At 39.5% G+C, this 288358-nt stretch overlaps 7 protein-coding genes and 1 pseudogene across 33 annotated transcripts; 2 read left to right on the top strand and 6 right to left on the bottom strand.

Moving 5' to 3' along the window:
- Positions 1–16860: 16860 nt before the first annotated feature.
- On the bottom strand, positions 16861–63063 carry AOX1 (aldehyde oxidase 1). Of its 9 annotated transcripts, none has more exons than XM_030018252.2 (35): positions 62916–63062; positions 61751–61808; positions 58523–58619; positions 57217–57325; positions 56537–56663; positions 55553–55614; positions 54857–54937; positions 53933–54013; positions 52661–52805; positions 52398–52490; positions 50455–50606; positions 50122–50215; positions 46802–46911; positions 45768–45952; positions 44452–44614; positions 43494–43586; positions 41616–41785; positions 40136–40262; positions 39446–39568; positions 38209–38305; positions 37155–37279; positions 35539–35672; positions 34166–34253; positions 32460–32546; positions 30116–30307; positions 29585–29812; positions 28414–28509; positions 27580–27708; positions 27008–27082; positions 25255–25307; positions 23067–23181; positions 22440–22505; positions 21666–21854; positions 20035–20213; positions 16861–19005 (listed from the first exon to the last, which is right to left on the bottom strand). In XM_030018252.2, the coding sequence occupies exons 1-35, from the start codon at positions 62973–62975 to the stop codon at positions 19002–19004; spliced, it is 3987 nt and encodes a 1328-aa protein (XP_029874112.1). In that variant the 5' UTR covers positions 62976–63062; the 3' UTR covers positions 16861–19001. The 9 variants fall into 9 exon arrangements, 8 of the variants coding, with proteins under 8 accessions (XP_029874112.1, XP_029874111.1, XP_029874113.1 ...); XM_030018251.2 differs by having other exon boundaries at positions 20046–20213; positions 62916–63061; XM_030018253.1 differs by lacking the exon at positions 62916–63062 and adding an exon at positions 62560–62909 and having other exon boundaries at positions 20046–20213.
- A 2219-nt stretch (positions 63064–65282) lies between these two features.
- SGO2 (shugoshin 2) lies at positions 65283–83282 on the bottom strand. Of its 5 annotated transcripts, none has more exons than XR_005932680.1 (9): positions 77694–77835; positions 76900–77075; positions 76395–76472; positions 75565–75647; positions 74943–75178; positions 72393–74414; positions 68949–69096; positions 66953–67243; positions 65283–65821 (listed from the first exon to the last, which is right to left on the bottom strand). XR_005932680.1 is itself a non-coding variant. In XM_041124344.1 (8 exons), the coding sequence occupies exons 2-8, from the start codon at positions 80255–80257 to the stop codon at positions 67138–67140; spliced, it is 2730 nt and encodes a 909-aa protein (XP_040980278.1). In that variant the 5' UTR covers positions 80258–80334; positions 83182–83282; the 3' UTR covers positions 66821–67137. The 5 variants fall into 5 exon arrangements, 3 of the variants coding, with proteins under 3 accessions (XP_040980278.1, XP_029874119.2, XP_040980277.1); XR_005932681.1 differs by lacking the exon at positions 65283–65821 and adding an exon at positions 72256–72281 and having other exon boundaries at positions 66821–67243; XM_041124344.1 differs by lacking the exons at positions 65283–65821; positions 76900–77075; positions 77694–77835 and adding exons at positions 80201–80334; positions 83182–83282 and having other exon boundaries at positions 66821–67243.
- Positions 83156–93427, top strand: KCTD18 (potassium channel tetramerization domain containing 18). Of its 6 annotated transcripts, none has more exons than XM_041124364.1 (8): positions 83747–83859; positions 84728–84925; positions 86168–86379; positions 87286–87479; positions 88617–88711; positions 89192–89294; positions 89866–90161; positions 90192–93427. In XM_041124364.1, the coding sequence occupies exons 2-8, from the start codon at positions 84769–84771 to the stop codon at positions 90398–90400; spliced, it is 1266 nt and encodes a 421-aa protein (XP_040980298.1). In that variant the 5' UTR covers positions 83747–83859; positions 84728–84768; the 3' UTR covers positions 90401–93427. The 6 variants fall into 6 exon arrangements, with proteins under 6 accessions (XP_029874146.1, XP_040980298.1, XP_029874145.1 ...); XM_041124363.1 differs by adding an exon at positions 84228–84272 and having other exon boundaries at positions 83790–83859; positions 89866–93427; XM_030018286.2 differs by lacking the exon at positions 83747–83859 and adding an exon at positions 83156–83358 and having other exon boundaries at positions 84738–84925; positions 89866–93427.
- Positions 93428–95660: 2233 nt separating this feature from the next.
- On the bottom strand, positions 95661–184357 carry SPATS2L (spermatogenesis associated serine rich 2 like). Of its 7 annotated transcripts, XM_041124356.1 has the most exons (14): positions 184238–184357; positions 162150–162222; positions 153917–154058; positions 142824–142885; positions 129598–129706; positions 126004–126053; positions 124775–125015; positions 121425–121625; positions 120858–120993; positions 107941–107999; positions 103318–103427; positions 102669–102771; positions 99370–99590; positions 95661–98195 (listed from the first exon to the last, which is right to left on the bottom strand). In XM_041124356.1, the coding sequence occupies exons 4-14, from the start codon at positions 142860–142862 to the stop codon at positions 97797–97799; spliced, it is 1668 nt and encodes a 555-aa protein (XP_040980290.1). In that variant the 5' UTR covers positions 142863–142885; positions 153917–154058; positions 162150–162222; positions 184238–184357; the 3' UTR covers positions 95661–97796. The 7 variants fall into 7 exon arrangements, with proteins under 7 accessions (XP_040980290.1, XP_029874131.1, XP_029874130.1 ...); XM_030018271.2 differs by lacking the exon at positions 153917–154058 and having other exon boundaries at positions 184238–184356; XM_030018270.2 differs by lacking the exons at positions 153917–154058; positions 184238–184357 and adding an exon at positions 183664–183735.
- Positions 184358–214357: 30000 nt separating this feature from the next.
- LOC115343427 lies at positions 214358–214512 on the bottom strand (annotated as a pseudogene).
- A 43724-nt stretch (positions 214513–258236) lies between these two features.
- On the bottom strand, positions 258237–265306 carry MAIP1 (matrix AAA peptidase interacting protein 1). The gene is made up of 5 exons (XM_030017121.2): positions 264862–265306; positions 263395–263466; positions 261488–261614; positions 260321–260471; positions 258237–258508 (listed from the first exon to the last, which is right to left on the bottom strand). The coding sequence occupies exons 1-5, from the start codon at positions 265183–265185 to the stop codon at positions 258430–258432; spliced, it is 753 nt and encodes a 250-aa protein (XP_029872981.1). The 5' UTR covers positions 265186–265306; the 3' UTR covers positions 258237–258429.
- A 104-nt stretch (positions 265307–265410) lies between these two features.
- Positions 265411–275634, top strand: TYW5 (tRNA-yW synthesizing protein 5). Of its 4 annotated transcripts, none has more exons than XM_030017119.2 (9): positions 265483–265582; positions 266006–266260; positions 266549–266703; positions 269739–269808; positions 270682–270726; positions 271250–271387; positions 272875–272962; positions 273495–273611; positions 275256–275634. In XM_030017119.2, the coding sequence occupies exons 3-9, from the start codon at positions 266573–266575 to the stop codon at positions 275510–275512; spliced, it is 846 nt and encodes a 281-aa protein (XP_029872979.1). In that variant the 5' UTR covers positions 265483–265582; positions 266006–266260; positions 266549–266572; the 3' UTR covers positions 275513–275634. The 4 variants fall into 4 exon arrangements, with proteins under 4 accessions (XP_029872978.1, XP_029872979.1, XP_040980305.1 ...); XM_041124371.1 differs by lacking the exon at positions 265483–265582 and adding an exon at positions 265631–265918; XM_030017118.2 differs by lacking the exon at positions 266006–266260 and having other exon boundaries at positions 265411–265582.
- A 6075-nt stretch (positions 275635–281709) lies between these two features.
- C6H2orf69 (chromosome 6 C2orf69 homolog) lies at positions 281710–287491 on the bottom strand. The gene is made up of 2 exons (XM_030017116.2): positions 287107–287491; positions 281710–285726 (listed from the first exon to the last, which is right to left on the bottom strand). The coding sequence occupies exons 1-2, from the start codon at positions 287416–287418 to the stop codon at positions 284887–284889; spliced, it is 1152 nt and encodes a 383-aa protein (XP_029872976.1). The 5' UTR covers positions 287419–287491; the 3' UTR covers positions 281710–284886.
- Between the last annotated feature and the right edge of the window lie 867 nt (positions 287492–288358).

The raw sequence follows: 288358 nt of genomic DNA, 5'->3' as shown, positions 1-288358 counted from the left end.
ATAGTTAAGCTAAAGTATGATTGGCTGCAGGGTGTACAGTACCTTACCAGAGAACCCCACTTTTCTTCTTTACTCAGCCTCTTCCAGTTCTCTGCTCAGCCAGTGAGCAGGGATAGCAGGAGTTTCTCTGGTTGCAGTTCTCTGGATATTTGCCCCTGCTAACTAGCAAAGGACTCCCAATTATTTCATACAACTTTTGTGATGGTATTAACTATTTACCCTTAGGAGGCATGATCCCAGCCTCACCCAGCTTTTCTCCATATATTTGTAAGTCACACAGATATGTCTGTAATGTTGGCTTATTTACTGTCACCGCTGAATACATACTGCCATGCTCCTGATCTGTTCTCCAGCTAGAGTTCTCAGGTGCTGCAAGAGAGCTCGGTAGATTTTTGTTTTCTCCTCTGCAAGTTTTGGGACTGCCTCCATCAGGATATCTCTGAGCTGGGCCAAGCAGCAGGCAGCTCCTATCACTAGCCCTGAAATCAAATGAGTTTAAACAGTGAAATCATAGTGCCACAATATAAATGCAATATATAGCTGATAAGGCCTCTAAAGATTTGCTTTTGTACACAGCTCTTGTCAGCAGGATGACAAAGAGAAGTGATAGTAAGATGCATTTTATATTCCATGCAATAAGAAATGCAAATACTGTTTGCTTATTCAGTGATGGTTCCCAGTATAAATGCATACCTCAAAAATATACATTGCATATTTGCATACACCAATGCACATCCCTTTTCGGTGCTGTGTATCCCCAAAGACATGGACAACAGTTGACTCATTAGGATGAAGGATGACCAAATTGTTGGAATCTTCCAAGACTGAGCCACAAACACTCAATCACACTTCCAGTAGTATCAGAGAAGCCACTACCATGGAGTTCAGTGAATGCTGGAGTAATTCTGCAGAGAAGTCTTCAAGTGTTGTGTATTGTTTTTCCTGAACAAAGGGGCCATGTTCTAAAGTAGGCTTTTATTGATGGATCTACTTAAATACAAAGTTGCACTGATATTAGCATAATAATTTGAAAGTATTTATAATTCAGTAGCTGCTGTAAATCATGGAGCTAGAAGAACATAAGGAGAGAAAGAGGCAACTGTAACAAAATGTTAATTTCCCTAATTTTTAATAGCCTGATTTCCCATGGGGAACATGCTGCATTTCATTCTTTTGCTACAGGTGTAGTGCCTCCACTCATGGACGTGATGGGCCTACCAGATTGGATTCTTGTATGATGGGCGTTAGCACAGCCCTTGTGATGTCAGTGCGTCTGTGATAATTTCTATTAGCTGAGAATCCAGCCAAGCCACTCCAAAGAAAATCTTGTGACATTTTGGATTGGAAATTTATGTCTGAATATTTTTGTGTTGAAAATCTAGCCCTAACCTAATCGATGTTTTGTAGACTTTGTTAGATCAATGGTTGTGATAGAAAGGCTTATAATCTGTGAAAACAAAAAAAAAAGGCTGACTTAGGGCCTTCCCCTCTGTTTGCTGTCTGCAGAAATTTGAGATTTGAACAAATATATTTTTGCAGAACAGTTTCATAAATTGTCTGTCACCATGCATCATCTCCAGACCATAGGTGAGCTGACATATTGGTTAAAAGGCTTAGTGAACTGATTGCTACAGAGAGAAAAACTCAAAACATTCCACATCAATGACAGTCAATGGTTCTTTCTACTTCTGGTGTCAAAATACAAAACCCAAGTGAATTCAGTCACCGCTCTTTGTACCATCAGTAGAGGTAACTTGGAGACTTACCATCATTTGTGCTACTCACAACATGCATTTCTGGAATCCTAACAGGATGGAGAATGATTGGATGATAGGCACCATGGTGATTTTTTTTGAGTCCTGAAAGGCAAAGTATGGTAGTATGATTAAAGATCTGTTTGAAGAATTAACCATATTCCTTGACATGGAAACCAAAATGTTCAAAACCACTGTAACTAAGTAGTTTCAAAGTCTTATGGTTTTTTGTTGTGCAGTATCTTGAATATCACATTTTACTGCTTTTACCAGGCCCACTTCATCTGCTTCTTTCTGAGGTCCAAAGGCTGATCTGAAGTCCGAAGTCCAATATTCTCTTTCCTGACTCTTGCTCCTTGCTCCTCTGGATTGGTTTCCGGTCCTTTCCTCTATCACATTCAGATTTCACCTCTCACCTCAGAGCTATACACAATTCCACACCTGCTTCATCGTGTTTCTAGCCACTTACTCCACCTTTCTATATGAGCTACGTAATTTTTGCGCTTCCCTTGTTCTCTTCTTGTGTGCAATGTCTTTAAAAAAAAAACTACTCCCAAACTAGTTTATACATGTCATAATGAGATTAGCTCATGACCTCTTTCTATTGCAAACCTCAGGCTTTCTATGGTAGTCCTCTTTGCTGTGTGTAGCTGCTTCAGAGCCTGATCCAATGACAACAGAGAGCTTTCCCTTCATGTGAATGGACTTGAAGTTTTTAGACTTAAGATTTTGACACTTCACCAAGCACTGCATCATGAGGGTATACTACTAAACAAATGCCGTGCCCTTTGCTAGGCAATGTACAAATAACTAGAAGACCCAAAGGGTTCTCTTTTGATCTGGGCCTTTATTGTCCCAACAGTGAAGGAAATATTCTTACCAAATTCCTCCTGACTGATTAGTCCTTCATAAAAAGGGATACTGACAATTTATAAAAAAAACCAAACTCCATCCATAATATGCAGAATCTAGCCAGTGCCTGGATATCATGGCATATGGGTTTACCATGCCCTTTTCATGGGCATTATTTATTTTGTGATGCTCAAGCTAATGTCAATGTGAAATGTTTGGCTCTCATCAGCATGAGTGAGTCCTCCTTTATTCACACAAATTGTGTGTCTGAGGTTACTGGGAGGTTAGGCAGCACAAATCCTTGGGCTCAGGTGATGGTGGTGCTAGTCCTAATCTACTTATTGGTATGCTGCAAAAAATCATAGGAAATTACATTGGCCTAAATATTGAAGTGCAATCATTGTGGTGAGAGAATGCATTTAGGATCCCCAGAAGATAAAATGCAAGATTATGTGCCTACTGCATAATGTAATCCCTGTGTCAAAAGATCTTTTGTCCTTCCATACCCACACTGGTGTTCCCCACAACCAGGGGTGCCTTTGGATACTTGGCTTTCAGGTCCACATGTTCCTTCAGGCTAGGGGGAGAAATCCATGTTGTTCTCTTGCCATGGAAAATCAGAGTTGTTCTTTGCTGCTCTTGAGCCATTCTCTGTGGTGGAAATGACAAAGATTTGGTAGTTTTGACTAATGTCAATATAAACGACCATATTGCTAAGTAGGACACTGTGTCATGATAGACAGTGAGACATTAATGGTGCTTTTCATCTGAGGTTCCTGTCATGCTGTACAATGCTGAGCTTTTATCGTAACTATATTATTGCTCAAGAAACAGAGACAAGAACAAACTAAATGACTTGGTAAGAGACACACTAAATGAGTGGTAGGAGAAGATTAGTCTTCTGTTTTCCTTCCTCCTGCTCTGACAATTCTGAAAGACTCCCTTTGTATATGATGTAAACAATAAAGCAAGTGACTGGACTTTGTAGGAAATCAGGATGCCAAAACCTCACTGCGTATGTGACAGAAGACAAGAAGTGTATTCTCTTAGTCAGGGAGGATCACTGCATCCCCATTTGCTAAGTGCCCTGTATACTGTACTAGACACAGACTACTTTCTACAATATGTAAAATGTTTTTTAAAATTAAAGTACCTACTTTCCCATTTCTCTGCAAAGACTAATCTTTTCAGAAATATTGTCTCCTTGGGATGGTTGATAGGTATTTACATTTTTGTTTAATCAAAGTGTTTTTCAGGCACCTCCTGTCTTACAAGACTAATATATCCTTTTTTTCCCCTGAGAATACCATATATGTTTTTTTCATATTTGCCAAGTGCCATGTGGAATCATGGTTTCAAAATATGCAAAAGCAATCACTGTGAAATGCCTGTCTTTGCAGACAATGCAATGAACAAACAGACCAGTGGACAAGCCAGAGAACTGCTGCAGCTATGGACTGGCCTTCTAGGTAAAAGACATGCCTGAAACACAAAAAAGAAGCTGTGTGTCTGTGGAACCAGTCATAATCTTAGTGGTGTGGGCACACTTCCTGCCATAGAAGAATCTGTCACTAAGTATTACTGCCTAGGTATCTTCACAGCTGCATTTCACATGCTTTTTCCAGTACTCCAGACATTTAAAACATATTCACCAAGCAGGTTTAATTTCTAGACACAGAGCTTAATGCTCAACCTATTTAAAACTACTGATAGCTTGACACAGACTCTAATGGGATTTGAACAAGCTCAGCATAATCAATCAAGGTCATGTTAAAGACTTTGTGTAGCCTGGAGAAGCAGTTCACTCCTCCTGGCAGCTCAGTCTGAACATGTAGAACAGACGACGGCACCTCCTTTCTGGCTGAACAGCTTTTTGAGCCAGCAGCAGTTTAGGCAAGATCCTTCATCCAAGTATAAAAGTTGCAAAATATCCCTTTAATACTTGCATTCTTAAAGCATGAGTCTCTCAAAAGCACGTCAAGTAGCAGAAAGGCAAATCTGCCTTCCACTTCATGATTTCATAAAGGAGCTTATGCCTTACTACGCATGTTCTGCACTAAGAGGCAATCATTAACAAGGAAGTTGTACTTTATGACAAATGTTTACAAAGCCAACTGCCTTGCAGCAAATAGCATTCTGTAATGCAGTAACAAATCAAAGAACCATGCCATGCTTTCCCAGAACTCAAATGAACTTTTGTGTCTCTAAGGTGGTTGTGTAATAGCGGCAAGAAGCACCCATGAATATTTGCAAAAGGAGTGCAAACAAGGAATTTCACAAGAAGCTGGTGAAACTTGAGTGAGGATTAAAAAAACAAGCTGGACCTGCCTGCTTGGATTCTACTCAGTCAGGTCTGGGTAAATCCTGCACTACCATTTTCACAGCTCTCTTCTCTTGCCTCTCTCTACAGATCATGGGCCCTTTCCTCCTCCTCCTTTCAGTTTCCACCTGTTCTTCTGTGACTCTCCAATAACTACTGCAATAAACCCTCTACTTCTTTTCTCTTCAAGTCCTTTGCCTTTCCTGTGGACCTGCAGCATTTCCCACATGTGAGTCCAGTCTCAGGTTGCCAGGGTCTATGTACCAGCTAGAAGGAAACAGTGGGTCCTGTGGTCACTTGAATCCAACAGAGAATCACAAGGCAGAAAAGATAGAGAAGCTCATTTGGGAACTTTCAAAGAAAATACTATATTCCACACAAAAGGCCAACGGATCCAAAATGAAGTGGTTCTGAGCAAGGAGTTCTTTTGGGAAAAGTCTGGAAATACAGTTTTGGTTCTGGAGAGGTAAACAATTTCTTTTTTGAAAATATGAACTATTTGTAATAATGACAACATATAGATTATCCACATTGAAATGCCTTACAATGTTTGACTAAAATTGATCTTTTCCATCTATCTGAGGGCAGATCTTTCAGCTTAACAAAACCATCATGTTTTCAACATCTGCAGTAACTCAGTCATGCTTGCATGACAACAAAAGTCAATAAGACCTACCGTTAGTTCAGGAGGAAATATAAATTCCTGTGTTGGATCCCCGGGTGGGAATTCTTCTGTATTGCAAAGACCTGAATGAATCTGCAAAGAAATGGGGGGGGGGGGGGGGGGGGGGGGCACGACAATGCATATTTTCAGAGTAAGTTGCAAGTCTTTGTCAACAGACTATATTCTTTCCTGAGGTGACATTGAGTTTTGATACTTTATAGATTGGGTGGCATTCAAAAATTCAAGATGCCAAAACTGATTTTTAATGTTTAGTTCTGTTATACCTATTCACAAACTACTATCATACTCATCAATCTCAAGCCTTTGCTTGAAATACATCAAGCCTCAAGAAAGATCTTGCCATATTTCCTGAAACTGGTCATAGCAAAAGTGTAGCAGCCACATTGGGTGAAATATCTACTGCAGGAAAATGCAGTGCTGGATGGTATAGTTATGTTCTTTTCATAAACTGTGCCTGTTAAGGAGCTTTCTGACAGAGAGATTTTTGACATGATGACAATGTAGCAGTCCATGTGATCAGAAAGACTTCTTGTCTGCTTAAGGAGAGCCTCTCCACCCTTGCATAAGCACTGCAAGAACTAAATGCTGACAGCACACCATAAAAATTAGCTTTTTCTACTTGTTTACAGATGTCTTTTTTCTCCTGAGGCCTCTTGTGAGGCTATGCATCTTCTGAGCTTTCAGGAGTTTACATGAAAGGCGACTCTGGATATGCCATGTTACCAGCGCTGGTTAGTTTTTTCTGCCTCACTGATTTATTTTCAGAATCAAAAATCTTATCACACCAGATAGCAACAGGTCTCAAGTATATTGAATAGGAAAAGAGACTGACATATCCTAGTCTGAAGTCTCTTATTGCTTCCCCAAGCAGTCATTATCTCTGGGCACTCTGAACAGATTGTGGCTGTGGTAATTATAAGATCTGGCTCTGGATGATCTAGTCTACTGACTGACTCCATTGATGAAATGGCAAAAAATTCTGTGTCCCCCTTGATCTTCACAATAATTAGGCACCAGGTATTTAACTTGGATGAAAGCAACTATGAGGAATGCAAATCAGTGAAAGCCAAATAAGAGAGCACCCAAAGTAAGTGCTGTTTTGTAACTGGCAACTGCTGCCCTGTCAGATTCATGCTTCAAAGAACCTTTGCAGCAGCTGGCCAACAATTTTCAGTTCTTAAAGGGGCAGAGACAATACACACATGCACAAACGTACACGCACATCCAGTTACGCTCCTTGAGGCTCTAAGGTTTTTCACTGCCAAAACAAGTTTTCCTCCAATCACCAAAGACCTTTTACTTTAGAGACTCCTTAAAGTTTTTCAGTGAGAGCAAATTTATCCAAGGAGTTCAATTCCTCATCATGAAGCAAGATGGAGTCATATTAGGGCAATATGCTCTCTTCTTGCAGGTGGATGGAGACAACAAGATCTGAGATGCACACAGGGAATGGAAGACCTTTCTGAGGGGCTTATGTGTACTGGAGTTCCCATGTGTACCCTTATACATAATAGTTGTGGAACCTTTGCCAGAAGAAACACAAATGAGGTGACTTGTGATTTTAGGATGTGCATATGTAGAGTAAGAATAAAACATGTATTTTGAAGCAATACCAATATATCAATTACTATAGAATGCAGAAGAATGAAACACTTCTTCCCTGAAGATCTTGGAGCCACTAACACACAGGAATGCTTATGAAAGGCTTTACAAGTACGAACTAACATTGCACAGGAGTAGCTCTGATTCCTCTTCAGAAATTTAGCATTGGTGTCTCGAGCACACAGAAACAAGCCATGCTGATGGCTGCAGAACTTCCATTAAGGGAGTTCAACTTTACATCAAGACGAGCTTTTTTAAGAAAGGTGTCTCTGATCAACAGTTTTCTTCCTCACAAAACAAAGCAGACTTAAATGTTTAATATTGAGATCCACACTCTCACTGGAAAATGTCACTAAAAAGGTCAAACCTGTCTGCATTCTGACTACACAGCAATGCAGATAGGCTTGTGCTACCTTTCTGCAGCACCGAGAGCACAAAGCATGGAGTTCAGTCTGGACTAAATGCCCAAGGACAAAAAAGTAGCTGCTGCTATAGTTCAAAATGGCCCTTTTCTACAAATTTTATAATGCAAACAGAAGATAATGAAAAAACCTAATGTAACTTACCTGACCTCCTGTAGAAGATGAACACACACGTTCTTCCTCATCCAAGCAACATTGTCCAGTTGCTCTGAGTTGGCAACATGTTGGCTCCTAAAGAAATCATACCCTACTCTATAAAAGCAATGAGGCAGCTTTGTGATTTATTTGTAAATTAATGTTTTGATTCTTCCTGTTCCAAAGCAGATTTGTACAGTCACTTGAAGTTGCTCCAGGAGACCTCTTAAACCATAGGGCCCCTGGGAGTGAGTTCCCTTTGGGTATCCATAGGTAAAGTATCCATAAAGTATCCATAAAGTAAATGGAAAAAACTCAAAATTATTTCAGTGGTGCCTGGATCAAGTCATTGGAACTGATGCAGAGGATTCTTAAGTGCACTGCAAGTGTACATGTAAACCTAAAGTCAGTGCCCAGCACATTTAAAAACTAAAAAAGCCAGACTTTCCAAAGGCTCAACCAAAAAGAATTTCCAAATGAAGCTAGATTCCAGGTAGGTACTTCAAGGAGGCTCAGTCTTTTCAGATACTACCAACTGTCCCAAAATAAGAAACACATTTGAAAATACTGACCTACCCTAGCAAAAGATGTGTAGCTGTCTGTAATTGGCCTGTATCCTGTGCAACGGCACAAACTACCTGAAATAAACCATATGATAATCAATTATAAGAAACCAGAACAATGTTTGGGAGCACCGGCATAATTGGGAATGGTCTGGCATCAAACCTGTAGATTTGAAATGGTGGAATTTATGTCCCTACTCTCAAATGGGCAAAATCACATCTATAAAAATAAGAAATATTATTTTTATAGTGATTATGATGTATGATTAGAATGTATTATTTTGAAGTCCATTTCTAATAATAATATGAATTATTTTTATGAATGTATGTAAAAAATCAAATTATGAAAAACATCCAAAAGCAAATACTATGATTACTACTACAACTACAGTCTTTGGGTTTTATAATCCAATCAAAAATCTACTGCCATCTGTCACTATCATGGTTTTCATATACAATTAATAGCAATAGTAAAACCTCAACTGGAATTTCTGGCACTTCCCTCATAAAGTCAAAATATTCTGGTGGGAGGGGTCAATTATTTTGGGAGCTATAGGAGTGTTAGCAAACTTGGAACTAGAGAGTGAGTTGAAGTTGCTTCACCTGTTGTAGTAAATCTTGCTTGAAGAGCAGTCAGTATTTCAGTAGGCTAAAATGTCATGTAATCTATTTCCCCTGTAACTATTGAAATCTGTATTAGGGACTTCATATTATTGGTAGCTGAGTACTTACACTGCAGACAAAATAGAACCTGCTTTTCCACTGTATTAATTGTAACACTGTACTCATATTGCACTATATTGAGGCTGCTGGTGTAGGAGGGCTATAAAAACAGGCTGTTCTAAATGCAGGGATTTTCAGAAATATTTAGCCAGCGCTAAATGCCACTGTGTATCCTATTTGAAGTCTCTAGTGTGAACCACCTTTTTATAATTTTGAGATGTCCTTAAACCACCATGGCTATGACAAAATACCACTTTGGAATATCACCTACCGCTCTTTGAGTCAAATCATACTATGACCTTGGCAATCAAACATTTATCCCTTTATTATACTTTTTACAATTTACTGTCTGAAACCTACCATCCAGAGCAGCAGTTATCTGCTCCATGGAAGGTTCCGCATGGTTTCTCAGTAAAGCTTATATGGACATCACCATTCCAGGGGTGCAGAAGCCACACTGGGAACCACTGCATTTGGCCAGCCTTTCCTAGAACAAAACAGAACAGGCCCTGAATCCAGGATATGGGTTCACTGGCTTTCTGAATAGCCATCTTCAGGTATGTCATCTACTGGCTGTAGGCCAGTAGCAGCATTTTGACTATCCCACTGTGACCATTCATGAGGAAAATGCTCAGCGCAATCACCTAGTTAAAAGATAATACTCACTCCAGTTTAGACCCTCATGATCCTAATTCCTTGATATGAGAACAGAATAAGGCCCAAGACTTTCAGTTTAGACATCAATCATGTGTTAAATATTTCTAACTATGAAGGACATAACATAGAACATCTCCTTAACCAGAGCTTCAGCACAGACCAGTCCCAGAGTCAAGACCCTTGGAAAATAATACTGAGAAAAAAGAGGATGTTTAGAAAATGTTCTTAAATCTATGTGGTCAGACTGTGCTTTTCAGGGACAAGCCAGAGTGGAGGAAGTAAAGAGCTGACCTAATCCAAGGGAAATCTCTGGGACTCAGGGAAAATGTGTCTAATTTAATACCTATCAGTCTGGTTGCCACCTGGAGTCACTCTTCCCTTACTACAACATCTCAATGAGATGGCCAGATGCCATACTGGTGACTAAATGAAACGTTCCTCCCCATCTCCTGAAAGCTGGCATCCTAGATGGCATACAGTTGGATAGCCCTGTGTTGTGGAGATTGTGATGTGCTCCCTGCATGCTAGTACATTAGGAGGAACTCCTTCCATGCTCCATACAGGGCCAATCACAACCCAGCAATTGCTGTATTACTTCCTAAAAACACCTGTTCATCTAAAAAGATTAGATAAAATTCAGAGTTTCTAGAATCCCTTCAGAGACTCCACATTGCATAGACTCACAGCACCTTCTCACAGATCCCAACTTCATTACAGACATAGGACAGGAAAATCTCATTATCTTGCAGCCCTACACAGTCCAGCTTACTCTCACCTGAATTGGATGAATCCTGGGTTTTATGCTTCCAACCCCTTCCACAGTAGTAACAGCAGCACCATGCAGTGAGCATATGGGGAAAAGGCAGGAGTTGGCAGGACGATGTCTTTGAGGTGTGAAGGAGAACTGTGGTGTTAAATAGCTTTGTCATATGGGTCCATGGAGGAGGAAACAAAGGATATATACTCCAGCTAATCTAAAAATGCTCACATTGAGCAGAAAGACATGGTGAGAAGGATATGCAAGCATACAAAATCCTGCACTTGGACCGTGAGAGTATGCATCCTGCTCCTACAGCTGGGACTTAGGCATTAAGTGATAAGCTTTTCTAATTGAAGAAGTGGAAGGTTACATTAAAAAAAAAAAAGAAAAAAAAGTACTACATATTTTGTTGAAACCCAAAGTCTAGAGCCAGATGTGATGAAGTCAGGCACAGCATCTGTAATGGAACAAAGTTTCAAGAACCAGGGAGAGAATGAAAGTAGAACTCCTAAATTTGCTGTGGGCAAACCAGTACGATTACAATGTAATGTGTCTATTGCTGCAGTCCATGGAGATTTTATCAATTATTACATGAAACATCTAATGAAGACTTATTAACAGTCACATATCCTCTAGCAAGCACAAAGGAGTCAGGAGACGCAGATGAGAAAAGGGCTGCTGAAATCTCAAATAATAAAGAGCACAATTTAAAAACATAATTTCCCACAGAAAGCTGGGGGGGGAGAAGTTGGGGGGAGGGTGGTGTTTTGGTTTGGTTTGGTTTTTTCCAAAGATTGAAGAGAGAGGATCTAAATCTCTGTTACTGTGTGACAGTGAGGCCAACCCTGTAATCAACTTTGTAGAGGAAAGTTATAGGTAAGGCTTTTAAATATGTACCAGAACTTCCCAAAATCCATCTAAATGGAAAGAAACCAAGTATTTCCCAGCAAATGTCAGTTTTCTCAAAATACTAGATTACTATTTCCAAATATCAGTGTGAGGATACTGTATCTGCTTGGCAACTGGATCATATGCGGATATCATCACAGTGCAGGCACCACAGCCTCCTACTCCACAGCCATATTTTGTACCTGAGAGATGGACTGCAAAGGAGACCATTAAAGAAAAAAAATTTCAACATTCAGAAGTTATTTTTTCTTTATATTATTCTGAGTCTCCCTTGTTTTATGTCCATGTGCAGAATTGGAGGGATCTTCTGACCAGATAGCTCCAGAGACAGGAAAATGTGTACAAGATAAATGAAAATAGAGGACATAAATACATGAGAAGGGTAAGGACAGGTTGAGAAATGAGTGTGAGGCAGACTTCCAAGACAGAGTTTTTCAGTCTCTACAGTCAATACCTGGTAAATGGCCAAAAGAGTGAAATCAGGACCCTACAAGTGGAATGGGTTGAACAAATACAGCAACAGGTCTTCTTATTAGCCTTACTCATAATACTTTCCTAATCCTTACACATGATTATCTGTATCTTGCATTTGCAAAACAGTACCAGCAGAGCTCAGTATGTTTCCAGTGCTGCTTCCTGAACATCCAAGGAGTACAGTAATTTAAAATGGAGCACAATACCCAAGTGCACACAGCTAAATTCTATATGGAAGGACTCCCTCCATTATGTGCCTCAGTGGAAAGGCTCCACCCTCAAATCACAATCTTCTCCTTCTGGTGTTGCAGTGCCCTGCAGTCCAGTGGAATCTATAATTTCCTTTCATTTTAGCTCCTTTGCAGCATGATACATAATCCTATTACTCTTCCCACTGGGTGTGTGCATTTGCATCCATTTTGCTTAGGTGCTAGATGATGTCTTCCATCTGATTTCACCATGTTTCTAGATTTCTTTATACCCAGTGCAATTTTATCCACTAGTGCATTCCCACTGGTAATCAATATATGACTAATCATATTACACTGCTTGACTGTTAAAGAGATGATAATTATTTCACTGAATGTTTGGACAATGCACAATCCAAGCTAATAAAAATGTGCAGCTAATAAATTACTTTCCACTACTGCCTGTCTCCAGTTAATCCTTAAATTAATGTTGTTTTTCTGCCAGCATAGAAGGCTTTCAACAGCAATGCTAAACTCACTTGCTTAACTGTATAACCTGCATGGCAGCTTCTTAGCTGGGATAACTGCCACTGAAGTCAACAGAGCCCTGACAGCAGTTAGCAACCTGAAGAGTCTCAAATGACAGAAAATAAAGATAATAAGATAATAAAATCAGCTTATGCAAAGCTCTTTGAAGGACTGGGGCCTAAATAAATTATTTACTATGGAAGTAGTCTGGGGTAATTTCTTTAGTTACTATTTTCATCACAAATGTACTGAAAGGTTTTTTGTGCTTTGGGAAGCTGTAAAGATTTGGGCAGCATTTAGAAGAGTTACACTCAAACTTTACAATGTTACATCCCTGTAACTAACACACACAATGCCCATACAGCACTGGATTGCTCTGCCGAGAACAAATACAAGGTGAGTTGTGTTATTTCTACTTATTGTTCTGTTTACATTGGATCCCAAAGAAAAGTGAAACAAATCATCTTAGTCCCCAGTTGCAGTAATTTACAGAATTATAGAACTCAAAGGTAAAGTTCAAAAAAAGGATATGCTTCTTCCTTAGATAATACAACAGCAATTCTTCAGCATCTAGCTGCCTCTCTATTACCTACATTATGAAATAAAAAAAGAGATTATGAGTTAGAGAGGGATTTAATACAATCATCTCACAAGGATTAACTGTTATTTTGAAATGCAGTGATTGTGGATTAATGTGGTGTGTTTGTTTGGCAACAGGATCCTGTCACTTGATCACAATCTGCAGACAAATAAATGAATGGCTCAGGCAGTATTGGTCAAATATATCCTTTTAAAGTAATAGAAATAACAGTCTACTGAGAGAACTGAAAGGGAAGAGAGACTAAGTAAGCACTGGATGGACAAGAGTAGAAAGAAAAGTCTTTGGACTAGATCCTTTGTTGATTCTTATCAGCATGAATCAGAAATCCCTTTACTTGTGTGTGTGAAAATTCTGTGTATTTTTACCTCCTTGAAGTTTCTATTAATGCTTTCATTTGCAAAGACCCATCAGCATAAAAGCAGAGGAAAATCTTAGTACAAGAAGAGCAGGGAGGATACTAACTATATTTTAAATGTAATGAAGTTTAATGTGTATGAGTGGGGCTTATGCAGGCCTTGTTTTAGCCTTGTCTCAAGAATGTTGATGTATCCTTGGCAGGCTTCAGCTTGTTGGAGACAAGATAACACAAACAACTTGGAAAACATTTTTTAAGACCCATCACTGCAGAATGAAAAGACACTGAACCTCAGGCTTCTCTCAACAGTTCTGCTATACCAGCAGCGTGCTCCAATTTACCAGGTGTAAGACAACATGAACTAGTTCAGGAATTTATTTGGAACTGCGGAGTGAAATAAGGTTTCAAGGTATGCCTTTAAGCATAGGTGGCATGTAATGACAGATATAATGATAGAAAAAAATTGAATTACTTTTCCTTAATTCACCTGGTAAAAAAAGAAAGCCAGTACTCTCTCTCTAGAGTATAAAAATGTTGACCAAACAACTGAAAAATATCTCTAGAAAAATACATAGCAAGGTTGGTTTGTTTGTTTTTTAACAAAGAAATAAAATTCCTTCATTTCAGCTTATAATATATTTTGGCTGATGTGTTTGTTAATAGGATTTTTCATTCACTTGACAAGCGAAGTAAGAAAAGGTGACAAAACATCTTAGAAAATGAAATGTGAGCTTTTGGCATCAAAAACAGAAGAAAATTAACTTATTTTCTTTTGGTAAATTACTGAAACTATATTAGTAAGCAGCATATTCTTTTACTAGTGATGTATTTACTCCAACTACACCAACTTTAGGACTATATTAGTATAAGGTTTTAGTAAACAGATAACTAATTATAATTCTAAAAATTCTGTGATATAAGGGGTGACACAATGTCACTCACACTTTGTAAAAACTGTGGTAGAAAGCAGGATGCTATATGTAATATCAAAGACGAGAGATGATTATCCATGAATAAGCTGTTGCTCCAGAATAACAGCTTTCCTGAATATGAACAGTAAACATTAAAGCACTTTTGTTCAAAAAAAAGTATTAAAAAACTTACCTTCCTGCCATTCACAAAAAAGACAAGCTCATCTGTTGGGGACAAGCCATGCTATTGCATTAAAGTCTGAAAAACAAAGCTTTACACATCAAGAGAAATTAATTAAATGCTATATGCTCCTGAAGATCAACTGAGTTTGCTTTGTTCTGCAGAATTTATTTTCAGACTGAGCATCAAATTAAGTAGATGGGGAGGAGCCAGCATAATGTATGCTGTTTCTCAGCAATTAATACATGTTCAGATGCTAATGCACCAAACTTTCTACTCCTACTCCCCACCCCAACTCTTCTCTGGTGAGCTGAAATAACCTGGAAAGAATTTGAGCCCTCTAATTCTAACCTTGTAACCTAAGAGATAAGGCACTTAACTGTGAAGGGGAACTTCTGCATTTGAGCTACAAGTGCCAGGCCTGGTTTTTTTTATATTATCCAGTAACTGATGAATTTAGAATACGTAGGAATTCCTGAAGCTAGAACTGAGGACATGCAACATTACCCACTTCTGTGGGGTGTCAAATGCTAAGCTGTGGAGCCATGCTTCTCATTTTAGCTTGTCACTGACCTGAACTGTCTATATTTTTTTTCCTGCAGAGTGACCAAGTTTTAACAAAGTCAAGATTACTACTACACACACATTTAAAATTTCCTTCTGGTTATCTCTATGCCATGCCAGCTCTATACCCTGACTGCTGCGGGTGCTATTGTAAGATGACCATACTCTAGTTATATTATGTTCTTAGAGAGAAAAATCCCAAACCCTAATTTGGGATTCTAGATTCTTATCCGTTTCTCTGGATGCGTGTCCAGGAAACAAGGTAATTAATCTTTAAATGCTTTATTACAGCTGGCCTTTATTGTTTTTTAGAAGGGGACTTATGTATATGTCTTTCAAAAGTCTCCATTTGTGTATGTTCATGTCTTTTGTTTCATTTACCATTTTTACATTTTACAGCAAAGGTCTCTGTATTTCGAGTCAGAGTAGGCTTGCAGGACAAAGTAGTCAGTTCCAGTTCTTTTACCACTCCCCATTAGAAGGAAAGAAAATGATTCTCAGCAGAGATATGCTGCTGCTTTTGTGTTTTAGCCCCTAATGTATGCCTGAGAGCTACCACGATGCAAGCACTGAAGTGATCTCAGTCACTAGGTCCTGCAGGCAAAAGCCCTAATGGATCCTGCCAACTGCAGCACTGCTGTAGTATTCCACATGTTGTAGGTACAACGATGCAGGTTGAAAGACCTAAGAAGAGAAAGAACCAGACCCAATACTAGATTTCGGCCATCCAGTATCTAATTTTCAGAGTATTAGGTCTCCAAACCAGAACCTAGTATTTATGTTAGGTGATTAAGCTTACACACACACAGAATGGGAGTACCAAGGGTGGATAGTTATAGAAACACTTCCTTCATGAAGAAAATAAGTAGAAAGAGTTCTTCTCAACCATCTCCAATTTGGGTATTTCTGAACAGTGCACATTAACGTGTCAATAGCCATCCAATGTGTCAGTGCCTTTGGAGCCCTAACCTTTCTGCTTATCTAGACCCCTGAGTCTGCACATTTTAAAAAATATTAAAAATGTAACAAACCCCCCCTCTTTAACACCTGTATAGTCTAAGAAATTTTCTTTCATAATATCCCATGTAGCCATAGTATCATCTGTCAGGTTGTTTAATTGCTGATATTTCTAGCTTCCATGCAGTTTTTCAAACACCTAAAATCCAGGAGACGGCTTAATGTTTCAGCCCCCCAAAACCCCAACAAACCATGTTTGCTACATGTATAGATTTTACTGAGACAACCAGACAGCAGCACCGCTTGTGAAGAGGCAGGGAGGAATCTTTGTTAATAATAACTGAGAAATACTGACAAGCAGATGTGTGATCTGCACAACAGAAAACAAAGTGCGGGTCTAGAACATGATGAATCCCTGGAGTACAAACACCTCTGCACCACGGGTGGGGAGACATCATTGTCTGCAAGGGTTGGGCTATGATTTTTACTAGATTTGGCTTGTCTGGAACTAACCAGCACCTGTGCTGATGCATAGGTCCATAGGAGAACAACAGACAATGCACCTTCCCCACAATTCGGTAGATCTATATGCTCCCTGCTTCAGCATATCCCAGGATTTACCCACGTTTTGGGGCTGTTATCAATACCTGGGGCTGTGAGCTGTCATTAACAAGCCCATGCAGTGAAACTAAGAAGATATTTCAAATCAGAAAAACTAATTATGGCAGCAGCATTCACATTTTATTTGATTTATTGACTTTGTTACAATATATAAAGGCCAATTTCATACAAAGAAGAGTGAAGAAAAAGAAGCAAAAACCAATGGGCCTTCAGCTGCCTAAACCACACTTCTAGCACCACTTCAGATGATTTGCTATAACCTGCTTGGCCTCCAGTTGCTATGTCATATCTTCCAGTCCTGTGGTCTCCTATGCCTCTGCTGCCTTATGACATCTAAAATGGTCTAGACACCTATGTTTAATCAGTTGAATTTCACCTACTCATAGTGGTTACAGAGAGACAAACAAATTGAAACAATAAAGACTTCATATCTTAATAGCCAATGCAAAAACAGTTTAACCTACTAACCTGATTCCTCTTACAGATACAGTGTCAACTCCTAAAAGTGATGGAAGGCAAGGAGAGAAAACAGTATGTGGAAAACTGAGGAGCAGTGAAATAATACGAGCCTACAGGCTGACATGTCAAACAAATCAAAGCCATTTATTTTCATTACAAATGGCAGTCTTCATGGCTGTGGAGCTATCTGACCTGTAAGTAACTGGAAGAGCAATCACCATGCTCAGCAAGGAATAACTGATGCAGAGGTTCACTGAAACCACACATTGAACGTACAAACTACTCCTTTTCCCAGTTCTACTTTCTTATCAAAGAACCTGCTGCAATTTTTCAGGTGTTACTTTGGGTAACTTCTGTAGACTCAATAAAAAAGTGAAGTGTTTCCTCTGTGTTAGGATGTATCCCAGATCAAAGCCCCAAATTCAAATACCGTGGAGATTTGTGTATTTGTGTGTTTGTGCATTCAGAACTGAAATCTCAGTTTTGCACTTCAAGAGGGAGAAAGGCTGAAGTTCTCAGTCAGTTCAATATTGTGGATTCTGATGCTGAAATCTGAGTATTTTGGCCGGAGCTTTCATAATATATTAACTTTGATATATTCTGTGTAATTTCTTGCTCTCATCTTAGGTTGCAAATATATACATACTTCAAACTTAATAACACCAGAATTTCTGTTACCATTTAATACACTGCTGCTTTATAGTTTCCTGTTTTCTCCAGGTGCTGCTACCTGGGTGTGGTCTAATCCCACTGCACCCTAGGCAGCATCAGATGACTGGTCTTTGCAGATCATCTTTTGATCTCATTATGTTTTTTCTACCTTCTTTAGCACAGGAGCGGTCAAGAGTGGGAGAAAGCTCTTAACTGTACTTTTATGGCTTAATATAGTCCTGAGCACAGGATTAAGCACTGCTTAAGAATCCTTCCCAGAGACAGGTTCATCCAGTCTCCTATTCAAAGCACACTGAACTCCATGTGAATTTTCCCATTAAGTTCAGAGGCTTTTGGCTTGCTCCATGAGAAAAAGAAAGCTTCCGGTGGAAATTGCAACTAAGTGACTCTTCCAACATTTGGGATAAATTCATCTCCTATATATGTAGGTCAGCCATAGCAATTTGCCTGGCATAGCAAAAGAAAATCATAACTCTTGTTTCTTGCATGTTTTTAGCACAAAGATGTCTGTGCCTAAAGAATCTAAAGCAGCTTTACTACAAATTAGAGCATCACTTCTGATCAAAAAGGGACTGAATCCAACAAACAAGGTTCTGATTCTTCAACAGACAAAGATCTCTGCACTCATACTCTACTGCAAGACTCAAATCTAAATTAGAAAATTAGCTGAAGCCATTAAAAAGCCATTTATCATACGAAGTTGTTAAGGGCAATAAGTGGCAGTGTTATCTAACATACTTCATCCTAACTTTCTTCTCCTGCAGCATTTGAGCTGAGCTGAGCTCTTCAGCAGCTTGTTGAAGATACATGCTTCAAATGCAGGAGATGTATTTCTAGCAATTAAATACAGTAATTTAAGTGAAGTACTGTAATGAATATACTGGATGGAGAATGAAGATAAGGATAGAAGTTGTAATGTGCATATTTTTGGTAGCCGATTCTATTCTGAAAATGAGAAAATGAGAAAATACATTTATCTGTGTGTTGATTAGTGTGTTTTGGGGCAGAAAATCAGTTTTCCATTCCATTCCATTCAGGTCTTGTGCACTCTGGTTTGTCATTCATACAGATATGGCTCGAGGAGTGGAAGAAGCAGATTCATTGTTTTTCATCTAAGAGAACAAGCAAGAAATGAAAAGAGTGACTTGTTAATATTATTTGACTGGCAAACTCCCAATATTGCCCTTACGAGGTGCCTCCAAGTCATTTCACAGTGTTCTACAGGAGATACCTACAGAAGATGGCTGGAAGAAAGGTCAGTGATAACTGGGGTCAGGGACACACAGGGATGGAGAAGCATGGTCTCTGCACTGGTGGACCTCACCTCCCGCAAGCTCCTGTGATGAGAGTAAGCCCATGAACCTATTGATTTGGGGGCCAGTGATGCCCCACCATGACCACAGAAATACTACAGGAGTAATCTGTGAGTGAGAGCTCAAGAGTTTCTATGGCAGAACTTCAGGCACAGTATGGATTTATATGCTGACAAGGACCTTGCTTCACAGATGTCATAGGCTAAATAAAAACTTACACAGAAAAAGAATTGTAATAGCAGTGGGAATATGACTAGTGAACAGTTGCAGAAAACATAGAATATAAAGGATCAGCATTATAAGAAGTGTATTGCCTCATTTGTTTTTCTTCTGTATCCTTTTGTTAGCTCTTAGTTAATTATTTTTCTCCCAAAGAGTACTGGGCATAGCAAGGAGTACCAGAATGAGGTGACAGTGCCAGAGTGCAAGTCACTGGGGGAAAGCACCTGGAAGGAGACTGAAAATGCTTGGAGGCTGATCCATTGCATGTCAATAAGATGAGCTATTTAATCCTCTATATGATTTGACATACAGAAGAAAGGAGGACACTTCAGGGAAAGAGGGGATTGTGAAATTATATAAATTTCAAAGGAAAAAAAAGATTATAAAAAACCAGGGAAATTCCAATACAATGCTTGAACGGCATTTGTTGGAGTAACTTGTGTGAGTGACACCTGTTACCAGACATTTCAATTACAAGGAGCTGTATGATATTGCTGTATACAAAGCATGACCAATAGGAGACATCATTAGGCAGCCCACCATTCAAGGGTGCCAAAAGCAGTATGCAATTCTACCCAGAGATACTTAAACAGACCCTTCCCCCACCTTCTTATTACCATCTCAGTAAAGTCATCTGCGCAGCTTGCCCGTATTTGTTCAGCAGTCAGAGGGCTGTTCAGTGCAAAGGTCTTTTTCAGTCCTCTTTCATTCCTCACACTAGTTACTGCATCTCTCAAAGCAAAGAACACAGAGCTTCCCAAGAAAAGTCCTGCTTCGCCTATCCCCTGAAAAAGAAAAAAAAAAGAAGTCAAATAGATGTAGGTTTTGAGCAAATGAGAGGAGTACATGCCATTTCAATATCAACTAAAAAGCTTAAAAGTCAGTGACTCTAAAAAGTGTTTTCTCCTTCAGTAAGGAAACTTATTCTAGATTTAGTGGAAGCAAGCTTAGATCACACCAAGTCTTCTGATGGTAGCTGCTTTCAGGGAGCTAAAAAGGTTGATTTCAAATATTGGCTATCGATTTTAGAATCTTTTTGGCTCACTGCTAAACTGAAATTTAGAATAACTAGCAGATAAAATTAAACCAATCCAAACCTAGGTACAGATACAACTAAGAAACAAAGCTTGAACTCATGATAATTCCATGCGGACCAAACACCACTGACCTCAGTGGGCTTGACATCCTCTCACTGGTTCTGACATAAGATTCACATTTTTCCTTATCTCAAAGATAGGTCAAATCCACCCTTATTCCATAGTTCTCTCACTGCTGTGGTATTGAACATTTTAATCTGGACTGGATTGGGATATTGCAATTGAATTTTACTTGTCCCTTTGCTAAAATCTGAGAACGTCTTCCCCAAACATGGTGCATAAAGATCGAATCACACCTTCTTACAGTGAATTTTAAGGTTAATTATAGGAGATAAGTTCACAGAAAAGGATAAAAGCTTTGTTTGAAGAGGGATATTAGCATCAGCTCTGTAGATCAGCTCCAAATCAACTATGTAACTACTTCACCTAGATGACATTTTTTTCAAACAAATACTATTCTAATTATGTATTTCTGAGACAGCTTTAAATAATTTTAAAGGACCTATTTGTTCTTTAGTAACTTTTGCTGTAAAATATGCTTTTTTCCTCCTGTCATGCTGTTTTATTTTACCATATTCTAAAAGCATACCTAATACTTGAAACAGCTGGAAATTTGCAGAATTACCTTCATCTTGATTTACCATTACTACTTATATGCAACTGGCCAGAATATTTGGTTGTGTAAATTGAAGTAATGATTATACCAACTGAATACTTGAGCCACTCTCTCATATAAATACACACATACAGTCCTATTTCTTATTGCATAACACACATAAGTAAGCTGCACATTCTTATTGTCATGATTTCTCCATCAATTTCTTTGGTATTTTTATTCTAACCCTTCAGTATATCACCACATTTTAAAGGTATGGTTTTAAATTCAGCTTGCAGCTTCTGTGTGTGGTCTGTTAACAAAACCCTAAAATTACTACTTGCCAACCATGAAAGATATGCAGCAATATCCCACATTACATCTTTTCATATTAGTTTCCCTGATGTCATAAATAAAACAATTTCATGGACACTTGTTTGAAATGTTAAAGAAGAGGAACTGAAAACTTGTATATATTTTATATCGGAGCAATTTCTCTGTTCGTCCTGGGATCTAAGAATTAGGCTGTGTGATGGTTTGCTTACCTTGGATGCGTAGATGGCATAAGGATTTTGGGAAGATGACAGCAGGGAAACACTAAACTGTTCTGGAATATCACAAACAGCAGGGATCTTATACTGATCTGGACCCCGAGTATAGAGGACTCCTTCTGGAGAGTACTTTAATTCCTCCATTGTGTACAGTCCAATGCCTTGAACAAAGGCACCTTCAATCTTTAAATAAGAAAAAAGATAGCATTTATGTTCCCATGTTTGGTAAAATGGGTAAAACTTTGGCAAGAACAGATTTGTACCACTAGCTGTTAGAAGACCATTTTCTTTCCTGTTTGCCTAATGGAATTCTTCAACATTTGGGGGCTACCGTGATGGGAAAAGCTTTCACACTCCTCTCTCATACCAGGCAGAGACAAATGCTTTCATGATGAAGTGATGAGATCTGTGGACCAGCCTGCAATGAAGAAAGGTGTTTCCCTGCTATCAAGTGGGGAAGGCAGGTGAAACAACAGGAGAATTTGGAGACTGTAGATCATGAACAGGATTTAAGTCAGCAGATAGATAGTGGGCGTATATACATACAGGAAGTACTACACCATAGGTAAAATTCAAGCTTCATTGACATCTACAAAGCTCTGACACTGACTCAAATGGGGCAAGTCTACAAGTAAAGGACCTTCTAATATGATCTATGACTTATTATCTAGTAAGAAATTAACATTTTCTGAATTAATTAGGTAATCTTCACTTTAGATAAGGCTATCAGTCTAACAGAAAAAAGACAGCAGGAAATTCTTGGAATACCTGTCCTATATCCACAGCTGGATTTATGCTGTATCCAATGTCCATAACAATGTCTGTTCTGAGGTTCTGTCAATAAAATGCAAATGCATATTACTGAGAGAGATGCATGGAGTGGAGGCATTAAAACATAATGTAGGTTAGAGTTGGTATTCATTGTTACAACATATGCTAAGACAGAGGCCCCTCCATGTACACGATCTCAAAGTAATTTCCAATAGCCCATTACAAGCAAAATAGGCTTGTCTCAACTTTAACAGAAGGCAGCTCTGCCAGATTTTTCCCATTGCACAAGGAAATCCCCACATAAATAAGTACAGCTAGAGGGCATATGATCAGCAGTCTATGACATTTAGCTGTCTAGATGATCAAAAGCCTGCTGTAATTTGTTTGCTGGCAAACAGGGAAAGAACAAGCAAAGAACATGTTAGATGTCTGCCGTAATCCAAAAGGTGAACCCATATGACATTAACAGAGACGTGCCAAAAGCTGGTTAACACTGCACAGCTTTCATTCTGTTCCACCTGTAATTTGCATTTACACTGTTGATATATTTCCTATCATGTGAAGACAGGTGACTTATTAAGGCAAAACCCGAGTGATTGTTGGAGCACCTCACTCAGTTATTACCTTGTGATCTCCTGTTAGACAGTTAATTTCCACCTCTGAACAAGCAGCTCCATAGAGAAAATATGTGAATGGCTGTCCTTCCCCTTTCTCCCAATCCATGTTTTCATTGTAACCTCTGACAGAAGAAACAAAGCCCACAAGAAGAAAACCAATGCATGTGTGCATCATAACAAAGCAGATGAGCACATGAAAGTTTGAAAGTACTTCAAGTGAAATCTTAAATAACATGTCAGAACCCCAACAATTAAATTCCATGAAATCCTACAGAGTACTAGTAGTTTAGGTTTGATGGAGCTGGTATTTATATAAAACTTAGCCGACAAGCAAGGTATTTCCGTTTAGGAGACAGCATAATCTCAGAAATATACTAATAAAGACATGGTAATCGAGTTTGAATACAAACTTAAGGTAATGGTTGCTGAGGTAATAGCACATAAGGGAATTCAGAAAAAGGGATGAAAACTGGTCAGGACCTATGAAAGAATAATTTATAAGAGAGAAACAAAAGAGTTAAAATTACAGAAACTGCCTACAGAATGAGTAAGAGGGTTAAAATAGGAATATTGAAATAAAGGTGTAACTACTTAGAAGGGAGGGGGGACTAACTGAGGAGACTATAGTAGTCAGGACTGATGGGGTAAATTTAATGGACACAAAAGGACAGTGAAATGCGGTATTTCCCAACTATGCGACCAAGGCATATTTTCTGACCATGTATGACTGAAATGTCTTTGTTGAGCATATTTAAAATTATACCCCATAAAACAGTTATAGTGTAATTCAGACCATTGAACAGTGCATTGAAAAAGGGATACACAAAATCCACATATTCAACTTCTCACATGCCATCTACCTCAGCTGGCTTGGAGATTCTTGGATGTGGAGGATATGACTGGATAAGAACTAGATCAATACAGGATTTGATGCTCAGGGATCTGCAGATGTTTTTGGACACCATCAAATGTTAATAGCAATGTATGACTATTGCTCATTGCTTTGGAGATACCAACGTTCCTAAAGGGCTGCATAAGCAGAAAACATACTTGAACAGACTTAACAGCAGGAAGGGACATTTTGTTTGGGCTTTTCTCTGTGTTTTAAATAATTATGGGTTTGCAAAGTGCCTCTTCAACTTACTCCAGGCTGCCTGAATACCTGAAAAGTTGCTATTGATAAATAGGTAAATACAGGTGAAGGAAGAGAAGATAAAAGGCCCAGCAGGCTAAGAGAGAAGCTTTGCTTTGAATCCCACCTGAGTTACAGTACAGGAATTTTTCCTTTCTGGTTCTTTAAAAACACTGTGAAAGGATTCGGAGAAAAAGGACCATGAGATTGCATTGAGAGAGACTAGTGGGAATTGTGTTTAAGATTACTGTGTCCTACAATAGGATGCTGTTGTGAATAAATCCACATCTAAGAGTATATATGGTGGGAATTTTCTGAGGCTCCAGAAGCAAAGAGGTCAAAACAATGACTCCAAAACTAGGTTCAGTGAGCAACCCCACTTCTCATGTAAGTCTCCCGCTAGCTTTCAATTAGTGCTGAATCATGACATCTGTTTCCTAAATTAGTTTTAAAAATAAATAGATTACCATGAGATCTCTCTTAAACTCACCCAGACATTTTAAATTCTCCTTCCTCTAAAGAAAACTGACCTTAAGGTTCAGATCTAGAATTAAATGGGCCTAATTTTCTACAAGTGCACCTGGTTGCTAAATACAGGTGTGTGCTGGATAAATATTCTAATGCTGCCACTTGTTCTTCCTGTCATGCAACTCGGCGTGATCATGTTTGTGGGTAAAAGTGTAAATAATCTGTAGTACAACAATATTTATAGCTTGTAGCAATGCAGCCTCCAGTAAATAAACTCTTTCCCATTTTGCATACCTACCGTTACAGGCAGCAGTCACTTTCTAGATGCTTTCTGGTTTGCTAGTGGCCAAATCATGGAGCAAAGATGGGATAAAATATTCTTTTGATACTTTCTAGAGAGTCCACATAGGGCTAGGCATAAATTAGCGCTTAAACTTTATACTCCAACCCCCCCATATATGCAAGAATTACATAAAACATAAGCTGAGCCATTAGAAGGAACTATTGGATGGGATCTTCTATTCACGGCATTGGTTATCTTCAGAAATCAGTCCTGGTCTAACCTATGCATTTTTAAGGAGCAAAGATGTATTACCTAAAGTAGCCAGTAGCTGAAAGACTCACACTTTGTTCAAAAGCTTCTTTAATCTGTAAAATATATCAGTGTTTGTGGTAAACCAAGGAAGGAGTCAGGAAGGAACACAGCATATATATATTTATTTAATTTACATATATTTACTTACTTATATATATTCACTTGTTTACATATATTTACTTAAAACCCAAACTGTAACAAATTGTAAAGAAAGGAAGACCGGCTGAGTTAAGCATGTTTAGCTGCACATGGTGCCTAATACTGTAGTACTAAACCCAGTTTGGATGAGCAATCTGAATTCTTTTGGCAATACAATAAGGAATAGACCTGTCAACAGTGGTGTTCTTGCAGAATCTTTATTACTGGTAATGCCGTAGTCAGAAAGGGTCCTGCTCAATTTTTTCTGCTCAAGTTCAATAGAAATGGGTCCCTCTTTGTCAACCAGATCTGTTCAATTAACAAGTCACTGACATAAATGATCTGCATGACCTACTTGCACAAAAATGACAGTTGACAAGAGAAATGCTCTTTGCAGTGTTCTTCTGCCAGGGGTAAAAATGATAGTATGAGGTCCCAAATCTATTCCCTTTCAGTGATTCTCATGTTAGATTTACTCAGTTTACAAGTCAAGAAGGTTTTTGGGGGGTTGGGGTTTTTTTTTAATTATTATTTTTAATTAATTGTACTTTACTGACTTTGCAAGATGTAAAATTACTTCTCTGCATATATTAACATTCTGTCTTAGGTCAGCCATTTCTGCTAACATTTTGGGTGTGTCTGAATTATCCAAATTAATTTGGCACCTATTACAGGAGATTATCTTTGCATACATAGCTGTCAGTTATCAAGCTACCACGCATATTCCAACATTATTTGCTATTGCTAGGAATTACTACTGCCAAGAAAGTGTTTACATTTTCAGTTATTATAGTGTTTAATCACTTGAGAAGAAACACCCTAGTGTACTGGATCTGTAAATGCCTCAAGGCAGGGATTGTCCTTTTCATTAGGCCGTAGATAGCATCTATACAATAACATCTCAATCTCAATCTCAATACATAGAACTAGATTCTCAGCCATATCTTCATAAAAATAGTTGAAATTATAACAGAAAGCTTTTAGTTAAGAAAATTCAGTTTCTCGCCCTAAAACTCTATTCCATTTTCAAGTGAGCACCAGACAGGGGCCATTTCTATAAAGAGCTTTAGCACTATTTCTGTACTACTCTACTGCAAATGTAACTAATATTATAATGAGTTACACATTAGAGCAATGGGAGCAAGGACTCCTGCTACCTTTTGTGCAGTTCTGTGATATACTGCATATGGGAGAGAGATGGAAGAAGTTGAGAAGGCTTCTTTTTATTGATTTGGTAAAAATAAAGAACAGCCATGTAGGAAAACTGACAATGTACATATATACCCTGACAATCTTTTGGCAGCAGCTTGTCTGAAGGTAAGCTGGGGTGGGTCATGTTATTGCACAAGCTGATATTTTTTGTATATTAAAAACTTCTGTGCCTCCAAATTTCAATTCACGGATAGCTTTTCCTCCTTTCCAACTAGATATGATCTGGGGATTGTTTCCCACATATCTAAACCAAGCACCTACACTCCATCTTTCTGTGAAATAACGTGTTGCTACAGTTTTTAACTTTAGGATTATTAGGCTGAGCAGATTAGATAGACTACAATACACATATCACAGTTTCTGCAAGCACAGAAACACATTTAGTAGGATTCACATATCTTACCCAATCATTCCAGGTCCCTTTTGGATTCTTGTTGATGATAGGCTGCAAGCGTTTCAGAAGAGTTTGGCAAGCATCCTGGTGAGAAGTCAGGAGAATATAACACAAAATTCACACAGATTAGTTGTGTACTATTCAAGATATGTTCTAGTTAGTACTTAATTAGTATATGCTTTACTGTCATCTTGGTTTGAAAAAGTATGATAGGAGGTGTCATTTTAACTGCACAGACAAAAACCTTATAAAGGGTTAAGTTACAAGGGCTGGAATCTGCATGAATCAGTAGATTTACAAGAGGAACAGGGTACAAGATTTGTACAGGACTAGTTAGTTTTTTAGCTGAAACAAGGATTTTGTCAAACATAAGTCTTTTGGGGAAAGCTCAGATCATATTCTGAAAATTCATAAGCACCATTACTGAGAAACTGTCAAGTCATGTTTCTTCTTGGCAATCTCCAGTGGTATTATTGGTAATCTCAAACTTGATTTCTATGGGATCCCTAGTGCTTAAAGTTTGGTAGGCATTAAATACCACGAGGGATAGGGTGTTTTGTAAACTAAATACTACTCTCTACCTTCACAGCCATGCCGTTGACATCTGTCCCTGCAGATCCTGCTGAGGCACATGCATTGGGAACAGTTGTTGTGCTCGTTTCACAGAAGTGAATACATGACATGGGGATGTTCAATTCTCGACTAGCAACCTGTTTCAGGAAGAACAACACATTCTTCTCTGTTTTAGAAACATCCTAAACACTCCAACAGTTCCCCAGTACTTGCTAGAAGTCAGCAATACCAGGAAGGATAAAGTTTTAGCAAGTCCTCTTCCAACCTGCAGCCGAAATCATTCTACCCAGTTTGTCAGTACAAGAAACAGAAAAGAAGGGCAATGTTTTAGCTGTACTCAAACTCTGGAGTGAGACTATGGAGTCCAACATTCGGTTCCAATTTTGTTGTTTATATCCGGTATGACTTAGCGCAAATTATGCAGGCCCAGATCCCAAGCTTTCATTGACTTGATAGACATCTTTACAGATCTGACTCTCAATTAGGCATTAAACAAATATGACCATAATAATATTGTCTGGACTGTATACTAATCTGAATACTGACTGTCTTTTTTTACCATGGGTTCTATGGGATCAGCCCCAAAAAATCTTATTTCTAATAAGCCTCTTCACATACCATTGGAAGAATTAAAAAAAAATTTGTTTTTCCTTCCTGCTGACTCTATGACTCTTAATGAAGGTATCTTTGCTTTCCAGCTCTATCAATGCAAAGAAGCAGTGGCTATGCTGATAAAGAAACTGTCCTACCGGTACACTAACTAACCAAGAAGAAAACCTTCACACTGTTTATCTCCATGACAGATAAAGCACAAAGTAATATTTGTTTGGATCATTTGTTACCTGGATCATTTTTGTATGAATACCCTGCCCCATTTCAATTCCACCATGTGTCAGAAGCACAGACCCATCAGTATAAATATGAACCAGAGCAGCAGCCTAAAAAAGAAAAACAAAATCAAGATTAGACTAGTGAAAAATGTGTTGTATATGGTAATGAATTGATGAATCAATAGACAGACACAGTTTTGAAGTGTATTTCAATTTATCTGTTCAATGCTTTTGAATAGAAGGCAAAATTTGGAATGCTAGTCCCTGCTCTTCCTCTGTAATGAACTTCAAAAGAAAAAAATACAAATCCTTGGAGGTCTGCTTTTTCTGTTGCTAGATCCTAAAATAAATCTATACCTGGTAACAGTACCTCAGTGGTTCCAAAAGAAGCTGGAGGACTTCCCTTGCTAGTGGCCGTACATGCAAATTGCTGTCAATTCCATTTTCTCTTTCACTGGTGTTTGAGAGCCTTTGGACACAGGTTTTTCAACAGCATAGGTTAGGCAGGCTGTCAGCATTAGACACAGCAGTAAGGTTCTGAATGAGATTTTCCACCTGTACTCAGATGGAAGTAACACTGTAGACTACAAAGACCCTGTGACTTTAGTCTTGAACAGAGACAGTTTGATATGCTACAAGCCAGTCAATTAATTTTCAATTGATAAAATGCTGTCTATTCCAGAAGCACTGGACACCTACATTAAAAAAAACAAACACAAAGACCAAAAATACTACTGTCCTTTTGTTCCTTAAACTTCGTCTTTGATGAGATCAAACAGTAAAGTCTTTAAGAACAGCATCTCATAGTACCCCCGTGGTCAGAAAGAGTAAGCTCGGAGCTGTTTCTAGAATGGATAACTTATCCAATGAACACTTTGCCATCAGTCCTCAAAAACTTTTCCTAAAAGTGTTCAACTCATCTATACCAATACCACATCACAAGAGATAGGACTGGCCTTTAAGTAGGCAGGGTCCAAGCTGCCTGGGTCCTGAAAACCAAACCACTTTGATCTCAGCTTCAAGAGAGCTAGAAGCTAGCGTAGCCTTCAGGGAACAACCATTAGGAGGATGACAGTTTTCCAGAAGTTGAAAGATAACACATTTGTTTTGTATCCTAAGGTAGAGTAACTGTAATCTTCTATGGATAAAAATCTTAGCTCACTTATTCTTTAAAGAAACCAACCTGAGAAAGATAACGTGTGCCTAGTCCAAACGGAAACTTCATTGGTACAATGGCAATCCCCTTTTTCTTCCAGTAATTTTGTTGGTTAAATTCATTGACAGCTTTTTTCCTACTGTAGTATGCAGATTTCTCCATACATTCATTCCAACACCGTATTAAGTTTTGTGGATCAAGCTTTTGTTTGAAGTGTGTCTGCTCGTTCTCCTTATACATGTTTATTTCCCTAATCTGAAATAATAAAATCAACAGCTATCACACAATCCTGTTAAAGGCAGACTGACCATTTCAGGGGACTAGTAGACAACAAGAAGATTACTGTATGTTTTTTGAACAATTACCAGTTTGGTTCAGTTTGTAAGAGCATGTTATTCATTTAACAACCAGAAACTGATTTAAAAAAATATGAATTTTAGGACAAATTACATTTGACTTAGAACAGATTTGTTCAAACAGTTGAGCTAATCTAAAGGGCTTTAACTTTTCAACTGCATAGACTTCATTTCAGGAGAGAAGATGCCTTCATTTCATCACCTTTTCTGGTGATAAGCCTGTTTTATCTGCAACTCCTGTTATCCACGTTTCTGTCACCAGTGCTGACTGGGGAAAGCCAAACCCTCGGAACGCTGTGTTTGATGGCAAGTTTGTTTTGCAGGCATAAGCCCAGCATCTCAAGTTCGGAATCTTGTATGCATTGTCCATTTTTAATAAGGATACTTCTGCTACCTGAGGTGGGGACAAACAGTTCTAGTTAAATGTCAGAACAGTGCTTCTTTCAAATTCATACTTAAATCTTCCTCATCTCATATAAAGACCTTAACTTCAGACAATTAGCTTAAAATTGGGTTTCTGTCAATCACTGGTAGTAAGAATACTCTTATGCACACATACAGACTTTATTGATACATTTCTCATGCAGCATATTAGTTTTCAGTTCTTTTTTGCTATTCACAGAACACAGCTGATATTACTAGCAGTTGAGTGCTGGTCAGTTGTTAAGGATGTAACAGATACTTCATTTTATGATTGATTTTGCTCCTGCTTTGATATCAAAAGCCACACAGAACTAAAAATAGGCAGATTAGATTTAAAGCAATAGGAGGTATGAAAGGAACTGATGAAAGCATTCTGAATTAACACATCCTATGGAAATTCACAGTTAAGGTTTAGTTCCACCAGAAAGCATACTGCAGTCTACAGTGTCTTCTGGTTCTTATGTTTTTCTTTTAGAGATTTCACATGACAAACAAAAAACATAAGAAAAGGAAAATCCCATTAGATACCTCAAATTAGGCTCTATGATTCAGTATCAAAATAAATTAGTAAGTTTAAAAATGTTTTGATGCCTCATGAAGAGGCCAGTGGCTCTCTTCAATGTTAAGTAGATTTCTCAGAATGGCAAATTTAAGCCTGCATCCCTACTGTTCCCACTGAGCTTTAAACAATAAATTTCAAAACATTTCTGCATAGAAACAACTGAAGATAGTTTTGCTGTAATAATTATGCATATGAATAATGTCATATAATGCTACCTTTTCACTTAGGAAACATAAGTTGAAATGTTATTTGCCAAATGGAAAAAAAAAAAGAGTAATATTTGGGTTTTTTTTTTATTATGACCACAACTTTTATGGACTTCAGAGAAAGTATGTGTGTGAAGCTGAACAGTCTTAAGGGGGTTATTGAGAAATCAGAGTGAATACAATGTATTGTTATAATACAACTCTTAGCTATGCCAAAGTTTCTTCCCAGAAATGCCTGTTCTAATCTTGATGCAATCACAGAGAGTTAAAACATATTATTAACTGTTGACTGAACAATAACTAAGTTAAGCATATATTACTGGTATTCAATTCCCATGTTGGAAGACCAGCCTTTATTAAGATGAGCATCAAGCATCTTGGCTTTCTCTAGGGCTAGGCTCCCATAGAATTGGTCCTCTCTAAAGAAAGAATAAATCCCAAAATACTGTCTTGGGAACACACAGATAAGTCACACTGGCCCAGAAAAAAAACTGGACTGTAAGTCTGGTAAAGCTTATAATTTTATTTCCAATAAACCTATTTCTCCTTTTAAAAGTGTTGAATTATTAATGTTATACTAATGGAATCAAATGGAATCACACAGCTAGACCACTTCTTATTGATCTAATTAATTAGGGAGTAATGTTAAAGAGTTAGGCTGTTATCACATGTGCTATTCCAGATGCAGCCGAGATGCAGTTGGGTGGAAAGGTTACTTGGTTATCACTGCCTCCAATTCTAGGTCCAGCAGCTTCACTGTATCATTGTATAACTTCATCTTAAGATGGTTCTGACATGTAATCTGCATTAACATACATGCTTTTAATAATGGATTTTTTTCTAACCCAGCTTATTTTTCAGAACCAGATTAGGCAGCAATAGCACAGGCAGTTAGACTGACAGATTTCAGAGTGCAGAAAATACCCACCCATAGGTGGGGCAATGACAAGCAGATGAGAGATAGTAACTAACCTCAACAAACATTTCAGTTACAGCTAGAATAGCCTATGCAAACACAAATAGCTAGTGACTGATATTAAAGCAAGCAACATTTTATACTTTGCAGACCTATAAGTGAGGAACTGAGGTATACAGCACAATAAATGCAGACACAGTACAGAAATGCATAGAGATAGTAACAGGACAACTATCACTATGAATTTTCTGAAGGCTAAGAAAGGTGTTCCCAGCCTTGTAGACCTAAGCCTTTAGGCGGGCACAAATGCAGGTATTATGTATTTTAAAACATCAAAAGGCTACATGATTAATACATATGCAAGGGAATTTGGCCTTCATCATTTTCCAGCTAATGATTCCTCCATGTTATAAGATTTGTCAGCTTATAAAATCCTTACCAGGACAGAGTCATCAGGGGTGCATCCTCCATTAATGTAATATTTGGCATCCACAGCTCTGATCCTACCATCATTCATGAAGCCAACCTAGAAGGATCAACAATAACCTATTTATATTTTGGCATCCGTTCATTTCTTCAGTGCTTGTATATTTCAAAAATGAATGTAACCCACACAATTAGGGTCATACTGCACTATTAATTTCTGGGCAGCATTCACTGAAACTATAGAAGGGCAAGAGAGAAAGAACGTTCCTAAGATATTGGTTTTCCCACCTGGCATCTGTGATCTGTATAAGTACAGCATATAACAAGCAACATCAGCCCATGGGAAAGGAAGAAGCAGGGAAGCCCAGTGGCTTCCTGTGTATTTGTCCTGGTTTCAGCTGGGATAGGGTTAATTGTCTTCCTAGTAGCTGGTAAGGTGCTATGTTTTGAGTTCAGTATGTGAAGAATGTTGATAACACTGATGTTTTCAGTTGTTGCTAAGTAGTGTTTAGATAAAGTCAAGGATTTTTCAGCTTCTCATGCCCAGCCAGCGAGAAAGCTGGAGGGGCACAAGAAGTTGGCACAGGACACAGCCAGGGCAGCTGACCCAAACTGGCCACCAGGGTATTCCATACCATGGGACGTCACATCTAGTATAGGAACTGGGGGTTGTGGGGGTGGGGGATCGCCGCTCGGGGACTAACTGGGTGTCAATCGGCGGGTGGTGAGCAATTGCACTGTGCATCATTTGTACATTCCAATCCTTTTATTATTACGGTTGTCAATTTATTAGTGTTATTATCATTATTAGTTTCTTCTTTTCTGTTCTATTAAACTGTTCTTATCTCAACGCACGAGTTTTACTTCTTTTCCCGATTTTCTCCTCCATCCCACTGGGTGAGGGGGGAGTAAGTGAGCGGCTGCGTGGTGCTTAGTTGCTGGCTGGAGTTAAACCATGACAGTATTGCCTGAGGTGGCTGGTAAGCTTGTCATGTAGGAATGTTCACTGTAGACAAAGTCAAACTCTGCTCTGACTGTAAGAACAGTGTCTGGCAGATGGAGTATGACATTTGTTTTTCTTAATGAAGAAATGTTATCTTTATCTCACATCTCTCTTTTCACCTGTTGCCACTAATAGTTCCTGAATTCTCAACATGAGCTACAGCTCATTTTCAACTTAAGGGAAGCATCTTACAAAATCTCTCTTACTTTACCTATGTAGTAGAGATGGAAAAGAAGGCAGAAATTGTCCTAATGAATAGTTATGACTGATGACAGTGCATGAGCAGGGAAGAGATTAATTTCTTCCACAGGGTGAGATTTCCTGTATGACACTGTTTCTGCAAAAACTAGCTGCTCCTTTGTGTGAACGTAACCATATGGACATTTTAAAATAAACTTCTGCAGAAGTCTGAGCTAGTTTGGCTTCCCATTCCCAGACAGAAAGACAGAAAGAGCTATAAAAGGAAAAGGACACAAAGGGACTAGAAAAAACCCCAAAAAACGCCCCAGCAGAGATAGAGGCAGAAGCAGAGGCAGAAGCAGAGAAAGGGCTGTACGGTAATGCTATCTCTTGGTTTCCTGGCTAGTAGTTTTGTTTTAAAATTGAATTGATTATACTAATTTTCATTAATAGAGCAAATATTAACCAGTAACACTGAAATACCTATTCACAGAATATGGGCAGGTACTTTTTCACTGAATTCTTGTGGCACTCACTTTATATTTACCAATAAAAGGATGTCGGCCACCAGTGATTAACATATCATCCCCTCGGCTCAGAATAAGACGGACTGCTCTGCTGGTTCTAAATCAACAAAAGAAAAGTCAAATTTCAGTCAAAATAAGAGATATTATTAAGAAGATGGCTATTCATCATGTATTCAGATCTAGCCATGCATATAAATATGCATTTAGATTAAACTTAACTTTAATAGGCTTAAATATATGCTTACAGCTATGTCTGGAGTTGGGGGGTTTTTTTTGCATTTACAATGATGTCAGAATTTTCATTTCATCTCTTGAAAGCCAATGAGATAACTCAGTGCAAACTTCTGAAGAAATAGCTATCAGCAGTTAGCATTCAACTTTAAGCAAGACATAGTCGCCTCTGAGCTATTCAGAACTGTACTGAAATAGGGTGCCTTGGAATAAAACCAAAACATGGATAATAATGAGAATATGAAAATTAGTCTACAAGTGCATATACCATTTTAAATAGTTCTGAAAAAAAACCCAGAAATAAGATGTAAAATAAATTCATAACAATAAAAATAGATTATTTAAACTATTAAAAAATATTATTTTTAGCATGGTCTGGTTAATCCAAAACACAGATAACATGGCCAAAAATAATCAAGAGCAGTTTGTACAACAGTGACAGTAGTAACGAGAGAAATGCATTGAGCTAACCACTCAGATTACAAGATGATTTTGGCTAAGGCAGTATGTAGCCTGATATGCATTCTGCAGGATATCAGTTACGCTTATAAAAGAGGTTACTACCCCCTGACAGCTAATTGCCAATATTATCCTGCCAAATTTGGACGGTGGGGGATGAAGCTTTATGTGTTAAGGTTCCTAAATTAATTCAAATTGTATTAGCAAAACCATAATATCTAATAGATTTAAGCTAATTTTGTCTGAAAGATGTTGGGGACTGAACTAGAACTACTTGTTCTTAAAAGCAGTTCCACTCATGAACTCTTCCTTCTGCATCATGCTGTGCCAGTAAAGTTCACATCCGGATGGTTAATGTCACGTTTTGAATGTACATACAAAGCCTCTGTAGTTAGGGAGTGGTCCTTTTGAAATGCTCAGAAATAGACATATTTCAAGAATATTTCTAGCTTATACTAATACCAATTTCTTCAAGTACCATTAATTTAGTTGAGGCTAGTGCTGCTTAACATAAGCAGTCTAACAAAACAAAACAAAGAAATGCACTGAATAGTCTTACAAAATGTGAACAGTCAGGATTTTATGAGTTTTTGCCTAGCAACTTTGGGAAAGGAGAAAGCACTTTAGCCAAAATGCAAAACTTGTTCACCCCATTTTCTCTTCATATCCCAATACACATGTACCGCACTTACTTGTTTGCTGCCACTGCAGCAACTGATGCCAGTAAGCCAGCTTTCAGGAGTTTCCCACCAAAAGCTCCACCAACTCGTTTAACATGGCACATGATCCTGTTGGCTGGAACACCTAAACTTGCAGCTACCATCTCCTGTAAAACCAGTTTTAATCTTTTATGCCAACACAAACTAAGCCAAAAAGTTAGGTTCTGAAATAAAAACCTTTTCTAGAAAAGGGCTCCATAGATGTTTCTAGTTTGTTTTGTGTTTTTTTAAATCAGATGAAAATAATTTTTCCTTTACCCTAGGTTAAAAAGCAAGAAAAAGACAACAACAAACACTCAGCAGTGTTCACATTTAAAATCTCTACCATGGAGCCTGTGAAATGGCCGTGGACAGGAGTGAAGAATAATACCCTTCGATTTCATTACCTAAACAGTAAGAAGCTTCAGGTATAAGAAAAAGGGATTAGAATAGAGTTATTATTTTTATTACTAAGATCGTTAAGTTTGATTTTAATTTTTAATTCAAATAAAACTATTTGTTTCTTAATAGTCTAAGGTCTTGCTAGTATCAGGAATATTCTTGCTTCAAATGATTTTCTCAAACACAAAGATCTTCACGCTTCTTGGCTACTGGCAATACAATAATAATGGAAATGATAAAAGGAGCTGAACTGGGCTTTGAACACAAAATGCCACTGTTGAGTCTGAAATACTATCAGTTTCATGCACCATAGCTATTGCTATGTAGACCATACGCTATGTCAGCATTTGCTTTACCATTTACCATCACAAAAATGCTCAGAGGGCTGGAACACCTCTCCTATGAAGAAAGGCTGAGAGAGTGGGAGTTGTTGAGCCTGGAGAAGAGAAGGCTTCAGGGAGACCTTATTGTGGCCTTTCAATATATAAAGGGGGCTTATAAGAAACAGAAAGACTTTTTACCAAGGCCTCTACTGACAGGACAAGGGACAACAGTTTTAAACTGGAAGAGGGGAGGTTTAGATTGGACATACGGAAGACATTTTTTACAATGAGGGTGGTGAGACACTGGAACAGGTTGCCCAGAGAAGTTGTGGATGCCCCATCACTGGAAGCGTTCAAGGTCAGGTTGGACAGGGCTTTGAGAAACTTGATCTAGTGAAAGATAACCTTGTCCATGGTAGGGGGTTGGATTAGATGATCTTTAAAGGTTTCTTCAAAGCCAAACCATTCTACGATTATGATTTTGGTATGGAGCAGCAGTCTCACCTACAGCCATTAGAACTGATCCAACCCTCAGCAGACTCTGACTCTGCAGGGTGCTGATTGCTCCTCACCTCAATGGAAAGCTAACAGAGATGGAGGAGCCTCAGTGCTCCACAGGGAGTTTTTCATGCCTACAATAGTGACGCATGAGGTACTTTGTTCAAAGGGAAATAAGAGCCTTTTACTTCCTCCTTACCCTCACGGTGTAGTGGTCAGTGTTTATCAGGATACAGCAGTACTACAAAGCAGCTGTTGTTGGATAAACCAGATGTGCAATTTCATGTTCCTACTGCTTCTAAACTGTTAAAATGGATTTGGAAACCAAACTTCAAAGGCTCTATTGTCACAGGTTCAACCACTTTCTCTGAGAATGCTCTGTATTACCTGAATAATTGCTGGATGCTGTGTTGACACATAAACATCCATTTCTTTATCCTCTCCTATTGGAACAGCAAGCACACTCTGAGTCTCCATGTAAAAGTGTTCCTGTCCCCCAATGCGAATCTCCCCTGATCCAAAGAGAAAAACACGAGTGTTACTGAGGGAAAAGGACAGAAGAAATTAACCAGGAAAGAACTAACTGCACATCATCATGTAAATTATGGTAATCAGTGTCAAATCTTATGATGCTTCTTGTATGAATGAGCATCATCTAAAATAAAAACACAGATGAAACTCCTTGCAGGATTAAATTGGTCTTGTTCCAGTGGCATCAACAGAACTTGATTAACAGTAAAACAATATTGCCTACAAGTGGTGACAATATTAAATAAAACATGATAAATTAAACAAAGCATGGACATACTGGACCAGGTCAAGAAGGAAGCCACCAAGATGGTCAGGGTGCTGGACCACAGGATGTATCAGAAGAGGCTGAGAGAACTGGATTTATTCAACCATAAGAAGAAAGGGGTTAAGGGAAGATCTTACTCCTGTCCACAACTACCTAATGGGACGGTGTAGAGAAGAGCAAGCCAGACTGTTCTCAGAGATGCACAATGGAAGGATAAAAGGCAATGAACACAAGAAATTCCAACTCAATATAAGAAAAAAAATTTCACCATGAAAGTGGTCAAACATTGCAAGAGGTGCCTATGGAGGTTGTGGAACCTCCATCTTTGGAGTTATTCAAAACCTGACTGGACATGGCCCTTAGTAACCTGCTTTAACTGCACCTGCTTTAACCTAGATGGCTAGATGACCCCCTTCCAGCCTAATTATTCTGTGATTCTGTTTCAAGGACAGAGGATGCAGAAAGCTTGAGTGTAGTAGCAGGACCACAAAACCAGTAGGTTTAATCACACTTTTTTCCAGGTGACCAAAAGCTTTCTCAGGCCTAATGGCTATATGGAAAAAAGGTAGAACTGGGACTTGAAGAACAGACAGACAAATCCAAATGCTGACAACAACTTCCCACCAAATGTATTCTGCAGTTTACCTTCAATTATATTATCAACAGTTTCAAACGCCTGATCAACATTTCCGTGTTCTAATTTTCTTTTTGGCTCAAAGAACGAGTTGTGCTTTATAGCTTCCTGCAGTGGAGAAAAAGAGAAATAGTTTTTTAAAGTATTTTAAAGGTTCTCAGCTTGTTGTGGCATTTTACTCTCAGGAGAAACACCATTCTTTTCAGAGATTTGAACCACCAGCTATCAAAGCCAATGAACAACTGTATTTCATCACTTCACTGTCATTATTGATGAGTTTGTGTATTCAGCTGAGCAATTCTTTCCTGATGTATCTTGTGTTACTGATGATAGCAGTTTCTGAAGGAAATGCATTCAGTTTATTCAACCTGCTCTTCCTTCTCATACATTTAGCAAGTGACCAAGATAGCACAAAATAAGAATGCAACCCCATCATCCAAAGAGTGATGCCGTTAAGAGGGGAAGAAATCACAAGGACTAAGTAAAAGTAGAATCTATTTTTTAAGTACAATTTGCTTTATTTCTAATAAGACTACATTGGAGTTTCAACTGTAAGGAAATAGTAGTAAAATTTGCCAATCTACTTCTATTTTTATACCAGAAAGACTGTTCTGTCACACCCCACATGCATTACAGAAACAAGCTGTAAAGTGACTACCAGAACTAATGCTGGTTGCCTGCAAATGTGTCCTTAGTTCCTTACTTCCACTCATCTCATTAACCCAGCATAAGTCCATTTCCCCTATGACTCCCACATCACATTTTAGAAATGTTCTATATCCTTAACATCTTTCCCCTCACATTACTCCAACACTTCCTATGTCTCCAGCCTAACTTTGTTGGGTTGCTAGCCTGACAACAGATACAAAATGCTACAGATAATCAGGAGCTGATTGACCAACTGGTAGCTACCAAAAGAATTATAAACAACCAGCATGCTCATTGCCTTTTCCTCTGTGGGAACATTAAAAGAGTTCTTCTCTTCTACTCTTATGTTTATTATTATGAAATTTGTGGGACCTTAATACCTTTGAGACTGTTGCCTATCTATCACAAGTGGTCAAAATTACCCAAAAGGTTGAAAAGTTATTTATAGGGAGACTGACAGACTGATTAATTGGATGTTCATATTCACCTTGTTTCCTTAGAAAATCACGTTTAAAAAACAGGTGAAGAGTATGAACAGCTTCTTCCATTAATTATATAGATAAAACAATAAAAAAGCAAGAGAAAAGAAATTATTAGTACCTCAATTGTTAAGATCACTGGTTCCAGCACTTCATACTCTATCTTCACTTTTGCAGCTGCTTGTTTGGCATGAATATCTGAATCTGCAACCACAGCACAGACAATCTGACCCACACAAATCACCTGTAAAATACACATCACTTAATAGAACAGTGGATTCAAATTATTCCCATATGTGCTGCTGATATTCTTCTTTTGTGTAACCACTATTCATGTTTCCTTTTTAGAATTTTGGTTTGACTTAGGATCTTTGCATTTTTTAGATCATCCATGAAGCTAACAAATTATTAGAAATACCAGTATAAATAATAAATAGTAATAAATAATAATAACTAACTAAATAAATAAATAATAATACCAGTATAACTGGGGAATCAAGGAGAATACAGTGATTTGGGAGCCTAACTTTCAATGAAATATACTCTTGCAACAACTCAGAGGTTTAATCTGTATTCTTCTGATTTATATATTTTTCTCTAGGCAGAATATAATGCACATCAGCTATTTTGAAGTTAAAAAGGGAGTGGGAAAAAATTTTAAGGCATTTACCTTATTACATGCCTAAAGTGATTCCCTGATGTACACACAATACAGAAACTCAAGAGTGAGCAAGTAAAATTTCATTATAAAAATCTGAAGAAAAACAGTAAAAAATGAAGAAAATCAGTTTTAAAAAGATTGTAGTTATACCTTGTTTCTTGCAAATATGATCTCTGGACCATCAGAGTAGTAAAACTCATTTGTAGCCGGTACATCATGAGCTGTTATGATATCAAACACACCTGGTCCTTTTAAAGCCTCTGAGGTATCTATAGATCTGATTGGGATATGGGAAGAGAGAAGTGTAATTCATTACTTTTACAAAGTGTTGCACAGAGGAAGGGAACACAATACAGAGGTAAGTTTCTTTTACTGCCAGGATGTGCTCATATGTTCAGACATGTCCTTTTCTTTCACCTCTGGCATGGAAAGAAGTGCAGGTCAAAGGCAATTTAAAATTCTACTAACCTGCTCCGTTTCTAGGAAATACTCTAGATGCAACAAGGAAATCATTGGCCCATTAGACTGCCTGAACTGCATTGATTTAATGAAAATCACTGCACAATTATGATGCTACAATCACAACTTTCTAAGACCTCACAGCCTACACAGATACCAAACTGATACAAATATTTGAAGCATCTACAAATGGAGAGTTCATGTAGAGAATTATAATAGAAATGGCAAGATCAGTATAAATGGAGAATGAATGGGAATGTATGGGTGTAGAAGCATCAGAAAGAACAGCAGAAGATCTATAAGAATGGCATGTTTTGATAGCACCTAGTTTAGCAGGTCATCAAGATCCCAGCACATCTACAGGCATCTTCTCTGGACACCCCGATCAGAAGACAAAGGAAAGTGAATAAATCCTACTGACTCACAGAAATGGGGGTGATGTCAGCTCCTTGATGGTACCAAAAAGAGCACATCCAAACCCAGCATACTATCACCAACCTAAGAACAAGCCGGGAAATATGACAAGGACTCTATAGCTAGCAGCCCCAGTCCTCTCTGTCATCACAATTAATCCTGACCAGACCACCTGGATACATGTCTTGGTGCCTGAATGCTGGGCAGACAACTTGGATATGTGCATTTTGGTGCCCGAATGTTGAACAAACTGCTAGAATAGGTGTATCTTGGCAGTGTAAAAACATAAGTGAAAACAGTTTTCTTTCAAAATAAAATCCTCTTCCCATCTTCCTCTCCTATAAGACCTCATACGAGCTTTGCTACTTTGTTGCTGCAATGTTGCAACACTATTTCCTACATTTTGAACAATCTTCTGTTTTCATAATAGAGTTGAGATCTCAAAGCTGTGTTGGTAAAGCTGAGTTTCGGTGCCTGCTTGCACTCCACAGCTCAGCACTTTGGGGAGGTATCTAGGCTAGCTCTAGGCTGGCTCATGGACCAGAAACAGTTCAACTCTATTAGTACAGTAATATGGAGTGAAACACTTAAATCCAAACAGGTCCTTCTACTAGAGTGACAATATTGCTTCCAGCACCTGAGCCAGTGTGGGTGTCAGGCATGCTGTTTTATATACACATAACTCATTAGTCTGCTCTAAAAATCTCAGACAGCAATTCATGATAACACTTTCTTCAGATACACTTTGAACACTTACACAATCTTAGCATGAGCTCTGGAACTAGTGACGACAGCCAGGAAGAGCTCACCATCCACAGAAGGAAGATCATCAATGTAAACTGCTTCACCAGTGGCATGCTTAATTCCAGATTGGTGCATAATGGGCCGTCCTACAGGATCCTGGGGAGACTGACTCGGCTTTATGTCCTGTACAGTCAAAATTACACACACCCCACCCCCAAACAGTTAAAAAAAGAATAGTCACATTATTCTTACAGAAATCAGAAAATCAGATGAAGAAACAACTGTTCAAAAGAAACAACTGTGCATATTATCATCTTCTGGTTCAATATTGAAAACAGATGTGGATGCAGGACCTGACTGCTGCTCCTGGGAATTTCTTCAATTTGTTCTCCTAAGGAGCCTTCTGAGAGGCTTGCACAGGTTTGTCTACTTGGATTTTCTCCTTAATCCTTTACATCAAAGTGATACAAACAGCACTTCTTTTTCAGAAGGACCGTTTCCTCTCTTACTGATTGGTGTCATGAAGCTTTGATAATTTTCCAAATTATTGTCACAAGATTCTACTCTGTATTTTACCAGTGTATGGTGTTGTATTTTGAGCTATTTGCAGTGATTCCTATGATTTGTCTTCCTTGCTGAAAGATTGCAACTGATCAATGTAAATCAGTGAGAAATTGTTTAAATATTTCCATCCTAATTTTACTTCCTTGCACCTTTGTATGAATTTAGTGCCTTATTAACCTTTTCACTTGGATCCCTAAAGTTCCTCAAATGGCTGTCTCAGCCAAACCATCTCAACTTTTCCACTAACAGAATGACCAGGTAATTATCTTTCAGGATATGCATTCTTTTTTTCCCGCCTTAATTTTAAAAGCTTAGTAACATTCACATGAAGAAGTACAGACAAAAGATAGGTACTTGCAAAAGTTAGATAGAAATTTAAAGTGAAAAAACAGATTTTCTGAGTTTCTAAGTAATTTCTGTTGCTCAGTGTCAACCGATCTGAATAACAAATTTTTACCATTTCTGTTGTTCCATCATTTACTTGCAGCTGAGGAATAAATTACTGAAAGTCATAAAGAACTAGTTTCTTTGATCCTGGCCCCTTTTATAAGTCTGTAGTGTCTTTTTTTTGATGATAACTCTGAAGGAAGCTGAAGATAATGACTTGAACAAATTTGAGGTATTTAAAGCTAAAATGTTATTCTGAAGAAAACCTGAAAGTGAAAAAAGATCTTTACCTATATTTCATTTGAATTTTCTTTAGGTTTTCAAAAACTTGGGATTTTAACTTGTGTATTGAGGGTATCAAAATATCAAAAATCATTGCAGGAGTTCCCACCATGATAGAGTCACAGGGGTGAGCTCAGAAAAACCAAAACGTGTTCTTTGCTGCCCTCTACTACTGACTTCTCCTTGAATACTCCTGTTAATTTGATCAGATAGCCATCACAAACTCCATCTTGATTCCTAAATCTACAGTAAGACCTAAGAGCCCTCTGAGATCTTAAGAAAAGCGTATCTTGAGACAAGAATACTATAGTGATAGCTATAGACTTAGGCTTTTCAATCTTTTTTATTTTCTTCTAATTTTTTTCCAATTGGGTTGCACACTGCAATATACCAAGTCTAATCAGTCCGACAATGGAGTTTGTTCAGCATATTTATCTTTTGAGAACTGTTTAGAAGAAGTGAGTATACCCATATAAGTCTATTTTTACAGACAAGGTTTTCTTAATTGAGATACAGTTAAAATCAACCACTAAGAGCCTGTTGCCTTTGATCCTTTGGAAAATTTGTACCTGAGCTTCACAACAAGGGTCATGCTTGAACTGTGACCTTTTACCAAGTCTTGCAAAGCACAGAACAATCTTAGAATAAAATCACTTGCCTGGTATATCTGGATACTCTGGGGAATTTTGGTTTTGAAATCTTGTAGGACACTCCTATATTCCATAGGTATGCCAGGATAGCGACAAGGATCCTGAAAAGGAAGTGAATTACTACTAAAACTCACATTTTGAACATTCCAATTAAAAAAGTTAACAACCAAAATCACCAAATACAAACTCTTTATACAGGAAATTCCTTCAAGACTCTCACAAGCTAGAAAGGCTCTAAAAGAACAATTTTAAAACAATGTAGCATTTTGAGATTTCCCTAAGTAATATTTTAAAATGTATTGGATTCAACAAATATGCTTGTTTAAAGTAAGCAACATAAAGCAGGGATAGTCAGAAAAGTTTTGTTCTGGGGTCCAAAACTGGCACAGAATCACTCTTGGCAGTAGTAAATTACCTAGTAATTGTAATGCAGAGGAAAGAGCTCAAAGTAACACAGAAGAAAAAAGCAAAGGGATATTTTTCCTCATAAGAACAGATTTAAGACAAAAATAAGTAACTTACACCTAGAATGTATTGGGAAGTGAAATTTTAGAGTCCTCCTCTCCCAGTCAACACTCGTACAAGAAGGAGGGTTGGTTTAACACCTACAGTTGCTTTCCAAAGCCCTTATTTTTATTCTGTCTATTTATGCTTTGAACTACAGACAGATAGTGTAGGACCTCATGTATGTTTTCTTTGGGCCTGGGAGGTCAATACTGATATATTGTTGCATTAACATTACTCAATTTTTTTTAAAGCTTAATGTCCAAGGTAAAGGTATCTGAGCACCTATAAGTTAATTGGGCATCTCTCCATCAATCTCTTTGGGAGCTAAGCACTTACATTCTTCTGTAGATCTGAACCCCAAAGACAATATTTAGCATGTTGTACAAATTGGAAGCATCAACAGATAGAAAAAAACCTTTCATTTGCTTGCACAAAAGCAGACATGGAGAACCAATTTACCATTGTCCTTAATGACTGCAATACTTCCAGGAAAAATCTGTAGAAGAAACTGACTACCAAAGTTTTCTTATAGTCTACTTTTTCACCACTGGCTGAGCCTGGAAGAGCAATTTCCTTAAGAATTAGTCGGCAAGCTTCATCCAACATTTGGTCATTCCAGTGTCTGTCAAGAAGAATAATAGATACAATCAGACCAGGACTCAAAAAAACGCAAACAAATTGCAGTAATACATTTGTACCATGGACCACAGGCATAATCCTGCTCACAATGAAGCCAAAATATTGATTCTAATAATGGCCTGCAATTTTGAAAATGGTGTAGAAGTCACAGAGTCAGGTCCCTTAAGTCAATGGAATTGAGTCTTATGCCAGCCTTTTAAAAACAAAACAAAACAAAACAAAAACCTATTACAGCTTTAAAGCTGATTTAACAGTCTTACAGATTATCACTATTCTGCAGATACTGTCCTATATTTAAAGAAAAGTGGGTAGTAATATTGATGCAAACTGTAGATGCTTTCAAGGGATCTGATAAGTGCTGGATAGTAGTCACATTTTCCAAAAAGGCTGACTCCTTGAATTATCTCAACACAGTTAATTCTCCATAGTTACACAACCCTAGATATCAAAATATAAAGCTGTTAGAATAAATTTAATGATGTAAAGCAGCAAAAAATAATGAGTACTTCAACTACTGAAACAGTTGTATGTTAAATGGTAAAACAGTCCAGTGGCACTCAGTTTAGATTAATGGTTTTATACTGCTTGAATTATTTGTAATTTTTTTCCTCCAAAACTTGGAAAGATGCTGCAAAGTGGGAGGGAATGTCCAGGATTAACGTCAGAGATTATTAGGATCTTGTAGATGAAGAGATATTGAAAAGGTTAAGGTTTGAGTTGTGCTCCTAAGTTTATTGAGCACATCTGAAATTCTCGAACTTTCTATCTATTCGAGCGAAACTGAAGGACTCAAGAACACTGATACTAGGGGATTATCAAACCTACAGGATACAGCATCATTTGCCGATGCTTGGGCTTAGGTACACAACTGACTATGTATACCTCATCCACCTACCTCACAGCTCATATCTCATATCTCTCTGCATACTTCACACTAGAGTTGCACCCATGTGCAGATTCCAAAATGTAACAATCCTGAAAAGTCATAATTAAGGCTTCACCAGTTTATTCACTTGAACATACGTGGCATCAGCCAGGCAAGTGAAATCTTTCTGTACTTTCATGCTCCAAGGAAGTACACCCAAGTTCTCAAAGTCCCTTTATTCAGAGATATAGAGAAGGCAAAGAAATTGTACCTTCCGATGAGTGTCCAACAGGTTTGTTTTGCACAGATTGTGGTGGCAACAGCACCTCCATAGAAAATGCTTAAATCCTTTATTAAGTCTGTACCTTCTTCAAAAAGGACTCTCATCCCAGCATTGGTTATTGGGAGAGCATTTTCTCGTCTTGGTGCTTGTCGAAATGCAGAGACGTACTCCCCCTGAGCAAGATCAGAGAGAAGTGGGCAACCTGCAGGCATTTAAGTATCTGAAAGCAGAACTTGTTACTGCACTACATGAAGAAAGAATAAAAAATGAAGAGCACAAATTCAACCTCCTGAGCATTCAAGACCATACACTTCCTTCTCTTGACCTTTCAGTAGTTTTACCATCTTTGATTTTCTAGCAGCCCATACCCAATCCTCCATCATCTACACAGTTCAGATGACCTAGCTTTTTTCATGGTAGATAGCTGGAAGACAGGGATCTTGTGAAGTGGAGTTGCATTTATAAGAAGACCAAAAGCTTAGAGGCTTCAAAGTATTGCCAAATTTCAGTACTCGGATAACATAATTCTCTTATAAGATCCCATATCCACTCTTGCAAACACGATACCAGTTAAAGACTATTATTCAGTTCAGCAACATTTATGGAAGCACCACACACGTGTCCAATCTTATCTCATTTTAAGAAAAATCCTCAAGAGATGACAATGCTTTACTTGCTTGATGTCAACCATATCACAGGTGAGCAGCCTGCTTTGGTGGGGACTATGGCAGCTTGTCCCAAGACCCCTTTCTCTAGGGAGTCTAGACAATTGCTATTGCCCTCATCATTATAGGGTAAACTTTTGTCTGAATATCACTCTTTATATATCACCAGCTACCTCCTGAGTTGTGTTTTCTGGCTGAAACTGGGAGATAGTATGGCACTGACAGGATCAAATGTAAGGAATTCAGAAAGTGAGCAGTAATAGTGTTACTTTCAACATAGGGATTATGCCCCCCCCTGCTCTTTATTTAATAGTCTTTAACTCTGAATAAAGCAAATGAAACAAACTAGTAGCTTACCTTCCTAGAATGGGGAATATAGACAGAGACTAAGATCTCTTCTGGTGTAATGGTATTGTTACCAACTCCATCTGCAAAAATATCACTCAAAGGAATCTGTCGCCTTCCTCCTAAAAAAATTCCAAATCCAGAAACTTCTGTATAATTGTGCAATTAACATACATCAATCATATTCTAATTGGCAAAAAAATACCTGCAGGCTTCCTGAGTAAATAATAACTGCAGAGTTTACATAACAAATTGTCAGTAGTATGCTCTACAAATACAAGTGACTGCTCCATCTTCCATTGTATCGTAACACCAGAGTCCTAAGAAAGTGCCCGGAGATCATCCCTATTCCATAATCCTCCCTTCTGATAACTGCCACGATGATCCCATCCTCACTCCCGTCAATCTGTTCCAAATCTCTCCAGCTGCTGTCATCACTACCTTTCCTTCTAAAACATAAAAAAATGAGGAAAAAAACTGAATGGGAAAGAACTGCTGCAAAAGTAAAAAAAATACTTTTGGGGTTGGGGTTTTGTTTGGTTGGTTGGTTTGGGGTTTGTTTTAGATTCTGAACCCTTCTAGGAGTCCAGAAGGGAATAAATGCCATTGCTTTTTCCTTTCTCTTTCTGGTAGATTATTCTAAAAGTGACTATGTTTGTCATTCTATGATATATACTATTAAAGATGGAATTTTCAAAAGCGAAAGAGGACAAAATTCTGCAAGGAACCTAAGTCTGTAAGAGCCCTTTGAATACTTACATCTATGCTACATCAGGTTTGCCAGTATCACTACACAGCTAAGCTAGCAAGCCTTCTGGAAATGCAATCTTTTTAACACATATAATTGATTCTATTAATTAAACAAGCTCCATTGGCTCAAGGAGTTTTGTTGGTAGGCCTGCTGCTGTACCAGTAACACAACTGTCAAGTAGCATTGTCGTTCTGCAAGAACACAGAGGCATGAACATTGTACAGATGGAAATCCACAGTGATTCACCACATGTGGTGTGGAATTTAACCATGTGTTTGACAGATGAAGTCAAAGTGTATTTTTAACTAGTATTCTGTGTCCTTTGTACTTTTCACATGCTACCTTAGGTGTCCAATGCATTTTTAAATAAGTGATTTCTTATTACTAGACACTATTTACCTTGCAGTAGCCCTGACCTATCCCAAGACTTTCTATAACCAGATAATCTTCTGTGCCATTTTTAAAAGGTTCATATATTAAAATACTCCCCTCACATTCAATGAACATGATACTTGAAGACTGACTGCTTAACAGCAAGATTATTTTCTTCATCTTTTTCATGTCAGGTGTGATGATGACATTGTAACCTGTTCATCCTATAATCAGGGCTGGGGGGGAGGAGTGAGCAAGCAGCTTTGTGGTGCTTTGTTGCCGGCTGGGCTTAAACCATGACAATCATTTAGCATTAAAATCGCATTCCTCAAATATAACTAGTGTGACAGCAAAAGTTTAGTAAAGGAATTTTGTTTTGCTGAAGTGTGAATCTGGAAAATAACACTGTTAAGAACAGCAGCACTGGTCTTTCTGGATTTTTGCATTTGTAATTCCATCCAGAATACACTTGGTTTACTTACATAAAGATTATTGTCCAATCCCACCTGTGAGCCTGCCAGGATCCAGGAATGTGCATTTTCTCTTACACTGTGATCTCAGATAAATACTAATAGTGCTTCTGCAACCTCCTTTTCTTGAACAATCCACTTTTCCTATGTTTGACTGACTACCGTTTGGTAAAGAAATATGTTAAAACCTCTCAAAATGCCTAAAAGCCTCGCCCAGCAGTAATGTTCTGGCAGGTTAACAGAAAGAGATAGCCATCAGTGATCCTATTCATCACTCAAATAAGTAGGCACATGTCCTGGTTTTGGCTGGGCTATTTTCTTCCTAGTAGCCGGTATAATGTTGTGTTTTGGATTTAGGATGAGAATAATATTGATAGCAACCGAAAACATCAGTGTGCTAAGTAGTGTTTATACTAAGTCAAAGATTTTTCAGCTTCTCATGCCCAGCCAGCAAGAAGGCTGGAGGGGCACAAGAAGCTGGGAGAAGACACAACCAGGGCAGCTGACCCAAACTGGCCAAAGGGATATTGCATACCATATGACATCATGTCCAGTATATAAACTGGGGGAAGTTGGCTGGGAGGGGCAGATCGCTGCTCGGGGACTGGCTGAACATTAATCAGCGGGTGGTGAGCAATTGCGTTGTGCATCACTTGTCTTTCTTGGGTTATATTTCACCCTCTTTTTGTTATCTTCTTTTTCATTACTAGTAGTAGTAGTAGTAGTAGTATATTTTATTTTTTATTTCAATTATTAAACTGTTCTTATCTCAACCCAGGAGTTTTACCTGGTTTTGATTCTCTTTCCCATCCCACTGGAGGGGTAGGTGGGGAAGAGGAGTGAGTGAGTGGCTGCATGGTGCTTAGTTGCTGGCTGGGGTTAAACCACAACAGCACATCACTAGAATTGTTGATAAGAAGATGCAAATGCTTGTACTTTCACTTGTGAGAACAACATTCTGACATCTATTTTTCCTCTCCATGCCAAACTTTGCAGGAAGAAGCCATGGAAATCACACAGCGTAAGTTTTTGTGTATCTGTTCCAAGAAATCCTGGCTCAGAAACAACCCCTTAAAGAACATGTATTTCAGGGTGTTGAGTGGAGCATTACACAGTCTGAAATAGCAACATGAACTCTGTCTGGATCAAGGGCAAAAAGGACATAAGCCTTCTAGAAGGGAGAGCATGCAATTCCAGGCCACCAGATACCTCATGTTTACCAATAATTTCATCACCCTTCCAATAGTAAGGTAGTGCACAAGAAAAGGAGCAGGTAGAGTGCAGTATATACACAGTGATGGAAGGAAACTGAGGAAATGGGCATGGAAAAAGGTGCTGAACTAGTGGCTCCTGTGTCGGAAGTAAGTACCTGTGAAGAACGAGAAGCCAGAGTTCTCAGGGCCAAAGGGTGATTTTAAAAACAGGGAAAAGCATCAGTTACAGAAAAAAACTACCAGGGAGGTGGGGAGGTAGTATACAGCTACTCAAATTGTGAGTGCTTATAGTAACTCACGGCCCACAGAAGTACATGTGATCTGGTTGGTCTGAATGCTTACTCTTGACATGGTAATCTTTGACATGTTCTTCATTTGCAAATTGCTTCTCTTGCCAATGTGATCTTGTATGACAGTGGGGAAAAGGGTTCCTTAACAAATGCTCACCTGTTGCTATTTCCCCTCTCCCCATACAATAAGATCCTGTACCTCTGGCACTACTACAGACAGGCTATCTCCTCTTACCTCTTGAAACCAGATTGAGCATACAGTTGCTGGCTGCCAGAATAGGATTCAAGTCTGAGGTTGATTTTCTACTTATGATGTTTCCACCTAATGACTTGAAAAACAGAAATTTATGTCACCTTTCTCCATCACCTTCACATTTTTATGTTAGGTGGCAATATAACATACAGACTCTTTATAAATTTATACATATTGAAAGCTCAAAAAAGATGTATTGATAGAAAATTCACTGCTAAAAGCAGAATTAAAAATGTAAGTTTTACATGTGGTCAGGAGCAATTTCACATTTCTTACAATTTGTTACAATTGTTATTGCAAGTAAGCACAACATACAGCAACATTTCTTATCTGTTCTCCACCCAGAGTTCTTAATTGCTGCGAGACCGCACAGAAAACCTTTGTCTTCTCTTCAGGGTACTCTGAGATTGCATTTGTCAAGATGTCTTTCACTAGAGAGAGGCTGCAGGCAGCTCCCAGAGTTAATCCTGTAACCAAAAGATTATGAAAGTGTAATGTGTGCATTGCTTTATTGCTTGGGTTTTAAACTATGTTCAGACTGTAGAGCTAGGACTGATCATGTGGAATACAGGCAGATATAAGAAGAGGAGCCTTTGCATATTAAAGGGACTGTGACCTCTGATTTTAGGAGACTGAGGCTAAAATTTCATCAAGTGATGAAATTGAGCTAATAGCTCACCACTTCTACTAAAAGGGAAATCCATTCTCTGCTTCCAGCTGCCCATTCCAACTTCTTCCCTTGCAGCAACTTTGACTGAGTAAATGTTTAGGTGATGTTTCACCCAAAGGTGAGTCAGCTTCAAAATGCTTTCAACAGGCTCTTCCTATTTTTAAACATGATTTTCATCATAATTTGATCTTTCTTCTCATATGTGTACATTCTAGTTATTCTCCTCAGGTATGGATAGGTAGAAATTGAAAAAACCCCAAACAGTCCTAACACTGAATATAGTATTCTTTTTCTCACTAGAAAGACAACCTATAACCATCTGCATTTATTTTAGTAGTTATAAATTTTTTTTTAAGATCATACTTTAAAAAAATTTCAATATTATAAAATGGTAAACAGTACCTTTCTATTCAAAATTATTAATAGACTTTATTTAAGTAAGCTATGAATGTTTTGAATGAACTGGAATTCAATAAAAAATACAGATCAAAAGATACATAATTTTTAAATGGCTTTTCATTAACCAAGTAAAGCAATATTTAATTTTGTGTGGTTGAAACAAAAATTTAATCAAAACATGTTTTGCATTTAAATCTGATTAAAGAGAGGAAATACTATTTCTGGCTGGCAAACTAAACTGTCTATCTCTTGTTTTAGAACTAGTAAGTCTCACCTTCTCATAACTAGGTTTTATTTACAGATTAAAGAAAGCAGTAAACATTCTCCCTGCTTCTTTTCAATTCCCAACTACTTGTCAGCTAAGAACAAACTAGTCATTGACTAGAACTGGATGACTGATCTGAAATGAAAAGGTATTCTAAATGGAATAACAGAACTGCCAAATACAGTTTACCACTTCAAAAAAGTGACTTCAGGCATATAGCAAGTAATTTTCATCAGATATAGGGTTTGACTTTTCTTAAAACTTTGGCAGTAAACTTGCACAACATAATTTATCTTTAATTAATTTAGGCTATCATAGTAAGTTTAAATCTATTTCTAGTTGTTATTTCTAATTTCAATAGAATTTATTTAAAAACTAAAACCTAGTCTAAATTTGTCTAAAAAAATCTCTGTGCTTATCATAAATATATAAATTGAGGTGTAAAATTTTTAATCTACAATAATTAATGCTCTTATGATTGAGAACAAGATTAGTTAATGCATATTAGCTATACCAGTTTAATCACAGCCTTTTTTCTAATGTAGAACTAGCATGCAATGTTGCTAACTCTCTCTGTGGTTCTGTATGGGTCTCTCTCTGCTATACACCATAGCATGGTACAGAGATCACAAACCAAATATTGCATGACTTAGCACCAGAATCAGTATTAACAGAATAATTCCTTTGCACTATTATGACTCATGGGGCCCAAGGTAATATTGCTGGTCAGTACTGCACTGTGCCATGAAGACAAAACTGTACCATACGCTGGGACGGTAGCCACAGCCACCTTGACCTGGAAAAGAACCAAGCATGCTTAGGAATGAGTTGCATAGCACTTCACACCTTCAGCACCATGGAATGCAGCAGCATCCCTTACTGCAGAGGAATCTCCTATGTCTGAACAAAGTAAAGTCTACTGACCGTCATCCATGTGTTTCACCACATTCAGATCTGGGATCCTTGCAGGAGCAATAACAATTGGATGGAACACGCCTCTAAATTTCATCTCAGGTCCTACCAGATAGGAATAGACTTAGACAAAAGACACTTTCCATAATGACAACTCCAACATAGTAGAGAGTAAGCTTAAGGACGAAAATGCAAAAGGAATGATAAATGTAGCCCCACTCCTCCCATGCACACTGGAACTATGGCAACAAGAGCCATTCTGATTGTATACATACCCACGCTGGTGTTCCCAACCACAAGAGGTGCTTTGGGGTGGGCAGCTTTCAGATCCAGTAATTCATCTAAGCTTACAGGAGAAATCCATGTCATTCGCTCCCCATGAAAAAACAGAGTTCTTTTTGGTTGATTTTCAGCCATTCTCTGATGGGGAAATAAGGCAGATTTAAATATTTAGACATATAGACAGGTGCAAGGTCTAATAGACACTAGACTGAAAGTCAAAAGAAGTTCTTAAACAATGGTAGTTCTACTTAATCCTTCAAAATTGGACAGAAATGGGACTGTTATGCTGGCTCTTTGCACAGTGGTGAATTTCTAAACTGCATCGGTGAAATGTCTTCAATTAATTCCAATGGGCTAATAACAGATTGATTGATAAGAAATAGCACCCAAGCAAAATATGTAGGAATAGATCCTGCAATTGCTGAAATTATTGGAAAAGTGATAAAAAATACTTTAGTGAGGTGTTTGCACACTTAGCTTGCTTGGAGGTCACCAATGACACCAGCAGCAACATCCCTTTCTAGATTAAGTATGCATGTGGATGTCTCTGGCTGTACTAGCACTGTTCATTGATCACTTGGAAATAGCTTGTGAACTAGTGGTGATATAAATACACAGTCAAGAACCCCTGTCCCACAGCTATCAATGTTTCTCCATAACCAGCCAGCTAGTTACAGAGAATTTGGCTTTGAATCTGTCGATGGACAATAATATAAAGCAAACAGCTTTCAGTTTTTATAGGGCAAGTACTGCTGTCAATAATTAAGGATGCCTGACACTTTCCATTCCAGTGCCCTTATTTCAGCTGCTTATATCTTTGTCATACTTTAATCACTTGGGCTAAACAATCCCTGGTCTGGGTCGCTATCTGAGTCTGACACTTGAAAAGACCAACAAAACTATTAAGCCACAAAACGGGGAAAATGCATTGGTTTGCCAATGTTAAAAAGTGTTTGCCATTCAGGTTGCTGAGAAGCATTTGTGTCTTCACGTACTGCACTGAAAACCCAGTTTAGATTACTTTGTCTTCTCACTTAATACTTAACTCTGCAACTTCATTTTCCCAATATGATTATTTTTTGTATGTGAATATTCAATAAGCTCAGTGGAAAAATAAAAAGGAATATGATTTTGGATTTATATTAAAATGTTATGACATTTCTTCTGATGAATTACTGCTAAGCAGACTTCAGAATGAGTTCTGAACTATGGACAACTAAGGAAAAGACAGAGCTAAAGAATAGTCTGTAAGCAGGAAAAATTACCATTAGTTCTGGAGGAAATATAAGCTCCTGGGTGGGATCTAAGGGCTGGAATTCATCTGTTGAAAATAGTCTGGTGGAAACCTTAAAAAGAAAGAAAATAAGCAAAGACCAAGAATTTTCTCTCACCATTAATTCAATTAAAAAAAAAAAAAAAAAAGCAAAACCATAAACAAACCATGAGGGTCCCACCAAGGTCAGTAGAAACTTAGTAATTTCATTATCATTCGGATTTGGTGCTAAATTATCATGCATCATTTGAAGCTGCTGAGGTGAAGGAAGTGTTCATAACAATTTCTTAAAGTTCACTGCTAACACAAATGACAGTGTAGAGGCAAGCAACTGAAAGCCTAAGTACAGGCTTCCTGTAGTCCTACTGTAAGAAAGTAGCTGGTCAAATATTCATATGGATAAGAGGTTTCATTTAAAATTACAATCATAACTCTGATTTTTAAGAGTGTATCAGTTCTTCAGACTCAAGTCAGCAGTTAGATTCCTAAGAGATCAGTGGTTACATTCAGATCATCAGTAATCATTGATTTAAGACAGTTTCACATATACCCTGATTTCTTGCACAATGTGATGATCACTGTATGAGTCAAGCTGAGACTATTCCTGAACTTGACGAACTGCTCAGATCTCTAGCTCTGGAGATCCAAACTACCTTATACCAACTACCTGCCACCTCATCACCTCCTCATACAAATATACACAAAGAATCCTTAATTTTTAGAAATATCTCCAAATTTCTTGCGAGGAATAATAAAATATCTTATTTTACAAATAATATTATGTAAGGTGAATAAGGTGGAGGATAAAAATGGCAGAGTATACTGCATTTACTTTAATTACAAGAAGAAAGCCATGCAATATTCTTTCTATAAGTTTTATAACTAAATAGGACAGGTAAAATACTTAAAACCCTACCTTCTCTTCCTTGTCAAACAAATCATCTTCCTGATCCAGGGAACACTTTCCATTTGCTTTCCTTTGACAACATACAGATTCCTAAAGTAGGAATATTCCATTAGTGAAATATTACCCAGAATGGCAATGAGTTAAAGCCTGCTTAAGCCAGTAAGAGTGTCTCTTTATATTTCAATGAAGTTGTAGATGAAGTTTAATAATAAGCTAAATTGGAAGGATTATGTATTAAAGAAGTGATATTCAAAAATAACTTAAAATCATCAGATGTTGAAGTCCTTAATACAAAATAATTCATACTATTTGAAATTCAGTTGACCTTGTGAAAGCACACATAGATGGTCTGTATTAGTTCTTTTACTCACTGTTCACTCTCCCATTTCTTTCACTGTAGGTTTCTGACATATTGCATTACATGATAAATTACTAAGAATATTGATCCAAATTCTGCTTTGATTTATGCTGGTACTGACCCACAGTAAAACACACGGAGTTACTTCAGATTACTCTTCATAATCCAGGCTAGACACCAAGTTCATTTGCATTAACCAGTTTTTGTAATGGGTTAGGCCACTATACACCTTACTAGGACCTACATCTTTTAACAGAGGGAAGAGATGATCTTAATGAAAATCTTTATGGTTTGTATACATATATACACTAATGGGCACAACTAGTATTCTTATCATCACTACTTACCTTACAGAAGGTTTTACAGGCATCTAGGATTGGCCTATATCCAGTACAGCGGCACAAGTTCCCTGAAAAGAGGAAATGAGTAAGAAAAAGCTTTGTTCTAAAGCATGTAGCTTTAAAGTGTCATGTCTTTATATGAGGTTTGTGTTTTTGAAGCTTAAGAAGTGTTTGCTCTCCAAAAAACAAAAAAGATCAGTGTCACAAGACTTAGGACCCTGCAGCTCCTGAGGAAAAAGACTATTATTTCAAGGGGAGTATGAAATACTCCCATACTTAGTATGAAATACTTGAGAGCTGCACTAGAGGGAATGCTGACTACAGCTTAGTATGCAGGCGATTGTACAATAGAGATTGTACAATATTCTTCACCCATTCAAAATGTTTTTCTCCTTCCTCCTGACTTATTTCTAATAGTGAAGGAGGTTAACATCACACCTTCATCTAAATTCACCTCATAGTAACAGGAAATGCCTTTGGCTCCACAGTGACTCTAGAGCACAACAGACAACAGAAGGCTATTTTACATGCAATAAATGCTCACACTTTCCCTTAGTGAAGATGGTTTGCATCTCTCTGCTGTATTTAACTGTTTTATTCCTACCACAAAGGGGGTCTTCCATGAGGCTTCTGAGATTCTCAACTCCAGATGTAATGGGATCTCAGAGACATTCAGATGCAGCTACTTCTCCAATAGGACATCATTTTTGCACACCTGATTTAAAGCACTCCAAAAGACATATATGGGGATGTTTTCAACACCTGTCCCTGAAAAAATCCACAGCTGCATGCTTCATTTTCCAGGAGAAAAGAATGACAGAGAATACAAGGTCTGTATGCAGTAGCAACTCTGCTGGGAAGCACAATTTGTATAGAGTACATACATACACGCATACATGTGTACTCACACAGGCATGCACTCACATACACAAATACCTGAAGAAAATGGTTCAAGGACATACCTACAAATACAAAAGTGGCAATATTTACCAGCCAGAGCTGCAATCATCTGCTCTGATGTTGGTTCTGGGTGGTTTCTTAGCAAAGTGTATATGGACATCACCATTCCAGGGGTGCAGAAACCACACTGGGAGCCATGGCACTTGGCAAGCCTTTCCTGAAAAGAAACACCACAAATAGCACTCCTTCCAGTGTACATCACCATTCTAATGAACTCTCTCTTAAACAGGAGACACCATACCAAATGTTGTCTTCATAGTAAATCAGACTTTTTAAGCAAAACAATTTAAGCAACCTCAAATAAGAATAATTATTTTGGGTGTGATGCCCTGCCACATCTTACTAAGGAAGCTAATTAACCTGCAGTGGACTTCTGTCTTTTTTGCCTTTATACTAGAACATCAGCTAAAGGGGTATTGTTCAAGATGCGCCATTAGCCCAAATAGAGCACAAGCCTGATCCACTCCAACAATTCTTATGTATCAACTATTTGATCAGGCTGTTAGTATTAAAGCAAGATCCATCATGAGCCATATCTCAACAGCCTTGATCAACCAACCATCAGAAACTTGTGTTGTCTTCTGTTATCATTTAGCAGGGAGAATAATCATCATATGGAATTCCCATGTCCTAAAAGCACTGCCACTCAAGCCAGTCTATACAAAGGAAGAAATGAGTAATCCTCTGACACAGTGATACTGTGCTCTCACCTGAACTGGATGAACCCTGGTTTTTGTACTTCCAACACCTTCTACTGTGGTCACTGCTGCACCATACAAAGAGCAAATGGGAAGCAAACATGCATTTGCTGAATAATGTCTTTGGAACATAAAGAAGAAAAAGAACATGAATATTATTTTATTATAATAAAGATGCATGAATATTATTTAGCTGTCAATCAAGACATAGCTTATATTTACAAAAGAGTCACTATCAACATTTGGAATGAGAAGAGAATAAGCTTTAAGGAAGGGATCACTTATTAGCTGTGTCTCTTGTCCCCAGTAAAAAAAACATATCTATGAAGACAGTTCTGTAGAATTCATATCTTCCTTAATACTTTAGTCTTTTCCAATTGACCTCTTATCTCTCGTGCCCACAAGGAACCTGTCAAGTGTATTTTGGAGGAGGAAGATGGGGAAGGGAGGGTTGGTGTAGTCATTTGAAGGAAGTAAAGGATTACTGCTGCAAATTTATAATCAAATTTCTGACCCAAAAAAAATTCTGATGTAAAATAAATATCATTCTAAATAGGAACAACATACCAAAATGAAAATTCTTCAAAGCTTTTCATCATTAGCAATAAAATATTTTGTTTTACTATTGTTGAAATGTTTCTTTTCAAGTGTCATTCTGACTGTTTCAATTTCAACTCTTATAATAACTTTAAGCATTTTCATTTGCATTTCATTCCAATGTAATGCAATTGTCAAAAGGAACAACTGGGACATTTTGACCTTTTCCCCACCTAAAAAAATATTCAGTTGACAATGACATGTTACCATTTAACAATTTGACAAGGGTTTTCTCAATTTAAAAGTAATTTATTCCAGTTTTTAGCTTGCTGAAACTCAGGTTTTGAGTTTCAATGTCCTCCTTTTTGTGGGTGGGGTGTAGGGAGGGAGTTCAGTATTAAAGGGATGGTAAGACTCAAACTTCTGCCTGTGCTATCTTCCCATCAGTCATATGACAGAGCTGCAGGTAGGCACCATATTCCAGTGGTCAATACAAAGGGTATTAAATGTATGCCTCCTAAAGAGAAAACTCCTCGAAGGAGCTGTCAGCATATATGAGCAAATTAAGCATTTGAGCATGGTATTTCAGGAAATTTACTACATAGCTGAATTAACACTATTTTTTTACAGTGTTCTCTTTTGGATTAAAGTGATCCTTCCTTTGGATTCTTTCACTATTAAGTACAGATTTTACAACTTTGTTTTTACAGTTTCATATCTGGAAATGGTATCTACAGTCAGAAAATTCTATGTGGTTTTCAAAATTTTCTGTTAAGAATACCGTATCTTTTTCGAAGCTGGCTCATAAGTTGATATCATCACTGTGCAGGCACCACAACCACCTCCTCCACAGCCATACTTAGTTCCTGTAAGACGGACTGAAAATGCTGTTATTAGGGAAAAAAAAATTATCAGGTTTCATTTGGGTCTTTATTCTGCTCAAATGCTTGAGGCCACCTTTTTTCCTGAACTGCTAAGGAACACAGAATCAGTTTGGTATGATAGCATATGTATCAGACTCCTTTCTATGTTGGATTAAAATTTTCAGTGAAAATAAGATTGAACCTAAGGAATGACATGACCAAAATCCTGTTCCCAAGAAAACAGAAAGCTTGATTCTGACCTTCTTTTGGAAGAGGAGTAAGTTGGGACAGAAAGAGGAAGTGAAAAATAGTTTTCCAAGTGAAAATATGAAAGGAAGAAACGTGTAATGGGCAAAATAGCTACATATCTGAAGTTCCAGTGGAACACTAAAATTAATATCTCAGTTTTTCCCAGAAGGCCCATTTATAGTCCAGATATTAACCTTGCACCTCATCTGAAAGATCACACTTATGAGAGAAGTTGCTCATTTCTATGAATCTGGAACAGTGACCAATCTGAAGCTGTGAATCGACAAACAGCTAATTTAATGTTCTACAGCCATCAAAAGGAAGATGTCTTACTCCCCATTTCTTCCCCCTCTTCCCAATGTTACCTGCTCCAAAACCCAAGACCTCTTGCATCAAGTCTTTTTCTTACCAATCCCTTCCATGACCTAATGATGAGCTGACTAACTAGCGACTGACTCCCTAATCCAACTGAAAGTCTCTGTTTTTCCTGGATTAGTTTTCTGCTGGCCTAATGAGTGTAATTAATACACAGAGGGGTCTGAGGAACTCCACAGCTGGCACAGGGTGCAGGAAGAGAACTGTCTACCAGGAGCCGGGAATGATGGAAGGTATACAGGCCACCGCCTTTTCGCACCACATCATCAAAAGAGAAAAATGTTTGTCAATGTGAGGGTTAGCATTCTTCGCTTGCAGTAAAGCTTTGAGATGCATGTATTGCTTTAAGGTCTTATCTAATTAAGCTCTACCACTTTTTCCACTCTAAAGTGCTTTACTGAAAGCCCTTTCACAGACATCCTAACCTGTCAGATAAAGCAAATACATTTTAAGATACAGTTTCTTCCCTTCATGCACTTCTATTTACTTGTTAATTTACAATGGGGCTTCCAGTTATAAACAGTGGTCTAATGTGCCAATTCTATGGCATTTACCCTCAAAAAAAGGATGACAGGATGCTCAGAGAGGTATTATACTGCACCTTGCAATTATAACACACATTACTGGAAAATGCTACGGTTCCTCATGCTCACTCAGGCAACCATTTCATATTATAAAGAGTTTAGCAACATCAGCTTAAGATATTTCTGTCCTGTATTTTTGTTCCCTGACATTATTTTTTGTTTCTTTACCAAAGTTATCTGTCCCCCAGCTATGTTAACTCAACTGTACGTGGAGGCTTGCTGTGAAAAGGATCAGTTCCTGTAACTGGCTAACAAAGTGGTCTCAGACACAGCTGGGCAGGTACATCTCGGGGAATAGCACACCACCATACAGACCTAAGCAACAGAGGGCAGGAATACTACAGGTTGACATTTAAACTGTACAGTGAAACCAACTAGCTCCTGAAAAAAAGTTAATCTCATCTTCATTTTTATAAGCAGGGTACAATGATACAGAAAGAGTAAATAATTTTTCAAGGTGTCAGAACAAGTCAGTACAGAATTAGATTATCTCACTCACCAATGCACTTTAACAATGAAGTACAACTCTTGTGGTAGGGCTGGTACTGAGCTACTTGGTGGGTCTTGGTCTCTTCTCCCAAGTAGCAAGTGATAGGACAAGAGGAAATGGCCTCAAGTCATGCAAGGGGAGGTTTGGATTGGTTATTAGGAAAAATTTCTTCACTGAAAGTGTTATCAAGCACTGGAACAGGCTGCCCAGGGAAGTGGTTGAGTCACCATCCCTGGACATGTTTAAAAGACACGTAGATGTGGCACTTGGGGACACGGTTTCGTGGTGGACTTGGCAGTGTCAGGTTAATGGTTGGACTCAATCTTAAGGGTCTCTTCCAACCTAAATGATTCTATGATTCTACTTTTTATAGCCCGATAGAGTCTGAAGTTGTTCAAATTACTGAAGAATAATTTCATGACCACCATAACTACAGCAACCTATTCTGCTCCAGACTCCTCATGACTGACCAGTAACAAACATGTTTCGACTTAAGGTTTTTCTCTGACACAAATGTACTCTCCCGTGTGAATTCTATAGTATGCAGTACATCACTTGCCCTCTGGGGGTATGTTTTGTGAGACAGTGTAGGAAGCTGCAAAAAGGGCGATTCTGCTCTTCCCCACATTTGCTTCCTGCTCCCAGCTGTGAGTCCCTACACACGTGTTCAGAATATTATGCAACAGCTTCATAAACACTGGGAATAAGCTTGTGGCACAGCAGATTTTGGAAACCTTCTAAGAACAGTTGAGAGCAGACACACGGTCAAGTGTCTGAAATGGTGAAGAGAGCAAAAGATCAGAGCAAGCACTGCACAATTTGTAGCAACCCAGAAAGCCACTGAGCTGTGGACTGAAACCAAGACAGGAGGAAAGAACCTTGCCTGCAAAGACAAAACTGGCAGGGTGAGAGTTCTAGCTCTCGCAACTTCTGTCTTGTCTAACTAACTTAATTTTTTTGTTTTAAAAACATACTTGTTCATATTTACGTACTATTAAACCTGGGTTTTGAGTTTAGAAATCTGTTTGGAGTTCTTATCATAAGAAAACATAGATTACCTCAAAATTCCAGCAGACTCAGGGTCTCATCACAAGATCTCCCCTTTCCTGGGAGAGAGACTTTTACAAAACTTGGAGACTCCTATTCTGTCAAGCTTTATGTATACTGGCCAAAAGGTTCTTAAGTTTCTTTATGGGGGGAGAGGGGAAGAACACAGATACATACATACACACACATCATGCCTGATGGCATAGGAAACTAGGCTAAAAATACAGCAGCTCACAGAAGAGTATTTGGCTTAAGAAAGACACATCATTTATTATGGTTATCTTAAGGGAGTCACAACTTCCTTAACCAGGTAAATCACCTTTTAATTATCATTTATGAGAATTTTGCTTGAATAAGGCTTTCAAATGAGTGACCTAAGGGAACAAACAAGAAAAGGATACGTCTCTTTCGCAGATAAGACAACAGCATTTGTTCAGGATCAGCATTTTTCTCTAGTATCTGCAGTAAGAAATGAAAAACAAGGTTTAACTGAAAAACCAAGTCTTTTCAAAATTCAGGGCACAGACTACATTGCCACAAAGCCAGAAGAGAATCCTTCTCTGGTTCCCTCTCATAGAACTACACTAATTGCCAAAGACCACAGAGCAGTTTGGGCTCTTTCTGGAAATTTCCTCTCGGACAGATATGTTTCCAGGAAAGAAGTCCCAGGGCACCTTGCAACTGCTAAAAATAACTGCTGCTCAGTGAAAGGGTATTTATCGTCAGCCACGCTAGAAATAAAAACACAGCAGAACTTTGCTACAATAGAGGCAGCATAGCATAAAGAATTAATGATTTGCAGATTTTAGAGTCTCCCTGGCACTGTAACCTACTGGAATGAACACTAGAGGAAGCCTGTAAGGCTATCAGCAGGAACCAGTTTTCTTCTAGCTTTATTTGTATAAACTTTCCCTTGCTGTAATGGACTAACAACAGAGAGCAACAGAAATGCCTACATTCTTGATGAATTACAGTATTTCTTATTCTGCTGCTTAGAATCAGCCAGTTCCTTCCAGTTGCATTGAATCAACCAGTTTAATTTTGTTCTTGCAATATTATCTTTATGTTGGCCAATAGTCCATATTTTGGCACCTGAGTCTTGCTGAATTTCTGTTGTGCCTCTGAAGATCTGATGCCATCTGATACCTCTTCTCTGATACCATCAAAGATGAGAAGCCAGGCACATAGAAATGAAAAACGAGTTGCTCACCAGCCAGATTTGATACCCAGCTGAAAGTCCGCTTCACTTTGATGTGGTTTTTTTTCTCCCCAAACACAGCAGAGCTAACTAAACTAGGATGTTGTAATCATGTTTGTCTTCTGCTGCTGCTTCTCCCCTTCCAACAGCACTTGCTGTACGCAGAAAAGTGTTAGCTAACTAAAGTAACACTTGGAGGCTGATTGGCTTCTTACGCAGCACGGAGGAGATGGGAAGGAACGCATCTGAAGGCTTGTATGAGGATTCGGTTACACTCCCATGAGGAAGAAAGGAAACCAAACACCCTTCGGGGTTACTTCTGGAACAGCAGCCCCCCTTTCTCCACACTCTTCCCGGGCAACACTTACCTTCCTCCCATTCACATAGAAAATCAGCTCCTCAGTCCCCGCCGCCCCTTGCAGAGACATTGTATCCCAGCCCCGTAACCAGCAGCTGCAGGAAATCCCCGGCAGCCGCCGCAGCTGGAGAGCCCTTAGTGGGCGGGTGCGGGGCGGCGCCGCAGCGGGGCGGACACGGCGGCGGCGGGCGGGGAGCGCGGGGGAGCCCGCGGGGGCAGCCGCGCCCGGCGGTGCCGAGCACCGCGCCCCGCCGCCGGGAGCTGCGCGGCGGAGCCCCGACAGCGACAGGTCAGTTGTTCTTAACATTCAGAGCTAACGGCGATTTATTTACGGGATCCTTTTAAGGTACGTTCAAACGCTAAGACGTGCCTCACACTTTCTCAAAGGACGTACACGTTCCTCCAGAGCACAGTGGCAACATTAGCAACGCGAACTGTTGTTGCGTTCTGACAATAAAAGCTCCAAAGGTAATTTTAAACTGTGCTAAAATCCAGCAAGGTAGTGATCGTGAGCCCAACGGGAACTTTGCATGAATGTGCACTCGCAAAATGATCGGCAGTAACTTCCAGGTATATAACCATTTGTAAGGGCTACTTGTGCAAGCAAGGGTTTACAGAATCATAAATATTTTCCTCTTCCTGTTTAATCTAAATATATAGGATCAATTTTCCTACAAATTTTAAAACAATCAAAATCTCTATGAGTGGTAAACTAAAATACTAAATGTAAAAAAAAAAATACAGATTGAATAAACATGAGAAAAAGCAACTTTGAAGCTATAAAAAGAAGTTCAAATTACCTTATCCTTAGCAAAATAATCTTAATCCCTGTGACAGCTACAGATTAATTTTTATCTCAAATATCATCAGCTGTTTTTACAACTTTTTCCTGGCAAGAGCTTCTAATATATCAACTGATCTGGTAAAAGCAGCACATTTAGTGAAGATTCAACAGGCAATGTAACATTATTTATGCAGTACCTAAAGTAAGTAACCATTTTGCAGAACAATTAAAAGAACTGCATCCTAGAAAACAACAAAGTCAATTTTCCCTGTATATAGAACATCAATTTGAGCAACAAAACCAGTAGGGATGGAGAAAGCAAGGAAAGAAAGGCAGTAGCAACAATAATATGATTTCAGAGTTACTTAAAATAACTTCTGCACATCTTCAGGTCATTTTCTTTATCCTTTGTTACTTTGAAAGATATCTACACGAAAAGGAATGGCAGAAGCTAAGGCATAAAGCCCTAGACCTTATACTTTTATTGAAAATTGCATGATTTTATTTGGAACACCATAGCAGTCTAGCTGGTAATACCTGAGGCTGTGTGGAACAACAGGACCTTCACTGAAAAAATAATTAAGATCATCTCCAAAAATATTATTTTTTTCTGAGAAAATGAAGCATGGGCTTCTGTTTCTAGCTTTCAGGCAATAGAGAGAAACAACCACTCAAAAAACCACTGTGTTTTGCTGCTGCAGTGCCAGCACAGGGAACACAAGTTGTAACAGATACTTCTGTTGCACTTCTAATGACACAGCTGGTGATGTTGATAAACAGTGAAAGCTAGCAAGAACATTTCAATTAAAAAAAATCCCAATTAATTACAAACTTGGTAAAAAATAGAAGAAAAAAGGTATAAAAATATTATATGTGTAATTCCTTTTAAAATAATATTGAATCAGGATAGAATCTATCTTCCCAACCATTTCTGCACCTCTTCGTAATGGTCGTGCTAATGTAGTGCCGTACACAGCATGTTTCAGAAAGAAAAAGGCTGTTTGCTGAAGCTTCTCAGATAATCATTTTAACAGCTCTGTTTTGCAATACAGATCACATTGCCTGGGTGATGAGGTCAGTTTCATATTGGAAGAATTTTCATACAGATGGAATATGTTTTTTCCTGTGAGGTTCTATATGAAAACATCTCGTCCTTATTGCTGTACATTTACAACCTTTGCATGGTCTCTGGAACTGGTGACCACAGACAGACAAGCTCTCTGTTTAGGGGATAAAGGTCCCCTATGTAAACTACCTCGCTAGTGGCATATTTAACTCCAAATTCATACGTGGAATGTCCTACAGGATGCTGGGAAAGCTGCCTTGGGGCTACAAACTGTCATAAAAAAACAACAGAAAGCAGTTGTGGTATTACTTAAATATTTGTAAATAATGCTTTTTTGCCTCTTACTGTTTATGGTTGTAATTCAAGACTTACATGTAGAACGGACACACCTGAAAGCTATATCCAGGAGTACATTTCAATGTGTATGACTCATTTTTCTGTCAAAATATGCAGCTGAAATTCTGGCAACTTACAGGAGAACAACGTAGGTTCCCCTTGTTGAATTTCATGAGATTGCTCTTGGCCCATTTCTCCAGACTGTCCAGGTCCCTCTGAATAGCAGCATAACCATCCAGTGTTTCAGCCACTCCTCCCAGTTCTGTATCAACTCCAAATTTGTGTAGGCTGCACTCTGTCTCATCATATAAGTTGTTAATGAAGATGTTAAACAGTACTGCCCCCAGTATAAAACCCTAGGGAGCTCTAGGGTTTTGCCTCCAACTGGACAGTATGCTGCTGATCGCAACCCTGCGGGACTGGCAGTTCAGCCAGTTTTCAATCCACCTCACTGTGCATTTAACTAACACATACCTCGTCAGCTTGTCTGTGGGATGTTATCAGAGATAATGTCAAAAGCCTTACTAAAGTTGAGACAAACAACATCTACTGCTCTCCCCTCACCCACCAAGCTAGTTGTCTCATTGTAGAAGGCTATCAGGTTAATAGAGCATGATTTCCCCTTTGTAAATCAATGCTGACTACTCCCAATCACCTTCTTGTCTTTAACAGGTGTAGAAACAGTTTCCAGGACTATCTTCTCCATCAACTTCCCAGGTTACAATGGAAGCTACAATGAAGTACAAAGCATACAGTTTGGTTTGGTATTTTTAAGAATATGTTATAAATTTAAGAGTATCAGTACTGTATCAGACCAAAGGTCTGGCTAACCAAAAAACTGGTCTCTGAAAGTTTCAACAGTGAATGCCCTTGGAAAAAGGATACAGATTGGTCAAATGCATAGTAAGGCTTCTTCAGAATACTCTTCCAGACTTCAGCAATTTGCAATTCAGGGACATCCTTTGCCAGAAATAGTGTTTCTGGTAATTCCTCACAGATTTTTCTTCCATTAATTTGTCTGATCAATTTTTAAGCCCTTGTAAACTAATAACATCCACTCCTGTAGTAAGGAATTCCTCAGTGTAACTGCATACTGTGTGAAGAACCACCTTCTATAACCTAAAGAAGTTGACTTATTTGTATCTCATTAAAAATGAGCTACAGCTATCTTGGTTGCAAAATGAACCTGAACTTATCCGATGTAATCTATAAAAGTTGTGTGGGCTGTGAACTATAGCGTGCAGCTGGCAGCATCTACGATTCAGATAATACCAGAAAACTGTCTGTCAGCTGACAGTAGATTATGGAATGCAGAAGTGATTCATGAGAATCCAGAGGGGAAGAAGAACAAAACCTGATAGCTGAATGGTATGATGCGGTTGTATTAGTTGTCACACTAGCACTCTCTCAATTGGAAACTCAAGGTGTTGATTTGTCTGGATCCTATTTACTACTGAACTTCTATTGCAATGCTATTTTCTTTCTGGCTGCCTCTGGCGCATACTCTGGACACTAGACTTCTCTCTATTATTCCTCAAAATGAGACTTCCTCATTCAAATTTCAGTATGATTCTGTCAAATCCAAAAGTCAGCTATCAAAAAAAAAAAAACAAAAAACTGTCTCCATCTGTTTCAGTGGATTTATTAAAATTTGGGATGCTTGTGTCTGTTCCAACCAGCACTGAGAAATGGTTCTACTCATGGTAAATATGAACAACTCACACTAAAATTCCCAAAGGTGATTTATTTTTAATTCTCATTAAAATGTACACTTTTCTTACAAATTAAGAAGTGCTGCAAACCCTTTAAACAGATTATAAATTACTGACCAGAAATGCAAAACACAAGAGTGGAGCCTAACCTGTATTTGCCGTCCTCAGTAAAGTATCCTGTGTCCTTTGTATAGGGGCTCCTTTCCAGGAAATTCCACTTTGGAAGACCTTTACTAATCAAAGAACAATAAGCACTCTGTACTGCTAAACATTTTTTTTTTTTTTTTAATTGTACCCATTTTAGAAGTATTGTTCATCAAGGCAGTTCTCTTCTTCAAATAAATTTTGATTTACTTTTAAAACTTCTTTTGTTTTTTACTTTATAGACTGGGGAATCCAGAAATTGTGTATCTGTAAACTGATCCCCACGCCTTAATTTGCTGTAAACAAAAGAAACAAAAGACATCATGTATGAATATCACAAAGCACCTATGTAACTATAATAATGATGTAATTATAGTAACAATCCCAAATGGTAAATACTCTTAATGAAAGCTTGATACACTAAAGAAATTAAATTTATGGAAAATAAATATGTCTGAAATAGCAAGGCATAGATAACTACTATTTTCCAAAATAATGCTAAAAATAGTAGTCTTTTAATGTGGGGTTTTTTTTTAGTTTACCATATTAATATGTGAGTAATCATAACTTATTCCTATAAGACAAAACTCAAAAATTACTTAAACCAAAAGCTTAACAGCATCCATTCAGGACAGTACACTTGAAAATAAAATATAAATAGGAAACAGTAATCTAAAATCTTGAGTGACATCCACATTTTTTTCTGTTACTAGTTACTGTCTCTCTCCAGAAATACAGAACCTTATCATTGTGGGGTAAAAGAGGAGAATGTGTCAATATCATAACATTACAGCATTTTAGCATCCAATTAAATTAGTAAAAGAAAAACGTAACTCTAATTCCTTTGCAGTTCTTCTACAAGCTATCTGGCATAAATATTTCTGAAAAGCCAATGGTAAAGTGAAAAGACACTTCCCTCCACTCCTTTTAGCTCCTATTTCTCCTCAGTCTCATTGCTTCAATTAATTGTTTGCTTACTTACAGAGGTAAACAAAAATATTTTGAAGGTGTATGAGAACATTGTGCTAATTTTTTCAGTTTGTGGATTTATTTTCTTCTCCCATTGTTTTGCCAGAAAAGGAAGACATACTACTTTTACACCTTTGTCATAAAATAAGTTGCTATAATCCTTTCACTCTCAACACTATTACGGGGAAATCTTGATACTGTCTGTATCTCATGAATATGCATTCTACTAATACACACACAACACAACATAATTTTTCCTTAAATTAATATTATATTTTAAAAAACCCCAACAAACCAACCAAAAAACCCCAACAAACTTTGCAGCAAGAGACTCTCAGAATATTTTCAGAATTAATCATCTTAAAGGTTCATTGGGATTTAGATCTATTCAGGTAAGTGCAAATATATTAGTTTTATTAATGGAAGTTTGGCTTTAAAATCCTCTTTTAAATTTTAATAGTTATTACACAATTTATGTCTTGTCTTTTAACAATCTCGGAAATCCTGTGCCGCTAAATTTGCTAAGAATACTGAGAGGTAAATAACTAATTATCAAATTAATATATCTTAACCTTAAATGATTTCTTATATTAGATACAGCTAGTTAAAGAAAAATGACTAAATTATATAATATTAGTGCATAAATTATGTTGCCACTTGACAATATTACAAGGACATTACAATGGTATAAGTTTACATTTAAGTATAACGTTTACAATTATCCACCTCTAAAGGGGTTTAATATCATGAAAAACATTAAGAATTCACCATTATTCACTACTAGTATAAAATGTCATGTTATATGCTATATTTAAATTTTGAGACTTGAATACTGTTGGTGTCCTTTGGCACTTGGAAATCCTGCCACACTAACACGAAACGTTTTATATCAACACTGAAGTATCTTTGCAAAAGAGATTCATGAAAGAAAGAGTGCAACTTCTTATTTGGGGGTTTTAATAGCAAATCTTTACTGGGGATAGTTATGTACTCCAAAAAACCAAACAAAAGCCCTAATTTACATATACCTACCTGTTTAGATTGGGTTCTTTGTAGCAAATAGTGGTTCTTCCTCGTCTAGATGGTGCTGCTGAGTTTTCTTCTAAGGTTTTGGAGGATTTAGGTAAGGAAGTGTGGGATCGTATACTAGTATTTGTCAGATCTTGCAAAGCCATACTCCCTGTGAATACAGTCGTTTAAATGCCCCATTTTAAATATTTTCTGAATCTTTCAATTCATAATTATTTTTAATTAGTATTTCTTAATTCAGGTACTTTGGTTACTGCTCCTACTCTAAAGATGCTCAAAAAAAAAGGGAATAGATGAGCAAAGAAAATGACACTACAGCAGCTTTCAGCCTACACAAATTTGGAGCTGTCTGAGGTCTGCCATGGTTCTTGGGACATTTTAAGAAAGCCCTATAAGCACTGTAATTTGCAGCTAGCTGCTTAAGATTCCCAGGAGTTATTGCATTTAAAAAAGTAAAACTGCACACGGCTCATGACCTTGAATGCAGGGGCAGGGCATGCTGTATAATCCGAAGATTCAACCTGTACAAGAACAAGAGTTGTCTAGTACTGCATTTTCCAACTTTACCCTTGCTCTTTGGGCATACGTGCATATAATGAGCATAGCAAGGTGATTAAGTGAGCCTCCTTATCTTCAAAACTGTGTACTACCAAACTATTTACAATGCCTCGTAGTTTGAACCACTGAACATGTCCAAGAGGAATACTCCATAAAAAAGTAACCAGCCTTGGTAGATGTACTATTTGTGTCAGCTTTCTGTAATCCTTTAAGACCAATTCAGAACACCAGACTAAACAATCAGTATTTAATTTGGAGACAAATATTTTGATAACCTGGGAGAAATATTGAAATTATTACTTAGCCCACATTTCAAAAAATTCTAAACCATTTATAGATCATAGTCTCTCTGAAAAGCACTAAGATTTAATGCAGACAGCAATCCAAGATGAAAGAAATAGCCTTCATCTGTATTCCTTAAAAGTTCTTCCAAGAGTGTACATTCCTCACTGATATACGTCAAGTTTAGATTTACTGCATCCAGATGAGAAAGTTTGGAATGTAGTTTTCCAAAGGAACTGAATTCAAAACTCTCCTATCTTCATTTCTTGAGTTTGAACGCTTTACCTTAAATCCTCTGTGGCAGCAAATGGATGCTATTGATCTCATAGAGGAAATTCATACACATATGGGATAAATTATGAGTTTTTTGTTGTGCTTCTCTTGAGACTAATAAATTATATCACTGTATATTTTCTTACCTGTCCAAAAAGTGAAGGTTTTCTTTCTTTATTATACCATCTGAATGCCTTGTACAGTCTAGCATATACACTCTTAACTGATGGTCAAGCTGATGGTACTGTCCTCAAGTTACAGCAGGGGAGGTTTAGATTGGATATTAGGAAAAATTTCTTTACTGAAAGGGTTGTCAGGTATTGGAACAGTCTGCCCAGGGAAGTGGTTTAGTCACCATCCCTGGAGGTATTCAAAAAGCACGTAGACAAGGCACTTCAGGACATGGTTTAGTGGACATTGTTGATGGTTGGACTTGACAATCTTAAAGGTCTTTTCCAACCTAAATGATTCTATGATTCTGTGATTCTATGAATTACTATTGCCCCGTAGTAGAACTCTGTGCTGAGATCAAGTGAAATACCTCAGTGGGTAAGACTGATCATTTCATCAATAGTCCTCTGAAATGTGTTAAGCAGAGACAAAGTCAAAGCTTCTTCATTGGATTTCTGCTAACTCTACTTCTAAGTATGAGAGACATTATGGTGACTTTGGGCTGCTTGCAGCAAGTTCCTCCTGATTTATGAAGGCAAAAGAAAAACATTGTCTTTTCAAGGAGTTCATTAAGGAAGAGCAATGCTCATTTGGTTTAAATGAGAGGGCTTTCCAATCATGAAAAACCTCCAAAGTTTGGCTGCCTCGCAAATCAATCTTGATTTGTTCTAAAGTGCAAGTAAACTGTTATTCTGAGCTTTCCTAAAGCTTAAGGTTAGAGATCAGGTCAGCTTCTTTTTAAGAAGTAAGAGTTTTGAGACATCTATGAGTTTGCATTATCTAGGAAAGCTGGATGCTTTGAGTGTGAATATTTATGTTCACATAGATGCAACTACATAGAGACTTTCACTACAGGAAACTTTCAAGTTATATTTCTAAGTACAGCTCAAGGTAGTGATCAGAAGAGCTGGCAGCATCAGAAAGGATGGCATTTCCTTGCTTTCTTTTAATTCAAGATACCGATTTGGATGTTAGGATGAAAAATGAACTGGTTTTTGAACTATGCTTAAATGGGTGAAGATCAAATAATTAGCTTGCTTTTAATGTCAGTAGGCTTTGATACTGCTGATCACAAGGGTTTACTAATTTATCATTAAAGCTAATAAAATTATTAGATCCTTTTTCTACTTTCCAAAGAAGGAATCAAAAATGAGAAGATGCAACTGCAAATTACCAGGACTAATACAACAGTCTAATTCTGCCAGTATTCCTATTCTGTGGTGCTGTAAAATAGGAGATTTTTTTTTTGCCATTGTGTCCTAGCATTCCAATGAAGACAAGGCAGTATGTGCTTGATAGTTTGGGATTCAAACTATTAATTTGAGCTAGGAAACTGTCTAGGTGTTGGGACATTCTCAGAGACAATGAAGTAAACTTGGTGAGAATAAATACGTTTACAAAATAGACCACTCATGCTACAAAACTTCAAAGCTACATTTTAAAGCGTATTTAAACTCTATCATAGACGTGATAGTCACATATTCCTTTAGCTCCTTTACAGTAATTTCATTGTATGACAGAAAAATCCAGAACTATCTTCCAGACTACACTGAAGTTTGATTATTGTCTTAACTTAATGTATCTTACTTAAAAAAGAGGTTGTCACATGAAAGTTTGCTCATGGGTAGACTAGAGGAAACTGCTCAAAGTACTTTTTTTTAGACCTCAGAATTGCTGTTGAATTGCAGTGTTTCTAAACACATACAAACAAAATCTTTAAGTCCAGCTATGTTCTCCATTTATGAAGGGAACAGTGTAGTTCACACTCTTATTTCCCTTGTATAAAAGCCCAAGCTATTGTATCTTTTCTATTCCCAACTTTCTGAATTCCATCACGTTCTCTGAAAAATGAATACATGCTCCAACTATAATTGCTCCTCAAGAATGTAGACTACTTACAGCTGCCCACTAAATGTCATCTTGGAATATATTAAAAAGTAACAAAGATATTAGTTACCACACTTAAAGATATTGTGACTGAAATACCATATAGAATATGAATAATTTTAGTGATTTTCAGTCTTACCTTTTTCCACTCCTGTTTTATCCACTCTTAGCAAGCAATAAGAGTAGGATAGTGTTAAGAGAAGATACCTTACCACTATTTCAAGCACTACCTAAATCAAAATGCCTTTTTTTTTTTTTTCTCACCCATACACTTACCATGGCAAGGTGTCAGAGTCTTTTTGTAAGTCTCTTTAGAAGTATGATCTGGTTTTTCTTCTGCTTTTCCAGTATCCAGTGCTTTATTATGAGCATTTTCCCCACAGATTTCAGAGTTTTTCAGTATAGAGAAGTTCATGGAAGCATTGTGGTTATCAAGAGCTGGGAGCTCCACATTGGAAAGACCTTCCTGGAAAAAGCTGTCTACATTTAATGGCATATTCTTAGAACATTCGACAGGTAAGAATGTTAAAAATTCTGATTTTTGAACCATAGGGTTTAACTTGCTCATAAAGGAATCTATCTCATGAGGGACTTTCTGGTCATCCAAAATATTCTGCCCCCCCTGATCAATGTGCCTGAAATAACTTTTTTCTGGTCTGGTCTCAGTACTATCAGAACCAAACCTCTGTTTCTGCTTTACCTGATTATCAGGGGAATTACTAATGTGAGGGTTTTTATGTGCCACTGATGAGGAATCTGCTTTCTTTAATGTATTAGCATCATCCTCAACTTGTCCTTTAGCTTGTGGTGTATTCATAGCTACACCATTCTGAGTAACTAAAGCTACTTGCATTTGCTGAGTTTCAGTTATTTTATTTCCACAAATAGCCTCTGCATGCAATGCATCCTTATTTTTTAATTCTTCATTTTTACTAAGTGAGAACTGTATAAGATTTTCTTTTGGTATTATATATGCTTTCTGGCTAGCCTTTGCCAAGGTACATTTTAATGTGCCTGGTGAGAAATTGCTACTTTTTTGGTGTACTTTCTGAGTAATTTTATGAATGCTGTCACTTTCAGTTTCTCCACTTTGTCTGTAACTACTTTTTTTGTTGTATTTTCTCGTTATAATATTCCTCTGGTCTTGTTTGCTCTTGCTGTCATGTTGGTGTATCTCTGTTTGAGACTTTTTTGAAAGATATTCTCCATACTGCCCATTTTCCTCTCTACAGTATTTTGCTATGTTCATTTTAGAAGGGTTTTGAAAGGTTTTCCTGTTTGTTTTTGGTCTGCTGTGTTTCTCATTTGTATGCAGAAAGTCCCACTGTAAAGGCAATGCATTAGAAGTGTTATCTTGGAATGGTAAATTTTCAGCATAATAAACTTCTGGTGGGGTCTTGTTAATAGAGGAGTTTAAGTCTGCTTTTTGTATTTTGCCTTCCATGTCTTCAGACTTTTCTGAGAAAGTTTCTGTATTTGTCTCCTGTTTTCCTGGACTCATTAAGTTAACCTGGTATGTCCTCCTAGTATCTTTAGCTTTACTTGGACAATATTGTGCTTGATAATATTTGCTGGTATTTAGCAAACTCTGTTTCCCTACAGAATTTCCTGTAGGTAGCTGTTCCATCTGACTTCGGAATAGTTGAGGTTGTGAGTCAGTAGTTTTTGAAACTTCAGTATTGTCAGCCCTAGTGTGCCCTTCTTCCGCATACAAATTTGAACTGACTTCAGTCTTGCTTTTAATTTTATCTTTATCCTTCTTAGAATATCTTACTTTTCTGAAATTTGCTAAAATTTTATCAGAATTGGCATTACTATTTTTATTTTGGTGTAATTTATCTTTGTCTTTCGCTGTAACTGTGAGTAGTTCACCTGCATCACTGGCAGTCAACTCCATATCAGCATCATAAAGAGTTTCTTCAGGTGTAATCTTGTCAGTAAAAAGCAGCTTCTTAAAATCTGTCTTACTTTCCTTGCTAAATTTAAGAGGTGAAGGAATAATGTGAGGCAAGTCACTTGAACTTTCCTGCAAATTCATGTCATTGGTGTTGCTGCCGCTTTTGATACCATGATGAGGCAGATTTGAGGTACATGTTTTATCAAAATCCTTTATAGTAGGTTGAGTTTTTGACTTACGAAGTGCTAGACATTTCTTTCTTTCAGTCACATTTCCACAGAATGGCAACAAATTATCATTATATTGTTTTGTAAGCTCCTCAGACTGTCTTAAAGATTGTGTATTTTTGACATGAGTCAGGAAGGCACTACTGCAAGTTAGTTCTGGGCATAATTGATTTTCTGCAAAGAGAAAAATTTCAGCAGCTTGGGGAAAAAAGAATATGGTATAGTTATCAGGATAAGACAGATTACTGAAGGTTGGACCAGGAGCATGGAAAATTACAAACTGCATTTTTTTTTTTTTTTTTTTTTTTTTTTTTTACTGAATACACACATTCTGTGGCTGGTCCTTAAAAATTTAGTTAACTAGAACTAATTTCATATTTTACCAAATTTGGACTTTTGAAATTGGGTATAAAAATGTATTTTTCTATAACTACTTCAGTTATTATTTGGTTATCTTATCAAAGTTTTATTCTGTTCACATTAATTTTGTTACATTTCAGCTGTGTTTTTTCAATGAACATTATTCTACAAGTGATTGTCAGGACATCGATACTTATGGGTGAGCATTCTATTTTTTATTAGTTTATTACAATTTTGGAATCTTACTATACTTTCTGTATCGCACATCAAGTAATGAATTATTAAATACTAATTCTCAGATAGCTCTGAAAAATAAATCACCCACACAGGAATACATCATACCTTTTAAAAATATATTTTTCTCAACGGTTGTTTCCATTGGGTCTATTTCCATTGACTTTTGACTATTTGTACCAGAAGGCAATGATAATGCACACTTGGCTTGATCTGCATGCATTTCCTTTGACAGAATAGCAGTACACTTGAAAGAATTTGGTATTTCACACACAGAAGGGCTATCTTGCTGGTTTCCATTAGCTGTTGCAATTAAAGGAAGCTTCACCAGCAGTTCTACAGATCTGAAAAGAGGAAGTTTTACTGTGCAGATTTTTATTACCATAACAATCCATTGTTTAAAACATTGCCTTAATAATGTATAAAAACAGAAAACATGAACTCAAGTATGAAATCTGGTTCTATCTTAGGGGCAAATGTATTTTTTATGATAGAGAATCCTGCTTTTTGCTGGTGAGTTCCCATGAAGAAAGCAGCAAGTTATTCAAACACAAGTTTCATCTACCACTCTCTCTCTCTCTCTAAATTCCAAGTTGCAAATAGGTAATTTCTGAATTAGACAGGAAATTGTTTCTCATTACCTCAGAAATGTCTAGGACAATATACAAAGATTAGTTGTAAAAAAAAATCCAGACACTTATCAATGTCCGCATTTAATATAACCACTTACCGAGCAGACTGACATGTAGTCTTGAACTGGTCATCAGTAGGGCTACTTGGACCAGGTGACAGAGGAAGAGAACTCTGAAAATTCTTTCAAAATAAGAACAGTAGGGAAGTAAAAACAGTTGAATATCCTCTTATGTTTTAAGTATTGGAAATATCCACAGGAAAAAAAAAAACAATGAATGGGCAAAAAATAGAAGTACTGATGAAAGGTATATGATATTCAAACACACACAATAATTTTAAAGAAAAATATTTGTAGCAAAACTTATCAAAATCTGTAACCTACTTGCATCCCAAAGCAATGTATAGACTTTTTAAATGTAATGCAAAGTGCATTATATATATAGATGCACAGAGCAACACTATGCAACTGTTTAGAACAGACAACAAAAATAATATTTTTTAAAAAATTAACTGTAATTTTGCCATGACACAAGGACTAACATGGACTATGTTTTCTCATAAAGTTTCCACATGCAAGATATTTATTGCAGCACTAAGCAAGGCAGGCAAGTAGCTTGCTCATTGGTAAAGAATACCATATACTGAAGTACTATGCTTTTTTTTTTTTAAGCACTTGACTTCGTCACGGCTAACTGACATTTAACTTTTAGATACCTTGTAAACAAGATTAAATCCTAAATTTTTCGTGCAAGTGACAGCAAAATGTAATTGATTTCACTAGACTAGGGTTTCATCCCAAGTTTTAAGGAATTTGGGTAAATGTTTTAAAATGCATATATGATTTCAACATTGCACTCGTTTAGATGCTTTGAAAATATTATCGTGGAAAAACAGTTCAATATAGTAATAGTTCAAAAAACATCTTACCTTAGAAAGACTGCTTATTTCTATTGCAGTTAAGAGGTTATCATTCAGAAATGCTTCTATTTCCGTAAGAGTTTTATTCTGCATGTAAAAGAAAAAGTAATTTAAAAAATATATTTTAAGTAGCTTCTGGCTTAAGAAAAGACAAGATAAAAAGGTGAATCTGTGTTGTAATTTAATTTTTTTTTTTTTTTTTTTTTTTTTTTTTTAAACACTCAGTTGAGCACAAACTGATTGTTAATACCATCTCAATACCTTTAAATATAAAGTTGAAGCTGACACAAAAATAGCTATGGAAAGACATCTACACTGATGGACAAAATAGTAAGTACAAAAAATCCTATGAAAGAAAAATCAAACATGAATAGTATGCTATCAGATGATATAACTTCACAATCTGAGATGTATAATTTAAATCAGCATTTTAATAAGCAATATTAAGTTTCCAAAAAAAGAAAAAAACTTGGTTTAGCTGATCTCAGTTTAAATGATATTATTTACAGCATACCAAACAGTTTAGTTTTTGACGAAGCAAGATATTATGAAGCTGCAGCTTTTCTACTTCCTTCTGAAGAAAAATCTTCTCATTCTTTAGCTTCCGAGAATTTTCTTTCTCCACACTCAAAGCCACAGCTAATGCTTTATTATTTTGTTTTAAAGATACTTTAAACATAGATGAGTTATCTAAAGGAGACAAGATAATATTATTTTCAATAGCTTCAATTCCAGGCACTCTCTGCATGAACTATCACTATATAGCAACATTTTTATCTGTAGGTTTTGGTAGAACAATAGCAAAGCCTAACACTTTCTGTTTCTGTTGGCTGTCATTCTGATGACTACTCTGTCAGCTTCATGTTCAAGTTTATTTCATGCACGGATTCTACTCTAGTCTGGATTTTTTGGAATAAGGTTATTTTAAGAAGAAAGCATGTAAAATGGATAGTTTCACAGGCATAAACATGTTTCCAAATTTCTAATAAACAAAATATATATTTTACAGCTTAAAGAGTTCAAATGTTTTGAGCATAAATGTGAGTTTTGACAACAGGAAGAAAAAAGCTTTAAATTACAAATATACCTTCTATTGTCCTAATGAAAACCTGCCTACTCATATCTGTTAGAGAATGTTTTAGGAACTTAAATTTTTTTCTTCTCCCCAGTGACACTGCGTATTACCAAGATGATTTTTTTTAACAGGCAGCAATTCAGCAAATCACATTAAATACAATTACTATTCCTTTTGAAGTCATACATTCTAAGTACAATAAACGGCTTCGGTTTTATTTTAACAGGACTTACTTATTAATTTAGTTTTGATTTTAGATGCTAAAGAAACATTCCGTTTTGCAGCTTGTAATGTTCCATCCCTCTTCTTATGTCCTTTAACAGCATCCGAGGTGAAAATGGTAGATGATTTAGCAGTTGCTTGTTTATCCATCATCAAAAGGAACCTGTACTTTGCCACGAGGAACACCCAAGTAATGCAGGGTCTTTCCCACACTTTTAAAAACTAAGTTTCATTGCCCCTTATCAGGACTTGTTATCTCTGAAGTTGGGAAAATTGCTTCAGTCTTTACCTTTGTTCAATTAATTCAAGCGCGTTAATGAATTGTTCCTTGAGACTTTCGTCACATTATCATAGAGTGGCAAAATATTTACCTAATAAACATGAAGACTAAAAGGATCAGATTTTTGATCTTGTCCTCAAGTAATCTATCCAAGTTTACACGTAAAAGGGAAAAAAACCCAAGGTTCTATCACTTCACAATATGACCAGACCAGCTTTTGCTTTGTCAGGACAAATTTTCAATGGAGGCATTTACATAAACTGCATTACAAATGCTGTAAATTCAAACAAACAGCGAGAGAGACCAGCCCGCAAGCCCAGGGAGAAGAGGGAGCCGTGGGCCAGCAAACCGCTTCGAGAAGGCGGCTCCCGCCGCCCGCCGGTCTCTCGCGTCCTCACAGGCGAGAGCCCGCACGCGCGCGCCTGCTCCCGCCTCGCCCCCGGGGCCGCCCCCGGCTGCGCGGGCGCCAACGGCCGTCGGGAGGCAGCCGTTGGGCCGAGCCGCCCGCGCGCCCCCACCCCACGGCAGGGTTGCGGGCCCGGGGGCGGGTGGGCAAACAGCCCCTGCCCGGGCGGCAGGCGAGAGGGGGAGCGCGCGGCCTTAAACCTGCCAACGGGCCCATGCCCGCCTTCCATACTGCAGGAAGAGTTACTTGGAATTACGTCAGGGGGCGGCATCTGAACAAAACGATACGCGAAAGCAAGGAAAGATGGCAAACTGCCCAGAGAATCAGTAACACTCTGTGCTTCGTAATTCAGAGGTGAAGTGCATAGCCAGGCCGTAACGGTTGGATACAAACCCAGTCTGTATCTACAGCCGGATTTGCACCTGAACCTACATCCATCTTTTTTGATGCTTTGTTGATAAAACAGGAAATGCACTGTAGCAGTTTTGTCACGTGCATGCAAAGTCACCCACGTTAAACTAGTTCACATGTACTCTTACATACGGTCACAGACACTTCTTTTCAGAAACGGGATATGCATAAATCATTAACCTTGAATCCACGGTTCCAGTTCTTTAGTGACATTCCCGGGTCTTTTAAAAAGAAGCAGTGGGATGTGTGTAACTTTTCAACTACGTGACTTTGCAAAACCATTTTAAATACTAACCATTAATAATGCTAACATTAAAAAAAAAATATTCATTGCATAAACACTTAGCATCAATCTCAGTACACTGTGAGGAAGGGAGTAGGGAACTGCAGATATTCCTCTGTGCTGTCAGAGATTTTTAGGAAGAGTTTGAGGTATTTGGCTTTCAGTTCAAAGAGTTCCTTTAGGTTAAAAGGAGAAATCCATGTAATTCCTTCTCAGTGGAAAGTTAAATTTCTTTCTGGCTGATCTTTAGCTATTAGTAATAGATGAAATGACAAACAATGAATAGACAGTCATCAAGACAGTTGTGAAAACAACAATAAATTTAAAACCCAATAGATTATAGCAAGTAGGCATGCTGCCTGCATACTTAGTGACTTGTAAGGGTAAGAGTCTCCGACATTAGAATCTGAGCAAGCCCACTTTTAGTTTTGTTCAGGTAATATTAGGACTGGGAACTGCAAGGAAGTATTTTAGTCTAATAAAATGCTTTTCCCCAAAATCTGTTCTGAGCCCAAAAGCCCTTGGTCTTTAACACTCCCTTCACATACATTCTCTTTCACTGGCTATGTGTACCCAGTCCTACCATTAGTTAGGTGGGCTAAATTTGATCCAGGAATCAGCAAAATTTATAGTTAACACTTTTGTGAAAATCTTAAGAGAGTTAATGTTTTAATTTATTTGGAGATTTACAGAGATGTGGAAGGTTGAAATAAAAAACAGCATTAGGTTCCATAACGCAGTAATCATCATTAAAATCTTACCTTTCCGTGTGCTAACATTACAATATGCTATAAAGTAAATCAAAGGAATCACACAATAATTATCAGTGGCATTATTTGAAAGTGTATCTTTATGAACTTATTATTTTCATTATCTGCTGCAAACAGCATTGGGGAGTCTCTCTTTTCTACCTTTTCTTAATTTTTGTACAATATCTGGCACAGTTTCTCAGTGTGGCCCTGAAGCCGAATCCCCTTAAAATACAGATTTGATCCAACACACCTTATATACCTTTGGTACATTTCCCCTTACAAGGCAGCTTGGAAGTGACTATAGCCACTGTAAAACTCTGGCCAAATAAAAGAGCAAATAACCTTATGTAACTTAAAAAATAGAAAACCAACGAAATAAAACTTACCTCCTTACCCTTTCCAGAAGGCAGTGTTTTCCTCCAGATCCAATCATGACTTTTCATTTCCTCCAGTTTTACAACAGTCCCAAGTCCTGACAGGGCAATCACCAATTTGCTTCCATTTAATGTTTATGTCACTACTGCGAGCAATAAATGTAAAACAAAACATCAAGTACTGCGTTTTCACCTGTGGTCATACTTTCCTTTACGCTCCACTGAGGAACTCCCGCACTGTAATATTTCACATGTAAAAATCTCCAGTTAATTACCAGCCATTCAAAGTGGGGAAAAGCTTAAAGCACTGCCAAGTTTCACAGTCTATGTATCTTAAATATAGATTAAGAGCAGAATTCTGTTTTTTGGTCATTTGGGATCCTATGACTGGTCTTTAAACTTAATAGAAATCAGAGGGAGTGAAGGAAAGACAAAGAAAGACAGGTCTGTTGTAAAAGCCCTAACCATGTGGGAAGTGTTGTACTGAATTTGTATCTTACTAGATACCTGCAAACACATCTCTGAGAAAAATCTTTGTTGAGGAATTAATCCTGTAGGGTCTAGTAAAGCGTGAGCTATGATTTAAGCACTTCTGGTAGGTAGATTATGTAGAACAGCTTCTCCCTTTGTGGATTCTCTGATGTCCAACAAAACTTGAGCTCATGCTATAGTTTTTCCTGAAATTACAGCGTTAAGAACACGTTTTCCTTTACTCACACCCTTTCCTGCACAAACTTAATGAAATTTCATTTTTAATGCCTCTTCCCCTTTGTCAAATTTGACTGAAATTAGTAAATTGAAACACAAATATACAGAGGATGAGTGTGTAAGCCTGCGTTCCTTTGGAAACTAGCGAAAAACAAAACAAAAAAGTCCCTGTGTTTATTTCCCAAGAACATGCAGCTCAAAAGGCAGCTTGCTTGTGCAGGCTGATTATGCTGCATGCTTCTATACCAAGTACATGCCGTACTAAGCTTTAACAGTAACAGTATTTCAAATGGTTAAGTCTGAGGTCCAAAACTTACCTATGGCATTGTTTTAGCACTGAAACCATGTATGTTGTTTTGGTCTCCCAATGCAGAAATACATGAGGAACCTTGTTCAGACTTTTGAGGCAAAACCAAGCCAGCTTAAAGGAAAAAACAAGCATGGAAAGCTGCAACTTCATTAAGTGAATGTTTTAGAGTGACAAAGACTGGAAGTTATAACTTACAACATATTGTAATATTTGACAACCGTGGCCACATTTAAGTTGCAATTGCTATGTATGAACTATGCCCAGTGAGTAAGGGACAACACACATTATATCCTTCCAAAGATACAGTTAAACCAGACACCATTATTCCACAAAAATATTATACTTATTTTTTACTTATTTTATAGGAAGTACAACATCCATGAATTATCAGTCTGTACTGCATTCAGTGGCATGTTGTAACTTGTGTGCTTATTTAATTAATTAGATATTAAGCATTAAAGACCTGGCTTCTGGGTACATTCTTAGCCAAGAACTGTTCAGAGAGCACATGAGAGCCATGGTGCTTGGCATGCCATTTCCTCTCTCTGCTGCAACTGTCGCATGCTTAGTTGCTAAAGAAAATGAAACATTTGAAGTATTTACTGTAGCTTTAACTGCCATTCTAATGCAAATCGGCATTAAGATAAAAAGAAGCAAGTTCTAAATAGTAAGTGATCACTCAAAGTTACACAGTTTCAAAGGAATTTATTATCTCCCTACTAGCACCAGATGCAACATGACTCAGGTGGCTCTTTCCTTTAATATCCTTCACTTGACTGAAGGGAAGTCTGAATTACAAGTCTATGGTCCTAAATAGTAACTGAAAACACAGTAGCCTATGAATACTTAGGTATTTTCAAAACCAAGATGTAGTAACAGACCAGGAGACAGCAAGCTACGCAGTTGGAACTGTGGCTGCTCTGTGATTATTTGTTACACCTCCTTTGATTTGACCCTTTAGCAAGTGAACTTGCAGTTTTAAATACCTTAAATATGGTAACAAAACACCTCCAAAGGGCAATGACAAGTAAAAACCCAGGATGATACAAGATGAAAATCAATAGGAATTGTAGATATAACTGAGTTAATTTGCTAAGGTAAATACAGAGAAACTATTTAAATACAATATGGGCACATTTCTTACATGTGACATGTACAGTTAAATAACTGGATTTTTACTGGACTTCAGATGGCAATTAAAATATAGTTAAAATTTGGGATTTAGTTCTCTTACTATATTTTCTAAACAAATAATCAGCTTATAACTTGAGAAAGTTTGCATAAACCTAGATTTTGGCCCTGTTAACTTTTGCACACAACTACTAGTTATTTGGCAGTTGTATACATAGGGATAGGTTCTTACTGTATGTTATGGCAAAAAAGAAATTCTTCATTTGCTTACAAAAGTGGGAACTAGACATTCAAACTTTTTTTTAAAAATACATCTGCATCTTAGAACCATTTTTCATATGTATGGAGATTTTTCATAATGACACTGAGACAGAAGCATAATGAGAATCTAATTTTTTCACCTTTCCATTGTTTATGCATGCATTTTGGTGAGCATCTATACATCAGACATAAGCAATTCCTTTTAATAGGACACTGCTTCTGCAAGTCTTTGTGAAATGGCTTTATGAGGGTAAAGCACCTTGCCCGCATTCATACATGCTATTGTAATGCTTTAACAGTTTGCACTAAAAAATGCATACAAGCCTGAAGCAGAACATGCCAACCCCCCCCCCCAATATTTCACAGGCAAGCAACAGGAAATCAAATTAAAAGCTATGATGCCTGCATTCATATATATTAGCTAAAACTAAATAGACTGCTGCTGGCACATAAACTAGTGAGTTTGTCTGCTCAAAGTGACAGGCAGTCACGTCAAAGTAGGCCAGAAAACACCGGCTCACCCGAGGCTAATTTTTTCTGCCTTTGCCCCTCATTTTAGCCAAACCAGACTCGGAGCACGTTCCAGCATCACATCACCCTGTGAAAGCACCTGTCTCAGTGCTGCGACTCAGGATGTGCAGCCGCAGGAGAAACCAGCGCCCATCGCTCGGGCTTCCACCTTGGGCTGAAGCTGCTGCCCTGGCCCGGGCTGACCAGAATGGTTCCGAGGCCACTGTGAAGTAAAACGGGAGCACTGCAGGTTAGAAGAATAGCTCAAGCTGCGATATTATCGAGCCTACAGAAAAAGCAATTGAATAAACCAACTTTGAGTAAACACTTACTTGTAATTAAAAAAAAAACCAGCCAACATTATCAGGGAAGGTTTCTGCCTTACAGAGCAGCCGAGTTTACGTGGGTCACCCTCACTTCAGAGGCCGCAGACACCAAAGCCGTGCCTGAGGGACGCCCGCCGGGCAAAGCGGGGGAGGCAGGGGCAGCAGAGCCATGGGCTGACCCGCCATACCCGCCGGTAGGGAAGCCCGGGCGGCCAGCGGTGCCCCCGGGCATAGCGATGGCGCCTCGGGTACCCCGCCCCGCACGGGCAGACGGGCTGCCCTTCTCTTCTCCTCTCCTCGCTCGGCTACGGCCCGGCCCTTCCTGCCGCCCGGCCGCCATTTTGCAGAGCCGGGCCGGCCCCTCAGGCGGCCCTGCTAGCTCCAGGCCCGGAGAGGCGGCCTTGGCGCGGGAGGCGGCGGCGCAGGTAATGCGGGATGGCGGCCGCCGCCGCCCCGCGGCGGGACCCCCTGTCCGCCGGCGGCGCCGGGCGGGGAGCTGAGCCGCCTTCCCCGGCTGGCTCCCGAGGGGCGGGGGTGGGCTTCCCCCTTTTTTGGCGGAGCAGCGCCCCACGAAAGGCAGGGAGCGCCCCGGCCTGCTGCGGGGGCGGCTGCTTAGCTGGCTCCCCAGCGGGCTGCGAGTTCATCAGTTAATTTTGGTGAAATACTAGTAGGTGCCGGGGTGAAAGGCGCGTAGTGGGCATTAGTACCCCTCAAAGGGCATGCTCTAAAAAAACCCCAACCTTTTGAAGATTTTCTTCTGCTTCTCGTGCCAATTTTTTTTCTGCCCAGACAGGCCTCTCCCCCCCCATCCCCTGCAGGGAGCTCGAGGCAGGCACAAGTAAGACTATTTATTGGCAATGTGGCATTAATGACATGCGAGCTTCAACAACGACTTAAAGCAGCCCTAATTGAAGATCGGATTTTAAAGAAGCCAAGGTGTTATTAGTACAAAATTACTGCATTTCCAGTGCTGTGAACTATACTCAAAGCAAGATTTCCCAGAAAGTCCTTCCAGAGCTCTGCTTACACGTACTGACCACAAAATGCTGCTTACCCATTTGTCTCAAAAAAGTAGCCTCTGTGTTCCCTAGCAAAGTAGAATGCCATAGTTTTTTATAGTAAAGGAGTGGAATATTTGGCTATTTGCACTAATATGTCTTCAGAACTGTTTTCAAAGCTGATTTACAGTATTTTGTAACAAACATAAGCATTAGCTCAGCTCTTACATGTCTTGCATGTAAGACGTTCAGTCTTAACTGGCATTAGATTTACTTTTGTTTGTATCTGTTACAGGTTTGGATAGCTCATAATTAACATCATCATTTGCAAATGCAATGGAAGAGGGCAAGATTGAAGACGTCCAGGGTATTCTACGACTTAATGTGCGAGGACGTTTATACACAGCCAGGCGTGAGTCTTTATGCCGCTTTAAGGATTCAATGCTAGCTTCTATGTTTAGTGGACGCTTTCCTCTAAAAGTGGATGAATCAGGTAAATATGTTCAAACTGTAAATATGACATTCTGATCAGGGAGCTCTGTGGCAAATACATGCTTTCATATATATTTATGCATTTTATAGCATATCTCTTTTCCCAGTGTGCTGAGCATCAGTTGGCTTCTTTAATTGCAGGATGTAAACCAATTATGCATGCATGACTTTATACTTGTGAGAAATTAATCTGAATTCCACAAGACTACTCATGTTTGCAAACATACATGTTAGTATAGTGCTTAGCCCTGCCTTGTCCAAGTCCAACTTGTAGCTTTGGAATGTAATTCTTCAGTATGAATGTGAAAATAGATAAAAATGAAGTTGGCAGAGTATTTGGCATTTAACTTCGATCCTCTTTATGACCCCCTATATTCTCCAGAGGCATCTCACTCTCTCTGTGCATTACATAAGGAGATTTGGGTCTAATCTTTGTTTTAGAATACTTCGTTACCCAGTAAATACTGCATTTTTCATCACCATGGCTTGATAAGAAAGTTTGACTAAAACTATTCATGGGTCAAATTTCACACTCGCTTGTGACTTGGAAATTCTGCCAAAGTATGTCCAGTTTAAAGATATGATGGATGATTACTTGTTGTACACTTTTGACTGTTTAAAATATCTGAAATGTTTAAACACTTTAACGGGCAAGACTTTGCTACCATCTTTCAGTTGCAGTGAACAGCCTATTGTATACAGCTGTGTATAGTTTGGTCAGTTTCTGTAGCAGTCCTTGAGCCCAACAGGCAAAGGAGAGAAAAAATACTGTAAAACTTGAGCAATATTCAGGGAAGGTTAGACTAGACATATACTGGAGCTGATGCTACTTTTAACTCTTTTAAATTGCCTAGATCCAAAATTGAAAAAATCTCTGCAATAGCAAGAAAAGATTTATCTGCAGTTAGAATTAGAAATACATCTAGAATTAGATTTTAGCATTTTAAGTGGAGTGCAATAAAGCTGAGATTGTGTGTTGGCATTGTCTTATGCAGATTAGTGATTTCACTGAAACTCCAAAGAAATGTTTACTGCACTAAGAATTTTATCTTCAAATAACAAATATTCCAGGGAAACAAAATAGTAGTTTTGAAAGAACAGAGAAAGTATACTTCCTCCTAAGTAAGTAAAACTAGTACAGAAGTTTTATATAAAGGTTTTACTTAATGATTTGGTAGAATGTGACAAGTCTGTCTTTGCTTGCTGGAAGCAGTATTTTAAATAATTTTATTTATGTTTTCAGGAGCATGTCTAATTGATAGAGATGGAAGCCTGTTTAAATATCTTTTGGATTATCTTCATGGAGAAGTTCGGATTCCTGAAGATGAACAAATTCGAATTGCACTGCAGGAGGAAGCAGACTATTTTGGCATCCCTTATCCATACAGTCTGTCTGACCATTTGGCTAATGAAATGGAGACGTATTCTTTAAGGTCAAATATAGAGCTTAAAAAGGTCTTGACATTTCTTACATTTTTAAAGATGTACTCTCTAATGCACACCATTCATTAGCATCAGATACTGAAACTACAGTGTATGCAAGTTAGCCCTTTTTAATCACCATGTTCAATCACCAGTAAATTCAGAGTTTTAGGTTAAGAAATCCTAGAGTTGATAATGCAGTCATAGTAGTTCAGGACATCAGCTTTTCCCATCATTGCAATAGAGCAACAGTTTAAATTTGACTTTGTTTTACATGCAAGCCTGCTGTAAAACTTGCATGCTAGGAATGACATTGTTTAGTTCCCTATTTGGCTTCAAATTTTATTTGAGATTAGATTTGATCCCTTCAAGATGTTTGGGGTTTTTTTTTAATTTTACATATTCATCCTAAAACTTGAAAGATAAAATGTGCTTTGCCATTTTTTTAGAACAAGAAAGAAGAAAAGAAAATTAATATATTATTTTAAATCCCAAGGTTTGTCTATTTTTGAGTACCGTAAATTAAAAACTAATTCTAATTAACTGATTGGAAATTAACTCATATTACCAGGTATGGCTGTGTTAGTCCTGACAGTCATCTATGTTCTCGTAGTAAGATATTGTTCTATTCTCCCTTATTCATTTCCTTTTGAAAAGCATAAAACTTTTCCAGGCCTTTCAGTTTCTCTTCATGTTAGGGATTTGCCATGCCTTTAAGTATTTCTGTTGCCTTTCCATGAATTTCTCCTAGTTTTACAATATTCTCTGTCAACATCAGATAAGAAATACTGCATGCATTATTCTAGATAAACTATACCCTTGATTTACTTGAAAGAGCTCACCAGTACAGTTAAGAAAACTTCAATATGAAAGTTTATTCAACTAAAAATACTGTATGCTTATTAATATTCTGTATTTTGTGTTTTATGTTTTTTCCAGGCTTTGTTAGATTTCTGCGATTCTTATGATTTAGTTTGTACCAAGCCTACAGTTTGGGTCCTGCACTATCTGAACACTTCTGGAGCAAGCTGTGAAAGTAAAATTATTGGTGTGTATGCCACAAGAGCTGATGGGACTGATGCAATTAATAAGGAGCTAGGAACGAAAATTCATAGTAAAAGCATTTACAAAAGGTAAGACGACTGTCAAACACATGAAAGCACTATGAAGTGAGAATGAACACTCACATATTATAATAATAGCTGAATGTTATTATATGTAGCATAATATAGCATTATTGTACTATAAATCTGTGGAAGGGTTCAGATTCTTTCCAGCTTTGAAAACAGCTGGCTGATACAATGGTCACATTAAAAAAACAAACAAAAGGATAAAAACTAAGCATGGACTATAAGAATTTGAGAGAGTCCACAGAAGGTGGCTAGCATGTAGTTGCTGTAGGTTCTCATTATGTTTTACTTACTTGCTATTTTTCAAATGCCTCAACCATTTAAAATTACTTCCTAATTTAGGACGATATTCACCCTAAATACAGTGAACGAATCCCCATCCAGAAAAAGTTCCAGAAATATTCACAAATTTGGTTGTGATTAATGGAATTGTATTTTGCAGACAGCGGAAAGAAATACTTAACACCGAAAAGAACTGAAGATGACAGGAAATGGTTTTAATTCCTTAAAGGACATGTACATCTCTACTACACTATTAATGTATTTTTATGACAGTAATTGTAAGTTATTGGTAGACCTGTACTTCTAAGTATCTGGAAGCAATTTGTCTTTCTCTTGGTCCCACAGTACAGTGTCAGATGTGTACTTCACTGTGTACTTTTTGAAACAGGATTAAAATAGAGCTTTTGATGTTTCATTGTCTGTATAATTAAGATGCTTATTTTCCTAAATTTAGGCTGGTAACATAATATTTATTCCAAGAGTATTTGGACACATAGTATCAGGTATCTGTCCTCCTACTGTGTTGTCCCTTTGAATAAATGATTGAGGTTTAGAAGAATAATTTTACACCATTAATTCTCTAATTATTTTATGAACATCTATTCTTTCATGAATAACCATTTTTAGCAATAGGTGTTCACAGGCATGCAGATCATAGGAGGATGGCTATTTAGAACCTTTTATGCACATGAAAATAAAATTTAAGTAACATTTTCCTTTCTACTTTACAAAACATTTAATAGTAAATCCTTAGAGTTAGGATTTAGTAAAAAGAATGATACATTTCATCAGTGTTACATTTTTAAGGGCTTAGCTAGATTTACCACATAACTGTTACCTTTAAAACAATATTTCTAGAGAAGCTGGAAATAACGTCCAATACATCTGGAGCTATTACTCAGTAGCTGAGTTGAAAAAGATGATGGATGCTTTCGATGCCTGGGAAGGGAGAGGTAAAGTATTAATTTTTTTTCTTTTATTTCAGTAGTACTACTACTTTTTTTTACAGAAAAATAAGAAAAATATTTGCCAGTTAACTGAAATAAAACCTCTGCATACATTTTCACTCCTTCAGTAAGTAACGTGTTGTAAAATATCCCATAGTAGTGGCTATGTGGAAAAAAAACCTAAAAAACAAAAAACCCCCAAAACCCCCGAGTCTTAAGGGATGTTCCAAGAAGGTGACACGAGTTGACATGAATGAATAGATGTAGTGAGAGCCACCACATGCAAGGGGTGATAGTCTGCTAGCATTGGGCACTCTGCTGGAAGCCCTAGAAGCACGTTGGCTGTAAGCAACATTCATGTCAGCATAGTTTCAAAGCTGAAATTCTACATAATAAAATACATGCATTCATTTAGTCAGGTGTACATACACATAACATTGAATATGTTCTCTCAGCTCATCAATACAATGTCCCTTTGAAATGCAGGTGTCAGCTATTGGAGAGTGCCTCAGGAGCTGATTGAATGTTGGACTCTTGAAGAACGCCCTTTGAAAGGCAGTTTGCATCGTATGCCTCCAGTTCATAAAAGGTATGCCGATTTGCATAGGAGGCTTAAAATAAAGCAGAAATACAGCACAATCTTTGTTTTTAAATTCAGGTTCTTTAAACAGCTATGAATGTTGAGTTTTCTCTGTTTTTATTATTTACATTTTTATAAAATGTCTTATAATCAGAGGGCTTAATTGCAGGACTGACCTTGCTAGAAACAAATTACCTTTTTTAGGCTGCTGAAACTCTATTCTATTCTACTTTTTCAGCCTTTAAAACATCACATTAGAGTGGGAAGGAGTAACTTCAAAAAGTAGAGCGCAATATTTTTTAAATGGACTGCTAAAAAAGAAATTTAACTGAAAACTTTAAACAGTTAACTGATTTTCATGAGATGCCTTCTTTTTTTAGAAGAAATTTCTAGAATTTCTTCTTTTCAGTTTTACATCAATACTTCTGACTACACATCCGTTCTCAATACATTACCTAGAAGCAGCCTTTGCAGGTGCTGATCTGAGCCACCCTACAGCCACTTTGCTGCTACATAGAGGAGGATCCTGCTGACCTATATACATACTTTGTTTCTTTAATTGAAGTTCTTTGTTTTACAGACGATTAATCGAGTTTCCTGAAGAGGAAGACTATTTACCGAGTAAAGTGGGTCCTAAGCCAATTAGATTCGCAGGTCCCTCAACAAGTACCCATATCAAAGTCAAGAATTCAGCTGCATTAAAGGTAGCTGCTTGCAATGCTTCACATTCTGCAGTGACTCTTAAACGACCCAGTAGTGAAAGTTTGACACTGCACAAAGTAGCTTCTGAAACTGTATCCACAACATGCGCATCCGTCCCCAGCAATTCCCAGGCGCCCTGTGGAAGGCAGAGTGCTGACAATGGGACACCATGTCAAATGATGTTCAAGACTGCAGGGTCTAGGAAGCCTGCAAGCAACCGTGTAGTAAAGCTGAAGCGAACTCCACTTTTTCTTGTGACACCATCTCAGCCATCTTCTTCTGTATCTAGTAAAACAACTGAACAGGATGGTGCTGCTGTTGAAATTCCTCCTACTTCTATGGTACTAAACAAGAAAGAACCAGCTGTAATAGCAGAGAGTATTAAGCTTAAGAATGATAAAGCAGATGGATAATGTTTGACTCAGCCTGATAGACTGGATAGCTTTACATTAGCTGGTTAAAGAAGAGATCATAATCTCGTGTGGTCATTTATTCAAAAATTTGGTAGAAAATGATGATGAAAAAGTTCCTGAAGAGCATAGGGAGAAATTGTTTTAAGTGAGCACTGAAGTGCTCTAAATATTCTTAGATGTTGGGAAGGGAGGAAGAAAAATGGATTAAAAAAAAAAACCCTCAAACACAGAGCATGTGCAGTCTAATGTTACAGTATGTCATATTTGTATTTCTGTCAGGCTGTACTAGTATAACTGACCTTTTTAAAGGAAGTACTTGCACAGCATAAAAGACAACCTCTTTATCAACTTTAACTACAGTTAACATTAACTAGAGTTAATTTCCTTATTTTGTATCTTTAAAGTGGGGGAAAATAGATAACAATAAGTAGCTTTTATTAGATACAAGTTTGCCCCAAGTGTGCAACATACTGAGTATTGTGAAGATTCCGGAAGTTGAATGCACTTACTGGTACTTCTGGTGAGGGTAAGTCACCATTTTGTTATTAACAGCAATGAAAGGGACTGGCTTTGCGTGTACGCAGTGAGAAAATTCAGAGAAACAGGAAGGGAAGAAGCATGCCTAGGGAGTAACAAGGCAGTTTTTTCCATAGACCTGAGACATACACGTACCACTTTCCTAACATGGTGTGATTTGCCACTGGGGTGAGGCTGCTGCAGGCAGCCGGCGGAGCCTTGGCATTTTGTATCGCACCACTGTGGGGAGTGTTTTCTGCAGCTGCAGGGAACCTCACAGGCCTGAGTTACAGCTCGCCTTCCTGTGTCCTTCTGCATGTCCTTTCAAACGTGGAGGGGACAACCTCAAATTCTGTGCAGCAAAGCAGTGTTAACAGAGTTGCACTGGTTTGAAGATAAAAGAACTGCTCCTTCCCCCAAAGCAGGATAGAGACCTTCTTGTACCAGGGTAAATTTTGAATAATGATACCAAAGTGTAGAGCTGCCGTATATTTCTATCAGCAGAGGAAAGCTGGATTTGGCTCACTGATTTTAAAAAGCCCTTTTAGTTGTTTAAATCAGTGAATGAAACCTGGCTTTGTTTTGTGCTCTTGCTTGCTTACAGTTGGGTGTTGGGGTTTTTTTGTTGGTTTTGCTACTGCTTTTGCTTTTCCAGCACAGTAAGTACAGCTGGCCCTAAACGTTGAGAAGTTCTATCACATTGCCAAAATACAATGTTCTTAAAATTCCTGAGACTATTAGAATTACAGAAGCGTTCTTGAAATGTTTAATTTTCTAGGTCATTTAGAAGTGATCACATTTTCAGGCTTTTCTCCTAACCACAAGGACTTGAAACATGATTTGCACAAGTAAAAAAATCCCAAACTTTCATGTACTAACATATTTTTAAGGAGACACTTTGCCATGAACAGTAGTCACTGTAAAGGTGTGCAGTACTGTAATTTTCTGCTATTAGTGTGTATACTGAAGACCAGCTTACCTTTAGAATCTTTAAGCTACTGGTTTTTCTTAAAAAATAAACCTGAAGAGGAACAATCCCAAGGCTCTTCCTATCCCAACAAAAAAAGTTTCACTGAGCAAAGAACAAGGCAAAAATTATGGAAAGATACTAACATAATGTAATCTCCTATTCTTTGAGCATGCAATTGATCATTGACACTAAGTTTGTGAAATTAGTTTTTCATAATAATCAGATTGAAAAACAGTTCTTAATACTTATCTTCTGTGTGACTTCTGCTTCACTATTTATTGAATAGCTGAGCGCTTTACCATGCACCTTTAAATCTTTTTACAATGCTTCCTAAAGCACATTTCCTTCCTCTTCAACTTCTAATGAATTTAGAAGGCTTCTATAAACATAGAATCATAGAATCATTTAGGTTGGAAAAGACCCTTAAGATCATTGAGTCCAACCAGCACTAAAGCTCTCAAAAAGTATGGTATTTTGCATGTGTACAAGAAAAAAGCTTTGAGAATAGTCCTGCGGGACCTTCTGAGTTTGCACTAGCTCAGTGGTTACTTAATTATTCTGGTAGCGCTGTATTTTTTGAGTAACGTTCATGTCATTTGCATTACAGTAGCTTTAATGAGTCTTCTCTTTGTCCTAGACATACTGGCTTGTGGTTAAAAGGAAAAAAAAAAAACCCAACCCTTGAATTTCAATAGATGAAACAGGAAAGTGGCTGTGGTGGAGACACAGAGCAAGATTAATTATTTTTTGAAGGACTTGGTTTTATTTATTTATTTTTAATTGGATGAGGTGCAAACATCCATGGCCTTATAACTTATCTGAGTAGGGACTTTCCGCGTGCTTTTCTATACCTGTGAATCTTGCCGTTTCTCTTAACTGATGGACTGATACTAAACAGTTTTACAATAGCTGAATAGTGTTAACCTTCATAGTGACTTTCACTATAAAAATAGCTTTGCCCTTATCTACTCAAAGCCTTTTAAAATGCGGCAGTAAAATAGAATTTCATGTTCTCTCTGGGAGGCCAGTAGCTGAAAACAAATGAAACTTGCTAGTCCAAGGACAAGTTATACCTTAACCTGGCTAACAGACTGTGTTTTTGAGGCCCGGAACAAGGAGTAGAAATTCTGCAAGTCTGAGTTTCCTGCTGGTTGAAACTTCCTCAAAACTCGGTGTTCCCAAGTTTCTTGAAAGTCTGCAGTTTTCTTAACATTTCACTTGTCTAACTCAATTAATGAAGTACCAGCTGGTACTGCGTTTGCACTGATAAACTGTTGCTACACCATATGTACGTACTGGATAGTTTGGGGAAACTACTAAAGGTGAACTACAGTTTTATAGCTGGGATGAGATGCATTGTCAAGTGGTGTGACAGTGGTTTATTTTGAATCTTTGTAAAACAATTCATTACAGAAGAGATCATTTTCAGAAAGTTACTCCAATTTAGTAATCTGCTGATTACTAGTATCTAATAGCTGCACTCTAAAGGCTGACATATGTATCGCCAGTGTAGTTTGATGCATTAAATTTTTTCTCACAAATGCTGTCAATTTTCCAATGAGTTGTTTAGTTCTCACTTTCACAATACTCTCTTTCCAAACCATCAATGATATGGCATCATGTGGGTTAAGGAGACAATACAATTCCAAGTGAAATTTCTAGAAAATTACTCCTCTGTGATTACACATGGGCTTGTGATGCAGAGGGCCCATTATCACCAAGATGTGATTCAAATAGCTGTAATTCTATCTGTATGCTTCAGAATATGGAGAACTCATTTGTACTTGATGTAAGCAAGCAGACATTATTTCACGATAGGCTCATCTTACCACTGATCCTCAGGGAGAGTTTTCGTCAGACTTGTTTTTAGCTGAAGAGCCATGGAAATACCAAAGCTACCTCTTTTTTTCTTTCAAACTGTTCCAGTTACTTCCCTACCAGCTCTTCCAGAGCAGAAAAGTACTCTTTTAAACTGGCTTACATTAAATTGCTTAGATAATAAACATTATGTAGTTCAAATCTGACTATGGCTAAAAAGAAATACTAACATTATCCAGGAGTAAACAGATTTCATCTACTTAGTTCTTCCCAATCCATGAAGGACAAATTCTCACCTGATAAAAACAGGCCAGTTGTGCCATCAAAAACTTGGGAGTGAAGCTGCCCATCCCTTAGCTGCAGTTATAGACGCAAAGTGTGGTTAGAAGTAAAACTCTGTAAATACTCTGCTGTATTAAAGCCCCACAAAAATCTAGATTCATTTTGGGCAACAGCTTTTAATGAAAGATGTTAAGCAGTAGAAACAGGTAAGGCTGATGTTACAGACCTCTGCTGCCTTCTGAGCTTTTTGAGCATCTATTCTTAAGGAATGTTCTTCTTGCCGAAAAAATCTGGCTGTTTATACCAGAATGGATTGCTCTTGGCTGTAAATTACTTTGCAAATTCATGGGGTCAAGTGATCAGCTGTGTAGCGTGGCCAGAGTTTGCATCAAGGATTTGGCCCTTTTCAAAGTTGCCTCTTTTCTCTATAGATACCTTTTCACTCAACATACGTGAGCATTTTAGAACAGTCTGGTTTAGTAGTTTGCCATAATAAAATAGCTGTATCGTCTCAAATTCCTGGCAAATTTCTACTATATGCTCACATGGGTAATTGGCAGTGGTACTGGAACTTGAGACCTCTGATCCCGTGGTGCCCCTGCTGTAGTCACAAGTATATGAACAGGAAGAACGTAGCTGATTTATAAAATCTTGATGCAGCCCAGTCACTACACGGGGAAGCAGACTCACAGTAAGAACTGCCATTCATACAAACTCAGACCAGGTGTTCCCCTACAACAACAGGGTCCAGGAAAGCACTACAAGATCAATGTTTCCCTTCCAGAATTATTAGTGTCTGTATCAGGGTGACATTTTCAAAAACATGAAGTGATTTTTTTTTTTTTTAACCTTTTTTTCCAAACATGCCTAAATAATATAAGTTTTCCAAATAGCTTGGCTGTGTTAAGTTACCTTCTCTTTTTAGTTTTCCAGCTGCGCGTTTGGTCCTTTATCTTGCTGTGTTTAATCTTACACAGAAGATAAATAGATCCAACCTGCTTTAAAATACTGCCCTTCAAGGTGTTTTTCCACTTTTGAAATAGTGTACAAAATGCAGTGCAAATCCCATGTTTGTGTTTGAGTGGTGCCAAACAGCTGTATCTGCTTTGCAAATTGAGGGCACTTTTTTAAAAGACGTCTGGCCTGAAAGTCAAGCCTTGTCCTGCCCTTAATTCCCTCACTGCTGTACAAATCCCTTATATTAAAAGGAGTCTCACACGTGGCTAGCTCTGTAATTAGAAGATATAAAAAGAGTTCTGTTGAATATGGGCCCAAGAGCATCCAATTACTTACAAGTATTGTGAACAGTAAAACGCTCCTAGAAATTGGCAGATAGAACTCCAAGCATACAGAGACACAAGAAATGAAAGATGAAGAGATACCGTTCTGACACAGCTACACTTCAGAGCACAGCCACGTAATACAGTTAAAACCTGTATTGCAATACCAAACCACACTCAGTGTGCTAAGACGGCAGCGTTCCCAGGACCAGCCCACTGCCCAGCCCATCCAAATCCATTTTGCGTCTCTCACCAAAGAAAACGTGTTTGCATCACAGCCTGAAGAGAAGTGCCGTCTCTCACCTGTCAGTCCTGGGTCTGTCACATACTGAGTCTCCAGTACATCAAAGATTAGCTGGTACTGAAGAGCGCAAGGTGGTCCTGTTGTGCTGAGTTATGACTTACATTACAGATTTTATTTATGTGCAGAAGCCTGCGTGTGAGAAGCTGACTTACAGAATAAAGTAACTTTCAATAATCCTGTCAAGTGGAGAAGCTATAAGGAAGGGGTAAACATCATTATAGATAAGTTAGATTTTCTTTTTTTTTCAGGAGGGGTTACAAGAGACATAAGTAAATTTCACAAATTACGTAAGGACAATATAATAAGATTCCTGTGTAATATCTGCATGGAAATTGCAATTACATCTCTTACGGCGAGGTTACAGGTCAAACTGTAAGGCAGCAGATAAATTTTGAAAAGCTACCTATCTGATGGGTGTGCACAACACAGACTCTGGAATTTCAGTTCCGTTTACTCAAAACATTCAGCTTAAAAGCATGATAGGTAATTAACTAGGATAGAAGCAGTGCTTGCAATGCTAAGAAAGCCAGTGTTTACCTATGCGTGTTTATTTTTCTTTCACCACTCTTCCAGATGAAGATGAGTTATTTGCCTTTTAGAATCTGGTTTTACCAATATTCACATGTGGAAAACTGTATACAGATATCAAGAGAAATAAAAATAATCAAAATCACCCATAAGGAATGCACCTCACTCTACACTTTGAGATTATTTTTCAAGGGCCACAGAGGAAAAGTAAACTAGTCAGTACAAAGGAAGTGTGCAGTCAGCTAACAGAAATTAGACAGAGGAAATTGGTAAAAAGCAATAGCAAACAATAACCTAGGAATAAACTTCTAAAGATACTCGGGTGTCCTGCTCTTACTGACCTCAGTGGGAGGTCAGTCTTACTGACCTTTTACACCTTTCCGATTCTGACACTTAGGCCAGTAGTTCACCTGATGCCAGGTCTGGATTCTGACACCTTGCTATGTTACATAACTTATATTAAAAGTATGCCCAGGATGGAGGCGGCTCTCATGGGAAGGTTCTGTTCTGTGCACTTGTGGCATTAGAATCTAGCTAAAAGCAAAAGCCTAGTCCTATCCAAACTCAGCTGAAAGCCACCCACTGATACCAGTTGAATTAAGCAAATACAATTTCACTAATATCACAAAGGTTAGGCACTGCAAAGCAGCAAACACCAGAATATTTTAGAAAGAAGATTTTAATTTTTTGGAAGAAACAGGTTTTCTGAAATACAGAATCAGAACATTAAGACTAGGTAAGATTTTTATTTTAATAGAAAACTGGGAAGGATGTAGTATCTGCTCAGATATGTACCTCCACATTCTGCTGCATGTTGCTGTAACAAATTTATTAATCATAGCTCTCGTTACGGACAGATGGTTCCTACAGCAAAAATATAGAAAAATAATTTGGATTCGTCTAGAACACCTGCAACTTTTCATATGCAAAAAAATAACTCCAACTAGTCATAGAAAAGTGGCTGATAGGGATGGAGAATAGGGCTGTGCATCTGAATAGCCATGACTATGTACATTCCAAACTTAAGAAATGAGCATTTTTCCTCAGCCTCATAAAAATAGTTTGTCAATGAAAAATACCAATATGTAATACATTTAATACAATTTATACTTGAATTTAAAGATCTCAGATTATGGAATAATAAGCTAAAATCAAATGTACTGCTTTTTCAAATGTTCTTGTATATAACAATACTCTCTGTGTATACAGTGTGCATGCATGTACGTGTATACACGCACAGAAAGAAAGAGGTGTATAGAGATTTGCTGAAAAATTCTACAAGATTATCTGATTTCATTGCAGACCACAGCATACAGACTTCCTGGGATCCTTCTAACACAGGCTGCTCTAAAAAACAATAATGTTGACTGGTATAACCACATATCTACAACAAGTTTTTGCTATTATGAATTTAATTATCCATTTATTTTTCCAATCTAGATTTCATTTTTCTAAGAAGTAAATGCTGCTTTGGTAAGATTCCGTACTGTCATGACAAAATAACTGTGAACATATTGGGCAAAGCCTTGAAATGAATTAATTTTGATAATTAGTAAGTAATAAAGATACCAACAAGTTTTAAGCAGCAACAGATTTAAAATGACTATGTTCTGACTTATTTTCTTCACCAACAAGCATCTCGAGCAAGAAACTAAAATGAAGAGATTAAATTTCTCTGCCTGCCATCACTGTGACATTTTAAGCCACCAAAGTCACAGCTGGCACTGAAAGAACGGTGGCATCAGCAGAGACCTCCATCCTTGCAGGACATAAATTGCATTGCGACACCCTGCCAACATTGCCTTGGAAAGGCCTGTGATCTGCAGTGTCTGGTGTATGATGCTTTCGTCGCGTCTTTTCTGAATGTGTTGGATTCTCTGTGGTCCTTGTAGTTGTGGACTGCTCTTGATTTTTCATAGCTCCTTTATTTTTAGATCTGAAGCTGTTATGCTGTTGTCTTCTGTGTTCAGACCTGGAACCACTCTTTACATTATTTTGATCTGCCTCATTACTGGCACCTTGTGACTTAAGAGATCCATTGAGCCGGATGTTTTGGTGCTGTGGGTTGAATCTTCGTCTCTGGCTAGAAGGCCCATTCTACTCAGAAAGAAATTGGATAACTGTTAGGTTATCTGAATCCTTTCAACAGGACAAGAAATACAGCAATCAGAATTAACAAAAATTGCAGAATAAAATTTTCAGTGTAACTAAGAGAGGGAAAACACTATACGGTTTTGATTGTTGCCAGAGCTCTCTATTCATAACATTTCAAAACTGAACTATGAGTAATATGCGACATCTCAGTAGCCTGGAAAAAGAGATGGCAGGTTCACCACTGATGCCAAATTAAAACCTGCCGTGATTCAAGAGAATGCTGAAAAGGGGATAAAATACTAGACATCTGAACAGCAGCAGTTAAGAAGCACTGAAGAACTTGATACTGACTGATTTTTTTCCAAAATCACAAAAATACCTATCCTAGTAAAGTATTGTGTAAATACTACAGTAAGACTGCAGGAAGAACAGAAATTCACATGTAAATTAAAGTCAAGTTAAGAATCCACATGGTGGGAGAAATGTCCATTGTGATATCTTGCTCAGAGGAAGCTTTGATCCTTAGTGGAAAGAGGCTGAATTGCTTTATTTCCATGACTGCCAGGCAGCCGATTCCATACGTGCACTGACATTACGTAATGCTCCTACGTCTCCCTTCAGGCACCTACTTGACACTAAAATCCCTACTGGGACAAAATGCAGACCAACTTCAGTGGCAGCTTTACCTAAGCGCAACAGTACAAGGACATTCCAAGGTGCTCTTATAATGAAATAGTTATCAATATAGCACGATACTACATTATACAGCTCCTGAAATAATATGCTTTTAAACCTGGCAGGATTCCGCTTTCAAAGTCTATCTAATAATCATGCTTCAACAGCACATCAACTGATCATTTGTGAAGGATCAGAAATAAATGTTTCTCCACCGTAGCATGGAGGGCAATTAGCTATAACAGACAGTTTTTCCTTTCTCAGTCTATTAACTGCCACTAGTCACTTCTGAACACCAGACAGCGGTCTTTGCTGGTATGGCATTTCTGGTATTTACACCTTGTATGTTCACACTGCCTTGAAAATGAAGCTGGAAAATATATACTTACATATTTTCAAAAATTATTAATTAAATATACGGACAGCAAACCAGTATTTGATTTTGTATTAACAACTTCCAGTGAAATTTTTGAAATAGTTTAGTTCATAACTGGTTTCTTACCTGCTTATTTGTCAGGGTTCCTTGGGAAGAAGATTCTGTAGGATTGGAAGAAAGATGACTTTGTACTTTAGTGCTGGCTGTTTTATTATCAGAGTTCTTGGCATTACTAGAGGACTTTCGGGTGTGTGTATTTTGCTTGCCAGTTGTTGCATGCGAGGTCATTGAAGACAGCACTGAACTACATGGTGTTCTTGAGGAATAGTTGTTCTTTGGGTGAGAAACTATAAAAAAAAGTATTCCGTGTTATCAGTTAAAAGATCAACATCTAAACATAAGGCTTTATTCTTACCCTGCTTACAGTTCGTTTTGGTAGCATTGTTCCAGCCTTACTTTAAATAATGAAGTAAGCTAGATAACTGGGGTTGGAATTAGGCCATAGTGTTTTATTTCTGTGAAACCGCCTCATCGTGAAGCACTTCTGGACAAAAGCGCCAATGTGGTGGAACTGTGCTAAAACTGGAAGGAGCCTGGCAGAAGGCTAGGCTTTGGTCATCCAAGAAAACTTTTCAAAATCCATGGCACCTATTGGTTTGCTTGTGAACTTTTAACCAGTTGAGCTGACAGGACTGCCTCATGCACTGCTGCCCTATCAATAATATTCCTAATGGGAGTCTTCAGGCAACAAAGGAAGAAACACAGGAACACAGGAAGGAAGTGAGTGGCATGCCAGTAACTCTCTCAACTGCTTTAGGTCAAAGGAAGTTGTGCATGCAGACACCACAGACTGAATTTGATTCCGAATTATTCTTTGATCATGGAAGGCTGCAGAGGCTGACATTTGCTGTCTATGTATGTACTAGCTACCACACAGGTAACAGCCATAAAAGCTTCCTTAGTATGTCTAAATATTTTTTAAGGAGAAAAAAAAAAAGTCTAGCGCCTATTGCTCATTCCTTTCTAAGGAGATGATTAACAAAGATTCTCCTGTACCATGGGTATCTATAAAAACTGGAACTGAATGCAGTGCACTAATCCACTTCATGTAGATCATGGCAGTCAGCACCATCAGGAACTACTATTGCTCATCTCAGTATATTCCTGCTCCCTACTTCTCAGTATTTTGAGACTGCCTGATTTCTTAACCACTTTCATGTCTGGATGTGAAGTGCACGAAGCAAATCCTTGATTCCTACCTCTCTGCATTTCCACAAGCTCTTTAAGCTGCCTGCTTCTGTGCAATGGCCCCTAAGCAGTCTCAAAGAGGACTCTGAGGCTACTGAAGTTCTTGATCTTAATTTGCTGTTCTGATTTTTCTGATTATGGAATTTTCCTGTTTCCTTCTGGTAGAGGTGACAAACCAGAGGCTCGCTTCAGTGAGACACCTGTTGTTTTATCTAAGAGATACTTCTCTTTTTCCACTTTTAGTACAGAGAAAAGAGATGTGGAATAATTTTAGCAACTGAGCATCATCTGTTAGGTTTTTTGAGGCTCTTACTCACTTACGCCAACATCAGCTATTTCTCCCACTAGGTGTCCTCTTTAGAAAACCCAATGATTTGCACAATGAACTGAATTTTCTGTCCTAAGTTCAGTGAGGCTGGCTGTCACTGAATTCTACTGCTCTCTTGTCTAAAACAGACTGCTGCACATAGAAGCCCATATAAAAATCCAGGTGCTTGTCATAAAAATGTATTTTTAACAAAAAAGATGTACACTGAAGGCGTACCATTGGGCATTCTGGATATATGTCAGTCCAATTATTTTTGTTTCTTCCTGTCCTTAATTGTGAGTGTATGCTGCCCACCCTCTTCTTATGCTAGAACGTGCCTGCCTTTGCACAAGCTCTGTGGTTTTGGTTATTGCTTTTGTTAAATCAAATAAATGATCTTATCAAAGACATGCCAACAGCATAAGTTGCTCATCTAAGGTCACCGAGGGCAGGTTAAAACTAAGTTCTTCAGACGGCCAGTGCACTATCAGTCATTTGTAAGATGGCACTGCTTCCCTGCTAATAGCTGTTCTTTTGACTTCACTGACCTGATTTCAACAGGTCTGCATCAAACTATGCTTAAGTAATGCTTTACTGAAATGAGGTATAAATAATTAACTTGCAGAATTAACTGCAGCTGGAAGTTATTTAGGAAAGTAGTTCAATGAGTTGAAAAAAATAGTCTATGGTTGCATCAAAAGCAGCTGTGGCTATATTAGTCAGGATAATCTTTACAGAATTTTAAATTTTCAATCTCTTGAAATTGAAAAAAAAATCTCTTAAAAAAAAAAAAAGAAGCTTAAGCTTCAGGGTATGAGATAGAGTCTATGAGGTGACTGTGAACAATTAGATGCATTACTGGGAAGCTTATGCCTTGCTCTGAAACATCCTGGGTTGGCTTCAATGAGAGACATGATACAGGGTTAGATGGATCTTCAAAGTGTTCTCCAAAAGCAATTCTTATGGTCTAATGAATGAAACTGGTTATGCCTCAAAGGAGTCAGTTCTTCAGCTGTGCAGTCAGAAGCTGATATTGGCAGACTGTGGTATTTTTTCTTTTTTCTATTTCTAGTAACTCCTTGAAGACATTAATTATTTTTCTTCCCAAAATTGTTTTCCTTCCATCAAGATGCACTAGTTCAGTTAACAGTTAACAGTTTTTCTCCTGCGTGATGGTACTGACGGGATATCATGGGACACGGTAACATTTGGGGCAAAGCATTATAGCATTTGCTTTTTTGGGGGGCAAAAAAGCACAACAAAGATGAGAAATAGGCTATCTCGTATTTTGCAACACGGACATGACACTTGGAGCAGAATGTGAACCTGAATTTCCAAGCAGAAGGGCAGATGATTTGGAAACAGGAACATTTGGGACTACCTTTAGCTCCTGAAAAACCCAGTGAATACTGTTACAAAGCTGGTGAGTTACTTCCTAGCAGGAGAGATCTGAACTGGTCTCATAACATTATGCTTACACAGAGAAGCTTCCGATTTACTAGTTATTCATAAATTACTGAATTTGAGTGTTCCCCAGAGCTGACTTTTATTTCCACTCGGAAATAACTGTTTAGATGGAAAACTCCACCTGATCTGAATAACACCTGGAAATCTCTGACATGGAGGGCACTGTGCACACGCAGATGGACTGTGCAGCACAAGTACACTGTGTCTAATGTGTTGCATACTGTAAAGTTGACTTGTGCATGTTCAGGAAACCTGCTGCATCCAGATATACCATTCATGTCAGGCTTGCTGCATACACACACACTGGCAGTACACATGCCATTATTTCTGCTGGCATTTCCTGAACAGGTATGTGAAACACTATGTTCCGAGAACTTCAGTGTGAGGAATCACCAGCACTTACTTTCTCCACAGAGCTGAATTTGGGTCTTCAGCTGTTCTGTATCACAGGAAAATCGGGCAGACCTGCCCAGCTCTTCATCATATTTCCGTTCACTCACAAAGTGCTGCAAAAAATACAGACAAATTAACAGTGATTTGCATTCTGAGCAAAAGACTGTATGGATGGTACAGAAACCAATCAATACTTACCTTAAGTTCACTTCAAGGCTCAGCAAACTCTTGACCCTGCCCTGTACACAGGACCTCTATGCAGAACCAAGTGTTTTCCCATCCTTACCAAATTACATGTCTCACAGCACAGTGATGGGTGGATCACTCCCACACTTAGGAAGTGGGTCATTTCATTGGAGTATATGCATTTGGTCACTGAACCTATCAGGTTTACTTGTTAACTGAGTCTGATAAATGATACACAAACAGCAAAACTCCCCACTGCTACACTTATGAGGGCATAGGTTACACTTCTCTGATAGCGTCTGTATGCTGCTCAGAGGTGCTATAATACTTTAAGAAGGTATGCTTTCCCCATGGAAAGCTAGTTACCCTTTGGCCCATAGCAGGAATGAACAGCCTGGGCATTTTAACATGACAGCTCTTTCTTGGCATTTATGCTAACAGCTGAAATACCCAAGCAGAAGTGAATGCCTGACCTTAATTTCAGCCCTGAGTTCAGACAGTTGTGCTTCAGCCATGTGACTGGCTAGGTCTGTCAGTCTCTTCAGCTCCTCAGCTTTCTTCTGCCGAGCAGTCAGGATTTCCACTGCCAAATACCAATAGTCAGTAATTAATGCTACGAAGGTAAATTGCTTTGTAATTCATTACTCTTTGGGCATTAACACCGTATGTCACACGTGAGACAAGCACACACATCTCGGACCCCTGACTTCAACTGGACTTGCAATATGCTGCTTACACAGATAAAGTCAATCAGTGTATTTAACTGAACTGCCTGGTGTTGAAAAAGATCTGAAAATGGGACAGCTGTCAGAAAATCAAAGTTAAATCAATCCTTCCAACATTTAGACAAACGGGCAGAGACATGTTGTTTTGAGTCTTCCAGTGCTTTATTTTTAAGCACAAAATCAGGGAGCCTTCCATGGAGACATGGAAAGAAGCATTACATTGAGTCAACAGCCTGTTTCTGAAGACATGCTATATTCTATTTACACAGGGGCATTTCAGTTCCTCTGAAAAAAATGTGTTCATATATAGTTGTATTGGGTTTGCGTACCAAGGTTTTGGTAGCAGGGGGACTACAAGGGTGGCTTCTGTAAGAAGCTGCTAGAAGCTTCCCCCATGTCTGATAAAGCCAATGCCAGCCGGCTCCAAGATGGACCCGCTGCTGGCCAAGGCCGAGCCAACCAGCGAAAGTGGTAGTGCCTCTGTGATAACATTTTGTAAAAAGGGAAAAAAAGAGTTGCTGTGGCACACAAACAGCAGCTGGAGAGAGGAGTGAGAACATGTAAGAGAACCAACCCTGCAGACCCCCAGGTCAGTGAAGAAGGAGGGGCAGGAGATGCTCCAGGCGCCGGAGCAGAGATTCCCCTGCAGCCCGTGGTGAAGACCATGGTGAGGCAGGCTGTCCCCCTGCAGCCCATGGAGGTCCACGGTGGAGCAGATATCCACCTGTAGCCCGTGGAGGACCCCACGCCGGAGCAGGTGGGTTCCTGAAGGAGGCTGTGACCCCGTGGGAAGCCCGTGCTGGAGCAGGCTCCTGGCAGGACCTGTGGCCCCACGGAGAGAGGAGCCCACGCTGGAGCAGCGTGTGACTGAAGGACTGCACCCCGTGGAAGGGACCCACACTGGAGCAGTTCGTGAAGAACTGTCTCCCGTGGGAGGGACCCTATGCTGGAGCAGGGGAAGAGTGTGAGGATTCCTGCCCCTGAGGAGGAAGGAGCGGCAGAGACAACGTGTGATGAACTGACCCCAACCCCCATTCCCTGTTCCCCCTGTGCCGCTGCGGGGGAGGAAGGAGAGAAAATCAAGAGTCAAATAGAGCCTGGGAAAAAGGGAGGGGTGGGGGGAAGGTGTTTTAAGATTTGGTTTTATTTTGCTTTACGCTACTCTGATTTGATTGGTAATAAATTAAATTAATTTTCCCCAAGTCGAGTCTGTTTTGCCTGTGACGGTAATTGCTGAGTGATCTCCCTGCCCTTATCTGGGCCCATGAGCCTTCTGTTACATTTTCTCTCCCCTGTCCCACTGATAGGAGGACTGATAGAACGGCTTCAGTGGGCACCTGGCATCCAGCCAGGGTCAACCCACCACAATAGCTTATGTTAAAATCACCAGCATTGCTATTTTGCTTTCAAGTACAGAATATATACAATTGCCATTTCTACAGCAAAGCAGTATTACAAAGGCCAACAGTCTTTATGAAAAAATACTGAATGTTCACTGCTGTCCATCTTGTATACTTTATATAAGGACGGGGTGAATATTTATGTTCTTATAGGAAAAAATTAATCATGAACCACAAAGCAACAGTCCACTTATGTGCAGGATAATGTGACTACAATTCTGGTGGAAAATTAAATACTCTAGTATTTGTAGTGCAAACTCTATTACCTACACGGTGACTCAATGTAAAAGCAACAACTGATTAATTGGCTGGTGGGATCAGTACTTATGGCAGAGAGGAAAGATAGCATTTAAATGTAAAATAATAACAATCATAGCCTTTTGTCTAGAGCTTATGTCTACAGTCAGGGTGAGTGGTAGTTGTTGTAAACTATCCTAAGGCCACAGACTCCATTACAGCTGTGGAGACTGTGGTTTCTTTGCCTTCTTTTGCCACAGATTTCCAGAGCAGACTTGGCGAGTCACCTAACCAGCTCATACTTTGTAATGCCATTTTTTAGGTGAGAATTAATAATATTTCACAAAGAGTTTGCTTCTCAACCCACTACCATTTATTTAAGCAGATGGCATCTTCTTCTGAAAGCATCATAGAAGGGTTTGGGTTAGAAGGGACCTTTAAAGGTCATCTAGTCCAACCCCCCTGCAATGAGCAGGGACATCTTCAAGTAGATCAGGATGCTCAGAGCCCTGTCCAACCCGACCTTGAAAGTTTCCAGGGATGGGGCATCTACCGCCTCTCTGGGCAACCTGTTCCACTGTTTCACCAAGTAGAGCATGGTCCAGCAGGTGCAGCTGTGTGGGAACAACCAAACCATACGATAGAGGAGCGTGTCACGCAGGGCAGGGAAGGCACAGGGTGGCTACAGTTCCTCTAGCCCTGTTGGTAAATCTGTGCTTACATTATTACTTATGCTAAGAACAGGTGTGTATCTATCTCTCTAGCTGATCTTGTGACTTCATTTTTGTGGAATATGGTCTACAAGTCTGAGAAAATTTTATCAGATTAAACAAACAGTTTACTAGCTGTTTTTCTTTGTCCAATAGCTCTGCTTTATTGGTTATGCTAGGTAATGCTAATATTGTTCCTCCCCAAGGTCAGCACCCCCTTTGCTGAACTGACTGCCCAAACCTTATGATCTCATTTCATACCAGCACTTACCTCCGCATGATATGCCAGCCAAACACCCATTTTTAAAAAAACCCGAAATTATCATATTTGGAAATTTTCCCAGTATTGACAGTAAGAGTAAGATTACCCACGTACAATAGTCCTCCAGTGCAGCAAAGAGATGTGAAAATAAATAATAATGTACATCTTGGTTAACACCTTACAGTCCTCTAACAACTTTCTGCCTAAAGTTCTGAAGGCAGTTTACGAGTCTACAACAGCCTGAGAGACAGCAGAAACTACATTGTTAAAGACGGGTACAGGGGCCATCCAGTGCCACATGTGGGGTCAACATGAAAGCAGGGAAATAGAACCTGCCACGTACAAATGCAGCACTTTGCATGCCTGTAGATAAGAATTAGGTTTACTTTCCACAAAAATTACTACTATACCTGGCCAAGATTAATGAAGGTGCCCTATGATACCATCAGCCCTGGATGGTGGATTTCAAAAATGTGGTTTTGTTTATGCGGTTAGGGCTTAGATCCATGTCTGCTGCTATCACTGGGAATTTTACCATTCATTTCCTGGGAGTAAGTGCATGCCCTGTAGATGATTATGGCTACCTGGTCTCTGCAGGTAACCAAAAAGCTGCTGATACGTTTCCATCCACAACTCCTCCCAAGAATAACACAGAACTCCAAATCCACATCTATTTCATGTTAGTGCTAGAAAAGTTAGCATACAAAATTCCAAACACAAACTAATGCCAATCTTTGCTGTAACAGCTCATACCTTTTAGTTTCCACACATATACAACTGCAAGAGACTTAGCTAACAATGGAGGATTTAAATTATTTTTTTAAATAAAAATTTAACTAGTATACATTTGTGAACTAAGTGAGAGTTCTATATGCAAATGAAGCATTCAAGAATGTTACACATATATTTGTAACCCTCCTTGGAAGGCCCTTAAATTCACAAATCCATAAAAGGATTGTAGGCATACACAGCAGTGACATATTAATCTGCCAGGCAAAGTATCATTCCAACCATACATTGGTTAATCTTCAGTTTCTCACTTAGCCCTCTCTATTGAAACACATCCCCGTGATTACTGGGCCATGAATACCATATCTCTGATGGGGTATAAGACAGATATTGTGGTGTCCTAATACATGGCTCATCTTGCTTTTTTTTTCCCCAAACCAGAATACATATACCTTACCTATGCAAAAAACAAAGATGACATGAAAGCCTGGAATCAGATCAACTCCTACAGATTATTAAGAAAACAGATTCCAGTAAACATCTAGTTGTTTTTTTTTTTTATTGTTCCAATTCATAAGCTTGATCACTATCCCTTAAAGCTATGCAAGGCCACACAATAACCTATTCCCCTAGTAATTTCCAGTATTCTAACTCATATATGTAATACAAGCAAGCAAACAGTGATTAAGAAATGGAAACAAAGTAATTGACAAACCATAAGGGGGGGGGGAGGGAAGGAGTGATTAAAAAGCTCTGATAAGTAAGCACAAGGAATAAATAATTTAAATCTAACTTCATATGAACTTTTGGTTTACCTTAATTTCATCATACTGAAATTTTGATGCAAAATCATAATATAGAAACTACACAGAAACTGTCCCGGAACATCGAAGACTTATTTGATTGCATACATATAACAATGAAAGACGCTGGAATGCTACTAACCAAATTTATGTACTGCATAATTTTCTGCCAAACAAAACAAATGTTTCCATGACTATTCCAAAGGTTCCCTGTGTATTTTTTTACTTACTGGCTTCTTCTTTAACTTTATCAATTTCTGCCATTAATGATACTTCTTTGTCTACGATGCTAAAAAAGGAAAAAAAGAAAGAAAAAAAAAAACCACAATTTAATCCATGCTAGAACTCCATCAAAATCGAAAGCTGTAACTACACAAAGACTTCAGACTTTAGTTGTGGGCAGTTTTGAAATTAATAAGACTTAAAAAATGGAAGCTGAAAAAACAGCTAAGCAAACTGACTACAAAAAATTAGTGATAAACAGCGTATGCTGAATTACACAAACATCTCACTGGCCTGTCCATGTGTCTGCACAGATGTGGAAGTCACCCGGATTTACTCCTTTGGCACTGCCTAGGCACAGCAGTCCTCAAATGACTAAACAGTCTATTTCCTAATTAAGCCAGACATGCCATTACTACTACCCAGGTTCATACAGCTTAGCTCTCAGTGCAGTATTAAGAATAAAACAGAGTTAAAGCTGTGTGGAAAGAAGTCCTTCTCTTCCTTAAATAGAGATATTCTTGCAATACATGTCACGGTAAAGAAGAAAATGGTTTGTGATGTAAATAAGCAATAATGTATCTCCATAATAGAGGTCAGCTTCCTTGCCCCCCATTCTCTCCAGGACTGGGAAGGTGTGGTTCCACTTTTACCTGGCCTTCCTAAAGGTCTCATGTGCCTTTCGTTTCAGAAATCTCTGGTGCACAACCCCTGACAGTGCTTTTAAGCTGTTAAAGTGCAAACTGATCAGGTGGGTCTACTGAGAGCAGTGGGTTTGTAAATTGTTTACGTCATCAACCCAGCGACATTGTTCAGTGAAATAACACCACTGCAGAATGGATAGTGCTCTGGTGTGCCACTCCATCTTCCTGTCACTAGATTATTCTTAGTCACGTTCACATTTAATAAACATCACCAATGTTAATGTTTGTGTTTGCATAAGTGAGTAAACTCAAGCAGCTGGGGGTAAATCACAAAAAGTAGGTCAAACACCAGGAGTGAATCCAGGTACGCACTCAAGGGAAGAGTGGAATTCTCACCCTTTCAGTAAAATAATCCTTAAACGTAAGCTTTTGTACCCAGTGAAGACACTGAGTTATATGTGAACTAGCTTCCATCAGAAGGAAAATGTTATAGAAAACTCAAGAACAAAACATTTGTCTAGAATGCCCTTAGCAAGACAGGAAAGATCCTACAGAGTTCAGTGGGCAGCAATCAAAGACAGAAGACTTACAGAGGAGAGAAGGACTGATGGGTTGTTAACTAAAACAGGGAAAGATTAGGGAGTGGGCAGGGTGGGGAACACATGGCAGATACACAGCTGACTCAACCAGAAATTTACCAGGTAGAACATGTTCAAGTGCCATGCAGCCTTCCTTGAAATCTTCCCATAAATTAACTCAGTTCATACAGGAGGTTTGCAATAGAAGTTCTGCAGCATCCTACCCTCGGGTTTTACCAATCAACCATGCCACCTTTAGAGGAGGAGTGGCTACTACCTTTACACTGCCTCTCAACAGCCAACAAGAGGGACAGAAGCAGGTTGGCTGATGGCAAAGGATGCAGCAAGACAATAAAATTGCAGCATAACACGTTTTTCTGTTTCATACATATAAACAAGACTAAAAACATTGTTTTGGCCTGCCAGATCAATTTAGTGTAACCTACACACCAGAGGAAATAAAACAGCAGGGTTTTTTACGGTAGAGCAAATCAGTTAAGAGGCATACACTTACAATGAAAGGACATACTTGTTCCAGTTGGCCCTCAATATTCTCCAGGCATAAGCATTAAGCTTGGACTCCAAATAGGCAGGTGATGATTCCAGCTTGCTAATCTAAATAGCAATAGCTTTTCAGAATTAATCTATTTTCAATTAGCTTTTGTAACTACATGGTATAATAAACTTCCTTGGCTTTCACAGCAGGTGGCTGAAATGAGTCTTGTAAGCAATCACTTGTTTCTACCCTCTACAAAAAGAGAGATTTTAATGGTCTTTAGTACTTTCCCCTAAATTTAAAAAGTTTGCACATGTTCGCTTTTGCTGTCTCTGTTACAAAAGTACCTCCCTAGTGTACTACACAGATTATATAAACAAACTTTTGGCTGGAAAAAATATTCAGGCAACAAGCTCACAACAGTAGAGCTCATCAGAACTGTGTTTAGGCCCAGTTCATTCCGTAACTGTCCTCTCTCCACTCCAATGAAACATCCTTGCTAAACTGCTTAGCCCCTAACATTTTATTTTGATGCCAAATAAAAACACTTTTAATACCAGAATGAGAACAAGACCATAGCAGTCCTATATTTATCATATTTTATAGTCATATCTCATTTGTTACTAGACAGTTTTCTACTCCTAATGTTTTAGTGTGGTCTGTGATGAACATTTCAGGAAAGCGTTTGGATGTTGTAGTAGTAGAGGCCAGGACTCTGATGAATTTGATGGAGAACAACCACCTGAATACTTAGCTTGTAGCTACAAACCATCATTGAGAAAACTAAAGAATAAAACAAGAGAATAAGTGTTTGGTGCCTTTGTCAATATGAGACTAGTTAATGTGATAAACTAAGGTTCTTTAACAGATCTTCATGGGGTTGCCCTTCCCTCAAGACAATGCAGCTGTACTAACTTATACCAGCTGAGGACACGGACTCTCTCTCTCTCTCTCTCAACAAAAGGAAAGGATCATACTAATTCTCATCTGGAAGCATAAAGCCACATTTCTCAGCTTGGAAATCATGAACTACCATATTTCATGGAACAATGGGGGAAGTTAACATTTCTTTAGAAATGTCATAGGCCAACCAGTGCTAGGAAATACTATGTTTCTTCTTAGTTGCATAAGGGCCAATTATTAAGGAAATGGAGTAGGAATCAACTTGATTCCTTTCTAGTCACACAGAGCACTTCAGTGCAAAACTGACCAACTCCTCCTCCATCAAGAACTTAGCAAAGTTATAAACAGACGAAAATGACAGAGAGAAAGCTGGAAAACTGGATTGGAAAAAAAAAGATGAAAGACAAAACAAATACAAAAAGAAAACTAAATGCTAACATATAGAAGGAGAAAGGACAAGAACACTATAGAAAAATTAATGGATCAAATCTTGTTTCTTGTTCCTGCTAAGATCCAACTGTTTTCACACGAAGCATAGAGAGCCACTTCAGCTGAACAGCTTCTTAACTCATGAGAAGTTGAACTGGTTTTAGTGTATTTTCTGGAATAATGCCCTACTCGGCCTCAACAGGATGATCATGAACAGACCACAGTGCTAGCAGTATTGAGAACTTCTCAAATCTCAGCTCAGCAATGCCTCCTGGGAATGCATTTTCTCTCAATGCTTCTTAAGTGTCCACTTGATACCAAAATGTTATATCAAGCTGGTACACTCCAGGGCACAGCCTGGAGCCATTGGTGTGCTGTGGAGAACTAGATACTGGGTGCTATAGGAAATTTCTGCATGCTCACATATCACCAGATATGGGCTCTAGCAGAGCAAGGAACAGAATGCATTTCAGATCTAAAGACACTTCAGGGAAAACATTCTGCTAATTCCTTCCTCTCTAGTTATGCTGTTTCTCTTGGGTCTTCTGTAGATGTTAGGAACCAGGGTTAAAATCACAAACATGCTTCTTCAGCTGAGGTTCTGGAGAGGTCATACCCTTGTCAATTTTTTCTAATTACTCTGTCGTGGTTTAACCCCAGCCAGCAACTAAGCACCACACAGCCACTCGCTCACTTACTCCCCCCCACCCAGTGGGATGGGGGAGAAAATCGGGAAAAGAAGCAAAACCCATGGGTTGAGATAAGAACGGTTTAATAGAACAGAAGAAACTAATAATGATAATGATAACACTAATAAAATGACAACAGCAATAATAAAAGGATTGGAATGTACAAATGATGCGCAGTGCAATTGCTCACCACCCGCCGATTGACACCCAGCTAGTCCCCAATTCCCCGCCTCCACTTCCCAGTTCCTATCCTAGATGGGACGTCCCATGGTATGGAATACCCTGGTGGCCAGTTTGGGTCAGCTGCCCTGGCTGTGTCCTGTGCCAACTTCTTGTGCCCCTCCAGCTTTCTTGCTGGCTGGGCATGAGAAGCTGAAAAATCCTTGACTTTATCTAAACACTACTTAGCAACAACTGAAAACATCAGTGTTATCAACATTCCTCGCATACTGAACTCAAAACATAGCACCGTACCAGCTACTAGGAAGACAATTAACTCTATCCCAGCTGAAACCAGGACATACTCCCATCACTAACATTCTATCAGGCTTCAGCCATCCCTTCTCTTTCCATCCAACATCAGCTTTTGAGTATATTCCATATACCATTTGAGACTCCTGTGACAAGCACACAACTCGGCACCAACACTTCCCTCTCTGAATGTACCTGAATTCATCGGTCTGTCTGTAGGATCCCCTGCTGTAGTAGTATTTGTCAGTTCTGCTATAGATGTTCAGTTTTTTTATGATACATTTATAATACTCATTGGAGCAAATACTGGGACTCAAATTCCCTCTCCCATTGACCAGGCTCAAGGACAGATCTGAATCAAGCAAGTCATACTCCATGACTGATGCTGGAGCCAAAAGAGAGTAACACTACTACCTCTTTCTTTCCTGTCTCCCTTTGCCACATTTCTCTTCTGAAAGGACTGATTCTGTTCTTCTCTTACCCCTCACTTTTTCAGGATCAGGACCTGGGTACCAAACTGTAGCTATCAGCATCGTATCATTGTTCACCACAGGTGCATAGCTGTAGTTTGGTGCACAGGGTTCAGCACTGTTTGATTTTAATATCCAGATGAAATTTTGAGGTGGGGTTCAGGAAGGAGACAATTTTGTTGAAGGAACACAGCAAAACAGAGGCTCAACACAGCAGACATGCAAATGGAGCCAGGACACAGGCAGTGCTCGTGCTGTAGAGACATGAGATGCAGCAGGAGAGATAGCAGCTCTCTAAGATTCATTTTGCTGAATCAATTCTGAAGGCAAGAGAGTAAGTAAGTGTCCTATTCCTGGTCAAATGGACAGTACTTATGCCTTGGTCTTATGCAGACTGGCAGAATTCACACTAGCATACAATAGCAAAAGAGCTGCAAACACCAAACTGCAGTAAGCTGCCAGCACAGCAACGATAGGGGTAAATTATGCTGACAGCTGCCTCATTTCACAGCTTCATACTCAGAACAAAGTCTGAATTTGCTCTGACATTAGTGGAAACAAATTAATCTTCCTCTAGTTTACTGCATGAAATTTAGTGCTTGCACAGTGAAAAAGAAAAGATATTTTCAGTCAGCTGCAATACCTCAAAATCCCACTAAAATGATTAAAGTTATTAGTGCCTCTTCAGAAAAGCTGCTTCAGACTGCCAGGCTGGCTGATTTATAGCTTTACTGATGACAATCACAAGGGTTCCAGATGACCAGAATCTTCTCTTTCCTTCTGCCTCTTCTAGGCATTATGATAAACCTATTGTGCCTGAAGAGATGGGGAAATAAAAAGACCAAGCTGACATGGAGGCAAACTCACTGACACAACTCACAAAGGTAAGCCACAGCTGCATGACACAAAGGTTACTGTTAAGAGTGTAATTCAAATGAGTCCTTTCAAAACCCTGTTAAACTCCCCCAAATGCCAGTTTTCTCCTTCAGGTGTTTAATAAGCTTCACTCTCTCCTGAGCCAGCTTTGTGCATAGTTTGAGTGTTGTTTTGGAGACTAAGGAAGACAGTCAGCTGTGGCATTCTGAACAACTGCAGCAGGGCTCTTCATTTGGAAGGGGGAAAGAGCTATTTTTTCATGGGCATCCTCTGGGGTCTGGTTCAGCAGGTGAGATGCTGGAACACTGAGGTACAATTCAAGTCCTTTTTTCATGAGGAAGAGAGTTAGTTATGGGACACTGCTGGAGTTTGACAGCTTAGGCTTCAAAAAAAAAAATACAACACACCATTCTCCAGTGATTTGCTCTGTCAGTGGGCTGCGGAACAGACCCCAGTAGCTCCTTAGAAGTTGCGCTGGTTAATCTGCTAACAAACTCAAGCAAGTTTGAGGGATGTTAGTACTGTCACTGTCTCTGCTATATCTGAGCTGAGATTACACGCAAATTCATGGGGTAGTCCTGATAAACTCAGCATTGGTCTTAAAAATATTATGCTTTACTTCCTGTACACATTTCCCTTCTAGCAGGAAGATATTTGACCCACAGGCAGGGTGAAAAGACAACTGATAAGAACCTCTAAGCCAATTGTGTATTTCCCAAAAGAATCCCTCACCTCAATCCAAAAACCGGAACTGTCCCTGTCAAACTTTCAGCATGAGGAACTAGAATGATGTGATGAGAATGTAAATATAAATCCCAATCACCTGTAGTGGATGATTACAAGCTTTATAGGATTACTGAATAGCCATGCTATTTTGTAATTGGAGAAATGATACTTCACATTTTCTTTGTATTAATAAACCTGCAGGAAAAGCTGTTGTGAGATTACATATTTTGCAATGTCTCAGTAAGTTATATTCTTCCAGTATTAGCTCAAAAGTATTTAAATGGTGCTTGAAGGTTGTTATTTGATCACTGTATTAGCACATGCTCAATGTTTCCACAGCAAACCAGATTACATGAATTTTCATTCTGACCACAAATACAGCCTGACGATAAGCAGATAAACAAAAGACAGAATAAATCAATTTCACTGAAATCCTTCCCTCTGCAGTGTATCATCTAGTAAAAGTAAAAATGCCCAAAGGCTTTTAGTTATTCAAGTTTATTTTGTGTTATTCTTTATCTACCTTCACTAATACTGTCCCTTTAGCAGCCAGCTAGCAAAGTGGGGTCTGGTAAAGCCATCACAATTAAAGGTCTATTTGCATTTTTGTATTAAGATCTCTTTACAAACAATTAGAAATTTATTGCCTGATCATAAAAACTTGTTTAAGCTGAAAACTGTCACGGAAAACCTTTTCCTAAAAGAACAATTCTAAATTTTATTTATTCAGAAATGAAGGCACCACCTCAGGATTTTGCAGTTTTAACAATTGTAAGCATGAGTTGTACCTTGGCTTGTTAGCCTCCTGCACATTTTTACATAAGTTTGTAAAGTATTTCCTTCCCATTTGAGTCTCAGTTCTGATCTGAATACTGAGGTACCTGAGTATCTTACTGGTTTTGTATATTTTAGCCTAAACACACTCTGGCAAGGCAGACGACTGTGGTCCTTGTTGTTGGGCTCCTGCTGCAGAAGAGAGGTAACTTTCCCAAAAGTACCCTGGAAAGTGGCCACAAAGAAAGGAAAAGAGTCTGGCTCTTTGGTCTAACACCTGTTGAAATTTTTGGAGATAATTATACCCTATATGTGTTTAATAAGTTAGACTTCTCCTTAGTCTGACAACAATGAGATCGGAAAGGATATATTCACTTTTCATCCACAATGACATGCACAAAAGCAACAATCTACCTGCACAGTCCCAAAAGGCACATGTGCTTGTGTTTTACTGAGGCTGACAAACACACTATAAATGACTGGGAGGGAAGAGGGGAGACACAAGGCCATAAAGTATGAACAATGGGCTAAGAGTGTAATCCACCTTTGGATTTCACCTCTGTAATCTGTCTTCACAAGCTTAGTAAAAAATACGGGGAGGAAGCAACTATCTGTAAAAGATAAAGGGGCCAGTTGATGACATTATGTATCTCATTGAAACTTACCCGCCCCCCCCAACTTCACGAGCTCCATCTGCTCTCTTCACTAATACACAGCAAGGGTAATCCCAAACTGCTGGAGGTTGTGAGAAGAGTGCAAGCACAAGCCCCTCTCCCAGTGCTGCAGCTCTGCAGGCAGGTAGCCAGTCTGAAGCCAGAGCTGTTGGATGGGGCCCTCCCAGACCCCCCCCCAGGCAGTAGGGGCAGGGCCCAGGGGCCTTGGTAAAAGCACTGGTCTTTGGAGGTACCGGGAAACCCAGCTGGGCCTGAGGAAACCAAAGTGCTTGGAGACCATTTTATCCTTCTCTGCACTGGCAAGGTTATGGACTGGAACGTATGACTGATGGGCAAACAAACATCAGACAAACTGCAAGAGGATTTGAAAATTTGTACTTTACAGGCATAAGGACTACCAACAGTTGGCTGGCAGACAAGACACAGACAGAAAGCTAACGAGGGCTGCCTGGAAACGCAAAGAGAAACAGCACAGGAACTCTGTTCAGTGTAAAGCAATACCAGAGTCCTGGCCTTTCCAGCCATCTTCCCATGCTCTAAACTACCACATCGCTAACACAAACAGGCAGCTCTTCATCTGGTGCCACTGATTCTGGGCTATGGGCAACAGAAAACCATCATCTTTACAGTTTGCCAGGTAGGGGTCCCAGAAAGGGGATGACTCTGTTCACTCACTGGTCTGCAACTGTGAGCACTGGCAGCATTGCTCATCACCAAGCACTGAGTTAGTACAGACCCAACTATGTTCTAAATTACTTCTTCCCCCATTCAACCACTCCTCTGCTTTAATTTTAACTTAGAAAACAATAGAAAAACTGCTTTATCTTCCCCAAACATACAGTACATGCTTTCTAGTTGTTCCCTGAATGTATTTTAACATATTTTTAAATTGTTATTATTGCCAAACTCCATTTTTCCAGCATTACGTCAATTTTTTATCCAGCCTATGGTAAAGCTTTCAAAGTGCTTTTTGTTCACTCAGAAAATCATCAACTGTGTTGGTTTTCATGCTTTTTATGAAGCACTGGACATACCAATGTGTTTGAGACACAAAGAATAGAGGAAGCTTGTCTGTCTTTGGTCCAGTTCTGCATGCAGTGTAATTAAACCTGGCCCTTACTATTTTCTACAGACTATTTTCCATTTGTGGTTGGAAGCAGACCATATGGGCAAGTAGCAGATGTTTCTTTTTAGTTCTCCATATGACTGTGTGGATGCCCAATATGTGAAAATCATTTTCTGGCAAGAGGTGTTATGGGGAACTATAGCTCCTTTTGTGCTCTGAACATTTCACTCAGATTTCCTGAGGCTCTCTTTTTATCCCCAAGATCATTATTCAGTCTCCTGGTGGAAAAGTGAAAACACAACTACAGCATACAGGTTTTAACCTTGGCAACAAACATCTCAAGCGCACTCTAGTGAAAGGGGAGTTCACCTAGCTTTTCGGACCTTCCTCTGCAACTTAAGTACTATTTGGTATTCTTTTTTTCCTTGCCCTACGCTACTGTGAGACATGGCTATGCTCTGACATGTTTTACATCCAAGCAGTAAGTGGAACAGCTTATGTTCTCACTCACACAAACGTATTCCTGAAAACCATACACCAAAGCTGCATGCAATGAGGAGAAAAGCTGGTTCAAGGAGTACTGTTAGAAGGATCTTCCTCATACTTTCAGGTGCATGTGAGTCTGAGAAACAGTGCCCCTGAGCTTGCTCTGCCCAGCAGTCTCATAGCCTTGGGAAAAGCAATGTCATAGAAAGCCCTACAACAGCAGGGGTGACAAGAGTGCTAGATCACAGTGGAAGCACAATCCACATGAAACTGCAAAAGACATCTTGCAGAGTGGGGCAAAGTGCCCTGCCTAGTCCAGCCCATGGCCTGTAAAATGCTCTGGTGTCTTCTGGCATGAAAAGCACTGCATAAAAGCAAGTCGTTATCACTTGTTCTGAGCATGCAGAGAATTACTCCCATTGGCCCGAACTCCTGGGAGGCTCTTTAAGAAAGAGAAAGTGAGCCCACTGCAGTGTTTTTAAACACACACCTTTCTGGGATTGTTTTTTTGGCCCCATTTCATTAAAAAGTTAAAACCAGAAGCAAGCATTGCATTTTCTTTTCCAAGCATTTACAGGTGTTCACAGCACACCTGCTCCCTACCACTCATTTTTTAGATTGTGGGAGGGTGGTATGCACTGTTTTGCCAGACAGGTGACTTTTAAATTGCAGCACAGTACTGACTGAGCATGTTCAGGAGTAGCTTCCCTTCATTGGTTAGGTCAAGCTGTGAAATACTGAGCCAGACAGTGACATGGACTTCCACTGGCAGGTATCACTTGACAGTTTCTGCTGCTAAAAGGAAAATTTCTTGTGAATCTTTCTGCTGAAGCTTTCAGGACATCTTAGGCCACATGTGCTATTCATTTATCTCCATAATAATGGTTTCATAAGCTATCTGGAGGTAGGAGGAAGATATGTGATGTTATCTTTGCACTTCATCCTTTCTGTGATTGGTAAAATCATGAAAAGATTAAAAAAAAAGAAAATCATTAGAAAATCCAAAAGATTGCTGACTCTTGAAATGCAGTTTTGATTCTGACCTTGATAGTAAATGCAAAAAGGACCCAAAAAGGGTCTTTTATCCTACTGCCAAAGGAAGAAAAAGAAAAACAAACCCAAGAGAGATAACAGATACTATGTATTTCAGCATTCAGCTGCAATGCAAGATTAAAGCTTCTGACTTCATTTAGCTTCACTAAAACCCCTTAGGTGGTGACAGCTGTGTGTAACAGGAACCAGTTAAGCTCCCATCTAGGTTACAGTATCGAGCCCATTCAAGTATTCCCTGCAGTTCTGACCACAGACAGCACTTAGGTCCTGTTGTATGTTTACCTGTTGCACATCGCAACCAGTCCACTTTCCAGCAGCAACTCCAAGAACTTGCAAAAATCTTCAGAATCACTATCACAAAGGAGACTAGATATCATTGTCATGCCCCTGCTTTTGGTTACTCCACAGCATTCTGGGAGCAACAGTTTAGCTGAATTGCTTCATTTTCCATTGACAGACAAGTTGAGTGTGCAACACTGATATTCCCATGCCCAGGGAGGGTAACAAATATGCAAGAGGCTGGGTGCTCACTTAATTACCTCATCCTCCCACTACCACTAGTGATGCTTTGTTCAACTTCGAAGCAAGGAAACTGCCATGTAAGTAACACAAACTAAACCGTTCAGCCCAGAAACAAGATGTGTTGTCTGTATGAGGTCTGAAGCTATATATATCACTGGTTCTGGTGATTTCTACTCAAATCCAGTGAGTCTACAGCAGTTGGCAGCAAGTTTTTGTAAATGAGGCACTCAAGACAGCTCTTCCCATCTTTTTCAGAGTTTAAGCCACAAGGTCATATGAAATATCCCGAAACTGTTTTTAATTTTAGCAAAGGTGTCAAGTCATGCATTTTACTGTTTAAACCAAATTTTCCCCTCATTCATTTGAAGAAAAACCTAAATATTAGGCTTATGAGCTGCCAAAAGCAATGCAGCCCACATTGAGATTTCCATAAACATGTCCTGACATTATACTGTCCTTGTTGCAACGTTATGCTATGTGCATGAAATTGCTTTGTGAGGACTGAATATTCAGAGCACAGATCTGTTAACATTCTAGAGCTTCTGGCCACCTCCACTCCAATAATCAGGCACTGAAGCTAGTAGGAGATAAATTAAATGAAGCCTATTCAAAAGTTTTCCAGGCTATTTTTCATCTTTTTAAGTCTACTTGGATCTACATACTCTTTTGGGATCACTTTGTCTTTTCCTCTATTAAGCTTATCTATTAAGTAACACATTTTAGCGTTAGGCAATACACTTTAGTGTTTTTTCAAGCTAAAACATGAAAACATGAAAAATGAAGAATTTCAGTTCTGAATTTACTAATATTGCGTCTCCCACCACATTCTTAGATCATGATAGAGTTGTAAGCCTGTTCCATGACCAGAGTGACTATCATTTAAAGAGTGAATTGACTGTGACTGCCTGCAAACAAGAATAGACATGTGAAATTATTTATTTTTAACACTGTTACAAAAAAAATTTGAGAACTACACAGCAAATGAGACCCAACTATAAGTTCACTCAGAGAAAAGGTCAGAGCCTTCTTAGCAGAAACCATAGATTTTTTAAGTTTTCTAAAATCATACAAAAACACCTCTGAGAACTACCAAAAAAAGTGCAAGGGGTTGATGAACTTTACTTAATTTTTCTATACCAACAATATAATTACTCCATTTTAGTTCATAAGCAAACACCCCTATACCGGCTGAAAGGTTTCTGTACTCTTCTGTGATTTGTAACTGAATCTCGTACATTTTAATACGATTTTTTCTGTTTACTGCAACACTGTATAATACACAGGTTTTATATGGCATCTGTGCTTAACAAAAGGCTGAGTAAAACTCGAACCAGAAGGTATTTTTCTATGACAAATATATACAAAATATGCACCTTGCTACTACAGCAATTATTTCTGCTACAAATTTTCAAAGGGTGTAGACATATATGCTGAAGATGAGGCATAACCAAAATTATAATGGAAAAAAATTAGAAAAAAGGAAGAGACAAAAGAATGAGGAAAAAGAATGAACTAGAGATGAGAAAGGGAAATGAAGTGATGGATGGGAAAGTTAAAAGAAACTATGAGGGAAAGAAAAATACCAGTGGGTAAGAAGCAAAGATGATGGGAAATGAAGAGACAGTAAAGGACTGGCTGCCAAAGAATGTAAGATCAAAGAAGTGTAGAAAGAAGAGATTTAAAGAAGGTAAAAGAGACTTCAGAAAACCCCATAAACAGGTTTTTTGTAAAAGCTTTCATTTGCTCAGATATGCTGCCACTGAACTTTACGCAAAAGAATTAGGTCAAGATAGATCACTTGGGGAGGCGGAAAAAGCTGTAGTGAGATTTTTTCCAAAGAATTGTACTTTTGTCCTCCTTTATCTTTATGTATGTATGTAAGCATACACTTATGCATATATTACTTCCTGGCTGGTAAGTTACTTAATGGCACCACATATTTTTTTTATGAAACCAAATGCTGCAAACAAACAGGGTGTAAATGACGCCTCCCCACCAATGCCAGTGGCCTAATTAGCCCCTCTTTTCTCATGTGGTGCTGATGGATCTCTCAAACTGATTTACCTACCAGCTGTGTAATTCTGCAAAAGCAGCTTTGATCTTCTTCACTGAATTATCCACTTCCTCTTTGATCATCATACGATATCTGGTTAGAGAAACAGTGCAACGCTGCAGGTCTTTTACTGATTTTTCAATATTTGGCCCTAAAATAGAAAACAAAAGTTACACAAAAGTCAGAAAGCTGGTTTTGGCTTTTCTGAATGAGGGAGCAGGGATAGTTCAACATTATTTGCCCAGATAAGGATGAAGTGGCAATCCTACTCCTGCTGACGTCCATAAATCCAACTTTTCCATAGTCCTTCCATGGTGCTCTTCAGTTTCTAAACGTGTTTGCTCAAATTCATTCCCCAAATCAAATAAATATTAAACCAGCACTACTAATCCAAATTATTTAAGTTTCATTTAATATAATGTTAAATAGACCATAAATTGTTTTGCTCTTTTTGTTGTGCTGAACATGATTCTGCTCTCACTTTCCAATACATCTCTTCTTCACGTATGTGCCTTTTTTTTTCCCCTAGACACCTCAGCTGTCTGATCACCTCAGCACACAGCAACCAGGGATCCAATTTACCTCTTTTTTTGACTGAATCATCTGTCTTTGTTTCACGTTGGGGTGGAGTATTGGATGATTTAACTGAGGAAGATTTTGACTTTGGCCTGCCTAGGTTACACTGGAGTTGAACTGATGGCTGAAGAGACTCATGCTGTTCTACTCCATTCATAGTCTTTGGGTTTAATTCCACAGATACTCTCTGGTGTTCTTGTTCTTTGTCTGCAAGAAAACATTAAGGTAGAAAACCGGGAGTTAGAATATTAAGAAAGATATGAAGCCTTATTGTTGAGTCTGAATGACTTTATGTTTATACACTGGAAAAATCAAGGCTTTTTTTCACTTGTTTTGAAATCTGCTGAGCTGCCATCTTTGAAATGAGTGGTTTGTCTTTTTATAACAGCTTGCCACTCGAAATCTTTTAAATAAAGTGAACCTCAATGGATTCTTTGGCTGAAAAGAAAAAAAGCCTCCCTTGAGATACAAACAGGAAGTTTGAAGGATTCACTAAAAATCACCCTACATGAAAAACAATTATAAAAAGTAGGAAAAAGATCAGTATCTGATTTGTATCTGGTTTTACCCAAGTCCCTGCAAAAGCAATAGCATGGCAAGACAACATTAAGTATCCTTTCAGTGCATTCATGTCCCTTCTTTACAAGGGTGTGCGCAGAAAGGGTAACTGTTAAGTCCTTCAGATCCTGTGTTGCCAAGGGCTCTAAAAGGAGAGTTGGAGAGTTTGTTCTGGTCATCATTTTGAAGTAATCTGGTTTATTGGGGGCCTTTTCCCCTTCAAGATATTGAGAGGGAGAGCCCCTGAACTAACTCATAATTAAGTGAAACACTCCCTAAGGCCCTCCATGATGAGGCAATTTGGCTTTCCAGGGTCTGTGCTTCATTTCCTCTAGCAGGTCTTGATTCTCTGTGGGAAACCATCACACAAAGAAGCAACGACTAAAGACTTCTCAGAAAAAGAAAGATGGAATAATGGCAAGAAATAAGCAGACCTGAACTAAAGGTAATAGCCACATGTTTCCCCCATCATTTTCTAGCATGGGACACATTATGGAGAAACACCAGCTACACTACATCGTCCCTGAAGTCCCTTCCAGGCAGCCAGGATTTTATGGCTCTTAAAGACCTAATCTTACAGACTGTGAGTTGGTATAAGCAAAGCTTCAACCTCATGATCCTCATGGGGAAGAAAGCATAAAAGACCATCAGCAGACACCTGACTATGATCCCTCTAAGCTATGAGCTGTCTGAAGGTGATGGTGAAATGACTACAGTACCATTAATTTGATAGGGAAGAAACCAAAATGAAAAAGCCAGACAAGGACAAAAGAAAGGAGATTACAACACAAGAGAGCGCAATATAAAACGGGTGCACTTTGGACTCACTTCAGCATTTCAAACTGCTTTTGAACAGCCTGCGTGACTTGCTCAGAAACCACAAGGGTGCAGCTGCTGGCCCCTGAGGGATCCTGATCATCCTTCTATTTAGTTCCATGCATTTCAGCACAAATTTAACAATATGTACATAGGTGGCTTTTGACCTTAAGAAAGTAGCTATTACACTGGCTGCAAAGACAAGGATTTTAGTGCAACTAAAAGTGAAGAAGAAACTCTTTCCTTCTCTGTACTAAACAAATTGCCAGGAACTTATTTTACTATGCAAGGAAAACTTGAATATTAAAGTTTCAGGTTTTCCTTTATCTCCATTTCCTTTCTTTTCTTTCCCACCTTTTTCTTGTATTTTATCCCTCTCTCCCCCTGTTGTTGAAACAGGGGATATATGTAGAAGTTTATAAAAATTGTAAAGCTATGGTAATATCTCATTTGACACTTGTAAAAGCAAAGAAAAATTCTGAGATACTTTTTGCCCTTGCTATGTACAACTCTACAATGTATCATGTAAAAGAGAAAAAAAAGGACTCAATCCCAATGCCACAGAAAAAGGTCACTAAGAGCATGGGTACTCTTTTTGCATTCACACCTGTTATCCCCTAGAAAACACGCCCTATGCATGGACAAATCAGTCTATGTATCTTTATTCATGTATGTATCGTTTCGAAAAAAGCAACTATAAGAAGTTTGACATGGGAGCTTGACATATATTTATACCACAAATGTTTATATCTTGCAGAATTAGTGGCAAGAATGCCTTTAGTATTACGGAAATGCAGAATTTTCTGGCTTATGGCACATTCTATCCAAAGTAAGTGGGAGTCTTTAGCAAGGGTGGGAATAGTATCTCTGATCCTTTGCGAGGCACCAAATTCTTAGGACAAAACTTCTGGATAAGTAGTTTGTCTATTTGGCTGCTATAGGTTGCAGACTTTTCGTTTAATTGACCAGAGGCTGGCACCACCAAAGTCACCTGGAAGCAGCAGAGAATTCATTTTAGGACAATTATCCATTTGGCACATTCCTTTAAAATGAGGTTTGAGAGCTGTATTTGCAACCACAGAAAAAGGGATTTCAAGGAAAGTTCTTTTAATACAGTCTTACATACTGCTTAAGACATAGGAAGAAAATACTAACAGCAGCAATAATCTAGGGCTGTCAGAGGTTTGAAATCCAAAGTGCTGTCAGTACTGGTAATGTTTTTTTCAGCTATTAAATATGAGCTTTATGAAAGGATACTTGAAGGCAAAAGCTTTCACAGAACTTCTCACCCAGAGGAGGTTTGTTTTCATTAGTGTTGCTATAATCATAACTCACTATCTACTACAACCCAGTGAGGAAAAGCTTTCTGTGTTACTGTCCTCCAGAGTTTCAGAATCAGTATCTAGACCCTAGCAGAAACGTGTGTGTACTAATAGGCTATCAGACTGCCTTCCCTCAACACAAAGGCTCTTCCTTCCCTGTTAGGGAAAGCCAGTGGAGATCTACTGCGACTAGCCTATTCAGGGAAGATGAGAAAAAGAAAAAATGGACTAGTCTGGACTAGGCAATAAAGAAATCCTGTAATATGCCATAAGCTCATACTGCTCAGATGACTTTGCTCCGGATGAGGAACTTTATCGCTTCTGTTACCATTTTACACTCAAGCCATTTTCTAACCCTGCATTCTTCTGTATTTATATCCATAATATTCTGTATCAGCTGGGCCTCTAATTATAGTTTGATCCTTTCGTGTCTAGAAAAAAGGACATTTTGCAAGGAAACATATTGCAAGGCGAATTGTGCTCAGATATAGATCTACGTGCGTGATGTTAATAGCTATGTGCATTATTTTGCACAAACACCTCTCTCCAAATTCTTTTTATTATATTCTACTTCATGGCAATAAAAATACCATGATCTTTATGTAAATGGGGGCTTGGCTATTGCCAGTTAAAAAGGTGTCTTATGCCAGATGAACTGACCTGTGATTTCTGGACAGACCAGCGCTGACTCTACAAATCCTGAGCCTTTGTTCTCAAGAGAAGCAGCTTCCAGTTTCTGATTGGCAGAACCACTGCAAGAGTTGTCCTTAGAGCATCCATTCAGATGGCAGTCATATATTCCCTGGGGCTCTTGAGATGGCTTCTCAGGTCCACCGTTCTTGGTTTTAGGATCTTTATTGCCTTGGTGCTGTTTAGATTTGCTTCTTTTTCTCCTGTTGTTCTAAATGGAGAAATATTGCAAGAACAAAGACATCACTCAGTGCAACTTGTATAAACTCAAGATATAATCAGTTAATTGTCAATGCTCTTAAAATGCCATACAAGTGACACCAGTGTAATGCAATTTACAGGCCATGCTGTGCTATACAATACATTGCATCTGTTCAGCTGAATATATAAACCATTTGAAATAAAACCTGAAGCTCCAAACTGTTTTTCCCCTTCCTTCCACACAAAATACTTGCATTGCAAAATGGTAACAAAGCTTCTGCTAAGATGCTGCTCAAAATGTTTGCAGTCACTTAGGACAAGCAGTTCCTAACCATTGGGGGGATATCCACACGGTAACATGGACAAACCCTTAAGGCATCACTCTGATCAGGTAGAAAGAGATCACAGAGGACATAGGTTGGCCACTGCTACTGTAGCTCTCCCAGCCATAAAGAAGACACTCCATGACAGTGACTCACAGGGCAGCCTCCTGGTACAGCTCTGGCTTGGAGATACATAAGCATGAAGAACATATCCCACATATATACTTGAAGTATCTGACTTGATAGCATCACTAACGCATGACTGCTAATGGATGACTCCTATGCATAAGTTATTTTTTACACCTGGCAGCAAAAACTCTAGCACTGTAGGTGGCTGTGACTATCCGGGATACAGTTGCTTAGTAAAAGTGCTTCTGCACATGGGCTGTTTTGGGATTTGTTCTGTACTTGTCCAGGGTCTGGCTCCCACACAGATGCACACATACGTGCTGTCCCAGAAATTCTCTCAGAATACTGGGCTAGAGAGACAGCAACAGATGAACACGATTAAAAATAATACACACTTTTGCTTTCCAGTATTCTGACTACAGGTGTGAATGAAGTCACCTATGTTAGCAAAGGCAGACAAAGTACTGGCCAAAAGAAAAGTACTAAATTCAACTAGACAGCTGATAAACGGTCTGAATGCTTTGATTCTCAAGAGCAAGTTCTTACCTTCTTTTTCCCTGTCATATTCCATTCCTTCAGAACCTGAACTGCGCTGCCTAGAGAAAGGAAAGATAAAACATTTCAACGAAAGTTCAGCTATGAGAAAGAAGTGTGTTCAAGAACAGTTTCTAGTCTCCTAGCTGGGCAGCATTTCCATTTGTTGTTGCAAATTCTCCTATGTGGGGACAACAAAATGGGTACTGCCATCTTTCTCCTTTTTAGTTACCCATTTTATTTGATTACACTACATACAGTGGATGGGCTACTTGGCACTACTGCTTTTTATGGCCTTCATTCCACAAAGTGATTAAGTGGGTGCCTAACTTAAAGCACTAGCATAAGCCCCAGAAAAATCAACACTCAAATCTCTTGCCTGAGAAGGGAAGCATCTCAGCACCCTAATATAAACACTGGATAAACTAGATAGTCCACCCTGACTCTAGAGCTTCCGAAAGTTTTTAAATCTTTCGGCATTTTTATCATATACTTCCTACGTGTTATCTGTCTTATTCAGAAAAATGAAGACTTAGCATCCAAAAGAGTAATTTTGTGGACTCCTGCAGAAATTCTGCATCACACAAACACAGTAAACTCACACCTGGCAGAAAAAAAAATGGTTCAAATTTATATTTGAAAATTATTACAATTTTGTATACTTGAAATTCGGTCTGCCAGCCCTAATGAGTTGGTTAGACAAATTTATGGAACAAAGCAAGCAGAGCCTTGGTCAGACTAGTGCCAGCTGCCATGTTAGAAGAAAACTCTTCTGCATCTAGTTAACGTCATTATTTTGTTCTCCTGGACCCTAAAGCTGAAAATAGATGCTCATGGTAAGCATGCAGTCTGAATCATCATCCAAACTACTATGGCAGTATCTGCCACAATAATCCTTTTAATCGCAACCAGGTTAAACGTCTTCTGCCTGAATTTAAGAATCACTTTACCATCACTGCATAATTCTAGTAAATATTCATTTATTATCCTTTCTAAATGGGTTTCATACTCAGCCATTCTTCTCACTCATTTCAGTGAACTCGCAACAATATTATTAAGAAGTAATGCTGTTTTCAGACCATGAGTAGTAGTAGTATTCAGCCAAAGACATGTCAGGTTTTCAAATGTACCAAAATTATTTTTCTATCACAATAATCCAGATCAAGATTATCTGGTCAGTCTATCACGCACATTAGACAAGATTACATGTCTTGCTGGTAGTACTAAACCTAATTTGTTAAATTGTGAAAAAATGTGTTTGGAATCCATCAAAGCCATATTTTGTTTCCTAGATGACATGACAATGCAGACAGAAGACTAAGAAAACTTCCATTATATGTATAACTATACATATATCTATATTTAGTTATACACACACATACTTACGTACATATAAATACGATCCCCTCTCCTAAAGGTATGCTATCGTTTGACAGACACCGTATTTGAGTATAAAGAAATAAACCCAGACATTTGCTGCCCATTTTACTCTGTGCTGCTAAAAATATGTGATTTCACTTGACAGCTTTGTTAACTGTTTTCACAGTATCGTCCAACACTCTTTTTGTGTTGGCTGGTGTTGTCTTAGCTTTGCTTCCCTCAGCTTCCCTGTGAATGCTATGCAGGTTGAGGGTTATTTTAGGGATTCGCCCAACTAACCCCAGTTTCCTCCTGTTAGAAATGCACTAACCGTGCAAGTCCCAAAGCCCTCATTTGAACCCACCAGTATATTTTCTTGAACACATCTACAAAGCAGCTGAAGAGACCTTCTGATTGTGCTTAATTAGGTAAACACTAACATAGCAAATAAAACATCTGAACCACTACTTTATTTAACTCAAATTTCACATATAGAAGTAAATTCATAACAGAGACATCACCTATATGCTGCTCCAGGTAAGAAGCAAGATAGGAGCTGACCTCAGGAAACTACATTGGAACATTTCTTGTTTCAGCATGCAGCACCTCTGAGAGAAGCATTGAATAGAGGTGCTCTGCCTTTTCACTCAGCATGGCTGTCCCCATGTTTTTTGTTGCATGCAGCAATGCGTTCTCTGCGATTGCGATATTTCAATCTTAGCAATTTTTGCCATTCACGTGAAAAGACATTCGAAGTGCTAGATTCATTCTATCCACAGTGGCAGCTGAATGGACATGTGTCTTTACTCACGACATTTCCAGACAGTAACAAATACTGGCTGTTTTCAAATGCTCACTTGCAAAGACTTCTGAACTCAAGGCACAATGATCATAAACATGAATTTCAAAGATCATTTGAACTCAGGTTACAACAGCTTGCTTTTCTTCAAGACTTTGTTGCACTCTTGTAAGGCTTGCTTTTGCCCTGTTTCTTCCTCATAGCAGATGACGACACATGGCTATGAAAGCACTTCCCCTTTTCAGGAGCCGTTGGAAACAACTCATAGACCACAAGCAAACAATGGTAACTTAAGACAAAATAAATTGAATGAAAGGAACTTACTGAATAATCATGGAGCAACCCTCCACTACTTTCCCCAGGACATACATTACAGGAAAACAAAATTGTTAATTAGATGCATCACATTTTCCTTTGTGTGTGTGTGCGCACAAACTCCGATTTCCATACATCTATCAGAATCTGACTGTCTGTGCAGATACCTGCATCAAGAGGCACCATATAGATCTGATGGAAGATTTCTGATGCATGTATAAATAGTCCAGTTTGCTTGCATCTGCTTTTTTCATATTGGTAAGTAATTCCTAGTACATCATCATGCATTTTGGCTGATACACTTTTGTAAATTAGTCCAAACCAAACCCAAAACTATTCTGAAGTAAAATAGATACGAAATAAGCAACTTGGTGAGATGGCAAATCAACACTATGAGGCATTTTTAAGATATACAGGGCTTTTGAGATCACTGAACTTCTAGTATCTTTTAAGCAGCCCCAAACTACAAAGATTTTGAGAGGGTTTGCTCATGGCATGCTATTATTGCTGCAAAGGGTTTCTTACAGACTTTGGTGAAAGTTCAAAATACTTGCCATTATATATTTATCAGAAAAATGTTATTTAAATAAAAGTGACCTTTCATTAGAGATGGTCTCATGATGCAAAATACAAACTCAGATCCAGATTTAGAATGGCTTGAACATTCAATGGAGTCTTGGTTCAGCCATTATAAATGTCAAGGCTATTTGCAAAATTCAGATTGAGGTTTGAATGTCAATGTATGCATCAAGTTCAGGGGTTTAGGGGCCTGGTCATCTGCTTCAGAAATATCCGAAATTCTTATTAGTTACTGTATCTTCAATAGTGAATCATATTCTGACATATTTACTTTAAAGAGCATTAACTTTCACGCAGAATAAAGAAGGTCTGCAACAAGAATGGCACCAAAAAAATGGCAAGGTCACGTAGAACAGGTAAACAGCCATGTCAAACACATAGTGTGAAGAAGCAAAGACGTAGACAGGAGGATCAATTGAAAAAAAAAAAAAAGAAAAAAAAAAAGAACTAAGTGTCACAATCATCTGAATTTCAGCGGAACAACAGAATATATTTTGAGCCACCAGAGACAATGAATCTCTCATCCCTTAGTGAAAAAGGTACACTGTACTCACCATCCATGAAAGCTTGAACAGCCTTGTCTACATTGTTATCAAACTGCTGCAACACCAGAACTATCTCATTATTGCTTTTGTTCGGAACAACTGATCGGATTGCATTGATCTGGAAGGAAAATGAAGGAAGACAGTAACATACAGGTTTATCATACTCCTTTAGACAACAAGGTACCTCTGTGCCAATGCACGTTTATATAAATGCATGTTATACGTGACATGCTTACAAGTATACAGCAATGTATCTGTATGAAGCAATACCCATCCTCTCCTTACATGGCCCATACAACTAATGAAAACAACTTCTTCAAGAGACCAAATCATACAACTGGTAGCCAGTAAGCCTGGAACCAAATCCTACCCTCAGTCACAGCAGGAGAACTAGTTTAACTAAACTGACAGAACTTGGCCTTATGCTTCTTTCCTAAATGTTCTATTTGCTGCCAAGTGATTTGACAAGACACATCACCTCTACAGGCTGTTGCACGGCCTTGCTACATCAAAGTTATGATCAGTGGTTTTTTGACATCTGGAAAACAGTCATATGCATGAAAATAGTCACAGGCTGAAAGACAACAGTATCATTTTTAAAAGCTCTAGTGGCTGCTCAGCATAATTTCAGTTTGCTGTTCCATATATATGTGACCAGGAAGCTTGTGTAACAAAATCCCGAACAAAGGACCTGGGAAGCCAAATGCTTCCTTCAGGAAACTTGGCTGATGAAGTGTTACACCCACAGATGATTCTGGCATGCCATGCTTCAGTTTCACAGCATTTGCTATTGCTGTATTGTCTTCAGTATCCATTATACCAAATGGTAATTCAACCCGCTATGTTTTAAATAAAATATTCCTACTGGAATCATGTTGATGATTTACTTTCTCATGCCCATGTAATGCAGCTGAAAGTAAATAGTTACATGAAACTTAATTACTATATTGTTTTAATGCTAGACAAGCTTTACTAGGTAGTACCAAAATAAAAATACTTAGTTAAACATAATTAGCAAAACTAAAGCCTATGGTAGTACTCTGAAAAAACAAAAGAGTCGGTGCCAAAACCAGTCTAGTTGTTCCAAATCAGCTTTTTGAGCTTCTGTGTCAAGCTATCCAGCATGTATTTACTATTAGAAACTTGTTATTGTGATGCAAATGTTTATCTGGCACCCTTCTTTGCCATCTTTCTGTGGGAATACATCCTTGATTAGGGTGTACTTTATTTACTGCATCACAATGTTATGCTAATTTCCGATTGTGAAGCACTGGTGGTCTTTTTATTGTACTGTGAAATATAATTGTGAAAAAATAATATGTGAAGATAGATCTGTTTAAGGGAACTAGGCTGGCTTACATGGTGAGCGCATTCACACTACCTTGTCTTAGCTGTCCATTTAGATGCTGAAGAACAATCTTTCTAGATACCCTTTAGAGAGTCTCCATCACTGGAGACACCAGAAGGTGATTCAGAACACTTAAGTGCTCAGATTTATGACCAAAAATCTTATTTTGCTGTAGTACGTTCACCCCACTCCTCAACCACTGTATTTCCCTGTCCCATATACTAACATAAGCCACGACTCATTTCAGGTTCTGTTAATGCACAGTGACTGAGAGCTCTGATTCACTATGCCTGCTGGACTTAGTTTCAGCACCGCAAAAGGTTGATACTTGCTTCAGCTAAATCCACGCAGGATCAAACTTTCCAGCGGATACTTTGTAGATGAGCTCATCTCTTCCACTGTGTAAAGAAGCCACTTTCTGACAGCAGTACACAACTTTAGTACATCTACTTAGTACGATTTACTCTGCTCCTATCCATCATCCTGTCATATGTCTCTTTGCAGCTTCACATTTGCCCACAACACATTTCAATTAGCAAGTCTAGCCTTGGACAACTCAGGCCACAACTATAATTTACAGGGCAGTGAAGTCTACCTCCCAAGGACACTTTCCAAAGGCCTATCTAATCATTTGTCTAATGCTGCCACCCTATCACTGGGCAAGGCTTCCCTGCAAGCTAGGTCCTAACCGAACAGCTAGCTACTTCGGAGTCTCTAGTAAACACAAGTAACTTTATGTTTGAAGTTCAGACAGGCTAGGTTGTCAACTGGACCACTTGACCCGGAGGATGTTGTTGCCAGAAACTATCCAGAAAATCTCTGTCTGCTCAAGCTTACCTCTTCAGCTGATGTGTATGCATGGGGAGGGAAGCGGCAAGTATAGCTTTCTATGCACTGCAGGCATTTAAGTTAAAACCAACAGGATGTGCAGAGAAAGCCCTGGAAAAAGGAGTTTTATTCATCTTCTGATTGTGGGCATAGGCATGCTATTTACTGATAAAGCTGCAACAAGTATTCACTGAGCTGGCTCCATAACAATAAAAGTTGGCAAAGATGCTAGGGCAGAGCAGGCCACAAGCTGCAGTCCATTTTATGTTCAAGCTGGTAGCTGCCAAACATTTCCACCATGTGGATTACATCTTCATATTCTCACAAAAACCTCCCCTCTTCTTTCACAATCACGTGGATCATCTCTCTGCCTACTCAAAATTGCATAACGTCCTTGTGGCAACTGCTTACAGGAAAAATAGTAAAAGGAAATACCTAGTGTATTCTAACCATCTTTAAATATAAGCATGGGAATTTCATAAGGCTTCTAGGTCCTTCTTTGCTGTGAAAGGTCTGGAAGCCTCAAGAAGCATCTGGAAACAACAAAGTGAGGCCAATACCACAGGATGGATCAGGCAACTCGCCACACACTGCCATTTGGAAACTTCTTAAAAGACATTAAGAACAACATCTGTGGGGTGGAGAACACCGACACACAAGAACTCGACCAGGCAGACTATATTTTAGACTACAGAATCTACTGAAGACTCTCTGTTTGCATTGTATGGTCTTTGTTAAGAAATTTTTGATTAATAGAAAAACCAGAATTAAAAGCTAAACTGTGCTTCATCCAACTAGTACTACGATTAAATACAAAAAGGTTATGGAAACATTCTAGTTGTGGAGATAACCCAAAAAAAGCAAGATGATGATGATCTTAGGAAGAATACTCGCCAATACAGAGAAAAGAAATTAAGCATACAACCAACACTGCAGACAGAGTCCTGTTTTAGTTGGACTGTATAAAAATTCGATTTAGGGAACATTGATGTACTGCAGAGCTCAACAGTTCTAGTGTCAAAACCCAATAATGTCCTTTGTTTTACTGTTGAACAAAATATACAGTTTAGAAGTTTCATGAAAAAATTCCTCAGTAAAAGAGCATCAGATTGCAAAGTAAAGCATCCAGGACTTAGGAAATTTCAAATCAGAAGTTGCTTACACTGTTAATCTGCTTCCCTTGTGTATGTATGCTATGATACCCAGGATACCTACAAGTTGTTAGTGTTTCTGCTTTCCAGATTTTTGTATTGAGTTATGTGGGATAAGATAGATGAAAACTAAAATTTGCGATGAGTAGGATATGTCAATATTAAGATAAAAATACATATGCTGCTCTGTTCAGAAACAACAAAAGCAGATATAAACCCAGAATTCCAACAGAGGAGAAATCCCAAAAGGTTTTTTTCTGAAATAAAATATTTTTTCTTAAAAATTTTTAGGAACAAAATAGAATAATGTTACCATACTTTTTCTGGAATTTCAAAGACAGACAGATCTGTGCGCCAGACATCAGGTCTCCAACACACGCACTGCTTGACTGATGTTTTCATCCAGAATACACTGGAACTATTGTACACAGGCAATGAAAAAGTCAGCGATTTCCAAACATGCAGATATTATTGACAAATGGCTACAAGTCTCAAACTGTGACCTGACAGTGTATCTGGGGGGCGGACAAGGCATGCTGAGGAAGACTAGGCCATATGACAGCCTTAGCCTAGAAATGCAAATTTCAAGGTCCCCCATATTCCACCTCTTAATCCTTTCACACTGGTTTCAAAAATATGTGTATATTTCTATGGTTGAAGCTCAGGTCTGTCCCCCACATGCAAAATGTGTCCCACATATTTCTGAAAAGGGACATAGTGATACAAAAGAAAAAGTCAAAGGGAGGGGTAGACAACCTTCCTGACAGGGTAAGCCTAACACAAATGCACTTCTACAGCTGAAGGTCATAAAAGATATGTCTCAGACTGTGATAAACGGAGGCAAAGCAAAGCTCCAGGAATGCTTGACAAATACAAGATGACAAGTGGGAAGTATATTAAAGGGCTGGATGTGAGCTGGATCTAGGCAGCCTAGGTATGCTGACTCCTCTCTGGTTCACCTGCTAGCTCAGGTGACAAACCAGCCCTTTTGCTAGTACAGTTATACACCTCAACTGCTTACAAGTCTCCATCTGCTTGAGAGAAGTCAGTCACTTCCCAATCCAGAAAACTATATAAAGCTCATTTTTAGTAAAGGTGTGATAAGGTGATTCCAGGGCAGGAGATAATTCCCAAATTTCTCTCTCTAAACTTACAGTCTTCAAACTTACCAAGAACATCCATCTTCTCAACACGTAAGCAACAGATTATGGAACTAGAATAATCCAATATTGTATGACTTCTCATCAACAAACTCCTTTTTAAAAATATTTAACGTCCTAAAAGATGCAAAAATTATAAGAGCCAAAGAACCTCCTAACATGCAGTGATACTGCATTAATACCTAACAGTCTGCAAGAACAAACTCACAGCAGTCTACTTTATTAGATTTATTTCCGTGTATGTGGGAGAAAACAGGTTTTTCCTACTCACTGAAACTTGATCATAGGAAGAACAACATTACCAGACAGACTACAGGGAAGTCAACTGTTTTAATGATTTTGTGAATCATCCTGTCTTTATCCAGTGTAGACTCCCAGTGAACTTCTATCATCATCTGGATGCTACACAAGCATTCCGGGACATGAAGAGAATTCAGTAACATACCTTCTGAACCACAGATAATTGTGCTGTTAATGTCAGCATTAGTTGAGAAGCTGTCACTGACAGCAGTTAAATTCCTGGGCTTTCCCTCCTGTAGCTAGCCTCACCAGAAAGCACATTTCTTTGTTTACTATTAAGATGAGTTCTTCCGAATTTTGGCTTACAAAAGCTACTTTAAAGCAATCACAGATCTAAAATATCAAGCTGTGACCTTGAAAACAACTGTGTATGGTCAAGAACATGGAAGGCAGAACCCACATCCACCTCCTTTTAAACCCACAATCCAGAGACCTACCTTGCAAGCATGTATTTAATTCCTGTGGACCTAGCTACTCTTCTGGATAAAGCTAAGGTTAGTTCAAAATTTAGGAGACTTTTAATCACTTTTCCAAGCTGAAGTCTTAAGCACACGCTTGGCTTGAAATGCTTGCTTAAGCCCTGTTAAAGCTGCCGCAATTTGAGCCAGGTTGTGTATCATCAGGACCAGAATTCCACAGTCATGAGGTTGTTTTTATCAGTCTCTTACACAAATTGCTGAGGACTGCCCAGAAATTATATCAAAATTGAAAAAGTTTCCAAGTCCCCTCAGATAAGCTGTTTCTACCCCAAAATAAAATCCCCAAGGTCTGAACAGATATACCTGACTATTTTTCTGAGGATTACTGTTAAACTACAGGCAATCTCACTCGGGGCAAATTTTTGGCTTGCCTAAAAAAAACATAAAAAAAATAAATTCAGTAACAAGTTACTTCTGAAGAGCATGGCACACAGAAGAGGACACTGAAATTCTAACCTCTCATGGTATCTTACTCGAAGTCCCCATGAACACCCATCTCATGAGACTTTCCTGATAAGTCAAGCTCAAAAAGAAATACAGCCTGCCTGAAAGTTGTGACAGCAGATTACCTACTCCACACCCAGAACCAAGCTGAGATTGCTATGTATTCCTCTGAGTCCTTTAGGTTCTCTGTCAAGTTTCAAATGGTTCCCAGGCAACTGTAACAACATGGAATCAATCGCTGCCTGTTTGCTGCTCTACTCCATCTGCTCCCCCTTGGCATCATCTCAAAGAGGATGTTTCTGGTGAATAAGTAACATATCCGGGGTTCAGAGAATTTGTTTATATATTTCTGACATAGTGACAAATTAAATTTCTTTGCTGAAAGCTCACGGCTGTTCTGAAACCCCTGAACACAGCTGCTCTAATTCCCTTGAAGTAAGTTACTATCATGGTCACTTCTGCAGTTAGAAATATTCTTACTTACGCTTGGTTAGGAACACTAACGCAGATCCACCTTTGCTTTGTACTAAACATTAAGATCAACAGATTTTCTCTAAGTAAGGAGCTAAATTCATTTCAAAGTGTGGTTATCAACAAATACGCAGACATTTTCCTACTTTATTTTTACTGCATGTCAGTAGCAAATCTTTATGTACACATATAGACCATATATACCCACTGCAACTGAGAACAGGTAGCAGTGTAGGCCACATTCAACTAGATGATGCCTCCAATTAGGCTTGACCCAAAACCTGCAAGAGAAGCAGGGAAAGAAGGCTGTCTGCAGAACTCTGCTGGTTTCTATCATGTAGGAATTTAGCATTAGCAGATGTCCTGGCTACATTAAGCAGGAAAATGCATTTTAAAAACACTTCACGGCAGAATTTTTTAAGGTTTTGAAAACTCCTGCACAAACATATTTCATAAGTACAATTTGACTTTGCTGCATTAAGAGCCTATTTCTTACATTGGAGACACTTTTCCAGAAGCTTTACTAACAGAGTTCATCACAACACACTGAACAAGTGTTGTTAACATCCCCTTTGAGCAAAAGAACAGCTTTGATCAGCTCTGCACCTTTCTTTCCACTACATGACCTGTTTATCACACTGATACCTTTGGATCATTTATCCCTGATAAGCACAAAACAAATTCTACTTGCTGCAGTAAACTACTTCAGGCAATCGTTGTGGATTTATTATGTTGCCCCTGTCCCCCAAATTTGTTAACTAATTAAAAGGAAAAACCAGACATTTCAGGAGTTCTAGAAGAACACATTGAAAAGTTTGGCTCAGTAAGAACTGTTCTGCTTGAGTAATGACAGCACTATTTAGAGACCTGAATCTGTAATACTCTTAACCCAAGTTAAATGGCTCATCAAGTGACACAAGCGCATTTTGATCAACTTTGCTGGTCTTTGGGCTAAGTCTATCTACCTCAACACATGGGCAAGAACAGCTGCAAAGGTCAACTTTAAGGAGACCTAATGAAATCATAGATTACAAACTAACTGCTTTTGTAATGTATGATTTTAAATTTACATACTACTTCCATTCCTTCCAGTATGAATCCTACTCTTTCCTTGCATGCTATGGCTTATGAAAATGACAGTTATGTTGTAAGGTAAACAAAACTGTGACACCTCCCGACACATCTGAATAAAATTTCCTTCTTGCAGTTTATGGAACAAACCTGCCCATCTGCTCCTACTGCTCTGACACTTGAAATGACAATGAAAAAGCAAGCCTTTCAGAATAACTTCAGCAAAACTTCACTCTTAACAGAATCCCAAGAGGAGGATTTTCATCTGAATGAGTATGTTGCTAACTCCAGCTGACACCAGAGCTCACTTGTTCAAACATGTTTAGACACACAATAAAAAAGAAAATAAAAAAGATAGGCCCAACAGCAAGTCCTGAAGTTTGAACAATTCCTGATATTTCTTTGGATCAAAACCAAAATCACATGCCAGAACTGAATGGCTGTCCTGGGGAGTGCCCGATATTCACTCTTCTCTTGTTAAACTAAGAGGGTCTAATTGTTGCAGGAGACACTACATTGCTTGTATTCCTCACCCCAGTTGCTTCTTCTTTGGAGGCCTTGTCATTCAGAATCTCAGCACCTCTTCTGATGATGCATTAGGTTAATGCTTGAATACTTCCATTAATTTTATGGAATTATTTTGGATTTAAGCCAATGAGTTTGGCCCATTTTATTCCTTAATCCAGTGAACTTGTGTGCATATGAGCTGAACTATGTGTAACTCTCAGTCTCTGAAAATCCTGATAACATAAAACAAGTCCTTAGTTATACTGTATTTTCAGACACAGAGATGAGTATAATCAGAGGCAAAAGGGAGAGTGGCATATTGAAGGAAGACTATGGCAAGGGTCAGGGCACAGGGAATTATTCTGAGAGAGATCCTGATGGTAAACTTCTCCTTGTACTAGCTATGCAGGCACGTAACAACCCTTGTGGCTGCTGAAATGCAGAACTTGTGTTATTCCAGAAAAATCTGTGGGATATATGCATGAAAATATGGTAATCAGAACAGCCCTGGCTCCCCACAAGCGTATCACAGCTGCAGGAGCATCTGCCAACTATGGAAACTTCCATTAGCCTTCCTGACATCACAGGCCAACATTTATATAAATCTCTCGGGGCGGGGGGGGAGGGGAGATATAAAATAGAATGTTTAACCTATTGACTTTATGAACTATCTCAGCTGAAATGCCAAGACTGAATTATAGAAGTATTAGTACTACAGTAGCATTCTCTTACGACTCAAATTAGGGGTAGGGTCTTACAGAGCCTGTGTGTGAGCATAATGCCCCAAATGTCTGCCTCAGCCTCACATCACCTTTAAAACAGTGACAGAGGTCTTACTTCCTTGAATAACTAGAAGCTGATCATGGAGAGAACATGGGGAAAGGTCACCATTTAAAACAAAGCAACAAACATTATGCTAAAACTTCATGGGCTCTGTACTACATTTTTGTCACAGAGAAACAATGTTCAATTTAAGGAGAAGCTTGTGTTCTGCTTTTGCGGAAACTTACAAGAACGAATATTTGTGTGCAAATGTACAGCTCGTTTGACTTCATTCAAGTCCTAGCAGGATCAAAGTCTTAAATATATTATGATCTGCAAGCACTAAGGTAGAAGAAAGGGAGAATTGGGAAGGAACTGCATTCCATTCTGTTCTTTCTAACAAGGCCTGCTTATATGTGTGTTGATGGCAATAGATTTGTGGAGCTCAGAAGAAGTAATTAAATTTATAAATCTTGGCTCTGTTTCCCAGAAATACTCCCCCCAAAAACATGGATAAGAGCAAACATTAAACTCACTGCTTCAATGTTGTATAGCATGACCATGTCTTGCTCTCAGTTTTCTAAGTGAGAAAGCGATTTGATTTTGACTCTTTTACCAGGACACTGTAAATATGTCTGCTTTTCAAATGTGCAAATGAAATCCTTATATTTTAGCAGTCTATGTACAAATATAATTAAAGTCAACTCAGCAGGACATATCTGTTCAACCCTTTCCTTATATTTCTAGCGCATTACTCAGAGGGTTCTAAAGCTATGGTTGCTTGACTCTGTTGTGGACAGAAAAAGCCACCACACTGTAAACCAAATATGAGACGTCAAATGGGGGTTCTGTGCCACCACAGTCTCATTTTAAAACAAGACAGACTTGTCCAGGTGAAATGGCAAACCAAGCATGCTAGATTCTCATGTGATGTACGTAGAGTTCATGAGGTTTATGCTGTTCAGTCACTAAGCCTTTATTTAGTAGGTTATTGGTCTGTATTTTCCAGAATAAAACCCAGCGATTTTGCAATAAAATGTTAATTGCCGTTAAACTAAGTTTTCACTTTGGCATAGGGATTTAGTGGCACTAAATACTGATGGAAGATACAGGAATAAAAAGAAGAACTATTTATAACAGTGTATTAATCCAATTATTTTCCTGCCTTAAACTGTACATGCTCATAAACATTTAATTTTAGATACTCCCAGCAGACATCAGACTTGGAATAGCAGGTATCTAGTGTGAGTAAAAGTCCTGTTGCAGTTCTTCATTCTTAAACTAGCAAAAGACAAACACATGACTTGTAAAAGTCTGCACTTGTAAAACTGACTAAACTAATAAAAAAATTCAAGCTACACAGTAAATAGGCAGAACTTCAATTAGTTTACTGAGTTGCATTTTGAGAGTTACTGTAATTTACCTTCCAACGCTCTGGCACTAGGGGATAAGATTTGATGACATTACTTTCTACTGCAAAATCCATAACACTACTCAATATTTAAACCCTATGCTGTTATTAAGGACTAAGGAAGATACTCATCACTGAAATGCAGATTCATGTTGATACGCAAATCCTCAAGCACAATGAGTGATTCAGGAGTTAACAACAAATATGAAGAAAAACTACTCAAAAAGCAGGCACCCGGGCAGTGCAACAGGTAAGGCATTGTTTCCCATCAGAGGATATAAAGCAAAAAAGTTTTACATCCTTTTGAAAGCAAAGAAAGTGAGTAAGTAGCGGAAGATGGACGCAACAGTCTGGACAGGAATTCATTCCCACCTGAACTACTAGTATAAATCATAAAATGGTTTGGGTTGGAAGGGACCTTAAAGGTCATCTAGTTCCAACCCCCCTGCCATGGGCAGGGAGGGACACCTTCCACTAGAGCAGGTTGCTCAAAGCCCCATCCAACCTGGCCTTGAACACTTCCAGGGAGGGGGCATCCACAACCTCTCTGGGCAACCTGTTCCAGTGCCTCACCACCCTCACAGTGAAGAATTTCTTCCTAATATCTAATCTAAATCTACCCTCTTTCAGTTTAAAGCCATTACCCCTTATCCTATCACTACATGCCCTTGTAAAAAGTCCCTCTCCATTTTTCCCGTAGGCCCCCTTTAGGTACTAGAAGGCTGCTGTAAGGTCTCCCCAGAGCCTTCTCTTCTCCAGGCTGAACACCACCAACTCTCTCAGCCTGTCCTCATAGGGGAGGTGCTCCAGCCCCCTGATCATCTTTGTGGCCCTCCTCTGGACTCACTCCCACAGGTCCATGTCCTTATTATCTTGGGGGCCCCAGAGCTGAACACAGTACTCCAGGTGGGGTCTCATGAGAGCAGAGTAGAGTGGGAGAATCACCTCCCTCAACCTGCTGGTCACACTTCTTTTGATGCTGCACAGGATACGGTTGGCTTTCTGGGCTGCAAGCGCACATTGCTGGGTCATGCTGAGCTTCTTGTCAACCAACACTCCCAAGTCCTTCTCTGCAGGGCTGCTCTCAATCCACTCATCGCCCAGCCTCTATTTGTGCTTGGGATTGCCCCGACCCATGCGCAGGACCTTGCACTTGGCCTTGATGAACTTCATGGTGTTTGCATGGGCCCACTTCTCAAGCCTGTCAAGGTCCCCCTGGATGGCATCCCTTCCCTCCAGCGTGTCGACCACACCACACAGCTTGGTGTCATCGGCAAACTTGCTGGGAGTGCGCTCAATCCCACTGTCCATGTCACTGACAAAGACGTTAAACAGTGCTGGTCCCAATACCAACCCCTGAGGAACACCACTCATCACTGCTCTCCACTTGGACATCAAGCCGTTGACTGCAACTCTGAGTGCAGCCATCCAGCCAATTCCTTATCCACTGAGTGGTCCATCCATCAAATCCACGTCTCTCCAATTTAGTGACAAGGATGTCATGCGGGACAGTGTCAAATGCTTTGCACAAGTCCAGGTAGATCACTTGCTATGCTGTTTCCTCAGCTGCTTCATTCACGTATTGGTGGGCAGGTAACAGTTTGTACTGTTCTTTCAGTAAAACATCATTAGCAAACTGAAACCTGAGGAAACCTAGTTTCATGCTCAGTAGTTGTCATGGTTCATCAAGCCTTTATAAACCAAATGCAATATTTAAGCCATTAACTACTAGTCATGATCAGTTCTGAGAAATACATTACCCGACTGAAAAGTTCATTTGTGAACTCGGATGCAAAATGGCAAGTTAACTAAAAATCTGACTACTGACCTCTAGTTCAAGGCTATTTCTTTTCTCTGCCATGTTGTGGTGTGTTACATTACATCTTAATTCTCTATCACTTCTTGGGACTTCTCTGGATTCGAAAGCCACATTTACAGTATCTTGCACACATTCCTCAGGCCAAATGATTTTTTCCTTGTTATCAGTCTACCTAATTGCAAAACTGAAGTTTGGCAAATCTTTTTCTGCTGAATAATTTTTTCTGTCAGCTCAGGAAAAGAGTTAATCCAAGGAATCATACACAAACTTTTATTCTTTTCCTTTCCATTGACAGGCTTAGAGAGAAGAGAATATTTCACATGCCTGCTGCCCTGCAGGATGTGTAATGTGTCACAGGCAGGTCTTATGATACAGCAGAAGATGACTACATTTCTCAGTTTCACATTGCCCTCACTCTTCTGTATTTCCTTGATATTTAATCAGGCTTGATCCTTTCTCCTTGTGCATCTTTCATGAAGTGAATAGGCCTCATCAACTTTTCACCAATAGCTGGACAAACTTGGGCTCACTGACAGAATTGGATTCTGGCCTTTTATCACACTGCCTTATTAGAGTGCCACATTTGGCTTAATAAAGCTGTAAATCAAGGAACCCGTTAGCCTTCTCTGAACTTGCTAAATGCAAAGCTCCATCTCTCTTCCCAAACATAAAATGGAACAAAACCTGATTTTATAAAAGACGATGATTCAGGTGAATTCTCAAAAGCTTGGCTTCTTTTAAAATACGACCCTATCTGTTATACTCCTATAGTCTTCCCACTTCCCTCTCTCCCCTTTTTTCCTGTTCTTTGACAGATGTCCTGGTTTCCTATTTATGTTGGTGGGGACTATCTATGGGTTAGATTGTCTTTTCACAATGTGCCTGCCGGGAGTCAAAAAAAAAAATCTCCTGACCTACCTCATATTTGTACACTAATTAGCTTTAGGTCCTTTACTGCTCCAGAAAGGGTGGTGAGACTCTAGCACTAGCCCAGGATATGGAGAGTACATATACAAGCACATAGAATGCAGTTAAAAGCAGAGCTAGTTACATAGGGGAAAAAAAAAAAAAAATCTACTCTTTTCAGGCCCTGTAATTTTAGGAATTGCCTTTAAGTAGTACAGGTATGACATTTTTGGTCAGACAAATTATTTTCTAAAGGGTGTGTTTCTTCAAAGGTTATATTTTGTACAGCAGAAATCATCACAAAGTGCTATTCTCCACAGCATCTGTGTGCACAGGAATCACAAAGGAATAAGAGAAGTCTATCTGACAAAACATTGTCTCTTTGCAGAAAAGCAAAAATGTTTCTCATCAACCAAGATTAATATACTAATCCTATCAATACCTGCCTGTGTACTTAACTTTATGCACAGAGTCAATGCATATTAAAGTTAAGTATGTGAATGGTGTTTGAAGGAGCAGGGATGAAATACGTATGCAAATACCATTTTGGTTTGCACTGTACTGTTACTTGAACTTACCTTTTCCTTGATATTTACAGGAGAATGGATTTCTGCCATCTCTCTTCAGGTGAGAATATTGTCTGTGAAAGGAAGAAAATACCCAAGGAGATTAATTTGGAGGTTTTAATCCCAGCCTGTCAAAGCTATACCTATAAAGAATAATTGCATGTGCTTACCTATAAGTATTAGAGAAACATGAGAACACTTAATGTCCTACACAGCAGTGCTCAATCTTGGCAAAAACCAAAGCTTTTTCAGATCTCATACTTTCCCCAGATTAGTTCTGCAAACATATTTAAAAAATGCCTCATAGTTATGAGTCTGGATAGAAGGGGTATCGTGCTTCTCCCAGCCATGTCTCTTGGACCCTGTTCATTATTACTTGATACCTTCGAGGCTTTAAAGAGGAGGAATACCTTAGATGAACTTAACAGCTTCTGTTTTCTCATTCACCAGCAACCTCAATGTTTGCCAGAAAATTTGTCTGAAGATCCTGTCTTAAAAAGTGGCTAAATATTCCAGGAGGTTAGGCTGACAAGTGCTGCATGGCTGGTTTTGGATTGGGCTTTTTTGTTTTCCTAAAACTAATTCAGAGGATTTAGCCACACAGCTCCTATTGAAACTAACAGGGTCTGTATACTTAAATCTCCAGGTCTGCTCTGAAAACTTGGGCACATGAATGGAATTTGCATGTGATTAAGAAACCCTGCAATATGCTTTCTATTTCCAGTTATGTGGCTGGGTGAGTGAGACACACTGTACCATATGATGAAGGGTTAACACAGGGAAGGGAGTGCCAGTTGCCTAATCCTGCTTCCATCAAAACCAACTGCCTTAGACTTCAGTAAGGAACAGGCTTGAATCTTCAAATTTTAAAACTGTCACACACAAAGACTTACAGCAAAGACTAAGTAAAATGGAATAAAAGCTTGGTTTGGTCACCAAATTTAACTCTATTGTACACTGATAAGAAGGTATAGATGTACATAAATGAGAATGAAACCTTAGTTATTTCCAAGTTTTTAAGTTGAAACACTCCCTCCTTTTCCCCATTTGAGCCCTTTGCTACGTGGACTGATATAAGAATTCCCATAATTCTTCTAAATCTCTTTTAATGCACTTAATCCTCCTTTAGCTCCTGCTTTGAAACATAGCACTTCAGTGGAGTTCAAACTCCAGAAACTAAGTGCTTCTATTACAGTATCCACTAATAGCATTTAAACCTTATTAATTTTTGCATGCATCTGTTTTCTAATTCAAGAGATGAGATTCAAGAAAGTACATTTTCAAAAATAATGTGAACTTGTTTGTGGTAAATGGGGAAGAGATGATAGGAAGAAGAAAAAGGAATGAATTTTTGAGTTTTGGTCTGATGAAGAGTAGCCACTGAATTATGGAAACCCTAAAAAAATAAGGTGCCAGAAGAAAAAAGTAATCCTTTCCATTGCCAGTTATTAAAAAAAAATGCTTCAAATGAGTAAGGTTCCTCCTGCCATCTCTATTTTACTATACCATGAACAGATACTCTGTATTAAAACTCATATATCTGTTTTCAGTCAGTGGCTTCACTGCTTTGTCAAGACACTGAGCTGCAGTCTCACTATGTCCGATAAGACTTCTTCCTGGCAACTGGGCTACCCTGTCACTCTGCCTTAGTGTCTGGTGGTATCTCACATCAGAAGGTTCCTGTCCCTGCCCCTCCTTAAATCAAGGATGAAAGAGCTCAAATCAGTTTCTTTGTCAAATGCACCCAATGGCTAAAAGCAGAGTTATAAAATGTCTGGACAGAGCATGCAGGAAAATCACACAGAATATGAGCTTGGGTCAACTCCATTTCCAATATTTAGTGTGTTCCAAAAACTAAAGGAGAGTGTTAAGAAATGATCATAGTCTATAGTCCCTATATAACATTTTTTTATGCACTTCTTGTCTTTTGCTGTGAGCTATTTCTCATGCCAAATGGGCACAGAACATGAGATACAGGTCATCACATTTCCCATGCAGACTGGAAAACTTACTCTAAAACTACTCTGTAAGTCTTCTTCTCTCTTACTGCTTTTCAGAAAAGCATGCCTTCTACCTAGTGACGTCAAAACCATGCTGGACTGATATTATTCTCTGCTTAATAGATAATTGTATGTTAAGGAATTTGACTAGTTTGTCCTTATATCTACTATCTAGTAGCTTTTGTAATGTTACAGACAACTGATGGAAGCCTGCCCTCTTGCATACCAATTTAAATACACTTAATCTGATCTAACACCTTATAACAACATTAACAAAAACAGGAAAAAAACTGTTCTTGGAACCAACACACAGCACAGAAACAAGTACAATAAGGATTATAGCTAACAAACCCTTCTGGCCTTAAAAGTCTACTAATCTATAAAAACTAATAAATAACAGGAAAAGATCTTTGTCACCTGAAATCTTCAGGTTCTGCTTTTTCAGCATATATTTTACTAATTTTGCACCTTGTACTGCATCTTGTATGAACCGTATCTTGCATGAAGCGAATTAATCCCAATAATCATACTTTGTGAAAGCCCCACACCTCTCAATTTATGTTGCTTCAAAGATACTGGATAAATAATTCTTCAAATTTAAATTCAATTTGTTGATTAAACCCTACTACAGCACTTAGCCAAATTTACTCTTTGTAGCAATGCTCTCAGTTTAAAACCAGACATAAAAACTTCATGCAACACCTTGCCAGATTTGACTCGTCTCTTCTTTGCTGTACACTCCAGTTATTACTATGATTATAGTCTTCCACTGATGAACGTGGTGCTGATTCAGCTAGCTACCAACTGCAAGCTGTTTCAAAACGACTTGGCAAGCTACACAAAACATACCCTCGGTTTCTCTCTTCCTCTTTCTTTTTTTTTTCCTTTTAAGATGAAGAACTAAGAGGATACCAGCTTTTATAAATTGACTCATTCCTCCACATTTCAGACTCTTCATTAATATGCATATTACAGCTGTCAAAATGAAGATGCTAAAACTGAGTTGGAGCTATTTTTCATTCACCTTCTCCAAGGACAGATAATTGGAATAACCTGCATAAAACACTTGCTCATTTATATAACTCAGTCCTGTACTGCTTGTTACATAAAATACAAATGATACATTAACAGGAAAATGTCAATGTAGCACTAATTTTAAAAAATATCCTTTATGGCTATACTTAATAGCTAATCAATTTAATTTTCTCATTGTAGCCCAAACTGATCTATTGAATTAACTTGCATTTTTCCTCTGATTATATTTTAATCTCTGTATTGAACAATTACTTCATTTCTAATCCTGTGACAAAAGATTATAGCACATGTATAATTTAATGAACAAAATAGTCCCACTGAAGTTTAGATTCAAGCTTGGAGCTAAAGCTTCTAAATTTGAGCTGCTACATTCTCATCCTGAACTCTTCAGAGAAGCTTCTTTCTGCCTGAGCTGTGGAACATCGATACAGCCCTCAACCGAGCCCTAAAGCCCCCTAAAGCCGGGGGGAGGAACAGTGCTTTCTTTGCATGTCACTAACAGCATACACACACAAAAAAATGTTTGGAGAAAGATTTTTTACAGAAGGTTTTCTGCAGTGGCTAAGATTAACACAAGCACTAAATTTATAATGCACAAAACACACTGTATACGAGAGGATCTTGGCTTGAATGTCAGCTCACACGCTTTGGCTTTCTCCACATCTCTCTTGCTTGTACTTGTGCTCCTGAAATGTCACTGCATGTCATACCAACAGGACTTCCATGAAAAAGGAATGAAAGGAAACAATACTACAGAATCCCTTATATAAACAGGTCATTAATTTCTGATACCAATTTTCAAATGCATTACCTGGAATAGGAGATCACTCTCAGTTGCTTGTTAACATCCTGATCTCAAATAGTGATGAAAGGGTGTTATTTCTATACACAGGTCCAAATGAGATATTTTACTTGCCTTGTACAATGAAGCATTTCAATAGCGTTCAAGGGAATGCTGCAGAGAAGCCTGGATTAAGTTTGGCAGAGCCTTACTTCTCTCTCCTACCAAATGAAGCAATTCATATTACTCTACACAGGTTTAAGCTAACATGAAACTGAACCAGGGCAGCTAAGGTGCTGGCGCATGCTCTGTCCTGCTGACCTTACTGCAAGCAGCAACGTCCAGCAGGGCAGACAGCTAGGAACAGCCTTTAACCACTGCAGCAAAACACGCCAGAGCTCACCTGTCACAGCCTTAATTAAGTATGTGGCTGCTCGCCCAGTCTTTACAGAAGTTTCCTTTCTGTCTTCAAGCAGCTGTGAAATCCCACTGCTGCTCTGTTCAGCTTCCAAAGAACACCTGACACCTTTCCACTAGTACCATCTTCGGAGGTGTTCAGCTCACAGACACCTTCCAGCTAGACAGGCCTTCGGGTAAAGCTGACAAACACTCCAATTTTACGCAACACTTTGCATGGGTGGGATTGCCTGCATCTCAAGCATCAGAGAATCATGAGACCAAGCCTATGCCCTGCCCCTACTGCAAAACCTGGCAATTACCACCTGGCATATTTAAATTTGAGACTTAGAACAAGCATCAGAAAAAGAAGAAACATGCTCCCCTCCAACGAAACAAAAAAGAATCTCCCTGTAAATACACAGAGCGGGAAAGGAGTTTATGAAAGCGTAAATGTTGCCAGAAAGATAAGATTTGTGAAAATACCCCGGCAGTGAGCTCTATCAGAGTGGAAGAGATTGTGTGACACCTATTCCACCATTTCTGTCACCTGAAGATATAACTTATCTTTGGCAATGGGGAACAGAAGATTCCCCATGAAACAGCATAGAATAATCCAGTGTTGGAAGAGTTTTCCGTCTGTAGGTTTATGGATGAAGAGTCTCCTATACCCCAAAAAAGACTTATTTCCTCATCTGCCCACTGCAACTGTTTCCTTTTATAATGCTCCCCCCTGCCCCAGCACAACAGGAATCCCAGGTCTAACTGACTTGACCCTTGCCAATGCTTCTCTAATCCCTACCTGCTTCTGCAGTCATCTGCTGCACCTTGTGCTAACCCAGTCCTTCCTTTCACTGTGCTAATTTCTTTCAAATGTCTCATGACTAACCTTTTCAAAGTTTCACACAACACCCCCCAAAAACCCTCTGCCAGATTCTTTCGCACTGCCCTCCTCTTCCCTTTTACAAGTCAGGCAACCCCATGACTACAGACAGTTTGGGTGACAGTACAGCAACACAAGGCAGGAGATAGATGGATACACAGCCCTACCACTGATAAACTTGTTATCAGCCCTACTAAGCAATACTATACACACTCAGTCACTGAGTAAGCTTTCACTGTTAACAGAGCAACTGGAGTTTACAATTCTGTCACTCAACTATGTTCATAAAGTAGATCAATGCTAGAAAGTGGATTTTTTATTTTTAATTAAGGATCATTTACTCATTTCCAAAGAGTTCAGTCAAAATCCCCCAGCTCCACAAAGGTAGCATGCAAGGTATGGGTGGAACAAAGCAATCACAATTTTAGAGCCAACTTAAAAAAATAAGATGTAAATGCTAAGTATCTAATGAGATTGTAGCAGCCTGGACCATGCTTTCATCTTCTGCACTTCTACTTTCTCTACAAAACTAAATCTCATTTTTAAATGGGATTGCTATCTATCCATATGTATTATATTACACTGTCTTGCCTGCAGACTTCCACATGCCCTAAGTAAAGATAAAACCAGCAGAATCAGAGACACATGGCCTCCATTCCACATTTAACTTTAACTTTCATTATAAAGAGATGCTACCAGAGAATTGCAGATGAAGGCTGGGATGAACACACCTTTTCTGATGCAGTTGCTATGTTAACATTATTGTATCAGAGACTGACAAAACTGCAGGAGTGTGATTCCAAAATTCAAGTATTTCAGAAAGGAATTCTTCTGGTCTTCATTCAGATTTTATTTAAATAGCAGAAGAAAAAATGACCTCATTAGGTCAAAGGCCAAACATTAGTGTGCATATGATTGTTAGTTACCAAAATTACTGTCCTTAGTTGTGCACAAAGCCCTGCCGCTGTGGTTGCAAAACTACTAGAGATAGCATGAGATGTAGACACTTGTCTTCACTATCTTCAGATTAGCAATGGGTATGATTTTCTATTTGCTGTAGTCTAGCGTCTAAAGATAAATATAATAAAATAAATGCATAAGCGTAACCAGTGTCAAGAGCATCTAGGACATATTAACAAGCATCCTCCCAGCTGTCCTTTTAGCATTCTGTGTCATTATAAATGAACACACTTAGTAAAAGCAACATAAAGTGTAATTAATACAGAACTGCTATTTCTCCAGTACTGTTTTATGCCTTTCTAAAGATTGTATCCAGAAATGGTACACACCATTTTGTATTTCCTGGTTTTCAGAAGTTTGAGATCAGCCACTTTGGGCTAGTTAAGTGCCTCTGGGTAAGTTTGATGATATCTGAGGCCTTTATTATCTTTTTTTTTAAATGCATGCATAAACATATGCGAGTGCACACACATTCCAGAATATTCCCCATTTCCAGAGCACAATCCCACTACCACCCCCTGGTCATGCTTGTATCAACCACAGAAAGCAGCTGTTGCCTCTGCATTCTCCCTTCTGCTCAGCTAATGCAGTCTGATCCCCTGATGGTCACCACGCTCTGCCTGAAACCTACTGGCTACAGAGCCGGAAACAGGATGCAGGAAATAAAACGTCTCACTGATTCCACATGTAGGTCTGGATTCCTACAGAAAAGCAGCTTATACTTGCCCATTGTTTATCACCTCCTCCCTGAGGATTTCTGAAATGATTGACATTACAATCTGAGAAAGAAGCAGATGTCTCAGAGATCTACAGCTTTGCAGACTGCTTGCTTGAAAACAGGCAGTAAGGCATGAGAGTTTGGAAAATATGCAATGGCGCATCAGGAACTCAGTTATGTTACTTAACACTATAAAATCCATACCTGAGAGACCACAGACCTATTTGCTATAAAGAGAAAAGGAACAGAGGTGAGAGTGGGATATGAGAAGAAGGACAGTCCTTAGCACCTGGGTCAGTGTCCTTTCAAGCCTGTCTCTTTCCTTTCTCAGACTTCTGTCGAGGGCAGGAACGGTTCTAAGTAGGTATCAGAGTAACACTGTGATGTCCAAACGGTGTCACAACAAAACAGTTAAGCACTAGTAAGTCCTGTACCTCATTCTGATATACCACATTGCCCTTTGATCTTCTTGTGCTCTCCTCTTCCTAAGCAGAGATGATGCTATTAATGTAAGCCAGGGAGAGCCTGTGCTTCTCCTGTCAGCTAGCTCACTTCCCTCTTCCAGTCCCAGTGCATGAGCAAAGCCAGGCCACTACATATGTGGGCTCCACAGGCATCTTTGCTTTCATGCTGGAAAGAGCACTATGTGGTGTGTGATGGATCCTCAGGTCCTCCACGCACCTGGTGCTGCAGCCCCCCGCTGTAACAGAGTCCTGCAGAGGAATGTTCCAGCATGTTCAAGGTCAGTTTGAGAGAGGGTCAGAAGAAAGATACTTGACTGGTATCTTCCCCAAACTCCATTAATATTTCATCCAGTTTACAAGTATTCAGTGACATGACCATATCTTTTGATACAGAGATTCTGGCTGTATTTCCTATCATTGGTCCACAGACAACACCACACCCTTGTCACTACAGCAAAGGCTGCTTGCAAACCCTCTTGCTGTACAGTCTTCGAATGTTGGGTCTGTCCTATCCAAGCCAAGCTCTTCTTTTACACAAGTTTCAGTGTGGCTCCCCCAAAAGATCAGTGAGTGTCCCTGTACTAGCTGATGTTCATTCGTGCCAATGGTGCCATGGTGACTGACACCATGTGACAGTTACCACCAGAGTTACCATCCCAGAGATGTGTAAGTGTAAAAATCTGCTAACTCTGTAAACTATACCTTGGGCTGAGAAGGATCCAAAACAGTTACTTATATTTAGGTCATTAACACCATCCTGCATTTGAGCAATGGAGACCAATTTTAAAAAAACCCTAAGAAAGTATAGATTTTGGTACCTTCAGAATCAGCCTTTACACAGAGAATATTGTTCAAGCTTAAATACAGCGTAAGTGGCATTACACTGCAGTGAAATGAATCAAAGTGATTCTCATAGCCTCTGGCTCACAAGGGCAGAAGATTCAGGAGAACAGCTGAACAGACAGCTGCAAAATATATGCCCATATTTGCAATAATAAAATAGGTAGTAAGTGGTAACGTTTTGCTGATCTTTTCTTGCACTTCTGAGCAATTCCTTCAGGAATTTTAGCCTTATGTGCTCAAGAATACCAAACACTAGAAATTACTTTTCTTCTTACTAATGCTTCAGGCTGAATTCTAAAGCCATCTCTGCCACCTCCTTGCATTTTCCCATTGCAAAATGTGGTGTCTGCTCTTCCTATATTTGTAATGAAACAACCAAGAACTCTGCCATACGAGACACCTGAATCACAACGTTGACAAAAGGCCAGCTCTGCATTAATTACTGCAAATTATTGGAATGAAAAATTGGGCCACAGAAGGGCACACATGTGAGTCCTGTGTAGAGCAATGTATCCATGTTGCAACACACAGGTACCAGTACAAAGTAGATATTCTGTAACTGCTGATATATATATAGGCAGGCACATACACATACCCAGAAATGCTCCTTGCACTAAGTTGTTCTGTGACAACCCATAAGCCAAGGCATAATAAGGTATGTATCCGCACCCATTTTTTACTGTCTGCCAAAAGAATCATCACAGCATCATTAAGTTTCACTAGAAAACGCAGTAACTTCCCCTATCCAGCAACCATCTTACTGGAATAAAGTTGTTTTTTTTCTAATGGTACATACATCTATTCCATAGCAATATACATACATTCTTACACCAGCAGTCACCTTCTGTACTTAACACAGTTAGTAAACAATTATTTGCTTCCATGCGATATGAACACTACTCCTTCCTTTGATGGCTACTTGGCTTCCATCCATAAAAAGATCTTTGATTCATTACCTCACATTCTGCACCTGTGCATTAAAAGTACACACAATACAAATACCCAGACTAATTTTGTGTGGCCTATTAAGATTCATTTACCGAGTCCAGGGGATGGCAGTCAACTACTATAGAGTGGCAATGAGCTTAGGATGAGTGATCCCCAATCTCTTTGCATGGTGGGCAAGTGATTACAAGTCCAGGTACTTGTAAAGTTCTCATTACTGCTCACTTTCTCTTCTCTCTTGTTTGACAAACTTGTATTAAATTGCATTTAAATACAGTCACGGTACTTCTAATGATATCATGAATTAAAAACAAAAGATTATGTCATACAGTTGGCAGAAACAGAGATAAAGCTACAAGGCAGATCAATCTCCCACCCTCCATCTTTGTTCAGAGGAAATACTACGGATGAAAAGGTGTTCAAACTTCATGAAGTCATGAAATATCCTACTACAGAAAAGCTAATCAAGTCTTTGCTAAATACTGGACACCAAAAGTTTAGTTAACTTGGGAGTATTCCAAGAACACATTCTAGTCAGTTCAGTAGTAGTTCAGTGGGTGGAAACTACAAATATTATAAAATGCATTATGAAATAATGATACTTTAAGTAAAATAAATTTGAAAATAAGTACAATTAATAAAAAAAATAAACAGCATTCTAAACACTGAAAAACATCCCCAAAACACATGTAACAGTACATTTGTTAAACAAAACCTAGGAATTCAGATTCAAAAAACGTCAAATTTCTGGAAGGCAATCTTGTTGCACAGTACCAGGCCTTTCCATGAATGGGTATTTACATGATATAAAGAGCTGTTTCCTAGCAAACAGCCAATTGACTTAGGCACAACCTCTGAAAATTCCTCCCATCCTCTTTACCATACTGATTAGTAGCCAAAGATTTCTTTTCAAGCCTGAGCCTCTCTAAAGCTGCATGACTCTTGCCATTTGAAGCAGAGTGCCAGTAAACTGAAGCCAACAGTTTCCCACCTCAATTGGTATACATACCATCATGTGTTTGAACTACCCATCCATTTGGTTTTGTGTCCCTGCTGAGGTACATGGTCTGATTTGACCTGAACAACTATCAAGTATATCGCTGAAAGGATGTCAGTGGTCAAATGCACATTTAATTCAAAACTGAGGTGACAGTGCTTCCCATTGCTCTTCTTTGTGACCCATACAACTTATACCACCTTTTTACCTAATAAACACTCACCAATGGCACTGAAACTCTACTCCACATTAAGAAGCTATACTGAACTACAAAAAAATACTAAAATATAATAAGCCAGAAAGTCTTCCAACAATTTTTCATTTCAGACTAGGAAATTATCAATTCATTAAAATAAGAACTTCTGAAAGAATGAGGAGTCTTGTCCTATATATCCATCCAATAAATGTTTATTTAACCAAAATTAAACAGCTCAAATGGAAGAGACTGAAAAAACTCATCCCAGCAGCCCAGTGACAAGGGAATGTCTCCAGCCTACAGATACTGAAGATTTAGTGCCTGTTCCAAACCAGCCTTCTGCTACACTGGAAGCGTGCTTTAAACCCTGGGCCATTCTTAAGAGGAGAAGAGGAATTTCTCTAAATATTTTTCATCTTCCCCTCAAACCCACCTATTAGTTTCCTAGAATCAGTTAAGAGCCAGCAAAGGCATTTCCCCGCTTCAGAGATCCAAAGGCAAGAATCCCAGCACCACTCCATCAATATCACAACTGCAGTGGCTGCTCAGGATAAAGTGGCAACTTGCTCGGATCCTGATGCTCTCTACAGACTGCACCCAGGGGCTCTATAGCCTCCCCACTCTGTAACAGAATCACTGCTGAGAGCCTAGAGCCTATGTTCTGCTGGCTGGCATCCTAGATGAGCACCTGAAGAGCATCACTCTGATTCAGCATAAACTGAAGTTGTCCAAAATTCACACGTTTACTACATGTATCTCACTAGTAGAGGTGAACCCAATTCAGAATAGGTGGATTCAGCTACATGGCCAGTCAAATGGTCCTCTCTGATATGCAGGAGGGAGGGATGGGGATTCTGGAAAGAAAATTTCAGACTGAGAAAACTCACTTTCTACAGCAATGCTTGCCAAAATAAACATTAGTGTCTTGCTCTTCCTGAAGCGCCTGAAGGAATCTTGCCAAACATACTGATAAAGAGCAGTGAAGTAGTAAAAGATGATCTACTCAAATTCTACATTTGCATGAACCCCCTGCAAAACCAAAAAAAAAAAAGAAAAAAAAGGTTAACTTTCAGTTTTTACAAACTAGGTATTATCTTCCAAGTCATTCTTGCCAGGGGCTTAAGTCATTAAAAGTCATTTACGTTGGCTCCTATTTCAGCTCAGAATGTCATGCCAAGAGACAGTGTCAGTTAATTTGCTTCTGTGGTTGCCCAAATGCAGACTGCTAAAAGAGTATGGTGTGAGAACACTAACAGCAAAGTATGTAATGTAGTAGTATACCTTGCCTCAATCACAGTGGTTTCTCTAAACAGTAAGAACACAGGGACAAAAGTAAATGTCAAGAAGTGTTAAAATTCACAATTGTTTTAGGTGTTAAGAAAAAACTACCACAAGGAATCAAACTTCTACCAGCAGACTGGTACAGTGTAATTGTTACAGTAAATTCTCATAATCTTGGAATAAATCTCAAGTTCAAAGAAAGTCCTGGAGCTATTCACACTTCAGCCTTCTTTCTCTTAAGTGTTGTAAGTCCATGCTGCCTTTCCTTCTCGCTCAGACATCTTTAAAGAGCCAGTTTACCATTGCTAGATGTGCAGGTCTGATTTCTTAGCAAATACAGGTTGGAGCAACTCCTTTGAATTCCAGGAGCTACACCGACTTGAACCAGCTGCTTGCTGGTCCCACAGGACAGGACAGGACAGCAGAACCCCCCCCCCCCACCGGCTGCAGACAGAGAGAAAGAGCCCCTGGGCAGTGGCATTTCGAACATAGTCACCAGAGCTTCCCTGACTGAGCACACAGGGAAGCACCACACTCATGATGACCAATTGACAAGTTTATGGTGAGCTTGGGGAAGGGAAGAACTTGACCAGAGCTCTGAAAGAGCTCCCTGAAGTAAAGTGCTTTTGATGAAAACTGATAAAGCCAGATACTCAACTGAAGACAGGACAGACCTAAAGAAACCTTAATGCAGCTAGGCCTCAGGTGACTAACGTATGTTCAAAGCATATGTAAGCATACTTTATGAGTCAGTGAGGTTATGCATATGCTTGAAGGTAAGTACTTGATTTAAATGTGCCAGAGCAGTCTGAACCATCCAAAATTGAACACCGAAATTAAATGCAGCCTTTCATTTTCTAAGACCAAGTCACCCCATATAGGTCCTTTGAAGAAGATGTAAGTTTTTCCTTCAACAGTATATATACACACATATATATAAAAAAATTAAAATATGTACACACACGCACACAAATGTATGTAAATAAAAACTCCACAAAAATTCTTACAAGCTCCTCTATTAAAAGTACCTGATGTATACCCATGATAAACAGATACAGGCCCAGCAGTATTCCCATGTTAACAGTACCCATAGAGTCATATAGTACACTGGAAGCAATACCACTGATGTTTTGGTATTCCCAGATTTACAACAAATGCTGGTCTTCCTCTCCCCCCCCCATCTTCCTACCCCCAAGGACAACACTGATTTTTCTATGTTAACAAAAGGCATTCCTGGAAACAACTACAAAAGCATATAAATAAGTTAACCTATAATTACTTATTCTTCATACAGTCCTTCAACTTAATTGCTATCACACATTAACATAAGTGACTATTACAGTATTTACTGGACCTTCAACTGCACTTTTTATGGAGCAAAAACCCAAGAAAACAATTATTCTTTTCAGCTGAAACCCACACTACCCAGCTACATCAAAATTAATTGTAAAAGTACAGTCCACCAATGCAGACTGTGTACTGCCAAAAATATGCAAAGGCACCTTAACCAGTCTCCCCTCCCACACCCACCCCAATAGTCAGAAGACAATGCCAGAAAACTTTTTTGCTTCTGGTCAATAGCATATGAAGTGTTGCCTGACATGCATGAACTGAGGCCCTTATTTAGCCAGGCATTTAATGTTTTTTTTTTTTTTTTTTTTTTTTTAAATTGCAGATTTCTTAACTTGGCAAGGGCAATCCTGATAAAGAAAGTTGTTTGACTAGCCATGGAAATGAACATGACATGTGGACAGCAAATGGAGTAATTCTATTGACAGAATAAAAAGAAGGTATTTTGTTCCTCTGTTGAGGAAAAGAAAATAAATGTATGTTTTATTTTGAAGGTACTTTTCTCAAAGACAGGTAAGATGAGTTACACTATACAGCACAGATACATACTCTAGAGCATTTGTCAGCTCATCTGTTTTTGCCCATTCACTGGAGGCAATCTTTGGCATGCCACAATCCATGAATTGATAAAATCTGTGGTACATTAGATAGACCTCTACTTTGCATCTGTCCAGAATTTTTGCAAAGGAATATTTAACATAGCTTTGCAGGATAAAGTAACATACTATTTGCTCCACAGAATCTAGCGTCAAAAGCATCAGATTAAGCTCTCGTTTGCAGTTACCAGCAATGCCCTACCTGTTGAAACTGTCGGTGTGCTAAAGGATGCCATACCCACTTCTCTTGGGCAAACATGGATATCAGCACATTTCAGATAAGTACACAGAAAAGCATGTTTTGTGTGGGAACTTCAAAATTGCCCTAACTGCTAAATCTCTCTTCCCACTGCTGTTAATTAGCAACATTACAATAGCACTTACAATCTCCTATATATTGCATGTATGCACTACCAAGGAAATGGTGCCACTTAACAGAGTTACCACACTAAGCAAGCCAAATTCTCAGTATCTTAACCTGCTCTAACCATCCTGCAAGCAGTAAGAACTGGCAGACAATTAACTGGGCTGGCTAGGAATTTTCCAATCAAAGAGGGGTTTTGTTGGGGTGGGTGGAGATATATTTCAGTTATGATGAAGTTTCTCAAATGTCTGCTGAACAAGGCTTCTCCAAAAAACTAATTGAATTCCCTATGAGCCAGTTATCATTCCCCAGAGAGCCCAAATCACAGCAAAACTTGGGATAAGCGAAGTTCAACTTACCAAAGCAGGAAGTTACTGTGGCTTGTGCAGTCACAGAAGAGCTGACCACAGTGTTTATTGTCAAGTAAGGCCCTGTATCAGTCATGCCTTTCCTTCACTTTTCTACAGCCACCCCAAGTAAAGGCAAAGGTGATTCCTGAACAGCTAGTCCTTCTTTAAGTGTCTGACTATATTTTCACGAAGCCATGCACAAAGTTATCATTTTCATTCACAAAGAGCAGTTCTGGCAGTCACTTGTACAGATTTCTTACTGTAGACAAAACCATGCAGTCGGAACTGCCACAAATTCACATCTCCAATTTAGCCACATACCAAAACACACAGGGCTGGCTCTGCAGGCAGCAGATGTGAGCTGCGACTAGATTCTGTGGTTAACAGAGCTCTATCGCTGGCATCCACAGAACCAAGGATTTTGGCTGAAGAGAGCTGGCTCTATAGTTGCCCAACATTTGGACTCTCTGCTCCAACAATGAAAAAAAAAAAAAAAAAAAAAGACCCATGTATGAGAAGCAATTTATACAGGACGAGATTCAGCTCTACTGGCTGTCTTCCTTAAATATGCAGAGTTCCCAACAATATTGACACAGGTAGAGTCGTTCCAAGAGCTGAACTTTATCCATCACTATTTTTCCAGGGGTTCTGCTCATTAACTGAGACCAGACAGTCTAGCCACCTTGTTCACAATCACAGCACAGCAAACAGGGAATGCTTTGGCTCTTTTTAAACTGCCTGAACTGTGCAGTTGGAGGAAAAACACAAGAACTCTTTCACCACTTTATCCCCACATACACCCTGCTTTTGGACAGGGCACAAGTTACTGCCTTGGTTCTCCATTCTAGCAGAACACACACTCCATCCTACTGCCCTCAGAGAAGGTTTCTGTTCCTCTGCTGCTGAGGATAAAGATATCCACAATTCTTCCAACCTACTCCGAGTGCATGCTCCCTAGAGAGAAAAAAACCACAAGCTATCACTGGCGAAGAAAAACTACTTGCTCTGATCATAAATCTTTACAGCATGAACCATTTCAGAACATACTGGCAGGGGGCAATTCTATCCTGCCTTCACTGGAGGCTGCTTTTTTATGAATATGTTCACTCTTCCCCATTATTCAAGGAAACCTTCATTCAAATTAGTGCTTCAGTATTGAAAAGCCATGAGAAATTGCATAACATCTTTTATGAAGACACTGAAGTTTCAGTTTCACTGTGCTTACTGCATGACCAACCAAATCCCATAATGTCATATCTCTCCTGGAATTGGATAGCATTGACTGACAGATCCAGTAAGAGATTTGAAGATGGCCACCTTGAACTCTTACATTCGGACCAGTCACACTACTATACATTCACCAAAGCCTCTGTGATGCTTTTCACCACGAGGAACAAATGCTTATCCATCTTAATATTAACAGAATTAGAATAAAGAACGGCCAGCAGTAACAACAGAGCAGTCCAAACATCCTAAAAATAAAGAACCTCTTCAAGAACTCAAGAGTTTCCTTTAACCTTGATGATTTCCTCAGAAAATTCTGTGAAACCTCAACCTGCTTTCAGTTTCAGACTTTGATATTGATCAGTGAAATCTAATCTGAATTATTTCTTGAGTTCTTTGCGTCAGAGCTGCCAGTTATTTTTCATTGACAGTAGCATACATGATCAAAAATTAAGTGTTGCGGGGAAGAACAGGCACACTGACAGTAAAGTAATTCACTAAAACTTTTTTTCAGAAGTGAACTAAGATTTCATTCCTACTTCAGATGTTTTCTTCTTTTCATTTTTCAGTTTCCTAGGATAATGACATAATCCTAATTCTTAATGTTTTAATTTTGAAAGCATTTTATCTGTCCAGTCTCATGATAAGTGCAGACAATTCCATCTCAGAAGACATGTAGAGTTGATTATTTTAAGGCACAAAATTACATATTTATACAGACAATAACAAGATGCATCTATAGGTAATTACAGAACTACTCATTTCTGAGATAATTTGCCCAGTCTGAACATCAGACCTTTCTTCAGAATTGCTCTTGCAGAACAGTCAGCTTGAACATGCAGCCCCTATTCAGAAAAGCACTTAAGTGCTACTGAATTCCATGAAACTTAAACAAATGTTTTGAGACATTATTCAGAGAAAAATTAACTTCAGCACATACTTAGGGTCATTTGAACCTTTTCAGAAGTGCCCATGATACTAATGAAAATGTCACATCTGCACATGCAAGAAAACATTTTTAATCAAGAAAACTGCTCTTAAGCTCTTACAACAAGATTTTGTTCTTCTGATAATTCTTTTTTTAGTACTACATTAAAAAGTAAGCAAGCATACTGCGTCTGACTGGGATGGAGTTAACTTTCTTCATAGCAGCCCATGTGGTGCCATGTTTTGGATCTGTGGCTGCAACAGTGCTGATAACACACCAGTGTTTTGGCTGTTGCTGAGCTGTGCTTGCACAGTGTCAAGGCTTTCTCTTTTTCCTCCCACTACACCCCCACAGCCAGTAAGCTGAGAGTGGGCAAGAGACTGGAAGAGGACAGCTGGGACAGCTGTCCCAGACTGGCCAAAGGGATATTCCATACCACGTATCCCCATGCTCAGCAATAAAAACTGGGGTAGAGGAAGAAAAAGATGGGGGTTTCTGCTTCCAAGGTAGCTGTTGTTTGGAGACTGGCTGGGCATCGGTCTGCCTGTGGGAGGTGGTGTGCCACCTCCTTTGCTTTGCTTGTTTTTTTTCTCCCCTCTTTTCTTCACCTATTGAACTGTATTTTATCAAAACTCAAGAGTTTTCTTGATTTTGTTCTTCCTATTTTCTCCCCACTGTGAGGAGCTGGTGAGGTGAGTGAGTGAGCAGCTGTGTGAGTGCTTGGCTGCTGGCCAGGGTAAACCCACCACAGCAAGTCACATAGAAAACCCATTCCAGATTTGTGTACTATACTCTTCTCAGATTCCGAAGTAGAACTTGCCCCAATATTCAGTGTCTACAATATTGTATTATTTCTGTAGATATTTGTATGGCACTTTACATCCAAATATCTGAGCTGAGTATAATCCTCAGCACAACTCTGCAGTCTGGGGAAGCATTTATTATTATCATTTTACTGACAGGTAGAGATGTGGAGAAAGACTATGGGAAAAGATTTTCAGAGTTGATTAAAAATTTTGGCCTCATTGCCAGGAACATTTATACACACCAGCCATCTTTTAACAGAAACCTGAAGGTTTCTCAGAGCTGAAAAAACAGCCCTTTACCAGTCTGAGGGCTTTACTGACCTCCCTAATACTGCCCCTCCAAGTACATGATCTGATTCACAAATTTGGACCTTCACTAACAAGCCAGCAACAATTTCCTTATTTTCAGAGCCACAAGACATTATTCTTATGTGGAAGATCAAGTACAGCTGAAAAGTTACCATCTTTTCACTGAAATCATCGAACACCAGCACTGCTCTTCCGAGAAATCCCTGTGCTGTGTAACATTGCTGACAAGGGTGGATACGTTTCCAAGGTATCTTGCTCTCTAGGCAGGCCATCTGCTTCTGACAGCTCAAGGTCTGGTCAGGAACTGACCTGATGATTCACTTAGTTGTAGTAAATAAAGCTCATAGTCAGACAAGTAATATTTCATCATGTACTTGGCCACGCTTCGGATCAGCAGATGTGCAAGAATCACTTTGGGCATCCATATCTTTTTTTGTTCTTTCCTTTGAGGAAGTCACACAGCTCACTAGTACTGAGCTTAGCGTGCTAAACTGCTAACTAACAGATTGATTATATTCAGCGCCTCCCTGTAAGCCTTCCACCACCAAAAGCTTTGGAATTTTGCCACGTGGCAGCTCTGTGTAAAACAAGTTTCAAGCAAAAAGGAAATCCTTAAGAAACAGTATAACTGCCGTCCACCAAAGAAACAGGGTACAGGCAATGAATAACGTGCAAATGAGTCCTCCTTCTGCCTATTTATTATAATGTCTGAGCATTTCACATACCTCAATACATAATCTATTTACTATCCCAACACCCGTGCTCAAGTGCAGGAGTATTGTTATCTCATTTTACAGATTTAAAATTGAGGCATTGAGTGATTCACTGAAGACTTCTCAGGAAGCTATTCACAGGGAACACGATCCAGATGTCCTAAGCTGCAAGTAAACTGGAGAACCTTTAAGACATTTGAAAAAATGGTCATCCCCATTAGAATTACACAGAACGGTGAGGTCATTAGCCCACTTGTTAGACTCAGGCTTGGAACAGACTGAGCTTATCCTTTTGTAATATGCTGGACAGAGAGAAACTGCCTACCTTCAGACACAACAGCAAAAGGAATTGATGTGTTTAAACAAGTATTTTCTTCAGAACAAGTGACAAAAAACATTGGGTTCAGACCACCTCTGAACTGAGGCAATTGCAGAAACCCCATTTCTCAGTTTTGTAGGCTTATCTCTTTTTTTTTTTTTTTTTTTAGTACTATGAAGCTGCCCTTTCCCACCCACCATCCTCTGAACATCACCTTGGACTATACTTAGGGTGAGATGATTTCAGAATACCAGTTCAGCAGAACTTTCAGTTGCAAACCATGATACATCTTCACAGCGGTTCAAACAACTAAAAAAAGGATGAGGAGAAGCAGTAGGACAATATAGTATGAGCTGATCAACTTAATGACACAGAGAAAGAAGATAAAGGAAAAATTTTTCTGGAGTGGTGAACGAAAGACTCTACAGACAAAACATGAACCAAAGCAGCTTCCAAGATGTTCCAATAAATAGGTTGAACTGCCCTGCTGAAAGAAGCCCCCAAAGTTCCTGGCTTCTTGTTCCTGCACTGATAGACCTATAAATAAAGTACCTTTCTATTTGTTATGCATCACACACGTGCAATGTGAAAGTGGGCACACTTACCCACTAGTCTGTGTCTTTGTAAGAAGTCAAAGATACATAGTAAGGAATTTAGAAAGCACCACTTTACTAATTGTTGCATTTGCCTTTTTTTTTTTTTTTCTCCTGTGACCGCTATGGCACATGGCACTATGAACAGCTTTAGCAGGATAGCTCAAGAAACCTGATGAACTCAGTTGTAAAGTATAGGTTGAAAGTGTGACTTGCAAGTTTCTGAACTTACCCAGCCACATGCCAGTCACAATGATTAGCAGAGAGAGATGTAAAAGGTATCTTACCACTGAGAATGACTCCAGTTTCTGTTCTTATTCTTCTATCTTTTCCAATAGACTGTATCTCCTGCAAAAACAGCTGGAAGTTAAAAAGAAAGTAATTAGTTCATTTACTCTTGATTTACCTCACTGCTCTCTCCTTACAGCAGACTTTTGTGAAAAAAAACATCCCTCATCCCCTTACTACTTCAGTCAACATGCGGGGGTGCTGACAGATGCCCTTACCAGTTTTTACAGGGCTTATCTTCACTGCCATGCAAGCTTAGGCAATTACCTAAGCCTTTTTGTTAGCCCTGTTCCTGACCACACATACAATTCTCCCAGCTAAAACAAACCCATTTTTAAAACTAACACATATTTTAAACTCAAACTAGCCAGCACATTGGGATGTGCAGAAAGATAAACCTAAATGATGCAAACCATTCTATCCATTAATGCAAGAGGGCCATAGGTGCAAGTTACAGTAACTCCCCAGTTACTAATCAAATCCCCCTGAGCAGCACCAGTGCAGTTTCAGTGTGGTCATTCACCAATAAGCAATATTATCTCAAGAATTCTAACTCAGCTGAAACAAAAGGGAAGCCCAAAGACTGACACCAGTACTTTGCCCACAGTACAAGGCGTTTGCCAATTTGCATATAAATTTCAGAGGAATTCTCCCCAAAGTTAAAGATGTACTGGACAGCTGAGTGCCTGTTTATGTCCATACACAGACGAATGGAAACTGATTTCCCAATTTCATTAGCAGGAGGAGGTCAGGGGGGAAGTAAGAGGTAAGTTTTGTACTCTCTTCCACAGTTGCAGGGAGAAGGCAGTCATGAACTGGTCTATGATTTAACCATGCATGCCAGACAGGAATTATTCCTTTCTAGTTGCTACTTAAGCGAGTTGCATACTGGTCCTTGTTTGCTTTGGAATAAGATCTGTTCAGCAGTACCTCAGCTAACCCTAGAAGTATAACATGACATTTCTGAACATCCTGACTGCTGAAATCAGTCTACTAAACCACTACTACTCGATTGTCTTTGCAGACTTATTTTTCCTTCTGTATTACAAAATACTCACTCTCTGTAATAGACCAAAAGTGTGTGACTGCTGTCCTGTTTCATCCATTTTATCCTTATTGAAACTATACATTTTGCCAAAGCTAAAGTGAAGTTTTAGAGTGCAAAAGTCCTGTCAGAATCACAGGTTTTATTTTCAAGCAAGGTAGAAAGCTCTTAATTGCTTCTGCATCTCAGCCAGGTGTTCCCTGAAGCACTTCACCTAGCAAAGGCTCCCACAACAAAGGCTCTCACAGCTTAGGTCCCAAGGTCCATTGCAATCTAAACACACATTTCTGCATGGCTTGCTGAGTCACAGTTATGTTCAAAATCAAAGGAATGAATGGAGTAATTTAAAATGTGATGCTTCAATGAAGAAATACAAGTACTCACACATGTCGCATTGTTAAAGAGCACTTCTGGGTGTTGGAATCTACACAACACACACACATCCATCAGATGAATAGAGGGGCTGGAAACCTGGTGAGGGAAGCATACCCACTTCCTTGTCTTTGGGCAGACTACCTTAATCAAGAGCTCAGGAAGAGGCCCACGCTATGACCCTACCAGTACTTTGTTCTTCAGTACAAGCAAGGACAAGACTTGGCTATTTATTCCCTTCAAAGGGACACAAGGAAGGGCTGAGAATGAAGGAGACACTGTGCATCCCTTTTGTCTAGTGGGCACCTGAATTGGGACCAAGAAACACAGCAACAATCCTAATAGTTACTGCGTTTCTTACGCCAATATATGGATGTCTAACTCCTTCAAGTAATGTCTGTAGTCTGCAGGTGGTATTTTTAGGATTTAAACAGAACAAATCAATCATGCACATTATTGTACTGAGGCACCACAGTGATTCTGCTTTTTTCCTGCATAACACACCACCTGCTAAACCCCAGTTTTGATCATCTTCAACCCAAGTCGCAGGAGAGATTCCTCTCCAACTTCAGTGGAAAATTAAAATCTGAAAAATCAAATTGGAAGAGTTTTACAACTTTAAAAAAATCCACCCCCCCCCCGTGAGTTCTTTTGACAATTTTTGTCCTTTTGAACATGAAATATTGAAGACCAAAGTGACAAGTAATCTCAGAATCCCATTTCTTGATGTGGTCTCCGATATGAAATATGGTCACTGGTATAAAATTATTCAAGTTAGAATTGTAATTCTTGTACTTTGAGGGCTGCTACTATTAAAGACTATTTTAAAAGACAAAGGAACACAAGCAAAAAATTGAAGTAAAAAGTTTTCATTTTGCATCACTGTAAAGTAAAAAAGCAGATAACCAAGACAGCTATATGTAATATGGTAATTTACATATGGTAATATGTAAAATTAAAAAAAAAGTTTTATTGGATGTTGTAAAGGTTTGTTCTTTCCAAACAATACCAGATCTATCAAGCTTGACCAAATGAGATGTAATACCTTGAAAAAAATAAATGGATTCTTATGGGACATCTCTCCATAATTTGATTACCTTCCTAACTCACCATTTTGTCTTTACTCAATGTTCCATGGCATATTATGAAAGAAAACATCAAGCAGGAAATAATGACTCAAGGGAGGAGAAAGGAAATCAAGAGTAAAGGTACAACAATTAAAAGGAAACTTGTTTCATTTCTGTATTATCAAAGAAAATACTGTTGCTTAATGTCTGCAAATGTTTAAGATAATTTCCCATCATAATGAAAGGTCAATTCTTAAAGTGATTTTTATTTTCAAACAAAAAAGTCCCTGAAGTAGAAAAACATGCTGTGACTCTGCAGATAAGAATATAGACTTTAGAAACAGTGGCCCATATGCCTCTGTGGCAGATCTATGGCTGATGAAGACCACGTGTGTGGAGATGACATGAAACATCCTCTCAGAACCTTCAACTCATTGTCCCCCACTGCAGGGTATGAAGAGAAAAGAAGCAGAGCTTCAGATATCACATCACCAAACCTCACATCAAACAGAGCTCAGTGACAAATAACTGCACCAAAACTAACATAAGCCAAAAAAAAGCAGCAAGTATCAATGCTCATCACAGCTCTACAGCCCTGGAGAACATACAAATAAACCAAGCACTTAAATCCCTCCCCATCTTGAACTTTGACCTTTTTAACAGTTCCCTAATCCTAATATTAATGTGACACACAACACATGCAAGCACCAAAACCAGATACTAAGGTTAAATCTTGATCACAAACAGCTATTCATAGATATATAGGCCTTAATGAATCTAAAGAGCAGAATCAAAGCATACCATGATCTATATAACACTCTGGACAGGAGTCCTCATCCTATATGAACCATATTTACTCTTTGGAAGAGTAAAACAAGCTCTTTGATCACTTCTTTTCTGATGCCCTGACCCAGCCTTAACCTAGGTTTCACAATACACCTGTCACACAGAAGCACTCAAAAAACTAAACACTGCATTCTGCTAATTCCATTATAGACCTATGAGCCTTCCAGATCCTAACAGTAAACATAACCTTCAATCCCTCCATTCCTGAGTACATATCCTAAACACAGTCCAAAATACAATGTTAAGTATAGCCCAGTGACAAAGATTAGCAGTGAAATTAACTGGAAGTTATTTGTGTCTAAATCAACTCTTACCTTGTGGAAGCCAGCAGTAAATAAAGTCCTCCAGCCCTAAATCAAAACCCCAACTTAAAACATAGCTATCATCCAACACAACGACAAATTGAAGCAGAAGCCAAATTGAAGAGATCCTGCCTGCAGTAGCCTGCATACAAGGAGAGAGATATTGCAGGGTTGAACATTAAACTGAACTCAGCACTACATGTTCACAAGCTCAACAAAAGACTACCATAAGGAGGAATGGAAGACTTCAGTTCTGCTAGCTTGCAGGGTACAGTGCTCACATTTAACTCTGATGTCTCTACCTGTCACTTCTACATTTAATGTTAAGAATAGTTTGTTTGGGGTTTGGTTTTTGTTTTGGTTTGGTTTTTGTTTTTTCCAAAAATTAAAAGCTAGGTTTATTGCTGGAATCAGAGGCATGCCAAGCTGGGATGAATGCTGGTAACAGAAGGATACAATGGACTACAGCTAGTTTTCATTCCAGTGTATTTCTCTGGTAAGGCCATTGATGGAACATCTAGTGTGAGAAGCAAGTCGAAAAAAGGCAGGGAAACTGCTATCAAACGCTGACATGACCAACTGCAGAGGCTATTTGTAGTCTGCTGGTATACACACAAAAAAGTGAGATTTTGTTGAGCGTTTTGGCACTTGGATTTTTGGACCTTTTTGTTTTTTATTTTGGCCTAGCTAGTGAGTCAATCACACTTCCCTAATTGCCAATGCAGTTATTTAGCACATGGAAAGCAAATCTGTGTCTTTGACACTTAGTCAAACCTTAAGACATTTAGTCTCAACCTTATGCCCAACACAGACTGTAAGCTCTGATGTAGTCAAAGTAAATAAGGGGTGCTCCTTGCCTGTCACTGCTACACTTCAAGACAGTTGGCAAGATTCCTGTTTTGCATCTCAGTACTCACTCAATTAATAACAACATCCTCCAAAGCTGAACTCTGCCTGCATTTACAACTAACCCATGATCTTCCATTTTGTGCACTGCAGTTTCTAACTCCAGCCAGGGAATGCAGTGTTAAGGATACTCAGCAGGATCCAGCCTTGAGAGAACAATTCATATTGACATTTACAATGTGTGCTTCTTATTACAACAAAAGATTATAAAGCAGCATAAGCTCCCTGACTAAAACTACCCTCATCTAATATTTGCCAAAGATTTTATGGCAAAAGAATCTGTTGACTTTAGGACTGGGGAACCAAACAGAAGCTTCAGGATTGGACCAGCTCTCATCCTATGCCAGACTTCTGTCCAGTGACACAAGTGGAATAATAATACCACAGTAGGGCAAAGGAGAGGATCTATGTTCAACCTGTCCAGGAGAGAATCACAGTAAGTGCAGAACAGCTGCAATCAGGAAGAAAACCTGTAAATGCTATGTGGTCTTGTCAAGGAGAAAAATTATTCTTGAAGGCTCTCATAGCAGAGAGCCAGCAATGCAATCAGACATACAACTGGCACCACTTCAGTTTCAGCCAGCATGAAATAGCATGGTTTAAAACACAAACCAACTCTGGTGTTCACTATAATCTATACATCTTAAAGGACTTGAATATCTAGTCCTTCTAGCCTATGAAGCTCTTCCTGGTTGCGTGGGAACTTTGGTGTGAGCTAGAGCATCAAGATGGGCGTCAGACTCTTTACAGATACAGTTTTTAAAACAAGTCCACATGTAGAGTCTGTAAGCACCTTTGTTCTCCTAACAGTGATCTGTCATTATTTCAGTCTGTTACTCCTCCTAACTTAACGCCAGTCAACATTTTCCTCCCAAAGCATTAAGGGCCTAATCCAATTCCTACTGACAGAATTGGAGCTGGAATGGACCTGTAACACACACATACATGAGCCATATGGCACTGGAAATTCCACACCACACAGTTAAACACCTAGTATCTCACTGGATGACAAATCTCTCTTAGAAGTGCATTGTCAGAAGAACTGGACCAACTGAAAACCCAAAACAGTTAGAGGACTGAGCTGTGAGCCCCACTAAAGCACTAGCTCTCAATGAGAATAAGGCAATGCTTCGAACTTCTACTTCCTACAAGAATTGCTGTCTGCTTCCTACACTTTCCATACTTCTCATAGATGGGGATAGTTTTTTCCACAGCTGGGAATGTTTTACTTGGATGTGTTTATTTTTCCTTAATCTCTGGCTGACTCACAGATATCTTCATTTATTTTAGTTTTCTCCACTCTCAGAAACAGTAAAGAGGGTTTCTGTAACCAACTCTAGGTACACTATTAAAGACCCTAGTAGTTTTATGGAAAGCTCTCTGTTCACCAAGAAACTCATCCACATGTTCCCAGAGAAGCCTTATTTTTGGAATTAACGTCATTAAAAGAAACTTATACTAACTTGTAACATATCAATAGAATGGCTGTCTGAGTTAGTTATCTATTTCAGCCTGAAGGCGATAAAAAAAATTATACTTTTCATTTTGCAGAATTCTTCTGTGGAGTAGGGATGACAACAGAATAGCTACCCAGGCACCTATACTATATCAGTTCTCAGAGTGTCTGTATACTTTGTCAAGATCAGCTAAGCAGATTTAAGATGAGAATTTTCCCTGAAACACATGAGCCCACATGCCAAAATTATTCCCTTAAAGGCAGGAGAGGACTTCTGAAGCTACATTTGGAAATATTCACAAAATGACATAAGATCCTCAGCCAAATGGTTATGACAGTTTTTCATTATTATCATTACTAAAGAAAATATTCCCTAACACATTCCAAGCTAAGCTTTGCGCCCTTTTCCCTGCCCTGAACTTAGGATGCACATAAAAATATATCTGAAAAGGCAATATCCCAGCTGGAGTTAGCAAGACTGCCTGACAACACAAGCCATTATTTGTTATTCCTTGCTTCCAGTCAGGATTCTAGCTTCTGAATGTAATGATTTTGTGCAGAATCCTAGAAGTAGTCCAATATACTGAAAAAACATATTTAAAATAGAAAGCCTTTGTGAGTAGCCAAGTGGAATACTTGAGGAAAAAAAAGATCATTAAAGAAGCTGTAGAGGATTTACAATTCTGTTTTGTTTGGACCTGTACAGTAGCTTAGCCTATAAAGAAAAACCAGGGTTTTTTTACATTTGCTTTGCTTTATTTGAGAGTTGTGGGAATGACAGTAACCAAGCAACACCACAAAGCTGGAAAGCCCTGGTTAAGACAATCGCTGATACCCTGATGAGCCAGGATATGTTCAGTGACTAGAAGAGCTATGGGATCTCCATTTTTGTACACTTCAGGGGCCACAAGATCCTAAAAAGAATGAGAAAAAGATTCTGTAGAATCTATGGAGTCTCTATGCCTCTGTGTGAAAACTGCCTCCTCCGAACTGAATTCTGCTGCCACTTGGAGTCCACTGTGACTTTTACTTGCCATTTTTGCACACTGAAAGGTCAATCTGCCAGGAAAGCTTCCTCTTACTGAGGCTGGGGAACTAAAAAAATACTGTCTCAGACAGCATAAGTGTTAACAAGTTAAAAAACCTCCACAGATTTATTAGAAAATTCACTGTGGACCCATGTAAATTTGAGTATGTTAGTTTACACAGAACATTAACCTTATAATTAATTCTAAAAGACGATCATAAAAAGTGTAACTAAGTTCAAAAAAATATCCACAATGTCATTTTCTGGACAAAAACCATCCTCCCATTCATCTCTAGCAAATCAGAACAATTAGGCATTTTACAGCTTCTACGATTAATGACAGCTGAAATACCTCATTTTCAACTCAAGTGCAATCACCGCTATTTTCAAACTGGCACATACTCTATGTAATCTGTCTTCAGCCTCCCAACAGAAGGACAGAAGCTTCTGAAAGAAGTAGTACCTACACATTTTGCACACTATAGCGAAATCAGTTGTGCCCTCGCTCTGTCAAATAGTTTTTATTCAACACTTCATAAAGCAATTTTTTAAACTGTTCCAAAACCAAAATAGCTATTTTCTTAATAACAAAGCCAATGTATATATTTTTGTATACACATTTCAAGACTTAATCATATTCTGAGAAAGAAAAGTATGTAAATGATGCTTTTAAAAAGTTAAAATTATTTGCTTAGCCAAATAAGCAGTAGGCAGAGAAAATGTGTGAGCGCATATGCTTTTAACTGAATGAGGGATTATTTTAGGAGACAAAGGGTATCTACCGAACATAATCAATGTGTGGTGGATAATGCATCAAGGCTGCGGATGCTGAGTTTATGCTGCAATTTAGTAGACAGCGTTACAGCGGCTTAGTGTCACAGGTAAGGCAGTGAGATCAGTAGCAAAAGCAATGTAGTATAGCTGTAGCAGACATGTGCTTAACACACAGAATATGCAGATATTGTGAAATCTACAGGGTACATTAAAAAGTTCAATCCTGAGGAACAGGTTTACAACTTTTCCTGATACTGATACCCAGCCAATACTGGGTTTTACTGTGCCTTATTCTATATCAGAGACTACAATAAATAAGAATTAAAGACACCAAAAAGCCCTACTAGAGACCACATCTAAAGATGTCCCCTCCAAGTTACACTGGGACACAGAGAGGGGGCTTTAGGGGACTTGGTCTACCGCCACCCTCATCATGCTTGTGAAAAAACATCACACCATGAATGTGAAAAGCAGAACTTTTCATCAACACTAAGTCATGTCATAACAACAGTGTTGAGTCTGCCTTTGTAACAACATCAGCGGACATGAAGTCCAAAGAAGACAGCATCTCCTGGGAATCCTCACTGGAAAGTAGCCCAGCAGAGGGATGTACACTCTGCATCAGCCATTGGAGCAGGTACTGCATCCTGTTCAGAGAGCAACCACTCTGTCCAGGGTCCAGTACTGCAGCAGCAACGGGATCCTCAAGTCTAATTCCATCTCACTCCATCCCACTTGGCTGGATCTCTGGAAAGGAGGACTGAGAACTCCTAGCCAGCTATCATCTAAGCAGTTTCATACTCTTCTCTCCTTCCTGGCGCTCCTACAAGAGCTGATCGCAACTATGAAGCACATTTTATAGTATAGAGCTCCTGTCAGAGAATCATAGAGTCAGAGAATCATGTAGGTTGGAAAAGACCTTGAAGGTCATCGAGTCCAACCATCATCCATGCCCACTAAACCATGTTCTGGCGTGCCTTGTCTACACACTTTTTGATTACCTCCAGGGATGGTGACTCAACCACTTTCCTGGGCAGCCTATTCCAACGTCTGACAACCCTCTCAGTAAAGAAATTTTTCCTAATATCCAACCTAAATCTCCCTTGCTGCAACTTGAGGCCATTTCCTCTCATACCATCTCCAGCCACCTGACAGAAGAGACCAGCACCCACCTCACTACAACCTCCTTTCAGGTAGTTGTAGAGAGCGATAAGGTCTCCCCTCAGCCTCCTTTTCTCCAGACTGAACAACCCCAGTTCCCTCAGCTGCCCCTCATAAGACTTGTGCTCCAGGCCCCCCACCAACTTGGTTGCCCTTCTGTCATTAGATATATTTCTTCTTACATAAAACTCCAATCCTTATTTCTCTCCGTTTAGAATGGGAAATACCTTCTTTTCTTGTTGCATATGAATTCTAAGAATGGGATCATAATGAACAAAAATAAATAATGAAATCAATTTACAAATGTAAATATAACTCTAGCCTCTTTTGAAGTTTTAATAGGAAGGAGGAACAAAATTACCCAGGGGATCTTGGTCAGACTCAGTCACAAGCATAAATGAGATCTCATTCCCATGTGGTATTTCACATCACAAAGGAAAGCATGCAGAGCGCTCTCAGCCCTGAGACAGAAGGTTCCACGAAACACTAATTTGTACGTCAAAGCAGCATTTTCATGGGAATGACATACAAGCAACAAAATAAACCCCCAAAGTTTTGAAGCAAACTTCTCACACTGGAACTTACTGTTTCTTTGATGATTTAAAATATTTTGGCCTGGGCTTCAGCTGAAACAATTGTGTCAGTCTTTTACTTATGAAGGAATTTGGCTAAAATAAAGCAAAAATACAGCTTGGTTTTCTTTTCCGCTAATGAGTTTGGTTAAAAGTGAGTGAGTGCTGGTGCAAATCTGGAATGCCTTCAGTGAACTCAGATACACCCTATGCTAAAGGAAATCAGAGTTTGCTTCAGTTTATTGGCATAGCACCTTCTGTATGGATCATTTATTCAGAATTCCTGTCTGTATTTACCGACCTAGGAACAAACATGTATTTACTGCTGACATGGAGCCTCACCAACTGACTTATGACTTGGCACCTCTGCTCCAAGTGCCTTTGAGATACCAAGAGTAAAGTTTGTTCCAGTAATATCCACTCACCCACAAGACATAGTCTGCATATTTTATGGTACACTAAAAAAAGTAACACGTTAGATTTAATGACAGAAAGTTGCATGGAAAACATTACGTGCATGCAACATGGCCAAGCTATGATCTCTAACCCAACCTTTGCTTTGGCGAACTATCAGACTTCTGTTTGTTTTAGCTTTGCAAACTCACAGTACATTGATGTTATTTATTTTCCATTTTATTTCCTAAGATTTTTGCTGCTTAAGTAGAAGGTAGGAGGGGCACAATAAAAAGAAACATGGCTACAACCTATCTTTCTTGTTTCCAAGGTCTCCTGACTTTCACAGATGGACCTAAGTGGTACAGGCTCTGCTCACATCACCCATGAAATCAACTCAACATCATCTTTTTAACTCTAGTCCCCGGTATGAACAACTGAAGATTTCACATATCAACAAATACCTTAACATCCATACCTGCAGATTTCGAACACACATGCTGCCTGACCACCTCATATTCATCTTGATCACCAATATGTTAAAAATTAAAATTTATCTCAGCCATCTTACTATGTAAGTGCATCTCTTCTCCTAGTGAATTACTTAAGTCAATGAACTTGAGAAGGCATACAAGCAACTCCTAGTGTATGTTCAGGACTACAGCACACTGTAAAAGCTGGCTATTAAAAGCAGAATTACCAAGTTACAAAATAAGAGCGAAATGATTACATCTTTTCACATCTTGTATATAATGAAATGCCTCATTTAACAAAAGTCATACTAACAGTGAACTATCAGTATTCAAGCCAGCCCTAAAGCATGGCTGAAAATCCACTGCTGTCACTCCTCACAGTTACGTCCTGCCAGCAGTATTTGAATAGGGAGCTGCCATACCTAAAGGACTGAGACCCAGTAGATCAGAAATGGTGTGTTAGGTGCATGCTACTATGCATGCAGAATTGACTGGAGGCATCACGTGATTTCCAGGAATGAGCTTAGGAGGGAGAAAAAAAGAAAAAAGGAAAGAAAAAATACAGATTTTTAAAATTTTAATTTCAATTCCTATTTAGAGTAGAAGACTTTCAAAACATTATACACTTTAATTACTTTTAACTACATCTTCTCTAAAGAGAAAGTAAAAGGAGATGAGAAGAAACATGATTTTTTTTCAATGCATTACAAGTACTTTTTATATGGGTAAGGCATTTTAGATGTGGGGGTGGTAGGTGGGAAAAAATTATTTTAATCTCTCATATTTTAAAAAGGGTAGCAGATAAAAGCGAAACAGCCATTCTTCATTGTATTAGAGGCCAAATTTTTACCCAATTCCCTATGATCATTGTCAGAACTTCCAGCAGAAGTGAGGGAATAAAGGAAAACCTCAGTGCAGTCTTCTGACACAACCAATCTGTCTGTCCCCACGCCCAAGAATAAACATGTTGCAACTGCAAAAAAGGAACACGAACTACCATAGAACACAGTACCTAACATTAGCTCACTAAGGAACAAACATGAAACTGCTGAAACAGTCCTCCTTCAGTGCTGATGGCTTACGGTTAAGTAAAAAGATCACAGAAATTTAAGGAAAACCTTCAAACTTCGGGTATGTCTAAATATATCAATATATAGTTATTTTATATTATTTATTATATAAAATAAAAATAATATTTAACAAAATTTAAAAGCCTGAAGACAGAAGTAGATTATAAAGTCTGGTACTAGAATATAAAGTCCAACAGTTTACCAGAAACACCATTAGCTGGTCCCTCTCACACGCCTGGCATTTAAGAGAAGACTTCTGGAAACAGCCTCTCCTTAGGATACTACTTTGACCTAAATTTGACTATTATGATATCATGGCAGCATAAGGGATAAGAGCCACTGGGGAAAAAAAGCAAACAAAAAACCCAACAATGAATCAAATAATAATTCAAAACCTGACTAAGGTAAAGCCCCAGAGTGGGAGCCAGGATGAGGGAGGCAACGTAGCCAGAGCTGGGCAGGACCTGCAATCAAGGTTGCTTAATAAATATTTCCTAAACCAATAGAACAGAGCACTGTTACATAAAAAAGTGGAAAAATACATGATTGAAGAGACAAACCCAGAAACTGGCAAATCAATTCCTGTACAACCAAAACGGGAATTCCACAGAATTAATGGCCCAAGAGAAATTAAGAAACTAACATTTATCAGCAACACAGACAATTTTCCAGAGATCAAGAGGTTGCTTCGGCCCTACTCTTTACATATATATTGCATATGAAATGGAATTGCAGAGCCATTTTTGTAACAGCTCTAAAAGATGCACTCTCTGTATAAGTGTTTTTCTTCTGATGGCCTGTCATTTTGGTGAAGAGAGGTTCAATACACTTAAGCTCTTTATGTTTCTCACAGAGAAATGCTCACATCTGTCAATAATCACATGAATATTATCACATGGCTGTTAACACATAATGGTTAGGACATTATTAGCAGTTCTCTTGGCTTCTCCTTTCAAGGAATTATGAGAACTCATTTATTTCACATGACTTCAGGCCAAAACTTTTATATAAATTGTCAGCTTGGATTCATTAGCCACTTTGAGGCAAAAATTAACATAATCTAATTTTTTCATATTTTGTTTTAAAAACAACACACACACCACCCGCCCCAGATACTTGTCAAAAGCAAATAGACTCCTGGATGGCTCCAGGTTTCAGTGTATATCCTAAATATGGAAATAGCATTCCAAACAATCTGGGGAGACAGCTAGAAACAGGCAAGGGTTGGGCCTCATTCCTCCTCCTAGGTTGATCCTGATGCAGGACCAAGCTGTGGGAAGGTAAACCTGGTAGACTCTTTCAAGGAAGAAGCTACATGAAAATTTAAAACCGTCATGTACAAACGCATACAGAATCAGACCAGAGTAAATCATATTGTCTTCATCTCTGTATGCATGACAAGACAGATCATACATACACTTCTTAGACTTCCTTATATCACCTGTGCTGAAAATCTTACATAGTGGAGTTCAGATGGTGCTGAATATTAGTGGCCGATATATTCCCATCTCATCACCACCATCTGACTGTTCTTTGGATGTTTCTTTTAACTACACACAGTTTATTTGTATACTTTTTGCGTGCGTGTGTGTGTGGCTTTTTGTTGGTTTTTGGGGGGGGCTGGGGGGTTAAACTTTAATCCATGAACAATTACCTTTCTACATTTGTATTAAACACAGAGGGTTAATAATTTATGGCCTGTCTCTTAAGAAGTCCATCTGCTGTTCAAGAGCCTGTGTATCCCTATATTTTCCATTTCAATTAACAGCAGATTCCTTCCCAAAGCTCTTCTCTGTGGCTAGCACTGCAATCTGAAAATGTCCAAAAATGTAGTGCATAAAAGCCCCTGAGGTCCCTCCCAGAAAAATCCTAAACTAGCAAAAGGCAAAGCCTTTTATGGAGTCTGGTACCAAATTTGTTTAGAGACAAAATCCAACAAAACCAGCACACTCAGCAACAGTCATCCCAAACCACCCCAGCTGCCAGCTGGCACCAGTTCCAGTGGTACTCCATGCCTGCCGTAAGGCCTGCAGGAGGAATGCAGCTCTGCAAGAGCCTTGCTCCCATACATATGTGGTGAAGCACCTCCTACCTTACAGCCCAAGATTTCAAAATAAGTTGTCCTTGCCCAGGTCTTTTGGCACTGCAGAAAAACAGCACTTGCTATCATGCTGTTTGACCATTTCCCTCTATTAAACCACTTCTGAAGAGCTGGGCTCTGACTTCGCAGGCAGCTCAGTGAGGATGCAGAACCTGGTAGGCTGAGTTCAGCAGAGAATGAGCACTATACCACGATACAAAATATCTATTTTTTTGTCACAAGTAACAGCAATCTTGCAGTTTTTTTTTTTTTAGTTTACAGAAAAGGAATCTTTAATATCAGGCTGAGTGGCTTTCCAAAAGGAAGAAGATCTTATTCACTTAAAATAGTGAATGATAGTTTAAAGGTATGCTATTCAGTTTAATTAATGATTGCATTTACATTGCTTCATTCCTTTAATGTGATGCAACAATGGTAATGACTAACCTTTTTGCAGTTTAATAGACTTTGCAACTGCAAGATGATCCCTCTTCCATTTAACAAGCCCCTTGTTATAGCTTAATAAATCTGGTTTTGCTCTTTGGCAATTCTCATGCAAATGCTTTGGAAGGTACCACCATTCACCTACAGCCTGATCTTCAGGGGACCTGACTGCACACAATTCCAATTAAAACTTTCTGCACTCAACATCTCTGAAAATCCAACACCAGGAAGGCAATTAGAAGTTTCCAACCTTTCCTCATCTATAGGGTAATGTGTAAAATAATCAGGGTCAGATACAGTGTAACTTAAGAGAAGGGAATCACGTGTTAAAATGCTAACATGGGAACGTCAACTCATCCCATTAGCGTAGAGAAAGGCAACCCATCATTCTTTGTCAAGTGATGGCAGCGCAATGGATGAATTTACACACATGACCATCTGTTGCCAGATTAGGCAACAGCAGAATGACTTTCCAGACTGCCAAATGCCTGCCCTTGTTCAGAACTTCCTTGGTTTTGCAGGCTTACTCTCTTTACTACAAAATAAAATAGAACACTTCAAGTTATAGAGTACCCTTCATCCCAAAACACTCTGTGGACTGTGAACCCTCTCACAGAACCACCAGAAGTTTCAGGACTGAGCACTACATAAACACAGGACTAGTGGAGTGAAAGGCAGCACACTGCTGCAGCCTGCTCCATAGCTGTCTCTCACGCCATATTCTTGGCTAAGGACACAGAACCAAACTCCTACTCACATCAAAAGTGCTGCAAAACTTTCAATACATGCAGAGCTCTGACAGGACCTTAGTTTCAAATATCCCTTCCCTAGAAACTAAGCTGCAGAGGACCCAGACTTCACCAATTTCAGACACGTGAAGGGCTTGTGACCCTCACAACAGGAAAAAATTGTGATGTTACAGGCCACGCTGTGATGCAGACCCAACAGTACACTATTAGAACCATCTTATATCAAAAAGCCCAGTAAACTTAGTGCAAAAAATAACTACACAACAAAAAAAGGAGAATTTAATATAAATATTAAAAAGATCATAAGGCAAGATACTGATTTTACACCAGTATCACAAAAATGCAACTCCACTGATGTTGAGGATTTCCTGTCTTCAGCACGTGCCAGAAAAATGACATTTTCCATACAGATACACACTAGGGAGTCAGGGTTCTTCTGATGTAAAGCTGACTGTCTGCTCAGCTCAAGGTTTCCCCAATGCATCACTGTTTGGATATTTATTTTCCTTCTTCTAGGACAAAATAATAATTACCACATTAAAAAAAAGTCAGTGCAGCTATTGCAATCAACTGTATGCCAACCATACTCTCTGGCCTTCTGCAAAACCTTCCAATCCACCAGCAGTTTGGTAAAGAATCAGCACATGTAGATCACCGAGGCACAAGAGCACAGATATTAGACAGGTGTATGGTTTTAGCAACAGATAATAAAGGGAGAACTGTTTTAATTGAATGACAAGGAAGCAATGATAATGGGCCAAACTCTGTACTTGTGCATTTCAGTGAGCATAAGCCCCAAGAGAATCTGGCTCTAAATCAGTAACTTACGAACTGCTACAAGCCCATCATCATTTCCATCAGATACTTAACCAAGTGGTCAAACCTGAGGAATACCCTGTCAGGGCCAGGGACGCCTTGAGTTTGTACTACCATCGCACAGAAAAGATATTCCCTGTAATTCCCCCCTTTCACCCTCACCTCACAAGCTTCCGTTCCTACTTGAGTATCTGAACAGACATCGTTAAAAACCTGGTGCCTTCCGACTGCCAGAGGTCCTTCTGGGCCCTGGGATCTTGCCTGACCTTCCTCCCTCACCAGGGCTCCTTCCAACCACCACCTTCTCCTTTCTTCACTACTACAAGCCTCCAGGCACTCTTACACAGCAGCTGCTCCAGTTCATCTGTATTTGCCACACACTGCAGACCACTTCAGGGCACCATTGGCAGATACACCTCGCCCTACCCATGCTACAGCTCTGTGCATCTGACAGTACACCTGATCTTTTGACTCCGTTTTTTCCTTGCGTTTCAGACCTGGCTGCCTGTCTGTTGGCCAGATGAATTATACAATCCTTTCTGGCTTCCACTGTGTTTGTACACAACATAATTTGGCTATTGTGGAGCAAGAAACCCTCAAGTTCTTTGAGGATTTTAATGAGAAGTAGGTTTCCTTCTCTCACTCTAGTAACAAAGCGGCTGCAGTACATGGGAAACCTCAGGAGCTGCAGGAACAGATGGGGAAGCCTCTCTCAGACTGCTTGCACAGCACTCAGGCGATCTCCACCACCATCCCTCCCCTCATCAGCTCCAGAGTAAGGAGTACAAGCTCTGATCCTAACACCAAAGCACAACTTCATGCCAGCAGCTTAACAAACCAGCCAACTCAAAACAATTTCTAGCCAGCACTAAGTTATTATTGGAAAACAGAATTACAAAAAAGGCAACATTTCATTCAGACTGAGCCCTAAAGATCACTAAATCAAATTCTGCACAGGCTAGTATTACTGCACAAGATAGTTATTCCCTCCATCAACACAGAAAGGAGAAGTCCCACAGTGATGACATTTTGGGACTTGTAGATTTTTCCACCGCTAGTATAAACCACAGTCTCTGAATACATTCCCACTCAGAAGTACCACCACACCCGGACTACACGTGCAAGGCTTTCATTGCATTTAATTTTACACAGAGAACCATACACAGCACTGTAATTGAAATACTAAAAGTGGATAGTTTAAGTGTAGTGCAGAAGTGGAAGCCACAAACTGGATGTGTGTGGGACAGTACATACTGAAAGCTGTTTTTACATATTACTAAGAAAATAATTCAGTCTGAAATGACTATTCGAGTACATGCTTGAGCTCAGAGTCATCCGGAGCCCAATACTCTTCCTTGGCAGTTGTACTAAACCAAAAAGAAAGCCTCAAACCCTGATCTGCCACCCCATTAGCTGTCAGCATGCATCAGTCTTCAGCAGCAATAAAAGCCACGTGCCTCGGAGAGCGCTCAGGCAGACACTCCAGCACTGAACCTTCAGGGCAAGCTCTGCACAGGTTTCTAACAAAATCAACCAGGATCCTGAAGAACTAGCATAATTCAGAAATGTCTCATAGCACAAACACTATCTTTTGATGCTGTTCCAGGTAAGAGTCAGTCAAACACCATAAATCCTTGCATGGATTTTGCATAAGGTTGGGACAACAAACACCAGCCTACCTGCCCTGAATGTGGGGTGTTTATTTTGAAACGCTGCCAGGCAGGTTGGCCTTACCAGCACAGAAGGATAACAACTCAGTGAGACTGCACTGTCAACACAACAGTGGTAGCAGCTTCTTTAATGCTAACTCAAAACACACCCACAACTTTCGAGGATAGTCACCTCCCAAGAAATCATACTCACAGTCCACTTGGCCATGCACAGCACAAATAGATAACACTGCTTAACGCCACTCAGAACATAAAACAGCATCAGCCCTCTTAGAAGCACAGTTCACAGAAACACTAGTTTAAGTTACCACTTTAAAAAAAAAGAAATAGAACAGACCTTCAGCCAATCAACATCAAATAAAACTGTACCAGTTTACACAGGCCAAAATCTGTCCCCAACTCTGAGCACCAGCACACTGGTATTCACAAACAGGTGAGGTTTCTTTGCCATTTGAACTCTTACCTTTTCAACACTTGGGAGATTAGATTCATCAGTAATTTAAACACTGGACACAGTACACAGCCATAGGCATTTTTTTCAGTCAGCAAACCACTAGAAAGAGTATTGAAAGGCCTATTATGAAGGCCAATCACTATCCTTTTCTTGAATGACCACATGAGAATTGGTGACTGTTCCACAATGGATTGAAAAGGCCTTTTGTCTGAAGGAAAAGGACAAGGAGTCACAAAGTATTGCAGATTCATTTGTAACTCATGGTTTTTGAAGAAACTGTATAGCTTCAGTTAAGAGCAAACCAAGAAAAGAACAGGCTTTGAAAATGTTATGCCACAAACCTTTCCTACTATGTATATGCAGAGCATATTTTTAGATTAGTCTCTTTTGTATTACAAAAAGATGGGCAGGCATTCTATATCATTGTTGTTTTACGAGAGAAGTTTAAAACACATGCAGAGTTTTGACTTTATTCCAAAACCCTAATTAGGGTCTGCAGCACTATTTGCCTTGTCTAAACAGAAAATCATCAGAAGCTGTTTTGGTACAAGATCTAGTAAAAGTATAATTGCACTGGGATACTGAGTGAAAGCATTGTCACTGTTGCTTAATAATCACTTTAGTAATTGAGCAAATTTGCCATCGCCCACAAAGTATATGGTGGCCTATTCAACAAAAAGACACTTTTTATATTGAGAAACCAGCATTTGACTCTCTAATTTTGAAGTCTGTTTCAGAAGTCTCTCACAAAAAAAGGGTCAATTACATCTGCTGATGACTTCTGAGAAGTAAGAAATGTTTTACTTCTCCACCTGCCCCAATCACATTTTCAGTTCTCAGGTTTTACACGCAAATGCACACACACCCAAAAGGGGATTTGCACACATGATTTCATTACAGAGTTTCTAGACAAGCTTCACATGGATGAACTTTCAGCAAGAAAGACAGTGAGGGCTAATAAGCAAAACCAGATTTCTTCTAATCCATATCCAGAACTAGGAAATTATTGCACTTCCATTCAGAAACAAAAGTCACAGCTGTCAGACTTGCCCTCTTCACCCGTCTGTTCCACCCACGTACTTTGAAACTAAACAGTCAAAAAATGTCAGTTTTCACTCTCCAGCTTCTTTTGCTGCATCCCAGAATTTATACTCCCTGTGCTCTCACAATCCCCTCCTGAAATCAAGCAATATATTTTGTACACACCATTAGTCAAGGTGCCAGTTGGATTTAGCTCTTCTGACTGCCCTATCAAATTATATCAGGCAAGGAGCTGGTCTTTGGCATGTTACAAGACAGCACCTACCAGGGCCAAAATCTTTGCTGCGGGAGTCACCAATGACGCCACTTTCAGATATATAACGGAAGTAAAAGTCCTGCTATGCCAAATATGCCCCCAATGTAACTACACATCCCACCATCTCACACTCTGTAAAACATGAGCTTATAGTCCTCAGGACTGTAAAGAGAATCTTGCAAATGCAAAGTAAAGGCAAAACAACACTGCACCGTCTTCTTGAAGCTCAAGGTGCTCAGAAACAAACAGGGCAAAGAGATAAAGAACTGCACAGCCCCCTGCTAATCTCAGTGAAGTTCAGGGCCAAATTCTTTGATAATACTATGGACTGGTGCTTTCAAGTAACTATTAGCAGGGGAAGATACCCAGTCTAAAATAAAGGCACTTTGCTGTTGAAGTTAACTATTTCACTACTGTTCGTTTTTGTACACAAAAGAGAAAACTGCAAGAAAGCTGATGAAGCATTTGAGGAGGGAAGAAAAGGCAGGAGGAAGAACAGAGAAACTGGAGGATTGGAACAGTGCAGAAAAACACAGAGGATGGACGAGACAGTAGCACCAACCATAGTTATGGAGTCATATTTCCCCAGAGTAACATGGGCAATAAAATCCTTAACGTTAACTACAAGTTAACTACAATTAACAGTTAAACTATAAGTTATTTTTCTTCCCTTGATCTTTGTGCAAAGCCTCCTTGCTCTTGGGTTTTCTGCTCCAAATTGTTATGCAGCTTTACTTTTATCCTCTGGTGCACAGTGAAAAGTGGAGTTTGACCTTTCCTTTAGATGTGTAAAGTACCACACCAGATTGTTTGGAGAAAATGATTGAGGATTTTTTTTGTATTCTGCAAGACTAGCATTACTTAACAGTGTCCAAAGACCTCTGAGACATGGGCCCTGAAAACATACTAGGAAATACAGTCCCTAGAATGACAACAGAGGCAACTCCTGTGGATGAAAAGGAACACAAATACAACAGCCTGGGGGAATTAATACCAAATACAGGTTGCCTACAACTGCAGACAGGCACAGCTTTGGTACTTCCACCATTGCTAGAAGAAAGCTCAAAGAAAATAAAAAACATTGCAGGCCATTGGAATCTTGTTGTGCTTTCTCTTAAAAATGGGCCCAAACCAGTTCTGGACAGGTATTTCCTTAAAATTTCGGAAATGGCTGGGAAGTGTCCTGACATAGCCTCATTTCCATTTCTTTGAGAAAGAAAGACTAGATAAGAAAAACTGATCTAGATTCAGAACCAAACCTCCCTCAACACAGAAAGTACTTGGACATGCTTGCGTTCAATCTTCAGGCTCGTTACTATATGTCAGCCAAAACAATAACTCTCAAGCACATGTTCCTTCTTAGGCATATACCTAGGCATAAGGACTGTGGAAACAGCCCCTTCATTTAAGTGTAACCCTGAGAACATTTTGAAGGGTACTTAATTTACTTCATCTTAATCATAACACTTTCTTACACAGTAAATTTCCCAGAGTTGTGACCTTACCTCCCTACATGTTTATACAGCACCTGACACAGTACAAGCCTTATCTTGATTGGTGTCTCCTTACATTTAACAGATCCTGCTGTTCTCAGAAAGCGCCAAACTCCTTCAACTCCCATAACATAATTAGCAGGAGAACACTCACAGCCTAGCAGCAGTGTTCAGCTCCAGCAGATTCTGATGGCGCCTCACAAAATTCATCAGAACCTGTTCTGGCCTGGAAATCATTCTGCATTTACACAGTTCGACTGCTTTCACGGAAACAGTTGTGGAAAGGGCACAGTGTCCTGTTCACAGTAGCTTGAAGACTCCAGTTAGTGGCATTCAACAGGTTATCACCCAGGATTTCTTTCATGGTCAGTGCAAATACGTTCCTAGTTAACCTTGACATTCTGCATGCAGCAGTCTTTTCCACTTTCTGTTTGGAAAGTTTTTAGTTCACCTTCCTTGAATCATCATGTTTTGGAAAATATTTTATGGTTGCCTCAGGAGCTCAAAGAAACAGAAGAATGATGTTTTACACATACACTGGTAATTCAAATTTAAAAGTTAACAGAAAAGAATTCCCATGGAAGATCATTAGTTGCCTTGAAGCACATTTTCAAGCTGGAATCAACCAAATCAGTCCAGGGGAATGTGACCTAGAATGAAACAGATGGATTTTCTGTGGTGCCTCTTAGCTCTCCTAAAGAAAATAAATCTGGTAGTACAAGTGATTCACATCTCAGGATGAGATGAGGCTGAGGGTGGGGAAGAAGCTTACACTATTCATTTACAGCTCAACAAAGGAAGCATTGCATTCTGACAGAGAATAAAAGAATATTGCCAGCTGCCACTGCTTATCAGCGGATTCTACACCTAATGATTAAATTTTTTTTCACGCACAGTAAAAAAAGACAACAAACGTTAAAAAAAACCAACCAAACCAAAACCCTGTCACCTTAGTGGTCTTTTGCCTTGGCGCAGATAAAACAAGTCCTCAAACGGATGGATTTGTGCAGAAACAGTAGCTAGGGCACGGCAACCTTCATCCCTACCTTGTGGTATGCGAGCACTCGCAGCAGCGTTTCACAGCCCATGCAAAAACGTAAGGCAGCATTTCAGGAACAAACGTACCGCTGGCTCAGCGCGTCTGGCCGCGAAGACAGCCGGGGATAAACGGCTGCGCTCGGAAAGACCCGGCTCCCTGTTCCCCGGGTGTGCGGTTAATCATTTACGACCAAGGCTGTTACCGAATAGCCTTGAACAGCACGGCACAGCCCAGCCCAGTTTCGGCTCCGGCGGTGCCTGGGGGCTGGCGGAGCGGCGGGAGAGGGCGAGCCACGGCCAGCGGCTCCCGGGCGCTCGCAGAGCCGGTCCCGGCGCACGCCGGGCGGGGCCCGAGGGGCCGGGGCCGGGGCCGGCCGCAGTCCCCGTGCCGCCAGGAGGGGCCGGCCCGCCTCCGGGTCTCGGCGCCAGGACCCCAAGCGTTAGAGCAGCGGGCGGGGTGCCGCGCGGCACCACAGTTACCGTCCCCTCTTCCCGGCACCCCTCGGCGAGAAACTCCCGGCGGGCCCGCGCAGGTGCCGCCGAAGGGAGGGCAGGGGAGGGCAGGGCAGGGCGGCGCCTTACCTGGTAGCCGCCCGGCCGCAGCGAGGCCGGGCCGCCGCGGCAGAGGCCGGGGAGGAGGCTGCGGACCCGCGGGGCGCGGCGGCCGGTAGTGGATCGCGGCTGTGGTACCGCCGCCCGCTCGCGGGGACACGCCTCGCGCCCCTCCCCTGCAGGCGCGCGCCGCCCCGGGCCCGCCTCAGTAACGGCCGCAACGGCCCCCGCCCACAGCGACGGCGGCGCCGCGCGCCCCCGGCCCGCAGCGAGGGCCGCGGGGCGGGGGGGGGGGGGGGCGGAGAGGAGAGCGCCGGGCGGCCGGCGGCGACGGGACGGCCGCGGGGGACGGGGCGCTCCGCCGGGACGCTCGGGAGCGGGGCTGGCGGGCTGCCCAAAGCCCGGCTCCGACAGCACAACGCGTGTCGAGCGCGTCCCGGGTGCCGGACGGGAAGGGAAGAGTGGGGTGGGACGGAGAGCAGCCCCCCGGGTTCCGGTGATGTACTTCTGCAGCGGGTTCCTAATTTACGTGTGCCCCTCTCGCCGCGTACGACGCGCAGCGACACCGCTAGTCCTCCTGTCAAGACCCACTCAAGAACTTCTCCTCGCTAAGCAAAAGGCAACAGGCAACGTAAATCATTGCCAGCGTACAAATCTTCCTATCTGCGAATGCCCATAGCAGACAACCAGAATATAAAAACTCGACACAAGTGCTTTGGTAATCGATGTTTTAAAATACCGCCTAAAAGCGCCAAAGAAAATACGTAGTCAGGGTTGCTAATACAAAGCTAAAGGAGCAATAAATAACCATCCGCTTACACGCTAGAATGTGGAGGTACAACTGCATGCTTGGAACTAAAAAAGTCAGAGCAAATTTTCCATAAACAGCTGTAATCTGGACTTACTATCACTATTGGCGTCTTACACCATCATCAGCATTTCCCTTAACCCAAACACATAGCAGTTCTCATTTTTGCTAGCAATGTCAGCTGCAAGTACTGGAAAATCATAGCATTTCCTCTCAAAATCGTTGCGTACCTCTTTTCCTGCTAACGCAAAGAAGAGACTCTCGGTCATAACACACCTCTACCTGAACTCGCTACCCTCAGCCAGAAAACTAACTTCGTACACCTTCAGACACAGTTTGGAGGCAGCACTCGGTCCTTTCTATTTTCAACTAAGGATTCCCAAACTGCAGCATGGAAAATAATTCAAGGTGAGGTTTATAATAGTACGTATCCAACCCACCCTCCAAACCAGGCAGAGCTGGCAGCACTTCCTCGTGGCAGGCAGGTGGGCTGGCAGAGAACCACCTCGGTGTGACAGCACACAGTTCTCCATGATGGTGGTGCCCAAGCGAACCTCGCTGGGCAGCTTCTGCTCTGTTCAGTTGCAGTGGCTTCATGGAATGAGTACCTGTTGAACAAACTCGTCCACCTGCTGCAGAAAGCTGGGCATGAATTAGATACTCAACGTTACGGTGAGGCCACAGGTTCAGAATTAACATTTCATTTGGAATCATGTCTTCAAAACTGTTAAGATCTTCAGTAAATGCTGGTTTATTTTAAACAACGTAACTTTGAATGTCCAGGCTCGTATTTGTGTTCTGAGCACTCTTTAAAGTATTGCTGACATTATCTGCACCCTGAGCTGTATGAATTTTGCCTGGGAGTTTTGGAAATGATTCTGAAGTTCAAGAGAATGGTGCATTATATTCATAAAACAAGGGTGCCGCTGACCTTTCAGCACAAGAGAATAGACGTGAATCATGGACCTGAGACTCATCTAAAAGAACACAGTGGAAACACATAGGATGAAAGGCTCTAAAGGCTTTACAAATTATATTTGGATGAGGGAGAGCAGGGAGAAAGAGAATGTGGGAAAAAGAGGAATGAAAAAGGATCCTGCTGTTTAGCTCATGCATAAACTGTATGTGCTCAGCCAAAGGTCACTCCTTTTATTTTCTCATTAATTTCAATGACGGTAGATGGTATATGAAGAACAATCTAAAAATAAGGACAGCCAGAAATAGCTTAGGTTTTTGTGTGACAGGGTAGTGGGTAGAAAAACCTGAGCTGCAACTTCATTCCATATCTTTACTTGTGACTTTTTAAAAAGTAGTGACTTAGAGAAAGTTAATTATTCAAAATGAACTGTAAATTTATTTACAGAAAAGTTCAACAAAAATTAAGTGGCCTACTTTTTATGTATTTTCCAATAAAGTTTTTGTACCTTGTGTACACTGAAATTAATTCCTGGGGTTTTTTCATCCACCAGTGTTGGTGAGAAATGGTGTATTTGGACAGTTTTGAGGCTGAGTTGTCTGGGTACTAAACACAAGTGAGGAAAACACTAAGTACTAGGCTGAGTTGTAAACCAATAGAGAAGGAATAACAGCTTTGGGAAGCCTGCAGGCGCATGCAAAAGCTGGCACAAGGAAATTGCCATCCACAACAACTGGAAGTAGAGGCTGGAACGGGAACATAGAAGGGATCATGAATATTCTGCAGTGAGGATCACGAATGGCTGCCTCAAACAAATCTTCAGGAAACAGGACCCCTTCATACAGAGACTGATGCAACATCTGCCAACTTTTTTCTAGGGAATAAAGGGCCAATATCTAGAAGCTGATCTCCAGACAAGGTGCCACAGATTCCATATCAGTGTTGAAGGAGTTTTAGCATTACTCCACTAGCTTTTTAATTTTTGCAGCAAATGTGCCAATCTGCGTTGACTTGCGGTATATTTAGCTGTATGCTGAGCCTACGTTTTCAAAAACAGGACACCAGCTGCCCAGAGTTTAGTTCTCATCTTCCGTTCATGCCAAATAGCAGTATGAACCTTATGGTCAACACGTTGCAGCGTTCAGTTCCTCTGTAGAGGTTATTCATTGATAAAGGTAAAATGATAATCAACAATAATTAAACATCCCAGCTGGAACCTTTGGGCTATATTGGAAGTGAGATGGCCTGGTCAGAGCACTGACTTTGAATTTTGCATTAAATCCTCAGTTCACAGTATCTCCTGTACAACCGTGGTCATATTTCTGATGTGACCACAGACAACTCATTTAATTTCTCTGGGCCTCAGTTTCCCATCTGCAAAAGAAGAAAGGAATTTCCAAACCTCAGTGTATATGACAAAGATTATGAGATACTCCAGGTATAACTGTACAATGTAGTAACTTTGGCAGTAAAGGTGCCTTAACGATTTCTTGCTCTCTTGCAACCTCCCTGTCTCCAACCTGGCACTGTAATCTGTTATTCTACTCACTCTGTGAAACTTCCCTGCACACCCGACCACTGAATGACCTGGGCTAAAAATACTGCTCCCCTTTTCTTTAAAGATTTTTTTAACCGAGATCCAATTGATATTGAAGCTCTGGCAGCTGGTGACGTGTCATGAAAAGGACATTGAAAACTGATGTGACATACTTTAACATCAGAGAATGAGCTGCAGTAATCCAGGTGTCACAACACCACCTTTGTAAATTCATTGCTTCTGAAGGGGAAGAACACACTGCCACACATGATACGGTTTTGTATCCTGAGCCACTTGATAACTGTTGGGGCTAGGGATGGAACAGGAAACAACTGAAGGCAAAGGTAATAAAATACATCCCAATGTAATTGTTCTATCTCCTTGCTTCTTCAAACACCTACTGCTCCCACAAGACTGACAGACTCCAAAGTTTCAGTTACATCAGTAACACCATGTCCTCTTGGACTGCTTCTCAGCAATCAGTTTCACAGTACTCCCCAAAGCAGGTCACTGCCATTTTTCCTGGCTTACAGATAAGAGACAGCAGCACAGAAAGAAATGGTGCAGAGAACTTCCCAGCTGCAGAAATGAGACACAGGTCTCCCAAGTCCTGCCCAATGCACTAGCTACAAAGCCTCACCTCCTGCTATTTGGTGAGGCCCATTGCCTCACCAAAGGGACTGGGTGCCACGTGCAGCGACAGGACTGGAGACCACAGAGCAGGGAGGACAGGTGTCTGGAGGGGAGCTGAGGTGTGTCTCTCCAAGTATGTATTTGTTTGTCTCTAAGCATGTATTTATTTGTTGGTTTCAATACCAGAATCAGTGATTAAAAGTTTGTTAATTGGCAACAAATTAAATCAGTTGAAATTCCCCTGGCACAAAACTGTTTCTGGCTCGCAACAGGGGGAAATTGATTCAACACAGAGATTTGGAAATAAACTGGTACAGTCACAGTGGTCTGGCAACAGATCTGAGGGTGAAGATACAGAAAACAGCAAATTACATAGCTCATGTTGTACAGCAGTTGCTAATCTGGGGCATAAACATAACATGGCTCTTTTAAGCCAGGAGAAGGGCTGATAATAACATTTTATCCTGGCTTTTGTTAACTGCAGTTAAAAACTGCAACGTTAATGAAAAGAAGTTCAAAGAGAGGCACGAGAAGTGATTAACAGGGATATGTCTTCAGGAAATAGATGTTTACACGCTCAGCTTAGGAGAAAGCTGCCAAGCAAAGAAAAGACAGAAGGTCCTTTCAAGGGACCTGTGTGGAGTCATAAAGAGCATTATATAGAGTATCAACATGGAAAGAAGAAAAAGAAGATTTGTGATAACTATAAAAAATTCTGATGGTCAGTCACAATGGTGCAAAAACCTAGAGAGGCTGGGTTTCTAGATGTTATCAGCAGAAAGTTGTATTCAACATTCAGAAAATTTTTAGAAATAGAAAAGCCCCTGCATTTGCATGTGTGATGCCAAGCAAAAAAAATCAAGGAAGACTGCTTTTTTGGCTTTCAAAGCTACAGGTCAAATTTGAAAAGGATAATTCACAACCCACACATAAGTTAACGGCCATTATGTTTGCTCAGACAAGGCCTGAATTTGATTAAATGGTTATGAGCATGCAGACTATAGACTCCATAAACAAAAATCTGTTTTGCAATGAGATTATTTATATCAAAGGTAATTTCAACTGCTGCTCTGAGATCTTACATTTGGTTAAAAATACAGTGTCCTCAAATGACTCTGACAGTCAAAGTACAATATTTTAAGATTTTTATTTTTACTTTTTTTAAGATTGGCAAACAGGCTGGTTAAAACCTTCACAGAAACATGCAGTTCAAAAAAGAACCTGAGCATTTTCTGATTCCAGAAGCAATGCAGCAGTATCTTGTGGTGTCTAATGTTTCAGAGTGAGCAGACTTGAGCAGGGTGGTAAACACTTAAGAATGACTGAAGTTCGAAAACAAACAAAAAGAAGCCTTGAGCTCACTCTTGTAGTAAATGGGAAAGAAGTGAGGGAAAGCTTGGCAAAAATCAGCATAATAGTAGGCTTATTGTTGAATCTGAAAGCTTCATTTTCCAACAGTGTCCCTTTTCTGGGAAGCTGCACAACCACTCTGAAAGCGCTTTCTATAGAGATGATAAATCTATGGTGGAGATTTATGCACATTCAGATTAAGTCAGGAAATCAGTATTGAAAAGGATAATTAAATAGAGAGACAAAAACCTAGAAGAAAAATTACCAAAAGCCCCCAAAACAAACACAGCTAACAATACACCATGATATATCAGGTCCTGGGATTCTGACTCTGACTTTGGCACCTATTCTTGCTTGAGCAACATACAGGGTGAGCAACCTCATCCTCTTCCTCACTGCGGTTCCCAGGACTCCAAAGAGGAGCACTCTGTACAGCAGCAGATTTGGGGCTGTAGCAGAGTGTGTGAACAGATGAGGCTTGACATCTTCAGTCCTCCCATCTTAAGTGTTTCTTTTTGCACAAGCTTTTAATTCATCAATAGGTGGAAAGGCATAGGAAGAAAAAATATTCTATACTTATAAATGGGATTGTTTGAGACCACAGTCTTCCTGTTCCTGTGGGGGCATCCAAAAAAAAGGAGGGGAAAGATACAGAGACAGCTCTCAGTGACACCAGCCAACCCCCAAAAAAGGCTGTGGTTGGCTGGAGAGTTTCTGATAATGGCTTGCAGTTCCAGGACATTGAAGCTGTGTTAATGCTCATCTTTTGATGACTTCCACCATGCATTCAGGGTGCTGGTATGTGCTCAGCACTAAAGAAACAGCTGAAGAGGTACCTCATTTAGTTAGCAGCAGTGGTACTTTGCTCTGTGGTTGGACTAGACCCTGGACTAAAGAGGCTAGTCTCACTGTTTAGCTTTAGGCACCCAGCTTGGGTGCCTAAGCCAGCAGCCTTGGTGCCTAGGTTGTCAGGGAAGCTATAGGTGTCCCACTGACCCTATGGGAGCCTTCAGCCCCATAATCACGAGAGTTAGGTGCCTGAAGTTAGACTGTGGAAAAACCCCAGTGCAGGCATGACCTAAACAGTCAGTGTTACTTGTGTTACTTTCCTGCAGCACTTGCCTGTAAGGAAAACTACCTTCAGTAACCCAGAGCCCCTCTGCCACTGTCTGTCTGCAGCAGCTTACTGCTTTATGTTCCAAAAAGGGCTTGGTCCACCCCCTAAAACTCCAGCAACAAAAGAACAGGGAATTTCCATTAGCTGGCAGCACTAGTAGATTGCTATCCTCTGTCTGGACTCAATACTGTGAGCAAAAAATCTGAGGGTTCATGAGCTAAATGAGAGCTTTTGAACATTATAGTCTCCATTTTACAACCAACAGCCCAGTCTTTCCAGGCACAAGTGAGGTGCTGTGAGAGCTGGCTCTTTTGACATAGAGGTCACTTCTCCCCTTTCGGCTTTACAGGATGTACAGCTGACTCAAGAGTGTTGATGGTAAAGCAAACACACTGACTGAACAAAATTTAGGGAAAAAGCCCTTCTCTTTTTCATCACTGCAACTCTAAAACATGCAAACTCAGTACTGTGTCACAGTCCAGTGAGCAAACTACTCCAGCTTTGCAGTATTTGTATACCATATCTTCAACTCTGTAAGAATCTTTAATTTGTACACCATGACTTTTTAATTAATTTATTTATTTACTAAATCTTGTCCCACTTCTCTAAAGTGGATTCAGTCCTAGTGCCTGATTAATCTCATGTGGGAGCTAAGGACAGATGCAGATGAAAAAACTTGACATCTAAAAGATATAGATCTGCTTCCAAGTTTTGCAGTGCAAGATGATCTGTAGTAGAAACTATTTACAATCCTTTCTCCCATACCACTGGACAATAAAAAAAAAAGTTCCACAAAAAGTGTGGCAATTCCAATTTGTATATTAGAGTTCTGTCCTAGGCAGTGTACAAAATGGTACTTCAGCCCTTGCCCTCTTCTCCTTTCTGCTAACAAGAATAATTTACAACAGTTTGAAGTTTTTTGCACAGGGGCTGGGTGAGATTATAGATGGCAATTTACTTTCTGCTACTAGCCAGGCTCAATTTGAACAATAGTCTTGAGGTGAAATGCTCCACATCATTTACTAATCACACAAATCAAGACAATTTCCCTTAAACACTGGATCTGATAGCGAAGTATTCCACTGCCATTTGGAGATGTATGGGAGTTTAACTGACACTTACATTGGTGTAATGAACAAATGTGTGTAACAGGGAACGATGCAAAGTAGGGACTACACTTGAGGGCTGGCTTTGCATATGGACATTACTCTGGTCTCCTTCACATCAAAAAAAGCTATCTGCACAAGATAATCCTAGCCAGAAGGAAAAAGAGAAGAGCAAAAATATTCAGTGCTTTGGAATGTGGTTTCAAAATCTGGAATTCAAGATGAAACTTATCTGGGAAGTAATGTAAATAATGGAAGTGGCATATTTAAATTATGATTTAACTACTGGAGTCAGGCAGTTGAGGTTATTTTTGTTGATACAGTGACATGTCTGACAGTATTTGAAAAAAGGGTTGGCCAACAGGCTGAAACATATAATCAAGTTGGAAAATACAATAAGTGCAAGGATTACAGCTTTAGTGTTGTTACACAGCATGCAAGGAATTAAAGGAAAGTAGAAAAACTTGGTAATAGTGACAGAAGAAACTAAAAGGTATCAAAAAAACAAGAGGTGACAAGGTTTGATCAATCAGCAGTGTGCTTTAGCAGTACAATGATCGTAACAGAAAATACACCAGCATGCGATTCAGAAATTACCAAGGTAAGTTGAAGTTTAATTTGGAGTGGTGCCAAGCACAGATTTGGTTTGTCTCTGAAAAGACTCAAGTGAAGCTCAACATGGTAGAATCCAAATTCCTCAAAAGGAAAGTGTCCCCATGCCTCTGTGCACTAGGGAAGCGGCATCTCTGTTTAACAAGGAGAGAGGTCCATCTCAGAAAGTGCCTCACCCATGGCTGCACAGAAAGGCTGTGTGAGAACCGAGGACTGAACACAGCCCTCCAGCTGGACCCTACCTTATAGTAGCTGTTGAAAGTTACCCTAAAATTAAATCTGCTTAAAACAGCACTCTGGCTAAACCAAGAGCAAAATCTGTCTAGGTGCAATTACTTGATTTAATGCACAAACACAGCTTGCTACTCTCAAAGACCAGAAAGGACAGTTCATAGACTAAGAGAAGACAGAGCTGATATTAAAAGAACAGAAAACAAAACTGAAAAAAAGAGACATATATATACACATACACACACACACACTGTAAAAAAAACCCCAACTTTGGGGTTGTCCTTTGTACAAGTGCCCTACTGCGTGTAACAGAATCCAGATGATAGTTCTGTAGTCATGGTCCCCAAATCTTCTAGAATGTAATGAACATGTCCCATTTGCGACCCATTTTATTATACAAGAATGTAATTCTTTATTAATTTAAATCCTTAGGCTGGCTTCAAATTTTATGAGAAAGATGTTATTCTACACCAGAGCACTTCTCCCTTAAGGATAAATAAGGAGTTAACTCACACAGATGCATATTGTTACTTATCAGCACTTCATTGCCATTACCATGACAGCAAAGCAAAGACCATTTTGTTTTCTGCCCCACTCATCCCTCAGCAGAACTGCCAGTTGACTTCCAAATTCAGAATCTTAACAGAAACTAATGTTTGAGGCCAGATTTTGCATTGTATCCTAAAAGCTCAATCTGATATGAAATTTAATGAAAAGAAAGGTGGAACAAAAGGCTGTCCTTTCATAAGGCTAACTGAACATTAAGAGGCTGATCACGCTGTTTGCAGTACAACATGCATAAAAAGAATCAAACAAAACTGAGAACAAGCATTTGCTGGGGTAAAATGTGCCAAAAACCTACCTGCATCTTCTTTTGTTGCTCACAGACAAGCGCAGGGATCCGCATGTCGCTGCTGCCTACAGGACATATATGTCTGACAACAGCATGGTAAAGGGAAATGACAGTAGGTTCATCAGGAAAGTGTGTAAAACAGTTAAGTGGAGTGCACCAAAGGAGTAGTCAAGAACATAGAATCATACAATCATTTAGGTTGGAAAAGACCTTCAAGATCATCGAGTCCAACCATCAACCAAACATGTAACATGCCAGCCATCGTTATACTTCTGATCTGCATATCCAATAGATTATAAATATTAACATGACAACTGGTGCAGGAGGAGGCTGCTAGGGCATCAGAATTGCATTTTCTGATTTACTCTGATACTTTGCACACAGTCCATGTCTAAAGAATAAAGAGCAGAGGGAGAGGATGCTACAGACAAATAACGTAAGGAGTATGACCACTTCCTAGCTGGTTCAGGCTCTTTATCTGGCTCTGCACAGGTCAAATAATTAAGGAGTCCCTCTCACATTAAAAAAATCCTCCACCAATCCCATTCATCAAAGCTGCATGAGTAAAACTACTGATAAAATTTCTCCGCCATTCCTGGGTAGAAAAAATTAGGAGGAGGTAGAGAAATCAGGAGAGCAAGACTCAGTGAAACAGAACTCTGGCACAAACAAGCTGGAAAACAACTGGCAGGGAAGGATGAGGAGACAGAGAGGATGCAAGGGAAGCAGAACACAGCAAGTCTTACTCTCCTGGAGAAGAGGTTCAGTGTGTGTATGTGTGAACATCATGAAAGATCCAGACGGTCTTTTTCACCCAACAGTGTAGTTTGCTCATGCAGGTCTTGGAGGACACAGTTACCTGCACAACCTATTCCCTCTTGTAAAACTTGTCATGTCATCTGAGTTTACACTGCTGAGCTGGCCACAAAATAACAAAGTCCTTAGCTGTTCCCCCCATTATGTCACAAACCCTATATAAGCTGTGTTTTGTCTATAGCAAAGTAAGAGTTAATTTCCCCACAGGAACAGAGGCAGACAGAGAAAGAAAGCAAGAAAGGAGATAGAGCAAAGCTGCAGGCTGCAGCAGTTATGCCATTTGATTCCCAGCTTTAAATAAACCCTTTGAAGTAGAACAGGTTTTTTATGTTAAAAAAAAGCTGCTTTTCAGTATGCATCATTGTTTACGGCTGCAAAAATGACTCCACTTGAACTCTGAACTGGATATTCAGTGTTGAAAAAGACAACAGAAAATTGATGTGCAGACCCCCACCATCGCCACAGCTCCCATGCCACATCCAACACTTATTAGCTGCAGCAGTAGGAAGTGTTACAGTAACAGCTGGCACTGTTTTGCAGGCACAGTTCAGAAACTTTACCTTGATCCCTACAAACCGTGAGCTGAATGGTATAGCTCCACAATTGAAAAGTCTGAATTAACTACAGAAAAAAATAACATATCATCTTTGTGAACTTCACTTGACAAAAAGATCTTCGAGAGCCACAGATGAGAATATACCATGTGAACAAATAAATGCTGTAGCTACTAAGCTGGGTTTCAAAGCACTCTCCTCTCTTCTGTCTTCTATACCTCGTGAAATTAGACTATAAATATGAAACAGAAATGCAAATAACTTTCTAAACAGAGAGTAAGTGTGCACTTACCTGAGGAAGTTTGGCAACTTTGCCAATCAAATCCACATAATCTATTCTTTTGTTAAAAACAGAAAATTGAATAAGAGGAGGCATGCCTAATGGAGCTCTCAAAATGACGGGTAATGCCCACAGAGAACTTCGTTATTTTCTACCGTATAGATCTTGCTTCAGTATTTAAAGGGTTCACCCTTGCCACCTATGAGATCTCCAGGACTTTGTAGATTTGACAGCACTTAAATCTGTGTCAGAATTCCCAAAGTTTTATCTTCCCCATGAGAAATAAAAGGTCTATGTCTACTGTATACATTGATGGATGATGAAGATGACCTCACCAAATGCCTGCTGTGTATTTGTGTTTCTGTAAGTAACAGCCATAAATAAAGGATTGCAAATTTGACTACATGCAATATCAAACCTTAAGTCCCAGAAATATTGAACTGTAATGAAACAGGCTAGGAAGCAGTTGTTAATTTTAACTAAATTATGTAAAGGATCAGCTGCATTTCCAAGAACAAAGGCTCAACCAACAAAAGGCGATGAAGACAAGACAAGCCTATACATATTTCTTCTAAAATGGCTCTATGAAGGGAGAAAGCACCAGATTTAGAATAAAATCTAAGGTAGGACTTAAAGGTACAGTAAAATGCAGTTCTGGTACTTGTTCCAGGGATACCAACAATTGGCTACAATCCCCTTATCAAAGTGTTGTGATTAACAAGATAGAAAGGTACAGAGTGGTCAAGTAAGATGAAATGCTGGCAGTTAGCCAAATGTGGGTTCAGGAAGATATCATTTGTCATGCTCAGCATTCATTGCTATTGCAAAGCTGCTCTGAGATCAGAATCCTGACTGTAATCCATCAAACCAATAACCACAGTGAGTCGAATGGCTGAGCAATTGTGATGACACAGCTGGCTGCAGGGATGGTACTAGGAATTAATATGTGAAGTTGCTATAAGCATGTAGAAAGCTTTGGACGAAGGGAAGAACAGCATGGTTAATTGCTAATAACCACAACACAGGAATGATATCAAAAGGGTTATTAAAAACAAACCTAATCATGTCACGCTGATTTTTGAAGGAGAAATATTTAGGCCTGCTGCTCACAATTTAAACAAAAGGTGTATCTACACGTCTTCACCTGGTATGGGCAGAAAAACTCAGTTCTATTCCCAGCCAACATCAGTCCAGGCCTGTATTGAGCAACGTGAGCGATTTCCCCATCACTGCCCTACCCCTAGTGCTTTCACAGGAACTAGCCTCCAGCAGCTACAGTCCCAGGCTACATTCAGGGTAGGAGTGTCAGGAGGAAGAATCAGCGTGCTGGACAATTCTAACTGGAAAAGGCCTTCGCAGGTGGGCAGTGAGAATATCACTGTCATGCCAAATTGATTTTGCTTCGGGCCACTGCTAGCACTTCAGCCTCTACCTTGCCTACTAGACGGGCTGTGAGAGAACTACGTGGACTGTTTGCGCAAAAGCAATCTGGCACTTTTGCCTCCATGAAAGCAGGATCAATCTGACATTCAGCAAGACTCTGACCAAACCCTGCTTAGCTTGCTCTGGTAAGTCACCTCAGAGAAGCCCTCGATGTGATCGAAATCCTGCAACAGTATTCCCCCCTTTGGTTTCTGCTTCCTATTGCCTTTGTCACTTTGACCCTTCATCTCCCATCCTTGTGATTCTTGGCTTTAGTGTACTTTTCATCTAAACATAGCAGCTCTTCAGGCTTTTTGTCTCTCTACTACAACCTTGGCTGCCTTTAATGGATCCTGCATGAAATTAGGCCTAGTTTGCATTCTAATCAACTTTGGTGACTTATGCTTTTAATTAGTCCTTAATATTCCTCCAGTCTGCATGGATGGTGCATTATAAAGAACCCTTTCTACGTGCCATTGTGGTTTCAACTGGAGAGGAAAAAATATTTCACAAATGGTATGGATACAAGAAATATATGCAATTTATCACAAGCCATTATGATTTTATTCTCTCCAGCTGGAGCAGCAGACGTGTTAATATGTTTTTCCAATTGAAAAAGTACCATGTGATTTATTATTCCATGAGGAGCAGGGGTCCAACAAGGTCCCTACTTGGATACAACCTCTATGGGATTCTCAACATACTGTAAATTGCTGGATCTGAGTAACCCCTCTCCAAAACCACAGTGGGCCTCTGACTGCCTTGCATGCAAAGATTTAACAGGTTAATTGACCAAATCATGCTCACTTCAATAGCCCCTTTGTGTTCAAGATTTGACCCACAGAAGAGCTCTGAAAGTTTAGAGCACAACATAAGTGGTAAGTATTACTGGGTCACATTTTGAGGTTCAGAATCAGTTGTTACTTAATGTTTATTCAGGCAAACTTCCATTAAAGTGGAGTACTGAATCAAAAACCCAGTAAGGACCTCCAAATTTCACCCATTATTAATCATTTAATGTATCAATTAAATGTAATATTCTCTGACATCTTTTACTCTTGCCTGATTAAATATCATTCCAAATAAAAGATATTCAACTGTCACTTTAAAAGTGTGATTTATTGCTAGCCAACCTGGTCATCTGATAGTTGAATGAACCGAGAAGTTTCTGTGAGGGTTCTTGAAACGCTCTTTCATTACAGTTATATTTATTGCCAATTTCTGACTGTATTTAACAATAATTAGAATGATCACTCCAGAAATGAGGTCCGGAAAAACACATATCCTAAGAATATTAAGTGTGCATAAACCAGCAACTTTAAGACATCAAGATCTTTTCCCATCACATCAGACATATAGTACTGCCATTAAATATACTCTCAAGTGGTTCAGAGCAGTGGGAGATTTCTTCATACTGATAAGAGTAGTTCTCTTAGTATTTCACATCTCCTACAAAATATGTTTTATTGAAGTATTTGTTTCCCGCTTGTTATTTGGAATAGAAGAGTTAAGAGATAAGCAGGGCAGTAAAATTTTGAACCTATCATCTAAAACACTTGGTCCCATGAAAATAATACAGAAAAACTAATGGGCCCACTGCCATTACTGCCACCAGAATTTCACCTTCTGTGCCCTGGCAACCTGGCAGTTTGCAACACCAGGACTACAGGCATATCTGTTAGTCTCATGGTTTTCAAATATTATTTGCTTGTTAAAGTAAAGCACGCTCATTTCTAGAATTTAAAGATGAAGAGACCCACCTCCTGTCAGCTGAGGTAGTGACATTTCAGCCAGAAAAGAGCACTTGAACTTCTTAACGTCAGTGGTACAGGGTCAGATCACGGGTCTGACCTCAGTGTCTCATGTCTCAGTCACAGTCAGTGACTGATGCTTAAGAAAGAGCGTGACGAGAGAAAGTGTGCAGTGCTGCTTCACCACTAAAATTTCCCAGTTTCCAGAAATGTGCAGCATGAGCACCTTTCTTCTGGCATGGTGGAAATTATCAGGATCAAGACCTTAATTTTTCAGGGTTTGAAAAAAGGAAATGCCGAACAGCACTTGAGCGTGTCACTTGAGTGTTACAACTCCCAAAGTCCAAATAGTTGCCTGGATCAAGGCCAGGCTCCTAAGCCCCTTGCAGGATTGAAACATTAAAGTCTGAGAGCCACTGGGAGGAGGAGGACATTTTCTTAGTCTTGGCTGATTTTGTTCTGAGGCTGCCGGAGTTTGAAAGAAGGCAAGCCTAAACTGCATTATGTTCTCAGTGTTTACAAAAGCCGTATTTACTCAAAGGTATATTCTGGAGAAGCACTGGGCCAGACTCTGGAGATCTTATTCATTCTACTTCTGCAAACTTCAAAAGAACTTTAACAAGATTTTATGCAAATATTTTAATATTTCAGCCTAAGGTAAATAAAGCTCACAAGGAAAACTTACTTTCTGTTCAATCCTAGGAAAGGAAATAACCCAGCTGCTTAGATCAAATCTAACCACTTTGAAGGCAACTGACTTCAGTAAGGGAGAATTTTATCCCCAATTCCTGAACACGCTAAATATATAATAATTATTGAATAATTATCTCTTGCATTGTTTCTTGGAATGCAGGCTTGAGAGACCAAAAGAAGTCTGGGATTCAGAGCTTCCTGCAAACAATAAAATACATGTTTTTAAAGGCATCAGTAAAATGAATCAGAAAAATATTATCCTGAGTGTGCGATAAATGAAGGGGAGAAATACTTTTCTATACTTTTCTATATTAACCTTAAAATATGTACACACAGAATTGAAGGAAAAAAAAAATTATGACTATTACATACTCAAATTCCAGGGAAAGAGCCAAGTGTATCAGGTTTGGCTTTTCCTCATATGCAGGGCAGAAAGATTTCACAATAATTTGCAACACATACAAAAAATGTACAACTTAAAAAGCCAAATTATGTAAATCAAACACAGAGCTGTTCTCAGCGAAGCCACTGTTACCCAGAGCTTTCAATGAAAGCAACTTATATCAGTATAAAGTTCTCTCCATTTACAAAATCCTTCTCCTGACAATCTTTTCTTTTGCTTTAACAAAAGCTGGCACTTTTGCCATTTGCACAAAGTAGAGACATTTCCTGTTTGCTGCATAGGAACTGAAGCAAGAAATCATGTAGTGCCAGTCAGCTCTCCTATCTGAAACACTGGGAAAATACATTAAAATAACTTAGCACAGTCTAGACAGGCTCAGCACTGTCTACGTCAAAAATTGTGATCCAGGCATACCCAAAAGCATGAGACTGTCTTCAAACCGTAATATCTTTCAAAAATAATTTGGTTTTTGAGTCTTTGCTTTGATTCAAACACTCCTATGATGAATACATTTTTTTTACTAGTTTAGAATAATTAGAAGCAACATTTCACCTGATCATATGCTGCCAAGAAGCTTGGAATTTGCAGAAAAATATAATATATTGCAAAAATAAAAATAGAATTGTGAGTGTGAACAGGAACACTCATCTCAGGAAAAACTCAACTGAACAGGGCTGGGAGGGGGGACGGGGTTAGGGGGGAGCATCCCTAATCCAAGCATCCAAAAAATTAGAAAATAAATTAGGAAAATTAGAAAACCAGAAGTTTTACACTGTTGTTATTACTCGAACATTAACAATATTAAGACTCAGCTTTCTGTGAAAGCAAACGTGGGAATAATCTTGCCTATACTGTAGCATTAAAAGTCAGGTTAGTATAAGAAAAGAGATGGGAGGCAGAAGGGACTCCCAGAACAGACCTAGTCTATCCTGGCAGGTGTCTGTTCAACATTGCTGAGGTAAGTTCCTCAGCCTCTTTGAATATTCCAGCCTTTCAAAGCCTGTAGAGTCAGAAAATCTTTCCTCATATCAAATTGCTGTTTTCCTTGCTGTAAACTAAACTAATTTCCCCATGTCTGGTAGAAAGACAACTTATCACTGTTCTTAGAACAATTTTCATATTTTCATTTTTATCTTCACTTAGCCTTTTCTTTCTTAGACTAAAAAGTCCCTTTCCCTCACTTTATCTCGTAAGCTGTATTTTCTTAGCTTTCATTATTATCCCAGCTTCCCCAGGCTCAGGTTCTTTGTACAGTTCTCACAAAAACTGGTGACCTACTTTATATATACTCAAAAAAGTACATGTATAAACAGCACAACAACATTAAATCAATCAAAAAAGAATACATTACAGTTTAATATATTTATATTAACTTGTCAGTCAACAGTCTCATCACTGCCAAAAGATTCACGATCCCTCCACAACGATCTTTGTCTTGTCCTGCGGTGTTTTTTCCAATTACGTTGAGCATAGGAACTTTATTGATGTCTGTTCTGTAATGCACCTTCCACATTTAAGGCAATATGCAAAACCCATGCATAATATCACTAGCAGTTTTGAATTTAAACATTTTAAAGTTACTGGAATGTTTCATTTTCTTATAAAGGTGATGAAATTTGGAACAAATGTAAATGTTTTTTCCTCGAGACAAATCTAGGGATTAGGTCAAAAGTCCCAAGCCACAGATGCCAAGGAGAGGAAAAGAGTTCAAAAGGTTTCCTTTTCGCAGATCCAACAAGTATTTGTAATATCTTTCAGCTAACACAGGTGAAGGTGGCAAATTGTATGACTAATTTAACTCTGCATGAAAACAGAGCATAATAAATGTTTTTAACCTAAAGATATCAAAAGAAAAGCAGAAAAGCTGTAGGGGAGATTGTAACTGACCTGAAAGGAAGGAATCAGCCATCTATTCCAGGGGGACAAGGAACATCTGAAGCTGGGCAAGAAGACCTTGGCAGAATAATAGGTGTGAGCGGGTCAGTGCAAGGTTGGGGGCAAACAAGGGTTACAAAGGCTCCTTAGCACTGTGAATTAGGGAGTGAAATTGGTATCCAGCTGCTCAAACCAGTAACCTGGAAGAAATGCTGTGCAAAGATGACGAAGGATGTAGGCTGTCAATTTTAATAAAGACTTTGGGAAACTGAAGGAATTAAGTGGGTTCCAGTCATGGGGAAATATGACAGTAAAGGCAAAAGTAAGTTGCTCACAAACGCCCCAATAAAAATACAGAGTATATGCAAACATTCAGTGACACAAAGTCTAGAGCTAGACATTATACAGGGCAATTTGATTAAAAACCAGACACACCTTGTCTGGTACTAAACTGTAATGGAGATGCAGCATTGCCCCAGAATCTTATAATAATGATTTTGACAACTGGCACAGAGTGAGCATGTTCTCTGTGCCTGTAAGTCCATGATCTGCCAAAACAGGGGCAGATGTCTGCCTTAATGGAGATCATTTGGAGATATTGGATAGATAAGCAATCAGAGAGAGATTTAAAAAACATTTGGGGACTGAATAAATCAAAGGCGGCTAGTAACTTTTTCTACTGTCCCTAAATGAATAGTTTTGAAGAACCTGTGAAGAGCTACCACATGTAGGAAGAAAGCCAGGAAATCAAACCAGATTTTACTGGTTACATAAGAAAATATGGGCCCCAGTGTGCTAGTGGAAAACAGCACAGAAATAGTAACATGACAAGTGAATAGGCCAAGGAATCACAGCAACAATGAAATGTGGTACTCACCTGAGGAAAACTGAGTATTTGAGTATTTAAAACTGATGTCTCTACAGCAACAAAACGATCCCAAAGAAAATGGGAAACTGGAATTTGTAAACTAGGATATATGAACTAAAAAAAAGTAGTATGATTCAGGGTCGTGCTGGATCTGACTGGGATGGAGTTAACTTTCTTCATAGCAGCCCATGTGGTGCCATGTTTTGGATCTGTGGCTGCAACAGTGCTGATAACACACCAGTGTTTTGGCTGTTGCTGAGCTGTGCTTGCACAGTGTCAAGGCTTTCTCTTTTTCCTCCCACTACACCCCCACAGCCAGTAAGCTGAGAGTGGGCAAGAGACTGGAAGAGGACAGCTGGGACAGCTGTCCCAGACTGGCCAAAGGGATATTCCATACCACGTATCCCCATGCTCAGCAATAAAAACTGGGGTAGAGGAAGAAAAAGATGGGGGTTTCTGCTTCCAAGGTAGCTGTTGTTTGGAGACTGGCTGGGCATCGGTCTGCCTGTGGGAGGTGGTGTGCCACCTCCTTTGCTTTGCTTGTTTTTTTCTCCCCTCTTTTCTTCACCTATTGAACTGTATTTTATCAAAACTCAAGAGTTTTCTTGATTTTGTTCTTCCTATTTTCTCCCCACTGTGAGGAGCTGGTGAGGTGAGTGAGTGAGCAGCTGTGCGAGTGCTTGGCTGCTGGCTGGGGTCAGATGCTGGTGAGGCACTTTATTTAGTACTATGCTTTAACAGAGCTTACCTGGCATGAAAAAAAAAAAAAAAAAAAAAATCTAACTGCAGTGTTTACATTTACTCCAACAACCCAGACTTGTAACCACTACTACAGGCAGAACAGAACCTGCCTGGGTTTTCTTCACCCAGTCCAAGAATCCTTCAACATCCAATACTGCATAGTTTTAGGAGCAATTTACCTACGTACATGCCTATTATAAAACCCCAAGACATAAATGAACAGAACAAATTATTCTCCAGTTATTATTTCATTCTCCAAAAAAGCAATGAACATATCACCCATGTAGAAGGAAATTACAAATATGGAAAGACTAATAAAATAGCTCATCGACTAAGCTCATGTCCTTGAAATGCAAGCAATAACGTTCTTTAACATGACCCAATTGGAGGAATAACATTTATAGCATGACATGGTCCAGAGCCACCAGGGACACTTTATTTAGTACTGAGAAGGAAAAAATACCATGTTTATTCTTTAAACAGATAAATATTTGGCAGCAGAAAGAGGAAGAAAGCAAGCCAGAGTGGAAGATGCAAAGAAGAAGGGGGAAAAAAAAGTATCACAAACTAATAAACCCTTTAAATGGTAGGAGGCTGAGAAGTAATGGATCTGTTTCACCATTTTTCTGTATATAATACTTTCAAAGAAATCCAAGTGAAAAGATGCAACATCTTAGACTTCATTTCAGCAAATGCCTTCAAGCCACTAATGTAGGTCACATACATTTGGCACCCTGGGCCAGCCTCCAGCTGCTTGCTGCATGCAGCAAATGGAGGCTGGTGTTCCATTCTGCAGTGTGTTAGAGAGCCTGTTTCACGTTCAGACTGTACATCGCCAACTCCTGAAGAACAAAGTTCTCCCATTTCTAGTCTGGTTAGCTGAGCAGTTGGTTTCACTGGAGATCGGATAAAAGTGAGATTTCTTCTCATATCCTTCAGGTGGAGAGTTCAGGAGTATATAACCTAATCTTAAAAAGCTTATGTAACAGTTGATTTCACCATCTACATTTTAATGATTTTATATCCTCTTAATCTCTGGGACTTAAACCGGTGGAACTCATTGCCAAAGGACACTATTTAGTATACAAAAGCATATTTATTTTAACTGGTTTAAAATATCTGTATTTCAGTCTCATCAGATAACTATAGTGCTCTTCTTTTAGTTTAGAGAATAGGTACCTTCTAAAAATAATAAGATTTAAGAATCCAATATGCAGAATTTCTTGGCACTGGAAAAAATTCTGAGTATTACACTAGACTGTCCAGAGAAATAGGAAAGTGTTTGCATTCGCAAGCCCGTGCTCTCTTCTGGCACACTGGATCTCAATTTCATTTCCAAGAAAGTTATATTGCAGAGCTGACAGACTGGGTTCCTGGGTCTTATCCTGATTCACCCTTTTTAAGCCATTCATTATTTCTGCAGAATTGCAAAGGCAAATATACAAGTAAAGTCTAATTCATCTATTCCTCAAACACCAATTTAAATGCAACAGAAGTTCTAATTGAATTAGTGACTGCCTTCCAAGTAGCCTAATGGGCACAAGTTAGAAATAATTCATACCTGTGTTAAATAAAATGGAGCTTCTGGCTTGATATTGATGTATTTTCCAGAGAATCAAGGTTTATTTGGTTTGTGATTTCTGACATAGAGTAGGCACTATATTAACCATTTTTGACACAATGGTGGAACTTTTACTGCTTCCCTCTACTTTCAAAGGTTTCCCTCTCACCTGGCTTGTCTGGCAAGGTTATAGAGGTTTTCTCTTTCAGGCTTGTTGAATTATCAGCCAAACTACAGAAGCATTTTTTCTAGAACAAAGCCCCACTAAAAGTTAGCTTCTCTAGCAAAACTATTTTGCGCTCATATCATCTTTCCTTGAAGATCTTTATATAAATATTAGACAGAGACAATTATTGTCCATATGTTTACTGTGATTCAAGAACACAGTGAAGAACAGGACCTGGGAATCCTTGCTCACTGTCATAATTATGCATTTTTAGAGAAACAGTCTGTCCTTTCACTCGAATGCATATGTGATATATAGAAAATCAGGACATATATATTTAATAGTGAGATTGCCTAAGAAAGAAATTTTTTTTTTTTTTTTTAATACATGGAAGTGATAACAGATTTGATAAGGAGAGGATGTTGGAGATAACAGGTTCTTGGCTGCTGGCTGGGTCAACATACCACAGGAGTATGTGTGCTTATTCTTCTACCATGCCTAGTGAAAGGGTCATAGGCAAGAGATTTAACCACATCTTCTCCCAGAGATCCTCCATTAATCACGATTATCAATTAATGAGTTCACGATAAGCCTCTTTTTGTTCAATCTGATTTTTTCTCTTCCTTGTTTAGAAGTTGAATTAAAGCATAATTACTTGCATCATGCCACTTGTGACAGTATGAGCTGATTAGCTTGTAAAGCACTGATTAGTTTTGGGCTATCTTAGTAGAAAACTATGAATTATAATGGAATATGCAGATAAGCTTGGAGAGGTACTTATGATATGAACCAAATGAATTTTACGTATAAAAATATAATTCAAAATGTGAATATTTCATAATTGCAATCTATTATAGATGGAAAAGATAACACTATACGAAAGATTATGCTAATCTCATATCCAAACAACTTGCATCATTTCGTAACCAGTATATCTTTGTATTTTCTCGTACAGCAACCTTGTGTCACAAAGGGTGTCCCGTCCCGTTCCCCCCCCCCCCCCCCCCCACATGCTCCAGCTCCTAGTGGTGGACTCACAACATACCTGGCTGATGGGAGAACACTATAATTTTTGTCAACATTTTGGCAGAACTCCTTACCAGTGGGTTACTTTACAGCATGCACATCCTGCATGTCAACACAGATCAACCTCAAACCAGAAAATTTTGCATTTCATAGCGGACTGCTCTGCTCACTGAACCACTGGTGCTCTCAGGCCAGGGCACAATGGGTAGGCTAACCATAGCTCAGTGGGATATTTTCTGCAAGTCCTATTGGGTAATGAGATTTTGGAACAGAAAACAGAGTCACAGCAAATGTTTTTAGTGCCTTTTCAGCGAGGTTTTTTACTGTATTGCAGTATTTAAGTTTGTGTTTGTGGGATGTTGGTTCTGCCTCTGCTGCAACATAGCATGTAATGTGCAGGTGGAAAAAAAAAGCACGAACTTACTTTCAACCCAACACCATGAAGTGACTCTAGATTACTTTTAAGTGATTAAGCAAAAATTAGTAGTTCAAAATATTCCTTGAGACTAAACCCCAGTGAAATTTCTCCACGAACAATTGCAAGGAAGGAATCAGCTTTAGAAGAAGTCATAGGACTGTTCACCTGGCTGAGGTCTACTGTTGGGAGGCCTAATATTGCTGCCACTCCACTACAGCGAAGAGTGTGGAATCCCATTCAAAAGGATTCAGGGCTGCTTATATAGACAAAGCTTCTTCCTTTGATGACAGAATCAAGAGTACTTTTCTTTGACTGCTGAACAAACTATCCATTGCTCACTGTTTCTTGAATTCCCACCCCACTCTTGCTTCAGATATCAGACTCAGGTTCACAGGCTGCAATTTATAGTAGTGTGAGATACTTGGTATTTCTTGTAGAATTAAATGTTATTTTACGTGAATGTGGAATGACTTTACACCGTGACCAATACTGGTAGAACAAGAATACACAATACCTGAATGACTTGGTGCTCCACGATTGCCACAGCACAGATTGAAGCTATTCACAGCGTAATGCTAGGGCACTAAAACTGCTGAGAGGAAGGGGGTGACAGGAGAACACACACGCAAGGAAAAAGCAGGGTCTCTTGAATTAGCAAAATGTGTTTTCTTATTATTCTTGAAATAAGTAAAAGTTTGTGTCACACCAGAGTCCAAATGGCTATGTAAACATCACCAAACTGTAGCTCTGATGCTACTGGCCAGATACTACACTGCATCAATGGTTTCATTAGTATGAAAAAGCACGTAGGAAAGCATATGAACTCTCTATAGCATAAACACACGAGTAGCGCAGGATCCCTACTCAGTCAAGGGAGATGCCAGGAAATGTACCGCTGACCTTCAGCTTACAAACGGAGGCCAGTGCAGGGATGGACTACTAATAAAGACCATCACTACCAGCATCATGTATGTTCTGGACAATCCACTTTTGTTTCCATGGACTGAATCCTATGCAGATTCTTTATTCCTGTCAGCTTTTTTCTACAAGCCTCAAGTCTGAGCAAGTAGAAATGTTAAGCAGTTGCCCTGTGATGAGAGGAGAGTCAACTAAACTGAATTCAAAGAGTTACACTGATTAAGAGGGCCCACCTCTTGTTTTCTTGAAAGTTAAGCACTCATTTTTCTGCATGGCCTTGCAGATTAGTATGCTGAGTATGTAGAAATCCCACTAATACGAGTAGGAGAATTCAATTCTCACCACCTTCCTTCACAGAGTTGCCCAAATATGAATAACATAATCTATTGCTAAGTATCCATTTTAGAAAACAATGATCTATTTTTTCCAGTTAAGCTGAAGTTAATTTTACAGGATGTGATCCAACAGTTTTTTCATGAGTCTACTCCCCTTAATAAATTGATTTACATGCTTTTGCTATTAGTATTAGGATAAGAGAATACCATATCCTCTGAGAAAGACTGTCAGCTTGTGCAAAAGAATGCAGATGCACTGACGGTTTCAGAATGTGGTAGATTTACAGCAGCTGAAAAATTGACTGTCCTCCAGCAAAACTGTTGCAACGGTCACAGATACACATATCCATAACAGTATCAAACAATGCTTGCATTTCTATTTTAAGATAGATTCCTCGTAGTTGCTAAATTTACAGTAATGCACATTGTATTCTGTAGCACAGATTACTATGAATCTAGTGACTATGTACACACATATGGTGTAACCCTGGTTACATTACTACTAAATCAGTCTCTTAACTGGGCCTAAGATTAGATTACAAGCTGCAGTTGAAAAATGTGTCATGAGATGGCTGGTTTACATGTACAGAAATCAGATTTGTTTTAACAGCCTTCTCCAACTATAGCTCATGATGTGGAATAAGAATGTTACACTTCTGAAGCATTTTTCATCCGCTATTTATTCTTTTTCACTAACAACGTTTGTGGATTTCTTCTTTAAATTTGACAGCAGATAATTTATCTTTAAAATTGCCTTACTTTCTAAGCATGGGAATTGCACTTTTCCTATGGAAAATGTTTAGTAATTTCAAATGACTATGTAGCATTATGTATACAGAAATCAATGTGTAACCTGAGGTTCCTCTTTCCCCCTCACGAGTCAGATTTCAGCGTTATTGGAAAAATCTACTACTCCATTAGAAAGTCAGTAAGAAAATTAACATGTTGATCACCTATAAATTTAAGTTAATTACTTTGGGCTTGATACAAATCATGCTATTGAATTCAGTGGACTTTGGATGACACCATAAGGTTCGTTTAGTTTTCTACTGACTTAAAAGTTATTCTTTATTTCACACAAAATCTTTTGCATTTTTTAATGCCATTAAGTACATTGCATACAGAAACTAAAGGATTGATTTTGCAGCATCACATTGCATACAGTTGTGAAGGAGATTTTATAGAGTAATATAATCACATGATAACTAATTGGGTATAGTAAGTCAGCCTCCCTCTGTCAGCACAATTACTCCTGTTTCAAAGCAGAAATTCCTTCTATATTCTTATAAGCTCAAATGGATTCCTGCTAAATGCCTTCCTTTTTTACTTCCCTAAATGGACACATATTTTACTTGCTACACTCACTGTCACAATATTCACAGCAGAGTGAGGAAAGTGTTTTGCAGGCGTGTGGTTTTTGTTGGGGTTTTTTTGTTTTTGTTTTTTTTTAAAAGTATTTGGTTTGAAATCCCTTAAAAAACAGCAAAGGAACACTTCTCCCAAGCACAGCATCCAGAGAAGAAAAGTCTTGGGGTCAGAGAAGGAATGGTTCGGGCTTGATGGGCCTAATTTTTCAGTGAATTCCCTTATGGCCAGAGAGATAGCCAAGAGCTCTGAAGGAGCCTCAACCTATTTTACTTAGTCACAAGGAATTGTGTGTGATGGACAACTTAAAATAACCAGAGGAAAGCACAGTGCATAAATCAGAAGAAGAAGGACAAAATAACCATGTATCTTACCATGTCCTACAGCACAGACCTGCGGCAGCAGCTACAGCAGAGACTATTCTCCCTGGAATTCAATACTTTGTGCCTTGGTATGTAAAAGAGCCCTTTGTCCTTCAGCAAATTTTGAGGGTTATCTGAAGGACACATTCTTCTCTGCTATTTTTAAGAAGCAAAGATAGTCTTAGTTCAGTCTGTTCACAGCTACCCCACAGAGGAAAGACAGTGCACGTCACATAGCAATCTTCTTTGCATAGTTTCCAGTCCAACAATGGACTCCTCTGTGCTTATCATTAAATGGCATTGTCAATCAAAGCCAGCATTCTTAAGCCTTATCAGTTACTCCAACTGGATTTTAACTGATCATCATCTGTCCTTATGCATCATCTCACTATCAACAGCACAACCCTCCAGTCCAGAGGAAGATGAGTACTGAGAGGACATAAACGTGTTAGTTTCACTTTAATGAATTTCATTAATGAGCTAGTTTGCCTGTCTACCACATAATATTTGGTCAAGGCAACAATCACAAATGCAGCCCCAGAGCTTCAAAGCACACCTTAAGCCATCTAAGTAAATACAGATATGATAAGATAAACGTTTAGCAGGAAATGTACATTACTGCCAGGGTACATGGTCCTAGTGAATTGCATTCTCAACTGTGTATGGATAATTTTTTGCATACTTCTATGGTCATTGATATGCTGTATATACACTTGCAACAACATCCATGTACTTCACGTATCTCAACACACATACATCTTTCATAAGCCTTGGAAAAACAGAAATAGAAAATTAATTACTGACCTGTATTAGGTCTCCTATTTGCTCCTGTAACCCTCATTCCTTATTCTTAAAGACAAAATCATGTACTTTTGATAGCAAAACAAGAAGAGTTCACATGACAATACTATGATGTAAGCAGCAAGGTCTGCATGTGCAGACCATTTGTGAATTACCAGAAGAGGAACCAGACATTTCAGAAGCTTTCACAAGAACCACGTGGATCCTGGGGTTGCATGGTTTATGTCCCCTGAGCGTTACATAATGCATGGAGTAAACCATGGTTGGGATGCAGGTCAGGCTCTGATAAATCAACACCAAGTTTTTGTTGAATGTAGGCAAAGATCATGGTGGGCTATTTTCTTCCCATGTTACTTCCCATGTTTAGTCCATGTTACTCCTTCACAACGTTTCATGGCTTATTTTCCTCCACAACTCTGCTCAGTGTCTTATTCATAACGTGATGTTTTTCTGCACAGTCCCTCTCATGTCCTGCAGTTTAAACCAAACGCTGCAGCAATCACTCTAGCAAATTTTTTTACAGAAAAGAAGCTTCTGCCAGGTCCCTGGAACCACACTAGTCAAATTACTTGACAGTCCTGGAGTGAGAGCTGGATAGCTGGAAATGTCACATGCTCCTCAGCCTTTGGAACAGAGCTGTCATAACTGGACCTCAGAAATCACTTACTGCTGTGATTCACTCCAATCTGAAAGCCATGCCTCCTTTGGCAGGAAGATACAAAGCCCATTCAGCTAAGTATTGAAGTTATCTTAAGGCACTAAAGACTTAAGATGACCATCAAGAGTCTCTAACCTATTTTCTTCAAAAATCACCAACTAAGCAGGATTTTACAAAGCAATTCCTACCCTGTTCCAAAACACTGGTGCTAGATACGCCTCAGTTACACCATACCAGGGGATCTCATGCCAGTATAACTGTCTTTCCAAATGTTTACAAGAGCATTTCAGTTTTATCAGTTAGCCATGTCCTGACTAGGCAGAAACTTCAAACAAGTTACCCATTTATTTGCTTTATAGTACCCGCAATACTTGGTAAAAGATTAAAAAAAACCAACCTCAGCTTTTTTTCCTCCTTTTTCCTTGTATATTCAACTTTTGAAGCTATGGGTGCTGGTCTGTTTTCAGTTATTTAAAAAAAAAAAAGCTTTGTCCACAGTAGAGTATCAGACCAGCTATGGTTTATATATGTGAACATATGTGTCTACATTCTTTCTCTTTAAGTAAACAGTGAGCAGCACTGTAGCCTGTGATGTTTTGGGAAGAAAAAAGTCACCATTGGAAAAAATTAGCTAGGAGATGGCTTTATGCAATTGTGGCTACAATTCATTATGTCAAAGATAGAAAATAAAGAAAAGAGCACAGCAGTCTATCAGACCCTGCTGAGGCAAACACACGAGAATTATCACACATACTTACACACTCCTAAAATAATCTCAGAGCCTAGCTTCTGGGACTGGAGGGGGTAAATTCAAACTAAGGCTGAATCCCTGGACAAAGTCCATCTCCGATGTAACTCACTGGAGGCCCCCAAAACCATCAGAACCAGCTAAGCAGAGCAGTCTGACAGCACAGACGGAAGATGCCGTTCTGCGGGCAGGTGCAGACAGTGCTAGGCAATGGCACCCCTGCCTATGGCTGAGAGAATGCCAGCACTGAAATGAAGACAGGCTTTTGAGTACCAGTATATTGAAAAATATGTAGATATCTTCCAGTCTCTGCAAGATATTAGAGCACCAAATAAGCAGACTAAGTAATAGCTGCAGACAGTGGCTTGCAGCCTCAAATCCAAATTTCTTTTTTGCAACAAGATTTAAATCAGGTGAGCTCTTTTCTCAGTTAAGTCTTTGACAGATCTGCTGTCTTGCCTGGAATTACAGTTTCACCCATCAAGATGAAAGGAGATATTTATAAAATGTTAATTCCACCATCTTGACTCAATGCCCACCAAAAGAAAGGAGCATTAAGAAGTACTTTATTACTTTTTTCATAAAGAGGCTTCAGAAGATTACCTATCTTCTAGCATACCACTCGTTCTCCATATACTCCACAGCAATGTCAAACACATGGTAGCACTTGTAATAGAGACATTATCTGGGCATACATTCAGTAACACCTTTGTATCTAGGAGATCTTTGTAACACCTTTTATCCAGGAGAGAACTAGGATGTCAAAAAGCACGTGAATGACAGGTTAAGCCTAAGGACAGTTTAACCAGCATGGGAAGACTAAACAGAGTTATCTGAATCTAGGATGCTGGCCAAAGTATTCACTATTGTAAAACTTTCCAGATCAGCGAAATTTACATTTTTGATCAGACAATACATGTAAGAAAACCAAGCTGCCACCGCCAAATAGGAATGGGTAAGGAATGGCAGATATTACACAGCTGAAACACTGCAGAGACACTGTCATCATGACTACCAACAATGGCAGCCCCACCCAGACCTTTAGTTTCTATTGTGTTAGGTGCTGTACTTTCAAAGGTTCAATAGGCAAGGAGAAAAAAGCATGAGAAGAAAACATGAGCAACAGAAAGTGATTTGCCTTCAGTTAGGCATCAAATGACAGATATGGGGATAGGACCTATGTCTCTGGCTTCCCAGAATACTGTCCTCTCCAGTCCGCCTTTGTGTTTCCTTGAAGTAGGCTGCTGAACCTTCCCCCCCCCCCCTCATATTTCTAAAATGGAACAAAACCAGAGAGTCACCAAGTAAAATTCCCAAGACTCCGGAAGTAAAAAAGGACACTAAGTCCTTGCCAAGGGTCTAGCTGCCTACACAAGGAAGTTGCACATAAATTGAGAACAAATTTTCAAATTTCCTTTGAAACTACAGAGAAGTAAGCTTGTGTCCTATTCTGTACTGTCCCATCCCATTCCATCTCCCCCCTGCTCAGCACACAAAGTATATGCCCTTTTGGGGAAGAAGCACCTTGAAAATCTACCCTTCAGCTTGTATTGGTCATTTCTCTGCACAGAAAAATTAGGAGATTTAAATTAAGCTGACAGTCACAAAAAAAAGCTGTTGGAAATTTTACCAGGATGTGTAAGTAAGCCAGGTAATACCACATCCAAAGGTTCTCATATTTTATTGGTGATAAAAGTAACACCCCCACCATGGAAAGTCAAATGGTTGGAGGCAGTTTTCAGCCAGCTGACACTCTCATCCAAGGAAAATGCTTTGATAGGGAAAACAGCTGCTAACGTGGATTTCTGCAGTGTTCATTGGACCAAGGACAGTGTCAACAGCCATGAGTGAAAGGACTAGCTTGGAAGCAAAGTTATACAGCTCTTCCTTTTCCCTTCATGCTTTCCTTGCAAATGTGGAGAATCAGTGGAGAGACCTACAGTTCTGGCAACTGTACTGCAGACGCCAGCTCATGGGACGGCTCCGGAGCGCTGAGCTGCTGCGGCTCAGTGGCATGCTTAAGTTGTAAGTCCTTGCTCTTGTCTTCCAGGGAACGGTTTTGCCATTGCCTTGCTAGGGCCCAGACTGCTTGTCTGACAGCTACTTAGTCTTTGGAGGGATGTTAATTTTATCAGCAAGCTCTGCAAAGAAGCTAGGTGGGTGAGAATGGTCAATGCTAGCCCAGAGAGCATAGACTGGTTACTCCGCCTGTCACCAGAGTTGTTTAATAACATTTCACTCGGTAAACAAACAAGATCTACAGCAGCAATTAACATACACAGAATTTTCCTTGTCATATACAATCTAACCCAGATGCCTCAATGTTGCCATTTTAAAGAGCTGGTATACAAATTCTCTGTACCTCACATGAGAAAATTTGAAAGACTAACATACAACAAAAGATGAAAATGAAACCTATAAACATTCCAGAAAACAAGTAAATAATTAGAAACCTGACATCTGCTAACAATTGTCACTCACAGTCGCTAATTTTGAATTTGGCAGAAATTCCATTTCCAGCACTATTTTTCTGTATTCGTAGTCTTACTCATCTCTGAAGCCAAATAACTCTCTCGTTTCAGTCAGCAGTGCTGCATGATGTGGGGCCCATTGGCTCTGCCACATTTTTAAGTTTTCTATCCAGGTAACAGGCACTCTAGCCTCTGCTTTCTGCCTTCTGGCTTGCCTACAACGTAAGTCCCCACAGGCTCCTCCTGCCTCACGTACCACTGGCTCACTTCTTGCCCAGTGCCACGTGTAGGTTTATAAACTAGCAGCTCTGCTGTAAACAACCCTTGTGACCGCGGTCTTCACAGCACCTCCTGGCAGGTCAGCCTTTGTTTTAGAGGCAGCTCCTAAAGACGATTCTGGTCCATTGGCAGTCTCTGACAGACACTTAACACAATTCACCTTCAAGCTTGCTCCTGTCAGCCTCTAAAACCCAGCCGTGCCTGCACACTGCAGCTCAGCAATCCACTGAGGTCCAGAGGGAAAGCCAGCAAAAGATGTTGTTCTTAATTACCACACGTATCCCTAGCTTCTCAAAGAGATTAAGAGTCTGTTGACTATTAGATTCCATCAAGAGTTTACCACAAAAATAACACCATTGGTTTAGGAAATCCCTGAGCTGCAAACTGCTGGAAGATGGCAGAATATACAGGGAAGCAGTATTTTCCCTGCCTTGTTCACCTTGTTCTCCTACTGTACTCTACTGTGATCGGTCATTGAGGGGTTTTGGTGCAGTGGGAAGACAGCAAGCCCACAGTTCACAGCCCAGCTCCGCAGAGCTATCTAATAGCAAGTCCTCACACCAAAGACCTATCAGATACTAAACAGAGAAGAACAGACATGACAATCTTAGCCAAAAGGCCAAGAAGAATAATAGGCTGGATGGACATTTGGTAAGACACAGCACAGACACAAAAACTCTTCTGTTTTGCTCCAAGGCCCTTGGACCTTCCCCGTTAGAAAGGCTAGCAGGAGATCAGGTGATGTCTTCCTCTCTGTTTGCAGTGTTTGTGACTTTTTCTTTCCTATTGAAGCTTTGCTGCCTCAGAGCAGTTCTGGGTCTGGAACTGCAGTTAGCAAACTTTATCCAGAGGGCTAAAACCCACCTGAGCTCTTTCACCGGGCAGGCAGCGTCAGCGGCAGTTGTCCATCCTGTCTTGGCTGCCAATTCTTGCAGAGTATCCTTGCAGCAAGGCAAACAGCCACGCCTACTGCCTCTTGCCAGTGCTCAAATTACTCTGTAACTTTCATAAATTACTCAAATCCAATTTAGCTATGCTGGATGACTTTGATGATCTGTCAGTTTCTTCACTACCAACACTTCACAAGGTAAAATTCACCCTTCATTTCTAGTTAGTTACTTGACCTTTAGAAGAGACACTTTTCACATGTCCAAGCTGGCTGATAGTCTCTAAAAATCACTAACCTCGCAGCCTAGGCAGACAGCTGATACCACCATTCATACAGATTTTCTATGAACAGTGAATAGGGGGTGAGGCATTTGACTCTGCATCTTTTCCTTTTCAGTTGTGATTTGGATTGCTTTTGGATGAATCCCCTAGTAATGGGAATGTGTCAGATATTAAAAGCTAAAATAAGAATCAGTGAAGCCTTCAAATTACAAGCACATCAAATGCAGTGCTGTCAACTCTAAAGGTCAGACTCTGGGTTTGTGAAAATTTGCTCAGTGCAATAGGAACCACATATGTAAACACCGTTTTCTGTTGTATGCCTTTAACTTCCAGGTGCAGAAATCCTTTCTGTCCCATGCAGCTGACACACCTTAAAACACAGCAGAAGAAATATCATAAATGCAAAATAAATAACAAATCAATCAATTGGCATTTGCCAGAAGGTAATCTTCAAGCTAAACAAAAGAGTAAGCTACAACCTTTAGACAGGACCTTGTTAGCAATCACTGAAATCTGGGACAGGAACACAAATAAACTCTCCAGTTTGCTAGCCATCAAACGATACTTTCAAAACTGTCAACAGCCAGAATTTTAAGTAGATAAAGATGCACATAAGTACCCATGGGATTTTTCAAAAAACATAAACAAGCTCAATTCCCTTGGAAGTCAACAGGGAGTAAGCACTAAATGGGATTTTCAAATGCAGTGAGGGATTTACCTGCCATTTCTAAGTGCCTGTATATCTTTCAAACTTAAGTAAACTCCCTTGTGAAAACAGTTTTTCAGAGGTGACTTTGGGTTAACTGTGAACTACATTTCAGTTACAGTATACTGTGAAAATCAAAGTTAGTCACCACAGGAATACAGGAAGTGACAATAATTGCTTCATATTGGGATTTGTACAAGTTAGGATGCCGACGTGTCCCCTGAACCAGATCCTTCGCTGATGTAAATCAGCACCAATTGGACCTTTCCAAGGCCTGGCTTTATATGCTTAAATCTAGAAGAATAGAACCCAAAAGGCACAAAATTTGGAATCCACATTCTAATAACAATTTTATGTAATGTCAGGCTTCAGGGATCCATGTTCCTCTTAGTACCCACTGAAGGAGAAAGTGAAAATTAATGTTCCTTTCAGTGTTCAGCTAGCAGCAGCTTCTGCTGCAAATTAATCTTCAAGACTGATACTACCTAAGCACTTAGGTTTGAATTGATTCATAAACTGGTGTGTATTGTCCACATGCTTAAAACAGCACATGAGCTTATGTATTCCTGCATATAAAGAACATACATACATGTGAAAAAAAAAAAAATGCAAGGAGAAAATGGAAGCCACTATTTTGTGATGCATTTATCAGTTCCTTGCTTAAGCATATTGCAATGCATTTATTAGCAGAGAGCATCTTAGTGGGGGGATTGCTCATACATAAAGTTATACGCAAGTATTCCCTACGTAGAAGATGCCGGCCACTGGTCATGTGGCCAGCATCTTTATAGAAATGGAGAGGACTTTTTCAGTAGATTTATTTCTTCCTCTCCCACTCTCACCCTAAACTGAACTCCCTTAAACCCCCATTGTAGAGGTACTACATGCAACATAAACAAAACATTCCAGGTGCCTGAACTAAATGTAGAATTTAAAGCTCATCCTGACTCTGAAACTTTCTTGCGTGAAAAAACACCCTGGAAGCTTATGCAATGCCCAGCCCTACTTCATGCTGCAGACACTTAATATTTCTCTGGGTGACACTAGCACGAGGCCAGTGCACCCTCCACCTCACCCAGTCAAGCCTTTTCCTTGGTTTTACTGAGGCTCAGTTCCTGCTCACATGAATGGGAATTCTTTATAACTATTAATAGGAGTGACCTCTGTATTACAATAGTACCTATGAGGACATACTGTGCCAGTTGCTGTACACATAATGAGCAGGAAGGAGACAGCTTTGCCTGGAAGAATGTGTGATCGTTACAGAACAACTAAACCAACAAATCCAGGAAAATGATCAGCCTCTTGAACAGATGTTCCTGAGGCACAGAAAGATCAAGTAAAAGTTGACCAAAATCACATAGGAAGTCTCATCAAATCCAGAACTGACTATTCCTTGCCAAGAACACTCACATCACAACTGCACAAGGTGAGCAATTATTTTTACTCTTTGACTGTGTTGAAAATGCCCTAATATATTCACCTCAGGTGCAGTCCCAAAAGGTGCTGCTCTGTTTGCTCAGACAGTAGTCTTTCACTAATTAAGATTAGATAAAGTTTCAGTGCCAGTCTAGAAATTAAAACAATTATAGAAATGAGTCAATAAACGAAATCATCAGCACCACCCTGTTAGCATCTTTGAAAAATATTTTTGTAAAAAGAATGATTTACTAAATACAGTAATTTAACACAAATATCCTCTCTCCAGTCCAACTTCACCAATTGCTCCAAGTCCTCTCTGGTTATATGCAACAGGGGCCTCCTCCTTCACTCACGGACATCGCAGCTCCTAGTCTTTAATTGAGCCCCAGGGAAGCTAAGTGTCCTGGACAAGCTGAAATGACTATGTGTTCAGTCAGAATCCAGGACATTTTCTGGCAACATTTGATTTTTAAGATCACAAAATAACTACAATTTTTTTTTTTTTTTTTTTTTTTTTTTGGTAAGCATGCTGCTATTACAAGATTTTGAGTCAGCAGGAACATGTGCATATTTTTCAGAGAGTATTTTTTCCAGTGACTTAATGTCTGAATGGATCCACCATGAGACACAGAAGTGTCATTAACATTCACCCCAAGCAAAAGAGCAGCTTTGAGAGTGTCTACACACATTTGTGTCACTCCAGCCACAGTTCACTACCTTGAGTGCTCATTCCACCAGACTGTTTGGTCCTGGTAAACACTGGACAAGTTTTCCTGGCTCCTGTACTTATTAAACCAAAGGAACATTTTGCTGACAAGTGCGTAGCTGGTGTTATTTCAGAACCCAGGAAAGCATTCACAGGTTATCTTTGAAAAGGTCTTTTTCATAGAGGATCACAAACCAGGTCGGCACAGTAAGGAACAGAACTTTGGACTCTACAGAGCTTTTCAGTAAACCAGAAAAGTGTTTTGAAGATGGAAAAAGTGAATCCCCAAGAATTTCCCAAAGATGGAAGGTAGCTATGCAGCCCAGAAGGTGATTTACAACAAAATTCTCCTTCCTACCAATACCTAACATCTATGCCTTACCTACATGGCACTGCTGCATCTTTCCAAACAAAAATTTACAATTGAGAGACATTTTCACGAAGCCAAGTTTAATTTGTCAATTTTTCCTACAGGCCAAGCTAATTTTGTTCCCATTCAACTGCAGCCAGAGATCTGTTCTGCATCAAGTGCAGATCCTCCCGGACGCTTCCCAGCGCTCTCCCCCAAAATGTCAATGGGATGCAAATGAATTCCACATGCAAATGAGCAGCTCAGTGAATGGTGACAAAAACGTCCTGTTATTCTAGTTCTGTGACTCAAGAAAAACAAGGCAGCCTCACTACATATATGTTACCTTTTATCTAAAACCTCTATTAAACATTTAGTGGCCAGACTCAGAATAACGCGCACATCTTAGATTGTGTCCTAGTCTATGAGCTGACTTAGTGGAAGCCTGGGATTTATTACTCTGTTTGGTGGCAGGTAAGGGTGGCAAAATCCAGTTCCTAAAGGCAATAAAATGTTGCTGTATGGGTACTGATGATTCAGTTTCTTCTCGCTGTGTAAAAACCTGAATAAGCTTTGTATGAGTTTATATCAGGGTATTGGAATGAGGAATCCTTCTCTCCCCTACTTGCTAAGCAGCTGAGTACTCATGGTTCCAGTAATCTCTACAGCATTCCCTGACAGATCCACAGTCATAGGCCAGGAAAGATCTCCCTCGTTCCCCCACACCTCTTTCCATATCAGACCTGCATCGTGGAAGATCAGTCACAGTCCATATATAAAGCAATTCATGACAAACTTTAAATACTTTGTGATGTATCACATTATAAACTAACACTTTATTGTTTAGTTCTACAAAAACTTGCTGTACATTAGAAGCAAGAAGAGCAATCTCAGATCCCTACCTTGCTTAATAGTTTTAACTTCCACTGGATAAACGTGAATGAAGAGGTTCTATCAAGAGAGCGCAGACGCGTAATTTTTTGAAGGAAGGTACTATCAACCCCAAACTATGAAAATTTCCAAATGTGAAACCCCTTTACATAAGAGTTTAAGAAACTACTGGCAATTTGTAGCTAGATTCTATTCCAGAAACTTTACAGATCCTCCCTTACAATAAGTACACATCGTACTTTAACATAGTGGTTTTACAGCTCTCAGCAGTTTAATTATGTAGATTCTCAGGACTCATTTCACTAGCGGCTCATTTCACAAAGTTGTACCACAGTACACTGCAAAAACTCATACCTTGTGTAAGCCCATGCAACAAAAAATTTTCTCCTGTCATCAAGTCCTTGCAGGAAACAGCAACTTATTGAGTGACCCGTTAAACACATCCTGTACCCTAACAATGCCCTACTGGTTTCAGTAGGGTGTCAGATGCATCAAACATATCAACAGTTCTCACAACAGGAGAATAAATAGTGCTTAAAACTGAATCACTTTGGCCATAATAAAAATAATCCAACTCTAGTGTTATCAGTACCAGCACTTCTTTTAACCACTCGATTAAGTCCCAGCAATTAGCAATATCATTCATTTCAAAGAACAATTTGCAAGGGTGAAATTTTGCTTTTGCATCTGAATCTACAATAATTACTAAAATTTTAATAATTCTCAGATGCTAATGTCACCTGTTTAAAACAACCAACATTTGCTAGGTAACAGAGACAGAGTTCGTTGTGCTGCTGCAGAAGTGGGGCACAAACTTAGTATTAAGGCGATCTCGGGCAGTTCCAGCTATCATAAGCTTCAAGAACAACAATTCCTGTATTTTAAGACATTTGTATGCAAAAGTCATGCTAAAGTCTCACAAATCACTGAACTTCAGCCCATCCTTCTCATGAAAATTAATAAAAATCACACTGCATACACCAGTGCTATACTAAGAACAGGGAAAATGAATAAAAAAACGTTGGTTAAAAAAGCATCATTCTGATTTAATTTTTGCATTAGTAATTAAGATGTCATGGTCCCAGGATGCACCTACGTATTACTATTCCAGCAAAAACAAATATTGAGGCTGATGAGATCCAATTTCAAGAAATCCCCAGTCATCATTGCCAAGGAGTTCCAGGAAACGTAGGTATTGATTTCCGACTAAGTGAGTTTATGGATCAAAATGCTTCCTTTACCCAATTCTTTTGTAAAGGTTAAAGGTTAATTTCAACTCAAGCACAAATCCACTGCAGCCACAGTATCTAGCCAGAGTCCCGTATCAGGGACAGACTTACTAGAGAAGATCCGAGAAGGCCGCCCCTTCCTTTTCAGCTCCTGTCACATGGGGCACATACTCCTAGGACATTTGGTGGAGATGCTACAGTGACAATACACAGCTCTTGTGCCTGCATCCACATCGACCAATGTAGTCATACTGGGGAAGCCGTCTGCTGGATGGACCCCTCTGGTAGTGGCCCCGCCACAGCTACCGATATCCAACTCCTTTCCTCCCCAGAGAGAGCGTGTGTATCCAAAATCAACAGATTCACCTGTCTCAAGTCTCATCAGGAGCCAAGCACCCTCCTCTTCAACAGAATTGCCCAGCTGGTATTCATGGCTGTTTGATCTTTGCATTCAAGAGTGAGACATCAACCGTAACAGCCTCAGAGACAAGTCTGAAGTGCGCCAACGTGCCAGGGTGCATTAAAGCATTCAGCCTCCGTACGGCACAGCGCAGAAGCGCAGCCTCTCCCTCGGGTGTACGCAGAGCCCTGCTGTGGACAGAGTGCTGACACTGCACGTCAGGGAGGAAAACACACTGCAGAGCAAGACTGAAAGCACTGCATGACCTTGGAAGAGCCTGGTGTCCCTGGGGAGATGCGCAGCAGGAGCACATCTCCCACGGAGCCCACAGCAGGATATATTTGGAACTCTAAATACAACCTAATGTGAATACATTATAATACATTTCTTATTTACAGCTACCAGGAACTTGCTTGTATCTCTGAAATCTCATGGGTCTGTTCTTCTGTCAGCCTTGCAGAATGGCTAGGAGCACTTCCCTAAATTACTAGAAAACCAGTAGGAGTAAGCCAAACTAAAAGAGGTTTTAGATACAGACCGCTGGTTAATCATTTGCCCATTAAATGAAACATGCAAACAAAGCTTCATAGCAGAGATGTTTGTCAGGGAGCATTTATGAGCTCTTTGATGTTTGTCATCTGAAAAGTTCTGTTATTCTTCCAAATCATATCTTGATGCTAATTTTGTTACATTCAGCTCCAGCAATATGATCTTGTAGTATAAAGCAGCAGCAGTTATGCAAGAAAAGGAAATTAAGAGTTGGCTCAAAGGCAGATCTATGTCTGTTACAAGCTTTGTCAAAAACATGCATGTCCTGACAGATGCTGTGAGTTGAGTGGTAATTACATATCAAGCTGAGATAATCGCTCAGTAAGCCTGTGTAAAGTGATCTGGTGATCCCACCTGCACATGGTCTTAACAAGCAAGTTCCTTTCTATTACTGCCCCACAGAGCGGAACTGGTGATTGACTTGGACTCACTGTGGTTACTGTACTTTCATGTATCTCTAGAAATTCAGTGCCTGACTTGCAGCAGCAATTCTGCTTTTTCTGTCACTTAAAAAGACCCACACTTACTGACTTTAGGAATACTGCATTTAAAGAGATAAATGTTTAGACATAATGGTCATGACTACAGATTTTTTTTTTTTTTTTTTTTAATTCAGTGGCTGAACTGCAAATGTGTGTATGAGTGAGGAAGACATTTAGTAGTGGTCTATCAAGAGGATAGCTTAAAAAAATCTGACCAAATATCCAGGATCAAATAAACAAGTTCTAGTTCATCAAAGATGAGCTTAAAATAACACACAGTTGTCACTGATGGAAAAAGTCGGAATGTGCTTTCTAAAATGTTAACTGTATAGTTCAACATAAAATTCTTCAGCCTGCCCTAGCAAAGTCTGCAAAGGTAAGGTCCTTTTCAGTTACAATGCTGACTGTGCCAGTATGACAGATGTTTCCTGTCCTATTGGCTCTGTTAGTGCTTCACTCAATTTCTGTGTTTCCAACAACTGTTGGCTAACTAATAGGTTTTAATCCTTCTCATTCGTGCTATTGCCTCTGTATCAGGCCAGCACAGATACCTCCAAATTAGCTCAGAGCATTAATATTCCAGATTCTTCATCTTTTGCACAAAACCCATGCATCATATTTTCTTCTGTGACTTTGCAGAGATGGTTTGAAGAGGTTTTTCTGTTGACATATCACGCTTGTATCAAGACCTCCATACTTTCATATCTCCACTACCTGCTTCAATTTTTCCTATTTTCTGCTTCCATTTTCCAGATATGCTCTTGGAATTGTCACCAGGAGGGAGGATCGAGGAAAAAAAAACATAACTAAGTGCTGAGCTCACTTTACCATATGTGAAATTGCAACTAGAAGCCAAGGCATTTTTTTGTATCATCTAATCTATTGCAGAAGATGCCAGAAAACGGAGGAGCCAAGGACTTAGCAGGTAGTGGGCCAATATGTGAGCACTGAAGGCCTATTCCAGCTGTCAGCAAAAGCATTGGAAAGACTGGATCAGGGCCTAAGGTTTTTAAATCTGAAGCTGGAAGGGTCTTACCACAAGAAGAAAAACCTGGTTCATGCTACAACATGATCAACTCTATTTCAATGCTAACAGTAACCTTTTTTAACTACTCCCAATGTAAACTGCCTCTTGAAACAATGATGTTTGGCGCCCATGGACAGAAGTTGTGGTAAACTGAGAATATTTAAAACCATGGAATACATAGCTCTGTGTGTGTATTTATCCATCAGATCACACAGACTTAACAATGACCATGGGCATTTCTAGATGACTTGGATGGGTCCTATAATTATGGGGGAAATAGAGCTTGGATACCCCTTCCAACACAGATTCTTACAGCAATTTATTCAGCAATACTTTTTGTAATGTTATTCTGTTTGAATAAGGGGACAGACAATCACAGAGCAATGGCACCAACCAGCAAGTAAAATTACACACGTGTACATGTTTGCAGGACCCAGGCCTTATGGTACATCTAGAAAAATGTGTAACAGATTCCCATACAATGGGTTAGATTCTCACATGGTAAAAATTGGTGCAGCTCTTTATCAGAAGAGCCCATAAGGTGTTCCTTTATGCTGTCAACTCTCTAGATAACGTTACTGCCATTTAAGATGAGTTACAAGGATACCAAAAGAGTCAGTCAACTTTGATTTTATGTTTTTGGCAATTTAGGGGAATATGACAAGATTGCAGTCTGCTACAGTAAATAATTAAAATGAATAAAGGGGCAGCACCATGGTTATGAATACATTACCTGTCTATTAGAGCTATACCCACCTACTGAAGTGAGGGAATGTTTTTGGTCAGTTGAATAGGGGAACTGGAAGGCAACAAGCAGAAAGGCAGATAACAGCCTAGTAAGTAACAACCCAACAAACACCAAGAGAAAGTAGCTCAGCCACTGGCTGTGAATTACACAGCTGTACAACCTGCATTTCACTGAGCAAGATCCTAGAGATGAAAATCACACTGAACATACTGAAAGGTCCTGTTGGAAAGAGAGGGAGTTAAGTTGTCAGCAAATGCTTCTGAAGCAGACTCTAAAGGATTATGTCTCCTCAGCCAGAGGCTGGGTTAGGTACCTCAGGCCTGCAAGGATCAGATGGGATGCACCCATTGAGGACACACAGAGGAGAACAGTCTACATGATGGGATAAATACTCTGTTCCTCTTATGCTAAGAAAGCCTCAGCTGGAATCTCCTGCTTGTTTTCTTCATCTTTTTTCCTCTACTTTCTACTTCTTTCCTCCATCTATATACTTAACTTTCATGTGAGCTAGAGTAGGTATTTGGGAAATCTAGTCTGGGATTCCAGATACTGCTCACCTGAAGACCATTACATGCAAAATAAATTGGTCTTTCACAGCTAAAATCCTGTGATATAGTCCTCATCTAAAATTGTCTAGCTTTAGCTTCCAAGTGTTAGATCCTACATATCATCCTGTGCTAAACTGAGAGCTACTGAGATACTACTATTTTCCCAACTATATATTTGTTAGTAGAAAGCAAGTTCTCTCTAAACCAAGACTAAAATGAAGTAAGTTTTAAATCCCTCACCCAAAAGTCCTTCCTAGTTCTCAAATAATTTTTTCTTTCTACATGTATTCCAAATGTCCAACAGACTTTTGAATGCATGGACACCAAAGACCCAGAAAAGTTATTTGTGGAATGATTTTGCTAATGTTGTTTATAACTTTAATGTCTCTTCCCTACAACCACATGATGTTCCTTACTTACATGTACAACAATCACTCTACTTCACCAAGCTGCAGAATCACACTGGGAATGCATATGCAATTGTTCAATTAGATGGCCCACTCAGTCCCTTCCAGTGTTACTTCACACAGCGCTCTATCTGGGAATTTTGACCAACATATAGACCCTGCATTTCACTGTATGATCTCCTCCTCCCCAAGTAAACCCTACAAGGAGAGGATAACAACTGTCCAGTATCATCTTGACCCTTGCCAAATGCAAGAAAACGTAACTGAAAAAAATATTCTAGAGAAGTATTTTTCAACAACTTCCTATTCTCACCTTTGACTACAACAGATAAGTTTTGAGACAGAAGAATGACCTCCAAGTCCTTCACTGCAATGCTTACACATGGTAACTGAAAAGCTCTAGTCCAACATTCAGAAGACCACAAACCACAACCAGCCTTTTTTTGGTCAAGCCATTATAAGAGGAACATACAGCTGCTTAGTACAAAGGAACACTCTCCAGATCTTGCAGCAAAGGTGTAGCACACCTTTGTTTTGCGTAAATACAATTAAACTGGTCACAAAATCCTGTTGCCAACACAATGGAACAAAATACAAGAGCAGGATTTGTTACCTCTGTGCTGAGATTATCCAATCCAACCTCCTGTGGTCTCTGTGAAGGTACTTGTCAGGGGCTGGTGCTAATCAGCTCTGTATTTGCTCAACCTGTCGGACAGACTTTCACCTTAGTTTCTATTGTAAATTTACAGGTTTCAGGCAGCTGCACCATCATTTGCATCACAGATATCTGGTGTCACCTGCAACACTTCCATCACACCTACAGTCTACTCCTACTGACTACCAAGTTGCTGATGAGAAGGTGAGTCACAGAAAAAAAGGTAAATTAGGAGACCCCTTTGCAGACATATCATCCCTAGAGACTGCACAGCCTTTACCGCACAGTGTCAAAGACCCTCTCCTCTTTTCCTACCCAGAATTTTTTTCCTAACCAGGTGCCCAAAGAGCCCGTTTCAGTCTTCAGGCCAGGCATGTTCTGCTCTGTGTGCACTGTACCAGCTCTGGGCAGATTCAGTAAGCTCCGGGCAGATGCTCAGGGAGTGAAGATCCTTGTGTGTCTTCAGGTCTCAGCACCTTGAGGTCCCTTATCATGAACCAGCTGGTAGGAAAAACATGGACAACACAGATATTCCACCTCAGCATTGGAAAAGAACATTTCAGCCCCAGCTCTTCCTGAAGGGCTCTCCAGAGCAAGCCCTCCGGGAGTGCTCAGCAAAAGCCTGACGGCAGAGGATACGAACAGCTTTCATTTCTCATTTTAAACTGCCACAGTTGGTTTTTTTCTCAAGTTAAGATATGGAGCACCCAGGACTCACTCTCTGGTACCGCTGCATCTAACTGCCTTTACCTCAGATTTCACTGGGCCATGTATATGGACAATGCCAAAGTGCCTCCTGTCTTCCAGAAACAATTCATTTTTTTCATACTGAGTCAGATGACATGGCAATGGGCTCAGAGACGGTAAGTATTAAGTCTCATGTTTGTACATATAGATGTCCTTTGGGGACACATTCCAGCTCACGCACAAAAAGCAGAAACCTGGCACTTCACTTCCATGGGAACCAGCAGGCTACCTTCAGATCCCTCCATCAACTTGTCCCTGTGTCCTGCTCCCAGTCTAGCTTTCAGGGTTCCTTCTGCAGTGCTCTAAATGTATGTGCTGGGCTGAGCTTTTAAATATCTCAATACCTTTTCTCCCTCCTTCTCCCCCCCCCCCCAAATTTCAGAGAATTCATTCCCACCTGCCTCACCACACGGCTTTTTGCTTCTTGATACAGAAGCTGTGCATCTCAAGAGGGTCAACACAGGATCTGCAGATCTAACAACTTGTACTTCATTTCAGCATTCAGTCACCTTCACACCTTTCTATCTCTGCTAGTGAGGACGGGTGAACTCTCAAGGTTTACACAAGGAGCCAGAGGCAGGTGGAAAGCAGGACCCTCCACCCCTTTCCAGGGGCTGCAGGGCGTGGACTAGTCCAGAACCAGTCATACCACCACATTACCTATCTGTTGTGATACAGAAAAATAAAAGGACAGCAGCTTTCTACATAGAAAAGTGAGAGCTGGGATTCACTCAGTAGAAAGATGTAAATAAAAAGCACTAGCAGAAAACCCACACACTGGCTGCTGCTAACACCTGTCAGCACCACTGCGATAACATTTGTTTCGCACATGTCCTGGCTTGGCAGGCACCTGATTTACATTTTCACACTTTGTATCAGCTTTCTACACACTTGTTCTCTAGCATATTGTTCATACATCAGACACCACTGTTGTCTTATTTTTCAGTGCTAAGTGACATAACTAGGTTATTGCCCAGGACAAAACTCTTGCTCTGAAGTACACCTGCATCAAAACACAATAACCTTGAGGTAACATACGAATTAATGACATGGCAATTTTATTTTAAAAAGCCATTAACCTGTTAATAACTATGAGCCTATTTAATTTCCAGATTTCTCCCTGCTGCACTGTAATAACGAACTCTGCCTGTTTAATTAAAAATGGTAACAAGTAACTATGACTCCACGTGTCTCAACAGAATTGCACTCATTTCTAGCAGTCTTAGATTTGGCCCAGAAGCCACCGAACTCATTTGTCCCATTTTCTAAGGTACCAAGGTAGCACAGCCGTGTACCAGAAGCCTCCATATTTGCACACTCCTTTGCTAATTAAACTCCTGTAAGGTTGTCTCATGGCTCAGATGCTTTCTCAAAAAAGACTGTGCTTTTATGCAGATGGGCAGAGGACTGAACACAAATAGCTAGCTGTTTACACACCAGCTCAGCTGAGACTTTTAAAATATTTGAAGTCCTCTGTTGTTTACCAAAATGTTAATTTCCTTTTGCCTACCTGCACTGCTAATGTGGAAAGTCAATTTCACAAAACAGTAGGATTTTTTGTCATTTTCATTGAAAACTGAGCTGAGGTATCTAATTATTACGCAAGAGTATTTTTATAGCCTGTAGAAGGAAGCATAGGGAATCAGCTTTGTTTTCCTTTGAAACTACCCATCCTTATAAAAATAAAGGATAGTATGGTAACCATCTCTGCTACCTGGCCTGCAGCTAGACCATGCTGTACAAATACAGCCATACATGCAAAATTGGTCTCATCAAACTTGAATGGAAAACCTCACCTGTAAATCTAGACATCCACGGCTCTGGGAACTCTTTCCATTACTAGCACCTTAGCACAGGATTGAATATGTACTGGCTTTCAGGTAAAATATTATATTTTGCACTAACATAAACATACTCAAAGCACTTGGTTATTGGGACGAAAAGGATACAGAACTGCCAAGGGAATCAGGCTACAGGGATTTTTGCTGCGGGTACCAAAATTAGCGCCAAATGACATAAGACTACCCTGCACTGAAAGGCATTTGTATCACCTTACCTGAGTGGTGTCTAGCATCAGGGAAGAGAAGCATGTTTGAGGGCCAAGTCAGAGCAGAAACCTCCTCCACAGAACCCAAACTACAGTCACCTACGGAGAAGGGTTCACAGGGTTAGGTGGATGTCTGTGAGTAGCATTTGGTGAGTCTGTCCAAAGATGCTCATGCTTCTGAATACACCAATCAGACCTGAAACAGCAGTGTCAACATGGTACCACATAGTTGCATTGTTAACCCAACCGTTACCTGTACAAATGAAAGACCGAGCCTATCTGAGTGAGGACTTTCAGTCTGACTAGACAAAAAGAAGTGAAGGAGGGAAAGGCAAGTGGATCCTTGAAAGCATTACAGCAAGTAGCAATCAAACCACAGTTGAAGCCCACACATGAAAGCTCTCTCTTCAGAGACAGAGTCTTCAAAAGAGGGACAATATATCATGAGCATCTAACACTAGCAAAGCACACCACCAAGTCAAGAGCAAGCAACCTATCAATGCTGCATTAGAGCACTCTGTAGTAGAACTTTTATTCTGGCCTACCAAGTGTCAGCGTTGCAGAGAAACGCCTGCCCTGGGCAACGAGGGTCCAGCCCAGGAAACAGCCGTGGTGAGGAAGTAGCTAAATGCAACTCTCTTACTGCCACAGCTGATAGGACCAGGCACACCTTGAAGGGCAGTAGGAGTCATGAGCAGATCAACAAGCACAAAGAAAAACAACATTTAAAACTGCTTTTACTGATTATTTTAGGCCCATGCTTTTACCTGGTGTCTGTGCCCAGTTTCATTTGCTGTGACTAAGCTGGTACAGAGTGACTCAGTTGTGTGTCTGAGCCTTAACTGTATTCCAGCTTCAACCCTGAGGCAACAATGACACTACTTCCACTGTAAATGCCAAGGAAGTAATACACTTTGTTTAATTTCAGAAAATCTAGCTTCATTTTCCACTTCTCAGGTGACAGACACTAACAAAAAAAGTGAATATTTAATTTAGAAAAAACAGTACAGATGGAAAAGGATACATGCTATTCTAGGTTCTATTTGCACAATACAATTTCTTTGGCTCCATCTACGAAGGTAGAATAAAAAAAAAAAAATCCCTCATGACACACAGGCTTTACTTTGCTGACTAGCATTAGACACATGAGCTTCTCACTCCAGTTCTCCATTAGAGCCAGGGACAAATGGCAAACGGAATCAATCCAAGAAAAAAAAAAATGCAACCGTTATTCTGCTTTAACCAGAGACCTCAAGAAATGTTTAATCTTCTTGTAGTTTGTACGGAACAGATGTTTATCTAACTAACAGTGGGGCGACAGTTAGAAGCTGATTGGAAAAGAAAGCTTGATATTTTTAAAGATGAAAAAAACCCCCAAATTCTACAGCAATTATAATTCAATGTCTCAACACCAGTAAAATATATAAAGCTTCCTGTCAAATGATTTCTATCCAGCATGAGTTTTTGAACTGACATCACTAATTATGGTACTTTAGCCTCAGTGTAAGACAGTTTTTGTAGAACTAACATTATCTTGCTATCAAAATACTTTAAAATAAAAAGATACCTCAACCTAATTATCTTAACACCATACAAACTCTAGTATAAGTATTGACCTTTTTGCTTCCTTCAGAAATTACAATCAACATCCATCCTGCAGATTAATCTCCTAAATTAATGTTTCCTTGTCAAAGTGTCATGCTTTTTCATTTATGGGTTGTAGCTAATTGAAATTCTTCCCAATCTGCTATGCAGATAATTATCTAAAACAGACTTCACCGCCAGAGTATGCATGCTCCCTTTGTTATATGGTAAACTGTACCATCATTATTTGTATCATCATAGTGTTTGGATGTCCCAAATGATGCTGTGCTTTTCATCTGCTAGGTGCTGTACAAACACATAGTTATCTTAGCACTTCAGTATCAATAAAGCCATGTTCATGTTTAAGTGCTCTGTTGTTTGGAGCTAAGCACATGTGCACACACATACACACAAAGTATTGCATGAAAAGCAGAACAGTCAGTCCTTATTGCCTGGAGGGAGGAGGGACATAAAAATGAAACCTTTTTATCCAAGATCACGTAAAATTTCAGAAGGAAGAGAAACTGAACTCTCAAATCTTCTGATCCAGGGTTGCAACTTCACAACTAGCTCACTTTCAAGCTTTTATATTACATACATACCACAATCCAGACTATGAAAACCATAAATTGAGTTGTAATAACATAGCTAGCGTTTCTTAATTACACAGTCAAAAAAGGGAAAGAAAAATATAGCCCTAGTTTCCAGAATACACTTGAAATACTTTCTCTCTAAAGAGAGATGAAAAGACAGGGAAGACAGACAACCTGCAAACAACAACAGCATGGTAAAAACCTGCTGTCTTTACACACAGCTTTTTCGTGTATACGATTATAGTCAAGAGAAAGGCAGGTAACTCACAGAATCATCCCTTTCGCATCAGTGGTGGGCACAGTGCAGTAAACCAAGATTCTGAAAGAAGCTCCCATGGGTGTACTGAAGCAACTGCTCGAAACAGCTATTTTTATATCTTCCTGAAGCAGCACAGAGGTGAATTACAAAGTACAAGGAATAATATTCCTGAAAAACAAAAGAGCTTGAATTTTAAGGTCTTAGAGAAAAATCACATAATCTTTTCAGGTACAAAGTCATTAAAAAAATTAAATGGAAAAGTTCACCTGGGATAAACGTTACTGCCCCATCACACAAAGCAGGACAAAAGCAGCGGGATTTGTTTCCAGTGGAGTGGGATTCTGGTGGGAAGAGAAACTTAAACACGAAAATATTAAACTGGTCTTTTGGGGGAGTTTAAAGTGATATAAATTGGAGATGGAAAGCAATCAGGACTGAAACAGATGCTGATGAGTTATTGAAGGGAACCAGATTCAACTACATGCACTAAGCCAGGCCGCATCTTTATCTTCGTGAAGTGGTCCACACCAACTAGTGTGCAATTCATCAACATTTTTGGCTTCTTCAATCAGCTTAGGGAATTTTTGTCAACATTTCTCAGAATTTCCCACTATTCTCCAGTAACATTACAGCCCCAAGAGATGGATCTACTAAGGACATGAAATCTCTGCTTTTTCATTACCCCCATCGTCACTGCAACTTGTAAACACACTCTTTCATGCAAGAGAGGGCTTTCTTCATTACCATCTGCCTTCTCTCCATCCTCTTTCCCGGCTTCTGTACCACCTACCAGTCTACAACTCACGGGATATCAGTGCACAGAAAGTTACAGTTTGTGGTGATTTATAATCAAAGGAAAACTTGAAAATTATTTGTTTGTTGACTGGCACACAGATGAGTAATTTTTGTCAAGAAATTCTTAAGTAATTGGGCTGTTGTAGTCAAACCATGTCCTCACTTACTTATGCCAGTTTATCTGTCAATAAATGATCAATAATAAAGTTATTCCCCATTTGTCCAGCGTTAAATTAGCCACAGCTATTTTAAGTACTTCATGTTCAAATATTGCCATATTATGAAGTAGTGCTGTAAGATAAAAGTTACTGATGTATACTGCTAATATACTGCCAACCTGAAGGACTTTTTGTGTGGAGATTTATATAATTAATAGCAGATTGTTCTCATATTTTTATTTCAGTAAACCACAGTGCTGTTGCCAATTCATAAAGCAGCTTCAAGATCTGTTCATGGTGAAAGACATTAAGACATAAGGGCAAGAAAATATTCACTTAAGTTTAAGGTCAACAATATGCCATGTGAAATATATACTGAAATGCACAAACTGTAAATGTACCACATTAAATATTCCATGAAGCTTTACTGGTTATGCTTGTTTAACTTTTATATATATTTTTTTTATATATATATATATGTGCGTGTGTATACATGCACACAGACACACATATACATATATCTGTATACACACACACACTCACACACATGTATTTCCCCCAAAATAAACTTCAGATCCCTGGCAGTATTATCATAAAACGATTCGGATATTGCATGTGCCTCATTCTTTGGGCTGATTGCTATCACATGAACTTTGAAACAGGCTCCTGTTTCTAATTAGTAAGGACATAAAAGTGTTTATGTAGAAGGAGAACCCAGAGAGCTTATTATGCCGAGTCCTGTTCAGAGCCAATGTGGTTTTGTCATGTGTATGTTAAAACTGACACAGCCAAGTTTGGTTACAGTCCGGCAGAGCATCTGCAAGTAATTTACATAATTTCAAATGCCACAATGATAAATACATACAGCTCTGTGACAATCTGAGGGTTATGTCTGGAAATGAATGAAGAGGAAGCATTCAAAAAGGAGTAAGAATATTTATGAAGGAAACCATCATGGAATTGCTTAGATTGAATTTGGGGAAGGGTGGGAATGGAGTGAAGAGGAAGAAGTCTAAAACATACTTCTAAGGACTTGAGGAGAACTTATTTTTTGCTCTCCTTATCCTAAGGAAAATTACTCCTGCCATGTGCTTACTGGTTATATGTTTCATTTATATTGTACAGGCATAGCTGCCTGCCCATAGAAATACATTTGGACAGATGAGAAGTGGAAATTAGTTTGCTGATCACACAGCTGATCATAACTCGCCAAGGGAAAGCTCATTTTGGGTGGAGATTCATCCCAGCACAGATCTTGTCTACTCATGACCAAACTTCTGACTCAAGCCTGAGCTAAGGGCTTATTATCTCTCACACACTGAATAGGACTCCTTCTCAGATGTTGACTTTAATCACAAGAATTAGCCTTACTAGCAATCCCAAATCAATCCCTTCAGAGCAGGTATGTATTGGGTCTGGCTGAGATGGAGTTAATAGTCCCCATAGCAGCCCTCATAGAACTGTCCTCTGCATTAGTAGCTAGAGAGGTGTTGATAACACACCAGTGTTTTGGCTACTGCTGAGCAGCGCTGGCACAGCATCAAGGCTGTCTCCCCAACATTTTTGCCCCCTCCCTCAATGGCAGGCTGGGGCAGGGCAAGATCTTGGGAGGGGACATAACCGGGACAGCTGACCTAAACTAACCAAACAGATATTCCATACCATATGACGTCAGCTCAGATATAAAAGCTAAGTAAAGGGAGACGGAAGGGAAGGCATTTTTGTCTTCCGGAGCAACCACCACGCGTACTGAAGCCCTGCTTCCCAGGAAGTGGCCAGACATCGCCTGCTGATGGGAAGTAGAGAATATAATTTGTTTTTCTTTGCTTTCGCGCGCGACCTTTGCTTTCACTTTATTAAACTGTCCTTATCTTGACCCACGAGCCTTTTGTTATATTTTCTCCCCCCTGTCCAGCTAAGAAGGGGGAGTGATAGAGCGGCTTTGGTGGGCACCTGGCACCCAGCCAGGGTCAACCCACCATAGTCCTTTTTGGCACCCAACGTGGCGCCCCCGCTACCAAAACCTTGCCACACAAAACCAATACAAGGTATTATTTAGAATTACCCAGTGGAATCCCTTTTGTCTGGTTTCCTTTGAAGTTAGGAATCTCTCACTCCTACTTTGGATCTCCTCTAAGGAGTGAGAAAAATGTCCAAAGCTGGATCTGCATTCACACTCTCACTGTGGCCAGCTCCAATGAATAGTCCTGGTGGTAGAATTGCAGTTTAAGGTCTTTTGGAAAAAGCTTAGGGTGCTGGTGGCCTCTAACCTGCTTTATCCATTCATACAAGCTCTAGGAAGTGACTAAAAGGACGTGGTGTAAGTTAGGAGGAATGTGTTTGGACAAGCAGTCTGCATTATGCACTTCTTGACTATTGCTGTCAGCCTCTTTATATTAATTTTTTATGAGCAGAAAAATTGCTCTAAATATTCAGTGCATATAAAAAGCCAGTAACAGCCCCCTTTGATATACAGAAAATGTGTATACTTGGAAGGAAAATTTTAATTTGGCAGGCTACAAGTTACATTGGTATTTCTAACTTTCACATCAACAGGGACCGTGAGCTGACTCCTTGTTGGTGACACCTCTTGTCAGGAGAGTCAGGTGATCTCTGTACAGTTTCTACTTAGTCAAAAGTTATCAACATATTTTTAGATGCGGATTTACACAGCCTACTCTCTTCAGCTCAAAGCATTTCCCATCAAGTCCAGAGGAGAAATGTTCCAGTCAACCATAGCCAGACGTGCAGCCCATAGGTGGGCAGGAAATGTACCTTCAAACCAGCCTCAGACCTCTCTAATTTACAGTGGAAGAAGTAGGGATGAGGGAAAGCTAGTTAAAAATCCTGACTGGCTTGAGGATTACGTGAGCAAAAATAGCTGTGACTTCTTGCCACAAAATCTTCAGCAACCACAGCCTGGAGGCCTGGCTATAAAGTCGCAGCACAACCATGATGGATGGGTTGTAGTGCCTTCATGATTTTTTCAAAGGATTGGAAAAGAGAAGGCATCCTTTTTGTTTTGCCTGCTCTCTCATCTCATTAATGGCCACATTTTACTATAAATTGAATGCCACAGTGAGTGTGAATGTATGTCCAACCTTGGACATTTTTCTCACTCCTTAGAGGAGATCTAAATCCATCTGGGCACAGTTTGCTGAAATGCTGCTGGGAAAAAGAATGTCTGAAAGAAAAAACAAGGAAAATCAACAGCAATAAAGAAGGTCGAATGAGCACAAATAAGCAAGGATATGTGATCTGAGTTAATCTCTTTCTCATTGTTCTGCATATTAAAAAAAAGGATCAATAACAAACAGCAAACATCAGCTTGTAGCTCAAGCCATGTCATTTCCATAGTTTATATTTTGAAGACTGAAGTATTTACAGTTTCTGTGCAAACTAAAAGTATGCTTCCATGACGGTAAAAGAATTACAGCCCATAAATTGGGTACTATCACCTTCTGCTCAAGTGCCTTCATGGTGGATTAACCTAAGCCATTTCACTTCATGTTTATGATGGACCAGGCACACCAGTTTAGTTAATATTTCTGATATGCAGGGGCCTTACACAACCTAAATTCACATACAAAGAATTTTACTTACCACCAGTGCAGCAAAAGCACTTCATAGTACCAGAGTGAAAGGTACAGGGAGAAATAAATGCCCATACAGGTTGCTTTCGCAAGAAGAGGACACATCACAGTACAGACCTTACTCTCATTCTTCCTAGTTTATTCTTGTATGAATTCATTGCTTCCCATGGTGCTACTTGTGATTTTTGCACGTATAAGCAGGAGTAGAAAAAGGTGCAAATTGCCTGGAAACAGCCTTGAGAGGACGAGTCAAAAAAAAAAAAAAAAAAAAAAAAAAAAGTGGAATTTCTTCAAGTAGGACTGCTTTCTGTACTTGCTTGCTGTACTAAAGACAGCCAAAGCCACATCAAACGCTTTTAATTATTCTTCTACATAAACACCAATTGAGATCACCACTGGGAGGAGCTACAATCCATCTGGAAAGAGAGGTGGCCATAAGTGGAAGTGGCATGTCAACAAGACACTGTCCTTAGAACATGACATGTGACGCAAAGAAGTTTGCAAACAGCTGGCTTTATACATACTTGTAGGCATATGTGGGCAGACCAGCCCACACAATGTTGGAGCAGTACTGTCAAACCCCTCGCTCTGCAAAACAACAAAGCTTTGGGCTTGTGGCCATATGACTGAATACAGAGATGAGTCAATCATAAACCCAGAGATGCTCAACAAACTAAACCACCAAAGGGTTTACAATGTTAGTGAACGTTGATAAACACATCCAAAAATCATCTAGAACCATTTTATCTTTGTAGGACTTCTGACAAAATCCAGCACCTCTATAGAATACTTCTAATTCTGTTCACTCCTCTTCCCTGTAATTGCAGGTTTGGTAGGAATCCTAAACACCTTGGCTGAGAAAGAGAAAAAGGTACAGAGACTGAAATGGCGAAAACTGATCACCATTATCAGCTGTACCTGGTATAAAGAGTATTGCAGCAAATTACAGGCTTCAGCTGAAAAAAGCTCGACAAACAAGTTATTTCCTGCTTTTAAAAGTGTATTTCTGGGCTCCAAAATATACAGACTAATGATAAGCATTCAAAAAGCTTCCAGAAAGATATATAACCCGTAGACAAAATTATCATTTTGTCCAAAACAGAAAATTATGCCTTGGTGGGGGGGAAAGCCACCCATGATGACATTCCAAAGTCAGGATATTGGCTTTGTCTAAAATTGGCTAGTCAGTCTGAATCTATGACTTCTATGACTATAGCTACCCATCTTTGTCTATTTTTATGTGCTGCGCAGTCTATCAAGATTCAGCTAAGTACATACTTTTGTCTGGCAACTCCAATGAGGACAGGATTGGAAGACAAAAACACAGGAGCTTGATTTTTTTTTTAACTACTCTTTGATGCACATCAAAGAAGTGTCCCAATTATACCCAACCTGTTCACACCATGACACACAAACATCTATGCTTCCATGAAGGTGCACAAATGTATCTCAAAAAAACAGACTCACTCTTGTACTATTGTCAAGGTGCAGCAAGCAGTGAAAAGAAGGCGGTGTCAGGGAAGCATCAGCCAAGCAATGTTTATGCTCAAGTTCGGCACCTGCTAAAGATCTGGAACAATCTCCTGTTAGTATTATTGAAAAAACCCACAACTAGTTTAATAAGAGTCCTATAAGGTTAGGAGATGTAGCATTAGGCAGTGCCAGGGACTACATGTGATTATTCAGATGACAACTTCCAGCTCCAGCTCAATACTCTAAACCATCCCCTCAGCGTACTGAAAGTCTCTGGGACCAAGATGATTAGTTCTGGGAGCACATTTACCAAATCACTTAGCACAGGTTGCGCCATAGCTGCTCTTTGCAAAGTTTTGGCACGGACACTGGGATATGCCCACACACCACTGTCCAGTGCTCTACAGCATGACTGGAGCCAGCTAGGCTTCCTGCAGCTGCCACAACCATGCCAGCCAGCCTGGCTAACTTGCACCGATGTTTAGAGTACAGGCACTACAAACAGGATGGTCAGGACCATATCCAGAACACCTGCACTTTGCCCTTTCTAGCCCACCTCCATAATGTGCTCCATGATCAGTCTTGAACTCCCATTACTAACCCCTGTTTTGTGTAACTGCTTGTAACAGAGATCAGAAAGGAAAAATTCCCTGTAGGGAGGATTACTAATTTAGTGAAATCCTGCAGGGACTCAAAAAAATCTGCAATAAAATAAAGCATGCTCTGGAGTTTTCAAAAGACTAGCAGGGTTTGAGAGAAAACAGGTACTCCCAAGCTGTCACTGGTCTTCTTTGCAGGAGCCAGCTCTGTGGAAAAATGCAACATTCTGATTTGTGAATGTGATCCAATACTTTTAACTGGGCTGCTGCCCAAAGTAAGGCATTAAAGAACTTCCCTGACTCAAATTATTTTCCCATTTTAGCTTTCTGGAAGGGGACTCTCTCCACTGACCAAATTTGTTATTTTGGTTATTCACCATTTCCAAAAAGTAATGAAATGTTATTCATTTTAAGGGGTGGAGTGGTGGCTTTAAAGTGTAATTCTTTACAACAGTGAATTTACTTTTTCATTTGCAACTGATCAAATTCTGCAAGCAGAGTGTGGAAATTTGTTCAGCTCTCAGTTCACTATTATGCAGTCATGATTAAATCAATCAATCATTGCTGTGAACCTGAAAACCTCAGTCAGAATTTTATTTTTAAAATGCTGTTCCCAGCTGCAGTGGATTCAGTTTTTACTGCATTACAGGACATTGCATTGGAAGTATGGCAGAATTCAACCAGAAGCTTTTTTAGTACACTATTTCAGACAGAGCCTCTCACGCCTCTCTCTCCCTTTTCTTGTATTAGGCATATTTCCTGGATGATCATTAGGCACGTATAACTAGCCTCAGTCACCATCTATCAAGAACTGAAAGAATTAAGATAGTTGATATGCATAGATCACTTCATAAACCAGACCTGTCTCAAAGGCATTGCTTGCTGAGCAGTTAGAGAGAACATATCCTGAAGTTACACGCATTTAAAGCATTTAAATGGCATTTTAAAGCTAATGCAGTATTTACAAAACTGAACTAATGAAACTAACACCTTCACTCAGAGTATCAACCAAACACAGTATCAAAAAGTGCTGAAAACTGGCATATCAATTCTCAATATATAAACTTTTTACAAAAAAAGAAAAAATGTCTCAAGCCATTAGCCATTTCACCGGAGCTACACAATAAAGTCCCAGACAACAATTTCAAGACCAAGCCCAGGATCCTTGAATACAGAAGCACAAGTCTCTACTGCCTCTATCCAAAGATCAGGGACTTGGGCATACAAAGCTGTTTAGATATCTACTAAGATTTCCAAGAGCACCTAGCCAGGTTTGGTACTGGTTTCAGCTGGGATAGAGTTAATTTTCTTTCTAGTAGCTGGTATAGTGTTATGTCTTGGGTTCAGTATGAGAAGAATGTTGATAACACACCGATGTTTTCAGTTGTTGCCAAGTAATGTTTAGACTAAGTCAAGGATTTTTCAGCTTCTCATGCCCAGCCAGCAAGAAGATTGGAGGGGCACAAGAAGTTGGGAGGGGACACAGCCAGGACAGCTGACCCAAACTGGCCAAAGGAATATTCCATACCATGTGACATCATGGCCAGTATGTAAACTGAAGGGAGCTGGCCTGAGGGGGGAATCACTGCTCGGGAACTAACTGGGCATCAGTCCTTGAGTGGTGAGCAATTGCATTGTGCATCACTTGTTTTGTATATTCCAATCCTTTTATTATTATTACTGTAATTTTATTATTGTTATTATTATAATTATTAGTTTCTTCCTTTCTGTTCTATTAACCTGTTCTTATCTCAACCCACAAGTTTTACTTTTTTTCCTGATTCTCTCCCCATCCCATTGGGTGGGGGGAGTGAGTGAGTGGCTGCGTGGTGCTTAGTTGCTGGCTGGGGTTAAACCACAACAGGTACTTCAAGTCAGGTTAAAAAAAAAAAAAAAAAAAAAAAAAGGATTTTAGGTACTTACCCTGTTTGAGCACATGTGAACAATTTGCTAAACAAACACCAGGTTCATTCAGTGACCAAGTACGGTGTAAAGTCCAATTTCAGGTCTCACAGCTAAAAGCTGAACTGAGTATTTATACACGTTTCTGTCCCAGGAAGGTGGCAGACAGCCACACTATCTTCCAGCGTGGTCCAGCCTGGTAGAGTCTGAGCACATACTATTTGGTCCAGAGAAACTCTGTCTGTTGTTCTTTATTGATTTTCACAGTATGCAACATGGACAGAGATCACACTGAAGAATCAATGCATGCTAGGCAACCCACACTGTTGAAAGAAGGTTCCTTAAAGCCCTAGTGTCCCTAGCAAAAAAATGTCATTCATCCACAAAATTAAATGCAATATACATCAAATCCTAGTATTTACCCTAGAAACCTAGTCCTGGAAACCTGAAATATGTGATCAGAGCACCCCTTCAGGAAATGGTCTTGCCAGACAGACTGCTCCTGGTGACTTCAGAAGGCTTACCCTGTGCAAGCTCTGCCCAATTCTGGACAGCAGATCACATAAGGACGTGCTACAGGTTCGTAGCAATACAGCTTTAAAGGACACTAATTTAACGTATCGGGGATTTATGTACCTCCAAAAAAGCCAGAATTGAAAGCAGAAAGAAGGAATGCTGGTCTGAAACACTTGGTTGTCTTTTTTTTTTCCCCAAAGTCTAGACCTGCAACTCAGCTACCATTTCATTGAGGAGGGTAATAATGTTTGCACTGCAACTTTTGTCAAGAAAAGATAAGTGATGGTTATGCAATACAGTGTGAGAGACCGTTCTAATCTACTTGATGCCTTTCAAACTGCTTCTTCTGCAGCCAGCCTCCAAGATGGAAAGAAACAGTTACCACAACCATGAAGAAAAAGTGTAGCAGCAATAGTTACAGAGGCTTGAAGATCCCTCTGAAGGTCCCAAACTCCTCACGATGCAGCTGGCAGCACAGCTGCCATTACCAGCTCTGCCCCATGCCCAGAACTGCTTGCTAAGCCAGAACTGCTCTTCAGACTCTGAATGGTGGTGGCCACGAGGTACTGCCAACAGGCAGTCTACCTTCTCTGGGCTGCTTACGCTACGCAGACAAGCAGTGTAAGACAAGGGAATTAGAGCTTCATAAACTGTATGCTTTCGTATTGAACAGGCAAAGGAAGAGCTTGCTTTGCACTTAAACAAACAGGACAATTTTGATGTTCTTAAGTTACTAAGATTAACTACAACTTCAATAATAAGCCACTGTCTAGCTTCTTATAAAACACAGCAAAAAAATAACCAGAACAAGAGGGCCCTCTTCTTCAGAATAACATCGCATGATTTTATATTTTTAGATTAAAGAGGCACATTGATAGAGATTAAAATACATAAACACAATAATAAGAAACTTGTTTGCTTGTACCTCTAAACCATTCTCTGGGTTTTAAAATGGAGGACAGGACTCCTTCCTTGTTTTGAGCACATTTCCTCTGCATTTCATGAGGTGGTGGCTGCCTGCTGCTTGAGAAAGTTCCCTTTATAGAATGCTGAACAATGAGTTTGGAAAAGTTTTGATTGATAATAGCTTACATATGGCGTTACAGAAAAGGAGTCTATTTTAAGTATCATTCTTCTCCAAGAATGGATTTTAAAGAGGCACCATGTGCTCCAAACTTGCTGGCAACACATTGAGCCCCCTCTCAAAGCCCGCCTCTGGAACTGCTCCCTAGCTTGTGATGGAAACAAGTAATCCTTACTAACATTCAGAGAGTGGTGGAAGTACATTTTATTTCCTACGCTTGTGAGGTTTTGAGAATATGGCAGGACTGGTATATAACATGCAATTCTGAAGGAGATTCCTAGAAAACATTTATACACTGTTGTCAGGTATACAAATCCAGAGCAATAGATATATTTCTTCCACATAAACCCAGAGAAAGGGAAAAGATACTTGGTCATCGTTCAAGCCTACTCTCCTCACTATTGTTTGAGTTCTTAAAATTTATTTATAATACATTACTACAAGGAAAAAAGAGTTTTAGTTAAAGAGACATTTTGAAATGTATTTTACCAAATATCAGGGAAAAGAAAGTGCATGAAACCTTTTTATTAAGATGAACCTTCAGGTCTTTCTCACTTTTCGTCAAGATCTAATCCCAAAACATAGTGTTAAAGGCATCACACTGACACATGTTGACTTTCAGATAAGAAGTTCATGTTTCTGACCACAATCAAGGATTCCAGGAATTATTCTTTCAGTAAATAATAGGCAGGAAGGACATAGTGACCTTGCAACATTTCAACCTGCATTGAGAACTGTCTGCCAACTTAAATTTTGCCTACGATTTCTACAATTCTATAGCATTTCCATTTCGAAATTGTTGCACTGCTTTATGAAACTTTCTAATATTATTCACAGAAGGGTGAAATAATCCCTATCAACTTTACTGATTACAAAAACTTCCAAGGTCAAAGTAAGATTATCCTTATCAAATTTTGTAAGAAAAGAAGTATGAGTTTGTAGCCACTTATAAACACTTCTGTAAATGTCTACAGCTATGACAAATCACTTGGAACAAAACAAAAAAACATGCAGGTGGGCATTTTTTTGCTTATGAATTTTCTCTGAATTAAATATGTTTTCTATAAATATATTACCAACATTGTTCATGTACAAAACCGTTTGTTCATGGTAACAAGAACACTAACAATTATGTTACCTGTGACAGGTCACTTGATAAAGCAGAGGATAGTGTTTCTGTTTTCTGGGTATCCACAATTTTGCATAATGGAAGCAACATAAAGGACTTCAAAGTGGCTGGTGTGGGAAGGGAACAATGAAACAACTTACCTTCCTTTAACCATAAACCAGGTTCTTAATTTTCAGATACTGATTGGCAGAGATATGCATACAAAGAGTTAAACTTTAAAATATTATGCAAGTTGCATTTTTCTTCTGCATACATGTATGCTGATAAGTGAGAAAATACTACAAAAAAGTTAAGTCATCTGCTTTACTTACCCCACAAAGCTTTTGACATTGTGATCATCAAACATTAGAGGTTCGTAAGACTATTCTTCATTGTGATGGAAAAAGATGGTGGTTATCAAAACAGCGAACTATTTACGTATTTTTGGTTAAACTACTTCAGTGCTTGCATACTTTTTCCTAGCATCAGCATGAATTAACTACAGGCTAATTCTGTAAATATACAAGGCCAAAGTTATCTCTAAAGTACAGCAAAGATTATTTTCGTCTAAATTAAAACCACCTGACTTTTAATGCAAAATAATGAAAAAGTCATGTGCACATCCATTCCTCCAGAGTTCAATATTTTTTAAATTTCAAGTCAAAAACAGCACTGGTGCCTTCTGCCTGATTCAAAGAAATGTTTTAAGGAAGTTAACTTCACTGAGCTCGTAACACAAGCAAGCAAGCAAATGAACAAAATGACTTAGTGTTGGACAGTTCATAATGTCAGCATCATTGTTCACATCTATAACTAGAGATAATTGCGCTCCTCAGTCTTTTAAGGGATGGGTGACTTTGTACAGCATTCATAGCAACAGCTTGTACTGGGAACATCGAAAGCATTAGTTTAGGCAAAAACCTTGGCAGAAGGACAGACTTCAGCTTTACATCGTAATCCTGTGCAATTAATCATGATGTTATGAAGTGCAAATACCTCAGTGTCTCACTGCCAGGCCTTGTCATTTTAGAGGTATTTTACATTGTGATATTTTCCTCATCCTTGTGAGAGCTCTTCCTTGCCCCTCAGTAAAACTTCCTTTTCCCTTCTGAGCAAGGATGCAGGTAGAATCTTTTAGACATGTGGCACAAAGGTATTTTGCAGATTCAGGGAATATCAAAGAGCCCACACACAAACTCCTTTTCCCTGATACTTCCAGCTCCAGGAACAATGTTTACTAGAAAGGCAATTCATTTCCCTGGAAGAAAACAAGGAGTGGATAAATGCTACCACCAGGGAGCATTTCATATTCTTCATAAACAGTCAATTCAAGTTAGTGCATGCAGACTCACAGAATGTAACTGCAATGCTAAGGAAAAACATATGCTTTCTATACAGAAACAATAAAAACTTTCCAAAACTGTCTTTCAAGATTCTCTTTCTTCTTCAGCCTGTGACAATGCAGTCTAATCACAAGGAGTCATTTAGGACAATCATGCAAAAATGTCTGCCACAACTGATGCTGAATTGTTCCTTGCAGCATTTTGAAGCAGTTTCCTTTCCAATGAGCTATGCTTATTACATCCTGGTGCTTAATTTATTTTTCCAGGAAAGGTTCCCTAACCCAAGCCAGTTTGGCTGAAACACTGTTGCTCCATTTCTTGCCTCTGCTGCCTCAACCATGTGAAATACAATCACTTCAGGGAGGAGAGATCCACCACATCTGTTCTGAACCCCTTTATTACAAATTAGACAAGCTGATGGCCCGGCTGGTAGAGGTCAGAAGAGAGTCTGGGTCTTGCATAGCTTGAAACTTTGCATCTCAAAACCTAGGACTGCAACTGACTGATAGCTTCAAACCAACACTCCCATCCACCGTGTCTCTGCAACATCCTTCCCATAAGCATCTTAAATGGATAATGCTAAAATTAGTGTGCAGAAAAAACAGTGACTGTCTTGTAGAAAAAAGGTGGTTTTATTTTTTTTAAAGGAATAAATGTAAGACAGTAAGATGGCTTTTGAAGAGAGACACCAAACAGATTTACCAACTGGAATTTCAATTGTAACTAAAAACAGTGACACATGGACCTCCACATAGGGATGTTTACTTACTCAGGCAGCCAGGAGCACAGCTTTACGGTCATCAAGATAACCTCCTTCCAGATCTTCTAACAGTCACATTAGCCAATAATAACATTCTTAATTTGATCCGTTATCTTAAGCTATCCCAAATAAACCATTTCTCAGTTTGGGGCCTTCCTCTTTCAGTCAAATCTTTAGAAGCGGTAACAAATTCCAGGTAACAGGCAGGCTGAGGGTTAGGAATTTATTCTTGAAAATTCCCTATATTACTTCAGAATCCTTGTTAGTTCCTCCAACCTTCCACAGATGTGTGTAAGTGTATATACACATGAGTAGAGGTGAACCATACAGATTTTACTCTAGGGCAGGAACTAAACTGGTCAAGAGGATTTTCTGTTCATTGAAAAAAGTGATGCAGTTTCATTGCATAGCCTACTTTTTTGTTTAGTGAGAAGTAAATTCTCTAATGATTACAAAAATTGTCTGTAATACTCTAGATAGGGGAACACAAACTGGGTAATTTAAAAACCAAGGCATCCTTTTTTTCATTGGCGCATACATCAAACATTTTGAGGAACAGTTCACCATACAAGAACATCCTCCTGCACTCTGAGCTTCCTACCAGAAAAAGTAATGGTTGGGTGATGATCTTGCTTATACCCAAGGGACTCTTATGAATTCCAGCCTTATGGAAGATGTAGTTTTAGTAAGTCATGGGGAGTTTTGTTAGTAGTTTTATATACATAAAATATATATCGAAGGGGAACACTGAGAGACTGTCAGTGTTCCCAGTACATTCAAATTCTCCTGTGTCGGGAGGACTAGAAATGCTTTCTCTTCCTAAATAGGACTGAAGAAAGCACACAGGATAAACTCCTTATAGTACTGTAAAATCTCCCTTAACCAGAAAAGGTGGAAAAGTTTAAGCCTCAGGAGACAGCAGTTAGCAGAATTGCATTTAGACGGCTTTGACTTACAAAGTACAGTTTGGACAAGAATGCCACTACCTCCTTAAAGTAAGGTATGTGCCACTTACAAAAAGGAAAAGAGAATCTTAAATGCCAACGCACAGATGAAAAGATCTAAAGCCCTTTTTTTGTTTTCACAGGCAGGGCTGGTCAACTAGCTCATACTTGTGTATCGTCTCTACCTGCAAACATGAATAAGCACTGTTATTGACTCCTGTGATTGTTATCACGCCTCACATGGATCCTAAACCCCCATTTTCTACAAGCATCTGAACTGGGGAGTCTCAGTGGCACTGGAAGATACACATTCCTAGTCTTTTCTCTGTGACATTGAAGCTTCCAAAAAATATGCCTTTAATGAGCATACAAGCTCAGAAAACCAGAATAAAACAAACCAAAAGCAGTCAGATCTCAGAGTTTAGTTTGTTTTACAAATAAATTTTACAAATATTAAGCAACTACCATCATTTTTGACTGCTTGTGGTCAGCAATATTGGATCAGAACAACAACAACAACAAACTGAGGAGAAACATTAGTATGTAATACCAGGATGCCAACAAATATGCAGATGATGGTCTAATGTAACAAGATTCATCTGGGGACACCAGGCTGCCCAAGCACTGGTTAAACAGCAGAGACTAGGCTCCACGAGGGAGAACTACTGCTGAAAGAATGCACAGCCCTACAATCCTGTACTGCAGGGCTGGTCACATGCAGAGACAGAATATAAATGATTTCTCACACTTTCACAAAGCTCATGACTCCTGGACCAGGCTGGTATCTGAGCAAAGAACCCAATGACTTCTGAGCAGTCTGTACTCCTTTGGGAGCCCAGTCCAGGACATTTTAAAAATTAAAACCAGCAAAGAAGTAACAGAGGAAAGAGGTAGCCGGGGGGGGGGGGGGGGGGGGGGGGGGAGGGGAGGAGAGGAGAGGAGTAAACCTTTCTCTGCCCACCATTAAATTATTTGCAGTGTGGAGCACTTAGAAGCATTGTGCTGACGGCTGCCACATGAGGATGCTGGGGAGAAGCAGCACATGCTGCAGCAGTACTCTTTGCTCATGAGGGTCAGCATGGTGAGTTTTTTATCACCACTGGCTATTTACTCTTTTCTCCAAGAGGGACAGCTGTTAACCAGAGAGCTACATGAAGCAGGAAGTACTTTCTACTGTCCTTTTCTAGTGTTTTGGGTACAGTTAATGAGAAGTCTAAGAGCTTATAAATAAGATGAAGCTTTAAGGTAAGCTAACAAATACAGGAGAGAGCTTGCAAGAGAGAGCTGCGTTTCATCTATTTTGGCAAGTAGTACAGTACACAATTTGATTGCTGAACCAAAGTACTCGATGTGTTGCACTGTAATTCAAGCTCTGCCTCTTTTCATCAATGTCCTGCACATGCCTTCCCTCCCTGCCCCCCCCCCCCCCCCCATCCCGCCCCATCTTGACTGCCAGGAAGGTCTGACTTTGGCCCTCTGCATATCCCAGAGGACTGTTAAATAGGAAAAAGAATTATAATGTAGAAAAGTAAGCCACTGATACTTAAGACTTAAATCAATATTAGAACAGGAAGCTTTAGTCTGATATATAGGTCAGGGAAGTATTTGAAGCACAAACACTGGGCAATTTGATTCATGGAGAGGGCTGGCTCAGAGAGCTCTGCTGCTCTGGGCAGCCAGGCTGTCCCCCACGTAACACCATAGAGACTATTTTACCGCTCCAAGACTATGCTAGGGTAGAACAGGTCTGGTTTCATGCAAAGCTGGGCTTTGGACTGCACTCAGTGAAGACAGAAAAGTCATTGCTCCTGCTCTGTGACAAAGCAACATGCACAGTAAGACTCTAAGAACACGTTCTGAGTAGTTCTTAAAGAAACTTAGCAAACTGGGAAACTGATGCTCAGATTTACAAAAGGAATCTAAAACTGCAATTATAAAGTATGCAATGTGACAGGCACTCTGGTCATAATTCTGAAAAAACCAAAACAAAATACCCCAACCAACCAACAAAACAAAATTCCTAGAAATCCACAAAACTTAAAAGCAAGAGTAAAACTATGCAATCTGTGGTACTTCTACAGAATATTTGGTAGGACTGGGGCTAGTACACTCAGCAGCACCTTATATTGTTGAGTGCCCAGGCTCCTCTAAGTGAATCACAGCCTATTCTGAAGCATGCTGAAGTCAAAGGGAGTCATTTATAAGACTGAATAGGTTTTGAGTCACATCTTATGCGAGCTGACTTCAGTAGTGCAACTGCCTAATACCATTCACTAAGTCACTGAAAAACCCTAGGTACACAGGCCTTTGGAAAAATAAAGCCATCAGGCCTCAAACAAGCAAAATGCATGCTTTAAAAGCACGTGCTAATGAAGCACAAATACCAGAGGTAGACTGTGACCTGACAGAAACTACACTAGGCTGAGACTGGAGTACTGCATTCTCTTGTCAGCTCAGAAAGTGAACCTGGATATTCAAGACCTCCTCCACCCATCCCTTTCCATCTGTAAACGAACATATTAAATGCTCTGAAAGCTGCATACAAAACAGGTTTTTCATTTCTCAGTGATTTAGAAAGACCAGTTACAATGGTTGACTTACAGGGCACACATACATTAACATTTCTGTATATATACAACACCTTTTTAGGAGCGATAGATACCTTAGGTTTCTGTACCTTATCCTCGTTACAAATACACTGAGGGGTTAGTGCATGATATGTACTGTTAAACAACTGGTTGTGAGCTGGTTAAACAGCCATATACCCAGGAAAATATGAAGCAGCGCAGCAAGCATAAAGGACAGTTGTTCTTTAGGGATTTCATTACACCTGAGAACTAAGAATGAGGAAGGTGAGGAAAAATGGGAACAATACTTTAAACACCAGGATTATTTTGCCAGCATGTCATATATTTGCACATGCCTTCTGACCCCTCTGAAGTGTTTATGCCTTATGCCACACGGCGACTTCCTTTGGTGCCTTTTATTTTAAAAGCTGCCTAAGGATGCCCACACACAGCTCTACAGTGCATGGCTTAAGGATTTTGGCAGACCCACCCCAGTATAACATTAATCATGCAGTAGCTTGCACACTGTCTAAAGAAATTCCATGCAGCACAGTCTGCTCTTGGCTAGGAAGATGAAACAAAGTAGACAAAATCCATCTCTCCTTAGTACTCTCTTCCCAGGGACAATATTCCTGTATTCCCAAAGTGACTTTTCTTCCACATTTACTTGGTGTTGCTCTTGTCTGCATTGGTGGAAATCAGCATTAAGAATACTAGGATGGAACAAGACATTGAGAATAATAGGATGGAAATTATAAAAAGCTATTTAAGCAAGTGATAATAATGATGCTACATTTAAATTCCCTGAACACATACAGTGTTTCCTATTTAGGATCTTCATTTAGGACCAGACATTCAAATATCCACTGAAAATACAATCTTTCTGGACAATTTCTAGGGGGAAGAAAAAAAAAAAAAAGAGGAGAAAGCATGGAAAACAGAAGCTAAAACTCAAAACCAGAGCTGTTTTACAAACTAAGGAGCGTAACAAATTAATCTAAGTTAAGCTGCTACAGCAGACTGTAGGACTAACGTGCATACCAGAGAACCTTGAATGAGAAAGGCCTGTGAATAAAATATGACTCAATAAAATAATTCATGCTGAAATGACAGGTTTTTAATTATGTGCAACTTCAGCTCTGTGAATATGAAGCAGGAAGCACCTCAGGCATTTAGGGCCCTGATGACAGAAGTTACAAATTTATTCAGTGATTTACTTTATGAAACTTTATGTTGGATGCAGCATTTGGAAAAAAAAAAACCCAAACCCAAAACAACAAACAAAAAAACCCTCACAATAAACCCAAACAAAAAAACCCCCAATAACCCAAACAAAACCCATAAAGACCACGTATCTACATGTGGTCTTCATCACTAATCAGAACTACCAGTTTGAAAACACCCAAAGTGACAGCATCAAGTCACTTCCCTCAGATACCTGTATGTTCCAAATTGCTGTGGAGTCAGTAAAGGCACACTGCAATAGTGCTGTCAAGACTTTACCAAGAAATGCAGCAGAAATGTGGGAAGGAAAATGAAAATATGTGAAAGAGCATATGTGGATTTCAAACCAGTCTTGTTCAGGACTAACTTGGGAACATGGAGAGCTGACACACTTGGGAGAGGGATGTATATCTGGATAAAAGCTCCAAAATAGTTCCCAAATCATTCAGGAAGAAAGAAAGAATGGTAAAACAGTTACATATGGTGCTGTTCACAAAGAAAACAGGAAATACAGTCCACTAGAGAGAAATATAGAAGACTACTAAAACAGGCAGCCTGTTGTGAATGCAAACAAGAAATTAAAAGAGATGAGAAAGCAATTCAAAACTCCCCCACAACAGCTCCTACAAAGTCCAGCAAACCAGCTGAGAAGCAAGAAACCAACACTAGATATCTAATTGAATGCTCAAAAAATCCTTTTTGCTTTGTAGCTCATTCTACACCCAGATGGCACAGGGAAAGTTCTTTAAGTAGATGTCTAGGGAAAGTTCAAGAAAAATTGTAGCAATAAGAAAAGATCATGTAAATGTAAGTTACAGGGGCATTGTCTTAGTAAAGCAGCATAGAAGCTAAAGCAAACAATTAGGTCTTTTGTGCTCAAACAATTGACTGGATTACTGCTTGAATGGACATAGAAATTTTACATATCAAATAAACCATATTGAGAGTTAGGATATCGATTTATGTAAGAAGAATATGACTAGAGACCTGTGCAGGATGGGGCATGCACTGTGACATGGTACTCTGGTCAATTTTCAGAATCACTTGCATCCAGACAGGCCTTGACTTCAAGTGACACAGCTATGCCTGCCCCAGCAGAGACGTGCAGACAAGCAGCAAGATAAGAGCTCATGAAAATCTGAGAACAGGAAACTAATGCTGGCCTTCCTCTGGCATTTTTTGAATGTCTGAATCATCAAACTTACCACTTACTTTTTTTTTTTTTTTTTTTTTTTAAGTAGCTTTGGGCATAATCTTTGAAACACAGGTTTGGTTTGGTTTTTTCTGGGCACAGGATGAAAGAAATCATCACATAATGCACCATAAAGAAAGCAAAAGGAACAAGAAGAGAAGAATGTACTGAATATAGTAGAAAGACTAGGAACACACAGGGTTAAAAATAAAGTGAAAAGAGACTATGGTGGTAATGTGTCATTGGACAAAAAGCCCCAATGAAACAAGGAAAGAAATCCTTACTGGTCACACACAGGGTCAGAAATAATGCTGCGGACAAATCTCAAGTACTCTTTGCTACTATGCTTAACAGGAAAAATGAGATCCTGCAAACCAAGCTGGAGAATACTTAAACAAAAGTATGAATTTAGAGGAAATTATTCCAACACCAGAGAAATACAGCAGGCTCATTTGCAGTGGTGTGCTCAGCTCTGGTTGGTCTATTAGAGACACTGAGATGTTTGAGAAAAGACAATCAAATGATTTTTTCTGGGACTCCATTGAGATTAATGCATCTGTGAACAAGTATCACCTGCTAACCTGAATTAGCCACTGTACAAATGCTCCATCTGCAAAAAGGTTAGAAAAGAAGAGAGTTGTGTGAAGATAAGTAGAAAAGCAAGAAGGCCATTTGATTGCAGACTGAATATATCAGTCTCATGAGAAGGCACTGACTGCTGCTAAAGAGAAGTAACCCAGGGTCTTGCAAATGAAGGCTTCAGCAGATGTATCTTCACATACTGAAGTTTTCTGAAGACTTCCCTCACAACTGAGGCAAGTCACTGAAAATCCTCTGGACTTAGTTTCTTCCTGACAACACAGATATTATCCTACTTTTACCATACAATCAAGACAAATTCTATTGTCTATTTATGTTGCCAATATGCTTGTGGAAAAAATTTCTTGTAGGATTTTGAGGTAGTGTCCTGACAAGAAGTACAACACTGAAATTTCTGAGAAAAATTAATACTCACCTACCTTTTAGCAGAGGTGAGCAGCTAGATAACAACATCCAGTCAGAACACTGACCTTCTTACAATGTTTTTATTTTGCTCAGTTTTTCTAAACTTATTTCTATTTCAGGGCTGTTACAGCTTCTGCTCTAGAGTCAGAACACATACAGCTTCCTCTTTATATGAATCTTGCATTACCATCCACCTTTGATCCCCTTCCTCTCTCTACTTCTGCTATTATAATTTCACAGATTTTGCCAGAAGGAGCCATTAGATCACTTAATCAGATCTCGAACATAATGCAGGCACTAACTTTCACCCAGCTGCCCCTGCCAAAACCCATATACTTCAGTGAAATGAAAGCAAGAGATTAAATTGTACACTGCAGGAGACCCTGCAGCACGAGCTGTACCTAGGGACACTGTACTGGCAGAAAACTGGGCAAAACACACACATATGATTCCATCAGGAAACGACAGCCTCCACTGCAGAGAAAGATAGTGAACCTTACCAATCTGGCATTCAAAAAAAGCTTTTTTCCAATCCAGAATCTGAAAGCAGAATACGAAACATGTAAGAATGACCAGATAAAGAATCCATTTTCCCTTAGATGTCTATATTATCTCTCAGCAATAGAACACTTTCTTCAGCCCTGACTAACTGCTGGTGTTTAGGAGAGAATAAAAACCAAAACACAAACAAACAAAAACCACCACAGTATAATGTGAGTGATAACAGAAAAAGCCCTCCCTTACAGCAGAAATCACACTAGCTAAGATTTTATTATAATTACTGTTTTAATGCAGCTGAAGGCTGATATAAATTCAGACTCAAAATATGATCTGTCAATTTGCTTCTGAAACTTTTAAGGAACTACACAATCTAATAGCTTCCAAGCCAAGCCACAATGAGTCTACCATCTTTACAAGTACTTGTACAAATGTTTTCCTATCCTCTTGGACAGAGAGCTGGAAGCTTATGGCAACGGTGAAATCACACAGTTTAATTCTCTCAGCACCAGGTTGCACCATGCTTTCATAGGCAGAGATTGAACTACAACAGCAGGAATGATGCCTTCTGAAAGCACTTCTCAGCAGAAGTCCATACAGAATTCTGTGTATATATAATGAAAATCCTAACCTCTACCAACAAGCAGTGCACACCGCACCCAGAGGATCAGTGATTTCTCTATTGTTCTACCTTATGAAAAATAACCTCTTATCTCAGAGAAAAAAGGGTGACTTAAATGACACTAATGACAAAAACATAGGGAACAGGCTAACAGCTCAGAAAGTTCTGCTATAGGGGGCTGGGCCTGAGATAGACTCAAGGGACAGTCACCCCACTGGTAATTAAAAAGGCCAAAGTGCCTGACTAAGCACATTACAGATTTTAATAATATATGTACTTTGAACATACAAGAAATAAGAGATTTCAGGCAGCTGCCAATCCAAGGTAGATCTCTTCATGACTTAATTTCCACCTCGGTCAAGCTAGCAGTGATTAGATGTTCACCTGTTTAACGGTCAATGCCTTGCACGACATGAGTTATGGACTACACAAATTCATTTTCATTAGCTTGCTCTTCACTTTATATTGCAGTCCCTCAACCCTGTTCCCTCTGAAAGTATATTAAAAAAATCGCCCAAACCATTATTTATATTCATCAGTTCTGAGTTTATAAAATGATACACACATTACAAAAATATCACAAGTAATGACCTTGTTAGGCTGTACTGCAGATAAGAAGCTTGAAGGTCCTCAAACAGCGTAACACCACCAGCAAGCACAGAAACTGACACTCTGACAGACCCACGGGCTTTGTACAAGGCTACCCACTTAATCTAATTGCACCACTGAAACTTTGGTTTCCAGACTTGGCAGCTAGTAATTAAGTTATGGATGCTGCACTTGCTAAATAGTTCCAGAAAGTTCAGAAGAGAGGGATTATCAAGGCATTTCCACCCCTCCCCTTTTTCATTCCTGATTCCTAGGGATGTGCCAGCTGCTAATTAGTGTGAGGCAGAGACAGCCTGTAGCTGCTCTGATTTACCACAGCTTTACCTGGGCAGCCTCTCCCACACCTCCCCAACTTCCATTATACACAAATCACACTAGTAGTTTGTTATGTAAAAGGTTACCGTCAACTGCAAAATATAATTTAGAGGAACATTCAAGTCACCACTTGTTTCCCTATATGTGCCAAATCTCCCATGTCCTTAAAGCAAAGAGCTGCATGCTTGGTGAAATGCCATCTCCTCTACCAGGTGCAACAGTAGCAAATTGGGCATAGAAGATTTCCAACACCAAAAAGGCAGATTTGTCCACGTGGACAATCTTGTCCTGACAGTCTAACGCAACCATGATCTGACCTTGCTTATACATGTACTTTGCTTTGCTTGTCCTGCTCCTTTCCCTCACAGATCACGAGCACTACAGCATGAAGCTCACTATCAAAAGTCTTATTCTGTGACAGCAGAGGAGGGAGGAAATGGCACACAAGAGACACTACAGCACATCTAATTATAGCTCACCTCTATTTCTGACAGAGTAACTTCAAAGGCAGTAAAAAAAGTTGCAGTCTGCTCCCATTAAAATGCATGACAGTTTCCCCATCAACTTCAACAGGAAGACCTTACACTAGGAAAAGCATACATCACTGAATTCAGACAAAATACATGTAAGAGAGTTGTGATGTAGGAGACATTTTCAACAGTGCTGCAAATGTACATAGTGACTTACTGAACCTCCACGCTATTTGGCAGGACTGTAAAAAAACCCCAAGAGAACAGCACATCAGCAATGCAAAAAAGAAAATAAAAGACAAGGAGGAAAACCCCTATGACTTACTGTGGTCAGTACTCACTATGCAACTCTATTTGACCCAGCTGCCTTTCCCTTAGAAGAGCAAAAGCACAGCTGTGTAGGCAATGCTTGCTTTTTTAACAGCTGAGTACCTCTTCCTGTGCCCGCCCATGGTCCAATGCTTAGAGATCAACTGTTACATACATGGATGAGAGAAGAACAAAACTGAAAACACTTCTCACTACACACACTTGTATTCCATCTCATATAAGCTAGGAACCATCATGTGACTACAGCCTGCAAGGAATCTCAAAGGCCCCCCCACCTGCAGCCAGTGAGGCACATGGGGCAGAAAACAAGTTTAACCACTGTCCTGGTTTCAGCTGGGATAGAGTTAATTTTCTTTCTAGTAGCTGGTATAGTGTTATGTCTTGGGTTCAGTATGAGAAGAATGTTGATAACACACCGATGTTTTCAGTTGTTGCCAAGTAATGTTTAGACTAAGTCAAGGATTTTTCAGCTTCTCATGCCCAGCCAGCAAGAAGATTGGAGGGGCACAAGAAGTTGGGAGGGGACACAGCCAGGACAGCTGACCCAAACTGGCCAAAGGAATATTCCATACCATGTGACATCATGGCCAGTATGTAAACTGAAGGGAGCTGGCCTGAGGGGGGAATCACTGCTCGGGAACTAACTGGGCATCAGTCCTTGAGTGGTGAGCAATTGCATTGTGCATCACTTGTTTTGTATATTCCAATTATTTTACTATTATTATTGTCATTTTATTATTGTTATTATTATAATTATTAATTTCTTCCTTTCTGTTCTATTAACCTGTTCTCATCTCAACCCACAAGTTTTGCCTTTTTCCTTCCAATTCTCTCCCCCATCCTGCTGGGTGGGGGGGAGTGAGTGAGTGGCTGCATGGTGCTTAGTTGCTGGCTGGGGTTAAACCACAACAACCATGCAACTAAAAAGAGAAACACAGGACTTGTGAAGTTTTGAAGGAGTATGATCATTATTGTGACAAAACAGCTTTCTAGCCATAACATCTGAAAATAATTAATTAAATATAACCTGAAGTGAAGGTAAGGTCAAGCTTGAACATGCCTTAAAAACTGGAGAAAGTTGAACGTGGCCCCCTAATTAATCAGACAATGCTGGGAATGAACGGAAAGGAACCACAATCAACATGATAAACATACTTTAAAATGTGAATATAAAACTAAGGTTTGCTACTGTCAGACACTAAGGTGCCTGTGTGAATTCACATATACAACTCATCTTTCCCACATTAAGAATGCTGTTAAATTGCCACTTTAAAATGAGCAAGCACTGCAGAGAGAACACAAGACACTATCGTTGACTCAGGATGAAAGCCAGTAAGAATATCAAGACTTTTTAATAAGACAAGTCTAAATGATTTAAATAGCTCTTAAATGAGAATCAATGCCTCTATCACTTTATTCTTTATCCCTCTTACACTCTTATTAATGCCAGTCACTTCCCAGCCACAATATCTTTGTGACCAAGGCCATCTACTGGTGAGTGGGGTGTGCAAATTAATGGGGTTTATGTTGGCCAGATTTAATTAGTGCTTGTCAAGATTTAGACACATGCAGTGAAAGTGTGCCACACAGCTGTCAGTAATTAGTAAACATAACCACAGTTTTTAGATGAACAAATAAATAAATAAAGGCTTCCCAAACTCCACATGAACCTAAAGAAACATGATTTCGCCCAGGGGAGAAGAATGTGGTACTTTGAATCTCCATCCCCAGTTCAAGTGTAGTCCAGATACCTTGTCCCCTCCCTGTTCTGCATAATATGAATCAGAAATGTCAGCATTGCTAATAGAGATATGAATTTTACCCTAAAAATCACTATCACACTTGGCAACATTGCTTTCAAGAATTACTGGGGTCTGAATGAAGACGTTTGCAGGCTAAAACTGCAAATATTAGATGGGTATGTATGGGGATTTACAGGCTGTACACCATAACTACAATTGTACTTGTCCGCCTGACTTAAAGCAACAGAAATGGAAGTCAGGCATGGAGGTGGAAGGGAAATAAAGCACACCCAAATCCTTACACACTGTGATTTCTAAAATGATGTCTGGGACAAATCAGCCAGAGAATTTGGGAGCACTAGCATGCTGTGACACAGAGATCCCCACATCATTCTACTGTTCCCTGTTCAGCATCATTACTCCCAAATCATGAAGATGTTTCTAATAAAACACTTCCTTTAGCTCTTTTTTAAAATTCTGTAACACTTAAGTTAGTATTACGATTTTTAAGAGTAAAGTGTTTGAATGGCAGCACTGGAAATCCCCAACTTACAAGACAATATTCTCCTCCATCTTTGTCTTAGATCAAGATGAAGCAAACTTAACCCTTTACTCATCCTTTTTGCCATGAGAATTTGGGACAATCTTGATAGTATATAGAAATAGTATTCACTAGGAGCTAGCCTGAAGACACTAAATACATTTCTTATCTTAGATAATCAGAGGTTTGGGTAGATACTTTTGGCGGCCAATGCAGAAATGAGAAGTTCCTGTTTTGCCTGAACAAGCAACATGGCAGAAAAGTATTTCCACAAGAGAAAATGTGGATGCCATAAGATGACAAACACCCTTCAGTGACATTCACTTCAGTCTGATTAATTGCTATGACAATCAGATTTATGACAGATAATTTATGGATGGCAGGGAAAAAAGGAGTCAAAGCTTCCTGTAAACTTCAATGTTCTCTTCTTCAAGATGTACATTTGCCCATTCCTTCCAAGCTGGGTTTGGGGTTGTTTTGTGGGTTTTTTTTTTGGGTGGGCTGGTGGTTTTTTTTCTGAAGCCAATATTAGTCTCCAAGTCCACTTTAATTACACCAGTTTTATTAACTGTGGAAGCAAACTACTTTCCAGTACAGTAAGCTTAGTAATTTATGTGCCTTTCCAATTTATTTATGGTGCAATAAGGCCATGGGCAGTTCTGCATCTGATGGAGACTGGTAGTCTCCAGGATCATTTTTAAAATTAAGATTAGAGGGGAAAAATACCCAAACATCCAACAGCTGCCCCCCCTTCCAACCCACAAGACAAACACAACTTTGAAAGAACAAAATAGCGCATGTAAATTTCCAATGACATCTTTTTTCTTCAGCAAAACTGTGTTATCATCAATTTGGAGCATGTTCCTATCAAGTCACAATTTTATAGTGAGCAAAACAAAAAAAAATTATTTTCATTGTTAGTCATACAGAACTTTCTACTCTGCTTCAAAAAATGGAGCACTCGCTAGTAAAAGGGTAACCCCTCATGAGTCATGACAGACACTCCTGTTTTGATATATCAAATCAAACAAAAAAGATACTAATAAAGTAACCCAAATTAAAAATTAAGATATACCAGCATTTCTAGATAGACCTCTGTTACTTAAATGTGAAAGCAGATGTCCTGAATATAAAGATGGCTGCACTGGCTTTTGTCTTCTTTTGCTCCATAATAATGACTCCTTTTAGAAGTGCATCTGCACACTTCACTAGTGTTCTGCTTGTTTCTCCTGTTACTATGTCAAATACATCTGATAGCAGCTTCTTGCAGCACATCATTCAGTGGCCAAACTGGACATGCTACTCATCACTCCAACATTTTTCGCTTTGCCTCAAACTTTTCCAGATTGACTGTGTACAAAATGGCTATGTATAATTTTAAATACAGAATTTTGTGTCTCCCCTGAAGACAAGGCTCTCTGTCATCACCGAACTTTGTCCAGAGGACAAATCACAAATTCTCCATTATAAGGCCAGGATGCTGCTGCTAAGGCAGAAAAAAATACCATAATTATTTTGCCAAGATGTGACATAAAAAAAACTTGTTGATAAGCTTTAAACATTCTTCTCATTAAATCACGGCATCAAAAGAGCTGAACTACAGAAAATGTCATTTATACCTTTCAATCACAACTACCGTGAATCACAGTAATTACACTTCATACTTTCAAAATGCTGCACGAATCTCTACAACATGCCTGGGTAGAAAGTTAGCTTTATCTTTAAAGTTGCGATGGGGATAAAAAAACCTGCTATGATGATCTCCTGTTGATCTGCATATAAAAACCTCAAGGTACTTACACCAGGACTCTCATGTTCCAGAAACAATCTGAGAATTGGGAATTTGTTCAGTTACAACATCTAATTTTAACAATCTGCTCACTTCTTCAACAAGCATTTCAAACAGAGGACTTCATTTAGCTTCACTATCAGGTCTCCCTTTAAATTCATGTTTTCGATTGATTTTTCTTTCATAAACCTCTAAACTTGGAATTGCCTGTATGTAATCGAATTGAAAGGAATGTTGGTTTTACTTTAAAAAAAAAATAAAAATCTTTGATCCTTTTTCCCAATGCAGTGCTAAAAGTTTTTTCTTACTCCAATACTGTACCAAATACTGATAATGGTTCCAACTTTCTTAATCTCAAATATATTCAAAAGCAAGATTACCTCAAAATAAACTGCTGAGGCTAGACAATCTAAGAAGTCCATCTACCTCTATTTCACCTTGCATATTATTCAGTTATATATTGTACAATCCCTAGGGAAAAAAAGAAACACAGGAAAATAACTCAGAAGGGCCACCAGCCATGAATTTATCTTCAAGTAGTACCATTTCTTCTCAGAATGTAAGAAGTCAACATACCCGTAATACTGGCTCGCGTGAAACTATGCTGTGTAAATGCCTTGGATGAGCATTAGTACCAATTAAACTTGTACTAGCCTGTTCCAGGGAAAAGGCTTTATTGTAATGCCACAGCATAGCGTAAGTTTCAGAAACAATTTTGGGAAATCAAACATACAAAATTCATTCCTCTTTTGGAGGAGAAGGCAGGAAGGGGAAAAAGAGACCAAAAAAAGCCTGGTATTTGTTACATCAGAACATTTACAATGGTACATAAAAAGACGGTAGAAGGCATTTATTCTAATAGCCTTGGATGTTCAATCCGTGTAATTGTCCAGTCTGGTTTTGCTCCTTCTGTGAATTCCCTTTGGAACCTGGAAAAGGAAAGACAGTAAGTGAAGAGTTGTTAAAAATTTACCTGATCCTTAAAGAGCTACTAATACCAACAAGAAATCATGAAGAAATACTTTACTTCAAAGTTATTCCTGTAAAAGCTCCTTAGACTCTGATGCTTATGCCCAAAACGGAAGATCAAAATTAATTCTATAGTGAGAAACAAAGTACACTGACTTCAGAGTGTTTCGGTTCAGATCCCACAGACAGGATCAAGCAGCAACAGCAAAGACTCTGACATCGAGAAAGCACTCAGTTTTCATAGCAGTAACCATGAATATAGCTTTGTGGCAGATCTTCACCTCTAAATAAAGGGTTTCATTTAATGGGATGGTAACTGCGTTGTAAAGGGAAATCACATGCTATGCATTCTACCTGAAAATTTTCATTTTTACTGAACTATACTTTAAAAAGTAATGTATTTTCAGAAATACATCAAAGACCAAGCTAACAGTAGTACTGAATCTCCCTGAAAGACAATTCTGCAGCTGTTGATAGGGACATGAAAATATCCACCCCTATTTTCAGTCTTCCTCTTCCTTTTGTAGTCATTAATGCCTTCCCTTCCTCCCTGAGCAGGTCTGTTTTGACTGCTTGTCATCTAAAGACAAGTCTGAACTTCAAGCTGAATATTCATGCTCCCAAGTAACATGCACATTGTGGACAAGAGCAGTATAACCTCCCCGCTTTGCAATTACATGCAAATCCACTTGTGGAAACTGTCTTCTCCAGACACCCAAGCCCCGTAGTATCTTTGCCCATTCAAGTTTAGGTTAACACTGTAAATTGCAGAAGGAACGCACGCTTGCAAAGATCTCTCTGCTGGGGATTAGGAAGATACTTAGGGCTTTAAGGGGAGGCTCTTGAGGTTAATGGAGCCTCAGAAGCCTCCAACTCTAAGGAAGATGCTGAATTTGCCTGAGGGATGGATCCACAAAAATCCATCCAGGCAAAAAGCATTGGTGTCTTCGGGGTGTTTCCTTTGTTTCAGAGCTCCTCATCAACTAGACCGCATAGTCTCTCCATTTCAAACATGAGTGTAGAAGTTGATTATATTGCATTTCTCACACAAAAATCCTCACTTTTCCCAACTTCTGAGAATGTTATTTTCTATACATTTTGCCAACTGTGCAGATATTTCTGCACTGCTCTGACATCAGTACACAAACACAGACATTATTTACAAGCATTTCTATGAAAATCCATCTACCTAATATGGGCTTTGAGGGATTGGATCAGAGTGGCATGAATTATCTGAACACCAAGCGATGCTTGCTTTGTTCTGCATTTCTGCAGAAAGCATTTGGCTAAATAATTTCCTCTTTCACGTGCTACTTTTTCAGCTAATTGCAGTTCTGACTTTTGTGCGGGAAGCGACAAGCCAGCAGCTCCACACTTGACTGCTTGGCTTGACTGCATTGCTGTTAGCTGTGTTACAAGAAATGGGAAACAAGAACTGATATTGGCCTATTTCCTGAAAGCTGCAGAAGCAGTATAGGAAAGGATCAGAAACCTCATTCAGTGCTCTAACTATTGCTCTTCCTGACAGAGTTCCCATTAATGTCAACTCAGAAGCAAGGTAATAACATAATGACTTTAAGGGGTATTTAAAAAATTTGGCCCTAGAACCAAAACTGGAAAGCTGCATGTGAACTAACTTAGATTAGAATCAAGGTAAATTAAAACATACTGAGTTCTGCACTGGCACAGTGTGAATGCTTCCAGTTCCCAAACTGCTTTCCACACAGCTAGGCCACGTACGTGGAGGGAAAAAAAGGGACAAGTAAACTTACTCGTAGTTTGCCGTTAAAAGATGTCTTTTTTCTTTTGTGCTTTCATCTCCAAACACAATCTGGAAAACTTTGGTTTCGCCTGGTACTTCATCAGGTAGGTTAGCACCATTCAGATACCAGAAACGCATCAGGATGCTAACAAACTTTCTTCCTGTTGGAAATAAATCAAAGCATAAGGTCAATCTCATGTTTCTCATTGGTCAAATACTCCTATTTGCTACCTAGCATATATTCTAGTGAGACCCTGGGAGGGCAGCTGACTTCAGCCATAAAGAATGCATGATAGAATAATGAACAATAAAGCTATTTAAAGCCATATTCATGCTGTTTAGCAACAATAAAAATACACTCTGTAGAAAGGTATGTATTTTATCCTGAGTGTTGCATGACATTGTACACAATCAAACCATATGAAAAAAAGCTGGTTACCACTTTTTTTAAGGTCCAAAGCCAGCTACTGATACTATAAAAGTATGGAAAGTAGTTCAAACTCAGGAGGAATCTAAGAGAAAAAAAAAAATTCTTATCTTCCAAACCAGGAAAAAAGCTCACTGGGTCTGACAATTTGAAACACTCATTGGAAGACCCATGGTTAGACTATAAACCATCTCAACTGATCAGGAACTGAGCACATAATGCTGGTATTCAACCAAAAGAAAAACTTGTTTGAGCTCATCATTAACTTATAAAAGAAAAAAAAAATGTAAAAAAATCAAGAAATCCTAGAACAAAGTATATTCCATGAAAACAGAGTAGAAGTGAAGACAGCAAAATTTATTTCATTATCCAGCCTTCACTATTCTTCTTGGAAGATGTATTTTCACTGCTGAAGCAAACAGCTTTCTGCATACAGTAGAATAATTGCTTTTGAGTGGTCTGAGATTACTAAGGACTAATAATGTAAAAATCTAATTGAAATTACAAAAGAAGAGGAATGAGCAAAACCTAAACAGAAGTCAAAACAGTACCATGACTTATTAACAATAATCTCTCAGTTTCTGGTTTAAAAGGAAATCAAGGAATTATATATAGATGAACTATAAACGGAAAAACAAGTAATGAGAAACAGTAGTCAAAAACACATCTGTAAGGAGAATGCCTGCTTAGTAGCAACACAAGGAAATAAAGACTGCCCATTGCTGAAATGTTTTAGAATTATAAACATACCATCATCATCATAGTAAATGCGAACATCTCCTTCTGTTGTATACATGATTGCATCAATGTCAGCTGCTAAAGCATCCCTGTGATTGTCAGGGAGCAATGAAATCTTTTCCTTCAGCACCTGAAGTACCTAAATTCAGGAAAATTGTCACTTAGTTTTTCATTAGGAAATTGAAGTAACAATCTTTTTTACTGCAGTTAATAAAATGAGCTATATTGCTAAAACACTTGTATAACATATACAACAGTGGAAGTGAAAAAGCACAGGGAAGTTTGGGCACTCCCAAACCCTAATTCAGTGATACTAAAGAAGATCCATTTACTGCTCAAACCAATGCAAACCAAGTATTTTAAAAAACGTTTAGAAAAGGTACTGTCAAAACAGAAGTTGCAAAGCAAGGCATGAGAACCCAGAAAATACCAGTTAAGCTCGCTTCCACAATCATACTTACACTCTGCCTTCTCACTGCTGATTTCTTGCTATGGGTATATTCCTTAGCTTTTGATTCAATTATTTCTTAGTTATCTTTCACAAATTTCTTTGAAAAGCTGTTCCATTACCACTAAGTTTATCTTTGCCATTTTGGGATCCACATTCCCATTAGAAAAAGTTGAAACACTTGCAAATCAGAAAAGACTGAAAAATCATTGCTCTGGGACTTAAGTTCCATAACGCATTCACATCCATAGTATTTGAGTGTCCTAAGACCTACACAGCTATGTTAAGTAGCAAAAGCACGTGGTGCACGAACTGAACAGAGGCATCACCTCAAACACCACGAGAAAGACATGTCACAAGGAAGACTGAAGCTGTGCAGCACTTATTTTTGACTCATAATCAGTTTTTAGCCTAACCTGAATTGCCATTTTTAAACAACAAACAAATCCAGAGGTCACATGGAAGCAAAAGACAATCCTTCACTAGAATACATTGGTTTCTAGTACATTTTGCAGGTATAAAATTCACTAGCCAAAGCAACAACAAAATCGTGTTGTATAACAGCCTCATCCACTACATGCTCTGGTTACATGAGGTCTCTGCATCAATGTTAACCCAATCACCTGAAGAATTTAAGACGAGCAGATGAAGAGGAGATGCTCTTTCAAAACAACTATAAGAAACAAACTCACATTTTATTGCTATCTCTGCTCAGAGAGAGGAAGCAAGATTGTCCAGTGGGGATGCACTAGAACAGGACCAAAATTTTTGCTGCAAAGGCATGGGTGGCAATAGGGCAGGCCAAGCTGACATCCAGAAACAAGGCAGACATAGACCTGAAGTATCTCCTCCACTTGACACTGATGCATCTGCTACCTCCGTCCCCTGGGAAGGCCAAGACAACTTCAGCAATTAAAATTCATAAAAACACAGAACACACAGCACCGATGTTTAACTAGCCAGGTCAGCCATATTCCTGAGACCATGACACAAGACTGAGGCCTTCCAGCCGAAACCAGTAATTGGCTGTATGATCTGCTTGGGGGTGGGAAGGTATTAGTGCAGCGGGGATGAGCACAAACCAGTTCCTTCCTTCATCTGAATTCTGGTGCACAGACCGAAAGCGTCAGCTATCTGCCAACAGCAACAGAGGTATGCAACTCTGCCTGCCATCCAGACCCACTGCCTTTCAGTCCTTTCTGGTACACCTGCAGTCTTTTTGGCAATCGGTCCTTATGCTCAATGGCAAGAATATATTTTTGTTTTTTTAAATACAGTAACTTTAAATTAAGTTGCACGCCTTGAAATTAAACACAAAAAAGTTGCAGGACAAACAATTGCCCTGTTCTGCGTTATGCTGTTTTTCCCAAATTAGACCAAACTGGCAGTATTTGTAGATAATGACAGGTTGAATGCATGTTACTTCATAATGGAAAATCAGCTGCTGGAATAAGAGATGGAAAGCATTTACCTCTGCTGATACAAGTTCATCCAGCAGGTCAAGTTTACGCTGAGACAGCAGCTTTGAAACAACAGAAAAGGCCTACCAAAACAAAAAACAAACAAACAAAAAAGAGAAATATATGAACAAATAACACTAAGTTGGCTTATTTTTCAGACAAATCCATCATTATGTGAGAAGCTACCCAAATATTCCATGATTCAAGATTTCAGTGTTTGCAGAATGTATCACCACTGAAATGGAAGCCCTCCAGCATTGAAAAAGTGATTCCATGAACTGATAAAAGTGTAAGGTTTCTTTTCAGTCTCTCATTTAAAGCATCAAACCTTTTGATAACAGACAAGTGAATGCACAGCTTACAAAAAAAAAAAGCATTACGGTAACCTATATAAGTTGTTTTTACTCTCTTTTTGATAATTCAAACAGTCTACATCTTTCCCTGTAAATATTTTATTCCCCTGCCCCTCTACCCAGCTCATCTGGTTTCAGTTGAAACAGAAGCTCCAGTTTATAAAATTTCTTTATAAATCTGGTTTAGTCTCTAAGCTTCTGGAAACTCAACTCCCCTTTTCCCCTCAATTTTGCAGGTAAATTTGCATACAATAATGCCTCTACATATTCAAATAGTGTACTTGTAAAATGTGGACAGAAGGATTCTATAGCAAGTATAAAGACACAAAAAAACCCAGGATAAGGTAAAACAGGTGGTTCTGCATGCATGGCAACTAATTCGGTGTAGGTTTTTTTTGTCTTTCTTGACTTGATCTTAAGCATTTTAACATTCTGTCCCCTACCACCTGGTGTGTTGTTCTGAGCTGGTTTTTTGTTTGTTTGGTTTTTATAATTAAATACAGCAACTGAAGTTTCACAGCAGCTAACTCTGTAATTTTTACATGATTAGCTTTGAGATCACTGCCTCTGACACATTCGGTTGACAAAGCTTACTTGGTTCATATATTTGGAGAAACAAATATATGCACCAGCTCTATGCCTGCCTAAGCTTTGTCATTTTAGGAAAACCAGCTAAGAGGAGCTGCATTTCTCCTTAAATTCTCTAAAACATCTGGAAGCACCTTCCTTCATACTATTTTGGGGTCGGCTAAACCAGCTCATTTTGATTGTGGAATCTGGGAAAACAAGAGAAGTCTGAAGAAAAGCGCACCTCCGAATACTCTCACTTCCCCCAGAAGTGAGGTGCTTGGAGCCAAAAGTGGGGAACTCCATCTATCGTGCACACGAGAGAACACAGGCGCTACGATGTCCGCGTGGGAAATTAAACCCGGGCACCGGCAGCCCCCTCGGGAGCCGCAGCGGGGCCGCCCCGAGGGGCCGCCGGCGGGCCGGGGCGCAGCAGCACGCCTCGGGCGCCGTTCCCCTCAGGCAGGCCGACAGGCCCTTCTCGTCTCCCTGAGGCGCCGGGCCGGGCCGGGCCGGGCCGGGCCGGTGACCGAGCCCCGCCGCCCGTTCGGCGCTCACCTGCTTGGCCCCCCGGGTGAACTCCTCGATGCTGAACTCCTGGTCGAAGTAGAGGCGGATGAGGAGATAATAGAAGCGGGTGCGGAGCCAGGCGAAGGGGCTGGTGATCCTCACCACCACCACCCGCCGCTGCGGACCCTCGGCCTCCGGCCCCTGCCCGGCGGTGCTGGCGAACCGCGCGGCGGGCCGGAGCGGCCGGCGCCCGGCCAGCGGCAGGGCCGAGGCAACGGCGGCGGCGGGCGGCGGCGGGACCCGGGCCGCCCCCGGCGCCGCGAGCGCGCGCGCGAGCCAGCGCCCGCGGCCAGGAGCCGCGCGCAGCGCCATGATGCCCCCTGTCCCCGCCCCGACCGACCGGAACAACCGCTCCGCGGGAAACAGAGCCGCCGCCGCCGCCGGTTCCCTGATGGCGGGGCGTCCTTCGGAGGCGGTGCCGGCCCGGGTGACCGGCGGTTCCAATCGCGCTGGCTCAGGGGAGCGCGCAGTCACCGCGGGACCCGCCTCCCGGAGAAGGGAGGAAGCCGCCGCTTCCCCGGCCCTCGCCTAGCGGGAGGCGGCGGGGAACGTTTCTGCGCGAGCTCTTCCTTCCGGGGAGAGCGGCGGGGGACGGACGCGGCTCGCCGGCGCGGAAGCGGCCATGGAGCGGCGGGAGCAGCCGGTGGTGCCGGTGGCGCGGCTGGCCGGGGTCAGGCGGGAGCAGTTCCTGCGAGACATCTACCCCCGGGTACGGCTCTTGCCGCTCTCACCTCGGCGGGCCCGCGCGGGGAGGGTGGGCTTCAACGGCCGCGGGGGGGGGGGGGGGGGGGTCGGCTTCGCGCCGGCTGGGTGTCGTGAGCGGGGCCCCGCTGGAACGGGCCGGGACCGGACGGGGAGACGACGGAGGACGGAAGGTTTCCCCTGACGCCTGCTCACCTGGCAGAGCCGGTGCGGACAAACCGCAGGTTTTGGCGTTACGTGGCTCCTGAGAGGTGTCGCGATCCACGATGTTGCCGGTGAGGTCAGGAGCTTCTGCAGGCAAATCCCTCTGAGCTGCTGAAAAGCTCTGACGGCGGATCTCCCTGTGAGTTCGTTTCCTCTGACAGCGGTTAAAAAAAGTGTGATTGCTGGTTTTGTTGCTTTGGCAGCGCTGCTTCCCTTTTTCTCCAAGGTCCCGATTCAAAGCTGAAGTGTCTTTCTCCTGATTTTTGTGCGTGCACTGGATCAAACCTGTTCGTGGTTGTCAGCGTCAAGGAGCCTTAATACAGGTGGAAAGAGCTTCCTTCATGAGAGCATATAGCACCACCGTAGCTCACAGGCTACACCTTCATCGTGTGCTCTTTTCTCTGTTTTCTGCCAAGCTCTGGCTGGGATGACTAAAGCTATTCCTTAGTCTGGCTAGATTCCTCAAGGGCCCCAGCACAAAGTGAGCGTTAAAATTGTCTTTGCCTCTCCGTATTCTTCCTTACCCCGCTGGGAAAGAGAATATAGTAAATAGAGAAACAGTCTCACGATTTACTGCATTTTGTTTCAACATTCAGCATTCTGATTCACATTGTTCGTTTGTGAAGAGATCGGTTGTGACTTTGTATAGTGGGCCCTGGTATTCAACTGACTTGTTTGCATGTACTTAGTCTGAAAAACTAATTCTGATTTTTTTCCATTGGATACTATGATCATTTCAGCATTGATTTTTTTTGTTGTTGTTCTTTAGAGAAAGCCAGTAGTGCTGAAAGGAATGGAACTGGGCACTTGCACAACCAAATGGACAGTAGATTACTTGAGCCAAGCTGAAGGATCTAAAGAAGTAAAGATTCACGTTTCTGCAGTGCCACAGATGGATTTCCTCAGTAAGAACTTTGTGTATAGGTACTTCATTCCAAAGCCTCTTGTATTTTAATGGCATGTGCTTGTAACTGTCAGACATACAGTGCATCTGTTTGAAGCTGAGGGTGAGAATATGAAGATACTTTGTGAAAACTTTAAATTACATATCAAAGCACTGTCCTTGATTTCCCCCCTACTTTTCATTCCACCAATATCTCAACACCTTGAATAAATACTACAAGGGTGAAAGGAGGGGCCAAACAGGGCCTTAAAAGTGATGGCATGAAGAAGTGTTATGAAGATATTTTGACAGAGCACTCTTGTAGGAAATTTGAGCCTGGCATTTGCTGGTGTTAATAAAAAAAAACAAACTGAAAACTCCTTGATGCTAGATGATACGCTATTTTGTTCTGATTATATGGTGTGTTTTCAGTGTTACTGAATAGTGCTAGTTTCTGACTTGCCATGTGTCTGAACCTCTTTGAATGCTGGCATGTGGCAGGCACGCTATTCCACTCTAGAGGGATGTTACTAATTAAAACCACGCTCCTTTCAAAGTAAGCATGTGCAGTTCTCAGAATGTTCGAACTACCGGATATCACATGTTTCACCAGCTCTTTTATCTTGATGTGGGTCACATAAACTCTTGATCTCCCCTGAAGTTCCTCTCATGTAGCTGCCAGAACATTTCTTCAGAGTTCATCTAATCTCAGTGATTGTGGTGTTCTTCAAGGGTAAATGCCTTTATTTTAGTTGTTTTCCCTAAGTGGGAACAAGATGTGTTCGGTCTGTTAAACTTGTAACAAGGCTGAAGCATACACTGTAAATGTAAACAAGCTACAAGTCTCTATCAGTGGAGCCTTTTGTTCAGGAGAAAAAACACCTTATAATCATGCTGTATTCTGCTCACGGCATAATGAACTTCTGAATCTTTGAAATTAGGTTGTACTTGAATGATTTTGCCTTATCTCCATATTTCCTTTTCCCCCCCACTCTATTTAGTTTCTTATTAGAATTTCTCATTGTAAGTTCGCATCCAGTTGATACGGCCTGCTAGTTTTAGCAGGTTGTAGACAGCCATATGGAGGTGCTCTGATAATGCTTCATTATAGCAGGTGTTAGGACTTTCACCTACTTCACTTGAAATTCAGGAAGCTTTGACCGTTTCCACAGCAAGCCCCCAATTCTAATATGAAGGGAGGATAAGTAGAACTAAACAAATAGAAACACTGAGGACTTAGCATGCAGTTCCATGAGTTTAAACTGACGCACGTGAGTAGTACTGCACTCCTGTTGCAAGTTGTGTGCTCCTACCCCTGTCTTTGTGTTGGTTCTGGTACTCAGCCAGCCATGTTGTGATGTGCTGCAGAAATCTGAATGTTTTTCTGCCGTTTTAGCTTTGCAAGCAGGTTCACCGTGAGGTCAGATGAGTGCCAGTGCTAGCGTAAGGGAGGAGATGGGATGATTAGGGTAGACAGCAAGGCCAGAGCTGTGGCAGCACCAGCATGCATTAGTTTAAGCTGTCGTGGAGCTCTGCTCTCACTTTCTTCAGTAGCAAATGTAAATGGGCATGATACAACAGTTCAACTGAAGTCAGAGGGTTGGTTTTTGTTTGTTTTTCCATTGACTTCAGTGGTTGTAGTATTTGACTATTACAAACAAGCCTGAAATGTTTAGAGAAGTGGTCTAAGTACTGTCAGATGCAGGTCACATTCCGGTAGAAAGGATAACAGGATCACGAAAAATTTTGCTTGAGGATAGTTTCTTCTTAACCCTGGGTACTTGGTGGTTGCTCTGAAATTTGATATCTACATGCAATATATTCGTTACCCAGTGACACTTAATGTGAGCTGGTAAGTTGAATGAACACAACATTGAATTCATAACATAATATTCATAACAATGAATACATGTCCTATTTCTTCTTGTGCTTGGTTTGCCATTCAGCTATCAACTGATGCCAAAATCTGTAATCCTTATGAAAAGCTCCCATTATTTAAATAAATATCGAACACTTTTATTGACTTCAGAGGGACAGGCTGTAATGTCTAGTGATTCTTTTTGAATCTTCTGAAGTTGTGTTTAATAAATTCAAGGAAAACTGTAAAAAAACACTTGAAAATACCAAGATTCCTGTGTTTTGCTCAGCTGAGGTAGCACATATTTAAAAAAAAAATCAGATAACTGAAATAAATTTTATAGATCTACAAATGAAGATAGGTATCTGTGTTCATGCACAGATTCATAGCAGAAAATGCATAGATATAAACGAATGTATATCACCTGCAGTAGTTTTCTTGATGCTGAGCTTTTCTACAAATTTATAAAAATGTACAGTAAACAAGCCTAAAAATGACACACCATTAGAGAAATAGTCTAAGCAAGTATTGTCAGGTGCTGGCCACAGTTTGAGTCTAATTTGACTGTGAAGAAATTTCCCGCACTGTGACCTGCATTCAGACCTCTTAAGCTCAAGAGGGGATCTTATCAAAGTGTATAAATAGCTGATGGAAGGAGTAAAGAAGATGGAACCGGATTCTTCTCAGTGGATCATGGTGACAGGACAAGAGGCAATGGGCACAAGCTGAAATATAGGAAATTCTGTTAAACTATTTAAAAAAAAAAACCCTTTTTTACAGTGATGGTGGTCAAACAATGGAACAGGTTGCCCAGAGAGGTTATAGAGTCTCCATCCTTGGAGATAAGCAAAACCCAACTGGATGCTGTCCTGGGCAATCTACTGTAGTTGACCCTGCTCTTGGCAAGGGGAATGGATTGGAGGATCTCCAGAGGTGCCTTCCAGCCTCAGCAATTACATGATTCTGTTTGGATATACATTGGAACAATTTACTAAAGCAGAGAGGTTTGTAAGTGTAGGATTTCTATCTTGGTAGAACTCTTCAAACATCTACTGCAAACACTGATTAGTCACCATGTTAAATACAATATGCTGCTCTTTTTTTTTTTTTTTCCAGATATACTAGATATGCTAAGGGAATTTATGATTTTAAACCTGGCATTTAGACCATGTGTTGTTACATTGATTCATTGTATAGATTTAAATATTTATATTTCAGAACTCTGCCTTTTGATGTATTTGTACAAAGAGCAGCTGAAGTCAAACACAAGGAGTACTTTCTTTCTGAGGTAATTTCCTTAGTGTCACAGTTTCTTCTGTCAGTTATTTTGCCAGTATATGGAGGGGAAAATGACGAATTGTAATTTAAAGTCTTACTCCAGTAAAGCACTCGATCTTAGAATTAACTGTTTTGTGTGGCTTGGAGCCAAGGGAAAAATGTGGGGAGAAGTAATTTTTCTTGGAAGTTACTTTGTATGTGTACAGTGTGGTTAACTTCAGTCATCCTCTTTCTGTTAACAAAACCTGCTTACATGAGCAAAAATTCTAGCACAAAATTTAGAAATCAAACCTTGCTTTAGAATAATAACTGTATCATTTATGTGTTTTGCAAGAAAATGTCATGAATACATCTGCTATCAAAATACAAATACAGATTTATTGCAACATAATTTGTGAGTACCACATGTGTGGCTATCTTTACGTATCAGTATTCAAACTAGGGATTTTTCAGATAACTGTGATTAGGAAGCAAAAAGTTTTGAATGCAGACATGTTTTTTACCTTTTATACTACATAGGATGCTGTAAGTTTTAAAGCCAGTTGAAATAGCTTCCTGCACCAGTGTTCTGAAGAACTTAAATTTTAATCTGTATTTGCTTTGAATCTGTTCAGTAACAGCAATGCTGAAGCAGTTGACAAGTCTCGCCCCACTTTTCTTACTCTCAGTTAATGTGTTTTTCCCATTTCTTGAGATGAACAGCAGGGAGCAGTAGAGTAAAGGCAGCATAACAAAGTAGCTGAATTTGTAAATGCCATTTATTTGTACCATATTTTAATGAAGCCCTGCATTAGATTAATGAGAAAATACAGGCTTTTTGTTTAAGTGTGTTTGTAATTCTTATTAAAAAACCAAAACAATTCTCTTTTTGTGTTCTCTTCAGGAAGAAAAGTACTATTTGCGATCAGTGGGTGAAGATGCTAGGAAGGTGAGTTACTTGAGATTACAGTTCTAATATTGTAAAGTCACAGTTTAGGAATCTTTTTAAAAGCCTATTGTCATCCGCTGGCTGTGTAGTACAGGCATACAACTTGCTTATGGTCACTTGGCCTGTGAAACTGACTGGATTTAGGTCAGAATATTTAAACCCAAGTGTCTAAAATAGTTGCTTTTATATGAGAGCTTAGCTGATCACTAAAGAGTACATTCCTCACCTCCCACTCTTTAGCTTTTGTTGTAAACTAATATAAAAGGATTTCTGATGATGTCTTGCTTCTTCAGTGTGATTTTTAGCAGCCGTGGTTCAAAGCAGCTCTCTGGCTGTTCTTATTAATATTGTTGACCAAGTCACTGCTGAAAGGGTGACCACCAAAAAGCATTGCTATTTCCAGCTATTTGCCAATGCTGAAGTTCTAGCCCCGTGTTTCATATGATGGGAAATGATAGTGAAGTGCTCCCTTATTTTAATGTGCGTATATGGTTCTCTGAGAGTTATGTCCTTTTTGTTTCAGGATATTGCAGATATCAGAAAGCAGTTTCCTGTTTTGGCAGAAGATGTTCAGATTCCAGAGTATTTTGAGAAGGAACAGTTTTTCTCTAGCGTATTCCGCATCAGCTCAGCTGGATTACAGTTATGGACACATTATGATGTAGGTAATACATGTGTTTAGCAGAAAATGTTGCAGATGGTGTTAAGGAGTTGAGATATTAAGGTGCAGATCTCTGACAAAGATCAGTTAATGACAAACCTCATGTATTTTGAAACAGTGAAATGAATCACATTCAGTGGTACAGTGAATTTTAAATAGAAGTATTGTGTGGGCATAATATCTTACTGTTTTTATGTCTAATTCCATACTTGTAATCTTAAATGATGTTTGATGTTGTTCCCTTTTTTTTTTTTTTTTTTTTACTGTTTTGCGTTTCAGGTAAAGATCTGAAACACAGTAACTTTCAACATTTTCGTCTTTAAGAGTACCTTCATTTTTTTATTCTAATGGCCAGATTGTTGGTAATTGTACAATGATTGTGGTGGTCTGTTGCTGCAATGTGGTAGATTCCAAATAAGATTGTCTTCTAACATTGTGCTGTGTTAAATTTATTTATAAGAAAAATAGTTTTTTCCATTATAATTAGGAAAAAGAATCCTTTATCAATAGAAAGTCAGCAAAATTGAGGTAGGGGTAACACTGAAAAGAAAATATATTTTGTATTATATTTTGCTGGTTTATATGTCTAAAGTATGGTATGCCTTTGTGTTTTAAGATGGAAGAACTTGATTCCTATTTAAGGAAAAACACAAAGTTGTTGGAAAGCAATATTGTGTTTCCAGATATACTATTGTCATGGTTTAAACCCAGCTGGCAACTAAGCACCACGCAGCCGCTCACTCACCTCCCTCACAGTGGGATGGGGGAGAGAATCAGAAGGGTAAAAGTGAGAAAACTTGCAGGTTGAGATAAAGACAGTTTAATAGGTAAAGCAAAAGCCGCGCACACAAGCAAAGCAAAGCAAGGAATTCATTCACCACTTCCCGTGGGCAGGCAGGTGTTCCGCCATCTCCAGGAAAACAGGGCTCCATCACATTTTAATGGTTACTTGGGAAGACAAACGCCATCACTCTGAACATCCCCCCCTTCCTTCTTCTCCCAGCTTTATATGCTGAGCATGATGTCATATGGTCTGGAATATCCCTCTGGTCAGTGGGGGTCAGCTGTCCCAGCTGGGTTCCCTCCTAACTTCTTGTGCGCCCCCAAGGCTGGGGTGGTGTGAGAAGCAGAAAAGGCCTTGGCTCTGTGTGAGCACTGCTCAGCAGTAACTAAAACATCTCGGCATTGTCAATGCTGTTTTCAGCACAAATCCAAACCATAGCCCCATACTAGCTACTATGAAGAAAACTAACTCTGTCCCAGCCAAAACCAGCACAACTATCTGTCAAGAATACCTAAGGGGATAAAGTAACTCACATTCTTGAGTTTTTTAGATTAATTATATGTGGAACCTCTTTTAGGTAATTCTTAACATGTGAAGGTTGTAATAATTCCCTCTTTTAAGCTGATGATACTTTAGATTAGTTGCAAGCTATGTATTCATTCTTAACTCTTGGCTGACATCTCTCTTACTATGCTTATTCCAGGTAATGGATAACTTCTTAATCCAAGTAACAGGGAAAAAACGAGTTGTTTTGTATAGCCCTCGAGATGCACCATATTTATATTTATCAGGTATGGATGTCATACTTATCTAGTTCAGAGTTTGGTGATCGTAGTTGCCTTTCCAGCTCACAACTGTTGCACTGTAGAAAAAAAAATCACTAACGGACAGCTTGATGTAAAAGAAGTCATTTGGTCCCTTAACTCTGATCCTGTTTGCCTTAGTCAAAGCTAATCATTTTAGTGGGGCAGGTTAGGAAATTTGCAAAGGAGCACAGCAGCTTTGCCTGGTTGTTTTCAGCACCTATCTGTGGAGGAGTACAGTGTTCTGTCTGGATTCAAAATGGTGTTTTAAATGTCAGGGAAAGTGTCTTTTAGTGTTAATAAGGTTGCAGTTACAGGAGAAATATAGACAACAGGAGAACATGTCTCTTCAGTAAATGAGGAGTGCCATCAGGTTTCCCCGGTTTTTAGAAGAGTTGTTACAGAAAAAGAAACCAGTAATTTGATTCCAGAGCTGCCATTTCCAGCAATGTGATGATAATGCTTTGTTACTGTTGGAAGAGTAGGAACGTCTACTCATTACTTCTGAAAACTTTCCTAGGTACTAAGTCAAAGGTGCTGGATGTGGATAACCCAGATTTAGAGAAATATCCCCTTTTTGTGAAAGCCAAGCGCTATCAGTGTTTTCTGGAAGCAGGAGATGTGTTATTTATTCCAGGTAAGTAACAAATAGTTCCCAACCATGTTGTGTTTTTAAACAGTTTTGTTTGCAATTTCTCATTTCTAGCGATGGTAAGAGGTTACTGAAGCTTTTCTATGTTATAAATAGGAGCATCTACAGACATTGGCAAAACTTGTCTACTTCTTCCAACTGTACTAATTAGCCTAATAAAAGGTATTATTGCATCTACCTACAAATCTTACCTTCCCTCAAGATTACACTGTATGCTTCTGAATTTGTGTCTTAATAGATTAGTACTACAAAAATCAACTTGTGAACTCTGAAATTACTTCAGTGACCTGAGTTTTCTAATGACAGAATTTGAGTGAAGTACCATTTCTGTTCTTCTGTAGCTTTGGCACTTGAGAACTGAGGCATGTGATTTGATGAGATTTATGGATGGTAGAGTTATTGGACTGTCTAGAAATTTATACTCACCTTTGGGGAATGGAAAGACAAGTCCTAATCATTTTTCTGCACAAGCAGAAAATATAAAGCTGCTTCCTAGGTTGAGATGACAAAATTCTGGTGATCAGGGAAAGGCATTTGAATTACCCCTATTGAACTACTCCTACTTGTTACTAATTTTTTATTTTAACTTATCATGAGCTTGTCGCAGATACTTACTCTGTTGCTTCTCCTATTATCTGAGCAATATAAACAGGCCAGTAAACAAGAAGGCAGTAGGTTTTTAGAAGTTTTAAAATAGATTCTTAGCCTTGGACCCATTACTTAATTTTCAACTTAACATTTGTGTTTCTTTGTTAAGAAACTTTTGGTTACAGTTTGTGAAAGGTATGTCATGCTGTTGCTAATGTCAGCATATATAATTTCTGTTTTGTTCTATGCAATACAGATATTAGATTGTCTTTGCCAGTAGCTGTGCTAGTCCAAACTTAAGACACACTCAGCACTCTTAAGAATGACTGGGGAGTATAGGGATTTTTGAGTCCAGAGAATGGTGCTAGCTTTGTCAGCATTCTGGAATGCATACCACTGAAAAAAGATGTTCTTTGAGAAATGTGTGATTATTGTGGAGAAGGTAGAAGCAGCCCCTCTTCCTAACCTGAAAGAAACTTTTTGTTCATTTCTCAGAATGAGCTTTTCTATGTCTTCAGCACATACAAGCAACTAGGCTGCAATAAGCATGGCATTCAGTCTTTTAGCTTAAATTGAAATAGGGTAAATATACCATATTAAAGTTATTTTTAAAATGTACTCAATGAGGCAAAAATGTCTTTGGTTCCTTACCACAGCCATGATGATTCAACTAAAAAGCCTCATGACTTCATTACGAAAATATTAGCAACTGCATTCAGAGCAGATGAGTGAGGTGAACAGGGTAGATGTCTTATTTTCATCCTACACACGCTTATCATTTGCTTACATTTGAGTGTCTCTTTATACTTCAGCAATTGTTACTTTCGTGTGAAGTTACGGATTGATGTAAACGTCTTGAAGAACTTCTTAAATTTACTACAACGTAATATATTCAGAGATGAATATTTATAAATAAACAAAAAATACAGTAGTTGAGGCTTCTCCTCAACTAGATTTAGTCTGGGCGATTCCAACACTTGTTATGAGTCACATGGAAGTTTCAGATAGTAATTTTCATTTTAGATGTTCTTCTTTCTACAGCTTTGTGGTTCCACAATGTAATTTCTGAGGAATTTGGAGTGGCACTGAATGTCTTTTGGAAGCACCTTCCTGCTGAGTCCTATGATAAGAGTGACACTTACGGAAATAAAGATCCCACAGCAGCCTCTAGAGCTATACAGATCTTGGACAGGGCCTTGAAAACACTTGAAGAACTACCTGAGGAATATAGGGATTTTTATGCTCGGAGAATGGTGTTACGCATCCAAGAAAAAGCCTATAGGAATGATTATGGATAAAATAACACACTGTAGTTCAGCGAGCTCCTGTGAAAGTAGAAAATGGTATGTTAATATGGGAACTGTCCATGTGTACATACATACACTTTCTGTAAGACTAATAAAAACTATGTTGATAAAAACTTTGTTATAGATGAATGTTTATCTTGTAGATTTTTTTTTTTCTTGTTTTTCTTCATGTGCAGTGAGTGCCCAGTCTGCTTCATCTGGTGATGGTCTCTCTTCTACAACATGGCATACATTTGCAGTGCCTGCACTTACAACTCTACTTTTTTGAAGTGTTCTACTGAAATTTTTCTGAACAAAAGTTTTGGTATCTGAGCTGGGCTGACAGCATGTATGCTTAGAAGTAACTGCACGTCTTCCTGAATGCTACCTCGTTTATTAAAGTTTAGGAAAGCCATAGTGGTTTCAGAGGAGGTCCAAGAAAGCTATTGGTGGTGGTTTTAACGGTCATGGTATCTTTTTGAGTAATAGCCTGGTAATAAGAGTGGGGAGTTTCTGCTCCCCCTTGTGGTGAAACTGAGAGTAGGCATGGGGAAAAAAGCAAAGGCTAACTAATCATGCAAAGTTAAGCTTAGAATTGCGCAGCAGCTTGACCGCAAAGTAAATGATTTACCCCTTTCCTAGCTGAATAACGTATTGTGCAGGAAACCTTGTTTGTCAGTGCCCCAGTGCAGTCGGGCAGCATTGCTGTTTCTGCAGCTGTGAAACACTTGCAACTAATGTGCCCACAAATCCATCCAGCTACAGTCCTAGAATCTGAAAGGAAGTTCATAGTTCTGGAGTAGATGTGGAATCTATTGGCAGCAGCACCTGAAATGCATTATGTTACCATATGAAAGGGGGTTGCATCGCACCTTTTGGGATGGAGCCTGTTGTACAGGCATTGTAGATGGTTACTTTTCAGCTGATTACAAAAAGTGCTTAAAAAAGCCTTGTGAAATAAAGATGGGCATCTCACAGAAAAGATAGGTTGTCATTGTCCCTTTGAAATCCCTCTAACGTTATTACTTGTGCTGTCTGGGGAATGCAGCATTTACCTGACTTAGGTCAGTCTGTTACTTCTAATGGTGTTTTTTGAGAACTGCAACTTGGCAAAAGCTCTTAGACTAAATAGATACGTAGTGTTAATAAAGTGCTGGAAAAAACTTTCTCCAGAAGCAGGAGATTATTCTTCTAAACCTGTTCTTCTTGGCAATTCAACACGGTGAAAATAGTCTGCTACCATGTGAATGGGCACCCGGCCATCTTAATGAATAGGCATGAATGGAACCAGCCAAGCGATTCTGATGGGCATCATTGTATGTTCTGAGGGTAGAATTTAAATTTGGGATCACAAATAGGTCTCCCAAAATTTCTCTTTGGGAACGAACAAGGATTGCTTGTGCATACTGCTGAGACAGAATCTGTGTCAGTTAGGCTGGGGAAGCCTCTTGGCTTTGTTGGACTGGTAATGTCAAGGGCCCCATCTAAATTGCAGAGGTGTACAGAGCATATTCTTTGTGTTTTAGGACTAAATGGAGAGGCTCAGAGAGCCTGCAGGGCTAGACAAAGCTGTGTTCCAGCATTGTGCCTGCACAGCTATCGCTTTTAACTCTAACCACTGGCAGTTTTTCAATATGCTGGTACAGAGAAGTACTGTGCTGATCCCTCATTCTGCCACTTCTTGATTCTCCATTCCCAAAACAGAGGTGCTAGCTTGGTGTTCTCAGGCCCCCTCAACAGTCAAGTATAAATAAGGAAAGCTTCATGGAGCAGCAATCAGTATGTAAGTGATCTGCCTATGTCTCAGCTTGTGAGAAGTGCCTGCTGTGCTCCGGAGGGAGGATGGGAGCCGTTTGGGGCTCTTGGGGAGAGGAGAAAATAAAAGGAGGAAAATCCTGTGGGTCAAATGCATTCACTGCTGTGCCACCTAATGGTGATACTAAGATTTTCAATACTTGTTTCATAGTATGTATGTAAAAAGCATAAACAAGATCTGTCAAGTATTAAGAATGCCATTTTGAATATTTTTCAATCCCCCTTTTTATTTTGTGTGTGTGGGCTATTAAACTATTAATTTAAACACCTTAGGCCAAATCAAACCCTTGCATCCCTCGGTTGCAGTTATTAGTGCTGAGGTAGCCCAGCAGGAAAGCTGCAATAATTCACTTGCTTAGGCTAGCATGAAGTTTGGATTGGAAAACGCGTATCGGGCTGGGAAAAGAGAGTCATGCTAAATTAAATGTGAGCCAAGTGCTATAGCAAGTGCAGCTATTTCTTCTTCACCCTACCAACTTTAAAATGAAACCTTTATTTTCATATGTCAACAAATGAGGTTATCCCACCCTGATCAGCTGGTGGATAACCCAGCCCTGCTCATGCTTCTCTTCCAGTGTCCCGAGAAATCTCTGCAATGATAGTGTGTGTGGGGGTGTTCCCTCCCCATGACCCCTTTGGTTTTCACTTCTCTAAGACTGTTGGTAAACTCCACCTGATGTAAGTGCATATTCAAGACAGATCAACAAAAACTATTCCATGTAGATCAGTGGGAAGAGCAGCACAATAATTGTTCTGTCAGTGCCACCCTTTTTTCACTTTGAACCAGTTTCTTCAATTTCTAATTAAATAACTAATATAAAACAGTTGTTCTGAAATGCCATAAAAGAAGAAACAAAGCAGTTTATAAATGTATTTTCTTAATTTGAGCGTAATGTGACTAGTGATAAAAATCTTGAAGTTACTGTGTTAAAAAAAATTACTTGGTGCTTTCTAACCACTGTGCTACATGGTGTGAAACAGGCAATAAAGTCATGAAGGAATGGTGAAAGCATAAAAGGAATAACGTCCAGCTAACGTAGTGAGAGAATACATGTAGCCACACTTAAAAATCCATTACTGAAATAAAGAATTACAGCCACTGACATTTTGTGGTAGTTTGTCCTTTACAAAATGGGATCATGCCACAGTAAAACAGATGAAATTGTGGTAACAGGTATTAGAAAAATAAAGACCATCTTAAGCATTCAAAACAGCCACTTCAAACAGTGTATTCAACAGAGGAGTTAGGTGATGCAGACTGCCCAGGACTGAAAGATGAGTTAAGATACTTAAACAGACAGTATCTGAAATCAGCAGTTTAAACTTGGCGCACCCCAAAATTTGAATTACTCTAAAAAGTTGGTGACTGAAGCTTTTAAAATTCATTGCAAATAAATTATAAGTTCATTGCAAATCAACACCTGGAAAGATTTATTCTTGGTCATATGAAATATAAAGGACAACAAATAATTTCAGAAGATAAATATTTTATACGTTTTTCTTAAAGTGGTTGCTGTGGAAAGAATCAAGTGAAAAAATTATGTCAAAATATTCTCTCTTCAAACTATTAAACAGGTCATTAAAAATCTGCCTATCATGTATGTGCTGAAGATCTGATATACCTAACTTAAGAAAATGTTTCTCTCCAGGAACTATATAGCGTCTAGGTTCTTAATACAAGTGTCAAGTTAAATGCCTAATGTGAAAGGGTTTGACTTGATCATGAAGGATCAGAAATATATTTGCAATCCTTTTTAAATATGTAGGATGAAACTATTTGCCTCATTCATGCTGTTAGTCCCACAACAGGACTACTAACTTGACTAAGATGAGGATGATTCTACCATAGTAGAGGTTACGTTACACGTGGTGTGATCCCAATATGCGTTACTTCAGAGCTTCAAAAAAATTCCTGTACAGACTTGATTCTTTTTTCCTCTGGCCAAAATATTATCTTCCCAAACCTGAGACAGTTAGATGTTTCCATGCAGACAACACAGGTGTTGAAGATACATGTTCTGAGACAGTAACTTTTACAAAGGATTCTCTATAAGTTAGCATCACTCAATAACCAAAGATGCTGGTGTTACTGGAAGGACAGATGAAATTTTAAATTTTTTTTGGACAGTTATCTAAGTTTGTGGTAAAGTTGCATGTTAAGATTTCCTATTTTGGTTTGGGTCAGACTCTAGGAGTGGGGATAGATTCTGAGCTCTGTGTGTGGTAATTCCTGAGAGCAATGATCTCTCTTAAGTGGCGATTCCTGAGAGCAACAAGAGCAGATTACTTCCTTTCCAATCGCTCAGATCTGTTGTTCCTCGTCAACATTTTTAAGAGCAGATTGAACATTAAAAGAACTGCTCAACCATGTAAAATGCGCAGCTCCACACGCGATGCTATGTTCGTACAAAAATGCTCAGAAGCTATTGCTTGCAATAATAACACAGATCGCAGTAATGGACAATTTTTGCTGTGAAAACATTTATACTTCAGCTGTCAAGCAGTACATGAATTGCCTAAAACTTCCATCACACAAAAGCAATGTATTTCTCATGATGGGGAATGGGAAAGAAGAGCTATGCAGATGGCTCGTAACAGATGCAATAGCTTTATCTGACACCCAGGCTTAGGAGTATTGCTCAGCGGGTAAACTCTGGTGTGGGAGATGTGAAGAGCCTTGTTTTGCACTTCAGCACTGGTATGTCTCTTGATTGTTTTCCCTGTCTTGCAGCAGTGCTTTCTTTAGAAACGATTCAGCTCTGAAGTGCCAAGTTTAACAAAGGAAACTAACAATTGTGACTGAAAGTGCTCTCTGAAAGCTTACTGAAAGAAGGAAAATTTATTCTGAATCTTGAAGTAATGGCATTCTGCTCCTTTTCAAGTACACGAGATGTTTATACACATGATGAAAAAACAGGTAAGAATTTATTTTTACCTTTTGTTCTACCAGATGCTTTTCTGGTAATTTGCTTAAGTAGAATTCGGCACTTCTTGGGTCACGTGGAAACATGTAATGAAGCCCTAATGACAGGAAACCACAACAAAGCCATCACTACTTTATAACCCACTCTACCCTACATGCAAAATGACTGCCTGAATCAGTTTCCCATGGTTTCCACAGTGATGTGGAGCAGCTAATCCTGTGCAAGTGTTTTTTGTCAGCAGGAGGAGTGAATTATGCTGTTAATATTGACAGAATGAATTTAGTCAGGAACAGTATGTCTGGCATTGGGAGAAGCAGTGCCTCTCTGCCACACAGGTGTTATATGATCTTGCATTACTGACTTAATGACTTCATGTTATTTTATTCGAGTTAAAAACAGTCACCTTGCATCTGAACAGAGTTAAGAGATCAGTAAGGCCAACAGAAAGCCAGCTATGGTCTTAGGGTCTCCATCAGCAATAGTTAAATGTGCCTAAATTTTCATCAGGTTATGGGCATCAGAAGTAAACTTCTTTTCCTTTAATCTATCATCCTTACAAAAATGAAATGAGATTTCAATATAAGATTAAAAAGATTGTGAAGAAGTAACTCCAAAGGTGATCTGAAAAGGCCGTCTCTTGTGGATTGCAGTGTGAGACATCTGCCTTTGCTTTTGTATTGCACAGGGACACCAGACACACAATTCATGTCTGTGGATTCTGCTAGGCAGTGATGTACCTAAAACTGTGGCTCACAACAGAGCACAGTCATTCAAAAATTTTTACTGTTCTTTAACTTCTCATATTAACTGATAAGACCCCATGTAATTTAAAATAAGCATTCAAGGTAAATGGATGGGTATACTTTAACCTCAGTGCTTCAACTTCCAGTCTGTACGAGACAACAAATATTGTTTATCTGCAGAGATGAAGTAACTATCAGCTTAGGAAAGACATTATTGTAAGAAGCACCATAAGAGGGAAGAAAAAACAGGTCACGTTTTCTTTCTGCAAATAGCTCAAAAAGAACCTGTTGGGAAAACTTGAGCACATGATCATGCACAATCACTTTTATCTGTGAATATCCACAGTTGTAACATCCTAACTCCTGAACTGACTTAGCAGTCTTATTTAAAATAATTTCTATGACTATTTAAATACATGGCACTCCTGTCATCTCTATCAGCAATAATGCTAATTTAGTAAGAGAACAGCTCACCATGAAGTGCTTATGCTAACATAATGGATGCAGCAGGATGTTATCAATGGGAGGACAGAAAAGATTGCTCCTTTCAGCAACATGTTAAAACTTAGACCCTTAATCACCTTTCAAAATTAGGGGCCAATACTGATTTATGCAGCAGCATTTACAGAGGTGCAATTAAATTAATACTAGATAGGAAGAAGGTTACCAAAGTTTCTAGTATTTAAGATGCACACAAAATCATTTAAGTCATACAAAATCTGGACAATTTCACAGAATCAAGCCTTGTTTTAAAGAAATTTAACAGGCACAGCTTAAAACATTTTACCATTTCTCAAAATCTGAAGAATGTCTTGTCTGTTGTACAAGGAACAAGCATGCAATATGAAGAATACCAGCTATTACACACTAGGTTGTACTAAGGACTGTGTTATGTTGCTTACTCCATTCAAAAACAGAAGTGTCTTGAAATAAACCACTGTAAGTGCGAGAACCGCTTAACTTCAGGCATTTACATCCAAGCTTATTAAAAACTGCCTTTGCAGTTAATGTCAAACAGGCATATACAAATTATGACTTCATCCTAACATAGAAATGTTTAGACCCTTGGGTACTTCATGCCAGCCTTCCCATGTATGCAAGATGCCAGTAAGCTGTTTTAGAATTACAGATGCTGACTACACAAATACAAAGCCTCCTTCAAGAAAAGGTATCAGAGAAATCTCATTTTTTTAAACGAGGTCTCCACAAACACCTGATAAAGCTTAACCACAAAACTTAACTGCACATTCCTTCTTTAATGGTTTTACATTCTCATGGAAGTGGTTTCACCCATTAGAAATAGTTTATTTTCTACATTGTTTGCAAAATTTATTTTTAGCATGCATTGTAGTGAATGACAGAGGCACATTCCAACAGAGTACTACAACTGTTTAGAGAATGAAAAACAACCAGTCAGTTTTCCCTCCACAACATGAGGTCTCACAACAAGATTAGTTTTACAACAACGTGCTTATTCTTCACATTAATATAACAACACTTGAGCCTATTTTAACAGTTACTGTAAGCAGCCTCCATCAAACAGGTTAATATTATTTTCATAGGACAGCCATCCAGAAACTTCTGAAGACAATGTCAGTATTTTAATAGCTGTTTCCAAAAGCTTGCAACAACCTACTCCTGCTGTTTTGGCTGGCACAGAATTGCTTAGAAATTGGTCTGTGATCTGCACTATTACCAGATAGGGCAAGTTTTAGCATACCCAAGTTAGCCTGGTCAGTCTGACACGGAGAGAGAGCAAGATCAGTGGTGTGGTTTGGGTTTTTTGTTGGTTTTGTTTTTTTAAATTTTATTTTATAACTGGATAATTAAAGATATTTCAAGCAATTTGTAGGCTTTCTATTAAAACCACTTTGTTAGATGACCCATATTTCCTTTACAGAAAAAAGTCCTCACATATGCTGCAAGTGTTATCAAAAGGTCCAAAAAGGGAAATAGCCTTCCTTGGAACACATAAACAAGTTGTTATAAGCCCATTAAGGAGGTAATCAATAAATAGCATTGAACAAAGTCTCCATGAAAGAGCTTCCAAAAAAAGCAGATGGAACTAGATTTCAGATTCTTTTATAAAATGTTAGAGTTGGTTTGCATGTTGCACTTTTCTCCATCAATTAAAACAGATTATTTCTCCTTTTGGTCAACTAGGTACATCAGTCTAATTATTATAAGCAATAGAGTTCACTTTCACATTGTAAGGTACATACTGTATGCATAATCCTTTCTAGTACTCTTAATATTTTAAGTATTAAAAAAATTTTAAGACTTCAACACACTTTTCTTATTCTTCAGTGATCACTATTATGTGTGCCAACTCTGCAAGATTTGTGAAAATGCTGTCTCCAGTGAACCTTGTAAGTTCTAATGATGCCAATAGAGAAAAGATGACCCAGGACTTTCCTTCCACAGTGTAAGAGTTACGGGAAGCAAGAAGCAGGGGGAAGATGTTGCTAAGCCATCAAACATAGGAACAAAGTTGAATAAAATGCCTTTTTTCAGAACTGAGCCACATTTGTTTCTGTAATCTTCACAGTGTTTTGCTAACTTGCTTTTGTATTCCTATACTTCCAGGAAATCCAAGACCATTTTTAAGCTACTGGTTCACTGCTAATAGCTGCAGTTGTCTTTAAGAATGATTCTAAGATTTATTTGTAGATAAATGGAAAGTTACTTACAATAGTAGAAAAGTTCCACTAATACCCTCATTTGTCCATCTTTCAGTAATTCCTTCTGAAAAACATTCAGGTTTAGAGCCTGAACTAGATTACATCTTTTGTATCTGATTTGTCCGGCTTTGTATTTGATTGGGGGGGGCGGGGTGGTCTGTAGGAAAAATTAGACTCTGAAGATAGATTTTTGGGTGGCTTTAGAAGCAACTACTGCAATAGATTTAAAGGAGATAATAGTTTTTAAAACTGAAGCATTTTGAAACAGCTACAGTCAACATAGTCTAAAACTTTTTATGCAACTTGTAATATGTCATGTACTTATGGCTTGATTTAGATCAACATCAATACAGCAATTAGCAAGAAAAACCTCACCAGTCCAAGGCAGGGATAAAGACACCTCTTGACTTGAAAATACTGGTCCTTACAGAAGTTAGTTAAAGCAATAGCAAGGTATGTTGAAACGGCAATAAGCTACACCCTCACCAATACTCTTGGTCACTTAACATAGCTATGTCAAAATTTTCAAGCAGCCAGGTGAAATGGCTATTCACTAGCAGATACTACACAACGAATTAATGAAACTTTATAGCTACAGAAAAGGCAAGGCACAGGTAAGGAAGAAAAATGGATTGGCACTATTATTCCAAAGGTAAGTATTTGTGACTTTGTTTCAATTAGGAGAAATGTTATAAAACTGGAAGATGTAATTAACTAACTAAAACAGTTTTCACCAAAATATATAACTAAGATTGTTCTAATAATCATCATTTTCCTTAAGCCAAAAAACTAACCTTACATCTGTTATTGACAAAGACCAAAGCTTTTAGCCCTGGAAGCTACTAATTGAAGTATCCAGACATATGAAACTCTCAAGTACGTTAAAGTCCCATTAACAGTAATATATGACATTAGACATCCAGGACTAAAAATTTTGCCAACAGTTTGAGAATAAACGTTCACATTTAACAAAAACCCATGTATAGGGTAGTTCTTCATAACACTTTTTTCCAGGAATCAAATGACAACATCTGTTGTAGTTATGGGGTCCCAATCCTCCTTTTTAAGCTACTGAAATTTATATATAGTATCTATTAGTAACACAGGACTGATTTAGTATTCTCTTCAGAAAGCATCTGCTCAAAGTCTCAAATCTAGATGACAACATTTACAGTGTTAGAAGTATTTTTTATAATGAATATACTATTCAGATACATACAGTCTCAAAATACTTCATGAACTCTGAAATGGTTATCTAAGGAGGGAACGTCATCAGCAAAATGTAGTTGATCATTTATTTCGACACCAAATTCTTCAAGTATCTGTACAAATTTCTCATGCTCTCTCCCAATCCATGACCTCATTGTGTCAAACACTTGGTATGGTGTAACATGAGCATGAACTTCAATTCCTGTCTCTGCAAGTTCTTTCAGCACTTCAGGGTAAGTAACCCAAGTATTGCTTCCTCCTGAGTGACCACCATCCAACCAGTAAATTGCTTTTATGTTTTTTAAGAAGGCATCTGTATTCTTGTCTTTTTTAGCTTCCTTCAGCTCATAAAGCAGCTGGTTCAAAACCACACAACCTTTACTGAAGCCAATCAAAGTAAACGACACTGCACCTACAGCAGACGGTATAATGAAGTTCATAGCAGAATTATTAGAGCATTCACAATCTCTCTCTCTTTCTGTGGATGAGCAGCCATTTGTTGTAGGAACAGACTGCGGCTGTGATTTACAAGCAGCTATTTTTGCATCCTTGCTGACACCATGCACACTTTTCTGGGACAGCAGAATATTCTGAGAGAATCTGAATGCATTAACTAGCAATGCATGGAGATGCTTGAAAGCTCCAAAGTCAGTGCTGTGCTCTGGTGCTCCAAACATGTTGCTTGCCACAAAGTTGTCATAGCAACTGAATTTGTGCAGGTGCATTCGAGAACACTTTACAACCCAAATAAAGCTATTAGGGAACCGGCGAGCAAGTATGGTAGCAACATTTTCAAAACTCCAGTGCTCCCACTGAAAGTTTTCTGGGTGGCAAGACATGATGTCATGATAGTTCTGAAAAATTAAAAAAAATAGAAAAGGCGCATTACTACATTGTGAAAAGACTTCAGCTCTGTCTAGTGTACTTATATTCATAAGAAAGGACTGTAACTAACAGAGAAACATGCATTAGAAAGGCGCTTGCTTGCTAGGCTTCCAGAACAAGAAGCACATTAAACAATCTGGCATACTTGGATTTACTTATTCTACTTTAATATTTTTACCACACATTTTTAATACCCCCAAAATTAATACAATAAAAATAAGCACATGGAAGTATTTGTATTTTTGTTGACTTCACTCCAAGAGAAGATTAAAGCATTATTCAACTTAGTATGACACAGAATACATAATTTTATATTATCTCCATCTGCAGAAATACTGCTTATCTTATTACAAATCAACAATAGACTTAAAACTTTGTAATAAGTTTTCTATCTTTTATACAGAAAAAAAAAATCCCTCTCACTCAGCTGCAGCGAGTCTTCATTCCCCTTGTTTACATCCATATAGGGCATAGATGGAAAAAAAATTAACCCCCAAGTCATGAATAATCCTCACCTCTGAATTTGTAATGGCAGAGAATACTAATTAGTTTATTTTATTGAGAAATAATAAAGCCATACCCAGGAATGGTAATCAGAAAGGTTTTCTTAAGCCATCCCAAACCTTAAAGTGAAAATCCACAAAGTTCTGCATCTTTACCTTGCAGAAAAGGAAAGCCTTTTCCCTAGGACAGACAGACATTACCCCTGCTTTTGAGAAGTAATGACTTTTGAGATTAGCTGACTACTCAGAGCACCAGAGTATGTAATGTTACAGAGGTTGACCACACGCTTAGGGACAGCACTCCAGAGTCTCTTTTCAATTTCTTGTCAACTCAGAGACAACGTGTGCCTTCTTCAGAACATGCTGAGAAAGCGTCAGCGCCTGTGAAACACCCGCAGGAGGGTGTCTGGGATGTTTGTACACCTGCACAGAGCCGTGGTGCTAAGCCTGACAAGGACAACTTGCCATCTTAGGATTTCTTCGTCTTCTCTCCCCTGACGTTCTTATCATACCATTTCAGATATTGCCGTCACCGCCAGAAACGTCAATCTCAGGCAATGCTATAGAAGAAGACTCCCCCCCCCACTGCTGCTCCTTTTCAGGTTTCAGGGACGGCCCATTCCCGCTACATTTACCCCCACGGTAACGTGCAGAAGGCGCGCAAGAGATGCTCCCCCCAGGAGCCCCCGCTTCCGCCGCGGCCGCCAACCCCCTCGCCCCCCCCCCCGGAGAGCCCGTCCGGTCAGCGGCTCCCTCCGGCGCCGCTTCCCCGCTCCCGCCCGCCCGGGCCGCTCCCACCCGCCATTGCTTACCGCCCTCGGCCGCCCGCAGCTCGCCCCGCCGTACCTGCACGTCCCCCGGGAAGTAGACAACGTGATGCTGCGGCGGGGCTGGGCCGCGCGGGGCCGGCGGCGGCAGCAGCAGCAGCAGCTCGTTGGCCCGGTGCGGCTCCGCGCCCGGCACCTCAGGCAGCCGCAGCCACGGCGGGCTGAGCCGCGCTGAGGAGAAGCCCGCGCCGCTGCCGCTGCCGCCCGCAGGCCCCGCGGCGCAGGCGGCCGGCGCCCCGCAGAGGCTCATGCTCCTGCCCAGGCAGAGGGCAGCGGGGCCGACGAGCCCCCGCAGCAGCGAGGCGGCGGCCGGCGGGCACCGCTTGCTCATGGGGGCGCTGGCCCCGCGACCCGGCGGCTGCCTCCCGCCCGGCCACCCGCCCGCGGCCCCGCCACGCACCGCGCCTGCGCGCCGCCGCCCCCCCCCCTTCCCCGGACCTCCGCCTATCGGCGCCGCCCGCGGCCCCCTCGGGAGACCCGGCAGGGGGCGTCGCACGTGCGCGCGGCGAGGCCGCGGCCGAGCGCCGGGGGCGGGGCCACGCGCGTCTAACGGCTGCCCGCTCCGGCGATGACGTCACCGCAGCCTTTAAAAATGAGCGTGGCGGGAAGCGGGGAGTAGTTAGGCGCCCGTCGCGTGGCTGGCGGCGCCGGTCCTCGGGGTGCCCCTCGGCCCCTGAGGGGGCGGGGCGCTCCTCGTGCCCCCGGCTCGTGCCCCCGGCTCGTGCCCCCGGCTCGTGCCCGGGCGCCAGGAGGCTCTGCTCTCCTCAGGGCACGTGGCGCTCCAGGTGAGCCCGCGCAGCTGCTGGCACCTCGGCCTCACCCTGCCCTTGCTGAAACCGAGTTGAGGTGGCGGTGCCCAGCTGGTGTTCTGCCTGTGCTGCCTTACCGTGAAAATAGTGCCGGGCTGGTAAATCCGGAGGAAAGCTAGGCCGGTAGGTGCCTCTGAATTTGCAGAAGGCCTCCTGCAGCGCAGTAAAACCCCAGAGTGTGTTGCTGTAGCACAGGTACAGCGCTATGGGGTATCTTACGCTCCACATAGAGCAGTTAATTTCAAAACAAAGAGGTACGTGGATTCTTTTATGTCCTAAAGGTGTTGGTTGTATTTAAAAAAAAAAAAAGCAGCTTAGATATACTTACATTACTTTGGTTATGCTAGTGCTGCTACATTGGAAGAAAAGCTTTCATGTATACCATTGTGAGAAACTGCATTTTACATGGCAGAGGAAGCAAGGAAGCAGAGCCTTTCCTTTGTTCCTAAGCTTTCCTCGTGG

Source organism: Aquila chrysaetos, chromosome 6 (assembly GCF_900496995.4).
Source record: "Aquila chrysaetos chrysaetos chromosome 6, bAquChr1.4, whole genome shotgun sequence".
Lineage (NCBI taxonomy): Eukaryota > Metazoa > Chordata > Aves > Accipitriformes > Accipitridae > Aquila > Aquila chrysaetos.
Note: the sequence above shows the minus strand (reverse complement) of the source record. Positions and strands in the feature narration are given on the sequence as shown.

Excerpts from the sequence above, each read along its gene's own strand:
- AOX1 (XM_030018257.2), bottom strand. The coding sequence starts at position 62,975 with ATGTCTCTGCAAGGGGCGGCGGGGACTGAGGAGCTGATTTTCTATGTG. Across the intron at positions 61,809-62,915 it reads TCTATGTGAATGGGAGGAAG|ATACTAGAGAAAAATGCTGA; the intron begins GTAAGTGTTGCC and ends TTCTTACTGCAG. Across the intron at positions 30,308-32,459 it reads CCCCTGATGACTCTGTCCTG|GTAGCAGAAGTATCCTTATT; the intron begins GTAAGGATTTTA and ends TCCCCACCTCAG.
- SGO2 (XM_030018259.2), bottom strand. The coding sequence starts at position 77,835 with ATGATGGATAAACAAGCAACTGCTAAATCATCTACCATTTTCACCTCG. Across the intron at positions 75,179-75,564 it reads ACTACATGTCAGTCTGCTCG|ATCTGTAGAACTGCTGGTGA; the intron begins GTAAGTGGTTAT and ends TCCTCTTTTCAG. Across the intron at positions 74,415-74,942 it reads GAAAAATATATTTTTAAAAG|AAAATCAATTATGCCCAGAA; the intron begins GTATGATGTATT and ends TTCTCTTTGCAG.
- KCTD18 (XM_030018286.2), top strand. The coding sequence starts at position 84,769 with ATGGAAGAGGGCAAGATTGAAGACGTCCAGGGTATTCTACGACTTAAT. Across the intron at positions 86,380-87,285 it reads CAAATATAGAGCTTAAAAAG|GCTTTGTTAGATTTCTGCGA; the intron begins GTCTTGACATTT and ends TGTTTTTTCCAG. Across the intron at positions 88,712-89,191 it reads CGATGCCTGGGAAGGGAGAG|GTGTCAGCTATTGGAGAGTG; the intron begins GTAAAGTATTAA and ends TTTGAAATGCAG.
- SPATS2L (XM_041124356.1), bottom strand. The coding sequence starts at position 142,862 with ATGGCAGAAATCCATTCTCCTGTAAATATCAAGGAAAAG. Across the intron at positions 103,428-107,940 it reads TAAAGTTAAAGAAGAAGCCA|TGGAAATCCTGACTGCTCGG; the intron begins GTAAGTAAAAAA and ends GGTATTTGGCAG. Across the intron at positions 98,196-99,369 it reads GAACCCTGACAAATAAGCAG|AATGGGCCTTCTAGCCAGAG; the intron begins GTAAGAAACCAG and ends CTTTCTGAGTAG.
- MAIP1 (XM_030017121.2), bottom strand. The coding sequence starts at position 265,185 with ATGGCGCTGCGCGCGGCTCCTGGCCGCGGGCGCTGGCTCGCGCGCGCG. Across the intron at positions 263,467-264,861 it reads TCACCCGGGGGGCCAAGCAG|GCCTTTTCTGTTGTTTCAAA; the intron begins GTGAGCGCCGAA and ends TTGTTTTGGTAG. Across the intron at positions 260,472-261,487 it reads CATTTACTATGATGATGATG|GAAGAAAGTTTGTTAGCATC; the intron begins GTATGTTTATAA and ends TATTTCCAACAG.
- TYW5 (XM_030017118.2), top strand. The coding sequence starts at position 265,496 with ATGGAGCGGCGGGAGCAGCCGGTGGTGCCGGTGGCGCGGCTGGCCGGG. Across the intron at positions 266,704-269,738 it reads AGTAAGAACTTTGTGTATAG|AACTCTGCCTTTTGATGTAT; the intron begins GTACTTCATTCC and ends TTTATATTTCAG. Across the intron at positions 271,388-272,874 it reads AGTTATGGACACATTATGAT|GTAATGGATAACTTCTTAAT; the intron begins GTAGGTAATACA and ends TGCTTATTCCAG.
- C6H2orf69 (XM_030017116.2), bottom strand. The coding sequence starts at position 287,418 with ATGAGCAAGCGGTGCCCGCCGGCCGCCGCCTCGCTGCTGCGGGGGCTC. Across the intron at positions 285,727-287,106 it reads ACTTCCCGGGGGACGTGCAG|AACTATCATGACATCATGTC; the intron begins GTACGGCGGGGC and ends TTAATTTTTCAG.